Source organism: Lonchura striata, chromosome 22 (genome assembly GCF_046129695.1).
Source record: "Lonchura striata isolate bLonStr1 chromosome 22, bLonStr1.mat, whole genome shotgun sequence".
Taxonomy (NCBI): domain Eukaryota; kingdom Metazoa; phylum Chordata; class Aves; order Passeriformes; family Estrildidae; genus Lonchura; species Lonchura striata.
In genome coordinates this window covers 7,320,457-7,566,980 of record NC_134624.1, presented here as the reverse complement: position 1 = coordinate 7,566,980, position 246,524 = coordinate 7,320,457, and the positions used below count along the sequence as shown (strand labels likewise).

The 246,524-nt window shown below is 45.2% G+C and overlaps 8 protein-coding genes across 14 annotated transcripts; 4 read left to right on the top strand and 4 right to left on the bottom strand.

Annotated features, from left to right (window-relative positions):
• Nucleotides 1-3,803: 3,803 nt before the first annotated feature.
• On the bottom strand, nucleotides 3,804-6,539 carry SPACA9 (sperm acrosome associated 9). The gene is made up of 4 exons (XM_021543785.2): nucleotides 6,455-6,539; nucleotides 5,784-5,961; nucleotides 4,751-4,953; nucleotides 3,804-4,206 (listed from the first exon to the last, which is right to left on the bottom strand). The coding sequence occupies exons 2-4, from the start codon at nucleotides 5,934-5,936 to the stop codon at nucleotides 3,879-3,881; spliced, it is 684 nt and encodes a 227-aa protein (XP_021399460.1). The 5' UTR covers nucleotides 5,937-5,961; nucleotides 6,455-6,539; the 3' UTR covers nucleotides 3,804-3,878.
• Nucleotides 6,540-6,657: 118 nt separating this feature from the next.
• Nucleotides 6,658-72,102, top strand: AK8 (adenylate kinase 8). Of its 2 annotated transcripts, XM_021543542.2 has the most exons (14): nucleotides 6,769-6,790; nucleotides 9,005-9,089; nucleotides 9,437-9,597; nucleotides 12,927-12,976; nucleotides 13,670-13,783; nucleotides 19,197-19,265; nucleotides 25,102-25,183; nucleotides 26,698-26,769; nucleotides 27,346-27,546; nucleotides 30,198-30,329; nucleotides 32,492-32,581; nucleotides 46,389-46,530; nucleotides 69,419-69,499; nucleotides 71,520-72,102. In XM_021543542.2, the coding sequence occupies exons 5-14, from the start codon at nucleotides 13,673-13,675 to the stop codon at nucleotides 71,755-71,757; spliced, it is 1,218 nt and encodes a 405-aa protein (XP_021399217.2). In that variant the 5' UTR covers nucleotides 6,769-6,790; nucleotides 9,005-9,089; nucleotides 9,437-9,597; nucleotides 12,927-12,976; nucleotides 13,670-13,672; the 3' UTR covers nucleotides 71,758-72,102. The 2 variants fall into 2 exon arrangements, with proteins under 2 accessions (XP_021399216.2, XP_021399217.2); XM_021543541.2 differs by lacking the exon at nucleotides 9,437-9,597 and having other exon boundaries at nucleotides 6,658-6,790.
• A 4,125-nt stretch (nucleotides 72,103-76,227) lies between these two features.
• On the bottom strand, nucleotides 76,228-84,091 carry GTF3C4 (general transcription factor IIIC subunit 4). Its single transcript, XM_021543763.2, has 5 exons — nucleotides 83,873-84,091; nucleotides 80,979-82,799; nucleotides 79,920-80,050; nucleotides 78,968-79,056; nucleotides 76,228-78,342 (listed from the first exon to the last, which is right to left on the bottom strand). The coding sequence occupies exons 1-5, from the start codon at nucleotides 83,924-83,926 to the stop codon at nucleotides 78,278-78,280; spliced, it is 2,160 nt and encodes a 719-aa protein (XP_021399438.2). The 5' UTR covers nucleotides 83,927-84,091; the 3' UTR covers nucleotides 76,228-78,277.
• Nucleotides 84,092-84,400: 309 nt separating this feature from the next.
• Nucleotides 84,401-128,540, top strand: DDX31 (DEAD-box helicase 31). 3 transcript variants are annotated; one of them, XM_021543540.2, is made up of 20 exons: nucleotides 84,401-84,493; nucleotides 85,393-85,652; nucleotides 85,836-85,911; nucleotides 86,291-86,334; nucleotides 86,687-86,757; nucleotides 87,039-87,103; nucleotides 87,852-87,896; nucleotides 89,147-89,188; nucleotides 89,949-90,013; nucleotides 90,845-90,964; nucleotides 91,222-91,328; nucleotides 92,062-92,297; nucleotides 92,641-92,817; nucleotides 95,269-95,328; nucleotides 101,178-101,228; nucleotides 103,174-103,313; nucleotides 109,229-109,310; nucleotides 115,389-115,500; nucleotides 120,614-120,794; nucleotides 128,110-128,540. In XM_021543540.2, the coding sequence occupies exons 1-20, from the start codon at nucleotides 84,458-84,460 to the stop codon at nucleotides 128,258-128,260; spliced, it is 2,121 nt and encodes a 706-aa protein (XP_021399215.2). In that variant the 5' UTR covers nucleotides 84,401-84,457; the 3' UTR covers nucleotides 128,261-128,540. The 3 variants fall into 3 exon arrangements, 2 of the variants coding, with proteins under 2 accessions (XP_021399215.2, XP_021399214.2); XM_021543539.3 differs by having other exon boundaries at nucleotides 84,446-84,493; nucleotides 85,390-85,652; XR_002466613.3 differs by lacking the exon at nucleotides 115,389-115,500 and having other exon boundaries at nucleotides 84,437-84,493; nucleotides 85,390-85,652; nucleotides 128,110-128,220.
• Nucleotides 128,541-134,202: 5,662 nt separating this feature from the next.
• Nucleotides 134,203-140,655, bottom strand: BARHL1 (BarH like homeobox 1). Its single transcript, XM_021543538.2, has 3 exons — nucleotides 139,791-140,655; nucleotides 136,462-136,684; nucleotides 134,203-134,663 (listed from the first exon to the last, which is right to left on the bottom strand). Exons 1-3 carry the CDS (start codon nucleotides 140,239-140,241, stop codon nucleotides 134,369-134,371), a joined length of 969 nt encoding a protein of 322 aa, XP_021399213.1. The 5' UTR covers nucleotides 140,242-140,655; the 3' UTR covers nucleotides 134,203-134,368.
• A 5,895-nt stretch (nucleotides 140,656-146,550) lies between these two features.
• On the bottom strand, nucleotides 146,551-203,675 carry CFAP77 (cilia and flagella associated protein 77). Its single transcript, XM_077787897.1, has 6 exons — nucleotides 203,079-203,675; nucleotides 171,052-171,151; nucleotides 169,649-169,865; nucleotides 158,040-158,142; nucleotides 156,292-156,387; nucleotides 146,551-146,775 (listed from the first exon to the last, which is right to left on the bottom strand). The coding sequence occupies exons 1-6, from the start codon at nucleotides 203,202-203,204 to the stop codon at nucleotides 146,707-146,709; spliced, it is 711 nt and encodes a 236-aa protein (XP_077644023.1). The 5' UTR covers nucleotides 203,205-203,675; the 3' UTR covers nucleotides 146,551-146,706.
• A 602-nt stretch (nucleotides 203,676-204,277) lies between these two features.
• Nucleotides 204,278-213,792, top strand: TTF1 (transcription termination factor 1). Of its 4 annotated transcripts, none has more exons than XM_021543534.3 (12): nucleotides 204,288-204,338; nucleotides 204,888-205,001; nucleotides 205,172-205,968; nucleotides 206,763-207,019; nucleotides 207,345-207,530; nucleotides 208,590-208,668; nucleotides 208,941-209,071; nucleotides 209,577-209,805; nucleotides 210,830-210,919; nucleotides 211,138-211,203; nucleotides 211,586-211,671; nucleotides 212,073-213,792. In XM_021543534.3, the coding sequence occupies exons 3-12, from the start codon at nucleotides 205,181-205,183 to the stop codon at nucleotides 212,228-212,230; spliced, it is 2,070 nt and encodes a 689-aa protein (XP_021399209.2). In that variant the 5' UTR covers nucleotides 204,288-204,338; nucleotides 204,888-205,001; nucleotides 205,172-205,180; the 3' UTR covers nucleotides 212,231-213,792. The 4 variants fall into 4 exon arrangements, with proteins under 4 accessions (XP_021399210.2, XP_021399209.2, XP_077644022.1 ...); XM_077787896.1 differs by lacking the exon at nucleotides 204,288-204,338 and adding an exon at nucleotides 204,345-204,603; XM_021543535.2 differs by lacking the exon at nucleotides 204,888-205,001 and having other exon boundaries at nucleotides 204,278-204,338.
• A 2,919-nt stretch (nucleotides 213,793-216,711) lies between these two features.
• Nucleotides 216,712-241,960, top strand: SETX (senataxin). The gene is made up of 25 exons (XM_031506286.2): nucleotides 216,712-216,797; nucleotides 218,973-219,153; nucleotides 220,409-220,616; nucleotides 220,787-220,896; nucleotides 221,345-221,564; nucleotides 221,706-221,825; nucleotides 222,829-223,000; nucleotides 223,572-223,662; nucleotides 224,112-228,302; nucleotides 229,111-229,210; nucleotides 229,610-229,786; nucleotides 230,407-230,636; nucleotides 231,133-231,300; nucleotides 231,414-231,570; nucleotides 232,384-232,485; nucleotides 232,911-233,023; nucleotides 233,712-233,783; nucleotides 234,052-234,201; nucleotides 234,675-234,782; nucleotides 235,440-235,627; nucleotides 236,255-236,347; nucleotides 236,941-237,105; nucleotides 237,566-237,703; nucleotides 239,993-240,080; nucleotides 240,567-241,960. Exons 2-25 carry the CDS (start codon nucleotides 218,974-218,976, stop codon nucleotides 241,536-241,538), a joined length of 8,313 nt encoding a protein of 2,770 aa, XP_031362146.2. The 5' UTR covers nucleotides 216,712-216,797; nucleotide 218,973; the 3' UTR covers nucleotides 241,539-241,960.
• The last annotated feature ends 4,564 nt before the right edge of the window (nucleotides 241,961-246,524 follow it).

The window sequence follows — 246,524 nt, the reverse complement described above, 5'->3', positions numbered from 1 at the left end:
AAGTAATGTTTATGGAGAATTTTATATAGAAAATACCATAAATATCATCTTAGGGTTCAGTGACACAGAAAGTTGTTTGTACTCCTGCACTGGGATTAGTTCTACAGCATGGGGTAGTAAAATGAAAACGCAACGTGAATTTAACTTGCCCTTACACAGGATGGGTTCAAAATAAGGCACCCCTTAAGCCTGGCTTTGCAAAGCTGCATTTGCCAGTGTAAAAAAAAATCATTAGATAAAAATTACCCATGGAAATGTATTACTGGGGTAAAAAAGGGAAAAATCAAGTGCCTTCCTTCCTTACTAATGCCAAGCAGTACATTTGGCAGTTCATAACATAGCTGGTAATCACACAGGAGACATTAGGGAAGGAAATACTTCAAATTCAGGAAATTAAAATATCTGTGCTGATTGATCTTGATTCGTTGGAACTTCTTAGCTGCTGGCACAACAGTGGATTTTAAAAGTGGTTACAAGATAGGAAATCACAGGAGTTGAGTTGCTTAATCTGTTCATAGTCAGGAGCTCTGCAAAGGAAGCCTGGTTTGCATTCCCATGGGCTTTGCTTTCCAGACAAGACTTCAAAAAGTTGACTTATGGTCATCATGAGTTTGGTGTCAGTGGGCTTTACTTGGCTCTATCTTTTTTTTTTTTTTTTCCTTAAGGTCTTTTCAGTCCAGTTTTGGGCTGGCTGATCCTTCCTGTCTGCAGATGCTATTCCTTGTTTCTTTGAAGCTGCCTCTGCTCGTTGTGCTCGATGCTCCTCTGACTGAAAGCTCAAACTGCTGCTGCACCAGCAGCAGGGGAATGAATTCAGGACTGCCAGGAGAACCTCTCCTGCCTCGGGGTGTTTGTGATGTGGGGCACAGGGTGGTGGTGACAGGGAACAGCCGCTGGCTCTTCTGAAATTACAGCTCTGGGGATGGGAGCGGGAGCGGGCGGCCCCCCAGCTGCCCTGGGCTCTACCCGGGGGTTGGGTACCTGTGACCAGCGTTAAAAAGGCCCTGTGGATTCAGGGCTGGGGGCAGCGGGGTTGTTGGAGCTGTTTGGAAGTTGCTGGAGGGAGGTTTGGAGGCGGCCGCTAGAGGCCCTGCCGAGCCCGTCCCTTTGAGTTCCGCAGCATCTCTGGGATGCTGAGCTCGCCCTCCTTGGAATCGACCCTTCTGGTTCCCTCCAGAGCCCACCACCATTCCTGACGCTTCATCTTCTCGGGGTTTGAGCTACGTGTGTCCTCTCGGTGTGTGAGAGGCTGGAGCCACGCATTGAACATACACAATGGTTTCTCACAGAATGGTTTCTCACAGAATTGTTCAGGTTGGAAGGGGCCTTTAAAGCTCATTCAGTCCAACCCCCCGCAGTGAGTGGGAACACCTTCAACTACATCAGGTTCCTCAATTTGACAAAAGCCTGATCTGACCCTTAGCTGAATCAAGGGGAGCACAGAAATGATTCATACAGATGCCAGGATTCTGTTGATGCCATCTATTACCAGCCCTTATGTGTATTCCAGCCTTTGAACAAAAAAGCAGCATTTATTTCCTGGACTAACTGACAGATCTGTAGGAAAGTCAGCTGGTGCCCTGCCTGGTTTCTCAGTGTGTATCTTGCAATTTTATGCTCACCGAGGCTAAAGTAAAACTTTATTGCACTTTTGTGTTTGGCATTTACATCCTGTTTATGTAAATTCTTCAAACAGCTTGATTTGTAGTAGAGGAAAACAATTCTTGCTGTATCTTTTTGTCTTTTGAAGTGTCCATCCACTCTAGAAGAGGAGAACTTGTATGGAAATTAAGTAATTTGTCTGGGTGTTTTTGTGAGACTTAACTTTGCAGTCTTCCAACAAATTCTGGTCTTGTCATTATCAAACCTCAGACTGCAAGTTTTATGCACTCATTTTTCTGCTTGGGTCTTAAAATGTTGGCTGCATGACACTGACTGAAAGGATAGGGCTAGGCTAGAAATTATTATTAAGATTTAGGAACTGTTTCTTGCATGTATGAATCTTATTAGTAAAATTTGGGAACTTTTTTGCGTGTATCACCTTGGTCAAGTGCAAAATGACAACTGCACTGGAGTTTTGAGCAGCAGTGGTGGGCTGGCTTTGTTAGGACTGTTCTGACAAACCATTTGTGCTGTGCTCATCCCTGGAAGCTGAAAGTGAGCTACACACTGGAGAATAATTTTGGACTCCTCATAGCCTGTGTGTTCAAATTTAAACCATAGGACAGGGCCAAGAAGGTTGGAAACAAGATCTGGGAATAGCATCTCTTGTGTCCCCAGCACTTGTCATCATTCAGTCTTAGCAGCTTGTCCTGAAAACATTTCCAAGACAGCAACTGTCACTGGACACTTGTCTGCACCATGGAACACAACGGGGCAGCTGCCACAACTTGGATTTTTCAGCCTGAAGCTGCCTCTGCACCAGGGATCTCAAGTGAAGCCAGGGAAGGTGGCAGTGGCATTCCACTGGCTGTGGCCCCAGTAGTGCCCAGGAGTCTCTCTGTGACCCTGTTACCATTTTGAGTTCACCAAGGTTCAGTTCAGTTGGATCAAATCTCCCTAAAAATAGGGCTCTGCTCCAGACTGGGTGGGTGCATTGCAGTCCAAGTGCATAGGGGAAAGGAAAAAAGTGCAAATCAACGTGGGGTTATGGGAGGAATAAAAATGCTCCTGGAAATACTTTCCATTTCATCTAAGCTGTTATTCTTTCCTGTGACCCCTCCTCTGTATTAATTCTTCCTTCTGTTTTTAGCTGCTTGTTACCAAAACCTGGTGATTTTAAGGCAAGAGCTTTCTCACAGCAAACTGAGCTTAGTATGCAAGGGGAAATTGTTTGTTCAGGAGTGTCTTCCAGCAGGAAGGAATTTGCCTGTGGGATTGGACAAGAGCAGTCAGACACGGGGAGGACACTTATTTAAAAAAGGCTGTAGGGTCTGAGGTCTCATGCTCCATATTTTGAGCCCCAGGGCCATTGTGGGCCAGCCCCTTAGGTGGGAAATCTAACCTAATGTAATCCTAACCTTGCCTTGAAGCAGGGAAAGCACAGGCAGTTTAATCTGCAATTTGAACAGGAACCATCTGAGCATGATGCTCCCACCACATTCCCATGGATCACATGGACTGGAAGTGGCTTTTATTTTGTGGAAGTCTGAGGAGCACAGGGGTGTTTTGTTTGGCTGTTGTCAGGACAAACAAAGAGCAAAATGAACTCTGCTCTCCTTTACATGTCCAGCTCTGACAGCACAGGAGTCAACAGGGGTGAGGGGAGATGTTCAGTGCTGTGAGAGGCTGCAGGAGGCTGCAGCAGAGCAGCTGAAGGACACTGGCCTCTGGAGCCAGTGGCAGGTATGGGAAACCTCCTTAGTGTCCTACTGTAAACTGGGATTCTGTGCTCCAGCTGACCAAACTCTTTCTGTTGTGGGGAGGGAGTTTTAGTGACAAGTCTAAATGTCACAGACATGTCTGAATCTGTAATGCCAGGCCTTTGCTGCTCTGCAGCCCATCCCTCAGACAGGCAGCTTGTGTGGCAGGGAGGGGATGTTCCTCAGAAACAAGGCTGAGAAAATGTGAAATCTTGTTTCAAATAGCCTGTCCAAGATTCATGTCTGAGAGATTAGAACCTGGTGAGTCCTGACTGATCCCTGCTCCCACTGCAGTGCTGGCCCTAGGGACCAGCTGCAGCAGCAGCTGCTGCTGTGGGGATGTGAGGAGCAGAGTGGCAATATCAGCAAGGGAGAGTGAATGCATGTGTCCCGGGCTGGCTGCAGGGCAACACTTCAGTAAGAGGACTCAGGATGGATCTCTAGTGTTCATTGCACTGTATTTGATCAGCCAGGTTCTTAAAGGTGGTGAGCAGATGATGCAGGAGCTTTGATCTTTTAATAGGGATGTTTGCCTGGTGGCCTCCAGGGAGCCTTTGGTTGTGGTCGTTGATTTGCAGCCAGGAATTTCTGGAAATCTTTTTCCTGCAATTGTACAGGATTTTTGTTACTGTTGGAGGTCTGAGCAGCAGGTGCTGTTTGGGAAGTTGGTGTCTCTTTCTTGCATATGGCACATCTAGGACTCACAATGTACAGCACGTGCCTCTTGGAGTAGGTGACCCATTCCTTCATGTTGTCTATAACGATGGGCAGGATGCTCACCACCCCTCCATAGCGATGCCTTGCTTCTTCCAAGCTCAGGTAGTTCACAACAGGGTGGGGGTAGCTGTGGGACAGAGGGAAATGATTGGCAGAGGAGTCCCAGCACTGCAACCCTGGGAGCCACCCTCAGAGCCCAAGGAAGAGCAGGAGTGCACAGGCAGCCATTGGCCAAAAAGGGAAAAGCACGGATAGAATTGTACGTGGACAGGTGAGTCCTGCCAAAAACCACCCTGGCACAGATCTGGAGTCTTGGAGAGGACACACAGACACTTGGCCTGCAGAAATGAGCTCAGGGCAGAGCAGCAGCAGGAGGAAGGAGCAGGGAACCTGCCTGAGCACTGCATGGACCTCAGGGTGCTCACCTGCCCCGCCACGGCCCAGAGAAAGGATGGACAAACAAAGCAGCACTCTTTTTCTGGAGGGACACTGGCAGTGTTCCCAAAAGCTGCCACATGAAGCTTGTACCCTCAGCACAGCCAGGAAGGGGCTGTGACAGAACTGCTGGAGAAGCCAGCGGGGATGTGCAGTGCCAGCCCCAGCAGTGACAGACAAATGCCAGGGGCCGGGCTGGGCTGGGCTGGGCTGGGCTGGGCTGGACAGGCACCTACGTGGCTCTGAGGGCACTGAGGTCATTGCTGTCGTTAAGGAGCACTCTGCACTTCTCCAAAAGGCCGTTGGTGACACTGTCCCCAGGGTGCACCGTTTCCATCCTCTGGCAGAGGCAGCGGAGCTCGTTGCAGATGGAGATGAACATGTTGAGGATGCGCCTGTCTGTGGAGTTGTAGCAGTGGTGGTCCTTGTAGCACTGCACCTGCACAGGGGGAAATACCAGTGCTTCTGAAACCAGCAGAATGGGAACGTCTCAGTGGGATGAAATGGCTCAGTGCAGTGTCTGTCACAATCCTCTGCAAGGCAATGAGCAAAGCCCTTCTGTTAGGGAGAGGCAGCCCTTGGAAAAAACAAGCAGCTCATTGTGTGTCCCAATCCTGACAGCAGCCTGGCTTTCACTCTGCCTTTGGCATCCAATTGGGTTTTGGGCTCGAGTTCTGCTCTTTCAAATCCACAATTCTGATTTTATTTAGATTTTTCTTCCCCCTCAGTCTCCAGGTGGTCCAAGTTCTACTTTTCAGTACACCATGCTATAAAAATTCCAAGACAATTCACTTAGCAGCCCAGCAAACCCCTCGCCCACGTGGGACTCTCAGCCCTCAATCCATCATCCTCCCTGTGTAACACAGCCATTATTTTTAATAAGCACTATAGAAAGACACAGCAGCACCAATACCAGGGGGAAGAGGCAGGAATGCTGCTTCCTCCAAGCTGAGGATTACAGATTCCACGTGTGGCTGGGGAAGGAAGCTTGGTTTGATTGTTTCCTTGCAGCCTGCGTTTCTGGCTGGGCCTCAGCAGTGTTCAGCTAAAGCAGAAATTGCTGCTCAGCCACGAGATTCTTTCAGGGATAACGGGAGGCTCCCACACAGGTGCCTCTCTCCCCAGCCCTTCAGTGACCCACAAACATTCCTGGGCACTTTGTGTCCCCTTTCCCTTCAGCAAAACCAGCATTTCCCCAGGCCTGCAGTGGCCCCAGGAGCCAGCCCCAGTGTCACGGGCAGGGAGCACTTTGTGCTGAGGGATTTGTACCTGGACAATGGATGACACAGGTCTGATCAAATCGTGGGCTTCCTCCCGGGTGCGCTCCAGAGCTCGGATAAACGTGAACTGCTGCTGCTGGAAAAGCTTGTATTTCTCCTCGATCTTCCTCAGTGCCTCCACCACCTCGTTCATGTTTACCATGTTGACTTATTGCTGGGTTTGGGGTCTAAAGGAGAGAAAGGAAGCTGCTTTTTAGAAATTATGCAAATAACATCTCGCCCGAGCTGGAATTGTGTGGGTTAGTGGAAAACATACATACCCCCCCTCCCAAAAAAAAAAAAAAAAAAAAAAAAAAAAAAAAATTAAAAGGAGAGCTCTATTGTGTGGAAGCCCTGCAGCCCCAGAGCCCCAGGCAGTCAGTCGGTGTGTTGGTGATGCCAAGGGGCCGAGGGGAGCGCTGGCAATGCGATGTCATAAACCCAGCGGGGGATGCTGCAAAGGGAACGGGGCAGTGCCTCCACCGCGGGGCAGGGGCGACCGGGGCGTCTCTCAGGGCTGCAGAACCACCGCCCCGGCGCCTTCCGAACTCTGCCAGGAGCCGGGGCCAGCCCGCCTCTCCTCACGGAGCGCGTTCGCTGCGGAAAGACCCGAAGCTCCCGGGGCGGCCTCGCCCGCCCCCGCAGCCCCGCTCCCGCCGCGGCGAGCCCTGCGGCTCGTACCGGCGGTGCGGAGCTCCCCGGGCTGGCGGGCCCGGCCGGGATGAGCGGGCCGGGCGGGCGGACAGCGCGGGCCGCGGGCCTCGGCCCCGCCGCCGCCGCGGCAACCGCGCCGCCGTCGCCATGGCAACCGTCGCGCCTCGATGACGTTTCCCATCCCCGCCGCGGCACCCGAGGCGCCGGCCACGCCGTCGCGCGGTGGTGACGTTTCCTTAGCAACGCGTCCCGTTGCTAGGGGCGGCCATGGCGGAGGCGGAGGAGGAGGAGGACGCGGCCCCGGCGCGGCCGCCGCCCGCGGGCATCTACGCGGAGGAGCAGGGGCTCTTCCAGCTGCTGCAGGTGAACGGGGAGCCCCCGCCGGCCCCTCCGCGCCGCGGGGAGGCGGGGAGAGGCACCGGGTGGTGTGGAAGGCGATGGGCGGGCGTCCGTGTGCGGGACGCGCCCAATGGGTTGTTTTAATGGGCAGTTGCTGCGTGGGTTTGGTTTGCTGAAGAATGTCTCAGCCCGTGGAAGGCGAGGCAGGACGAGGAGAGGAGGAGGAGGAAGGGGGGACAGGGATAAATTGGGTGCGGGAAGGACGCGGTGAAGGTTTTGTCGTGGGTGTCACCGCCTGCTGCTCATGCCCCGGTTAAAGCCCTTCCCCCTGCGGTCCTGTTGTGCCTTTTCGCCGAGGGAAAGTCCGAAATAAAGCGAGAAAAGTGCACTTGTGGCGTTGTTGTGGTGTCGGTACCTGGTTCCCCTGCTTGAGGCGAGGGTGGGTTTTGTTGTGGAGTTGGGGAAAAGCCCCCGTGTGGTGCATGGGGCGGTTTGGGTGAATGGCCAAATATCCCGGTGCTGTTCCGAGGGGAGAACTTGCCGGAGAGCCTTCCCTGTGTGCTGCTCTTAAATTAAAAACTCGGTTTTACTTGCTCAGAGCTCACTCAAATGTACACATGTTAATTTCTTTTCCTAGTTTTTTTTTTTTTTGTGCTATGATTTTTTTTCTCTGTTTATTATGACTTGTGTGGCATAATATTTGTGTTTTGTTTTGGTTTTTTTAAATAAAGTACTCTGTTATGTAAGCCATGAGGCGTTGGATGCAGCTGCAGGGATTCAGATTACGTCAAACGTTTGTGGGATTTACTCAGTGTGGTATTTTTGTGCTTTAGTTGTGTTGGAGCAAAATAATGATACAAACACAGCTTGAAATTGTTGTGCTAAAATATATACAAAGCACAAAATGTAACAACTACATGAGACCCAAAATATAACCCTCCCCCAGAGATTAACAGAAAAACTCACATGAAATTAAACTGAGTTTAGCAGAACTGGATCAATAAAAGGGTTTGGGCAAGAAACAGTGGCAGTGTCAATCACTGTCACCCTGAACATTTTTGAATTATAATAAACAAATTTTCTTTGTTTTGTTATTTATAAAGGTAAGTGTAGTGCAGAGACCAGATTGTTTAGTTTAAATAAACGTTGCTGAATAGTAATAATTTCTAAATGAACTTCCAATAAAAATACAAATTTTATCTTTTATACTCTGTGTTAACCAGACCTTGATGCACCAGAACTTGCACGAACACCAGTTTATAAACAAAATTGAGTGTTTTAATTATTCTAATGAAGTAGAAAAGGAAAATAGGCCACTCTAATAGGAGACAATCCATTGGTGATGATTTAAAATTTTATGGACTAGATGGACTTTATGGAATTTACTTGCCAATATAAAAATGTTATGACTGCTGTTTAGAAATGTCTCTTCCAGCTTGAGCATTTCTGCAGCTTGTCTAAATTAGAGCACTAGTTCTGTTTGATGTTTAGTTTTAATTACAGGACTCGTGGCTGGGCTGAAATGTCTTGGATTTCTCAGGGTTGTTCTTTTTTCTGCCTGTAAAGCCCAAATCCTCCCTGAAACCAGTGCAAGATCCCAACTGCTGTGGGTGGGAGCTGAAACAAGGCCCTGTATAACCTCAGGGGTTCAACATGAGAGTGGGCTCCAAAGCAGACATTCAAGGCAAGGCTTTAAGCCTTTTTTTGCTTTTATTTCCCCCCTCCTTCTCCCCACTCCTTTTCCTGCAGGAGCCAAGGCTGGTACAGGTGTGAAATGTGCCATTTCTGTGGGTTATATTTTCCACAACTCTTGCCTGTTCTCCACTCCTCTGGGCCAGTCAGAAATTTGTGGGAATGTGCCAGAGAAGGCTCATCTTGCCCTGCAGAGACACAAATTCAAGTTAACTCTGGTTTTTAAGTTCATTGTATGGTTTTATATCAGTGCTGCCTCAATCATTTTCAACCCCAGGCTTCTTGAGCCAAACCTTGTCCATATGTGCCATAAATAAGCTGAAACCAATAGGTTGGGGTTTTTTTTACTGGCAATTTTCTGACCATCTTCATTTTATCAGCATCTAAAATAGGTTCTGAAGTCTCAGTTTTTGTCTGTGAAAGAAAAGAAATAAGCATTTATAAGCTGTTTAGGATCCTCATTGTAACATTGCTGTAAAAATGCAAGATATCACGACTGCAGAGCTGCGTTAAATCTTCCTCTGACTTTGTCCTATTTATTTCCAGAACATGCTTGAAGAGCTATTAATTCATAAGCCAGATGATCCCATTGAGTTCATGATAAACCACTTAAAGCAAAACAACGATGATGGTAAGTGAAAATGGAGACAGCAGAAATAGTTCAGTTGCTGATTTGTAAACAGCTGTTGGGAGCTGTGCTGCGTTGGCAGGTGATGGATCAAACTTTTCAGGCTGAGTCTTGGGGAGGGGGGAAACAAAAAAAAACAAACGGTGAGCATTTTGGAATAGTTATAGGCAAGATGCTTTTAATTTCTTTTTTTAGTGGGTAATCTAATAAGAAATGCACTTTAACAGTTATAACAATGAAACCCTCTAAGGGAATAACAAAGAGTTCTGGTGTATCAATTATTAATGCCTTCTGTGCCCCATCTGATATTTCCTGTTGTCTTTAAGCTCGCTAATTACTCCTTTTGTCAGGTGTAAATTTGGGTTCCTATTCTACCTGGGCTGGCAGATTCTCTGCTTTTTGATTAGTTTGTTACTCGCTGCTGTTAATGAGTTCCACAGCTCAGTGGCATCTCAGCTGAAGGAACAGTGAGCAGTGCTCCTCTGTGGAACAAAACCTGCTAAATTGAATGGTAAGTCTGTATTCTGCACAATAAAAGCATGTACCCTCAATCAAATTATTTGATTTACAAACTGTTCACCCTTAGGCAGATTATATTTGGATATGCACAACTGAACTGTGATTTTTGTTCTGTGTGAGCTGTCAGGGAGAGCTGGTGTCACGGAGCTTTGATGTTTCTTTAAAACCAGAGTAAACCATTATGAAAGTTCTGCAGCATCAATGAAATCATCACTGGAGGTGCTGATCAGATGGATGTTGATTGAAATGCTGCTAAATACATTCAAGAAAAAAAAAATCCAATCCTGCAAATTGTGCCCAGCCTTTTCTGGTGCAGTCAGCATGAATAATCAATCTGGTTTGTAGAGCCATGGAAAATATGTGGAAGAATTTCCTGCAGTTTGATAGAATGCTGATGAAATTTCTTCACATTGGGCTAACGTTTGTCCTGAAGCCTCACAATATTATTTTTAACAGAATTTGGCAGGTTTCCATCTCATGACTTCAATACTTAGAAGCTAAAGACAGAACTACAGCAGTTGTTTGTCAAATTACAGAATTACAGCAGTTGTTTGAAAATGCTGTCAGCTTTTGGACTGGAAAAACCTGTTAAGGAAGGAGAGGAACTCCAATTAAAATTAAAGCCTAAATGTTGTTTTAAGAATAAATTATGTGGAAAATAATGTAACAGAAATGTGTAGCAGAGTTGATTTTACTTTTTGATCATGGCGGAAGGTGCTGACTATTTAGAAGAAAAAAAAAACCTTATTAGAGCCATCAGTAAAGTGATGAATTTTCATGATCTTGCCTTGCCTAGACAGTTTTAGCCCTAGAGAAAATTTCAAACAGAGATGTGTGGAAAAGAAGCATTACATCTATCCCAGGTGTGAAGTTAGAGAACCTTTTTAATTAATAATAGGATCTAAAGTACTTTTAAAAATATAAACAAGTCTAATGGTAATTATAACTTAAAACTGCCTCAAAAATCTTGTAGGTCAAATGTGTGGCAAAGTGTTTGTGCTTAGGCTCTGTGCTATTGTTCTTTCATGTGTTCCTTCTAAAAACCTTCAAGGGCCACATAAAGGCTGATAATTCTTTCTTATTCAAAGATAGAAGGTTTTTTTACAGAGTATCTTGGTCTGTGTTAATGAAAAAGGCTTTCAGAGTCTGAGTGGCATTTCTGTGAGTTCCACCTCTACACTCAAACCTCTGAAGGAATGTAAAAAACTTCTGCCTGAATGATCAGTATGTACCCTGTGCTTCTCCTCTTTGACAAAGGATTTCTCTTACAAGTTAAGCAAATTTTGCTGTATTAATATTAATCATAGAATCATTTGGATTTAAGTGAAACTCTGTGAGTCCAGCTGTTCTTTTTTGTTATTCCAGGATTCATTTTGTCATTGCTAAAATCATTTTTGAATGTCAAAACTTGCCTTTCTTGGATGAGTAAATCCTGTAGCATCTCATCAAGACTAAATACAGAATTAAATATGATTTGTTACTGAAAAAAAGGCATTTCCCAGAATTTCTGCCTTCGTTTAGCTGCTGCTTTGGAGCTGCAGTATTTAATAGTGACAATTTGTTGGTTGGAGGGTTAAACATTACCCCCAGTGGTGTCCTGGTTGTGCCCTTGTGTCATATGTTTGGGGAGAACGCTTTAGAGGAGCCCTACAAGTGTGCAAATGAGTAAATCAGTGAATTACACTGCCCCATCTGCTGCCAGCCACTAAGCAGAGAGCAAACCAGATTTAGTACAAAGTGAGCATTTACAGTAGCCCTGGGCAATATTAAAGCATGAGATGGTGTATATAATGGTATGTTTCGTTTTTTATCAAACGTTTGTCCAAGAAAGCTGTGTATTAAAGCTTCAATACCTAAGGGCTTTCTTGTGAATTTTAAATCATGCTCCTAGTTAAACCTCAAAAGGATCTGTGGATGGAAAGGTTTTTTGATTTTCTTTGAAGTGGTTTGAAGAAGTTGATTAGTGTTGGCACCCAAGCACTCTTTTATGACGCTGTTTATAAATAATTCCTAAGTACCGGGCTGGAGTTTCAAGGTGTTAGATTAAAAAAAAAAAAAAACTAGGATTTAATCACATTACATTTGAAAGAAATTAGGTGATAAAAACAGCTGATGTATCCTTTTAAAGTATTTTTCTACATTGTGTACTAGTTCTGTTGCACTTGCAAGAACCAATAAGGGGGGAGTTGTTCTTAAACCTTCCAAGTCAGATAACTTTGTAAAGATGAATCTGTAATTTGGGTTTCATGTATGTTTAAAAATTGCACCTGCCCAATAACTGTTAAGTGCATGGAAGGCCTCATGAAAATACATTTCACATCATTGCCTGTCTGTTCCCATCAGACACGATCTCCCTTGGTTATGGAGAGCTGAGGAGGTTTTTGGGTGAGTGGATCCCCCCTCTGCTCTGACCTACATTATTCCAGTAAATACTAACCAGTCCTCCTGCACAGACTCTGATTTGGGGCTTTTTTTCCCCATGTGGTATAGGGGGGAAAAAACATCAAAGCTGTTAATATAAAATGACAGTTCAAGGGATTGCAGCCCAAGGTGTATTAAATGGAAAAAGTTCCAAATACTTTCCTAAGAGTAACTCCATTTTCTCCTGTTTGTCTTGCCTCTAATTCATTCCCAATGAATCTCAGGACAGCAATGCCTATTGTGTTGTGTGTGTGCACTGGATTAAGAATTCCTCAGGACTGAGGTGCATTTTTTGCACCTTGCCCACTCAGGGAAAGGAGAGGGACGTGGAGCAGAGAAACACAAGAAACAGAAATGAGGAAAATTACTTTACATGGTGATTAGAAAAACTGAAAGCAGCTGTCAAAAAGCATAGTGAGTGAGTCCTTCTTTCTGCAGTATCTAAATCTTCACTGAGCCCTGATGCAACCTATTTAGGTGAAATTAAAAACTGAGGTATGTTTTCATCACAAAATGTGTTAGTTCTGAATCAATGTTTCAGGAATAAAAGTCGAACTCAGGTAAGGAAATGTTTATGGTTCACCCACCAAACTCTCCATATGCTTAAATGGATTGAGATATACATATCTCATATATCTCTCCAAGTGGCATGGTTAGAGTGTTAATCCCATTGACCATGGAGATTAAAGGAGGACCCAGCTGGCACTGATTTTCTGTTCCTCCTTTTTTTCCCAGTGGAGCCCAATCCTGAAATCTCCACTGAGGCTTCCTTCCAGCTGAAATAATTGTTTTGTGGTGGTATTATGTATTTTGTGGTGATATTATGCAATACAAGGATAAGAAACTGGAGGGGATTTTTGCTGTTCTGCACCTTGACATTTGCATATCCTTTTTCCATAGCTCCAAGAATTTGTGTCCTTGGTCCACCTGCTTCTGGGAAAACTACAGTTGTGAGTACCTTACCCTCAGTGTTGTAGCACTTCCCACTCACTCTCTTACTTTCTACTGAGCTCAGCATTTTGGAGAATTTTATTCTGGGAGAAGAATGTTGAGATTTATCCAAGTGATAGATGAGCACAAGACAAATTAAAGGCTGGCATTCCTGAGGGCTACACCTGGGTGTTACACTGCAGGTTAAACAGATAGTTTCAAGTGAGATCTGTGAGAACTCACTGAGGTAGTGAAAATACTGGAAGGCAACAGAATTTTGCCTGCCTTGTTTTCCCAGCCTTTTAGCAGGACTAATTAGCCTGGGGGAAGTAACTTAATTACACATTTGTGGTGTTCCCTTGCTGTGAATTGTTCCATTTGCATGGTCAGTTGTCTCATGTCCACTGGCACTGCTTAAATGCAAAGGTCAGTGTTGCATTTGAACCTCAGAAACAGGTGATGCTGGTGAGGGATGGTAGGAAGAACATTTCCTTCTTTAAATTCTGTGTTAACGTACAGGAGATGAAAAAGCTATTATTCAAAGCTGGATACTCTTGAACATCTTTATAAGAAACTACTTAAAGTTGCTTATCTATGTCTGTATACGTAAATGTATGGCTAGGAAAGCTCTGTCTTTCTGCAGCCTTCTGAAAAAAATTGCTTCATTTTCTTTCCAAATATTTCAACCTGTATTTTTTTTTTTCTCCCCTCAGGCAATGTGGCTTTGTAAACATTTCAATGCCATACGTGTCTCTCAGGAGACTTTGTTATTCAAGGAAGTATTAATGCAGACAGAGGAAGCAAAGGCATATAAAGAAAGAAACCAGGTGTGTAAGAGAATATAATAACAGTTGTTCTTGTGTCACAGAACAGGAATTATGTGGCATTCCCATGATTTCCACTGCTGAGTTGAGCAGATGAGAGTAAAGACTCTCTTCTCTCCGTGTTGTACATTGGTGTGTCAGGACACAGAGCAGGGGCAGGAGAGGGAGACAATCCAAAGTAAGGGAGGTCTTGGAAATACCAACCTTGGAACAAGCAGCAAAACTGGGGAAAATCCAGGAATGCACAATCCAGTCTAGAGAATGGTTCATTCTATTATTAAACACAGCGTCTCCTATCTGGGCATGTTTGATAATCTCGATAAAATAAGCATTAATCTCTGAGGTCTCCTTTGGTACAAAATGCTCTGGAAAATATGTACACAAAGAACTTTTTTTGATCTGACAGTGCTACTTAGTTGTGCGTGCTTGATTTCTCTGTAGCATGACACAAATAACTTACTTGGTGCATTAACTCAAAAGGAGGATGACAATCCAGTCAGTTCCTGACAGCCCTGGAAGCTCTCAAGCTGAGGCAAGAGCAGCTGACTCAGATTGTTGAATTTTCCCCAGTTCTGTGCACCTGAGTTTCTCCAGTCAGATTTTTAAATCCATTTATTTTGGGCATCCTAATTGATGTTCAAAGAATGTTTTTTCCAGGTGTACTGACTCCCAGGATTAGTTGATCAGTAATGTAAAAGTTCATTGTTTTATTATTGAAAATTAGTGATATATTGGAAAAAAATACATTGAAAGGTTATCTTGAGTACAGATAACCTGCCTTTTTGGCTGATTCCTTTCTCCAGTGTCAAGGCATTCCATGAGAAATAGACTGGAAGTTTGGTTTTTTTGTGACTTTTTCTAACAAGTCCACTAGTTTGAGGCTTTTTTTGTCACTTATGATCCATTTTCATAAAAATTGAAACAATTTCCTGTCTGTGGGAATTCTACACCCCTGCTAAATCCAATTTAGAATTGGAATTGGCCAACACATTTGTAATTTGCTGAGATGGCAGACAGTGTGATACACAGATTAGGGTTTTTTCCTTAGAAAATTAGGCTAAAATAGTGGTTATAAAATTGAATAAAATGGATTATTGAAGTTTGGAGATGCCTCAAGTAACACGCTTCAAGATCTGAGAGGAAAGAGTTCACTGAACTCCCTGAACTCACTAGCAAAAATGTTTGCATTTGGCTGGGGTGATACAGAATTATTCTTACTGAGAATATGTACTTTGAAATCTTAGTTCTAATTATTAAAGATTGTTTTGATAGGTTCATAAATTTATACTTGGAGGGGGAGAATTTAAAACAAAAATTCCCTTTGGTTTAATTACTGTAATTATTAACATATTTCAGACTATACAGATGCACTTTCAAGGGCGTCCTTTTGGGCTTATTTGATTTAAAAAGATGGATGGTGTGGAAGATGAAAGTCAAAAATGTCAAGGCTAATCAGGTAGTGAGGAAGGCCTGCAGAGCAGGGGCTGCTGGTGGTTCAGTACTGTGTGGTTTGACTTTGGATTTGATCTTTAGACCCTAGGAGGAGGTTTTCACTAAATAATTTTGTTGTTTTATACAAGTTTGTTTCTTTGAATGTAATTTCCTAGAATTAGGAGGGAGCTCCTGGGTTCCTCTAGGCTGGGATGTCTGTTCAGGAGCAGAACAAGAGCTTTTACATGAGTTTGGATCTAACAAGGGCATTAAAAAGTTGTGGTCCTGGCCAAAGCAATTTAATAAATGAAGAGGAAAAGCAGGAGCTTAGGTTGTGGTTTTTGGAGAGTCTGGTGTGAAGGTCATAAACACAATTTAATGTTGTTTTTCACACCAAAGGCTACTGTGGCTGCATTAACCCCAGAGCCACGGGCAGGCAGTTTGAGGTCACTTGGCCAATGCCACTGGATCTGGGTAAATGCTGCAAAAAGTTCTACAAATGTTTGTTCACGTATTTTACCTACTGATCTTCAGCCAAACTTTCATCTCTTTTGTGTTCACCCATTAAAGCATTTGGGTTTTCCTGGCACAGAAAGCCATGGAAGGCACTTTTAAAATCCATGATTATTCTCTGAAGCTCCATTTTTCAAGTTGGACAAGCAATCATTCACCCACACATACCTGGCCACTTACTAATGAGCACAGCTCAGGTAGTGAATTTTAAATACTGAGTGTTCAAAGCAAAATGGGATCATTCTGCATGTGAAAAAAAAAACTCTAAAAAGAAGTAAAATATTTTTGAATATTCAGTAAATTGAAGAACCACAAGCTACCAATAAATATTCCATGAACAGAAAAAGAGGCTACATTTTTGGATAAATCATTGCAAATTATTCCCTCATCTCTAGTTATTATAATGTTAATAGGAAGCGTCTTCAGGTTTTCCTATAGTGAAATCTAATGATGAGCTATTGCATGTTTCACTTTTCCTGTTAACTGGATAAAATAAGAAGTTGAAACAACTGTGGTAATTGTGGGTTCATGGGATGGGTGTGCTGCTAATGCTACACTAAATTGCAGTTAAGGTGTTTGCATAATAGTTAATAACTTAAAACTGCTCCCAAGTTGTGTCACATCCCCATGCTTTTTAAAAAGAAATAAAATAAGAGAGAAAAATAAATCCAAGGCATCCTTAACTATGCATGGTCAGCATTCCAATCTATTCCAGGGTAAGCCACTCTGGAGGAACAAAAAGAAACTGTTCCAGGTTTGTGTATCCAAAAAAGACAAGCCTTTTATGTGTATTTATCTGAACAAACTAAATCTAAACATTCATTATACTCAGGATCCTAAAGTAAATTTCTTCAAACTTGGTTGCTGTTCTCTCCAAGGTGCCAATTTAGAGAAGACAGAATTTTTTAGATGCAGCTGTTTTCAGAGCAAATTATCCAAAATTTCCAAGAAAAATGTCTACAGAAAAAGCTGCCCTACAAAAAAAGTATGGGAATTTTATGAAAGGGGAATGAAATATAACTCTGAGTAGATCAGGAATGGAAATTGAAGTATGATGTTCCTGAAATAACATGTACTATTTAAAATTAATCATCAGTGGGTATAGTTTTTCAGCAAATACGGAAATAGTGATTAAACCAGCGTGGGTAGAAAAGTGGTCTGAACATGACCAAAATCCCACAGCAGTTTTTCCTTTACCTGGACTGGATGTTGGGGCAGCTCTGTGGGTAAGGTGTGGTTTGGCTGTTACTAAATGTGTGTCACTGGGAAGTGCAGTCCCATCTCCCAGGCTCACAATATATTTATGTGTTTATGAGAGACGAATTCTAAATGGGCTGCCTGATATGCACCAGAACTCCTGATTTCTAATGGAATAATTAAGCATTCTGCAAGCAACCCATTGAAAATTATTTTGTAGGCCACTGCTCAGTGGAGGAAAAACTGCCCGGGAAATGAGACTGGAATTGAGCCACAGAGAGCAGAAAGAGCTGAAACACCTGAATGTGTGTCCTTGGTTGTTTTTGTGCAACAAACCCCGCTCCAAAAGCAGGAGTAAGAGCAGCACTGCACGGAGAGAAGCGAGGATAAATTTGGTTTCCATGGGTTTGGCAAGGCTCAGCAGAGCAGCCCCCAGCAGCGTGCAGCCTGGTTTGACATGACACATGAAAGGAGCAGGCAGAACCTGGCTGGCCCTGGGAGCAGCGTGGTGCCCCTTTGCAAGGTGACAGCTTCCAGCAGCGAGGGGCTGCAGGAGGCTCTGACAAAGCACCCTGGGGACCTGCTGGCTCTCAACAAACCCAGCAATTCCCTTCCCTCCTGCTCTGCTACCTGCTCCAGTGCTGTCTCCTGCACGGCTGATGTGAGGAGAGGCACTGAGAGCTGGGGACAAAAGGGATAAACAAAAGCAAGCCCTGCCTTGCCTGGGCCACCTGGGCTCTGCTCTGTGCTCTGGAGCACTTTCTCCATCCTCCTTCCAAGTGCCTCCTGTGGGACCATTTCCACCACTCCTTGGGAAATTGTTTCATCATCTAATGAAGATGATTTTATGAAATCTTTCCACATCATCAGCCAGATTTTCTTGTATGAATTGAAGTTCAAAGAGTTGCTCCAAAGAATATTTTTTTCCAGATGCTGTGAGTCCCAGGATTAGTTGATCAGTAATGTAATTAATTGTCTTGTTAAAAGACAATTGCCTAATTATTAAAAATTAGTGGCAATTAGATCGGAAAAATATGTAGATTGGAAAAAATATGTAGATTGCAAAAATATGTTAAAATATTATCTTGAACCCAGACAAGCATCTGATTCCTGCCCTATTCACCTCTCCCAGCTTACAGAAATACTCCTTTTTAGGTTTATACCCTTCAAAGTGGTTAGGAAAAAGACATCAGAAGCCACAGGATATGGAACTAAAGGAAACAGAGAGTCAAGCTCACATTGTTAAGTGAAAGATAATTTATTTTAATTGGGAGGTAGAGAATCTGATTGCAGGTTGGCTTTTTTCCTGAGTATTCATTTTACCAATAATGACAGAATGAATAAGAAAGGCATTTAGTGAAGTGATTAATGGCTGTTATGAGCTGCATGGACAGAAGTTTAGACTTTGATTTAAACTGGCTAACTCAGAGTTTAACCAAGTTCAGCCTATAATGAAAGCCTAAATCAACAAGATAGTGGAGCAAATTCTTACTAGAAGGAAAGGAGAGTATTGCTGATTTCTTGTTAGGAAACCAAATACAATGGAAGAAATGTTGAGGGGTGCTGATCTGTATAGTAACTTTGTTCTTCTGACACATAGCAAATATCTTCTTACAAAACATATCTAGAGATGGGCAAAGCAGCAGTCACAGAACTAAACAGCACTTTAAAAATATTGGCAGATGCAGTTTCCATCCCATTTCACAGCATTTAAAAATAAAATAAGTTCAACTGTAAAATATATTTTAAATAAACCTTTTGGATGATGCGAGTTACTTGAAGGTATGAAACAAATCTCCTGAAAATCAGGTTCTCTGTGTTGTTTGCTCAGTGTCTGAGGCTCTGTTGTGGCCCTGATGCTGAGCCCTCTGTCCCATGGAGCAGTCAAGGGCCAGATCCTTGTGGTTCAAAGGATGCTTTGTGAATGTGATGTTCTCCTGGATCCCTTTGCAGGTCTGATGTCCAATGTGTGTGTCAGTGTGCAGAACTTGGCACTGCCTCTGTTTCAGTGTGCAAAACCCCCATGGATATTCATGCTCTGTGCTCAGCTTCCCTTTAACACTGATTTTTGTGCCCTTATTAACTCTTTGTCATTAACTCATGTTAATGACCCGGGACTCGCACAGAATTATTTATTTCTTTATTTCCAAGAAAACATCTCACTTCACCTTTAACCACAACGTGCCTGCATGGTAAAATTCCTTTTGAACTCAATTGTGAATATTCAGCCCCTTTTTTTTTTTTTTTTTTTTAATCTTTTTTGTTCTTTCTTTAGAAAATTCCCAACGCGCTTTGGGCCAATCTGATCCAGGAACGTCTGTCAAACGTGGACTGCATCAAACAAGTAAGAATTGCTCCTCAGAGGAGCTGGATAAGCACTTACACAACTCCTGCCTGGTATTTAGCATTCCAAGTCCTGTGCAGAGCAGGGAATGGGGGCAAATCATCGGGGCTCCCGAGCCGGTTGCTTTCTTGAACATCAGCGGAGGGAGTTTGGAGCTTTATTAACAGGATAAAGGGGAGGATGAGAGTATGCATATGCTAATCTTCCAGCACGGAGATGATCAAAGGCTGAACAAGCAGAGCTTTGTTGATTGCCTGGGGCAACTGGCAGAGATGGAGTGGACAAAAAAGATAAACAGAAAATAGATAGAAATCAATATTGTTAAGGTTTTGGCTCTTCTTGAGGAAAGGAGGCTTAACGTTACTAAGTTCAGTTTTATTTATTTCTCATTGTGTCTCTTTTTTCTTCCCGTGTTAGGAAACGCTGCGTTTGAATATATTGTCTTCTGGGTAATAATTAATATTTTCACTCTTAGCATACACAAAGAGGCAACTGAAATAGGTTTAGTTGTGTTCAAATCTGTGGCCTCTTCCTCCGTGTTTCATCATCTGAGAGACTGAAACAATGATTTTTTTGATCCTTAGAAAGAAAAAGTAAAAGGATTTGTAGAAATCCTAAATGGTATCAACTTTTCTTCATAAAACACTGGAGATCTTACTCTATAATTGACCTATTAATGTTGAATTTGCAAAGTAGAATTAAACTTTTGTATTGCTGTTCACTGTGCTTGAATTATATGGGTGTGTCTGGTTTTCCTTGAAGGTATTTTTAGCTGAGTTATTTTACTTCATTTTAACTCATTATAGTTACTTATGTTGCACATTACAGCACTCCATGTATTTGTTTGTAGCTGGTAGCACTCAATGTATTTTTTTATTTGTAATAAATCCACACAGGATCTAGGCCTTTCAGCTGGCAAGAGAACCTGCTTAAAACTCCATGTTGTATACTGTCTTGTTCATTTGTGTGGTATTTTCAGTTACTTTGTAAACAAGAGCTCTAAAACCTCTCAAAAATCTTATTTTTTCAAATAGGTCTCTTTCTCTGATTAAAAGAACATATGTTTTCAGCAGCTACTTTTCCCAGTGTTTGTTAAAGTGAGTTTTACTCTCAGTGTACAAGCAAAATCCATCACTCTCCACAGGCTGCATCCACCTTATTTTCCATCTTTTTTTTTCCCTGTGCTTTCTATAATTGTTGGCATGGCTTTAGTTCTGTTAATAATGAGGGAAGGATCCCTCAGCGAGTTATTTTAAGTATTAGGTCATGTATGAGTAAGGTGACAAGGTGGTTAAAATGCCAACAGCTGCAGGGTCCTGCCTGCATTTTATGTTCCTGTTGTTATCACCATCAGCACTGAATCAGTGCTGGGTGTCTTACAGAACCAGGAGGGGAAAAAAACCTTTATAAAGCTTCCCTGACATTCAGCAAAAATGGAGTGGATGTATCAACCCAGCTGAGGTTTCAACTGGTTTTAGGAAAAATATAGGATTTGTTTTTTAAAGGTGTGATGTTTATTAAAAATCTTTACATTAATAGATAGATACACACAAAGTGACCACAAAGTATTTTCTCCTCTGAAAGGGGATCTATGCATTTTAAGTGTAATATTTTCCATGTGTAACTCAAAACAGAATTAATGCTGGAGGGTTTTTACATCACTGACTAGATTTATGCCATTTCTTTCAAAACATGAGTCAGCATGTTTTCATTGGAAATGTTCATAGATTAGGAGCAGCATGTTGGACCACAGTACCACCAGCTGTTTGTTTTATTTCTCCTTGTGGTGTCATTGGCTTGGCATTAATTGTACAGCTTTCATCCCACCGACAGCAGGAATACAGGATTTTCTGTGCCGTTGTTTTGACACTCTCAGGTTTATAGATGCCACTGGCATTCTCTAAGGAGAGCATTTTTATTGATCAACAGCTCTGCTGAGGCCCTGTGTTATGTGTTCTTGTAACACAAACCTAGTCAGGATCAGGTGGGGAGGTCTTGCAGCACACACAGGAAACTTATTGCAGACATTATGTTAGAGCCTGGCACTCGTGAGGCTGATACACAGAATTTTCATCTTGCAGGGTTAGCACAGCTTGGCTGCAGCCCCTCTGACTGCTGGGGTTCTGGAGAAAGGCACAGATTGCTCAGGATGTGTTTGGGGAAGAGCTGGAAGGGTTAAGATCTTTAGAAACGAAGCTTAGGCCAGTGATTCACAGGGTGGCAAAATGACTTGAGATTGGTGGTTTTTTGTGGTTGCCCTTGAAAGGGAAGGCAAAGAGAAAAATGGCTCTGTTTGGTTTTACCTGATTTGTCCTGTTTGGTTTTACCCAATTTGTCCTGTTTGGTTTTACCTTGATTGGCTCTGTTGTGTTTTACCTTGATTGGTTCTGTTTGGTTTTACCTGATTTTTTCCTGTTTGGTTTTACCTTGATTGGTTGTTTTGGTTTTACCTTGGTAGCTAAAGGTAATAATATTTTCTATGTGAAACTCCTTGCAAAGAAAGTGATGGTACAAAGATTTATCCAGGGAGAGAATCTGCCCATTCACCACATTTTCTGTTTTCTGAGGAAAAAAGGAAATTTTTAAAACATCTTTGCACCTTACTTCACTGACAGGACTTGTGGGGCATAAGAGATTCTTTTCTAATGGGAAATTTGGCAAGGTTTGAGCATTTTCCATCATCCATACTGCTCATGTTGATGGGCTGCAAGAGCTGGGTTGTCAGTATTTCTACTGCACTCCTCAGTCTGCTGTGCTCTGAAAATCTCCAGAATTTTACATCCATACTGGCAAAGCTATTACTGATATATATTTTTTTTTGTTGTGTGTGTTATTTTCTGACCTCCTTCTTTGGGAATGAAAACCATGTAATACTTATTCAAAACCACTGAATAATAATGTGGAAAAACTGTTGTGATTGCTTGTTTTCCTAAAACCAGCTGTATTCATGACCTTTGTGCTTCTAGCTGAGATTTTTTTCTGATGTGCCACATAATTCAGCATTCTTTCTTTCTGCTGTTTCTTTTTCTTTATTCAAAGGCAGTGTCAATTTTGGATTTGGTAATTAAAAAAAATATGGAGGATGTACAGGTCAAATAACAGGAGGGAACTTGAATACCCAAGTCATTATTATTATGGCAGAAAGTGTGAAAGTCTGTAGGCTTGGTATCATAGCTGAGAGAACTGCCAGCAAAGCAGGAAGATGAACATTTGGGAATGACCTTCAGCATTTCCTTTTCTCCAGATTCCTGAATTTGGAGAGGAGAGGGATGGCTTTGAAAGTGCTTCCTTGCTGCTGATTTTTCAGCGTGGCCTGGGTCTCCAAGGAGCAGCTCACCTGGCATTAAGGCAGCAGCAGAATCTCTGTTTGCAGGGCTCATGTGGGACACGAGGAAAGTTCCCAGCTGGAAGAGAGGGAGCAGTGGCCACAGAGTGCAGGCACCGTGGAATTTCTCACTTTTAGCCTTTGTTCCACCCTTGGCCTGATAAGATGCAATCCGTACCTGGATAGAAGGTTACTGCTACCAAGAACAAAAAATACATGGCTTCTCTAAAGAAACAAATTTACCATGTGAAGTTACTAATTACACTTTAATGACAGTCAAGAGGGCAAAAAAAAGACCAGTGTTTGCATAAAGCATGATAGGCATATTTTAAGTCAGGTCTTGCTCTTCTGTGTCTTGCTTCCTCTCGTTCCGTTCCCAAGTCACACTCCCTTTTCACTCTTTTTTTTTTTTTCCCTTTTTTTTGAATTTTTTTTTTATTTTATCTGTGACATCTGCTTGGAGCTTGTCCCTCCTGTGATACCACACTACTTGCAGCTGTTCAGACCTCCAGCTCCGAGCTGTGCATGGGGTGCCCTGAGCATACGGCCTTTTTGATGTGTGATAAAACAGAACCGAGCCACTGGGGGTATGGAGAGGGAATGCAGCAGAATATCAATAAACCTGTTCTGAACAAAGCTGCAGCTCTGTGCTGGAATAGACATTTCACTGAAGTGTCAAGTAGATGGATAATATATTCTAATTAGGGACTGACTGATACCCTGCAACTCGGAGACCTTTGGAAATCAGCTCCAAAATGCTCAGTGTTTTTTGTACTGTGTGTTGATTTTGTATTTGTTTAATGCCTTAAATATGTTTTCTGCAGGGAGCTATTTATTGAGCTTTGTTTTCTTAAATAGCCCAAACTTTTTGCTATAAAATTGCTTATTGCCTGTTTTAAGGGCCTTTGAAATTTGTGTGTAAACCTCTTGAAGTTTGTTGTGGATTATTAAAAGCATGGATTGTGGATTGTTACAGTATTGTTTTTACTGCCTGTTGCACTTTGTGATTTGAGCCATAAGCAGTAGTGACTTCAGGTTTTGTGGGGTGGTTTTTAGGTTGGTTTTTTTTTTTCTTTTTTTTTTTTGTTATAGTTTCCAAACATGTTGCATTCAGAGTGGAGAAAATAAGCCAGATTTGTAGTCTGTGTAAATTGGCATCGATTTATTTGCACCTCAGATGCCATTTCTCCCTAGAAGATCCGGGCCTATATATATGTGTGTTTTGTACACAGTATATTCCAAACTAGTGCTGAAGTTCCTGGCATAGCACTACAAACACTGTTCAGCTTTGCCTTCTGCAAGTCCCAAGGGATAAATTGATTTCTCAGCACCTGTGTGACCTTAGCCAGTGGTTCATTCTAATTTGGCAGAGCAAACACTGGGAGTGGCAAAAACTGCTTGCAGTTACTTGAGTCTCATATTTTCTACATCTGTGAGCAGGATGACATGTTCCTGAAACCAAGCTAATTAAGGAATTTTAAATAGTCTGCTCTATTTTCTTGTGTAATTGGAATGGCCCATTCCCTCCCACAGAAGTCCTGGAGATAGATTTCCCTGAAATACTTGGAGAACCTTTGGACCCCACACTGACAGAGCACCACATTTATATGGGAGAGGATAATGATTGCCAGCTAATGCAATATTAAAATATCTCCTTTATTTCAGCACAGAGAAAATGGCTCTCAGATCTGCTGCGGTATCACAAAGTTATTTTGAGGGGTGGGATAGAACAGCAAGGACTTGTGTGCTCAGGCAACTAAAAGATAAATTAGGGAGAGTTCAGGAGGTTCAGGTGTGAGCCTGGGAAGTGGATTAGATTTCAAATACTGCATCAGACAAAAACTGAGTGAGGCTGCAGCTCTCCGTCGGTATTTCACAGATCTGTAAATGTTTTTTTAAAGATGCTCAATCCAACACTTAGCTGGCTATAACAAGGACTTAAGGGAGCAAAAAGCTCTTTTTTCTTTTTTCTTTCTTTTGCTCTGTTGCTTCATTAGCTCTGGGAGCACTGGTTCCATTACTGTGAGTTTTCCTGTATAATTTAAGAAAATAATGAAAGCATGCATATTTTCCTCAGTATTCTTGGCATTAAATCTGTCTTTAGATTTGTTTAACTCCTTTTTTATATATATACATATATACATATATACACAGTGTGGGCTGGTATCCTTTTGAATATTTCAAAACTGTAGAAATTGTTTTGGGTTTTTTATTCAATATAGAAGCTGGTTTGGTTTTAGTTTTAAGATTGAAACATGAAAAAAAAAAATCATTGCTACGATTCATAAGTTCCCATTGCTGCGTGGCAATGGAATCAGTGCATGCATTTCACAAAAATATCAGTGCTCCATGTTTGCTTTCTTATCTCACAAGCATCCATGAGAAATACTGTGCTGTGGAGGGATCAGAATGAGGTAATTTTTGTGTAAACAGCACTGAGATTTAGTATGAATTTTGGTTTTCTTTTTTATCTTCCAAGATCAATAACTGTTTCATGTTTTTGTTCAATAGGGATGGGTTTTGGAAGGCTTCCCTGAAAACCAGGAGCAGGCATGGATGCTGCAATCATCTGGCATTTTTCCTAGGCATGTTGGTAAGCAGTACAAGGCTTGTGTGTGATCACATCCAGGAGTAAACACTAGAAGGGTTTGTCTCAAAAAATCCTCAATAAATTCAATACCAATGCTGGAGACAGTCACCAGACAGCAGAATATTTCAGTAGGGTTGAAAGCCTGAGGTAACCTGGGAAACTTTAAGCCCTGTCTTTCACAACCTTTTCTCCTTCCACATCAGAGCTCTGTAAATTCCAGACCCTACACCAAGTGGTTTGGAGCAGCTACAAGGAGCTTTGCTCCTGACTTCCATCTCTAAAAATCAGTTTTTATTCTCATACTAAACCAGTTCCTCATTTGCTAAACACAAATTTATGCTTCTGTTGAATTAGGGAATGTGAATTTCACCAAGTGAAGTGGAAACATGATGATTTTAAGCTTGACCTTTCAGAGTGGGGCTGGATTCTGGCTGGTTTTGGGAGGAATGTTTTACAGATCTTGACAGCTGCCCTTGCCATACAGGAGAAGCCACTTGTCCCAAATTAAAAAACCTATTTAGAATATAAAAAATTACTGCAGTTGTATGGAATGCAATGTGAAATGATAAATGCAGAACTTGCCAGTGCACAGTGAACAGAATTTATCCAACTTCAATTGTCACTTTGGATTTGATTTGGATGATATTCAACTGTTAATGAAGAACTCAGAATGACTGCAGTAGAGTTAGGCAAAAATGTTTAATGTCTAGTACTTGCATGTATTTTTAATATACCTAATAACATCTGAAGTTGAGTTTTGCTCACAATTATATCTGTGCCACCAAGACCTGAATGAGAATCTTACAGCTCAGCCTGTCTAGTTAATCAAAAAGAAGATTGAGAGGAGATGAGATTTACTGTGTGTGAGTACCTTAATAGGGAGAAAAGTGCCTGAAAAAGCCATTTAATACAGAGAAGAAAGTCATAAAAAGAACTTGTTTGAAATCTGTAATCAAATGCACTGAAAATAGTAATTAAATTACAGTGTTTAACTGCAAGGATGATTAGCCAAAAGCAACCCAGGGAACTGACAGGTTCTTCCTCTTTTGATGCTTTCTAATCAAGTTTGAACACTTTTCTGTGAGGTTATAAAAAAAGAAATCAGTTTCACTGGTGTCACCACCAAAGAACCTGGGTAAAAAGTAATGTTTGTGGTGTAGAAGAGAATCAGTCTTGAGTTCTCAGTGGGAACTTCTGTCTGATGCTCCAGAGACAATTTTTTATTGCTGCTGGTGATGTTTTTTGGATAATGGGGACAGTTAGTGCCCATGGGTACTGGATTCATGGGTATTTTATCCCACTGTATTGTTTAGTAGGTGAAGCAAAATTCTGATTAAAATGAAGTAAAATATTTACAGGGATAATGCTGGGAAACAAGAATGAGGCAAATGTGCTCAAGATTAATACAGCCACCTTTAATATTAGGATACGTCTGAACAGTTACAGGGAACAAAGCAAATAATTAACAAGAGCTGCACTTTTAAATTTTTTCTTTTTTTTCCCTTTTTGTTGCCTAGTTATGCTCTATGCCTCAGACACTGTGCTGATTGAGAGGAGTGGTGGGAAAAGGCTGGATCCCCTCACACAAGGTGCAGTATATTTGTTCCTGACCCCCCCTGCAGACTGCAGTGTGCTTGGTCTCAGAAACGTTGTAGTACTACTGATGGGGTTAAAATTTAAATGGGATTAATTTAACAACTTGTAGGAATCTGTAATTATAAATTTCAGCTTTTTGGAAGTGGTATTTGTTGACATTGCATTATTTTCAGTGCCAATAAAATACAGGGAAATAAAAAGCTCAGTATTGAAGCTGCAAACAGTGGACTATGGCAGTACAGAATATTTAAAGGTTAGATCTGTCCATATGAGTTTATCATTTTGCTGTGCATCTCTGCTAGGTCCTGCTTCATTTCTGAGGTGCAAGGATGCTTTTAAGTTAAATAAAATAATCCTCATTAGGTTAAATAAAAGAATTTCTATTAAATAAGCTGTAAAATAGACTCAGCTCTGTATTGTCTGTTGAATTTTATCATCAATCATCCATCACGAGATAAAATCCTGACATTGCTCAACAAAAAAATCAGGTTGGATGTTTTGAGGAGTGGAATTAAGAGGGACATTCTTAACTAAATCATGCTCTTAGCTCCTAACCCTGTTCCCTGTAGAGGTTTTCCACACAACCTTTGACTGGCCAAGTGATCCCCTGGTGCAGCAGAGGTTGGTGAAACCAGAAGATCTCTCTGAGCAGGAGGTGTCCAAGAAGCTGCTGGAATATCACAGGAACTTCCCAGATATTTTCCACATCTACCAGAAAGTTCTGAAATCCATCAACGCAGACCAGCCCTCCGTGGATGTTCTCTCCCAGGGTAAAAATGTGCTTTGTGGCAAGTGGAGAAAGTCCTGTTTGAGGAGTAGTTCCTGGCTGGTGGAGTCAGTTTGTGGCATTAGGCAACACAGATGGCTCCCAGCTGACTTGTGCTCTCTCTAGAGCAGCATTTGGGCTGTTCCTGGTAATTATTTTACTGGAATAAGTGCAGATAACAGGAAATTCTTAGCTCCCAGTCCTGCCAAGGAGGAGCTGACTCAGTAGAGCAAATGTCACCATCATTTCTGTGAGTGTCTCTTCTAAAAGGGAGCCCTGTGGCTCAATTGTTCATCTCCCAAAGGGCCAGTACCTTCCAAAGTCTGAGAGCAACAAGGAGGAGTAAACATTTCATTGTTTCAAAGCTGTTTGTGCTGGGAGCTTTCCTGTTCATCACTTCTTGTTTGCCTTTGCTTGACTGTAATGCAGTCTGACTTTTAATGTTGATCCTTCTAGAAGAGAATAAGGAAACTGCCAGAAAGACCAACTGATGTACTTTGTAGCTGTCAGTCTGCAGATGAGCTCTTATATCCCAGTAATTTTGCATCTCAAAAAGGTCTTTTTTTTTTAATAACAAGTGCTGCACTTTTAAGATAAACAAGTAGGAAGTTTATATGCTGAATTTCCACATTAATTACCTCTAAATTACTTAATTAAATTTAAAAGTTCATATCATCATTCATAAAGAATTCATGCCTTGAATTGTAAATAAAAATGTGAGTGCCTGAATATTAATTATTATTAATTAATAATGTAGTGAGATAAATTGAAAACTGGAATGAAAAAATCCTCTCTAGATCTTTTTTCTGCAGTGCATCAAGCAGCCAGATTTTTTTTAAAGAATAATTAGATGTGGAGACTGTCTAGGGGATCATTACTCCTAATTAACTTGGTTATTTACTGCAAATTAAGCATCATTTGTAAGCAGGGTGCTTTGCCTGTAATGTTTGTGCTTTTCAATACACTGGGTTGTGGAAAATGTTCAGAATAACTGGAGCACTGCTTGGGTAGCTGATACTCAGGGTGTCAGCAAACACTGTTTTCTGGTAGGATTTTCCAGGTTTTTTGTTTAGATTTTTATTGCCTCAGCTAACATTTTTTTTTAAAGAGGAGATTTCTCATAAATATGAGCAGTATTGTGGGTTTTTTCACACAATTATAAGATGTTGTGAACTTGAATGCAGTTGCTGCTGCCCTAATGTGGGAAGTGACACCCAATGCAGGATTCCAGCTCTGCAGGAAGAGATGGAGACAATCCCATGTGGCTGCAGTTTTAGTTTCTCAATACTTAGGGCTCCTATGTAGAAATTTGAATTTGCTGGAGGTGCTTCTTTATTAGAAAAGATTTTCTAATCATACCAAAGCATCAGAGCAATGTGTTGACAATGGCCCCTAAAATCCTGATCCTCAGGATGTTCCCCACCAATCCTTTTGTGCTGTTTTAATAAAGCTCATACAAACACTCATGCTTAAGCTTGTCCAATTCCTTAGCCTAAAATTCTTTTTTTTTTTTTTTTTTTATTTTTATTACAAAGACTCTTTAGAGTCTTTTATTGGAACTGAAGATCTCACAAAAACTGAGAGAGGCTGCAGCTCGTCTGGGCTCCCCTTTGGTTGTATCCACTGCAATCCCAGGGGAATCAGAGCCTGTGCACATGTGTCCTTGCTGCTTTGCTCGTGGCCAGCCATGGCAGGTGGGATCAGTGCCAAAAAGTTTCATTTTGGCATTTTTCTGATGCCTGGAAAACTTACATGGCTTGATCTACTCCCTTCCATGGCATTCTCAGCCATCAGATGGGCACAGCTATGTCCAAATAAAATCCCAATTTATCCTCACTGCCAATGCTGTGACATTTTTTGGCTTCCTGGTGATTTCTCAGGTGTTTTTTTGGGATTGCAACAAAGTCCAGGTCTCTGTAATGTGGCAATGCTGGTGATGCTTCACATGTCCCCTGGTCTTTCCAAACCTGCAGGGTGACCTGAAGGTGCTATTTCCTGCTTGAAGCAAAATTAAGGAGGATGGTGTCCAGCAAATGAGTGGAATCGGGCAGAGAAGCTCAAATATTCTTTACAAGTTACACAAAAAAGGATGGGTAAAAGAACAAAACGTCCACACTCAGTTCTGTGTTGTCAAGGCTGAGCAGTGTCATGACACACTGTGCTACAAGTCTGTAATATTGTAATTAGGAGTCTTAATCACACACAGCTGGATAAATGTCATTAATTTAACATCTCAAGTTTTTACACTTAAATATTTGTTCAGAAACTGCAGAAAGTATTAAATGTAATTACAGCCTTCTATAATTTGCATGGTAAAATTGTAGCTATCAAGCAAAAATTACTTCTGCTAAAAACAACATGGTAAGAGAGCAATTATTAATTGAATCTGCTCTTTAAAATGGTTTGACAGGCACTGATGAAAGAAAGAGGAGTGTAATGATAGTGAGATTTCTAAAATGCCTCTCAGAGTAAATTGCTGATAGGACAATTTTCTGTCAGTGTCCTGATTTTGGGTGCAGAATGGATGTTTCAATGATAAAATAAACCAGGACCAACATTTCCTTTAAAGAAGATAATAGTTAATCAATGATTATATAATTTTTTTTTAAGCAATGGGTTAAAACCTGTATTTTTTGCTTTTCTCCCCTGTCGCAGTCCTTGCCTTTGTCCAAACCAGGCACAGATCTGATGCCCCCTTTACACCCCGGATTCTCTTTCTGGGCCCCCCAGGCAGTGGGAAGAGCCTGCAGGCAGCACTGATAGCTCAGAAATATGATGTTATCAACAGTAAGTTCTCAGTAAACATGCACTTTGCTCAATTCCCCCTTTCTCTCTCTTTGATCATTTATTTTTCTTACTTATAAAATGTCTCTCTTTGTCCATTGCTGTGGATGTCAATTTTTTGAAGGGAGTGAAAAGTATTTGAATGAAGAAGTGTAAACTAAGTATATATGCTGTGGCAAACCAGCTCTGATGTTTTTTTTTTTAGTTATCATTTCATCATTTTTTATACCTTTTACATCTGTATTTTTCTATTGTTAGACTCCTGCATTGCTCTGAATTCTTCTGTGGATCAGTGGATCATGAGTAATGATTTCAGTTTCAGCTCTCTGACCAAAATTGGGGCAGAATTCTTTTAAAACAGAATTCACTCTGAACTTTAGTGAGGTCTCAGGCTCTGCACAGCTCAAGTAATGTGTGAGAAAATGAAGGAATTACTTAAAGTTCCTTTCTTCTGTAAAGGAAATCCAAAAAGTTCTACATGGGACTTGTTCATGATTAACATTTAAATGTGAAAAAGTTCTGTATATAAAAGTGCAGCTTGGTGATAGGATCAGTGCAATATTTTCTATGTTCTTCTAACAGTGGAGTAACCATAAATTGTTTTGAATAAATGTCTGGTAGCTGTAAAATTTGCTGATTAGTCACATAATCTTAGCTAAGCAAAATGCAGTTTTGATAGAATATTTCTGCTGTCAGTTATTGTGCCATTGCTGTATTTTAAACACTCATATGAGAAACTAAATATTTGTAGATTTTTTCAAAGCTGTATTATTATTAATTGTGTAATTGGCTTAAAGAAAACAAAACATGCTTGAATATATTAAAATTATTTTGTTCTTGTCCTTTTGAATTTTTTTTCATCTTTTTTCCTAAAACTGCAGGTTTCATAGTGTTCCATCTAGGTCAAAATTTGCATTTTTTTTTCCTAAAGTAACTGCAATATGAGAGAGTTGCATCTCTTTTTATTAAACATCATTACCAGTGCTTTATCTATATGTTGAATTTTATTTTAAGTATTCTGTAAACCAAATATTAGAAGAATTAAGTATTTAATACAGAGTTGGAAGACCATCATTTTTCTGAATAATATTCAGTATACACTTCATTTCTATTAGGCCATTGGGCTTGAAGCTCAGGCTCAAAAATTTAAATCTATATTTAAATTGTCTCATGAATTGGATTGAATTTAGGTGTGGTCTTATTAGGTGTCTTAAATTGGGGTCTGTGCACTGATTTCTGTTTTGTTTTTTTACACTATTTATTATGAATATGAATTTGCTTCTCCAGGACAACTGGTGATTGTTCAAATTGTCACTTAAACATTGAATTTGATCAGCTTTGTCCCAGGAACACTCCTGTTGCCTGGCAGTGTGATTAACAGCAATAAACTGATTTAAGGGCTCCATATTCTCCCATCAAAGGCAGTTCCTGTCAGTGCTATTGATTCCAGGAAGAAAGGAATCAATTTAGGATTATTAATTGAATAATCTCCAGGGGGACCTCTAGCTAATATTTTTACCAAAAATAATTGGAGTTGTAACCAGGATTTCTGCTGCTGTGTGACCTCTCCATGTCTTGGTTCCCTCCCTCACCTGGGCAGCCCAAAACACGAATATTTCATGTACAGCTCTCCTGGCTCAAACCTGAAATCTGCATCTCCTGGTGTTCTCTGTGTGTTTGAAATCAATGATAATATTGCATTAGCAGAGTTTTTTAAATGTAATCCTTACATGATCATTAAATGATCCAGGGAGGCCCTTCCTGAGCTGAGCATTATGCTGCACCTCCAGCAGCGTGGTTCAGATGCTGTTCAGCAGCTGGAACTTTATTCAGTAATTACAAGTTTATAAAAAGTGAAAGCCACTAGCAATCCCTTGAGTTGTTATTTCAGAAATATATTTGCTTAATATAATTCTCTCCATTTTTAATATGTTCTTTGCCAAATATTTTTTTTTTTTCATTCTATATTCTCAATCTCCTTGCTTTTCACTCTGCTTGGCCAAAAAATCCCAACAAAACCCCTAACAGCAAACTCAAAAAACATACAACTTTTATTTTATTCAGTGACCTTATTCAAGTATGCAGCTTCTGGGTTCTTTTCTTTTCTTTGTTGCTTCCTTTTTAAAATTTAACCTTGTGTCTTTTTTGTTCTTCCTTCCTGTTAGTTTGCTGTGGGCAACTGCTAAAGGAAGCTGTTGCAGACAACACAAAACTTGGAGAACTCATTAAGCCTTACATTGACAGTGGATGCCCAGGTAGGGCACGTTGTTGTCTCATTACACTGGAGTTACAAATTTGTAGCAAAAACCAAATACTGAGTGATTTTTTGTTGGTCAGATTCTATTCAGAGTAGCCTGAAGGTCAATTAATTCCATTTATTTCATGGGATTTGTAGCACTGCATAACAGAATTTAGATTTCTAAGGAGTTTTTTTTATATCCACAAAGCAAATATTCAATGTTCCAGTGAAATTCAGATTTCTTGTGCACATTCTGAAATCTGAATTCCATGTTTTAATCTCTAAATCTAAATAAGAATTCTGGAATCAGCTCAAACTGTTTTTAAAGCACGCTATTTTGTCAAACTGCTTTCAAAGCACAATAATATTTGTGTTTCATTTTTTATTTGGATGTTTACTTTTAGAATGCTACCATAGTTTCCTCTACTTTCACGTAAATATTTCTTAAATTAAAGTTTCTTTGTACTCCATTTCTACCAGCATTTTTGGTTGTGAGAGGGCACTGCCACATGAATGTTTGGTATACTTTGCTTCTGGAAGGTTCTGCAGGGATTTCAGATAAATCATAAATGCTGTGGGTATTGGAAATCAGAGAATATCTGCAATTAAAGAGGAGAAGTCGTGTTGCAGGAGGGTGGAAGAATGTTTATTTTGCCAAATTGCAGTGGCCTGGAAGAGGAACTTCCTGTGCTGTTTCTGTCAACAACCCAAATGGTTTCCAGTGGTACAAACACCAGGAGACAATCCTGCTGAAGATGGGAAAATCTCAGTTAAACTTCAGTATTAATGGAATTTTGAGCAAAGCCCCCCAGAGCAAAGAGGAAATCTTTGTTGTCCTTTATTTTTAGCAAAGAAATGTATTTGGCAAGGTGAAAAGCTTGAAAATCTGCTTTGTTTTTTGCACAACAGTTTAATTCTGGGGCTGAATTACACAGTTCTGAAACACGAGCCTTTAAAATTAGCTGAGCTTCCCTTGATACCAGAGATTCAGGACTTTTCCAGGCCTTTCCAAAAGATCTTTGGCAGCCTGGAGCTTTGGGGGTGCCATCCCTCTGTCAGGCACTTTATCAAGGCACAGGGATTTTATCTCTGAACTCCATCTCCAGTGCATGGATTGCATTTATTCCTGATTCACTCCCCAGCTCAGTGCAGTCATAGCAGGCACCCTGCTGCTGGGAGCTGCTGTGGGGGCTTAAGGATGGGCAGCAGGAATCTCTGCAGCCTGACAGAGAAAATTTGGGTCTTCTGGAATGGGCACAGAGATCTAGGAGAGGATTTTCTGAATTAGAGATTCCCAGAATAGGCATTTAACTCAAAGGGAGGAGATGTCAGAGTGTGGTGTGCAGGGACTCAGGGTCTCCAGGTGTGGCAATAATTCCTTCCTGACAATCTCTGCAGCCTGACAGAGAAAATTTGGGTCCTCTGGAATGGGCACAGAGATCTAGGAGAGGATTTTCTGAATTAGAGATTCCCAGAATAGGCATTTAACTCAAAGGGAGGAGATGTCAGGGTATGGTGTGCAGGGGACTCAGGGTCTCCAGGTGTGGCAATAATTCCTTCCTGACAATCTCTGCAGCCTGACAGAGAAAATTTGGGTCCTCTGGAATGGGCACAGAGATCTAGGAGAGGATTTTCTGAATTAGAGATTCCCAGAATAGGCATTTAACTCAAAGGGAGGAGATGTCAGAGTGTGGTGTGCAGGGGACTCAGGGTCTCCAGGTGTGGCAATAATTCCTTCCTGACAATCTCTGCAGCCTGACAGAGAAAATTTGGGTCTTCTGGAATGGGCACAGAGATCTAGGAGAGGATGTTCTGAATTAGAGATTCCCAGAATAGGCATTTAACTCAAAGGGAGGAGATGTCAGGGTATGGTGTGCAGGGACTCAGGGTCTCCAGGTGTGGCAATAATTCCTTCCTGACCTAACTGGGGCTGGTTTTGATGCACTTTAACTCCCACGTGGAGATCCTTTCTAAGCTCTAGGCCTGTCTTTCATGGTATCCATTAATTTCAGAATCTTATGTGAATGCTGTAATTTCACTGTCTGCTCATCTCTGGTGAGAGGAGGACTGTAAATACCTCACTCTCTAAATTTCAGTTATGGCTGAGATGGGAGTTTGGATGATCTGTTTATTCCAAGATAGCTCCTCTAAGAGATTCCTTTACTAAAATGTTCTTTGTGTGTTTTATAAACTTCATCTTAACCATTAAAGTTCCTTAAAGGCGATGCATTCCCAGTAGAGTAAAATAATTGCACAGATCATAATTTTTAGCCAGTCCTAAAAATATGCACATCCTTAGTCCAAGGGAGCTGCTTTCATTTCAGGAAAATGAAATTGAAGTTGTATTTCCTTTCTTCCTCCAAATTAGAAATTATTTCAGATTTAGATTAATTTTTTTAATACAGCATGCACAGATAAAGCTGTACAACACTTCTGAATATTAATAAGGATTATAACTATATTTCTGTGCATTATGCTAAAAATTTTCCCTTAGATTTGCTGATATGCACATATATATTTTATTTGGTGGGACACAGCACAAAATTAAGGGCTGAATAAAGATAAGTATCATCCAGCAAAACCAGAAATAATAAGTTCTGTCATTTTGCTAATCCTCCTCTCCCAGGGATAACAAAGAATGAATTTACATTAGTAAACACTAACAAGAATTCATTACTGCCCTCACAAGAGGCTTGGAGAAAATGGAATAACACAGGAAGAGGAAAGGTGGGCAAAGAATCTTTGCATCTTTGCTCTCTTGCTGCAGCCCAGGTTAAAACAGGGGAAATATTCTCCTGCTATGATTGATTGCAGTCAGTTTGCAGAAAATCTCACTTGCAAAAACTCAGCGTAGCCAATAGCAGACAGTGTTGTAAGTGGAAAAGCAATTAGAACTTCAACCTTTTCATTGCATTTCTGGTTGTTTAGAGGCTCAGCTGTTCCTGTGGGTGACATTGGCACAGAGCAAGGGAACCAAAGGCAGACCAGGAAAAATGTTGTTCTCCAATCATTACTTGTCAAAATGAAAGCAGTGCCATAAAAGCTTGAGGACATGCCTCATATATTCTTAAAATGCTCCCCCAGGGGACTGATCTCAGTGTGTTTCCCTTCTTGTGGACACCACTGATTGCATGCAATTAGTCATTTAAGATGTGCCAACAGGGCGTGTTGTGGTCTGTAAGAGCTCAAAGCCCTGCCTGACTCATTATTGAGTTACTGAGGCTGCCCACTGCCTGTTCTGCTCCAGTTCTGCTTGGCTAACCCACATCTCTTCATGGCTTTAGGATTCATCCACATTCTTTGTGCTGTTTTTCCTCTACTCCTGCTTCATGTATTTCAGCAACAGCCCAGACAATTCTGTTATTCACCCCAAAAGGCAACCCAGTATTCCCACTGTCTGTATTTTCTGATGTTTTGTATATGGTGATTTATTTCACTTAATGAAGGCAGCATAGATATTTTTGAGCCCATTAATCTTTTAATTCCCAGAACATTCTAGTCTACAATAGGTGCACACTAGATATTGAAAAATGCATTATTGGTGATAAGTTCAGTAACCTGACAGCTTTCTGCCTGAAAGCTTTGGACAACCAGTCTGAAATGCAGAGATTGTTCCTTTAGGGTGTTGTGGTTTCACTGAGTACTGGGTAGTTATTGTTAACTATACTCTGGGCAGAAAATCACCAACATTGGAGTCTAAGGCCAATCTTCTGGTCCCTAACACAGTTAGATTAACTCTTGGTCAATAATGCTAAATTCAGCACACACCATTTGCTTGGATAGCCTGGGAAGAAATGGAGTAAGAGGTGAGTGCAGTGGCCAGAACCCTCCCACAGGCAGCAAGACAAGTGCCATAAATTAATTTATTTGGTTTGATTCCTTCTGAAGTGTTCTGAGGAGGCAGTTCCATAGACTTGGCCTTCCCCTGGACAGCTGAGACCCCACAGGCCTGAAGGAGACCTTCAAACAGAATTCCTGTCCTCAGGTTGCTCCAATTCTGAGGAGAGCTGGACATGTTTCACTGAAAACATGGGCAAACACTAATTAAAAGTTCCATCTGCATGATCTTTGTTCACCACCTTAAAGATGTCTGTCAGAATTTGATACCCTGGGAGAACAAAAAAAAAAATGCAGAAAGCATTTTTGATTTCCCCACCTAAATATCCCTGGTGGTTGCCCCTTGAGGTGTTTGCATTGTATTAATGAAAGGACAAGCAGAAGCATTTTGGGGGCATCACAAAGGCAGGGAAGGTTATCAGTCAGTTGGAATCTGCATGTCATTGTCCAGTTTTTGTGGTGAAATATCATGGAGTGATCACTGCTAATTAATATATCTGTTTGTGAGGCTGTAATAAATAGAGCCAAGAAAAGTGAGATGACAGGAAAGCAGCATGAAGGGAAAAAAAAAACAAACAAAAAAACCACTCCCAAACCAGTAAGATTCTGCTTTTCAGCTGGGAGAACTACTATTAGTTTGGGTGATTGGATTTTTTCCCACCAAAATGAAGATTCAGGAGGTAAGAGAACTGATTCACAGAACACACAGAACGTTGCACTGTTTGCAGCCTGTTAGAGCTGAACACACACAATCTGTGTTGGTTTTTTCCTCTTCCTTTTTCTATTTTATTTTTTTTTAAGTTGTAATATCTGAAGCTGTCCCCAATGGCAGTCTGCACGTAGGGGGTAAAATCTGGAATTCCCTAATTTCTCCTGTTTTCTAATAAAAACTATTACTTGTACAAACACAGATCTCCCCTTATTTTAAATTGAAGTGGTTTTAAAGGGGTGCTTTTTGAAAGTTGGGGTCCCCTGGTGATTGTGATCACAGTCTCACTGAAAACACTTTGCTGTGTTCGGGGTGGGTTTGTTTTGGTTTGGTTTTTTTGGTTTTTTTGGGTTTTTTTGTTTTGTTTTTTTTTTTGACATCAAATTAATATTCTCATCACTGAGCCTGAAACACAGATTTGACAATAGAGCAGCTCCTCTTTGTTAAAAACTCGCCGAGACTTTCCGAGTTGAAAGGACGAGTAAATCTTGATATCTGAGGGGGTAAGCTCAGTGTTATTTCTTGTTTTTAAGAGTGCTGTACTGGCGAGCTGCAAGCTGTCTGAACATTGCAGAGACCCTTTGGGAGCTCCATTGGTTTTCAGCAAGCCTTTGCATGCAGTGTGTTTGTACTGGCTGAAGACAGCGCATGGCTCTCTAAATAATTTACAAGTTGATTAATAGACTCACATGGGTATAATTAGAAGAGGGAGAGACAGCAGCTACAGTAACGGGTACAGTGCTTGGGGGAACTAGAGACTTTATTTTTTTTAAAGAAACTTTCTAGGGTGCTGGGCGTTTGAAGATAAGTTGGGAAGAGCTCAGTGCCTCTTCTCTTTTGAAGTGGAAATAGGACAGTTTGAATCCGTCGAGTTTAATTTTTCACAAGCTTTAGGGGCCCTGCAGTGCAACTCCCTTTTTATTATTGAAAAAAACTCTCCATTTTTCTTTCATTTTTCACACACACACACAGAGTCCAAACAGGAGCTAATAAACAAATCGATTTTCTACTTTATTTAAGTTAGTTTTACAGCAATTCTGTAGCTCCCCTAAATGTGCACCTTGCTTACGAATAAACTGTGTAAAGTTACAGAGATATTTATGAATACACCACACTTTAATTTATGCATTTTTAAGAAACCTTCACCTCTGTTTGACAATGCTTTTGAAGTAGCTCCGTTTTTCAAGTCAAACTTTTGACTTTTCCTCTGGGACTGCTACAAAGGTTTTTTTATGGAAAATAGGTAGCAGTCTCTTTTCCTACTAGGAGAAAATTGGTGGTCAAGAGAACATAATAAAATTTATTTTTTTTATTTTCTCTTTTACGTGGCCATATTTTTATATGAGATGCAAGCTTGTAGAATAGAAAGTTTTAAATGCAGACATAAGGGCAAGTAGGTTGTAATTTTTTTTCCCCTGAGTTTTACTTTTTCATGTGTTGAATCCCTGCAAGACGATAAATCAGAATTCCCTTTTCCTTTATTTGAAAATCTAGAATGTCTTTATTCCACAATCCAGATTGGTGTATCTGTCTGGCAGATACTCAGAGCTGGAGTGAGCCTTGGTCTACAAAGATTTTTAAAGGCCACCCCACTTAGGAGTAAAAACAAAGCAACCAAAAAATCCACCCTGAAAAGCCAACCCTGGAAGCCAGACCAGGCAAAATAAATGGGATTTGATTAAAGAGAGGACTGCAGTTGTTTTCTGGGGCAATTGTGATAATCAGTCAGTTCATGGATATGGTCCTGCCTATATAAAATGGTTTTGCAGCAATATTCACCATTCCTGCTGTTGCTGGAGGATCAATATTCCAATATTTGTGCCACAAACCCTCATGGATTTGAGTGAAAATGTGGCCCTTGGCCATTTGGGGCCTCGTGGTTGTCAGGGGCTTTTAAAACGCAAAGTACAATATAAATGTGAAGTATTAATCTTTTATATTTATATTGATCTTCATTGCTGACAGTTATTCTTTAAAATTTAGGGAATTGGGGGTTCCTTTCCTTTTCTTGCAGCACTGTGTCCTCACCAAAGGGCTGCTTACCTGAATTCTGGGTGGTTTTGAGTTTGGGGTGGAGGTAGCATAGGAATCTTTATACAAAAGCCAAGAAGGAAAAGCACATTCCATGTTGTCAGCATCCTCCTTTTTTTGGATTTTAACATCAAATTCTGGGTTTGGCTCTGTTTTACGGGGTGTAACACAAACAGAACCAGGCTGCTGTATGAAACAGCCTGACAAGGAAAACACAAAACAGCTTTTGTGTATCCTTTTCTATTTTTTAATGTCCCTTTAATGTGGCTGGGAGGTGTCAGGAGAAGGGGAGACAGAGGACAGGGCAGGATCCATCCCACTTTTGGGGGTCTGGAGCACGAGGTGGCAGCAGGCAGCCCTGGTGGGGATGAGGAGCCTCTTCAGGAGCACCCTCCCTTCTCATCCCACGGGAAGCAGCATTTGCTGTAAAAAGCCATAATGTTTTTCACTGTGTTCATCAGACCAATTTATTCCTCTGGGTTTTTTTTATATTATCACTGTCAAGAAAGGTTTGTACATCAAATTCTGCACTGTGTTCTTCAGCAGAGCTGAGCTTTTTGAAATAAGGAGGAAATAAGAATTTGGTAGATGATGGAAATGAGGAGTTCAACGGGTTTGAAGCGTAAGTCATTCTCTGTCCAACTGTAGTCTCTCTGTAGAAACAAAAGGAGTAAAAACAAATACAAATATCCATTTTGTTACTGGTTTTAGAAACTTTCAGAGTAGACACATCCCTGTGAGAGACTTCAGAGCAGCTCTTGTCTCCCAGGCAAGGTAAACTGAGGCAGAAACCCTCGTTCAGCTGGAGCCCTGCCCCAGTCAGGGAGTGTGGGTGGGAGCTCAGGCGTGTGGATCCTGACCCTGGAGTCAGCCCTGCATCACCTGGGATTCCCTGGGAAATCAGGCAAATCCATGGAAAACAGCACAGAGGCCGTTTTTAGTGGGAAAAAAGCTTTTTGTTTGCATGCTTGATATTCAGTTTAGGCTGCATTTCCTTTGCTGCTAACATGTAAAGTGGTGTAAGAGGTTGGAATCTCATCACTAAATGTGATCAGATGTAGATTCCTGAATCTCTGCCTTGATACTTATGAGGAAGAATTTCTAAAAGTCTTAATTGATCTTGTATCATATAGTTTATGTTTATACATAATCGATAATTTGGGATTGTACCTGCTTTAGTACCATTTCCACTTTAATACAGCCAATTCCTATTTTAAATTCCCGAAACCCTAAAACAACAAAACCCAGGAAAGACTGGTTTCAATATATGCTAACAAGCAAAAATACGTTAGAGGTGGAAATTAAATATTTCATCGCATTATTTGTTTTACCGTATTAAAAGAATTATTGCGATTCTTACAGAAGCCCTTCTCAGCAGTGTCAGACGAGCGAGTGGAGACGGGATTTCTGTAGGAATGGTGCCTTTGATGGATCACAGCCCGCGTTGTGCTCGCAGCGCTGCGAACCCGCGGCGCTGCCGGTGTTTGCTGGCCCTTCTTCAAACCCGGTACAACCGGAGATGCTGTCAGTGCTTCCGCTCCAGCCCGGCGCTGTCGGGGCTTCAGGGGCCTCAGCACGTCCAGAGCGGCCGCGTTTTCCCCGAATTCCGAATTTTTCCCGAGGTTTCGGCGGCGCCGCGGCCGCTGCTGCCCGCGGGGCGGGACCGGCTGCGCTGCCCGCCGTGACCGCGGGGTGGCGACAGAGAACAGCCAACGGGCCGGGCCGAGCGGGGCTGCGAGCGCCGGGAACGTCCCGGGAACACCGGGAACATCCCGGGATCCTGCGGGGCTGGGAGCACGGGGAACATCCCGGGAACACCGGGAACGTCCCGGGATCCTGCGGGGCTGGGAGCACGGGGAACATCCCGGGAACACCGGGAACATCCCGGGATCCTGCGGGGCTGGGAGCTCCGGGAGCACCGGGAACATCCCGGGAGCACCGGGATCCTGCGGGGCTGGGAGCACGGGGAACATCCCGGGAACACCGGGATCCTGCGGGGCTTAGAGCCCCGGGAGCATCCCGGGAGCAGCCAAATCCTGTGGGGCTGAGAACTCCGGGAGCACCGGGATCCTGCGGGGCTTAGAGCACCGGGAACATAGGGATCCTGCGAGACTCTCAGTCCCGGGAACACCGGGATCCTGCGGGGCTGAGAGCCCCGGGAACACGGGAATCATCCCGGTTGTCTTGCGGGGCTGACAGCCCCTGGACCACTGGGATCATCCCGGGAGCACCGGGATCCTGCGGGACTCTCAGTCCCGGGAGCACCGGGATCCAGCGGGGCGGAGACCCCCGGGACCACCCCGGCATCATCCCGGCTCTGCGGGGCTGGAGCCCCGCGACAACCCCGAGACCTCCGGGATCGTGCGGAACCGCGGGGCTGGAGACCCCCGGGACCCTTGGGGACCCCGCCGGGTGCGCAGGGACGGAGAGCACCCAGAGCCCCGCCGGGAGCGGGGGCCGGAGCCTCCCGGGACTTGTCCCCGGGCGGAGCCGATCCCCCCGTCCTGACCCCAGCGAGGCGAACCGGCGCTCTCCTCCCGGTGCCGGTGTTTATTTACGGTGCCCGAGCCGGCTGCACCAGCCCTGCCCGGCCTCACCCACCGGCGGCTCGGAGGATCAGCCGAAATTATCGATCAGCCACGGTAAATCACTGCAAAATCATTCTCAAACACATTAAAAACCGATTTATACAACTTCAGTCCATAGCATCTCTGAGCACCTTTATGCTGGCAAGAAAACAGAGTAGAAAACGCCAGTTCGGCATTGTGAATCATCCAAAGTTTCTAGAGCAATAAAATAAAGAAATCTCATGCTTTGTTAGATTTGGGATGTCCCGGACAATTCAGGAAAGTAGCATTTGGCAGTAGCTTGTACACAGGACACGATGTTAACTGTCAACTACTGTGATCAAGCCTCAGGCATCTGAATTAGCTGTGAAAGTCTTCAGACCTTGCTGAAAAAAAATCTCTCTAAGTGGGATAAAGCATGGATGGACAGTATTGTCAAAAGGACCTTTTAGAGCACAAAGCTGACAGAATTTGTATCTGTAAATGCATTTATGCTGTACTTAGAATGGAAGTTTTAGAGGTTTGGGGAAGTGAGGTGATGCCCTTCAAAAGTCTGTTTTTTAAAGGGAAATACACGGAGGAGGTATCGATTTAAATATGATAATTGTATAGCTCGGAGCACTGACAGTATTGTAGTTATTGGAGAATAGTGCCCTGTAATCTCTCAAGTGGTGTTTTTCCCTTTCAGACTGTGCCTTTAATGTTCTATTACTTTTGTCTGGAGCAGATAGTGTGATTTTGTAACTGATTGCCTGATTTTGTAACTGATTGCCTGATCCGGGTTTCTTAGTCCTGCAGATCCACGGATTGGGGAAGAGCTAATAGGCCACACTCCTGTGAGCTTCAGGAGGACGAGCTTCTCATGAGCAGCACCTGATACCTGTGAAAACCTTTGAAGCTCTGAGAAGTGAATTTATTTTTTAAACGTTCTGCTGGAGGGTGCTGATTTACAACCCTGGAGATGGAAAAATCTCAGGGTGTCCACGCAGCAGTTCCAGTATGAACTTTAAACACTTGTCCCCTGCCTGATCAAACCCCTGAAATGATTAAATCACTTCTTAGATCCTCAGCTGCCAATTCAGGGGCGTAATCTTGATCATTAACGTGGTGAAACAGGTTGGAGATAAAGGAGACACGGAGTGTGGGGTTGATGTAGGCACAGATAAATTACATTTCCATCCGGAGCTGGTTGTGGCCTCATTCTGCTGCTCTTCCCTGCCTGGGGTTTGCTGTGGTCCTGATGCTGTGCCTGATGCTCTCAGGAATCCCTGCAGCTCTGTGCCTCTGGACCTTTACTTCTGAATTTTACTCCTGTGCCTCGATTTCTCTCCCTAATAGAGATGTGCTCTCACCTTGCCTAGTCTGAATATCTCTTTGCAGTAGCACATTGTAATTTTTACAAGAAACTTACCTTTGGACTTCTCTAATGATAAAGTAAAATCTCTCTCGAGTCTCATTTCCCCAACTTTCAGAGTTGGAAACTCGCACAAGCTTATGTTGAAAAGGAATTGATTATTCAAAGCTCTTGTGCTTCATAATCTCCTTAAAACATGTAGATTGACTGTCTCATCAGGAAATCTCTATATTTTACTTTGCTATATGCCCATTGGGTCATGTGCTTAAGACCAGGAGACCTCTGGCTAGTTCCTCACAGGCTGTGTGCCCCTCCAATTACAGGTTATTAATTTGCCTTACATTCCAGAGACAGTTCCACATGAGTGAAAAGGAATTCTGTACTGCAGAGTTCTTCATTACCTACTCTGTCTGTACGACAAAATAAGAATAATACTGATATTTTTTCTCTCTCTCTCTTTTTTTTTTTTTTTTTCCCCTTCCCTCTGGTCTGTGGAAGATGTTTTACAGTTTTAATGCAGCTGTTTTAAGTGTGACTGTTCCTGTTCAAGGGCAGCTGATGTACTTTGTAATGCCACCAAGCAGCCAACAAGCTCTGTTCCCCCATTGTGTTGAAGTGATAGGTATGTTTGCTAATCAAGAGGAGAGCAGAGCTTGCTGTCTGACTTGTTTATGTTTTATTTCTCACCATCAAGCTTTAGAGGGAGGCACAGAAAATATGTAAGCATCTATATTATTCAGTGATGTATATGTGTTCATGGGTGTTGCTGATGTCTTGCAGTCACTCCTGGCTGAAGGGAGAGATGTGTCAGGTGTCCCCAGCATCCCTCAGAACACCCCAAACCTGGCGTGTCATTTGATAAACTATTAATTCATTCTCTCTGCCTCTCAGTTTTTTTCCCCCTTGTGTGATTGCTTCGGTTTTGTTCCAAAATAATGACCACAGTGGAGGATTTTGGTCGTCAGGGTTCACAGAAGGCCTGTGGGAAGTGCTCAGACCCAGGAGAAGCCCCAGGTTCCCATCACATTTGCTGTTTAATTTCCTCCTGGGCTGCAGTGTTTCTCCTCCCCATATGAAGGCTGGAAGCAGCCTGGAAGTGGGGAATTTCCCAGGATCTGCAGGAAGCTCAGCTGGAAGCAGTCTGGAAGTGGGGAATCTCCCAGGATCTGCAGGAAGCTCAGCTGGAAGCAGTCTGGAAGTGGGGAATCTCCCAGGATCTGCAGGAAGCTCAGCTGGAAGCAGTCTGGAAGTGGGGAATCTCCCAGGATCTGCAGGAAGCTCAGCAGCACAGGAGATCCATCTTCCTGTGCCATTCCTGGCCCTTCCAGCCCCTGCCCTGATCCCTGTTCATCTGACAGGGGTGTCAACGCTGCCAGAATCCTGCTGCAGTTCTACTCATTGTTTGTAGGTTTTGTTCCAATTCTTTGCAAAACTGTTTTGAGCATTCTGAAATGAAAAGATAAAATCATTTCAGCTGGCATCTCTGTAAATCCATGTCAATGATTCCAGTAGGAGCTGTCATAAAATAACACATGTGAAGGAAGTTTAGTGCTGCAGCCAGAAATTCAGGACTATGGGAAAATTCCACTGGTCTTTCTATGGAATGCATTTTTGGGAAAGAGAAGGTGGGTTTGTTTTGCTTTATTCCTGCAAGGATGTATTTGGTTTGTATTAATTCTTGTAAGCTGGAGGGTGGGGAGACAACTGCCCTGGAAAGAGCACTGAAATTCTCCTGCTCTCCCTCCCATGCCTGCCTGCAGCTCAGGTCTTGGATAGGGAAGAAGCTTCCATCTGATAGAATTCCTTCCTGCTGCTGTGCTACTGTTGCAGTAAATTTTATGAATCCCATTTTTAACAGAGTACCCAGTTTTTGCATTGTCATTTTGCTCTTTATCAAGTGTGTGGGTTTATTCCATTCCTTTTTTTTTTCTCCTTTCAGCAGATGGAGAATATTATTCTCTTTAACTTGTTCTTTTATAATGTGAAGTGGATATCCTCAATTAATACACTAATCTGTTTCCTAATTAATTCCCTGCGGTTTTTCTCTTTTTGCTGGTACATTGAATCCTGAGTGCAGTTCTGTAAACTCAGTAATTTGATTATTTAAAGGAGAAGCCATGAATTTCATGATAGAGTCACAATGTTAAATACCAGAAGCAAATGGATTCTATTATTGCAGTTTAAAACCTGCTTGTTCTCGGGGTGGAACTGTGCACTGCTAATAATTCACTCTGCTAAAATCCAGGCAGATTGCTGTCAGCTTGTCCTGAGGAGAAGTGCAGTGCTAGAAATCTGACACGTACACTCTCCTACAAGCACTTGTTGTTGTATTTTTGTATGCAGATGTGATGGCAGGGTGAGCATCAAAACATCAACCTGCCATGGAGGGGATTTGTGTAGCAATTTCTCTCTTGTTTTCAGTGGAGGCACCCGTGTGTCAGACAGAGAAAGGGAAGGGGCTCTCCTTGCTGCTTGGGAATTGCTTTGGCTGCTGCTTTGGGAAGCAGCTCCAGGTGATTCTGCTGTCCTTTCTTTGGGGTTATTTGACACTGAGCCCAAGACATGACAGCAGTCATTGGAAAATCTATAGTCACTCCTGTTGAACTTAATAATTTAATTCTGAGCACATCCCTCCTCCCAAAAAAAAGAAAAAAAAACCCTCAAATTTAAGTATCTTAAGTATTTTACTTTGTAAAGACTCTAGTGAAAATGTGCATGATACTTCCTTACCACTATGTCCCACTAAATAGAATTTTAAAAACTCCACAATAGTTGAAATCCCAGTCAGTATCTTGCTGATGTTCTCTCTTGCCCTAAAGAAAAATAATAATAGAGGAAAAGAGCTTTTAGCTTTAAAATTAGGGGTTGTTGAAATTAATTTTGAAAATTATTTTCAGTTGTAAGATCTTCAAGCCATTGGGTAAATTGGAGCAGGAGCACACATGGACTGTTGTGGCAGAACCATTATCACCTGCTGAGTTCAATCCAGAATCCTCAGAAATTCCTTTCCTCTCTCAGGATTTCTTCCACAGCTCAGGTCACTGTTTTTGCATTTTGATAAGATTGTGTCACACACGTCGCTGTGCCACCAGTCCAGTGTGGCTGAGAGGAAAAAGGACATTGCAAAATCAAATCCTTTTCTTTGGTCCTACAGTTCCTTGTGAGTTTGGGGGCTCCATGACAATAAATGGAGCCAACAATGCCCAGTGCCAGTCAGTCCTGAATGGGAATAACTGTTTGGTTTGCTTCCAGAAGGGCTTGTGAGCATCTCCCTTCACTGCAGACTCACACCCAGAATAAATATCACCTTTTTCCTCCTCTGCAGTGCCAGACAAGCTTGTCCTGAAGCTGCTGACAGAACGCCTGAGCGCCCTGGACTGCCTGAGCAATGGCTGGGTGCTCTCAGGCTTCCCCAGGGACGTGGAGCAGGGAGAGCAGCTGCAGAAAGCACAGATTAATCCCAACAGGTAAGGGAGAGATCCAGCCATCACACCACTGGGGAGATGAAAAAACTGTTTGTGGAAAGATACAGATCTTTATTGACACTTTTTGTGTGTGTGTGTGCTGCTGCATCTTAGTTTTTGTTTTCTTGGTGAGGAAAGGGGTCCTGCTCCTGGAGAGGAGGAAATAAAGACCTGGCCTGACAAATGCTCCAGATGGCCAAACTGTGGGAGAGAGAAGAGGTTTGTTGTTCTGGTTATTTGTTTGAGTTGCCTCTGAAGCCAAACCATAAGAAATGGATTAAAGTTTGGATTATATGAGAAGATGTATTTTATTTGCAGCAGGAGGGGGGATCTACTTCTTCTTTCTTCAGCATTGACATAATACCATGGAAATATATTGGTATTGCAAGGAGCTCATTATGAGACTTTTGGGTTTTGTGAAATAATTAAAAACAACACGAGAATTACATTTTATTTGAGCTATAATGAATTGTTCAGAAATGTAATATGAGAGACATCAGCATCCAAAGAGAACTGTTACGAGTGCCAAGCAAATAAAACAGAGTTACTTTTCACAGCTGGTCCAAAGGTGGTGAGGATTTAAAGTGCTGGTGCACTCATCAAAGCTGAGAGGCTTTTCCATCCCCTTCCCAGGCCTTCCTGGATCTGCCCATCCCACTGGCTGGCACAGTGGCCATTCCAAAGGCAAACACTGGAAATTTGGGATCTTTCTGCTTCCAAGGAAGAAGTTCTTATCTGAGAAGTAGTGGTAGGAGAGGTGCATTGCCCACATCAGGGTTTAATTTGGCAAAGTTACTCTTCCTGTGTGATTGGCCTGGATTCCCTCCTGTACAGGGAAAGGAGAAGGATGGAAAAGGTTGAGGTTGAGTAGGGGAGAGAATGGAGGGGAGTGCAGAGGGAGGGAGCTGCCAGTCATCCATCAAGGTTTGAAAAGGGAAGTGTGTGGAAACAGCAGAAACTTTATTTATCCGAAGTAAGACCATGTGCATCCTAAACAGGAATCCATTGCATGAAAAAAAAAAAAGGAGAAAGAACCTCAAAACTTGTGCTGGACTCAGTGAAACATAATTTCCCACAGATTATTCTTCTTGTGCATTTAGAAGGAAGGTGCTGAATCCCTGAGCCCTGTGAGTCCCTGAGATCAGTGTGAATTCTGGAGTGTGCCCCGTGTGCTCCTTCCCAGCACCCACACCTCATCAAGGGAGGAAGAGCAGCTCATTATAGAATTGGCTGGGTGGAAATTCAGCACTGATCCATTTCCTCCCTTCACTTTAAAGAGCTCTGCACATTCACATCTGAGTTTAGAATTTGGTCCCCGTTTTATACAGGGCTTGAAGTGAGGGACAGAAATAGGCATTGAGCTCCCTGATTGATCTCGGAGCTGGCATTTTCCATGAAGCTGAAGTGGAAGGGATGTGAGGGAGAGAGGGTGATTATAAACAAAAGGACACATTGCAGCATAGGATAGCAGGGCAGTAATTCAGTTTCAGTTGTGATGCTAGTTATAAAACACTATCTGCAGAGGTGGTGTTTCTGACATCAGGAGAAAAACCTGATAGAATTATAACCTTGAAATCAATCTGGGAATAGGATGTAGAAATCTATAAATCAGACACAGAACAATCTACAAAGTCTCATTTTTAGGAGGGCTCTGTTGATGAAATTAGATTAAAATAAATTTACATATATATCAAGTTTATTATTAAAATCGAGTCACATCAGTAAACAAAATTATTTGCGAAAGAGAATGTTACTCTGCTTTTTGAACTCAGAGTAGACCTCTTTGGCTGATCAGAACACAGAGTTATTGTCTGCTTGTCAAGTCACAAATCTATTCCTTAGAGCTAATAAATGGTTAGTGTTCAAATACTATGTTTTATCTGACTCCCACCTCATAAAGCTACCACACATAATACTAAATTATACTGCATTGAGCAGGATCAGTCTCCTGACTCCTCCATCTTATAGAAAGAAAAACAAACCTAGTAATTGATGATAGAAAAGAAGGAAAATAAAGTTATTTGAAAACAAACAAAATGGGCTATAAAGTTTGTTAAAATGTAATAATAAAAAAAGAAAAACCTGATACAGCATCGGCTACCGCATCCAAAGAACTACTGTGGAACAAAAAGGAAAATAATTCAATTTTCACTGAATAAGTAGGGGGTTTCTTTAAATTAGAATTTGCAGTGGAATGAGGGTTTGCTGGTGGACTGGCACAGGAAAGAGAGGAGGGAGCTGCCCTGTGAAGCAGCTCCTGCCTGGGTGGACAGGATCCTGCTGGCCTTGAACTGGGGCAGCCTCCAGGGCAGAGGAGGAGCTGGATCTGTTAATGGCCTCTCAGCTGGGACTCAAATTTAACCATTTCCTGCCATTAACCACTTCGTGCCCACCCCAGTGGGAATCCACAACCACAGGGTGGCTGTGAAGCTCTGAGCCACAAAGGGCTGGCTTCAGTTCCTCACCCAAATGGGTGGTTTGGCTTTTTTAATTAGTGCTTAAGCAACAAAAAGAAATGTACAGTTGTATATTGTATACATCTATTGTATATGTATAGTGTAGCCATGGGTGGTTCTACTGAAAACTCAGTGTAATATCCTTTTTATCCTATTTTTTTATCCTTTTTGCTCTCTCTCAAACTTGGAGTTAAAATAAGATTCAGCAGCAGGGTCGTATTGTGAATCTCTTGTTGTCACCTTCAGCTGGTTCCTGAGCATTCCTCTGCTGGGCCAGCTTAAGGCAATCAGAAATTTAAGGATTCCCTGAGCCAGAGGATCCTCTGGAAAACTTCTGATCACCCCTTTTCCTTGAGTTCATAGTCTCTTTTTAAACCTTTAGGTTTAACCTTCCACCAAATCACATGGAAAGGAGTTTCTCATTTCACCGGGTGTCATATCAAAATACTTCATAATTTTTTCCCAGGTGCATTTCTTCTCTTGAGAAACATTTACAGATATTCCCTAGTCATGTCTCTCAATACTCCTGATTTTCTAAGCCTCTTGTATTTGCCCTTCAGTCACTTCTTTCCCAGACAAAGAACCTTGATCTGTTTATCCTTTTTTCTTTTCTAGAAATCATTTATTTCTTTTGGTCATCCCGTTTCCTCCCCTCACTGGGGAAGTAAAGTTTTTGGTTTGTTTTTGTTTTACTGAGGTGGGACGCCCAGAATTGCATTTAAGGGCAGCACTGTGTGCTGGAGGTGGATAAAATAAGCATTTTTATTTTGATCTTAACTCCATCATTTATAATTGCTGTTATTCTATCAGATGTTATAGGGATAGAGTTTGGAAGAACATCTTCTGTGTGTACACTGTGGTAACTAAACGTTGTCTCTTTGACTGAAAACATACCAAAAATTTACAAAGTGTCAAAAATCTCAGTTGAGTGAGTTCAAACTCAGCAGAGATCTCATGAGAGCCTTTAACTCAGGATTTCTCTGTTAAAGTTGGAGCCAGGTTTGTGCTGGAGCTCTCCTCAGGCCCTCCCACGGTACCCAAAGCTCTGCTGCTGCCTCTCCTGGGACTGCCACTTCCCTGCTCCATTATTTCCCTGGGTTTGTCCTTCTGATCAGTTATTTTACTTTTCTGTGTTGATTAATTACATTACAAATCATACAAATACAAACAGACAAAGCTGGGTGTGGAAGAGCTGAGCTAAAGGATTGCCCTAAGAATAATATATTTCTAATACTCATTTTTCCAAACTTAAAGTTGTTTCTTTGCCAGTAGAGAAAATAAACAGCAGCAGCTTCTCCAGTGCAAGCTTTCCAGCAGGGTTTTTATTTGGTCTTCAAAATGATGTGGCTGCGTTCCCAATTATGTCATCTTTTTACACAATATATTTAAAGCTTCTTTTTCACCACACTGCTGAGAACATGTATTCAAACAGTTTAGGATAATGAAGTTCCTAATTTCTGAGGAAGAACCTGTGAATATGTTGAAAAGGGAGAAATCAGAATGGGGGAAAAAAAAATATTTTCTTTTTCCTTTTGAACTACTTGGTCTTTACATGGGGCTTTCATATTTCTGCAGCTGATCCCAATGTGGATTAGGGATAATAAACAGCCTATTAATGGAGGCCTGAACTAGGAAATGGAGTTTGAATCAGCAGTAAAATTCAATGGCTGGCGAAGGTTAATAACTCCATTACTATCAGCTCTATTTTTGAGCCGTTTGAAGAGCTGGGTGTTAGCCTTATCTTACTCCTCATTAATTGAGCTAATAGAACCCCAGTGACCCCACCATGCTGCCATTATCTGAGAGTTTACCAGACATGGACTGGAATACTTATCACTGAATATGTATTCCTCAGATTCATTTTTATATCAGAAATATTTTTGTTAAAGATCTCCTGCCTTCGGGTTCCTTTTTTTGCCTTTTCATTTCTTTGCTGCCTTCTGTAACAGCTACTTGTTTGGAAATTACATGTAAATGACTTAATTAAATCCCTATCAAGGAACAAGCTAAATCCCAAAATGGTTGCATCAAGGAAACATGATAGTGATTGAATTATTCTGACATGGAAAAATCTTACAGAGCATTTTAAAAACTTTGACCCAATTTAAATGATGGATATTGTGTATTTATAATAGGTGTGGTTTAGGTTGATGGCATACAAAAATCTGATGAGTAGCAAAGAAGAAATGTTATATCTTATTTTCTCCTCATTTTAAGGCAAAAAAAAAATAGAAAAATGATGTAGTAATCAAGGGACTAAATTACTATAATAAAATTTGCCTGCACCAGAGAGACAGAGAAACTGTAGAAAAAGTCCAAGTGAACTATATAGGATTTGGATTAATTTGTAAAATAGTAAAAATAATAGGCAGCATAAATCTGTTTCAATCATTTTCTTTTTTTTTTCTTGCTGGGAATTGTGCTTTGGGTGAGGAATCCTGATCTGTGCTCCCCACCCAGCACTGCCCCTCTTACCCACGGCCACAGCACCCTGGCCAAGGGGGGAGCCCACAGCTCCTGCTCCCCAAACAAAATCCCAGTTTTTACTGGGCAAAATCAGCAAATCTTCCTCTCACCTGAGACTTGTCTGCTTCACTCAGGGACTGGGATCAGTTTAATCCAGTTTCTACTGCTGTAGCCTTTTCCAAGCTACAGGACTAACTCAGTGATTGTCTTCACTCTTTATTTTGGACACTTATCCTGCTCATTAACAAGATTGTAATTAAATCATTTACCTTTGTTTCCTGATCTGCCACCAGTGCAAGAGGCACCACTGGGCATGGAGTGATGGGCAAAATATATTCAGGAATCTCCCATTCCTTCATGTGTCCCTCTGGCAGGAGGGCTCTGCTCAGCACTTCCAGGGGTTCCACATCCTGCAAAAACTCACCCTCATTCTTTTGTCCACACAAACCCCATGGAAGCAGCTCCTTGTTCAGATTTCTGAGGTTTAGCCATTGGTGGGGAATTCTTACTCTCCATTCTCCTCCTCCTCAGACTGTGCTCCCTCTTCCCTCCTAACACTACTCTGAATAGAAGCTCTTGCTCTTAAATAATCCAATAGATAGAAAATTGGATGATTACAATAAAAAGATTATGTCACTTCTGCTGCACATTCTGCCTGACCTATATTGGTCCCATAAGAGCCTTTCTCTCCTGGGGAGAAGCATTAATATGCATCTTGAGCCAGCAATAACAAAACATCAAATGCAGTTTAAAAATCTTTCTGTGGGCTTTCTGTAGGATGCTGCATTTGCTGTCACAAGCTGATTTTGCTCCAACAAGAATAGGAGGTATATTTGGCTTCAGTTGTGGGAGGCAGGGATTATTTTTAGAAGTTACCTCATCTCATACAAGCTCCTTTTGATGGCTGGAGTTTGTCTGGTGAAATCCTGGATACAGCAATTAAGGAGTGCTCTGATCTCAGCAAGCTTCCAAAGTCTCCAGGAAGAGAAAGAAGAAAAGCTTCTACTTCTAAGTCAGTATTTTTATTTTTACTGTTATTTTTAAGGACCCAACACCACATGCACAACCCTTTCATTCCTTTTACTGCTGAAAGGAGGGAGATTTTCCTGCAGTAACCATCTCTCACAAATGAGGAAACATTAGGAAACCTGAAGACTTTTCTATCCTGGTTGCCCTTACGTTGGAACTCTTTCTCTTGGAAGTTGCCACCAACATCAAGGCTGCCTTTCTGAACTCAGCACCAGACTGGAGAGGGAAAATTCTGTGAGAGCAGCAGAGTCTGGGCTCATTTGGATGTCTTTGGCACTGGTAGCAAATTTTAGACAAGACAAAGTAAGGCAGTCATGTCTCAGTCCATTGACAACCTTGTGATACCAATCTCTACAAACCAGCAAAGGCTGTTCAGGGCATTCACCTAAAACACAACTTTGGTTTAAGGAATGAAGTGAAACAGCCAAGGAAATCCAAGTGCTGGCATTTAAATAGTAGCTAAGTCTGAGCCTGTGCTTTCCCCCTCTGCCCTCTCTGCTGCAGTTTTTATTCACACATTTTGGAGCATCCCCAAAGCTCCCTGAGCTCTCCTTGAGGTCTCTGTTTGCTCTCTGGACTGGGATCCAGCAGTGCTGGGGGTGCTGGGGCATTGCCTGAGCTCCTCCTGCAGCTCCTCTCGAGCTTCTCTGGCCCAGGGTCCCTCTGAACCAACAATTCTGCTGGAAATTTTCTGTAGGAAAAGCTGTGGCTGCACCCATGCACCATCAGTGCATTTCATGGTGTGCAATGCTGACTGGTCTCACGGCCAATAAATAAAGTAAAGTATTATGTGCTTTGTCAATTCTGACTATTTCCTCTTGGTCTAAGGCAGTAATTTTCAAAATTTCACCTTCATTACCTCAGGAGTTAACACACAAATAAAAACCATACACATGCAAAGCTGGGTTTGAAGCATTTTTGTAAAGAAGATATTGGTTTTGAGAACTGCCTATAGGCAGAAAAACTTCTGAAAAATGAGTGAGGGAGGAAAACATTAAATATAAATACGTTTAATTAACCAGGGCATTTTCTTTGCATTGTTAAGAGGACATGTGTAGATAAAACTGAGGAGAGTTTTGCATGTGTGAGAACTGTAAATGAAGACATTTAGTGGCTGAGGAAGCACGAGGGGAAGGGAGGGCTGGCCACTGTTGTCCAGCATCTCCCATCATGATTACTTCAATAGTGTGGTGGCTGAATTTGCCTGAATATTCTTCTGAATAAATGCAGCAAGGCCACCCTTACGTCTTGTACAGGTTAAAACTGAGTCTATGAACGCCACGATCACTGGAATTCAGAATTTCTGAAAAAAAAAAAAGACAGAATTTCAGAATTTCTGTAAAATACATAATTTCTGTAAAAACATGGACAGGGTTGTGCCAGCTGTGCTCTGATTTAGTAATCTGGTTGGATGTGGGACTAATCCCAGAGTAAAGCTTTACTCAGAGCTCATGTGGCAAAATTGGCCCATGCAGAAAACTCTCAGAACAGGAATTGTGCTGCTTTTGCTTGGATTCTCCAGGCTGAAGATCTAGGAAGACAAGTGCATCAGTCTGTAGCAAATATAACACAGTTTTGGTGATTAAAACTGACAAGTAATATTGCATATTGAATGGAGACTGGTTTGTCATTACCACGAGGATTAGAAAGTGTAATCTTCATTAAAACATCAGTGGATTTACTGCTGTTTGCCTTGGAACCAGATATTTGCTCAGAATTTTCCAGTGAGTAAATTTAGTAAGTGCAGGGCAATTTAAGAGAGGGGAACTGAATCCTGCCATAACTTATTCTGCAGGAAAGAGGTGGGAATAATCCCTGTTATCTGACAAATCCACTGAATCCAATTTTATGGGCTTGGGTCACCTGCAGTCACATAAATGTATTAATCACTCTCACTTAAACTGGCCTCCTTTGGCTCAGGTGTAAGAGGTGACCCAGGGCTTTTATGCTTTGCAAGGATCATATTTTCTGTCCCTAAACCCATTATGTTTGCAAAATTTCATTTTACAGAACTCTGTCCTTTGAAATACACTTTGTGAAAGGTTTTTATCTATTCCACAGAGGCTTTTAAACATTACCCTTTTCTAACAGGTTCTGTAGCTCTTAGCTCAGTAGGGCACTGCCATGCTTTGATAAAAATAATTCTTAAAAAATTATAGTCTGTCATTCTTTTGACATAATGCTGATTAATGTCCCACTGATATTCAGTGAGAGAACAATCCTGTTCTGTTGAGAGAATGACCAAAGGCCAAGGTACAGTAGGTTAAAAGAGTAATGGTTTCATTTAACCTTCTAGTAAAAGCTGCTACTTCTGTGAACATAATTTAAGCTGATTTTCAGGAGAAACCAGTAGCAAAGGTTCCTCCTCACATACTTGCAGTGAAATCAAAGGATTCATATTGCCCATGAATGTGCCCCAAAGTTAAACAAATACAAAATAAAGGAGTAATGTATTTTCTCAACCCCTTGAGTCCTGTTCAGTCTTTAGTTTTACTTTTTGTTTTTTAAACACTTTGCAGCAAGACCCTGAACTGTCAAAGCTGAGTGGTGGTGGGTGTGGAGAACGTGCCATATTTCTGTAAAGTTTTCTTTCTCCTTTTGAAAGTCCAGTTTTCTCACAGAACTCAGTCTCCAGTTGTACACTTCTAACCTTCATGGGTGCACAGGTTTAACTGGCACAGGAACAAATCCTTAGCTTTCATTCCACCAGCCAAAATATAATTTAAATTTGGAAACTTGCTGCCATTTTTTTTTTTTTTTTGTTAGAACTCTTACTTCCAGTCCATTACACTGAAACCAGGTGTTTATTACTTTTCTGTGAATAAATTGCTGACACTCATTTTACTTTGTGATTATTAAAAAATTCAGTGTACTCCAGTTTTGTAATTACAATCACAGAATCCTGAAGCTTGGAAAATATCTTTAAAATCATCATGTCCAACCTTCCACCCAGCACCACCATGGTGCTCACCACTAAACCACGTCCTCAAGTGCCACATCCACACATTTTTGAGCACATCCAGGGATGGTGACTCCACCACTTCCCTGGGCAGCCTGTCCCACCTTCTCCATGAAGAATTTTTTTTCCTACTATCTTCCTCTGGCTCAACTTGAGACTGTTTCCTCTGGTTCTTACAGCAAGTAGGTGTTGCTCAGAAAAATGCTGTGATCCAACACAGCCAGCCCAGTGGGGGCAGGAGAAATGGTTGGACACAATGACCTGGGAAGTGGAGGAATGAATTCAGTTCTTCATTCAGTTCTTCTCTTTGGAAACACATTTGCATCTCCAACCTGGGAATTTTGACCAGCACAGCTTCCCAACTGCCCTATCTGCAAAAGCTTGAGAGGAGCTTCCTTGGCTTTATTAAGCATCACCTTGTTTCACTGCTAAGGGCAGGAGAGCTCCAGCATCAGGCTGGATATTTGGCTTCAGTTCTTTTCTTGTAGGATTTCTTTTCTCCCGTGGTTCCTAAGTTTCTCCTGATGGATCTTCCTTCACCCCATCCCTACCTGACCCTGCTCTGGATCTCCACTGTTGTTTTACCTTGTTGATGTTTTGTCTATATTTGCTTTAACCAGATGCCCCTCTTTGCATGCAGCACTGGGACTCATCCCCTCTCTCCTATCAACAATAATTAGCCTTGTAAGACTAATGGAAGAAATCGTGTCTAATTACCCTGTTGAAGGCCCAATTATGTTATTAACATTTGTGGGCTATAAGCTAATGATGAGGAGAGCCTCTCATTTGCATAGCATTAAGTTAATTGAGCTGGAAGCTATGGGGTGGATAGCAGTGATGAGAGCAGGATTCTGTTACAGAATGGATAATGATGACCAGAGCAGGACGATTCACCTGACAGGTTTATTAATTAACAGCTATCTGATTACCTCAAAGAAATGGCAAGTGGCAGTGCTTCTGAAGGAAGCTGCAGTATTTTTTTTAATGAAAGGTGCTCTGTCACTGTGGATATTCTGGGGTGATTTATGGTAATGGCAGTGTAAGCTCTTTCCTAGAAGCAAACACAAAAACTTGTTCTGGTTTCCTCCCTGCCCTTAAAAAACATTCTGCAAAGGGCTGGTGTTTGTGAATATTCCTCATTCTTACAAGGTGCACAGAGTCTGTGTGCTGCTGAGTTTGTGTGGTTGTCTGAACAGTGCACTTGGAAAATTCTTGATGGGTAACCTGGAAGCTTTGCCCTCGGAAGAACCAGAGGATTTTATTTTAAAATCTATTTTTCATTATGGTGTTAGGCAGAATTCTGTGTTATATTAGCAGGGAAATAACATAAACATTCAGCTTTTCACATTTTCTTGATATGTGCAAGCTGCAAGTGGAGGTGAGTGCCCTTTCCTTCAGTTTATTTCTGGGTACAAACAGTTATGCATAGTGGGTGGACCTTTTAAGGAACAGGAGTCTTCATTTAAAACAGTTCTAAGAAGAAAAATCCATCTTTTTCTTTTTTGTTAAACATCAGATTCTGCCTGATTAATTCCAAACACATTGTAATTCACAACAGGTTCAGAGAGAGTCTTGTTTGAACTAGAGTACCTTTTGGGGGAGAAAGCACTCTGTTTAAAAGTTGCCTGTGCAATCAATCCATGAGTGAATAACTTCCTATGCAGTTACTCATTATTAGAATCCCACACCTCAGTCATGAATGTATCTGAATGTCAAATATAGTTTCCAGCCAGCAGATATTTTGTATTTTCTTCATCTACTCTGAAGAGCCCATTACTAAATCCCATGAGCTCCAGACCTCACCTAGTGACTGAAATCCTCCGTTCATCCTCAAAATACCTTTGACCAGACATATCTCAGGAAAAAAAAGAGAACACTACAGATTTTAACCTTTCATATAATGACTTTTGATCCACTTAAGTGGCCTGATAATTAGTGTGTCAATAGTAATAGACTTGTGAAGAGCAAAGACTTACAGATAAATTGTAGTTGCTGTTATTTTCTTAGAATCATAAAATATCTTGAGCTGGAAGGGACCCACAAGGATCAGGGAGCTCAACTCCTGACCCTGCACAGACACCTCAACAATCCCACCATGTCCCTGGTGTCCAAATTCTCCTGGACCTCTGGGGTGCCCATTCCCTGGGGAGCCTGGGCAGTGCCCCACCACCCTCTGGGGGCAGAACTTTTCCTAATTTTCCTAATTCTCCAGCCATTCCTAAGAATTTATGTGCAAAAGGTTTCCCTGTATTCTGCATCTGGCATTTGCTGGACACCGAGGAGCTGAGAGCATTGATGTGATGTTGGTAGAGAGGCCAGAATTTTTGTTATTTTTGTTTAATTGTTGCATAGAGACATTGACAAATCACCACAGGCACTGCTGGTCAGCAGGAGAAGAGAAGGAAAATGAAAAATCAGAGGTGAAGGAAGTAATCTGGGGGAACAGCTCCTGATCTGAGCTGTTCAGTGGTCCTGGCTCAGAGCTGCCAGGAAGAGCAGATCCAGGGGATTGAGGGTTGATTATTCCATGTGGCTGAGCTGTTGTGGTCACCTGTGTGATGTGGGGCAATTCAGAAGCATTTGTGTGACATTTCCTCCACCTCCTTCCAGGCTGGGATGGTTCAGAGCCTGTGGTTGTGCAGAAATCACTGGAAGAGGTTGTTCAGGACAACCAGCACAATGAATAAAAGCCTTTAATGGAATTTAAGCCCTCCGTCTTCCTCGTCCTCATTAGCTTCCTGTAATCACCAGCCCACACAGTCAGTGTGGATAGAAATATCTTTACCATATAAATTAGATTTTCTGCAAGGTGTTCTGTGGTTCACCACAGTGCCTGGCTATGTGGAATAGACAAACACAGATCTGATAGAGCAGGAATTATGTATTTAATTCAGAGTTCTGTATAGAGTGCTCATAAAAGCTTGATCATGATAGAGGGGCCAATAAACATTTGGGAACATAAATATTTCTGTAGGAAATGGCTTTGTGAAGCATTTAGTTGTTGAGTAATAAGAACAACAGAGAAAATCAGAGCAACAGAAAGCTCTAGGTACTGATCTGATGGCTTATATATGTTGCAATGATAATCATGGCGAGGGAGAATTTTTATGGGACGAATACATCGAGTCCTGCCAATTTACTAATGAATTCATTTTTCTTGTGCTTGCCCCACTTGCTATCCCTGCTGTTCAAAATTCAGCTTTAAACCTGAAAATCAGTGGATGGTGCTGAGCTGCTCCTCTGAGTTTGTGTGAGCTGAGTCTTTGAGTCTTGGGCCATTTCTGGAACATCCATTACTTGTGTATTTAGGCAGCAGTCCAGCCAGACAAGGCAGGGACATATATTTTAGGAAAGCACACATCAAAAAGTGTTTTAAATGGCCAAATTGTAGGACAAAACATTCTGGCAACACAGCTGGTGCTCTGTCAGTCTGTGGGCTAGAAAATAAGAAGAGAACCTGTAAGAAAAATAGAAGCAACCTAGGAATAGCTAATTAGGTTAGAAAGGATGTTTTGGCTGCAAGGATTTTTAGGGCTATAGAGAAAAATTGAATAAGATTAAAAAATGTTTGTCCATCCTGTCTGACAGATGTGGGAGAAGATGGAATCATTTGTTACTTCTCTGTTTTTCCTCTGAAAACAGCAGCAGCGGTGAGCTGGCTGGCACAGTGAAATGCAGTTAGCAAAAGTAATGGGAGTTGAAAGTTTGACCTTTTGTGATGGAAATTTAATATGAAAAAAGAGTCTTTTGATAATTTCTCTATCCAATCAGGTATGGGAGATGTCTTGATCCTGTTTCCTTATTTGCATGCTGACTGATCTCATTTGAAAACCCAATCATTCAGAAATATTGGGACGTCAACAGAAATGTTACAAACAAGAAGTTGTTTTATCTGAAGGGTCTGCAGGATGTCATCTCTTGTTTTTCACTCCAGTGGCCTGATCTCTTCTTCATGATTCCATGTTTTTATTGGCAGGATAAGTTGAACATATTGAAATGCAAATAGCCCTTTCCACATTGAACTGAAATATAGGAGTTTTTTTTCCTGTATGATTGATTGTATCCAGGGCACTTCAAAAGACACAAAGAAAATACTTTCTGCAGTGCCTCTGATTCCTTGACATTGCCAAGTTCTGACGTTTCCTGTTAGCAATCATTGGCACAGAATGATTCCTGAGCCTGTTCTCATCTCTGCTTTTCTCCCATGTAATGCCCATGGTGCTGCTCGTGTTCCTGGGACAGTCTGAGCTCGGTTTGCACAAACACTTTGGTTAAAACCAACACTCTTTGCTACTGTCCCAGGTGCTCAATGTCAGAAACGTCACTGAATGGATTTTACCAAATTGCAGATGTATTTAATCCTGCAATGGGTACTTCAAAGCCCCCCAAGATCACACGTAGTGTGTGGAACTGTCCCCATGATTATCTGAAAAGCCACTGCCCACTTAGGTGAGTTTAGGATTAACTTTATTTCTCAGACAATTTAACCTTTCTATTTTCTGGAGCAGGCAATCCAATTTCCATTTTACTCAGCCTCCCAGTGGGTTGGTGACGAGTTTTCCTGCTGTGTGACTGGTGTCATTATTCCTTATTTCAGAGCCTACCTGTTAAACTAAGCCAAAGTTTTGCATCACTTAACCCAGAAACTGGGGATAAACTATCAATATATGGTAGTTCTGAATAAAGGGAATTATTTAAAATTTTTTTTTTTAAATTTGTGTGCCTTTTAACATCAGTGTCAAGCTATATGAGAAATCTTTTTTCTTTAGCACCCCAGTTTTTGTCCCATACAGATTGCCCCAAGCCTGCTGATCTGAGTGCTGCCATGGGAAATGGGATGTGCAGCTCCTTCTTTCTGGGGTCACTTAGGCTTTCTCTGCTTTTTAGAAAAATGTCATTATTCACTGAATGTAGGTCTCTTGCTGAACACCTGCACTGGCTTGCAAAGAAATCCTGATTTCTGGTGGAGGGCTCTCCACAGGGATTGCTTTCCAAACCCAAATCCTGGAAGGAACAGGAAAGGGATGAACAGATTATAAACTTTACATAATAACTTACAATAACTTTACTTAATAACATAATAACTTGGAAGTTGCTGAGCTGGTTTTTGTAGAACAATTTGGAATGGGAAGCTCCAAATTAGACAGGTCAGGGTTTGCCACAGGGTCCCTCAGGTGGGTGACAGAACACCTTGCCAGGGACACATGGAGGGCTGCAGTCTTCATCACTGAGTTAAAGAAATCCAGCATTCACCCAGCGTGTTATTTATTCAATAGATGCCAGGGTGTAACCACACAATAGTGCCTGGGTGAGGTATTTATCTGATGGTACCTAATTTTTTCAGCAATACCTCTGGATATGGGCTGGGGATTTCACTGCTGGAAGAACATGCCTGCTTTGACTGAGGAGTAACTTGACTGATAGGTCCCTTCAAATCCAGAGAATCTGTTTCATCAAAGCCTGTGGCCTGTCAGCTGTGGGGGAGTGCTTTGTGAAACAGCAGGAGTGGCAAATTCCCCCATTCCTTGTGCAGCAAACTGGAGTTGTTGGGATGAGCAGTTCAGCAGCTCCCTGAATTAGACACAGAATGTTCTCCCGGATGGGAGATCAACCTCCTTCATCTCTCGTGTGCTTTAGAATATCAAACCCCCTAAGTTTAAACACGATGTGTTATTCTTGATAACCGCAGCAATCTAACTCTTCCTTGCTGGGTTTTTTTAATGCACTTTCCTCTCCGCCTTCCTCGTTCGCTCCTCAGTATTAGCAAAACAAAAAGCAGCTCAGCGCACCAATATTTTCTCCACGGTGAAGTCAGCATAGAATATTAGTGTCCAAAAAGTTGTAAAACAAAAGACTATCATATGTTGCACCTTTTAATCATGTAATTGCTGAGTGACATTTAACTCTGAGGCTTTAAGTTACTCCTTTTCAGCCAGCCTTCTCCTCGTGCCCCTCTCGTCCCTCCCTCCTCCCAGAGCAACCTGCTTTTGCAGAGTAGTGCTTTAACTACACTGAAGTTTGGCTGGGCTTCTACATATTACAGCAGCAACACGAAAGCAAACAATTGAAGTATTTGAGAACAATGAAATATGTATGGCTATCTGTGACAGCCCTATAAAGCAGAGCAATTAGCCGCGTAATCCGAGAAAGCCAAAGCGCCCGGCAGCCCACGGTTCCCTATTAGTTAAATGCTTTTTGTACGTCCTCATCCCATCAAATCAACTAACACTTCCTTTAATTGGTTCATGAATTATACAGCTCGGCTGCATTATAATTTAATCACCAGTAAACATTCCTGGGGCCTGCTGTAAAGTGTATAGCGCTCATTAATTCCTTAATTTCAGCAGATGGAAGGGGAGATCGGATGAACGGTGGCAGTACAGAGCGCCTTGGGCAATGGAAGAAGGAAAAAAAGGTGGGGGGCCGTTTAGATTTTTTAAGGGCTGTCAGAAACTCAATCTGTGAGCTGTCAGCAGCCTGGACCCGCTCCCCCCCTGCCTTCACCCCACCTACCGCTGCAAGTGACTGACGGATTCATATGGAGCCTTGTCAAGCCGTCTTTAAACATCAAGCCAGCGGGTAAACCAAGCCCAATGTAAATTAATTCTTGTCTTACGGGCCCCCCTTTCTCTGTCCCCATGAATATTTCATGGCGGGCAGCATAAATATTAATTCTAATAGCTCTGCACAGTGGTTATTATTTCTGTTTTATGACAAATATTCATAAAATATTCAGGACCCTTTTTTAGAACATTTACACACTTGATTGTGAAATTTTCCAGCTTCCTGGGGACACAGTAAACATATTGGGGTTCTCTTGATGGACTTTTTTCTCTCTTAATTAATACTACGCCACATTAATATTTAATCAGATTTAGTTTTCCTTTCCCCACAAGTGAACCCTATTACATTTGAGGATTTATTTGACAGTATTTAAACAGGGAATTTTTATTCCCTATTATGAAATTGGGTTCCTTTGACACATATATAAAATGACACATTATAATCCATTCTTTTATTCCCTCCCCTTGCCCCCAGATCATACACTTTCCCGGTGTCAGTTCTTTTATTTATTTTTACATACCAAATATCTTACTAACGACAAAAGTTAGTGTTTAAATGTTGGGGGTGGGGGTTAAACATCACTTACTCTAAATTTGATTCTGTTTATTTAATAAGGAGGCAGAGTATGGGTTTTACCCTTGTTAGGAGCAGGAGGTGCTGGTGCCAAGCTGCAGGCAGGTAGCAAAGGCATCAGTCCTGAGATGAGTTTGCTGGTGCTTAACCCTGGAGTTGTTGCTCTGCTCCAGATTTGCTTTGCAGAATTTAATTATTGCAAGGTTGCAGGGAACTGAGGAAACATGCCTGCATTTGGGGGAGAGGGTTCAGTTTCCTGACCTGGGGCCTCTGGGGCTGCCGAGGCTGTGGATTATCTGGGAAGGGGTTTGATTAACCTTGTGCAGGGCAGAAATTGTGCCAGCCACACTTCTCTAAGGCACTGCTGGCTGCCATCTTATTCTGTGATTCATAAAGCACCGCTGGAATGAACTCCAGGGGGAATGCAAAGATGCTGGAATAACAGCTGAGAGTAAGGAGGAGGAAAAGAATAGAAATGAGGAGAGAAATGTAAAGCAGTTTTGAATGCAGGTATTAATGCATCCAAGCCACTGATTAGACACAAAAAGAGTTAATGTTGCCTCCTCAAAAGAAGCTTTAAAAATGCACTGAAGCCACTCCTATGAGCACATTTGCTCTCTCTGTGTGCCTCTCACTGTGCTCTGTAATGTTTGCACAGCCCCAAGTCCTGCAGACCATGGAAGGGCTCTGGCTGCCCAAAGGCCTGGGGTTCCTTGCTGCTGGCAATCCATGGAGCTGCTTTGCTTTATCCCAGCTCCACACCCAGTCCATTGCCCTGTCAGACTGGCAGCAGGGCCTGTTCCCTCTGTGTGAGCTGGTGTGGCACCCGTGGGACACTGCTGAGCCACCAGGCTGCTGGGCTGGGACACAGGAGGGACCCTGTCACCTCGGCTGGCCCGGCTGCTGGAGCCCAGCTGGGGCGTGGAAAACATCCACCAGAGTCAAAACTCTGCACTGCTGCTGGGGGGATAGACATTGCATCCACAAAGGATGCTGTTCACCTCACTCCCCTGGCCAGCAGCCATGTCCTGGGAATAGTGCCCCACTTTTGTAGTTATTTGACAGAAATGCATCCATTTGAAAAGATCCAGGCTCTGGAAATAGCTTGTCATGCCATGAATCATTGTAAGGGCTCAATGAGCAAAACACTTGTGCTGATTAACCTGTTTTAGTGTTTATGCAGTGTGTTTTCCCTTATGGTTGAAACCTAGAGGGTGAAATTACTTCCCAAAATAGGATCAAGCATCTTTCATCAGACGATATCCCAGAGTTTGAAAGAAATAAGTGAATAAAACCTCCCAACAGCTCCTTCCATAAATAAGAGATAAGGATCATTTTATCCATTGCAGAGACATGCAGGAGGAGTATTTAGGGTAGGGAATAAACTGTGATTCATGTCAAGTCAGGGGTGCAGCCTCAGCAGAGCCTTTGCAGTCTGGTTACCCATGGGCAAAACACCTGGAGAGAGCTGCACTGAACCCTGAGCAAACCCTGGGAGAAGGTTGGTGGGATCTGTGTAAACAGTTTTCATTTTTAAGAGGAGGACTGGGGATGCAGAATGTGACTGTGGAAATGTAACCTGCTTGTCAGCCTGTGTCTGGGCCATGGGCTTGAGAAGAGGCTTAGCCAAGGTTTCAGGTTCAAGGTGGCTTTATGCCATGGGACAGGGGATGTTCTTTAGGAGAATTAATTGATCCAAGTCAGTATCTCTGGCTGGAAAGTCAACAAAGATAAAATGGTCAAGGTTTTATCTGGAATTAGGTACTTGGGTTCAAATCTGAACCTCCTCATACGTGTCAAGTTGAACCACTAACTTAATTTGTCATGTTGTGATTACTCAGTGGTGCTACCCAAGGAAAAGACCTTTTTGCAATGCTGATAATTTTTGTACCCTGACTAAAGCTGCCATCAAGCTCCTTTCTGCTTGTAAAATCCAGAAGTTTGTACAGTTTTGTGCACTTTTTGAAACTTTTAAAAGCTACTAATACGGTCAGTTTTAACAATGAGAGTCTTAGAGTTTACCCAGATTCAGGACAGCTTTTAGATATGGTTTTGTCCCTCTGCCAGTTCAGTCCATGATGCCCCCAAGGCTTTTTCATGCATTTGTGAGAACTCTGTGATTTCCTTCCTCACCTGCTTTGGCTGCTTTGTGAACCAAAGGGAGGAGTTTGTGTTTGTGCTAGGGATCACACAAGGATTGTACCTGTGGTGGCCTTTTAGGACCTTCTGCACCCTTACACTTCAACCTCAGCTCTTTCTCAGCTTTATATTCAATTACAGAACTTGTAGCCATTGCATTGCCAGAACAGAGTCCTCCAGGAAAGTTGTTCTCCATGAAGAATTGTGCCATAGCATCAGCAGCCCTGTTGATATCTCCATATGGAGTGAAGTGTTCTGTGCCTCATGAAAGGCACAATTATTTGTAGTCGTGAATTTGACATTTTCTATTTGTCTGCCTGGAAAAGGAGATAATTTTTTGTCTCTTCCTCTCTCTTTTTTTCACTCTCTCCTTCCTGTTCTTTTTTCTCTGATTTAGCTGAGGGTCTGTCAAAGTTCTGCCAGCAAAGTTTGCTGTAACTTTGACATCACACAGGCATCTGATCTTCACTTTTTTTTTCTTTTTTTTTTTTTTTTTTTAAAGCAGGCTGATGTGGTGCGTTGTAAACTGCCAGGAGCACTTGCTAATTTAGTACTTAATGACAGTCACAGAGAGTGTTTTTCTTGCCCCTGGAGAGGTTTTAGACACAGCTGGGGTAGATTTGCCACTATCAATTATGCACAATTTTAAACAAGAATTGGCCAGCAGGGGCCTCTTTTTTTTTTTGCAGAGTGCAGAGCATGAAGAATGGGAATATGGCAGCTGGTACCTGCCTGCGACAGAGAAGATATATAGGAGTCAAGAAAATAAGGGAAAGATTAATAACTTACTATTTTTAAAGTTGCAGCTTCAACTCAAAAGTTTAAAAGCTGCATTAAAAGTGGCCCAGTATTGGCTGGTGGTGTATTTTTGTTTTAATTCAAGCATCCTAACTTTGTTGCAACGCTCAGCCTGACCCTGGGATAGCCACAAGCAAGTCAGTAGTCTCTCTTTTAAAAGCCAGGTAGGGATCAGGATGCTGTCTCAGATATCCTGTTGTGTTGTCTTTACATCCTTAAATGAAAACAAGGTATGGATTTGATTTCATGGCATGATCTGATTTCACAGACAACAGTCCTATAAAAAGGGTTTGGGCTCCACTCCCCCGGTGTCAATCCAGAGCAACTCCAAGCAATGGGAAATGCCAAGGATGAGAATCTGACCTGAGTAAATAGCTCAGGTCTAGAACAGCCAACATCTGGATCCATCTAGGTCAGCCTCATGAAGCAGCTGTGCTTAAATGACAGGGCCTGGCTCCCAGGCAGAGCTGCAGCTCCCTGGAGATGTGAAGGCAGCTGGCAGGGCAGTGGGGCCATCCTGGAAAGGGACTGTCCTTAGCAGGAGCATTCCTTATTCCCTAGCACAGGATTCCAGGATTCAGGCACACCTGCTTCTCTTACAGCAACACTCAAAATTTTTCCCTTCCAGGTGTTGGAAATCAGTGTGGTTATATCCAGAAAACAGGAAAACCACCACCAAATAAATTCTTGTGAGGACAGCACTGAGCACTGCCAGTTGTTAATAACTTGGATTAAGTGGGTTGGTTGCCATCTGGAACAAATGCAGCTCAGGATTAGCTGGATGCTGTTGTGTAGGTCACAAATCCTTCACTTATGGCGTGGTTGGGACACATTTTTCCAAAAATCCTGTCTCACAATCCAGGGTGAAATAACACCCCTGCCACCCCTCCTGTTCCCTCTCCTCCTCCATTTACCAGGGGAAGCATCAGGATGCCCTGGTGACCTCCAGGCTCTGAGATGACACTGTCTGAACAGTCAGCAGCCAGAAGTGGCTGGAATACTCTTCTGGAATGCCAGATGGCTGCTAGGAAAACAGAGTTACATTCCAGCTGCTAGGGCTGGAATACATTTCATCACCATCCAAAGGCAGCAAGTTCTCATTTGACTGGGTACACAGTGAAGGTGTCATCATCATTATTAATTTGTTGGAATTTAATCTCTCTAATGTATCTGGAAGCTGCACTAGATTAGATAAATGATGTCAAGTGCAGTGAGGAAGAGGCAGGATTCTGACACATGGATTTTTTTTGTGCCTTTTAACATTTGTGTTCACAGTTTTATCATCTATAAAAGCTGACAGGACCGGACCTTTTCCCACAAATCCCTCTCCTGGGAGATGGAACAAAAGAGAGAGGACAGAGCTGTGCTCGGGAATCTCTGGTTTCACTCAGTGGGAGTCAGGGGGACGTGTGTCCTCGGAGACCTCAGAGGCTGCACCAACTTTCCCCCACAGTCTCCAACTGGATGCCAGCGATTTTTGGTTGCCCACAGGTGGATTGTGAGCCCGTGGCACAGGAGTGAGGATTCCTGGTGCCCCTCTGGCCAGCCCCCCCCTCCCCTTGCTCCTGCCACCGCTCCCCTCCTGCAGCTGGGCTGGGAGCTGTGGCAGAGGAGCTGTGCTGGATGCTAATCCAGCAGGGTAATGTCGTGTACTTTGATATGAGGCTGTGTTTCCTCTCCTCCCTGTCTACCAATCCTGATGACATCTGTTTCATATTTCCCCTTGATAGGAGTTGTGACATTACAACATACAAAGCCTGGCTGATTCCTAAAGAGAGCTTTACAGGGGATGCATTTATGGGAGGAAACCACGCCCGCCGTGTGGAGAGGAATCCAGAACTTGCAGGGAGTTGTTCCAGTTGCTGCTGGATCAAGGTCATGGGTGCAGCCATCTGTGTTATGAGGATTTCCAAGAGAAATCCATCAAATGTGTTACCTGGGCAGTTGGAGGGACAGCTTTGTTATGTGAGCAGAGTCACAGGAGCCTGAGCAAGGGACAGAGGGCAAATGTTGCTCACAAGTGCCTTGAGGAGCTGCAGGAGATGGATCAGATAGCCAAGGCTAACACTTCCCAGCCTGCTGCCGTGTAAACAGCCTTTACTCCTGTGAGTAAACCTCCTGGGGCTGCCTAATAGACTGTGTGGGGTATGTGTCTCCTTCCAAATGGTAATAAAGCTTTCTAATTGGAAGTATTTTAAGTCTAGACTGCAATTCTGTCAGTGTTTTTCCCCTTCATCTTTTTTTTTATTTTTTTTTTCCTGCTTCTGAACGATTTTAAACTGACAGCCCTGGGGGAGTGTTGTTTTCCCTTGTCTGTGGGAGATGTGGGGAGTGGCAGGGTAAGGCATCCCACCTGCCACTGGAAGGACCCTTGGGCTGGGAGTTTGTGCTGCTGTACAGTGAATTCCGTGTGTGCTGTTACAACAATGCACGTGGGGGAAAAAAAATCCACATTAGCAGGGATCTCTGCACCCTCCCACATCTTCCCCTCCACTCCTCTTTAATGGTGACACCAGACTGGATAATAAGCAGCATCTTGTTTGGAAAAGAAGGGAGTCTCAGACAAGGCTTTCAGAGTTCATTTTGTTGGCAGCTTTTTAAGTGGAGTTTTTTAGGCTCTTCTGTTTCAAATACCATAATACTTTTTGTGTTCCTAACTATGAATTACGACAAGCTTTCTTGATATGCCAGGTTATAATCCTTCAGTGGGTTTGTTTATCTCAGGATATAACAGGAAGCCGTATCAATTATCATGACTGTGTAAATGTTGTTCCTCTCTACTAGAATATTCATCTTGAGACATATCATCAGATGTTACCTGTTCTGACAATCACGTTTTTGTGCCATTGTTGGGCAACAGAAACAAAGAAAAACAAAATGTTAAGAGTGTAAGGGATAAAAGAGTGTTGAAACTGTTGTTCTTTTCCTGTCTTTGGAATCTCCAAGATCTTGAATGTTTTATTCCTGGCTGTTATTTTGTAACCACAGTGTGAATAGAAGTCATTATCTGTAAACATTTGAAAAGAGAGATGATTTTCATAACTTTAAATCCTACAAAGGATTCTAGTAATCTGCTATGTGCATGCCAAGGTAAAGCTCAGCCTTTCATATGGTCTGATCCCACCCAGTCAGTGTAAAATGTTCCTTTGGTGAATGTCTAAACCACGCAGTATCTCCTGTGAGAAGCAGACAAAAATGAAAACAGGAAGCCTGGCCTTGAAGGCAGCAGCAGGAGAAGGTGTGTTGTAAAGAAAGATGTATTTACAGCCTTCAGCTTGTGCTTCGCTGGGAAAAATTATATTCATAGGTTCAAAGGGAGCCTTATTTTTTATTTTGTTCTGAGCTAATTGTTAAATGTGATCTTTGTGCAGATCTGCAAGCACATTTCTCTCCCTCTCAGGATTTTTCATAGAGGTGCACAGAGAGAAATAGAAGAGGAAACAATTTCTATTTCTGCTCCTTGTTTTTCTCATGTGGAATGTGTTTGGAGAATTGTTTACCTGGAGTGAGTGCTTGGTTGGATTCTGGTGAGGATTGATTGAGCCTGGTGGCCAATCCAACCCACCTGGGGCTGGGCTCTCAAAGAGGGTCACGAGTTGTGTTAAAGTAGTATGTAGTTTTAGTATTTTCCTTTTTTTATATTATAGTAATGTATTTTAGCATAGTTATAATAAAGAAATAATTCAGCCTTCTGAATTAAGACATTGTCATTCCTTCCCATTGGGTTCGCCTGCATTTAAAGTAGCGAGTCTGGGCAGAAATCCTGTGCTCACATCTGGGACTCTGCAGGTTTGGGGGGGACTGTCACTGCCACGACTGCTCTTCCTTTGGTGAGGATTAACTCCCACCCTGAAGGTCACAAGTGATGTTCTCAGGATGTTCATGCACTTAATTGTGTTCTCCACAGGGTGTTCTTCTTTCATCTCCCCTACGAGTCCATCATGGAGCGCCTGTCCCAGCGGAGGACTGATCCTGTCACTGGGGAGAGGTGAGCACTCCTGCCTCATGTCTAACGTTTTTCTGGCTGCCAGGGAGATGAAAGCACCAAATCGGCTTCTTAGGAATCTAAGGAGCTCAGGAATGCTCTACTCCTGCTTAGGGATTCCTTAAAAGCAAAGTTAAAACTTTCATAGCTCCTGAAGCACCAGCCCACCTTCCTGCTGCAGCAGCTCCTCAGAAGAGGGGCTTTTAAATCCTGGTGCCTGAAACCTACAGCAGCAAATAGCTCAGCTCTAGCATTTTAATGGTAACTCAATTGGTTGGGAAAATAATGCTGAGAGAAGATGTCTGAAACCTAGCTTAAATGCAGATGCTTTTCAGACATCCCCATGGGAATTTTGAAGGTTTCCAGCTGGGGAAAATGGAAAACTTGCTGCATTTTACTTCCCCAGGCTCCTGTGATGGTCCTGTCTGCTGGGAGGTATTAATGTGTTTCCTGCTCATTGGAGCAATCTCCTTTGAGTCACTGAGTCACTGTAAGGTTGGCTCATCTCCATGGTGTCACAGCCCCTTGTCGCACCAGTGACCTTCAGCTTTCCTGCCTTCTCCACCCTTGATTTCCAGGGAACAGGTCACAAATAAATTTATCTTCCCAAAGACCTGCTGGAGTTGGACTGTGATCACAACTTCACTTGTGGCCTGGTTTTATGATTCCCCCCATAGAAATTTGAAACCCTCATTTTGCTTTTCTAAAGGCTGAGCGCATCCTATTGCATCAAATACAAATCCTGAACCCTCAAAGATGAAGGCCACAAAGAGTGGATTTGTCCCAAAGTGATGGATGATTATTCAGACATCTCACTCGAGGTGCAGCATTAACTTGTGACAGCAGCAGTGATTTGCTGTAACTGCTCTCTTTGCTTTAGTAATGAGCAATGTGGTTGTTCAGCAGAAAGGAGCAGGCTGAAGCAAATCATTCCCACATCTTTGCATTTCTTATCATTAGGATTAGGCTGCTCAGTATCTGCTCCAGTTCACACACTTCCCTCTCCCACACTCTGGGGTTTATTGCTCACAAATTCTCCGTGAATTGAATTCTTTTAGGTGCTGTTTCTAATCCTTGGCATGCAGGGCAGGGGGTGGCCTTCAGCTGTGCCCTAAATGATTCCCATGTGGAATGAACTCCGTGTACACATCCTTGGGTGCAGCTCTGCAGAGACACAGACTCTGCTCTCTCCTTGGTTTTGCATCTATCCCAAAATACTTCGGGAAATTTGTCTGTACAGGAAGAGGGATGAGCTGGTTTTGTGCTAGGGCAGAGGAAATGTTTACTCAGAGTTAGGATTACCAATTCTAACAGGGAATTTAAACCCTTGATTGCAAATGAACTTTTAGAGATTGTTGGGAGCTTTGGGCAATGCAGGAACATCATCAGAATTCCTTTGGTGTCAGCTGAGCTGGGCTGTGGCACTGCTGCAGGACTGTGAAGATGAAAATCCTCTTTTCTGCTGAAGTAACTGAGGGAAGCCACAACTGTGAATTGAGGGAAGCCAAATTCTGGCATTTGGAAAATCAAAAATAACCAAAACCTATCTCAGGTGAATTAACCTCTTTTAACCTTCTGCTGCTACATAAAGCAATTAAATGCCTGAGAGCCTTAAACCCAGTTTAAGTGACAGGTCCCAACAATGCTGGACACGGGGCTGTGTTTATGTTTAAGGTTAGGGTTTTTTAGACTTTTTTTAAAGACAGGAATCAAAGATTACAAGTAAAATATCTGGAAATGCTTCTGAACCTGGAGCACTGGGTAATGTAATAGAAATTTCTCCTTGTGTGGAGCAGATAAACATCACCAGTGTCCCCTCCAGAAAAAGCCTTGGCCTTTGAGGATCCAGGGTTCTTGAGGGCAGCAATGACGGATTACCTGCCCTGAAATTTTGTTTTAAAACCCCAACCTGGAGCAGAAAGAGGCCAAGGGGCTGTGATAGGTAAAAACATGGAATATCTGCAGAGGTGGCTGCTGTGTCCTCAGGCTGAGCAGAAAAAGTGGCATTTCTTCTCCTCTCCAGATACCACATCACATTCAGACCAGCTCCCACTCCAGAGATCCAGGCCCGGCTCAGGCAGAACCCCAGAGATGAGGAAGAAAATATTGAGAGGCGCCTGAACATCTATCACAGCAATATCAAGGCCCTGGAGGATTTTTACCAAGATGCCTTTTATGTCAATGCTGACCAAGACCCTTACGTTATATTTGAGTTCATAGAAAGCTGTATCATTAAGCCTCTTCCATGTAAAAAACATTAGAAGTTTAGTATGAAAAGGGTTGATTTGTGGAAGAGTTGATTTTAAATTTTTCCCTGTAATATTTGCAGTCTGGTTGCTGAAGTGGCAGGTTATCACCAGGGAGGGGGAAGTCAGCCAAGCTGTGCTAAATCTGAAGCTCACCAAGGCTGAGTGAAGTACAGAGGGTAAGAAATTGGGCTTTAGGGGAAAGTTTTTTGGCTTTTGTTTCATGATTCAAGATATGAAACACCGTGGCTGGGGAACTCCTGTGTTTAATTCAAATGTTTTTTTCTGTTTCTGAATAGTTTTGTCTTCACTATGTAAGACCCATGAAGACAATTTGGAGTATTAAAGCTGTTAGATGTGTTTGTGTCTTAATTCTCCACCAAAACCACTCAGGCACTCCCTGCCTCCCTCTGTCCCTGCAAGCTAACCCTAAAGCAAAGAGAAAAACAAAGCTCCCAGCTTTTCAGTGAATTTTCTCCACAGTGTTTGAGGCTGGGGGCAGAGGTTTTCACTCCCCTGGTAACTGAGATTGTTTAAAAAGTGCTGACAAGCCCTCTGCAGATGCAGTGGCCATCCCCATTCTTCTGGGCAGGAATACTCAGAACAGCTGGAGAAGATACCCAGAGCCATGGAAAACTGATTGCAGGTCCATCACTTCCAGAACCCAATCAAGGCCATAACGAGCTGCAGGAGCAGGTGACTCCCTAAATCCTCTTTTCCTGGGGTAGCAACTCCCTGCCTGTGGCTGCTCCCTGAGCTGTGCCTGGGTAAGTTGTTGTCCAGGGTTTCTTTTTCTTTTTTTTTCCCCTTCTCTGGCTGGATATGGCAGAAATGAAAACTTTTAACCTGGAAAATCTCTGCTGAAAGCTTGCTGGCTGTCTCAGACTCTGGCTGTGGAAATGCACATCCTTAATGCCTGTAAGAGAGGGGAGTGATCTGTGCTGTGGTCAGAGAACTGGGTTGGATGCCTCTCTTGTGTCTCCCTCTGTTTCTTCCCTGTGTGTGAGTATGAATTCCCCCTGCCAGGGCATGGGGAGGAGTTTCAGGTTCCTCCTGGAATTCTCAGGAAAGGTGCAGGCAGAAAGAACAGGCTTTTGGGTTTAGGTGACTCCTCTGGTCCTGTTGCTCTCAGTAGATTTGGGTCTTTGTTGTTGTCTTTGGCTCTGTGTGTCTAAATCTATATGGAGAAATGAAAAATGTACAGGCCAAATTTCCTTCTTGCTGCTGTAGTGTAACTTCAGGTGGAAAGACCCTGGTTGTCCAGGTGGCAATGGAGATATTGTGTTATTTTGTGAGAATTCAAAGTCAGAATTTTCAATACTTTTGGAAGGGGTTTTGATGGGTGGGAATTGGACTTTCTAGCCTTGAGAGCAGCTCTGAAAGTCTCAGAATAAATATCTTTGCAACCTAAGAAAGCCAAATGCAAGGAATTTGAGTCCCTGGTGCCTCTTGAGCTGAGAAATTCCAGCCTGTAGCACCAGGCTGAGGCAGAGGCTGCTCGAGGCACAGGGACCAGCCACAAACCCTTGTGTTCAGCTGGACAAGGACATTTTTACAGCCCTACCTGTTACAAATGTGCTGGTTGGTGACTGCTTGGGCAGCTGGGTTTTCTGCCATTGCTATGAAGATGTGCTGCAGCATTCATGCATAATTGGGAGCCCTTCTATTAATAATACATGGGAAGCTCATCTTGCTAATATCACCTTCATCTGAGCGTTCCTACTAAATATTTTGATAGATGAAATGGGTAGAGAATGTATTTAAATACTGTTTGTACTGCAGCTAGGGTACAAAAGGGACAGTGCATCTTTAATTAGACAGGTACATCTGCTTAATTAATTTAGCTGTAAAGCCCTTTTTCCTCTTCATTCTTTCATCTATATGCGGGTGCTATATTAGTTCCGCTCCGCTGGTTCCATAGAAACTGAGAAAAAGAGCTCAGTCTCATTGAGATGCACTTGGCATGTCTGGGTAGGAGTCTCAGGTCAGTGGTCAACCCCCAAGGGTTTGCAGCAGGCCTGAAGTGCAGAACGTCAGGGTTAGCAGAACATGCTAATACTCATGTAGAACTCTCCCTCAGAAACAACTAAAACAATTGACATTCATTTAATTACTGTAAACGAAACAGCCCCTGCATGACTTTGCATAGTAAAGCCTGTTAATACCAAAAAGGTTCAGTGGGTGGAAGGAGGAATTAGGCTTTTATAATTGGAATGCAACACTTGAAAAGCAATTTGGTAACTAGGCATGATTTTATTAGCATCTTATTCTGGCAAAACAAATGTTGAGCAATGAGAAAAACAAGGTGAAGAGGAGGTGGTAGGAACACAGCAGGGATCAGATGTTACTGATTGTACAGCTTTGCCCAGGTCTGGAATGGACATCTTCCATCACTCTGCTTCCCAGAGACACTTTGTGGAGAGGGCTGCCTGGAGCTGTGCTGTACCCTATCAGTCATGCTGTTAATTGTGTAGTTCAGCAACAAGGTCGGTTTGTCCAACTGTTCCACAAAGTTTGGTGTCCACCAGCTCCAGACACCAGATCCTTCAGTGGTGGAAAGGCACTTGAACACCCCCAGGCAGGAGAGACACTCCTCCAGCAGCACCTCTGCAGGGACTCCCTGTAGCTCTCCAAGGATTTCCCTGCTCTCACCTTGCCCTGTGAGGTTTGGACACTGCTCAGGGAATGGAGCTGACCCCAACCTGCTCTGTGGTGAGGGCTCTGAGGAGCTGGAATGGCTCGTTCTCCTCTTCTCTCCCAAGGAATATTTATTGTCTTTATGCACTGACAACCACAGCATTTCCTCTCTAGAAATACACAATAGGATTAAGAGGATGAGGAAATGCCAAAGGAAAGGGTGACTGAATGATGAAGTCCCAGAGCCATAAGTGAACTGAGATAAAAGGCAGCAATGAGGTCCCTCCCTACCAGTCCCAGAGCAGGGGGTGAAATTTGGAGATACAAGACTGAGTCCTTATGACCTCAAACTTTCCCCTTAGTTCCAAGAATGGCATCTAGCACCAAGGCACTAAGACACTGTACAGTCCAGAGCTGTTCCACTTATCCATCCAACTTGGAGGAGGGATTAATTCCCAGTGTGATACCAGCGTGAGCAGCAAACCTTAAATGCTTTCAGAAGCTCCTCATCAAGGAAAATGACACCTTAGCTCTGGAGAAACAGGATCTCTGCCTGTTAATTCTCAGCTGCAAGTATCATAATCCTTTAAAAGGAAAAAAAAAAAAAAAATAAAAAAAAAGGGCATCAGCATCTGCTGGAGTGTTGCTCTTCCTCTGGAGATGAGGGTCCTTGAACCCCCAGTGCACTCACCACCAGTGAAGCAGTTGACATCTTCCAAGTATTCACTTGTTTGAAGTATCCTGCAAAACTTGGACAAAAACATATGGAGATAAACTCCAATTCTGTGGGATCTGTTCTTTGAACAGTTCAGTTGGTGTCTCAAAACAGACTGGGCCTTGATAGGAGATGTGTTATTTTGAGGAGGCAACTCTGATAATGGCAAAATAGCACAAGGGTCTGGCAGCAGATGCTCAGTCCTTGCTCCCCTTGCCTGTGAGGTGACAGCAAGGTCTGAGAAGGACAAGAGCAGGACCAACCCCTGTGTGCCCAGAACTGCCCCTCACAAATCTGAGGCATAAAAAAATTCCTGGAGCAGCCTCAGCATGCACTGGGCAGCCAAACCCACTCAGGTCAGTACCAGAGGTTAAATGTTACTGTGTGAGGTGGGCTCTGCTGTTCTGGCTAAAAATGCATTTAGGGACAAGTGCTGGTTTACACAAAAATGAAATCCCAGTTCCTCTGTACCTGTTGTGAACAGGTCAGGGTGAAGAGTGAAAGATTTTACTAAAGGATCTTCACTGGCAGACAAAGACAACATTGTTGGCTTTAAAAATCCATTTTCCCAGAAGTCTGAAAGCAGGTTAAATAAACTATCAATGGCAGACTATCTAGTGCCTTGAAAGACAGGGAAAATAAACATTAATGCTGCAATGTTAATGTGAGGTGTGCTAGAGCTTCTCCATGGCTTAGCATTAAAACTCAGTCCAGGGAAATTCAAGAGAACTGCCAGAAATAATCAGCAAGAACCAATCTAACCTGTTATCATGTGAACCTTTGGGTCAGCCAGACTTAAACATTTCAATAGATCAGGATATTTTTATGGTGTCTAAGCCATGGCCGAAGAAATGTTCTTTGACTTTTTCTGAAAGCACTGGGACAGGGTTCAGCAGGGCTCCCTCCCCTTCTCCACAGGCAGAATTTCTAAACTGGAACATTGACTGATGAGCTGTCACAGCTGACAGGGCAAGGACTTGCAGCTTCCATTTAAAATGCCTTCTCAACCACCACGAATAAAGCTCTACTGAGCTGATATGAAAAGGGATGTGCTGTTCCCCCAAGCCCCACCAGCACTAGGAAGTTTTGTCCCAGGTACCAGAGCTGGCCCCAAATTCCACACACGTTGGGTATCGAGGTTACTCCTTGTTTTACTGGATACCAACACGAGCTACATTTCCCTTCTCTGCAGACACACTGAAGTAATTTCAATTTTCAATGCACGGCAATAAAAAACTAAATGTTTCTTTAATACAATTATGGTATCACTTCCAAGGATATTTACAAACAAGGCTAATTATTTTACAGATGAATGTGCTTCTGCTGTTTCTAGGCTACTACAGTCATGTTCTTCTCAGTCAATGCATGATCATGCTTAATGCATGAGACACTGAGCAGAAGGACAGCTGACTTCTTTAATGTTTGCTGAAAAAAATTTGCTCCTATTAAAGGTGAAGGAACATTAACAAAAGATGCATAGTCATTGACTCGAGGAAACAAGCACCAATCACACATGCACTGGTGGGAGACTGATACTGTCAGCACAATTCCATGATTTCTCAACAGCTGTAGAGCACTTCCCACACAGTGGAAGTGTCAGGAATCACAGACAGGGCGACACCTCTGCCATTGGTACTCTGCAGAATGGAAATACACAAACTCAGGATTATTTGACAGCATGGATTGAAGTTAACAAGACAACTGTACCAAGTAACCACACACATTTGGGAGGTATTATTCCTTTAACACTGCATAGGAGGTTGAAAAGGATTCTGCTCTCTGTAAAAACAGATGGCAAAAAAAAGATGTTTTTTCTGATAGGACAATTAGAAGGCAAAATAAACTTCTGGACTCAGCAACTTGAGATGGAGAGAGGCTTTCTACAAGAACCTGGAGTGACAGGATCAAGGGGAATGGCTTCAAAAGGGTTGGATGGGATGTTAGAAACAAATCCTTCCTTGTGAGGGCACAGGTGTCCCAGAGCAGCTGTGGCTGTCCCTGGATCCCTGGCAGTGCCCAAGGCCAGGCTGGACAGGGCTTGGAGCAGCCTGGGACAGTGGAAGGTGTCCCTGGCCATGGCAGGGGTGGAATGAGATGAGCTTTATGGTCCCTTCCAACCCAAACCTTTCTGGGAGCTTCACCAGCCCCTACCCAGAGCACGTCAGCCATAATGGGGTTGGGTTTGGGGGGTTCTGTTTGGGGTCTTTTACTGAGCTATTATGAAAGGAAAAACTGTTAGCTGGGAGTGATTATTTGTGTCAGATTTGTGTAAATTCAACTGCTGTATGAGGGAGACTCTCAATTTAATTGACAATAGTGTTAATTTGTAATGCTTTTTGAGTTTCTCTGGAAAAGAGGAATGCTCTTGGTAGAGGGTTAAGTGAAACCAAAAGCAAATACATTGGCAAGAGCTGGGAAGGAGTTAGAACTTAATTCAGAAAAAGGAAGTGGGGCAAGAGACTTAAGAGCATTGGAAATTTTATATATATGTATATATATTAGTGTTTAAGCTAATTGCTATTAGTTTAATAATTATTATTATTATATTTTAAAATTATCCTTACTGATCCCAGGCAGCCACTATCACTCTTCTGGCTGAAACACTGATACATTTCTGAGGCAGTTACTCTTCTAGACTTTCAGTGAAATTCATGTAATGGCCAAATTCTCTCATATGGCTGCAATTGGCATCTGCCTTCCTGGGCAAGACACTGGAGCCTTGGATTATTTGGAGAGTTCCATGTTCTACAGCAAATGCCAAATGGTTAAAAAGCAAAGGACAGCACTGCAAGCTGGAGCCTTCTCTACCCACCAAGACCATTCAAGAGGCAGCTCTGCTGCTCCCATCCCAGCTTTTGGGAGTTGACACCGCTGGCAGGCACAAAGGACAATTCCCACTGTGCTCAACCCTTCCAGCTCCTTGTCAGTGTCCAGCTGCTGAGGCTTCCTTGGGTGCATTTCCAAACAGCTTTAAACTGGCTCTTCCAGGTGAATTCCTGTTTCTGGAGCATGGAATGGGCTCTGGATTTCAGGAGCTGGTAGAACCTGTGATGTTCTATGTACAGGGCTGTGGACAAGGTGTTCTCCCTCCAGCAGAGTCTGTGTTCCTGTCTCTGTATCCTCCCAGGCTGAAGGGAGCTTATGCAGTAGAGAAAATACTTTCAGTCTTGACACAGCTTTTCTCTAGAACACAGGAGAATCACAGAAGGTGCAAGGTCCCTGCAACAACCTCTTGATCCATTCAGGGTCTGCAAATAAGAAAACAAATTGTTTAAAACTGGAGGTAGAGATGAACAGAGGAATGACACCTGAGATGCACAAACTCAACAGGAATCCTGGACAGTTTGTATATATTCACAAGCAGGAGTGACTGAGAATTCAGCGAAACCCAACTCTGTTTCTGCCCTGATATTTCAAGTAATGCCAGTTTGAATTCCACCTCAGCAGGGGACAAAATTAAGTGAAACTCTCCATGCTTTATCCTTATATGCTTATAGATATATAGGAAAAAAATGTAAAGGATCACCATGGCCCAACTGCAGTGTTCTCATTTTCTAGACTGAAATTAGATCCCTCACATAACACAGTTCTGTTTCTTTATCCCTCTTGCAAAACTGGATGCTGATATATTCAACCTGAATATCAAACTAACTCCTGGAGCATTCCAGCACAGATTATGTGTTTACCCAGATTTCATTAAAATGTGGGATTTATACCTCAATTTCTGCAGTTATTAATTTGCAATTAACACATCTAATGCCAGGACACTGTGAAATGCAGAGATTCACATAGGAACTGCCTAAAAGAGTAAAGTCAGTGAAATTAATTCAAGCCATTTTGTAGATAAAAAGCCCCAATCCTGGAAGATTTTACCTTCTGGGGTTGGGTGCCGTGCAATGCTGTCGTGAAGCAAACACCTCCTGTACACCAAACTCTGGCAGGACTGGTAGGTTAGAAAGCACCTGTGAAAGGAGAAGCAGTTTTATCATGAGGTTTGGGGTTTATTGTTTTATGACCTGCTCCTGTGCCCTGACTGGAGGCTGGGTTCTCTTCACAATTTGCTTTCTGAGAGTAAAGGCTGTAATGAACCACATTAAATATGAAAATAAGTAATTTATTAATTCAGTTAAACTTCCCAAGTGTACCAAATTGCATACGGAAACAAAAATGAAAGATCAAAAATCAATGTATCATTGACAAAAATATTCTAGCAAACAGTAGAGGAGTTGAAAAGCCTGAGGCCCTACTGCACAGGGAAGAACCAGGGTGTCCTTAAGGCCGTGACTATTTACCCAAACTAGCACACAAAACCTGTTAGGCATAGGTTTTTTCTGTGACAAACCAGTGACTTGCCACAGCTCCAGGGACAATCTCCATGTACCTCCCAGACTGGTACAGGAAGATTTAATTTTCTAAATGTTCCAGAGTTTGTCTGACTTCTCAATGTGCCTGTTCTCAATGATTTCTTGTTAAACTGCTTTTGTTTTCAAATGCTGAAAGAGCTTGAACAAACCCTCCTTCAAGTGATGTTCCAAAGGATGACTTGTCCTCGATTTTCCCTTGCCTGCTTTCTTCCTGACCCCTTATTTCCTCAAAAAAAAAAAGATGCTCAAAAGCATTTTATTATAAAAACATTTTCCTGCTAAGAGAACCAAATCCAACCTCCAGTGTCCTGGCTCTTGTGGAAGAGGACAGAAAAAACCTGCAGCATGGATAAGATGCTTCATGCCTTTCCACTCCAGTGCTAACAAGTGGTTTATGAGCTGCTCCTGAAGTATGTTTGAATAATCCAGAGGGGACAAGCTGTGGATGATGAGCCCTTTACCTGAGCCAAATGTGGCCGTTGGAGCACACGGCCTGCTTGCGGTCGGTGAAGGGCAGGATCTCCTTGCACAAACTGCAGTGCTCGGGGAAGGTTTGCTTGTTCATCTTCTTCAGGATGTGCCCAATCAGCACCTGGAACACACAGGAGGCACTCCATGACACAGCCCAGGGTGGGGACACCTCACTGGGATTGCAGAGCGACACAGAATAAGCTGAATCCCAAAAAATCCAAGTGTAAGAAGTACAATCTGTCAGTAAGTATTCATTTATTCTCATTTTGTTCTAAAGATTTCTGTCCCACACTAAAGGGATACAGACCTTAAAAACAGTAATTCCTTGCAAATTTTAAAAGTGCTGAAAGAACTGGTATCACACCACTGTCCACAAACAGCAATGCTTTCCCTCATGCCTATCACAATGGACGTGCCAAAAAAAACTCCTGTTCAGAAATTACCTGGATGTCTTCAGCAGTCATCTGGGAGTACAATGTTTATAGCAGAACATTTATGTGATCAAATTTGTCTGTGACATTTCAATGGATATAAACCACATCCCAGAGACCTTTAAAGTGTGACAGCAAATTGAATAGATAAAATACAATTTAGAAGTCGCTTTTCATCACTATAAAAAAGAAACAAGATTCTTCTAAGGTAAGAAAAGCAACCTCTCAAACTTTCATAGTAAGAAACGGAATGGATAAAATACAATTTAGAAGCTGCTTTTCATCACTATAAAAATAAATAAGATTCTTCTAAGATAAGAAAAGCAACCTCTCAAACTTTCAATTCACAGTAATTGGATGCCAGAACAACCCAGAACAACCCAAAAACTCAGGCATCTTTATTCTTTATTGTACCTGATCCAAATTTCAACATCTGTATTTACATTCTCTCCTATTTCACAATATCAAGAAAGGACAATTTAAGCTGAATGCTTTGCAGAATCTGACTGGCAAGGATGGCATGACCACAGCTCTCTTTCCCAGCCCATGTGTATTTTCAGGAGCGGGGACAAGGAGGTGACAGTGACACAGAATCCCCTGAGTAGACGTGCCACTTACTCGTGCTGTTCTGTCATCGTAGCCATCGTCGGACATTAAGAAGTCACAGACTCCTCTGGTGGGAATGCTGGTGTTCTCTGTAATCCACGTGTGCAGGTAAACTTCTCCCAACACCCGTTTCATGTGTTCTCGGGTCAAGTGCATTTCTACAGCCTCAATCTGTGCCTGTATTTCAAGAAGCTTTTCTACCATTGGCTCACGGCCTCCAGTGTCACCTGACTGATGGAGAGAATCATCTGCAGTGTCATCAATGTCCACACCTTTGCCTGTGTCCCTCAGGCTCTGCTTGCTGGCTTGTTTCGAAGTTCCTTCCTCTTGATCATCTTCAGTGCTGCCCATCCCAGGGGAATCTGATATCAAGATTTTGGCATCCTCGTGTGAAGGTCTCCACATGACCTCTGAGGGGGCTTTCTGCATCGACTGGTACAAAATCCTCAAGAGAAACAACTTAAACCTCCAGAAGTAAGTGGAACCACAGCTCTCAATCTTTTTATCCAGTGCTTCCTGTAAGAACTGAGGGATGTGCTTATCCTTCAAGATTTTCCAGCGTACGAGATCGGTCAAGTCCACTTGCCGGAAAAGGTTCTGAACAGAAGATTCCAAGAGCTGTGCAGCTGCCTCCTCAAAAGTCTTGAGGGTGACAAACTGAACTTGGTAGTTTTTGTTGACCGGGTGCAGCCCGTTGGCCATGCCCTCGGTGGTGATGACCGCCAGGTACGCCCCGCACGGGCTGACGGCGATTCCGTGAGTCCTGACACAGCCAAACACCTCCGAGAGCTTTATCACCTGGTGCTCAAACTTTAAAGCAACGTCTGTGAATATGGGGATGAGCTGCCTGACCTTGCCATCGCTGGAGCAGGTGTACACCGTGCCGTTCTGCTTGTCCGCAGTCATGGAGACGATGGGCAAGGAGTGCAGCCCCGTGACGTGGGAATTGTGGACGTTCAGCCCCGCTTTGGATATCAGCAGGAGGCACCAGAACACATAAGGGCCTCTCGCAGCCACCACCAGGCTGCAGCTGCATTTCTGGTAGGGGTGGTAGAGAGGGATGCATTTGATGCTGTGCACGGGCAGCTGGTCCATCTCCTGCCACAAGACCACGGGCTGTCTCAGCGTGAAGTAGCCTTTGACCGCCTTGAGGTTGACAGGGATGATCTTCACCGGGCCGTACGCGCTGCCCACGATCAGCCCACTCATCTTCCGGTTGTTGTGCTCGTACTCCCACCAGGACAACACGCTGGGAGAGCTTATTCCCGACTCGATGGTATTGCAGGAAGTGATGGATTCCTTCCCCAGAAAGGGCAGCTGGAACTGCCAGACGGCGATGTTGCCGTTCTCGAAGAGCACGGCCAGGAGCACGCTGCCCACGTCCCGGCACTCGTTGTTGTGCTTGACCTGCTGGGTGGTGCAGATGCCCGACCACTCCATGCGCACCGGGGCCTGCATGCTGTGCCGCCGCTGGAACTCCGGGAAGTCTCCCAGCTCCCCGCAGGGAGCGTCGGCCTTACACAGTCTGTAGCTGGCCTCGAACAGGCGCTCGCCGTAGAGCTCGGTCAGGTCCACCAGCTGCACCCACTGCAGCCGGTTGAGGTTGGCGTGGATGGTCAGGCGGTTGTCCATGGTCAGGGCTGCCAGCAGGCACCTCCCGTTGGCGTCACAGCCCAGAGGGGACCAGCTGGAATATTTGAAGCCCCGCATGGGTGTCAGGGATTTCCCCTCGGGGTTGAACACTCGGTCCAGCATAAACGTCTGGCTGACGGTGGGATCCACTGAGCTGGCGAATTTCTCCTTACACTCAGCCACCTCCTTCTTTGGGCCAACCTAAAAGAGAACAAAAAGAACCTTAAAAACAATTGTACAGCTGGTTTTTGTTAGGAAGGCTTTCCTGGAATTAATTCTCTCTTCAAACACAGCATCCCCAATCGCAACCAACACTATACTGGTTAACTGATGTCACTCCTAAAGACTTCAGCTTCATTAATGCCCTGAATTTGCATAGTTTTGACTCTCAGCTAGTCAAGTTTTTGTCTGCTAAATGAAATAGCCTGTTTTCATACTTTTGTTCTTTTAAAGATACATGACATAATACATAAATACTCAGTATCTCAACTCCATTCCATAGTCTCAGCATTGTTTTGGAAAATAAAATCAGATTCACAACAACAAAAGTATTATTTAATAAGATATTCACCTATGTCTGCCATCTTCGTAAAAAGATGTTCCCCTGAAGGTCAGAGAAATCCCTGTTATGAAAATCCTTCAGCTTACGTGGCAAAACAAATGAAGATTCCTACTTAAAATTGCATTGAAATAACTGTACTGGAGCTCAACTAATTTTCAGAAAAACTGCAGAACTTCAGAATCCCTCGACATTACTGGGATACGGTTTTCTCTCTCCTGTACCTTTAATATGAGAGCCTGCAGCAACTTATGGAGAAGACAAGGGCAGCTCCCCAAGAGGAGAATCAGAATCCCGGGATGGGTCAGGCTGGAAGGGACAACAGTGTGGCAGACTCTGGACTCCAGAGGCTCCAGTGCAAATCTGTGGATTCTGCACTGAAAAGTTCTTCTCGTGTTCAGGTGCAGCTCTGTGTCTATCAGTTTATGCCCGTTTGTCTTGTCTTATTGGTTGGCATCATGGTGAAAAACCATAGAATCATTAAAGTTGGAAAAGCCTCTGAGATCGAGTCCAGCCAGTGACCGATCCCCACCTTGTCACCCAGCCCAGAGCCCTGAGTGCCACGTCCTTGAACCCCTCCAAGGCCGGTGGCTCCACCACCTCCCTGGGCAGCCCATCCCGAAGTCTGACCACCCTTCCTGTGAGGAAATCCCTCCCGCTGTCCAACCTGAGCCTCTCCCGTTACACACTGACACCGACGAGGCCAGGCGCTCACCTTGAGCGTGCAGGCGGCGCCGGGCGCGGGCACGGCGGTGCGGTGGATGACCATGTCCTGCCCGCCGCTGTGCACGTCGCTGAGCTGCTCCAGCACGGCGATGCTGCGGGCCGTGCTCACCGACACCCGGTGATCTTCGGACCAGGCCAGCGGCTCCAGCCCGCTGGCGCCGTGCTGCAGCCGCACCGCCGGCTCTCTCCGCACCGCCGTAAGCCGGAACCCGGCGCTCGCCGCCGCCGCCGCCGCCTCCTCCGCCACCGCCTCGATCCCCAGCGGCGGCTCCTCCCGCCCGGCCGCCGCCATGTCGCCGCCGCCTCACGGGCCGCGCGCACGCGCCGCCGCCGAAGCCCCCGGCGGGCCCGGCCGGGGCTGCCCCGCCGCCGCCTGCGCGCCCCGCGGGCCCGGGAGCGCGGCTTGCGGGACGGGGAGAGCCCTCAGGGAGCCGCCGCAGCGCCGCGGGGCGGGCGGGGAGAGCGGCGGGCTCCGCTCGCACGGGGGGAGGCTCCGCGCTCGCCGCCGCGCCGCTCTCACCGGCCGGGCCGGGTGGGGGGCGGCCCCGGGGCCCTGCGGAGGAGCGGGCGGGACATGGCGGCGGGCGTGGGGATGCGCGGCCTCGGCGGGGTACGAGCGGAGGGGAGGGAGGAGTGCGGGGTCTGCGGGACACGGGACCCTGCGGGACAGGGGATAAGGAACATGGGACCCTACGGGACAGGGGATACGGGACACGGGACCTTGCAGGAAAGGGGATACGGGATATGGAACCCTACAGGACACGGGACCCTGTGGGACAGGGGATACGGGGCACGGGACCCTGCGGGACACGGGGCAGGGGATACGGGACACGGGACCCTGCGGGACAGAGGACACGGGATATGGAACCCTACAGGACACGGGACCCTGCGGGACAGAGGACACGGGATATGGAACCCTACAGGACACGGGACCCTGTGGGACAGGGGATACGGGACACGGGACCCTACGGGACACGGGATATGGGAATCCTACGGGACGCGGGACCGTGACCGGGCGGGCAGGCAGCGTCCGGACAAGTTGTTAAATGGAGCTTTTGGCTTCTCCCCAGCCCGAGCGGGGCTGATCCTGCCCCGGGGCTCGCAGGCGGCTCCCCGGGCACATCCGAGCCCCCGGAGCGCTGCTCTGACTCTCCGCGTTCCTTTGACGGGCTATGGGCGATGCTCTCCCAGCCCTCTGCTTCGTCTGCAGAGGCTTTAAAATGCTTTTTGAGAGAGATTTGTAAAGCATGTTCTGCCCAGTCACTGCAGAAGTTGAATGAAATGCTGTAGGGATGAGCAGGGCTTCAGATTGCTCTTGGCATTTCAGCAGTGTCAGAAGTCTCAGGGGCGGTGGTGGATCTGTTGGAGTAGGAGTTGTGTAGCTGCAGAAACCGACTTTGATTTTTTAGTTACGGAGTGGGGAATTCCAAAAATAAAACGCTGCTGTGGCCTGATGTTTGTGTGTTAACTCCCAGTCACTGCTGACCGATTTGTTTCACTTTAAAGCAGTCTGGTGCTCTGAAAAGGAAGCTCCAGTCAGCACATGGAAACCCACCTGTGAAACGCAAACGTAAATTATCCATAAACACCTTCAGAAAGGGTGCCATTGCCACGGAGGCTGACAGGAGGGAGGAGGGAAACTCATCACAAAAAACTCTTCCTAAGAAGCAGTTGACTGACAAACAGAAGACCAGAAGCCAGAAGACCAAACCCTTCATCAAGACATCCAGCCTGTTTAAAAACAACCCAGACATCCCAGAAATTCACAGGTATTTTAGATAAATGGGAAGGAAAAAATCTCTTGCAATGCCTTGAAGTTCAGTGTATTGAATTCTTGCCTTTGCTTGGCTAAGCAGTTGCTTGGTAGATGAAGTTTCATTGCTGATTATGTAGAATGCTGTTGTATTATGTTTAACCCTACTACGTGGTTTGTTTTTGTTTCCCTAACTCAGAAAAGAAGTGCAGCAGTTGCAAGAAAATGTTTTCACAACAGATTCCTTCAGCCAGCTGGACCTCCACCCACATCTGGTGAGTGGCAGGAGGGCTGCATGCCTCAAAAACCTGGGGTTTGAGTTGGGGGGCAGGTCAGAGAGCCTTTATTCCTGGTGACCTGGATACATCACCTGATTTTGTCACTCAGGGTGTTGGTCCGTGTCCTGACCTGTCCCCAGACACAGTCCTAGCCCTGTTCACTGTTTGCAGCTGTAGTACCAAAAAACCACAGAAAACCAACAATGGTGTAATGCTAATTAACTAAGGAGTATTTTGAGGACATGGGAGCTTTATGGACCAGTCATGCAGAGAATAAATGTCAGTCTTCTGGGTTTTCTTCTGTCTTAGCAGTAGAAAAATAACAAAAGGAACAGTTTGACAATGAAACCTTTATTTCTCTTTATTATCTCTCTAGATCTCCACAATAAACACTGTCCTAAACATATGTAGCATGACCAGGTAAGCAAATCAATATCAAAACTTTGAAGTTTGCCCCAAAAAGCCAATCATCTGTGATTATTTCATTATATTTAAAGGGTTTGTGAAGACCACAGTATCACTGTCTTATTTGCTATTGGGTTTGCAGGGACTCCTGCCTTCTAGTTTGGTACTTAAATCATGAGCCCATCTGGTTTGAATTTATCACATTTGTGCCTATGCAGTAGCTTTGCAAAGAAATCTCTGCTACACAGCAGAGATGAGCATGAGGAATTTGGGGTAAAGAATTTTGAGACAGTCACTGTGTGTTAAAATCTTGGAATTCCACCCTGTGTTGCATCTGCATTTCCTGCCCTGCTTTGTTTGTCACCAGTGTTCAGAAGCAAACGATTCCTGTGCTCCTGCAAGGCAGAGATGCCCTGGTGAGATCTCAGACTGGCTCAGGTCAGTGTGGAACTGTCTCTGTCCTTCCTTAGGGTGTGTTAATTGCATTTATTTAGGTAATTCTTCATGGGATACCACCACCTTTCTTTTCTAATTGACTCTTTATTGACTTGCCTGTTAATATTCTATTCTGGAAACTCCCTGCTTAATAGAAACTTTTCCAGACTCTGACTGCAGTTTAAGAATGGTGGGACAAATGGTGTTTTGGTTTGATGGAGTGTTGTAATTGCCACATATATTTTTTTAATGGAAAATTTTCTTATTTTCTCCCTTTCAAAAAGGTAAAACTCTGGCCTATGGGGTTCCACTTGTGCAGTCTTTGCAAGGAATGGAATCCAAAATACAGGTAGGTCCAACAGCACTAAAAAAAAATTGCTTCTGATACTAAGATTAATAAAAATAAATTCCAGCTCCTGTAGTCCTTACTGTCTCTTTTTCATACAAGCAATCCACGTTTCCCTTTATTTGTACATGTGACAGATGGGATTTTCCAGTTCTCTTGAGGTGTGGATGGTACAAGATCAATGTCAGCCATTCCCCATCGCTCCATGCTGCAGGATAAATTGGAAATGGGCTAAATTATCAGGTGTGGAGAAGGTAGAGAGCAGAAGAACTGGTCTGGAAGCTGGGAGAACTGAAAACAAAGGTTACTGCCATGTCTTTAGGTAATCTTTGGCATGGAGTGGGATTGGAGTTTGGATCATACACCAGAAAATGCTGCTGCAGATCTTGTGGATTTTATGGAAAGAGATCATCCTGACTGAAGGGTTGAAGCATTTCCAGCCCATCCTGGATTGTCACTCCTACCTACAGATTGTTGCTGTGCATCCCTGCAGCTCAGGAGCACAGCACTGGAACAACACGTGTGTGCAATAAAACATTGGCTTTGACTGCGAGCAGTTTTCCCAGTAGGGAGAAGAAAAACTTGATAAACTTGATTTTTTAAAAGCTAAGGGGCAGAAATACCCTAAAATGTCGTGTACAAGCTTGCACTGAAGCCCTTCAGAGCCCTCTGTGCTGGCTGAGAGCAGGGAGGTGTGGGAGGGCCCTGCTCAGTGCTGCCTTCTCTCAGAGCCCTGCTCTTGTGTTTGCAGCGCAGTGATGGCCCCTACGCGCTCGTGCTGGTCCCAACCAGGGAGGTAGGTGGCTTTTCCTTTCTCAGTCTTTCTGATCACTGATTTTTGGGATGTAGGTGTGGGCCCACCAGAGTTCCCCACATCAGAAAACACTGTCAGTCCTTTTGCTCAGACCATGCCCTCCCAAAAAGTGTTGTCATTTTTGTTCGGTGCCAACCAGAGTAAGAGAAGTTTCTCAGGTCTCCTCCTGCAGTTGGAAATCTTTGTGGAGGCTGCAGAACTTCTCTGGCTCAGTGCAGGCCTCATGCCTCACTCCTTCAGGGGGAATAAGTAAAACCAATGAATTCAGCTTTGCAAATGTGTAGCTTTATACAAGTGTTTCATTTTTAAAGCTATTTATTCAAATCCATAAGTGAATGCTGAAGCTGAGGCCTCCAAGAGTTGGTTTCTCCACTGAACCCTTCTATTTAATTTGTATTATTTGCAACTGCAAAGGCAGTGTCAGAAAAGGTTATCAACCTTTTTTATTTTTGTTTGGTGTGTCAAGTGATAATAACTTCCATGTGGAAAATTGATTGCAGGTATCTCATTTAGGGTCCAATATTTTATGCAGCCTGCAGTGCAATATCTCTGTTACCTGAAAGGAGAAGACTCTGAAGCTATTCAAATTTTTACAGCAACAACTTACTGCCTCTTTAGGATGCTATGTGAATACTGAGCATAGAGGAAACTCTGTAAGCTCATTTAAAGGACTGCCATTGAGAGTACTTAGGAAGATAATTTGTGATTACAATTGGTATTACTTTGTCATGGAAGCAATAACCTGCCTTGAGGAAAGAAATGCAGAAAGATCCAGTGGCACAATCACTGAGTGGGTGAGGTGAGGAACAGTGAGGGCTGCCAGAAGATAATTGACCTGTGTGTTTCCTTTTCATGGTGATTTTTTTCCCAGAAGTTCTATAATTTTCCCTTTTATTCTTCCTCTGGAGGAAAATCTTGTGTGCCTTCTGTAGCTTGGTTTCTCCCCAGGGCATTCACAGAAGCCAGCAGAAGTCTCCCTTGTCTTGAGAGCTGGCTCGTGGAACTGAGTCAGTAGAGAGGTTTTTGAACAGGTCAAAATACAGTAAAAGAGAGATTGTTCAAGAGAAATTATTAATAAGCAGCTTCTAAAAGAAAAACTAATGATGCATTTAGAATTCTGATATACATAACTAGATTAATTTACAGATTTTTGAGCCGTAGGGATTTGTAATCCATTTTTTTAGTCCAGAGAGACTTTGTCAGAGCTCATTTTCTGTTGTTGATTTCCATAGCTTGCACTCCAAAGTTTTGATACAATCCAGAAACTACTTAAGGTAAGAATTCAATGCTCTGTGTTCTTATTCCTGTAAGGAGCTAAACAACTTTAGTTCCTGTGAATTCAGCTGGAGGTTTAAGGAAATCCAGCACCTGGCAAGATGTATGGTCCTTAAAGATAAACGTGTTTAAGTGTGTGATTTCCCTCTGGCATTTTTTAAATTATTACATGAGCAATTAAGTGATTAATTATGGTACCCTAGTTGCACATGTGCTGATAAACAAGCACAGTTGATTTTCACAGCCATTTGTTTGTAGAAATACCTCTCATTGTCTCAGGCTGAGTTATGAATGGAAACTCTCGTGGTGACAAGGACCGTTTTACTGAAACTAATACTGGACAGATGGGTTTCAGATGGGGAGCAGGACTTGGGGAACTGCTTTGCCAGCTGAATGACTGGAGAAATGAGAAGGCTTAAAATCATCAAATGATAGTGCTTTCCTTGTAATTGAGGCAGAGTATCTTACCATTGGGCTAGAAGGTGTTTAAATCATTTATTTATCTGATCCATATTTCAACCTCCCTCTTTATTTTTCTTTGGAATAATAGGGTACTTCCTCATTATTTATAACCCTTATAAATTTATAAGTCTTAAAAAGAGACGAGTCTTTTTTTTAGTGCTGGAGCTGTGATCACATCACATGCACACTGCTGTCAGTCCTATCCTCTCTCTTTTTGCCAAGAAACATCATTTTTTGATTAAGCTTTGTCTTGTTATTAAGAAGAATCATTGCTGGTCTTGGTTTTATTTTCTGTAGCCATTTACCTGGATTGTGCCTGGAGTGCTAATGGGGGGAGAAAAGAGAAAATCAGAAAAAGCCAGGTAGGAAACCACCTTCTTAAATTGCCTTTTGGGTCCTTCTGCTCTACAGACTCTTTATCTGCTACTCTTCTCCAGAGTATTTTTCTTACTGGGAGGGAGGGTGGTGAGCTTGAATCAAACTGTGATCCCCTGGATCTTACACAGGCACAATGGCTAGGTCAGCAGGAAACATTCACTTCCCTCATCTGAATCTATTTCTAAAATGTTGATGAGCCTTCTGAGAAGATGAGCTCTTGTATCAGTATTTTTTTTCCCCCCCTCCTGACAAACACCTGTATTTGCTTACCACCAACTGTATTTGTTATGGGGGAAATTGCTTTCTGGAGAAGAGATTTCCTGGTGTTAAAAATCCCATTCTTTCCCCTTTTCAAGAATTGAATTGTAAGCTGGTAATCCAAAATGGGATTTTCATTTCTCTCTATATAAGCATACACAAAAAGAAGTTTACTCTTGACAGTAAAACAAGTACTCAATTAGAAAAGAAAACCTAGCTGGGGTGTGTTGGATTTTTTAAAATATTATTAATATTTCTTTCCACCCTGTCCTTAGCACTGAGTGTGCTTTTGGGTATCAGAGTATCAGTGATGCTCAAGGATAAATTTTAGCTGGGCAAAACAAATCAGTTTTATCAATGAGGAGGTGCTGTCCTTGATTTTACTGTGGTGCTTTCTCCCTCTATAGGTTTCAGTTCCTCACTCTGGGTCCTATTCCATGCTAACCTGCATGGGGTTGTTTTTCCTCCCTTCTTTTCCTCCCTTCTTTTTCTCCCTTCTTTTCCTTCTTTCCCTTCTCTTACCTGGGTTTTATTTTTTTGTTTTTAAATCTGCACAGATTACGGAAAGGGATAAATATCCTCATCTCCACTCCTGGCCGCCTGGTTGATCACATCAGGTCCACAGAATGCGTTCATTTCCGTCGCACTCAGTGGCTGATTATTGATGAAGCAGACAGGTAAAATTCCAAGTGTTCAGATTAATACAATACCCTCTGCACCATAATTCACTAAATATTTCTTTAAAAATATGAGAGGGTGTGATTTTAATCCATTCATGCTCGGTGGCCTCAGCCAAGCACCAGATGTCTGGGATTAGGATGAAATACCCACTTTTGGCCAGATTGTTGGACAATTGTTCATTGCAAAGATGTCATGCAGTATTAAGACTTTCTCCCTCCTACAGCACATTTAACTATCTCTGCTGTTCCTGTAGGATCCTGGACCTGGGCTTTGAGAAGGATGTGGCTGTGATCCTCAATGCTTTAAATGCTGAGAGAGAGACACGTCAGAATGTGCTGCTCTCAGCCACCCTCACCGAAGGTGGGTTATGGACAGATGGGGGCTCTTTTAGCTGAATAATTCACAGGCAACTGCAGAATACTTGGTTGCATCTGCCTCTATTACAGCCCAGTCTGAAGCCCTTTTGCAGTAGTGGAATTAATTTCCTGTTTATTTCTCTTAATTTCTTTGGCTTATGGCATTTCCTTCATTACTGGAATTTCTGTCAGTGAATGTACTTCCATGGTCTCCATGTATGTCTCCTAAATTTCATAGCAAAGTCACAATGAACCTGAAAGTCCATCTGTTTGCTTTCCAAGTGCAGAATTAAGGCAAAAAGCTAATTGCAAGAGAGCTGTTGTATGCTTTGCTCTGTACCACACAAGCAGTTAGCTGCTGAGGCAGGAACTGAACCAGGCCTTCTGACTCCTGCACTCTTGACAGAGGGAAAATCTGCTGGGATTTTTCCACACACATTTAAAAGTAGGCCTGCCAAATGCTGTCTGTCCATAAAGACATTTATGTACTGTAAAATAGCACAGTCAGCTGAAGTAGTGTCTTTTCAAGATTCTGGTGGAGTCCACAGCAGCTAAGCCTGGTAAGCCTTAAAAAGGCTGAGGTTTGTGAGGGGGTACTGTCACAAACAAAGTCTGGGGGTGGCTCACTGGTTCTTGTCCTCCACTCCTTTTCATTGGAATTGTGTTAGTTGTTTTTTTTCTGTGAGTGAATCATCCCAGGCCAGACTGGGCCTCACGTTGTCTCATTCTGTGTTTAGGAGTGACACGCCTGGCCCATATCAGCCTGAATGACCCCGTCAGCATTTCCATAGCAGATGAAATCCAGAAGGTGCCTGAACCAGCATCACAAACAGACAGGGAGGCCAGCAGTTCATCAAACTGCATGGGGCAGGAAAACTTTGCAGTTCCAGAGACACTCCAGCAGTATTTCATGATGGTCCCCAGCAAACTGAGGCTTGTCACGTTAGCAGCTTTTATCCTGCAGAAATGCAAGGTGAGACTCTGTTTGCATTTATATTACTAAGTAGCCCTTTGCCCTTTCCAACTCCTTTATCTGTTCCTCTGTCGAGGATAGCATGGATTAGATCCAGGGCTTTGAAGTGCTTCTTGAACCACAAGAGAGCTGAGGTGCTGTTGTGTCTTTCATGCTGGCAGAGAGATCCCTGTGCACCATGTACTCATTCTTCTGTTGTGGGCTCTCTGTTTGGTGTCAGACTCTGTAATCCTTTCCCAGATAATTATATCCCTAGAAGTGTAAACCACCTGGATCTTTTCATGATCGGGGAATTGGGAGAGGCCTTTGGAAGTGGTCATGTGCAATTCTCTTGCTCTTGCAGTTTGAAAAGCGCCACAAGATGATCATCTTTTTCTCCAGCTGTGAACAAGTGGAATTCTACCACGAGCTCCTTGTAAAGGTCCTTTCAGGAGGGCCAGAGTCAGAACAGTCTGGACATTCACCCCTCTCCTCTGTGAGCTTACATTTTCTACGTCTGCACGGCGACATGGAACAGGACGTAAGCACTCTCAAAATGTCAGGATCTGCAGTTTTATTCCTTTTTCCCTTTGATTTATTATGTGGCTATTTTGGGGAGGAGGGCAGAAGAGAGGACAGAGAGTCATTTCACCTCTAGGGGCCTCAGTCTTCCATCTGCTAATGAGAATAAGGATATTGTCCCATTTCTGGAAAGTGCCTTGGTAGCTGTATCTGAAAAACACACCTGAAGAAGTAAATGTGTTATTTCAGCAAGCATAGCAGCCATTCTCTATTCCCAGTGGGTGCACTAAACTCTTTATGTCTCTGTGCTTTTCTTTCATGCAGTCAAGACAGACTTTTAATGACAAAGGAAAACCTTATCCAAGCCCCAAAACATTACTACTGTTGTAATAATATGTTGTCTTCATTAAATGAGGCTGGAGCAGTTTGGCTTTTGTTTTGAAGAGCAGTGTCTTGACAGGCTGCTCTTTTCCCTGGGATGGAATAATAGCATTGTAACACTAATTACCCCAAAATAGGTTTAGGTTTTAGCCAGATAGGACAGAGTGGTGAGTTTGGACCTTGCTACAGAGGGCTGACAGGCCAGGAGGAGAGTGTCAGATGAACTGTCACTGCAGAGTTTCTCTCAGTAGCTGAGAGACCTCCCTTGGAAGTTCAGACCCAGATCCTGCCCTTGGTCTGTGATGGAGAGAGCTGCTGCTCTACTGTGAGCTGCACAGCAGAGATGGTAAATGAATAAAGCTCTTCTGATGAAGCAAGAGGTGAAGAGCCATTGTTTTTCTCACTCATTCCCATCCTGTGGAGACCAGAAACATGTGCTTTGTTGTCCCTGCAGTCTGGCCTTTCCTCAACCTGCCTGCCTGAGCAAGTGAGCAGGCCTGGTCTGGCCCAACTCTACCCTGACCAGCTGTTAAGCCAACAGAACACCACTAAGTAGCTGGCACCAGGGGAAGGGTTTTGCCTTTTTAGTACCCAGTGTGTAATTAGTGCTTGATGTCTTCAAATTAAGAGCATTAATGGAGCTAAATTGTGGATCCCATATGGTACTGCTGAGCACGGCTGCTGTCATTGTCAACAAGATACAGCGTGCTCTCTTCTTTAATTTTTGTCAGCAGAGGGTTCAGTGTGTCAGCAAGGCCCAAGTTTCCCTTCTTTTCTAGAACAGCACCTCTAGCTGGGAGTCAAGTGTGTAAGGTTTCTACTTTATTATCAACATAACACCTAGCTCCTAGCCAGAATTCCAGGGAAAAGCTTGAAACATGGAAATAAGGATATTTTGGAAGGCAAGCAGGAAAGGGAGTGTAGGTGCAGAGGTGGTATTGGCAAGTGAAGACCAAGTTCTGCTGAGAACTTTGGTTATTGGTGCCTCAAAGATAGCAAATATCTTTGTGATGTAATGTGAGTTGTTGAGTCAGTTTTTGTGGTTTTCATCAAGGAAAAGCCGCACCCCAAAGCTGTTATTTAAAATAACTGGAATGTGCTTGGGAAGGTTTGGGGACTGACAAAGCAGGAAGCTTTTGAAATGAGCTGAGGAGCTGTCCTGGGTTCCTGCAGTTCCCTTTAATGGCTCAGAGACTGCTGGGGGGTAATTTGGGATCTGGGAGCTGTGGATGGCCCTGCCTGTGGGCCTGAGCTCGTGGAAGGAGTGGGAGCTGCAGGAGTTGTGATGGTGCAGAGCAGAGATGGGGACAAGGCTGGGGAGCACCTGCCTCTGACCCTGGTGGGAGGAACAGCCTCAGTCCCAGTGGTACCAGCCCCACTGGGGGCCTTTGCCAGTACAAGGCAAAGCTTGGGAGGGTGCCTCCTTTCCCCTTGGGCAGGGATTTCTGGCCATCTCTCCTGCCCTGTCACTTTGAAGCCTTGTCCCACAGCAGTTCACTGTGCAGCTGAGCATCCCTGACACTCAGTAATTCCAGAGTCAGAGCGGTGCCTGTGTGCATGCCCCATTGGGCACATGATGAGGCTGATCTCTTGTGATGTGATTATATCACTGTGTCAACAAAATGGGCTTATCCTGCCCATCCTGTGACTGGACAGACAGCAGTGAACACGTCCAGCTTTGCTTGTTCCCACAAAAGCCTGTCTTGCCCATAAAGTGTGCCAGTGCTTCTGCTGGTGCTGCCTAATCCTTTGTGGCTCCCCTCTCCATGTAAAACAGTTCCTGTTTTCTGGCACACACAGGCTCTGCTTCTGTGCAAACCGTGGAGGTGTTGGCTGCTCTCATTTGCCCAAATGCATCCAGGCTTCCCCAGACACTGCCTTCCTACCTGGGACCACACCTGTGTGCCACAGATTTTTCCATTTGCAGGAAGGGTCTGACTGGCACTTGTGAGGCCAATTCCTTTGCTTTTGGATCTGTACATGACCTAGTGAATAAGACAGAGTTAAATTGTTACCTTAGCTAATTTGCTTCGTGTTCGATTGCAATGTGCATAAGCAGTCTTTTAATTCTTCCTTTTCAATCTTCTAGGAAAGAACAGAGGTCTTCCAGGAGTTCCTAAAATCCAAGACTGGCATCTTGCTTTGCACTGTGAGTAACCTGGAGCCCCTTTGCTAGCTCCACACTAATGGGCCTGTCTGATCCCTAAGGGTAACCAGAGGAATTGGCACTGAGCTCTAATTCCAGCTCACTGTCTGACCTTGAGGAAGGTCATCACCTTTTTCTGCATCTCACATGTTCAGTAAGGACTGGAGCCTTCTTTGCAAACTATTTACATGAGCTTCTGCTGAGATACCAAATACAGGAAGAATGTATATACTAGAGACCATCAAGTATTTTGTATGGTCTTATGTCTGGAAAAATCTTTTCCTTTGAAGCTGGAGCCTTGTCCCCTACATGCAACCAGTAGAATGCAATCCTGATTTGTAGTGTGCCCTGGAACTGCCAGGAAAATTGGATGGAATGTGGTATTTCCCATCTTAATAACTACCCCAAGGTTAAAAACAACCACCTGCAGAGGTGGAAAAGGGGGCCCAACCAGAGAAGGAAAAGCACGTGCTCTGCTGCTCTCCATGCCTTGTGCCCTTCAAGCTCCTTCCAAGGGTGCTGAGGGTGAAATTCTTGTCCTCAACTGAAGTTTTCTGGCACCCTGGGGTTGTGGTGGCACCTTTGCCTCTCTCTCCTGACCTGCCAGGGCCACAGGCTGCTGCAGTGGTGCAGAAGGCTGCACGATTTGCTCTCTAATAGTGGCAGCTGTTGATCTGAAAACGTGTGAATCTTGGCGATTTCTACCCACCGCAAACCTGTAAATTACAGCGATCGGGAGTAATTAGAGCTGAGAAACCCTCTCCAGCTCTGAAATGACTCCTGTTTTTGCTGCATGTTATTCTTAAAGGAAACCAGTTGCAATTTTTCAGAGTGTGGGGAGCTGAATTTTCTCCTTTTTCTGCCCACAGTTCAAACTAGGAGTGCCATGTTTGATTTGTCATTGCCAAATTATGTCTTATGTCACCTCTTAAAATTCTGCTTGTTACCTTCTGGTCTTGCTTTGTGTGTACAGCCTCTGAGTGTTTTGATCAAGGTCAAAATGCATCTTTTCAGTGCATAACTGGAACTGTAACTTGATTTCCTTCTATACAGAGGTAATATTTGAGAGTCAGGGAGGAGAGTAGAGCTTAAATCATTCAGGGGTGTAGATTGTTTGAAAATAAAAAGTGTTCAGTAAATTCTGAAAAATAAATACCTAAACTTTGTTATTCTTGATGAACACGCTGCCTATAACTGAGAAATGTCAGGTACATACCTTGTTTTTGAAATTCCAGTTTAATGGGTTTGGAAAGAAGGCAAATGCTCAATTTTAGACAAAGAGAAACAAAACCGTTGCAATCACTAGGCTAGCAATTCCTGTGTGAGAAAGTTTGAAGGGACAGTGCAGCCAGTGACAGGAAAATTCTGTCAGGAAATATGCAACTGTTGACAAGGTAGGAAGAAGAATTTGGATAAAGAAATCTTGGTGGATGGGATTCCCCTCTTGAGACACCAGAGATGTGGTTTGATTTCCTGCAGTGCCACAGACTGTGCAGGTGGAATTGGGGTGACAAGGCAAGTAGCCACATTGAGCAGCAGTAGTTGTGGGTTTGCTCCTGACCTGTCACAAATGGGAAGTAATGGTCATAAATGGGAGATAACGTGGAGTAACCTGGATTGCCATGACGAAGGTGGTGTAAGGTAACGCATTTATCGTAACCCTCCTCTTTAATCTGAGCCACTTTGCATTTCCTGCAAGGCAGGGATGCAGCTCCTGCCGGTGCCGGTGACTCTGGCTCAGCTGGCACACGGTCAGCACGTTAAGCACAGTGAGTTGTGTGTCTTGAGTCCAAAATCTCCCTGTGCTTCAACTCCCCATCTGTAAAATGGGGAAAGTAGCACAGTTCCATCTTACAGAGATGTTGGGAGGACAAATGCATTGAAAGCAGGAGGTGGCCTGTTACCACAGTAATGGGGACCATATGGACACCTTAATATAGAGATACACTTTGCACCAGTCCCACATTACAGGTGCCTCCCCAACGCAGATGTCCAAAGGGCAGCCAGGCTCTGTGACCACCTCCTGCCTCTAAGGGCATTGCTTTTTCTGACACTCTTCTCCATATCAGCAAAAAAAAAAATATTCTGCAGAAAGGTGGTTCTGTTCTTTTCACTCCAAAATTGTGTTTTGTGCCCACAAAATTTTGAAACCTGGCTCACAAAAGAGCAACACAAATAATGTTGCTGTCCTTCCCTTGTCCCTTATGCCATGTTCTCCACCCATCTTTCCGCTCTAGTAAGCAATGGGACCTGCTGTTCCTTTTATTAATTTGCTCTATGTCATATGTATATTAATATAGCCCATAAAATATTTTTGCCAGACAATATAAGCTGGCAGACAAGAAAATAAAGAAGGGCCACGTATCTCAGAGGGTCTCATCCAGATTTATTTCTCTCTCCTTCACTGAAAGTTCTTTGCGGCTTCCTTTGGGATGTGCCTTTTAAACAAGTTCATCTCTTCCAGGGAGGGAGGAAAGATCATTTGGAGATTGTTTGCTGTTTACTCAGTCACGCTAACTCATCTTGCCAGTTTTCTGGCGGCCCCAGCCAAGAGCTTTCGCCTCTGACAGCTTCTGTGCTCTCCCCTTCCTCCTCTGATTACGCAGCCCAATCTGTCACCCTGCCGACGGGGGTCTCTACCCTGCTGATGGCTTTCCACACTCGGCAGTAATGACTTTTGGCAGGCCGGGAAGGCGCGAGATCTTCTTCCCCAGCTTGGAGAGCCGTTAGGCCCTCTCTGCCTGTTAGCTAAAGCACTTTGTGAGGTTCTTTGGTAAATAAATGAGTCATTTTAATCCAACTGACAGCCTGGCACCTGAGCAAGCTGCCTTCCATCTGTACTTCTAGGCCTCATGTAGGCAGCCAATTGTCAAGCTCAGGGCCTTCAAGACCTCACCATTGAGTGTCTTTCAAAAGCAACTTTAGCAATTTCCTTTGCCCTAATTAGATTGTGTGAGAGGGACTGAGCGAACCAAGGACCTTGCAAAACTTTTGTGGCCCTGTTGGTTCTGATCTTCTGCAGTGAAAGGACTCGCTTTTGGTGTGGCCTTTTTGCCCTCTGTTCCCTGGCAGCCCAGCCCCTCTACCCCATTCTCTGTACCCCATTCTCTTGGACCCACCCCTGTACCCCCCGACCACAAGCACAGGCTGGTAACATGAATTGTTCAAAGCAGAAATTTCAGCCTTTCTAGCATCCTTCAGGTGGATTGTTCCTTGCTCCTGTGCCCCTGTGTGCTTTGCATTTGGGATTAGGGCAGGAACGTGGTTAAGGCTTCTGGTTATCATTTAAAATGGCACTGGTGTAGGTTTGTTTTTGGTTTTTTGTTCCCATGAGATGGTCACTGAAGAATTTGCCCTTCCATTGCCTATGGAAAGGAGGCAGCAGCGACCTGCCGAGGTGTCATATCCTTGATTTCCCTGTAATTAAGGAATGGTGGCGTGAGGTCACACATAGAAAGGGCAGTGCTGTCTGAGGTGGTGGAAAAGAGTGGAGAGTGGTACATTGGAAATCTCTTGGGCTTCTTGAAAGAGTACTGGCAGCAGGTTAGTGCTTCTGTGTGTAGAATAAATGTAAAACTGGATTGTTGTTGTTTGAGCTGTGTTCTCTCTCCTGGAAGGGTGACCCACAAATATTTTTCTAAAATTCTGCGAAGTTGAAACTCATGGGCTCTGCCAGCAGAGGAAAGCAAATCAACTCAAACTTTTTACCCTAGTCCTACCTTGCTACTCTCTACCAGGGTCTTTGAGGAAAAGGAGCTTGAGGAGACACAGGTGGACTGATACTAAGGAATCTTTGAGAGTTTGCAAAACACTCCAATTACCAGTAAATCCCAAGAGACTTGTGAAAGAGAGCCAAGGGAAACCCCAGGAGAGTAGCTGCTGCTGTGTGTCAGTAACAACTGAGTGGAGTTGGTGGCACTGTGAAAGTGATTGTGAATGCAAGGCTGGTGATGGGAGAAAGCCTTCTCCTAAAATGTTCTCCCTGGCTGATTATGAGGCTTTTAGTGAACTTGTCAGTTTGGTCAAATGCACATGAAAATGCTGACTATGGCAGTGATTTTCCAAGCTGAGATATTGAGAAAATTATCTTGGAAGAGTAGAGAAAGAATCCGGGTGGATGAGAGGGATGGCTCCTGCCTGTGCTGTCCACTCCTTTTCATGTTAGAGGTGCTCCAGAGCACAGGGGTGTCTTGGTTATTGGTTTATTTTGGGGAAATTGCCCTGTCCCAAGGTCAGAGCCCTCTCCTCAGACAGCCTTTCCTCAGCTCCTAGGTGTGAGGAAGAGCACAGTAAGGGAAAAGACCAAAGCCTTGTCAGCGTGGAAGAACAGAGCCAGCCAGCTCGGAATCAGCCGTCAGCGCTCCTGTCTGATCGTGCTGCAGAGTTTATAGTCTTGTTATCCCAGTAACTGCTGTACACGCTTCCCGACTTCCCTTGATTTATTTTCTCCAACCTCCTTTAAATGGCTTTTTGTACATCTGTTCATTCTGACTCTGGGAACAAGTCACTCCTTAATGAGCGTGTTGGAGTGCAAGTGTGCATTATTTCGGAGTGGGCGCTGTGGAAAGTGTCTCCTCTTTTACTGCAGTTGGAGCCACAAAACAGCCTGGTTAGTGCTTATGGGAAGGCCTTTGCTGCCAAAACATCAGCTTCCCATTCTTTTAACGTGTGTGGGAGTTGCATGAAAACACTTCAGTGGGTGGCTGACACATTTTTAGTACATTAAGCTCCTGCTTACGTCCTTAATATATTCTATTTTGCAACTAGCTAAAAGATACATGTGTTGCAAAACATTTCCTAACAGAGTTAAATCTGCACACCTGCTCTGCTATTGCGCCTGGTGAATGTAAAATCCAAGGAGTATGTGAGGACATTACTAATGAACAGAAATTCAAGAAGGGAGATTGAAATGTGTTTGCACTCTCTGTTTTGGATAGCATTTAAACTCTCTTTTCTCTCAGAAGGAGTATGTTTTTGGAGATATCTAGCTGTGGATAACTAAAGGGTCTCATTCAAGTCCTTCTCCAAGTTGATGGGTTTTCTCACCAGCTGGCACATAAGATAAAACCTTGACAGCAGCTTCAGACTCTTTTCTTCTTAGCTGCATTTTGTTTCTCCAAATCAAAGCCAGACTGGTGCAAATCTAAAGCATAGCTAAAGTCCTTGAGCTGTGCTCCAGCTTCCTGCAGATTCTGCTCAATTGTTTATTTGCCTTTTATTTTACGGCCAAATGACCTGCAAGTCATCTGCTCCTCAACTTCAGACCATCACCTAGGAACTAATTATTTGTAGGGAGAGATCACTTTATCTTTGGACATTGCACCCAAGGCCAGGGATTCTTGACTATTGGTCTTTATTTTTTTTTACCTTTTCAGGATAAGCAGCCTGATTTTAGTACTTAGATTTGCTGTGGATAAATGTGTGCTCAAAACTAGTGCTGCCTTGCAGGGATTTAATTCTACCTCTCTGTGTTTGGGTAGTAGGTGCTCATGAGCAGATCTCTTTTCATCAGTGAAACAAACTGAAGAATCAAAGGTATCACTAACATTTATACAGTGAATTCTCTCAAATATTATGCAAAGGAGCTGTAGCAAAATGCTGTAATTCAACACCACTATCTCCTGAAGTAGGTGTTTGTGGCCTCCAGGCTTTGGGCCATAGTAGTGGATCATTTTTGATTGCATTAGTCTGCCAACAATCCTTACATTTTAAACCCTCAGTGTTATTTCTGACCTCCCCAAATCAGACACATAAAATTCCTACTTTCAGACATAGTTGCCATCCCAAAAGACTCCTCACTCCGCTGATACCTCCAGAGGGTTTTTACTAAAGTGATTTCCTTATTTTTAAAGGATGTAGCAGCACGGGGGCTGGACCTGCCTCAGGTGACCTGGATCGTACAGGTGGGTTTGCTGTGTGTGTTAAGTGCAGCCTTGCTCAGATGAAATCCCTTCCCAGTCCAGAACCTTCCTGCAGTTTGCTGGTCTTGGTGCTGATGCCTGCAGGTGTGGGAGACCTGCAAGTTCCTGACTGCAGGACTGGGACTCTGGGTTTTGCCAGGATAAAGCACTGTTACGATAGCCTTGGTCTGTTTTTCTCTTTAATAACTCTGGTGTTACCAGAGTTTCTCTTAGCTGGAGATGAAGCACCCTCCATTTCTCCATTGAGGAAGCCAAATTTTGTTAAATCCTGGAATCCTGGCCATGTCTTGCAGTTCTGTTCTTCTGAGCTTGCTGGGGAGACAGTTCCATGAGGAGTTTAAGTTCACTCCTAATGTTAAACATTGAGTAGCCCACTAGTGTCAGTGCAGTGGCCTGAGTGTTTTGAGTGAGGCTTGGCTGAGTTGGGGCTGAGTAGCTGCAGGCATCCAGCTTCCTGTAGAACTGCATGGTTCAGATTTTCCCTGAAGAAAACAAGCCCAACAAAACCCCACGCTGCTGCATTGCTGTTGACAGAAATACAGTCCTAGGGAAAAAAAAAAATAGAAACAAAGGAAGATGGATTGAACCTTAAAAATAGCAGCCTGTCATTTCAAAGAGGAGGATGAGAGCATGAGACAGATTTCATTTCTATAAAAGATTTATAATTAAAAAAAGGTTAGTTGAATAGAGGAAAAACTGATCCAGAGATTCACATGTATCAAGCGACACCTGGGTAAAAGGAACAGGGCACAGAGCCTCAACAAAGCTTTTTAATTTCTACCTCATCCCTTCAGGTAACAAATTTGATTTGATTTTTATGTTTTTTAAAAAAAGAATAATATTGTAGCAGCCAGCTAGTCGATGAAGGCTGTGGAAGTGAAGTCTTTAATTCCCAGATCTGTATATTAATATAATTTAACCAAAGATATAGTTGCCAGTGTTAGAACGCAGTGCAAATTACCTAAAGCCCTGGGAGACTTCTGTGTGTCCAGAAGGCGAAATCTCAGCTGTCCTGAGAGCTGTGTCCAAGAGCAAGGACCTGCAGGGAGCAATTAGATTGCTCACAGCATCTTACTCACACCTCTAGCCAGTAGAAACTTTGCCAGAGGGCACAGGTATAAACACTAGAGTGGGCTTTGGTTGTTGGGTTTTTTCCAGTTAAACTGCTGAGGGCTCATTTCTGAGCAGTATCTCTGTGCTTGTTCATTTTTTCCAGGAAAGAGAGGAAGGGGGGGAAAGAATAGGGGGAGGTTAAAGGGAGGGAAATGTGTCACCCTTTATCAGATCTTGCAAATGGCTGGGCAGTTTTGATTCCCAGTGAGGTAAATGAGAGGCAGAGCTAAATTTGGGGGTCTTGAAGGAACATTTTCATGGTGCCTGGTAGTTGGACAGGGAAAGACAGTTGCTACCTGTATCACAGACTGCTGAAAGCTCTACCTCCTCTCTCTTAGATTTATTCTACCCTGTATCCAGCTATGATTTGCTTTAATCCAAACAAAGCAATTTAACCCGACTCCAAATTGGCATCAGTTTTTTTTATTTTGTGGTTTTTCTCCCAAATGCAGAGCAGGCAGCTCGCTGCTCCATATGGGCAGTCCTGGGCACTCTTTGGTGTGAGATTTGATTAGATTTGATTTTTTTTTTAGGGGAAGCGAACAGGTTTCTGTATAGAAATAAAATGTAAAAGGCAGAGAGAGACACTGAGATGGGGAAAACTGTCCTATTATCTGAAAGTTGGCCAACATGTCACATCCACATGTCAAAAAACCACCGCAGCTGAGGGGCTGAGTGATGGTTCTGGGGATGAAAACAGCCCAATTCCTGGGGCGGTGCAGCGTGTGGGGTGTGCCTTTTGTTCCAGGTGAGCGGGCTGGGCGTGTGGTTTATAATTAACATCCTGTTAATTGCTCTTTTCCCCTTGCTGAAGTACAACGCTCCGGCTTCACCTGCGGAATACATCCACCGGATCGGGAGGACGGCGCGCATCGGCTGCCGCGGGAGCAGCCTGCTCGTGCTGGCGCCTTCGGAGGCAGAATATGTCAGCTTGCTGGCTTCTCACAAGATTAAGTGAGTCAGAAACGCCAACAAAAGTTTCAGCTCATCCTTGCTAATTAACCTTCCGTGGCACTTGCAGCGGGACTGTGCCTCGTGCAGGTTTTAATAAGAATTTATTAATTCTCGTGATCCAGGCCTGGCCCCAGACTAGCAAAAGGAGAAGAGGGAAGTGTGTGAAAATCATCAGCCTGACAGGTTGTGCATGAGTGAGTGTGTGTGGTGAGGGGCAGGGATAGTTGGAGATCCTTTGCACTCCATTGTTTTCTCTCTGGCCCTGGGTTCAGATCGTGACTATGTGGAGATCACAAGTCAAACGAGCCTGTCAGATGGTCCCTGGCCCTCTGCCTGCATGGCACCATATTGCCAGAGACTCTGCTGGCCCTTTGGGAGAGATCTGGGGGAGAAATTGCTGGGGAGCTGTGGGTCATATCTGCAGTTAGTTGACCAAGATGTGTTGTTTAAGTGGCTTGTGACAGCAACAGGAGAGGCTTTGGCAAGTGCTGAGAGCCCAGTGTGGTCCTGGAAGGCACAAAGGGAGGGTGGACTCTGCAGACCCAAAGTGGGGTGTGCTTCCAAGCCTACCTGGCTCTGTCTTGGATTTGGGAGTAGCAGCAAGGAGAGCAAGCCAGGCTCAGTAAGAACCAGCCCAGTGTGCAGTCAGGTACCTGATGGCTGACACATGATGAGATTTTAGTCCAGCTCTGCTTGCACAATGGTCCTTCTGTAGAGAAAACCCACAACTGGCTGCTCAGCATTGCTAGGCAGGATCTCCAGCCTCCTCAGCAGCCAGCTGGGTGTTTGTGCCTCCCCTTGCTCCCTGCTCTGCTGTCTCTCAGCGTTTGAGAACATCAGCAGAGTCCCTTCAGTGTTGTAGCAGTGTTGATGGAGCCCTGTAAACTCATGCACAAATTAGTTCCCTTTTATTTCTTGTGTTTCTGTCGGGTGGAGCTGCTTGGAATCGAATTTGGTTTTGCATTCTTGAAACAAACAAATGTTGGCAGTAAATACAGGCTTATTCTAGGCTGTGAGCCATTTAGTGGTCTAACAAAGAGCCATCCATCATCCCAGGTAACTATCTATTAAGCAGACACCAGCAAGACATGGAAGGCTAAGCTGACAGGGTTTTTTTCATGTAACAAACAGCACTGACATTTAAAGGTGAAATCCCACATAATTGTGAATTTTTAACTCCAAGTAGAAAGTTCTATTTTTCTATTTTATAATATTTTGGTAGTGTTAGAGGAAGGAGAGGGAAATTTCCTTCCTTTGTATTTTAAATGTTAATGATTTTATCCAATGGTTTTTTTTTTTTAACAAGTTTAGGGAAGTGTCACTCAGGCTGGTAATTACATCTGCTAAGGAGACCTGTTGTTGAGCTGGCCGTGGTCTTCAGGAATCTTGAAGAATCTGAATAAGCAGGGGAAGGTTTATGTGAATTTTATTTTTCCTTCGCTTTTCAGAGCCAGACGACTCTGGGGATTGCCTTTTCTTGTTTTGGTTGTTTGTTTTATGCTCTGCAGATGAAAGCTTTGCCAGAAAGGAGTATAATTTGCCTTCTTGACCCCCATCCTCAGAGAGAAGGCATCGAGTACCTGCCAGGCACGGGGCGATCCGGCCTCTGCTCTTCCCACATGGATGAGGAGAAGGGGCACTGGGATAGAGCAGGGAGCTGATGAATTACTGAGAAGATGCAGGAAGGCAGCTTGAAGCTCAAGGCAGCAAGTGCCATCAGCACAAATTGCCGTTACCCTTCATAAACAGAGCATTATGATGATAATCCTGACAATTTAATTCAGTGTGAGGGCGAAAGACAGCGTGTGTTGGACTGTCACCGAGCCTCTTAAGCACTGCTCATTTCTGTTCCTTTTACCCTAAATCTTTGTAGCTTTTGACTTGGTCTGCACAAGTTACTGGAGTTTGCTTTTTTTTTTTTCCCATTCTTAGTTTAATTTTTAAATCTCTCAGGTTTTGTCAAGGATGAGTGCGTGTTGTGAATATTTTTTTTTTTAATTTGTTGGGGTTTGTTTTTTTTTTTCCTTTTTTGAATGAAGTTCCCGCTGGGTTTATTGAAATGTAAATACTTCATAAAATATGTATTTTGAAGAAGACAAAGCATGAGATGTGTCCCTGCAGCCTTCAGCTGGTGTAAATGAGCAGTGCTCTGCTGGTTTACTGGGGATGAGGATCTGACCCAGAGTTTTTTTCCTAAACCCCTCCACCCACCCCAGCATGCATGGGAGTAAGTCCAGGAATGTTGAGAGTCGGAAGTAATGAGAGCAGACGTGGCTTTGTTCCTGGATGAAAATCCACTTCGGAATTAGAGATGACTGCCTTTGAAATTGGAAATCGCTTGCAATTAATTTTCACCGGTACCTGAAGCCTCTCCTTGGCTTCCAGTGTGGAAAAGCAGCGTTAGCCTTTGCCAAAACGATCTCACTTTGGCTCTGCTGAGATCAGGAATTCCTGTTGGGGCTCAGCAAAGCTGCCTCCTCTCTCTGCAACTTTCAGTTTGGGCTTTGTGTGGCTGGAAGTTGTGGCTGCTCTGCCCAGCTGTAAATGTGGATGTGCAGGCACGTGAACACTCATGTTTTATCTCCATTCCCTCTTAAAAAAAAAAAAAAAGGATAGACTCCAAAATGTTCTGTCTCAGCTCCAAGCAAAACTAACAGATTTCCCTTCAAAGGGAGGAGGCAACAAGCAGAAGAAATGTGAGGTTTTTGTGGTTTTTTTTTTTCCTTTATGTCTCTTCCAGCCCCTTCAGCTGCAATCTCACAGCGCCTGCCTCGACAGCTATCAGATAATTTCTTTATCTGCTAACGGTGGTCTAACTAATTTATAAAGGAGGAGGCATCACCGTGAAGGCAGGTGTCGCTTCCCTGCCCTCTCCAGTCACTTCCCTGCCCTCTCCAGTCGCTTCCCTGCCCTCTCCAGTCATTTCCCTGCCCTCTCCAGTCATTTCCCTGCCCTCCCCAGTCGCTTCCCTGCCCTCTCCAGTCATTTCCCTGCCTGCTCCAGTCATTTCCCTGCCTGCTCCAGTCGTTTCCCTGCCCACTCCAGTTGTTCCCTGCCCTCTCCAGTCGTTTCCCTGCCCTCTCCAGTCATTTCCCTGCCCTCCCCAGTCATTTCCCTGCCCGCTCCAGTTGTTCCCTGCCCGCTCCAGTCGGTTCCCTGCCCTCTCCAGTCATTTCCCTGCCCTCTCCAGTCATTTCCCTGCCCTCTCCAGTTGCTTCTCTGCCCTCTCCAGTCGCTTCCCTGCCCGCTCCAGTTGTTCCCTGCCCTCTCCAGTCGTTTCCCTGCCCTCTCCAGTCATTTCCCTGCCCGCTCCAGTTGCTTCTCTGCCCTCTCCAGTCGTTTCCCTGCCCTCTCCAGTCATTTCCCTGCCTTCCCCAGTCGCTTCCCTGCCCTCTCCAGTCATTTCCCTGCCCTCTCCAGTTGCTTCTCTGCCCTCTCCAGTCGTTTCCACACCGGCTCCAGTTGTTCCCTGCCCTCCCCAGTCGCTTCCCTGCCCGCTGGGGGTTGTGCTGTTCCCCCTCCCGGCTCCCTCCACCTGCTCCCCGCTGTTCTCCCCGGTTCAGGGATCTGTTGCTGGCGACACGCCAGGCGAGGGGAGGACCCGAGAGGGGGTGACAACTCCGACAAATCAATGTCAAAGGTTTGACATTTTCATTCATAGCCCTGTCAAAGCAACCTTTGCAGGGGGGAAGGGGGAGGTCTGCTTTCCTCTTGCTTAAGTGGTTACCATTTATGTTTTAATTTGCTGTTATACTTTTCAAAACCAGACAGAGAAACCCTCGGTTGTCATTTTATGCTCCATTTCCCTTTCTCCCCCATCGCTGCCCCGCCTGTCTCTGCATCCTCTGTGAAGGAATCTGCACATGGGGCTGCTGTCCCTTGTAGGGTGTCCTGTGGCCACTCTGGCCCATCCCTTCCAGGCCATTTGGCTGTTCCTCTGCACCTTCTCCTTTCCTGAGTTGGCTGAGGTTGAAAAGGCAGATTGCAAAAGTAAAGGTGTTTGTTGCTTTAGCTGGGAAGGATGGGGAGCAGGTGAGGATCACAATATCCTCTCAAACACTGTGGCAGAAATTCATCCATTCCTGCTAGCCAGATGGTAGAGATTGAAGTGAAAAGAAGATATCCTTGTTATAATTTATTTAATTGAAGAATACCAGCAATGCTTACTCTCAGAAACTACAGGCAGCTTTCTGACCATCTGAGATTCAGGAATCTGAGAGCTGTTTGACCCCAAAGCTTTCTCTCTTCCTTAGATTGGTTTAATCCCAGGTGGACTCCTTGGCTTCTTTTCTAGACATGACCTTTGCCCATTACTGAAAATTTGGGCCCACAGACATCAGCTTTTATGATCTGAGTAATTCCCTTGGAAATGGGACCCAGTTTGGATGCAGCTGTAATATTAATGGCCTGAAGCTGCACAGCTGTTCCTGTGCTGTCACCTGGGGTGTGTGTGCCCCTAAAGACAGTGTTAAAGAGGACAAAGAATTTCTAGTGTCCTGTAAATGCACCTTTAAGCAGGACTGCTCACTTGGAAATGAAGCAGGTTCCTAAGCATTTCCATATCTGGGCCATAGCAGGACCCAGCAGTGTCTTGCAAGCAGGACTGGAGAATAAATCATCTGGTTGAGCCTACAGGAGGAATGTGAGTCGACAGAATGAAAATAAATGCCCAGTGTGAAGCCTGGTTAGGACAGCTGACTGAGTCTCCTGTATTTAAAAAAAAAAAAAATGCTGTGGAGTCCCTAATGGGCTGGGCTTTGGCTTTGCACTTCAGATGAGAGGGAAGGTGAGTTCTCAGAGCAGGAAAGGAAATCAAACTGTGTGTCTGGTGTCAGAGGTGGCTTTTGAGGCTATAAATGAATTGGAGAGTGGGTTTGTCCATTGGGAAGTGCCTCTGAGCTTTGACCTGAGTGAGGTAGCAAGGAGCTGGAATCACAGAGGATCCTGTGGGAAAGAAAGAAATGTGACCAGAGAGAAGGAAGCTGCAGGGGAATTGGGTGATAGGAAAAGTTCCTCGGGGTTTTGTTGTTACCCTCTGAGCTTGCTTGAGTCACTGTGAGAGGAAGGAGCTGTGTCTTTGCACACCTTTAGTTTTCCTTTGGTTTTGTGAGCGTGGTCATTAACACGGGTGGAAACAAATGTGTGCACCTTTGGGTGAGGATTGAGCACTGTCTCATTCCAGAGACTCTGGGAGCTAAACTGGAGGAGACAAGATGTGGCAGGAGTAGCAAACAAAGTGGAGCAGGTGTTTCCAGCCTGTGGGTGCCTCAGTCAGTCTCTTTTCTCACAGTTACACAACCAACCTTCTGCTCCTGCCCATGGCTGGCCTTGAGTGAAAAAAGAAATGTTGGACAACCCCTGGGTTCAAGGTGGAGGTTGCAGATCTTACTCTTTATAGTTACAAAACAAATTTACAAGAAGCATTAATGTTATGAGCTGCTTCAGCTCTGTCTTGAGTTTCTTTTGGTGAAAAGAATAACCAGGCACTTCCCAGTTGTCCTGATGCTTCTCAGCAAGGAAGGAAAAATGATGAAAATAATGGAATTGTAGTCCTATTTATTTCTTTAATTAGTTCCTCTTGGTTGAGAACCAAGGAGACTTTAAGAGTGGAAAGTCCATCCTCAGTTATTTTGATGCTCTGCTAGAATTAGAGTTGTTGACTTAAAACAGTGACAAAATTGTGGGTGAAACTGTGTCTCTGTGCCACTGAAAGCAGGGGTTTGGATTTTACAGTAGTTCCACTTCCAGGGGTGATGAGGGAGTGTCTGGGCTAAGACCTTGTGTATTTCAGGAATAAATTCTCAAGCTGAACTGTGAATCTCAATTGTTTTGCTCTCCATTACCAGTCTGTGGCTCATTCCACGCTGTGTTTCAAAGCAGGAGAAACAGTAATTTTTTTGTCTTTGTTGCTTCAGTGTTTCAGAGCTGAAGATGGAGAAGGTGTTGGCCAGCCTGATGAAGGATGATCGCTTCAGGTTGCACAGACCAGGGAGGAAGGTGAGTTACTCTGCTGCTTTGGAATTGCTCCAGTTTTCACTTGCCAGTTCAACATCACAAGTGCTCTTGCCTCAGTGGCTGATGTCAGACAGTGTAAATAATTATAGAACTACCCTATATCACAATTTTTCAGTCTTCTGTTGTTCCCAGAAAGCAGTTGCTTGCTAACTCTTCAGCAAATATCTTTGTAACAGGCAGGGAATGTTTCTGGATGCAAAAGCTGTGTTTTTTCCCTCACAATGTTCCTGTTTTTCCTATGTTTTTGCACTGAGATACCGTTGGACATGGCAAATGGCTCTAAACTTCTCTGAAGAAATGAAGAAATTGCATTTGGTGATGTGTTACCTCAGGGTTTTTATAATCTATATTTACTTGGAGCCTAAAACAAAACTCCCTGGGTTGACAGGCACCTTTTTATTGGCTTGGGCAAGCTTTGGGTCTGCCTTCAAGTTGCTAATTCACAGAATTCACTCATTTGCAATTGATGTCTCGGGCATTGCTGCGTCTGGCAAATTAAATCCTGCAAGAACCTGCATTTTGAATGGAAGTCAAGAATGTGTCAAGCATGATGCAGCACACACTCTGTTTTCCCTCTTGTTGCTGTTTTGCCTGCCCATGCTTTTGTTACCCCGTGTCTGAGGCACCTCATTCTGGCTGGTGGGAGCCGTGGTGTTCCTGGTAAACACAGCCTGTGAAAGATGGTCAGTGTTCCTGCAGCTCACACTCAGCCAGATCTGAGCTCAGCTGAGATGCAGCTCTGTTTAAAGCTCTCTCTCACCACTGTTTTTGGCTGAAATCAGCCTGTAATGCCTGTGTTTTAAATGGCTGGATCATGCCTAGGATATCTCCTCATAACCAAGTTCAGTTGTGCTTTGTTAGTGCTGAAATTATTTTAAATAGTTCCATGTATAAATACTTTCCTTTTGTCCCAAATGTGCTTATAGGGAGAATGACTTCAAGTTTCCTTTGAAGGCTTTTTCAACAATTCCATTTATGCAGAAATTGTACTTTAAATTTGTTACTGACAGGGGACAGAATATGCACTGTTCCAGATGTGGGAGCAAATGTTATTTCATGGGAAGTGGGCAAAGCAGAGAACATGTTTTGTTCCAGGAAATTTCAATTTAAATTTTGCAACATGGCAGGAGAAAATCCCTTTTTAGCAACAAAACCCTAACCAAGCCTGTTTGGTATTTCTGCCATTCTTCCAAATTGTCAAATGCTCTACACATTTAAGCACAGAATTTTTTAAAGACACTTCTTTTGGCTTTCTTCCTTCCCTTCCAAAAAGCTCTAAACCCAGCCCCTTTTGAAAGGAGCAGTTGTTGTTTTGGGCAGTGCTGGGCAGGCCCTGCTGTGCCGGGTGCTGCACGTAGGAACTTGCACAGAAGGACTTGGTTCCTTTTGCTTTCAAAGGTGGGATTAAATTCCTCTTTTCCCTCTGACATCAAAGCGAGTGGGATTTTGCTGTTGACTTCACTGGAGCTGAGATCTGTGGTTGTAGGATGGTTTTAATCTCTCTCAGGAACTTAGAAATACAGAATACCCAGTTTTTATGTGACTCAATCTGAAAGAATAGAGCTTCTCTCCATGGGAAAAGTTCTGTATCATTTAATGGGGATGGAATTACAGGATTTCTGTCAATATGAAACAGACTCCTTCAGGAATGACTTGAAAAATATATTAATGCAATCAAGGATTTGTTGTGTTTGTTAGCTCCATGTTTATGTTGCCATGGAAGCTCTGAGTGGTCAGCTCAGAAGCTGCAGGGGCATTTCCCAAATTTTCAGGAGGGTTAATCTCTATTAAATTCCCTAAATTTGCCACATGGACAGTACCATAAGCTGGGAGTGCAGTGGGACAGGGGGGATTGAGGAGGTGTCAGGAGGAGCTGAACCTGATCCTGTTGGGACGTTGCCACAGGAGGGAGGTTCAGCTCTGCTCTCAGCTCTCCGTGCTCCGAGTCATGTATATATTATAGTCCTGCACACAGGAACCTCATTATGATGCTCTCCAGTTCTCATTGCCTCAACTCAAGTCCATTATAAGTACCACACTGGAACATGTATTTTTTGGGCTTCTGTGTGCAGCCAGGGAGCAAGCTGAAGTGCCTGTAAAATGTATATTTTATATTTAGGTATATGAAATATATATGTGGCTATGTCTGGGCGTGTGAATGTTCACCTGCCTACAAAGAGAATAAATTTGATCTTTCAACTTTTATGCAGGGGGGCAAGGGGGACTTGGTGAGTTCTAGAGAAGGTGTGTGTAGGTTAGTAAAAAGTTGTTATTAAAACAAAACCCTTCATTTTGTTTTGAAGTATAATGGAAGCAGGAGATGTTACAGCCAGGTTTTTTGGTGGGTTTCCCCATCTTTCTTTTTTTTTTTTTTTCCTGTTCTAAAAATGAACTTTTCTACCTCAGTGTAGTCTTACTATGTTTCAATTTTTTTTTTTCATTATCATGTTCTCTTAATGAAATCAGAAGTTTTCAGTACTTATCCCCACCTCTCAAACCTAAAACCTGCCATCTTCACCACTGGAAGTTTCCTTCTGACAGAAATCCATGTATCTTTTCCTAGTGAAGTTGGCATTTTTGGGAGTTACCCTGATGTCTCAAACTGGTTAAATAACATTGCATCCCAACTTCTTTCTCTTGCATTTCTTCTTTTAGCTTATAAATAATGTTACTGTCCACACTCATTATGCCAATGCTTTGGGATCTGCCAGAACAGGCTTTTAAGGAATCACAAGCAGAAAAAGTTCTCCTATCCCACTGTTTCTCCATGATGGCAACAGTGCTGCTTATTTAGCAGAGGGATGGGGATGCAGATCAAGCAAACCTCTGGGGTAGGCTTTTATCTTTGGGGTCTTGGAAAAATGTGTAAGGTCTCAAATTAATTGTCCTGCTCATCCAAACCAGGATTAAAGCTTGCCTGTGTGAGTAAAGCACATGGAATGGCTTCCATGCCCTTCCAGTAGCACTGATTTATTTGATCTGTCCATACACTCAGTCATGGGCAGGTTTTATTTTCACAGTTTGCCTCTGAGTCAGTTTTAAATTTAGATTTTTTTTTTATTATTATTATCGGGGTGGGGTTTTTTTTTTAGTTTTTTAGATGAACCTCCCTGGAAGACAGGAATCAAACACAGTTTTTTTCATGCCCATTAGGGTGCAATTTTAAAATGAGTTCTGTCTCAAGGGTCTGAAGGGGATAAAAGACAAAGTGGAGATGGGAGGAGGGGAGAAGCTGTTTTCCGAGGACATTATGTTTCCTGCCATTTGCTTTTTTTTTATTTATATCTCTTGCACTGACCTCACACTTTGGAAATTATGCACCTAGCTTTTTATCCCTCATTTTTGTCTTACTTTTTTTTTTTTATTTTCCCCCAGCACCAGGAAGAAGAGATGCCTCATTTTGAAACCTAAAGGGGGGAATAAGAAAAGTCCTTTGTAATATATTGCCATATTATCACTAAATCCCCTGACAGTTGTGACACAGAAGCAAGTCACCTGTCACTTAAGCTTGAGGTCTCTTTAATTTTCTCCTGGAATTCGCACCAGGCTGTCTTTAATTTGAGGCCTTTATTGGAATTCTGAAACCTTTCTGCCTCCCTGGTGCTCAGATCTATTCTGAGTGCTGTTACAGAATGTATACAATAACCAACACAGGGATTCAGAGGGGGCTGAAGCACTGTTTATTTAACACTCTGGAGGGATTTTCGTGCTTATTCGGTCCTGGCTACCCAGCTTTCAATATCGCTTTGACAACCGTTATGCCCTTCTCATTAATTTTAAACAGTTAAAACACAGGAAAAAGAGAAAAAGTTTTCATTATTAAAGTGCTTTACTTTTTAATAACAGAGGATTCTGTCCGCCAGGGGAAAGGGCAAACCTCACTAATTTCACATTCATATTAAAAAGCGCTGGGAAGGTGACACTTGGTGCTGCCAGGAGGCTTAACAAAAGGAAAGTGCTGGGGGCCGGGAGGAGCAGGCGGGGCCAGAAAGTTTTGTGTTTCACGTCGGTGGAAAACTTGGCAGTGACAGCAAGGAGTGGCCACTTCAGCAGGCAGCTGCACTTGGGGGTCACTGAACCTCTGCAGGACCCTTGGCTGGGGATGGGCTCAGCTTCAGCGCACAGCTGAAGTCAAAGGAAGCTGTGAGAGGAGTGTCCAGAGAAGGACAGCAAAGCTGAGGAGGGGTCCAGAGGGTAAAATATGTGAGGAGCAGCTGAGGGAACTGGTGTGGCTGAGCCTGGAGGAAAAAGAGGTTCAGGGAAGACAACTCACAGCCAGATGGGGGTCAGGACCTGCTCCCAGGGAATAAGGACAGGAGGAGAGGACACGGCCTCAAGCTGTGCCAGGAGAGGTTCAGGTGGAACATCAGGGAGAAGTTCTTCACTGCAAGGGTGGTCAAGCATTGGAATGGGCTGCCCAGGAAGGTGGTGGAGTCCCCGTCCCTGGAGGTGTTCAGGAAAAACTGGATGTGTTTGGACTCTATGATCTTGGAGGTGTTTTCTGACCTAAATGATGCTGTGATTGTGTGAGATGGGTTGTGAGCCTTTCTAGAGGGGACTGGGAGACAGCAGAGGCCAGAAATCTGGGAGAGTAAATGAGTTAAAATAGCCAGGCTGTCCTTGGAGGTGCAGGTGGACAGTCAGTCCAGGCAGTGAGCAAGCAGGAGCTGCAGGCCCAGGTGTGTTGGCTTTGCTGAGGAATTACCTGGAATTCTGCAAACTGGGATCCTGAGTTTCAGAGAGGACAGACACAGTGCAGGGCATTTAAACTACATTTGAGGTCTGTCTCTGGGCACATTTGCTGTTGGGTACAGAGTGACACATCTGTGACAGGAGAGCATTTTGTGTCAGGTGTTGGCAGCCCCCACGGTCCCTGGGGTTTGTTTGTGGTGTCAGTGAGATGTGGCTCCTCTGGACTGGCAGCAATGCAGAGGGAAGAGGGGTTTGCAGCATTAGCATGCAGATCTGCCAGAGAAGAGCAGCAGGATTGCTGCCTTGGCACAGGGCTCCTCCAGAATCCCAGGAGCTGGGTGTTTGTATTCAGGCAGCCCTGCTCAGGTGAGGGGTCTGAGCACTATCAGGTTGCTGCCTTGGATCTGGCACTCTCACACTTGGATGCTGGTTCCTGTCTTGAGTCACACTGCAGAACTGTGGCCCTTTTCTGGGAGAGGTGCACATCCATGGATGCTTGGCTATGCACTTTGCTGTCAGCTTTCCATCAGAAATTTCACTTGTTTTCTGGTCCACATTTCCATTCTCTGCCTGGATCCCTCAGAGAGGGAGACAGCCTCTCTTCTCCTCCCAGTAACAGCTTGCTCCCAGGAATGTTTGTTTTCCATTTCCTGAACTGCATCCTGCAGTCTGATCCCAGGAAAGCTGAAACATGTGCAAAATGGCCCTTTTGGCCTGAGGAAGTTTATTCTGTCGTGCCTTTGGTGCAAGGGGCTTGTCCTGCTCTAGAGGAGCCAAGTGATGGCAGTTCCAGTCAAATATGATATGTTGGCAGTCAGGAAGCTTCATGGAGAAGTCCATGCTGGAATCCATAAGAAGTCCATTTGGTTGCCTTTGTTCACAGGTGCTGAATTTGTCTCTTCTCTGGAGCTTGGGGTGATTGTGGATCTCATGGTCTCCTGCCCTGGGTCTTTTGGAGAAGTGCACAGGGGAGCTTGCAGCATCACTCTGAAACTGTTACTGTGGGGTCCGGGGGGAGTTATTCTAAATAATTCCAATGGAAACTAGTAGTGGGATCTGGCCTGTTGTACCTGGAAGCAAAAAAACAAAAAAGGGAAGGGAGAAGCAAGGGAAAAAGATATGTGATAGATGTTAGAAAACACAAAATTAAAACTGATTTGTTCTCCCCACCACACGGCGCTCACTGGCTGCTCTGACTTTAACATCTTTATCTGGATTTTTTTTTTCCTCTAGTAATATTGAGAGGATTACCTTTGTTGGCCCCTGGGTAGTTGCTGTGTGATTTTACTGTTATTAAATCTATTGTAAACTGCTTCATTATTCCTGACTCAAATTCTCTTTCCTCTAATCCTCCTGCCTCACTGGTAGAAATCCTGTGGCAAGAATCCTCAGGAAGTCCGGGAGAGGGCCACGGTCCTGCAGACAAAATTTGAAAATCACGTCCATTCCAACGAGGGGACTGTCCAGTGGGCAAAGAAAGGTCAGTGAGTTTCCTTTCACTTATCCCACAAGGGCTCAGAGGAGCTGCCAAGGTTTTCTTCTGGGGAACAGCATCAGGGAAAAGGCCTGAAAGAAACATTTTGGGGCTGTTGGGCTCTGCAGGGGCCTGAGGCAGGCCCAGAAGGCTTTGTGGTGATATTAAATGTTAATTTCTGGCATTCCCATATTATGTGCAAATGAGATTTAGTCTTGGCTTTCAGTGGGATTCACATCCAAGGGTTTTGACCCAATCACAGGAGCGAGTGGGTTGTGTGTGTTGTGCTGGGAAGGGGATGGGTGACTTCCTCCACCACATCCTGCTGCAATTCCCATCAGATGCCTCCAGTTCACCCCAGGGGTGAATTTAAAGCCTGAAAGGCAGAATGCAACCCTGACCAGGAAAGGATCTTGGATTGGAGCTGGTTGTGTGGGATGGGAGGTAAAATAAAAAGGGGCAACAACTCAAAAAGGCAGGAAGAATAAAAACTGGGATGGACTTGATAATTGTAGCTGTGTACAAGTCTGGGGTTTGATGTGCCATCTTTTCCTAGCAGTTGTCACTGAGCAGTGTAAGAGACTCTGCCCTTCTTCCTTTCTGTTTGGAAAATCAGGAGGAAGACAGATTTGGGAGAAAGATTAAAATCTTGCTGGGGATGTGGTAGGAAAAGAAACACCAAACTGTCCCCTGAGAGAAGCCATAAAGGTGGTCCAGTGTAGGCACTGTGGGAAGTCAGGCCCCAGAGCTCCTGGGCAATTACTTGGAATTTGACTATGAGTAACTGAGACAAGTCCACAAAATGCAAATCCTTTATGAAAGAGATTCAGCCATTCTGCCTCACAGTATTTAGGACTGGAGCCTTTCCCGTTTTTTTGAGTCTCCTCTTCCCACATCTCCCTTCCTGATTGTTTTCTTTTTTTACCTCATTGCTCTGAGTCAAGCCCTGCTCTCTAAGCTCGTGTAGAAGATATTTCAGTTCTGCAGCATTCCAGTTCAAGGGGGTTCTGCTGAGATGAATTTGAATGGTCTGCATCATTCCTGTTTGCCATTCTGTGTACCTGCTGCGTGCACCTGCATACAGGTGTGGGACAGGTGTGCCTCATGGGCTCACCTTCTGAAATCACCTTCCCAGGGGTCCAAAACCATATGGGGAAATTGGAGTTATACAATGGTTGAAGAAACTAGAGAAGGAGGGGCTGTTCTCAAGAGAAAAATAAAGTTCAGCATGAAAATTGTTTGGAATCTTGAGAAGTGATTGTTCAGGAGGTCAGAGGTGCTGTTTTTTTCTGAAAGTTGTACTAGCTTCTCAGGTGATGACACAGCAGAGCAGCCAGAATTGTCTCCTGTGACTATCTGCTTATTCCAAATATTCTGCATGTTTCTTATTATGTGTGGCTGTGTTGAGGGGCAAATGATTTGAAATTCTGTTTCACTCTTTGCTCTCCCCCCAGCACTGCACATCCCTGGCCTGAAATCTCACCCACCTCCAGCAGTTGCAGAGTGCTGATTTCAGTTCTTTGGGGTTTTCAAACACTTTCCTCCTGCAGTGAGAGTGTTGGACTTTCTACACGAGCAGCTTGCACCCATTTTCAGGTGTGTGGTGTGGTTTTGTAGCTGCTCTTTTAAATCCACAGTCTCAAAGCATGTGACTACAACAATCATAATCCTTCATTCCGTATGGATGAGCTTCTTGCTGCTCTCTTGGGATTTCTTGTACCCCATGCAAACTTCTAACCTGAAATGCCTGTGACAGGAACAACCAGTGAATAACTCTGGTCACACCTAAAAATCCTCTGTGTTTCCTCTCTACCCAGTGCCACTGTGCACACACCCACCCACACACACTTGTTGCTGACCTCAGCATTAATAACTTCTTTAGCCACAGAAAAGAAGCACAGAAAACACATCAGGAAATGCTGAAATATTGTGCATCCCATTTATCTTGTAGAGGATCACTCCACCTCTTTTTCCAACTCTGCTATCTACATATGCAAATTTTCCACTGCTGAGTGGCTTCCATAAGCCCCTCTTCCTCCCCTCTGAGCCAGGCATCATGAATAATTAACATGGCAGCTGGCTTTTGCTTTCATGGCAGACAATCAATTGGAAACTGTGCCAGAGATGCATTTGTTTCTCTCTCTTTTTCTGTTTCTCCCCATTTTCTGACCTAGTCAATGTTAATAAGCAGTGTTTGCACTGCAGCCTGCTTTCAAAAGGCGAGTGGCTCCCTGCCCACTCTCCCCTTCTGCCTCTGGGTCCCATGCTTTTCACACTCTAATCAAATGGTTCAGGGAAGGTGCTGCCCTTCAAACTTGATTGACTGATCAGCAGTGAGATGGGTGGGAGGAGGGGTCTGCTGGGCCCTGTTACCTGAAGGATGAGCCTTATCAAGGGTGGAGTCCCTTTTGGGAAGTGGAGGATGCTCATCCCAAGGCTTTGCATGGTGGTAGGTGCTTCATTTCGGAGCTGTGGGGCCAGAAGGAGCTCTGGAGACTGATCCTGCGTGCCCCTGAGTTACAGAGAGGGTAAGGAAGGAAACCTGCCTTCTTCCTCCTCATTTCCTAGTTTTGCAGCCACCAGTTGAGCATTTTGCATCCTCCTTTGTGTCCTCAGTGCCTGTGTGCAGAGGGACAGCAGAGTCACAGGAGCCCAGGGCTGTGGCCCAATGCTCAAATCCGTGGTGGTTTTGGTGCATCCTTCCCTCCTGCTCCCACCTGCTCTGGCAAAGTGCCTCCCAGTTTATCCAGCCACACTGAGGCTGTGCCCTGGGGCCAGTGCTGGGAGCTGGCTGCCAGCTGAGAGCCTGGTGAACAGGTTATGTCACCTGTCTCCCTTTCATATCCCATTACCCTGTTTAAAACAGCAACAAACCATCTAACCCCCATCATACGTAGAACACACTGGCTTTTTTCTTTTCTTCCTTTGATTTTCCACACTTGTATTTCCTGGAGAAAAATACAGGAGTGCAAAGGACCAATCTAAATCCTCTGTCTTACACAAGCACAAGTCCAAATTCCACTCCAAGCCAGTCCATGTTACCTTAGACTTGTGTTGGTGTGGTAAAAACTCAACAGCTCAGACATCAGGATAAAGACCCCTGTACATGAATTATGGCCTGACCAGCACTGTTACCAGTCTTTGTGAGTTGTTTTCCTAAAGCTCTCTTTGATCACAAAATCATAAAAGAATTTCAACTTTAAAAAAAATCCAATAAAGCATTCCATATCTGGCCACTCTAATTGCACATAAAAGCCAGAAAACATATCTCTGGCAACACTGAAAGGTCTAAAGACCTGATAGTAAAGATTTTTAAAAGAATCTCATCCACAAAGGTCTGCATTTCAATCTCATGGGTGCTGTAATGAACAGCTCAGCTCTGAGCTGCTCGGAGGTGAGGCAGTTTCCTGGGCTGGCACTGTGACCTGCAGCTCCAGCCAGGCTCTCAGCTCAGCTCCGAGTTCTCACTTCAGTTCAGTGCCTTGCAGCTCTCCCTGGTTTTGTGTGCTCTGACTCACAGCTGGATCTGGCAGGTGTCTGTCAGGACTTTGGGAAGAGAGGAGCCTTTGACACTTTCCTTCTCTAACTCTGATCTGGGGAGTTGGTACCAGCAGCTTTTCCTCTCTGCCCAGCTGTGGGAGGTGAGCTCAGCCTTCGTAATAACAGGATCTTTAGTATCAGCCATTTCAAGTGCTGGGAGGCAGACAGCTGTATTGGCTCCAATGGGACTGAATTCAAAGCAGGAGCAAGTTCCTGGTGTTCCCTTTGAAGAGTTACACCTTCTCATAGGTGAATTTGACCAATAACTTTATGGGGGAAAAAAACCCAGCAGAACAGGAGTTTTGAGAGCATTTGAGCTGGTTTATAAGCCCTCAGAAGGATGGCCTTCAGAGAGGAGACTGAGACAGTACTTGGAATTTATCATTCTCTTTTTTTGGAAAACACAGGTCTCTTGGTGCTCAGAAGCCTCTAAAAGAGCAGCATTGTGAAATTGGGAAGAAGGTGCAAAAAACTCAATCTTTTCTTCTCATCGATTGGGAAAAGGAGTTCGCTTTGCTCAGTAAACAGAGCTTTGATGGATTCCCTGGGTCCTTCCAGGAGCTGATCTGCTAAAATGACATTTTTATTACTGTTCATAAACTCCAATCTCCGGCTGCTGCCAAGAGATTAGACATAAGCTGTGGGCAAACTTGCTGGTCTGGTGGCTCAACAGGCAAGGGCAGGAGAGGTGAGAGTTTAGAGCTCACTGGTGTCAGGAGTGAGAGGGAGAGGAAGATGCAGGAGGTGCTTTGGAGTGAGGGCTGGGGGGGCACAGGAGGTTTGGCAAGCAGAGGAGCAGCAGGGGATTGAGGGGGAGGCATTTTGTGAGCTGCAGAGTTTCCTTCCTGGAAGTCCCTCTATTCCCAGAGCAGGGGCCAGCCCGGGTGTAGTGAATTTTCTGGGGATGGGGAGGAGCAGAGGTAGTGCTCATATTAGTGGATGATTGTCTTTAGAGCAATGAGCCCTGAGGGAAGGGCATTACAGGAATATAAAGATGGGAAGGGAAATTTGCACACAGTTCTATTATTTTTCCCTTTTGAGAAGGTGAGCTCTGTTCTCAGTGTGCTGATGAGTCAGGAAATCCATCCGGCTCTCAGATATTTATAAGGGACTAGCTGGTAACTGGTGAAAAATGCATGGACTACTGGGACTCTAATATCAGAGGAGTCTTCCTGTGCCATCTCCATGCTTCTCTCTCTTCATCCCTGCATCTCTGTTCCCACTCCCCTCTTATCTGCTGCCACTCAGTGTCGATGACTCTTGAGAGGAGTGCCACAAACTCACCTTTTGTGGCCAAAGGAGCAGCCTTGCAGGAGCCAAACCCAGTGCAATTCAGTGGAGCTTTGTTTCAGTTCCTAACACCTCCCCAGCAGCTACCTTCCCCTTTTGGGATTGTACCAGTACTGTGCACCCTTCACAGGTTTTTAACATGCCATCCTTTTGTGCCAGCTGCTGACCAGAAGGTGTCCCAAAGGACCAGACCCGTGTCCTTTCAGATGGAACAGCTGAATCTTTGTGTGTGTATATGTATAAAAATGCAGGAGCAAACAGAATTCACCGTGTTTTTCTTTCCCTTCAGCACTGCAGTCTTTCCTTTGTGCCTATACCACCTATCCCAAGGACCTCAAGCACATCTTCCACATCAAATCTCTTCACCTGGGTCATGTGGCCAAAAGCTTTGGGCTGAGAGATGCCCCCCAGAACCTGACTGCTCTTCCAACTGCAGGCTCAAAGAGGAAAACCAAACCAAGACCAAACAGGTAGGTCAGTCTGATGTTCCTGAGCTGTGCAGTGCTTTGCTCCTCAAGGTGGTTGGGCTTTCTCCAGGAATCAAGTATAAAAAAGGCAGATCTGTTGGTAGAAATGATCCTTCTGCAAACCTGGAGGTGTGAGTAGCTCTGGCAAAAGCATTTCTCCAAAATCCTGCAGGATCTCTCCTGAGAATAGCCTGCAGCAAGCCCAGAGCTGCAGCTCTATCCCCTCTAGTGTGTGCCCAGGGCTGTTCTGGGTCCTCCTGTTCTGTGTAAGGAGTTGGAGATTCCCTGATGCTGCTGGAGGAGCCCTGAACCCTTGTCTGTGCCTGCAAGGGAGCTGAAGGTGCTCAGTGCCTCTGATCCTGGCTGCTCTGAGTTGCTTCCACAGGATAGATGATCCTCTCTTTTGGGATCACAGTGCTGAGGACACACTCTCTTCCTCAGTGCAATGGCAGCATCCAAACCTCTGCCTTGCCAGTAAAATCAGTGCAATCATCCAAAGGAGGAAAATCTTTTTTCTTGATCAGCATCAATTGTGACTCTTTCCATGTAATTGTTGCTACAAACCCCGTTAGCAAGCCTTAGCCATGCAATTAAAGCAGTAATCCACTTAATTGTTCCAGGGCTGGGCACTTCTCTTGCACATGCACCTATCCCGTGAAAAGAAAAAAAAAAAAAAAATAAATGCAAGGGGAAGGGATTTGAAAATAAAAAGTTGGAGTCTGCATTGTCCTGCTTGCAGCAGCCACCAGGGACAGGCCACTGCTCTGCCTCCTGCTCCAGCTGACCCTCCTCAGCAGATGGGCAACAGGATGGGAATGCCCCTGTGAGCAGGGGATTTAAGGGAGCTTTATTTCGGGAAGAATAGCCTGATTAGCTGATAAAGAGCATGTAAGATGGTATGGGGTGGGCTTTGATGTCTTGCTGCCCAGCAGGGTGTCAAGCTATGACTGACAGTAGCGTGTCACAGGATTACTTGGCCTGTAACAATGCCTCTCTCTGTTCCTGTGATGTTGCTACTCTGTTAGAGCTACTTTTTGCCTTGTTACAAACCTCTTTTAGATGGGGGTTCCTCCTCCCCAAGTCTTCATCCCATTATAGCACAGACAAGCTCAAGATACAGTAGGTATTTACACACAGGACGTGTGGGGTTGGGGGATGTGGAGGTGTTGGAACAAATGATCTGGGAGTGATTTGAGAGCTCATTTGCACGTGGATCACAGAATTGCAGCTCAGGGAAAGTTCATAGACTTTGCACAGCTCTGTCACTGCTCAAGCTCCAGATTTCAAATCCGAGGGCATCTGCAAAGTTGAGACCCTGCAAAAAATAGCCAAAGTTGTGATGTGCAACAATTATTCCTGCCTGTGAAACTTGGCTTTAATCAGCTTCCTCTGTGTGTGCTTAAAAAATAAATAAATAAAGGGAGAGGGTATATTAGTATTTATAGGATAGTTTAGAGAAAGTGAATATGGATTCAAATGCAGTCTGCACTTGCATAAATCCAAGATTATGCTATTAACTTAGAGAATTGCTTTTGATTTCACACTGACAAAGCAGAAAGCAAAACTTAGCCTGCCATTTAGAAGACAAATGGTTTCTAATTGTAAAATGCAAGGCTTGAAATTATAACAGCACAGCCACAGAGCAATCTTTTTAATTATATTTCTCACATGATGCTGTGAGTGTTGGTTGTCGTATTACACATTGTCTCCCAACATCTGATACTGGTTTTTAATCAGGCTGCTCACTAAAGCCTCATCTCTCAGCACCTGCCTAGAGAATAAAGAGCAGGCACTCCAGGTTGAAAGTGGGGTAAAGGCAATCATTAAATGTTTCCTTAAGAGGACAAAGAAAACTTTTCATTTCTTTTGAAGTCTCCTTTTGTGCTTGGCACCTCCTTGGAGAGCCTGCTGGCGAAGGTGAGACAGTGAGAGGGAGCAGCCAGGTGTGTGATGTTTCAGTGCTGAAATGTGGGAGCAGCCCTCTCCTCAATGCCCATCTCAACTTCCATGCATTTTTCAGAGGTCTTTGTGCAAACCAGCTGCTCCTTTAGCTGTAGTGGATCTTGCAAAACCCGATCTGAAGACGGAAAAATAATTGCTGGTGTTGTTTTTTGAAAGTTGCAATGCTGTGTTGAGGTGAGAGATGAGCACACGAACCAGATACTGCATATTGAATTACAGTACCTCAGCTTAGCCAGTGTCTGGGCTCGTGCTTTGACTGCAGGGTGGAGGCAAGGAAGCTGATCCCACCTCCAGTGAGGGATTAGCTGTCCTTGCTTCGCTGTGGAGTCGCAGCACGCCGAGGAAGTGGCTGACAGGCCAGATAGACTTGTCTTCTGACTCCTTCACAATGCACAAAGACCCACTGCCATTCCACCGTGCATCCCTGTGCTGCTCAGCCTTTTGCATTCTGGATCGACTGAGGGTCTGCTTTCCCTTTGAAATCCCTTTGAAATCAGGAAAGCCAGTGTGTGCCCCCAAAGGCTTTCGCTGCAGTGAGCACTTGCAACTTAATTTGGCTTTTTTGTGAGCTCAAGCCATCACAAAGAACCATGACTCTTCAGTTCAGCTGATTCTGTGGAATTCCCTGCTACAGGAATTTCTGATGCAATAAATGCTCAGAAGGATTGAATTTACTTATGAGTATCAAGAATTGCTACAGCATATGCAAAAAGTGATATAAAAACAAAGGTGAAAATCCCCTCATGCTTCAGAGTTTTAGGTGGGTTACAGGAACCCACCCAGCAGGAGGAGGGGTTCTTAATTCCTGAATTCCCCTGCTTTTCCCCCTGCCCAGGTCTGAGCCGATTCAAGTGAAATGGGATCAGGAAGAGGTGTTTGAGAGCACTGCTGTACATCATTATCACTGTGCCATTGCTCTGATGTGGAGATGGGCATGGCCTGAAGGCTTTGGCTGCAGGATCATTGTGTTAATTCATTCTTCAGCATGGTCAGATAGAATCAGACAACTCCTGAGAAACAGACCTCGTAGCCCTGTGTCCTCCCCATGGCCAGGGCAGCAGTTTCCTTTGGGTGCAAACTCGTGGCATTTTACCTTCTCTCCCACCTCACACCCTTGGTTCCACTTTTGAACATCTTGGCATTGACAATTTTGAAAAAATAAAGGGCTTGTGACTCAAGGCTGCAGCTGGGCCTCCCTGCACAGCAATTGTCTCATCATTAGAAGCACTTTGCTTGCCAATTTTTATGTGCACATTTAGAGCTTTCCTGATACTACTTAATTAGTCAAAATGCAGCTTTGGAATTCTGTCCACTGGGAGTTTCACTTTGGGCAGTCTGCTCTCTACAGCCAAACTGGAGCTCAGGTAAGGGCATGTATCCATGGGCAAATGGAGCCAAAAATGAGAATAAGAGACATGGCTGCTGTGAAAGGAAACATCACCATCACTCTTCATTAAGGCAGTTCAGGGACACAGGTGAATCCTGGCTACCATATCACGATGTTATAAAAGAAATCCTCATATGAAATTAAAGTTTTATAGTTGTAAAATCCATCTGATTGTTTCCTGCATACAGCAGTGCCCTTTATTACTGTCCTGTTCCACTGTGGCTGCAGCACAGAGCTTTTGCTCCATCTCTAATCAAGTTAACAGTGCTTGCACACAGAGCTGGAAAACCTCTGTGCTGGGGGCTGTGCACCAAAAATTGTCATCTCTCTGTAACTGAAATGTAGTCTGTTCTCTAGGCTGGGAAAAGGCCTGAGAGAGGCAGGAATCCTGGGAGGATCCCAGGCTCCCATTCCTTTTGCCATAGGGTGAAGCCCAAGGGATGGCAGTGAAAGTGAGACTGGGGTTTCTGTGTGGCTGAAATGACTTCAGTAGGGCAAGGTGGGCTTTGCAGTTCAACACATCCCAGTGTGGAGACCACCTTGCCCTGAGAGTGTTCTGGAACAGGCTTGGTGCTCATTCTGGCTGGATAATAATTTTCCTTGATCTTCTCAAGCATCTGCATCAGCTGGGAGCAGAGGACCTGGGCCATCTGTTGACCTGTCGAGAGCAGTGTAGGATTGCTGATGGATTTCTTGCCCCCACTCTGCAAAAACAACAGCAGCAAAACCAACCCAAACAGGGTTGCATTGGCTGCAGATGGTTCATCCAATGCTATAAGTAGGAAAAGCAGGTGTTGCAGCAGCCTTGGCCCAGAGGTAACCCAGCTCTGCTGCTGGCACAGTGTCAAGGAGCTGTTGGAGATGCTGTCAGGCAGATTGATAGTGCAATCCACGTTGAAATGTTTTCTGATAAATGGAGCGGCCTCCTCGGGTCTCCTCCAAAGACATACCGTGAGTTCTGGGACTGTGTGTCAGAACTTCATCCTCAATGTGCTTTCCACACTCCTCCTTCCTCAGCTGGAGCAATTTGGGAGCTTTTGGATGCTGCAGATGCTGGGAGTTGGTTAAAGGTCACTACACCTATGCACTGCATTGCAGCAGCATCTCGCACAGCAAGACAAAGGAACAGGCAGTGATGCCAGCCAGGTTGAGAGACACCTCCAAGAACAAGCTCACTCACCACTGAATGAAAAGATGAGCAGAGGCATCTTCTGAGCTAGAAAACAAGACCCAGAGAAGGAGATCAGTCCAAACCATTCAGATTTCCTCAGAGATGCAGGGTTGGGCAGCAGCATCCCTAAGATCACTGTGGCTCCCAGGTGGGGAAGGGGAGCAGCATGCTGGGAACAGCTCTGGAAGTGGCTGTAGAAGGGAACTGAAGCAAAGAAGGATTTTGCTCTTTCCTTCACTGCACACTTTTTCTTCCAGATGTTCCTCTCCTGCCTTTTCATCATTCAGTGATATATTTAGCAAGACTCACAAGTTTCTCATGTTTAAACAGTGAATAAAATAATCCCAGTTTTCTTGAGGATAACAGATTTTTTTTTTTTTTTTTTTTTTTGTCTTTAGAACTTTGGCCTGGTCTTTTCCAGCCTTTCATGAGATAAAAAAGTCATCTGGGGACAGTTCCTCTTTTTCCTTATTGTCTCTCTGCTGAGGTTATTGGTATCAGTTTTTGTGAGGTTGCAGCTTAATTACAGATGTGCAGAGGCAGCTCTGAAACTGAGTCTTTTATTCCTTCCTCTGTCTCAGTATACCATGATACCTAGACATGAGATCACAGCAAGAGATGCTCATCATCCATGTGTTTTTCCAGTGATGGGAACATGGGTTCTGTCTGTGTTGCAAATGCACCTTTACATTTACAGCCTTCCTGTGAAGCTTTTTGCCACAGCATCATCACACAGCTCCCTTAAATTAACACCCCACCAGCCCTCAGCAACAGGGAATGTACAGGGAGCTGGGAGAGTGGACATGGAGGCCAAAGAGATTAAAAACCTTGCCCAAGGATGCTCAGGGGTGAGTGTTAAAATCTCTCTGAGTTCTCCTGGGCTTTGTCTCATAACCTGAGTGAGGGAAGGTGCCCTGTGGTTATCTTGCTGCTCTGGCAGAGCCCAGAGGCTGTCACCAGTTGGAGAGAGGGGAATTTACAGCTTTACAGCAGGAATCAGGGCTCCTGACCTGGTGCTGTTTCCTGGTGTGCTGTCCCTGCAGGCTGGTGCTGTTCCCTGTAGCTCTTCCATCTCATGGTTACACGGGGCCCTGGAGCTGCTTCTCTTCTGTGATGAGCACAGGTTCCACAGTACAACTCCATTGATTTTTGTGGCCCTGGGTTAGAGGGAGGAAGCTCCCTTTTCCCTGCATCCCTGCTTTTCTGTGCACAGCTGATCACCTCAGCAGGGAGTATTGATTTACTAATTGGGCAGCAATTTCACCTGATTGATAATAAAGTGTTGGACAACCTCCCTGCTGAGCTGCAGCTCAGCCCTGCAGCCACTGGTGGATTCCTTGTCCTCCTGCAGCAGAGAGTTCCCTGTTGTTAAGAAAACTGGTCTGTTGCTTGGAAACCCAGGAATTACTGTAGGAAATGTTTGGAGACAACAATCAAAGTGTCAAATAAGAACTCTACCCACTGGTGGAGGGGGCTGAGCAGAGGATACACCTGCCCAGGCTGTGGGAATGGAGCAAGCAAACACCCCAGGCAGCCAGGAGTTCACTTCTCTTGTCTGCCCTGTGTGTTTGGCCTGTTGAATGCCTTGATCCATTGCTGCAGCCAAAATTTCTTCCTTCTCTTCAACACCCAGCGTGGGTTTGGACACCTGAGGGCACTTTGAGGCAGGGCTAGAAGGTGTCACCTTCAGGAATGCTGAGTCCCTGTGTTGTCACCAAAGCTTGCTGTGGGGCTGCTGTTCAGTTCAGCTGCCTCGTGTGCAGAGGGACAGACAGGTTTCTGTTCTGTTTTTCTGGAAACACTTGAGACAGGTCCTTACTGGAACTTGCTCAGAGAAGTGCACCCTGGAGGTGTTCAAGGCCAGGCTGGAAGGGGCTCAGGTTAGACCTGGTCTGGAGAAATGAATGAGATGATGTTTGGATGATGTCCCAACCCAAACCAGTCTGTGACTCTGTGCTGATGAGGAGGAGAGTGGGACATGCCAACACCAGTAACTGTGGACACCCTGTTGTGCCCAGGACCATGGGGACAAGCTAGGGAATGACTGGACCTTGGGAATCACCCAGGAGATTGTATTTTCAATAACTGAGGGTGAGATGTACCTAAGGTTATAGAGAGGACAGTGGCAGAACTCATGGTGGAAAAATGCTGAGTGGGTTTTTATATTTATAGCTGGCAGTTTAGGACTGCAGGGACACCCATGTTGAAGTTTGGTGGCCATGCAAAATGCAGCTACCCTTGCAAAAGCCATTCTCTGGAGAGGGAGGCTGTGAGGTGCATGTGATGGCTGCAGGACACTGCAAGAAAAGAAAATCTGTTGGCTCTGTTGGGTTTAGACTTAAGACATGCTAATTTTTTCCCTGGTTTGTTTTGGAGGGGGTTGTGTTCTCAAGCTCTGGATTTAAGCTCTGTTTATAAAATGTTTCCATTGTTCAATGTCACTGGGCTGTTAAATTAATTATTATTATTATTATTATTATTATTATTATTATTATTATTTCTTCCAAACTGCTGTGTCACCTCCTTCATCAGCCTTCAGGCACACAAGCTTCCCTCCTTCTCCCCACCACCCTGCAAGAGCATTTGTACAGAACAAAGGCTTGCTTTGAAAAACGCCGTTGATATTTTGCCACCTTTGTGGAAACCTGTCACAGCAATACCTAATTTTGCATGAGGCAGAATTTCAAATCGAGCCTCAAGGAAAGGGAGCTGCTCCTTCTCTCATGTGCAATTGTCAGTGGCATTGCAGGTTCTGAATTCCTGAATTCCTGAATTCCTCTGCTCTTCCCCCTGCCCAGGTCTGAGCTGCTCAAGAAGACCCACGGCAAACGCCGCCTTGCTGAGCTCCTGCGCTCGGAATATTCCAGTGGGATGGACACTGCTGGAGCCAAGCTCAAGAAGAAGAAGAAAAAGCAGAGAAAAGCTGGCAACCAGCAGATTCCAGCATAAGCCAGGCCCTTCCAGTCCGTGGCTGTAAAAGCTGCTGGAGTGCCTCAGCCGGGGGTCAGCGTGACCTGCCAAATCAACTGAGGAGAGTTTCAATTTATCAGGCAAATGTGGGAGGGATCCTGGGGATCTTGGCCTCCTCCCCTTCATTCCGTAGGTCCAAGTGGAATGGAATCCAGGCGTGTCCTGTTGTACTGCTGCAATTCAATGTGGCCTCCTGAAGATGCACCATGTTCCTAAGATGGGTTTTTTAGCAAGAAAAATAAAAGAAGGTTAAATATGATTTTCAGAGAAACGTGATGTGTGTGCAACATGAAAGTGAGACACGTTTGGGCAGGCAGGAGGTGTTTTTTAAGGAACACTCCACTATGCCTTCAGTTGCTGTCTCCAGCCAGGTAAACTTGGCAGGGGAGGTGTCCCAGGAGCACCATGGAGAGGGGAATCTGTCCTGTCCCCTGTCACTGTAAAGGGAGCACTTCTCCTGTCTCAGGTCACGAAGCCACATTGCTGCCACCTCCTCTCCTGTCCTCTGTGCACTGGGCAAGGTCTGTCCCTGGTCACTGTTAGTCAGAATTGCCACCTGCAGTGATGCCAGTGGCAGGATTGTGGAGAACCCTGCAGTGCAGTGACACACAGTCCTTTGGGGCAGAGCTCATGGGCACAGAGCTCCCTGTCAGAGCTCCTGAGAGCAAACATTCTCACTGTGGGAAGGAGCCAGAGTGGAATCCAGCAGTCTCCAAACTTCTCCTTGCCTGCAGCCTGATTGTGTAACACAGAGGGAGTATGAGATGTCTCATTCTCTGAACATTAAATCTTTGCAGGTTCTTGCAAACCCTTGCCAGTCGTGACCCAGCCTTTTGGGGTTCTCTGCCTTGCCTGGGCCTGCTTTGAGCTGATAGATTTCACTTCTTGCTTTTCCCATCTGCCATCCAGCTTGTTCCCATTGGAGACCTGGGACACTGGGAAAAGGGATGCAGGATGACCACAGTGTGTGAAATGAAACCCAAACTGCCCTGTGGGTGGGAGAGTGGCCCCAAAGCCTGCAGGAGATTTCCCAACTCCCCCAGCACCCACCTGTCCCTCTCCACCCTCTGCTCCTTCCAGCCCCTCCTAGAGCACAAGCACCAAGCAGGGCACAGGTGAGAGCAGCACAAACCCAAACCACAACTTTCTGCTCCCTGCACGTGTCTTCCTTGAGGAAAGGGATGAGGAAGAGCAGCCCACCATGACCTGAGCCAGGCATGTTTAATGCAGCAGCAGAAAGTGCTCAAATAGTGGCAATTTCAGACGTCAGAAGGAAGAAAAGTACTGAAAAGGGAGTATAAACAGATGAAAATGATGCCTTGTAAATGCAGAATTGAGGGCACCTACTTTGGGCTGCAGTGAGTCATACTAAGGATTGTAGGAGAGCAGCAATCAGCCCCAAAGTATTTAATTTCTGAAGTGAAAGTAACTTTTGAAACCAGAATTTTTATTTCCTCACGGGCAATTACCAAACACTTCAATTTCTCTGCAATACTTTTTTCAACACTTCTGAAAGGTGATAGAAGGGCTCCAGTATCAAATTAGCCATGATTTTTCAGAGAGAATGAAGTTACAAACATTTATTAGATTAAAAATAACAACAAAGCCCACCTGATTTTGTTATGAGAACTATTTGGAAGAGCAATCAGGTTTAAGGCAAATGTCAAACAGAAAAGAAACCCCTGAGGATGAAAATGACTCAGAATGATGCAGAGAGTGCAAGTTTGGGAATGATCTTGTGCATGAAAGGAAAGTACATGACCTTCTCCTGGCTGACTGTCACGTAGGAATTAATAGGGACTATTGGCAAATTCATAATAGAAAGAAAAAAGGCCAACAGCACATAGGTGAGAGACATCAGGAGACCTCATTGCTGCCTGTATTAACTGGGCATGAAACAGTACAAATGGTTATGATAAAGTGATTTTTTAAACATATTAGAGTGTTTTTTTTCTTTCAGCTTCACCATCCTTAGCAGATAGGGCTGGATTGCTTGTGGTCTTAGGGAAAGAGAGGAGGAGATTGTTTAATAAGGGAGTGTTAAAAGAAATGCACACACACCTGAAGTTAATCTGAGCTTTCTCCTAATAAACTTGAAGGCTGACGAGAAAAATGTGTTTGAATTGTGGCTGGGTGGGTGGGACTCCAATCTGGCTTTATTTACACTTGGGCAGCCCCAGATTGGCTCTGAGCTGGCTTCACCCTTGTGCACCACTCAATTCAAGAAGAACCTGGTAGGTTTGGGGTCGATTTCACTCAAATCATCCTTTCATTCAGGCAGGGCAAGGTGGAGTTCCATCATTTCCACCAGCTGCAAATCACCACCTGCAGCACCAGGGTGTTGTGTGTGCAGAGATTCCCAACTCCTCTGAGCACCCAAATGCCAGAGGAGCAGCCAGGGGTGGCAGTGGATTCCTGTGGCATGGAGCCCTGAACTTGTTGCTGCCCTGAGCTTCTGAATTTGTGCCCTGTTGCTCTGAGGTATGTGGTGTGTGCTGGAGGGCTCTTGGCTGGGTGGGAGCTGCCTGCACAGCTGCCAGGGGAGGAGAGCTGGGCTTGGCAGTGATGGTGGAACTGCAGCTTTGGTTTGGGCTTTGGTCACATTTGTTTGTCTGGATTGTGGTGGAGGGCAAGGGCCTCGCTGCCCTGCAGCCCAGAGCACCTGGGTTTGGTCTGGAAATAGTGGCAACTTTTCTACAGAGCTGCTTGTGAGTCAGAGCAGGGCTTAGCTGGGTTTGCCTTCCCTGCTCTCACACCCTGAGACTGCAGGAGATGCTCTTGTGTTTTCTCAGCTCTCTTCTGGCTCTGTGTCCTTTTCCTGTGGTAGGAGCTCACATCCTCCTCTCCTCTGCAGCTGGAGCATCTTGAGTTCACGCTGCAAGGCTTTGGATTAGGAAAAAGCAAGGAGGTCACCTTGGGGCAAGGGTCACAGTTAAGCACCAGGGGCTGGGTCAGACACAAGGCACAGCCCTGGTCCCTGGCTGCTGAGAACACCATAACTAAGCAGGGTAGAAAGCAACAAGAACCTCCCTGTTTACAACACCTTGTTTTCTCCATAAACCTGGGAGAGGCCAGGAAAAGCAACAGTGTTCTGGGCTTTGCATTCTGACATAGTTTTCTTTGGTGCTCAGATGAAGCCATGGAGTATCTTGGCTAGAAACAATTCTGCTGATTGCCATGACTTTGTGTGTGCTGGCATGTCCAGCAGAGCAGCTCTTGCTGTGGCTGTTCTGGGGTGCTGGTCCTGCTTAAAGCTGTGCCAGGAGGGGAGGAAGGTGGCCCTCGAGCTGGGTAAAAGCCTGGAAGGGACCTGAGAGCCAGGACTGTGTTTGGCCCCAGAAAAACCACTGCACTCTCTGGATCCAGAGCTTGAAGCTGACAGAACCCAACCAGCAGCAGCTTCTCTGCTGGGCTTTGTACCCTGGAGAAATCCATGGAGCAGAACTGCTGCAATACCCAAAGGTGTCCCTGCTGGGACTGGTGCTCCTCAACTGCTCCATTATTTTGCTTCATATGATCTCAGCTCAGCACAGCCTGTCCTACCCCTGGGGCCTTGCCAGGACTGTGCCTGCCTGGCACCATCTTCTGGAAGCATTTCCAGCCTGCTCAGGGGCTGGTGCAGGGCTGGTGCTGCTGGGCTCTGCTGTGGGACACCAGCTCCCATCTCAGTGCCTGCCCACAGGCTGGAGGCCAGGTTGGTCCTCCAGCAGGTTTTGAGGCTGCTGAGATCCTCCCACACACGATGCTGTTCATGTGGCAAGTATGATGCTCTCTGCTTAGAGCCTGTGGTGTCCTCCCTAAACTCTTTGATCCTGAAGCTTGACTTTGCTGCGAGTTCTCCCTGGCAGCAACAGCTCCAGCCCTCCTGTCCCCTCTGCTCTTTGCTTCCCACCACGCCCGGCACAGCCATCCCCCTTCCCAGGGAGAGGATTCCTCGGGATTCTGTCCTGCTCTCTCCTGCCATCCTCGTGGCACAAACTGGACCCTGGCACTGTGTTACGCTCAGACCTGCAGGTACAGGGGAGTTTCCAGTTCCTTCCAGATGTGAAATGGCAAATTTAAGTATTGCAATTACAAACGTGTAACGAAGCCTTGTACTTCATTAATGTAAGAGGAGGAATCTGCTACGGCTACAAGGACAATTAAATATTAGAGAATGTCTTTGATTCACATTCCTGCTGTGTAAATGGGAGGAAGGTTGCTGTATGCTCCTTGCCTTTGCGCTCACAAAATGAAAAGCACACCCACTGCAAGTTGTCCTTTGATAGATTTTTAATATGATTTTAAAGAGTTTTGTTTGGCCTCATTCTTATTCAATGAGATTAATTTAAAGCACTTATCCCCTGGGTTTAAGTCAATCCATGTAGGATTTGGGACGGGGGTTGTTGCCCGGGGAGGGGGTTGTTTGCAGTCCTCTCTGAAAGACTCCTTTCCCACTTCATTAACCCCGAGCTGGGAGCGACCCCCCCTTCCTCCTCCTCCTCCTCCTCCTCCTCCTCGGCCAGCCGAGGCGCGGGGATTTACCAAACTCCCCCATTCACATGCAAAGAGCCGGCCCCGTCCACAAAGGCCGGGGGCTCTCGCCCCCAGGCGTGGCTGCGCATTTGGCCGAGCCGACAATCGCGGGGCTCGGGGCAAAGCTCCCGGGACGGAGCCGGCCCGGGGGCACCGGGCTGGGACCCGGCCCGGGGAGCCGGGGAGGGGGATCTGGAGGGCCGGTGGGTGCCGGGGGGGTCTGCAGACAGCCGGGCCCGCCGGGGGGAGCGGCGGGGCCGGGGGGAGCCGCAGCCCATCTGTCGGCTCCCCGAGCCGGGAGCCGCTGCCCGGCTGTCCCGGGCACCAGCTGCCGGGCCCGCTGGCCGCGGCCAGATGAGCGACACTTTTAAAGGGTGGAAACAATCCATTTTCCAAAGCGATCATTTAAAGCACTTAGGCAATTATACACTTAAGATTAGCGTTATTAATTCACCGCGGTCGCGGCTATCGCACTGCCCCGGTCCTCCCGCCGACGGTCCCGCATGCCGGCAGTGGAGCCGGGCCCGGGGGGACACGGGGGGACACCGAGCCCCGGGGGGACACCGAGCCCCGGGGGGACACCGAGCCCCGGGGGGACACCGGGCACCGGGGGGACACCGGGCACCGGGGAGCGGGGGGCTCCGTGCGATGGGAGGTGGGAAAACTCCTCTTTGCTTTTCCCTTTCCCTCGGCGGCGGCCGTTCCGCAAGAGCAAACAAGCGGGAGGGGAAGAAGGGGCCGGCGGAGGCGAGACCCGTTTGTTTGTAAAGAAGTTTTATTTCCACATTTAAAAAAGGGGGGAGCGGGAGCGGCCGCGGCGCCCCGAGCCCCTCCCCGCGCCCCCCGCCCGGCCGGGCCGGCCCTGGGATACAGACTGACAAGAATCACTTACACAAATACGCCCTCAGGGTTCACAAATAAATAATTCATATACATTTTGCACCGTATTTACATTCCACCGCTTTTTTTCTTTCTTTTTTTTTTTTTTTTCTTTTTTCTTTTTTATTTCCTTTTTTTTTTTTTTTTTTAAGTTTAAGTTACGGACGTCCCAAAGTCTCGCTGGGGCCATCGGCCCGGGTCTCCCCGCTGTCCTTCCCGGCGGTGGGACCGCGACCCCAGGCTCGGGGAGCCGGAGAAAGCGGGGAGGGGTCTCCCGTGGCAGGTGGGGCTCGGCTCCCTGACTGTTCCTGGGGAGGGGGCGGAGAGGCGAAGCCCCCCCGGAGCATCCGACCCCCGCCCGTGCTCCCGGCGCCGTCCCATGCCGAGGTGGGGGACACGCAGAGGTCCCGCTGCCCGCCGGGGGCACAAGGGGGGTAAAGAAGGTGGCGAGTGCCCCGCGGGGTGAGGGGCACCTCTGCCGGCTCCGTCCTGCCAAGGCTGTCCTTGATTCTTGCATTCTTTATATATTATTTTTAAAAAAGGAGAGGGTGGTCTCATTTATAATTATATATATATATATATATATATATATTTGGGGATGAGCGGGAGTCTGTCTCTTGCTCGCGGCCCCAGAGGTGTGGGGTGGCCCCCTGCAGCCCCCCGGCCCGGTGGGGCTGCCCGGGCTGCCGGGGCTCACCGGGGCTGCGCAGCCCGGGGCAGGACGCCGGGCAGCGGGGGCAGGGGCGGCGGGGGCTCGCTGCCGCCCTGCAGTCCGTGGATGAGGATGCGGGGCACCAAGGGTCTCTGTAGGGCGGGGGGCGGCGCGCTGGGTCCGCGGTACAGGTAGAGGGCGGCGCCGGGGTCCAGGTTGGAGACCAAACTCTGCGGGTAGAAGTAGGGCGAGGGGAACATCCTCTGGAGGGCTGAATAGTTGCCGGCCTCAGCCAGCAGCTCCAGGCCCACCGCCGTCTGCCTTTTCCACTTGGTCCTAGGGGGGCAAGCCGAGAAAAGGGGTCAAGGAGGGGAGGGATGCTCCCAAAGCGGCTCCCGGGCTCTTTTTACCCTTTCACACCCCCTTTCCCCGGGCTCTGCCCTCACTGAGCATCCACGCTCGCACCAGGCTCCCAGGGCCGGCCTCTCCTGTACGGCAGGGATGGGATGGGACGGGATGTGAAGGGATTTAACAGGATGGGATGCACACCCCATTAATGGAGGGAGGGAGCGTATCTCCCTGGCGTTCCCGGCGTCAGCGCCCACGGAGCTTTCCCGGAGGCACCGGAGCCACAGCCCGGCTGGGACCCAACGGCGGGATGGGAATCCCGGCGATAAAAATCGCGACAGAAATTCAGTCCCTTCCTGGGGGGTGTAAATCCCAGATTGTCACACGACCCGAGGATGACACCGCGAGCTGAGCGCGGATGCTGCGACCACCGCGATGCCCCGGCCCGAGGCGGCCCCGCTCCGCCGCCCGGGGCTCCGGGACCCTCTCCCCGGGCCGGGGCTGCCCGCGCCGGGCCCGGCCGCTCGGGAGGCTGCGGGAGTCCCGCGGGGGGACAGGCGTGGGGCAGGGCCCCGGGGAATTCGTTTGCGGCATCGATATCTATATCTATATCTATCTATATCTATATCTATATCTATATCTATATCTATATCTAATCATCTATATCTATATAATCTATATCATCTATAACTATATCTATATCTATATCTATATCTATATCTATATCATCTATATCTATATAATCTATATCTATATTGATATATCTATATTTATATATCTATATGTGTGTGTGTCTAAATACACACACACACACATATATATATATATGTATATGTGTATGTAAGTGTATATTTTTATATGCGTATATATCTGTATAGGAATCTATATATAAAAATATATAAAAATGTATATATATACACACACACACACACACGCGCACACACACACACACACACACACACACACACACACACACACACACGTGTGTGTGTGTGTGTGTGCCGGATCTCGTGGAGGAGCCCCGGCCCCAGGATCTCACCGCCGCGGGCCGGGCTGGCTGGGGAAGGGGCCGGGAGCAGTTTCGGCTCCGGCGTGTGCTCGCAGGAGAGATTTGGGGAGTGGAGGGGTGATCACAGCGTTCCCCGCCGCCCCTAAACTTCCCCGAACCCCCGACGTGGGGAGATCTTTGCAGATGGAGAAGTGGGACTGGAAACGATGGGGAGGGAGGGTAAAACCCTGGCAGGAGCGAGAGGACAGGGCGGGGGCTGCAGCCGGGGTCCCTCGTTTGGTGGCGGTGGCAATGGTCGGCGCTGGCGGCGTCCGGACAAACCCAGCGAAGCCACCACGTCGCCAGCCCTTTTCCAGATTTGTCGCTGAAGCGCTAAACCTATTTCCACCAGTAAATTATTCATCATAATAATAATTGTGTAATTACTGTAAAGGGTGTTAATTATTGATGCCCAAAGCAGTAATTGGTATCTATTATTAATGGGCCGATGTGTTATGCTGTTGTGTTTAGCTGGGAGCCCGATCCTGCCTCCCCGCCTTACCGGGGCTGGGGGCACGGATTGCCCCCTCCCACCCCACACCCGCCCTGCCTCGGCATCGCTTTTCTCCCCTTGATTTTGGGGTAAAAGGCCCCGGGAGAGGCGGGGACGGGACCGACATCGCCGCTGTCCCGGGGCCGGGAGGGTCGGGGCGGCTGTGGGGTGCAACAAGCCCTGCCCGGTTTGGGGGTGCGCGGCCGGGGAGGGGAGCAGGGCGGGAGGCAACGGTGCATTTTTACCTTCTGTTCTGGTACCACGTTTTCACCTGCGTGTCGGTGAGGTTGAGGGAGGCGGCCAGTTCCATCCTGTCCTGCACGCTCAGGTATTTTTGCCTCTCGAAGCTGCGCTCCAGCTGGGCCAGCTGATGGTCGGTGAAGGCGGTGCGGGCTTTGCGCGGCTTTTTCAGCCGCACCGGGGGACTGTCCCGGGAACTGGAGATCTCTCGGTCCCCTTCTTCTTTCACTGAGCCGAGAGGGAGGAAGAGAGGGATTACCCTCAGAAGAGAGGGTGACCCAGCGCAGGGCTGGGCTCCGAGTGGGGCTCACGGCACATTTGCTCTGCACCCCCGTAAATTTTAACCCCGGCTGCCAGAGGGATGTCAGGGGCTCCCCCGGCTTTTCCCGGTTCCGAGGGCCCGGGACCGGAGCAGGAGCGATGGACTGTGCCGAGAGAACCCCCGGCCCGGCCCTGCCACCCCCCTGATCCCCCTCACCCCTCATTCCTCTCAGGGCAGGACCTTCCTCCGGGCGTGTTCCCCCAAATTCAAAAGCTTTCTCAGTGCTTGGATATTTTTTATTTCCTTCTTTTTCTATCTACCTTTCTCCTTATCTTTTTTATTTTTCTCTCTCTATATCTCTCTATTTTTTTTTTTTTTTAACCAAAACAAACCAAACAAAAACGAAAATTGGGAGCCCACATTTTTTGGAGGGGAATGATGTTGCCGTGCTGGTCCTGCCTCTCCCCTCCGCGGAGAAGCCTCTGTCCTCCCGGGGATGCTGCACACAAAAACCCTCCCTTCTCCAGGGCGCACAACGAAATACTGGGGAAAGCACTTTGCAAACCCCTGCCCGCGCTGTTATTTATCTTTTAAAAAGGCCGAACGAGAGAGGTTGGTGGCGATTCGTTAGCGCGCTCGGTACATAGGCGCCGACGGAGCGATGCGGGAATTTATGCCCCAAAATGTTGGAAGGTGATGGGAAAAATTACGGAGCAGTAACAAAAATAAAAGGGGAAAAAGAAATTCCTGCTTGTGTTCGCCTTCTCCACCCTCCTGGAGGAGATTTTGGCGCAAATACGTTCGATTGATACAAATCGGCGGCGTTTGGGTTTGTGATTTTTTTTTTTTAACAGGGGTTTATGTTAAATTTGTTGGTGGCGGGGGTGAGTAGGGACGAGGCTGGAGCCGAACGCGAGCTGATTTCTCTCTGTAGGAAGACAATAATCCGGTTAATTGAGCCACCGGGGAGTGAAACCCTTCAAGCAGAAATCCCGGCTCTGGCCGAGCAGGCAGAAGGAGCCGGGGATGATCCTTGGGCGGGGAGATCCGGGGCCGGTTCCCGGTTCCCGGGCAGGGGTTTCGGCCCCGCTCCCTCCCGGGAACGGCCCCAAAGTTTGTAGGACTTTTGCACAGAGTAAAAACGGGTCTGGCCTCTCGCACCCCGAGGAGGAAAATCATCCCCTCGGCCCCTGGGCTGATCCTCGGCTCCTAAAAAGTTCCTGCTCGCCAAAGAGCCGCAGGAACGGAGGCGACGGCTTCCCTGCTCGGTCCGGATCGGCCCCTGGCTACCCCTACTTAAAAAAAATAATTAAAAACTATACATATATATGAAAAAAAAATTAGTTTTTTTTTTTCCAGCACTTTGACCGCTGGGGGTTAGGCCCAGCTTCGCAGCCCCTTTACGGAGTAAATCTGGGGCGTTTTGCCCCAGGAAAGGCTATTTCCAAGCGGCTCAAAAAGGACCGCTCTGGGAGCGGGGATCTTCACCCTCTCCTCCACTGATGCGGGGCTTTTACTCTCATTTAAACTGTGGTTTCCTCCCTATTTAAGTTCGTTTTTGTTTTGTTTTGTTTTGTTTTTTTTTTTTTCTTCTGCTTAGACAATCTTTTTTTCCTTTCATTTAAGCAGTGGGGGTTTTTTGCGCCCTATTTAAGCGGTGTTTCCCTCGCAATTTAAAGTATTTTTTTTTTTCCCCATTTAAAGGGCATTTGCAGCGTGGCCGTGGCTGTCCCGCCGCAGGGACGGGAGAGGAGCCGAGGGGCTCCGGGAAATGATCCCCACCCAAAGCCGAACCCCCGGGCCGGGCTCAGGGGCATGCAGAGAACCCGCTTTTCTTCTCTCCCCTCGCTTCTTTCGCGTCTCGGAGATTTGGGGCAGGCGAGAAGCGCTGCAGGAATTGGGGCCGGGTGTAGGAGAGAACAAACCCCATTTGGGAATCGCGGCTGGTTCCAGCCTCGGCACCGAGCCCGGCCTCCGTCCTTCGTTTGGAGAAAATCGCCCCGTGATGTCCAGAGCCTGCCGCCGCCTTTGGAGGCTTCATTGGGTGAATATTTTTTCCCTCCATGAACCAGATTTCAGCCCAGCGGCTCCGGGCGAGCCCAGGGTGCATTTGTAGCCGGGACGGGGCTCAGCCTGTCCCCCTCTTTTTTCCTGCCAATCCCCCCAAATTCAGCAGCCCCGCGAGGTGCCATCACCTCCCTTTTCTCCGCCCAGCTGGATGGATACCCTCTCCTTTCCCTCACAAACAGCCGGAGAACAGTTTTCCCGGAGAAAAGTTTTCGCAGAGGTGATGAGGGTGGGATGGGAGAAGACACCCGGGATAAACTGTTCCGAGGGGTGAGGTCTGACCCCAAATCCCGCCGGGCTGGTCCTGTGCCTCTCCCTGCCCCGACTGCCGCAGGGGGAGGCCGGGAAGGGGCTGCGGGGGCCCGGGAGGCCGAAGCCCCCGGCCCGGGGCGAGCAGCCCCCGCGTCCTGCCCCACGCCCGCCGGCGCTGTGGATGCGGCCCGGGGCTCCCTGTCTGCGCTGCTCGGTTTCCAACGATTTCCAAAATAATAATCCAAATAACAAATATCGAATCAAACCCCGCCGACTGGCTTGCTCGTTTCTCACCGGAGCAGGGGAAATACCTGGCAAATGCGTTATTATTTTAATATGGTTCTGTTTTGGTTTGTTTGTTTTGGTTTTTCTTTCTTTCTTTTTTTTTTTTTAATTTATTTTTTTTTCCCCAGGCAGAAATGCGTCTCCGCTCCTCCTTTCCCGGCGGGTAGAACGGCACAGCCGGATCTTTGCGGCGGAAGGAGGCCCCGGAGCATTCCCCGGGCGCGTTCCATGAAGCGCCGATTGCCCCAACCCCTTCCAGCGGGCCGAGCCCCACCGAGCCCCGAACCCCCAAGTTTCCCCAAGTCGGTGCCGACCCCTCGGTCATTTCGGGAGCCACCGATGCCGTGAGCCGCCCTGAGCGGGGCTCGGCTCCGCAGCGAGATCCCGGAGCCCCGGGGGGCTCCCGGGCCGCCGCAGGCTGCGGGTCCGGACCGCCCCGCACAGCCCAGCCGGCTGAGCCGCTCTTACCTTTGTACTCCGAGTCCGAGGAGGAGCTGCTGGTGTTTTTTTCCATTTTCTCCCTAAAATCCTCGCCGGGCTTGGTGGGGATCCTTCCCGGCGGCTCCTGCCCGCCGTGAGGTCCATTGGTGCTGGAGTAAGGCGCGCAGGCGGCCAGGGGCTTGCAGTCGGCCAGGATGTCTCTGATGAGGAAGGAAGAGGTGACGGTCCGGGACTGCGAGGGAGCCGAGACCTGCCCCGGCTGGAGATGCGCGTCCAGGCCCGGCCGCGGCGCCGCCGGCTCCAGGCACTCGCGGCCCGGCGAGCGGGGCGAGGGGCACCCGCTGCTGCCCTCCGAGCGGGGGCTCAGCTCCAGCGGGGACCGCCCGTCCCCCACCAGCGGGTCCCCCTTGGGCACGGCCGGGCTGCCGGCTCGGTGCGAGAGGATGGAGTCGATCCCAAAGCCGGTGGAGCCCTCCATGGCCCCCGCGAGGTGCCGGCGCTCACACGGGCATTGGCGGGGAGGGCGCGGCGGAAGCGGGTTGATAATGATAATTAACAATAACAGGAGGGAAAAAACAAAAAAGGCGAAAGGAAAAAAAAAAAAAAAAAAAAAAAAAAGTAAAAAGGAAAAAAAAAAAAAAAAAAGAACAAAGTTCAGTCTGGGATCCGGGCAACAATTGCTGCAAGGCTCTCCGAGGCGCCGCGCGTTATATCCAGGACTGCTCCGTCTTCAGCATCGCGCCCAGCTGCACTCACAGACAGACAGGAGAGGGGGGGAGAGGGAGGCAGAGTCAAACTTTGGCCGCGAAGGGGGTGGGGTGAGGGGGGACGGACCCCAACCTCACCCGGGGTCCCGGCCACCCCACCCGTGCCCGGAGCCGCGGCGGCGCGGGGCTGGGGGGCAGCCCGGGGGCTCGCAGCCGGAGGTGGGGAGGCAGCGATCGATAGTGAAGGCTTCGCAGCGCCTTAACCACTTAATGATCCAGAAATCAATGGGGAAGGGCGAGGGGAGGGCGGAGGGGGTGGCCAGTCGCCGGGCCGCCGCGGCGCCCCCCTTCCCCGCCAGCCCCTCGGACAGCGCCGGGGGGGGAAACCGGAGTCACTCCGGAGCCCGCAGCACCTCGGCCAGCGCCGGAGCCGCTCCGGAGCCGGCGGTGCCTTCAGCACCTCGGAGAGCAGCGGGAGAGCCGCGCCCTCCCCGGGGGGAGAACGGGGGAAATGGGGAGAAAATCCGAACTTGGGCCGGGGGACCCCGGCACCCCCCACCCAGCCCGTGTGAACGCGCCCATTGGCCGACAGGCGTTTTGGGGGATGTCACTCCCCAACAGGCGACACCTCGGAGCTTGATTAACGGGAATTAATTGTCGCCCGGATCCTCGCGCTTTCCGGGCGGTTTCCGCCCTCTTTTGCTGTCGTTATCCCGCTGATGGGGCTCTTAATGGGATGATTAGCCGCGGAGGGAGGGGGGGGTGTGGGTTGGGTGGGTTATCGAGGGGTTACTGCTTTCTGCGCGCTTCCCCCAGCAATTAGCTGATCTGCCGGTCCCTCCCGAGCAGGGAAAGTTCTGCTGGGCGTTAAAATTAAAACAAAAAAAATTTAGGAAAATAAAAATAGAAAGAAAAAAAAAAAAAAAGAGAAAGAAAAAGCACCGAAACCTCCCAAAACCCCCCCAGCACCGAGGCGGCCGCTCTGAGCCCGAGATGAGGCTCGGAGCTGCAAATTTCGTTGTGAATCGGTTGTGGCCGAGCAGAGAGGTGCCGGAGCGCCGAGGAGCGGGCATCGCTCTGCCCAGGGCGGTACCTACTGGTGCAACTGGGAAGGGACCGCACTCACAGCGGATTTTTTTCTGCCGTCAACCGCATTTTAAATAAAACACCGATGGCCTCAGGCAGGGCTGCCCCGTCCTGCCCGGTTCTGCCGGAGACAACAACTTTCCTCCCTCCCGCCCCGTCGGGGGTTTGCTGTTGGTCTCCCAGGCTGGAGAGGGACAGGCTCACGCAGGATTCCCACCTTCCTGGCTGCTGTCTCCTCGAGTGTTTATTTAGGGGCTTTTCCCGTGGATAGAGCCTTCGCCGCGGAGATAGGAAAATGTCCACACCCGGGTGCGTGAAGCTGCGTCACTTTAAAGCGATGTCGCTGGTTATTTCTCAAATACTCGATTTCTTCTGTCCGCCACCTTCCCGGCCAGTCAGCTGCAGTTTGTCCCTCTTCCAAAGCCGCCCTTGGCCGGCAGCTTGGAGGCGACCAAGGAGGGGAGAGCCCCCCTGGGGAAGCGCGGCTGCCAGCTGTCGGGCAGCGGCGCAGGCAGGGCCCCCAGCACCTCCTGCCCTCGGCCCTGCAGCTCGGGGCCGGCTGCGATCGGGCCAGCGGAACAAAAGAACTTTAGAGGAGGACGAGCCCAGGAACAAAATCAGCATCAGCAGCCGCGGTCCCGGCCTGCCCGTGCCGAGGGACACTCCCTGCCCCTGCTGAGGGTTCCTGCTGCTGCTCTGCCCTGTCTCCCTCCCAGCACAGACTGGGGAGCAGGTCGGTTTTGCAGTGCCCACGGTCCACAAGGCTGGGCCAAGCGTCCCTTTGGACTGGAGCCGAGCAATGGATGTGCAGGAGATGGTCCCGGTGAGAAATGGTGCCGAGACCCCGATGGGGTTTGGCAGCTCCTCGCAGTGTTTGCGTTGGTTCCTGGGCTCTGGCAGCCTCCCTCTTCAACCAGGAGAGGACATTTGGGTTGGAAATTTGCACTGGGATCAGAACCAGCGCTGAGGTTTTACTGGGGACCAGGAATGGGACTGGAAAAGGCAGTAGGGCTGGGAGTGGGATTAGAATCAGGATTTGGATCAGTCATGCAGGGACAGGTTTGGGCTGGTGAGGCTTGCTCTTGAATAAAGAACCTGCCTTCGAATAAGCACAAGGAAGTCCTCAGATTAGACCAACTTCCTGATGATGTACAAGATTTTGGGGAGTATTTGATTGTGGGGTACAGAGCAGCCCAGCCCAGGCCCTGGGAACAGATATGTCACCCCTAGGCCACACTTGGGGCTCCCAGCAGCTACAGATGCACTGCTACTCATGTTCTAATGACACTAAAGTTATGATTACTATTATTATTATTAATGTTATTGTTTTATTAAGTTGTTTCAGAGCTTCACTCCCCAAGGCAGAAATGTGCCCCATTCTGCACATATGTGGTGTCCATCCTACATCACCAGACCCCGGGCAGGTGGGGTTCCAGTGATTTTTCTGTGGCTCTCAGCACAGACAGGAAATCCTGTGCACAGACCACAGAGCAGTGCACACTCGTCTCTCTGTGTGCCTGCTCTTAAATCCCGATTTCCAGATTGTTCCTGTTCACAAATAATCAGCCAAGAGGAGATCCCTGTTGCCAACTGCATTCACAGTCACCTCCTCACAAGCCTCAGCCACAATCCAGGGGTGGATTTAGGACTGTGACAGCTCTGGGAGTTGCTATTCATCCCACCCCGCCGGGTGCTGCTGATGGACAGGGCTGGGCTCTCCTGGTTCCTGTCACCCGTGCAGGTTTGGCCCTGGAGCCAAGGGACAGGGCTGATCCAGGTGTTCCCAGGTGTTCCCAGGTGTTCCCAGGTGGTCCCAGGTGGTCCCAGGTGGCTGCAGGACCCCTTCACAGCCGGGCCAGGGGCTGCTGAGCTCTGATGGTGACAGAGCAAGGGTTCATCCAGAAATGCCTGCTGGCGGTGCACAGCCCCGAGTCCTGCGGGTCTGGCTGGGGGAGGGCTCCCCGCGGGCTCTGCTGCACCGAGCCCCCCGGGATGCCGGCTGGGGGCCCAACGGGCCGGGCCCAGCGGGCACAGCGGGGGCTCCGCTGGGGTGCTCCGGTACCCGAGCGCATCGCCAGGAGAGAGCAGGGCTCGGGGTGGGGGAAAGCGGCAGCAAGGCGGGGACAGCAGGAGGGGACAGCAGGAGGGGACAGCAGGAGGGGACAGCAAGGAGGGGACAGCAGGAGGGGACAGCAAGGAGGGGACAGCAAGGAGGGGACAGCAGGAGGGGACAGCACGGAGGGGACAGCACGGAGGGGACAGCAAGGAGGGGACAGCACGGAGGGGACAGCACGGAGGGGAAGACCAGGCTGGGACAGGTAGGAGGGGACAGGCAGGAGGGGACATGCAGGAGGGGACAACCAGGCTGGGACAGGTAGGAGGGGACAGGCAGAAGGGGACGGGCAGGAGGGGACGGGCAGGAGGGGACACCAGGTGGGCGGGGACAATCAGGAGGGGACAGGCAATAGGGAATAGCCAGGAGAGGACAGCAAGGAGGGAACAGCCAGGAGGGGACAGGCAGTAGGGAATAGCCAGGAGAGGACAGCAAGGAGGGAATAGCCAGGAGAGGACAACCAGGAGGGGACAGGCAAGAGGGGACAGGCAGGAGGAGACAGGCACGAGGGAATAGCCAGGAGGGGACAGGCAAGAGGGGACAGGCACGAGGGGACAGGCACGAGGGTATAGCCAGGAGGGGACAGGCAGGAGGGAATAGCCAGGAGGGGACAGGCAAGAGGGGACAGGCACGAGGGGACAGGCACGAGGGTATAGCCAGGAGGGGACAGGCAGGAGGGAATAGCCAGGAGAGGACAGCAAGGAGGGAATAGCCAGGAGAGGACAACCAGGAGGGGACAGGCAAGAGGGGACAGGCAGGAGGAGACAGGCACGAGGGAATAGCCAGGAGGGGACAGGCAGGAGGGAATAGCCAGGAGGGGACAGGCAGGAGGGAATAGCCAGGAGGGGACAGGCAGGAGGGGACAGCCAGGAGGGAATAGCTAGGAGGGGACAACCAGGAGGGGACAGGCAGGCGGGGACAACCAGGAGGGGACACCAGGCGGGCGGGGACGCTGCAGCAGCCGCAGGAGCCCGTTACCGGTGGGTGTCACTGCAGGACAAGGAGCGGGGGCGGCGCGGGGGCCGGGACCCCGCACGGAGCAGGGGGACACGCTGGCGCTCGGCTCCCACGGGTGGGACAGGGACAGGGCTGTCCCACGCTGCCCCTCCGTGCTGCCACACCGGGCACGTTTGGGGCACCACCTTGCGCAGCATTTCGGGCGCGGGTCTGTCGGCTCTGAGCTGCACTGAGAGGTGTCTCCTGAACGCACTTCATTTCTCGCATGGCTTTGGGGTTTCTGGTCTCTCTGCTGGTTTCCTGCGCCTGTCCCAACCAGCAGCTCCACAGGGGTTTGGTTCGCAGCGCTCTGTGCCAGCCCAGCAGGGTTCTCTGGAGGTGCCTCCATCCCTGAGCACACCCCGGGCACCTCCGTGGCTGCTGCAGGACACAGATGCTGTGGCTGGGCTGAGAGCTGGATGTGGCTCCCAGCAGGCAGAAGGACAAACATCATGCCTGGGTTTCTCACACTCTCATAAACAGTGTCATTTTTAGCAAGACAAGTCATTTAAGGCCCAGCTTCCTCCCTCCCTGGGGAGGTGGGAGAAGTTTCTGGTTGTAATCCACCTCTTCCAGCTTGGCAAGCCCTGCTGTTATCTCCATTATTTTAGATGGGTTTTATTTAGAGGCCTGTACTAACAAGAGGCAACCACCTACCAGGGTTTTCCCGGTGTGGAGCAGGTGATTTTGTTCCTCCCTCAGCTCAGGTCTGGGCAGGGTGGAGTTTGTTACAGCTCCTTCCTTATAAAGGGGCAGGCTGAAGAACAAGCTGCCCTAAAGAGGGGGTGTGGGAAATGTTGGAGCAGCTTCTGGGGAGCCTTCATTGTCCTGAGGGGTAAGAAAAGCTGCCCTTGCAGTTTACTTTGTTATTTCATCTTGAGCAATGCAGTGTAATGTTATAAAGAGCTCTTCTCTTTGAGGTTTGGGGTTAAAAGTTTAGCTGGAAATCTGAGGGGCAATGAGCCCTGAGCTCAGCATGGGTTTTTCATGGCCTTTGGCTGCTGGTGGCTTTCTGTAGGACTGGGATAATCCCAGTGCCAAGGTGTGGGGGGCAAAATCATGCTGGCACATCCACCTGAGCTCAGGATGCAGTTGGGGCTACCCAGCACAGCAGATGGCACCTCACAGAGCTCTGGGGTGACCACATCTGAGCTCTCCAAGTGCTAATGGGAGCATGAATATGAAAACTAGGAGATAATTTTGCTTGAAATGCTGGTAAACTCTGAGCTGTAATGGTAGATGTGAGAAGCAGACTGTGTAAGAGATATCAATTATTCCTGTAGTAATAATGGACATCCACAGTTTAAATAATGGCACTTTTAACCCAGTGTTCCTTGAAGAGAAATGCTCAGTTGGGAGCGGATGGATTCCAAATGTGTTGGTTCCTGACTGAGCCTGTGGGTTTGGGAGCTGTGACGATGCTGGGTTGGTGTTTGTAGACTTTGAGTTGTTCAGTGAGTGCTTGAAGAGGCTCAGCCTGAGGGGCTCCAGGCAGCAGCAGCTGCTGGAAGATGAGCGTGGGGCTGGCTGGAGCCACCTTAAAGCAGAGGCACTGCCTGTGCTGAGGCCCCAGCTTGGCAGAGCACTCAAAGCAGGTGTTTGAATTCCTTCACACAGGCAATGCCTTTGCTGAATCAGGCACTGATGAGAAGCTTTTTTTGGCAAAGAAATGAGGCCTGATGAGACATTACAGATTTGATATCAGCTAGGATATGGCTGCATCCAATCTATTTGTCCAGAAGCAGCAGGGAAGGAGCCTGTCCTGCCTCCCTGTGGGGCTGTGCTGGTGTGAGCACTGCCCTGTTCCTGAGCATCACGAGCCTTGTGCTGGGCAGGCTGTGTGGTGCAGCTGACACAAAGCAGTGAACAGGCTGAGACAGAATTGTTCCTCTTATATTTGTGATTTATTTGGCTATATCTGCGTTAGCACAACTCTGTAAAACCTGAGAGAAAGTCTGTTGCATGTGGAACCCCAGGGCTGTGCCCAGCACCATCCTTGCTGTGGGGGCTCTCTGGGGAAGGGGACAGCTCACAGGACTCCTCAACGCGAGGCACTGAGAGCCTTTTTCCGGGATTCAGGGTCTGGAAAAGTCCTGAGATGAGGCTCAACCTACGAGGAAAGGAGCAGAGAGAGAGGATTGGTTACAGCCAGCAGCCAGCCACAGAAAATAGGTTGAAGCACAGACAGGGAGGAGACTGCAGATTGCACAAGGGTTTCTGCCTGACTGGGAGATGTCTCTGGCTGAAGTTAAACACTTAACCTGCTAAAAATGAGTGGTAGCTTTCTGATTGACTTCAGGAGATTCTTATCCTGCTCTAGCATCAAGACCCTGTAGTTTTTTTTATGGTGTGTTTGTTGTCTGACATTTTCAAAAGCTGCCATGCTCTATGGTGGGCCCTGAAATAAATATGAGTTGTTTTCTACAATACTGGACTTGGGTGCTTCACTGAGGGGTCAGGATGGGCTCAGAGCTCCCTGGTGGGCTCAGGAGCTCTTATATCACCTGTCCTAAAAACACAGAAGCAGCAGCAACTCCCCAGGAATCACCTTTGAGCAAGGACAGGGTGAAAAAATACCCATGAGAATAAACAAAAGGGAAGTAACTGGGGGTAGAAACACGGCAAACCTGCACGGGAGATGCAGTGACTGGGGCTGGAGTGTTTTCCACGGGGGGCCACGGGCTCTGCCTGCCCCAGCACAATTCCCTGTGCCATACATCTGCCTCCCACTTCCCCCATCCACCCTGCTCAGGCTGGCTGGATGTCAGGTTTTGCATATGTAAAAATACAGAGCAGTCTTTGCCCTGAAAAGCTTGCTAGTGATCTCATTAATCAAGACAAACAAAGCGTATTTAGCTATTCCCCCTCTCTGGAGGAAGGCGTTCAGGTACTTAAATATGCATTTGAGTGCCTAACTTCAGACAGCTGTTTCTGGAGGTTTTTGCTTTCTCACAAATAGCAGCAGTGAGATAACCCCTCCTGGGGAGGGAGAGGTGGGGAAGGCAGAACCAGGGGCTGCTGCAGGAGGTGGGTAACCCCAGAGAGCTGGCAGGGACAATTCTTGGTTGTTCCAACTCCAACCTGCCATTAAAGATGCAGCAGTTTTTCCATTGCAGCTGGAATGGTTAGAAAAACCCAGTGCTTGCAGGTAAGGACAGCTGAGCTGCTTCTCTTGAATGTTCCTCTGCCTTCCTGTCATGCTCCCTCACCCACCAGGGCTGGGAACTGGGCACAGGGATGCTTCTGCCTGGGATGGGGTGATGCCATGGGAGAGGAAAGAGCAGTTTATTCACTCCAATCTCGGTACAAAGCTCCTGGGTGAGAAATGTCCCACTGAGCCACAACTGGCAGTAATTAAAGTGAGCAGAGCCTTGAGGAAGTTGTGAGGGATGCCAGCTCCTGCCCTCAGCATGAGTGAGTGGGGAGCACCAGGTGTAGGACAGGGGCAAGTGCTGTTTTAAAAAATGAGAAACCCTCCCAGTCATTAGAGCCCAGATAAGGGTGTCCTTGGGTCAAAGGTCTTTTTATGACAGAGACTGGTGTTGAGCAGTCAATGCCAGTGATGAATCCTCATCTCTGATTCTTCTAATTCGTATTTTAAATGATGAACCCAAAGGTACCTCCTCTAGAGACAGCTGATGATCTTTGCCATTACTCTGCTGCAGTTATGGGTTGTTAATGCCAGGATTTTGTTTGGAGCACTGGCTGCAGCAGGACAGGAATATGGTTTGTAGGAAAAAGCTGAAAGGTTTTCCTTGCAGGATGATGGAGTTGCCATGGGCTCCAGCTGCTGCTGAGGAGCAATGTTTGCTGCTGTTCATTTCATTTATTATTGATAAATGAAAACCTGCAGGACCCTTGCAGCTGGGACATTGTGATGTCAGTGTTTGCCTCACAGAATTAGAGGGGCAAGAAAAATAATAACTCGTAAAAAAAAATTCAATATGTATTTGGGGGGTGTTATCTTTAGAGTTTCACAGTTATAATAATGTGTTAAATCGGAGGGTACATTAAGGCAGGGGTGTTAATTGAGGGCTGATAAATTGCATGTGAGATGCAGAAAGGCCAAGCTGGTGCAGGGAAGTCAGAGCTCCCCTGATGGCAGCAAACCCCAGAGACTGAGCAGGGTTTTGTGGGTGCTGTAGCTGCTGGGCACTGTGAGCACCCTTGGGTGCAAAATAAGCTCAGCTTATGGGGGGGAGCTTTAGCTTAGAGCTGCACTTAGTGGTTTGTGGTGACTTGAGAGAGAACCCATGGAAAGGCCCGAAGCACCAGGCTCTCCTCGTGGCCTGGAAGGATCCATGGAGCCGTGGCTGTCCCTGTCCCTCTCCCAGCACCTGCCTGGCTCTGCTCCCAGGCAGCTCCCCAGCCTTGCACCATTTTTCACTTTAACAACAAAGCTGCACCGGGACTCGGCCTGGTTCCTCCATCATCTGTCTGATCGAATCCTTTTAGCGGGTGACAAAACACTTTCCTGTGCTCACTTTACAGGAAACCAATCTCTATTATTTTCTTTTTTTTTTTCTTTCCCAAACCCTCCTTCATTTACAAGAGTCTAACAAATCCTGCCGCTTATTTTTTTCTTTGTTTTTTTCCTCCAAAATGACACAAAACAGTGGATTTTTTCAGGGAAGGGAGGGAGGAAAACAAACAATACAGAGAGGGGTAGGGTGCACACACTGACGCTCAGCGTGCCGAGCATCCCCGTACAGACAAAATAAAAAATATTAAAAAAAAATAAAAACCCACCCCGTGCATCGAGATGCAAATGATTTTCCGCGAAGCCACCGCTTGTAAAGCTTGACAGAAAATAATGAGAAACACTAAATCTTTTATAAGGTCAACACTCAAGCAGCTGTCAAACAAGAAAAGAATTTAGCGGAAGATCCGCAAAAACTTCCATCGCCTCATTAAATCCAACAGGGCCGGGGCCCGGCGTGGTGAGGAGGCACCGGGGCGCCTCCGTTTTGTGTCAGTAATTTGCGGCGGAGGAAGAGCGAAGACGAAGAAGCCAACGCCGAAGGGGTCTTGGGGGAGGCTGGGGAATCGTTAGTGCGCCAGGAGCGGCCTCGGTTCCTAATTGGAAGCATTGGGCATTATCAACGGAGGATTTGCCTCGGCTCCCTGACAGCTCTCTAGGCCTGGAATGATAGCCCACTTGTCAGTGTAAAAGACCATTAAAAACAAACCATTTTGATTTAATTGGAGGCGGTGTGCTGGGGGCCCAGGTGAGGCGCTTCATCAGCCGATGTTGGCTGCTGATGCCTTTTTCCCCCTGTATTGATGGCTTTTTTCTTTTTCTCCCCTCCCTTTCAAAAACTGTCTAGGAAAGAGAAAGAGGTGCTGAAAGATCCTTCACAGCCGCATCGAGAGCGGCTTTCAATAGGGTTGTCAACAAATGCCATGACAAGTTAGAGAGAGGCAGGTACTTTTAAAACAGACGTTATTCTGTCCAAGATGAGCTGTGCTCAGAGGTGAGTGTTGGATTATTAGGGTTACAAATAATGTGGCTTTTCCTGCCAGGAGCGTGCTTAACTGGCTTAACGAATGGGGTTGATTTTTCTCTCCCCACCTTTCTAAGAACAGAGGGAAATGCAGGACAAGGGAGCCTGGGCTAAATGATCTTTATTTGCTTCAAGCCCAGGGAGGTTTTAAACAGTGCTTGGCAATTTTGGGCTGCTGTATTTAATGTTCCACGGAGATTTGGGTTAGTTTTTTGGTTTTTGTTGTTTTTTTTCCTTTCTGAAAATAATGCCACAGATATTTGCTGGAGTTCACTGGTCATTTGGTCTGGACAACAGCATGAGGAAGAAGAATTAATGCACTGGAGCTGTAACCTGGGGTATGCCCCCCACCTCCCTGGCAGATGTTTCAGGGTCAGACGAGAGCTGGCAGCTTTCACACTGACCTCATGTGCTTGATGTCTGAATCCTGACCCTTTTCATGCCGGGCAAAAGTTTTATTTAAAGTTATCTTGATAAATAGCATTTCCGCAGAAGTCAGAACAGTGCCACGAATGAAATCCCAAACCCATTCTAAAAGCATTTCCATGGAGCTGTGCACTGGCAGCAGTGGCAGCTGCTCACTCATAACCCAACACAGCATGTGTGGCTTCACCCTGCCACAAGCTGTGAGCACCCGAAATCTCTTCCTTCATGGGTGAGACTCTCCAGGAGAGCAATGGGAATTGGTTGCCAACTGTTCCTTGTGCTGCCTTTGGCTACTGGGGCTTGGCTGTAGGTGGAGCCTGCCCTGGAGGTGATCTAGGCTGTACATCTGCACAGGAGGGTGCTGCTGTTTTCCTGTGTTAACCTGGAGATGTCCAGAGCGTGGAGATGTGTCTGAGGGAAGTGCTGAGCATGGCAAGTAATGTTTTTACAAAGAGAGGGTCAACTGAGATAAGATATAAAAGTTTTTTACAATGAGGATGTTGAAATACTTGGATGTGTTGCCCAGAGAGATGGTGGATGCTCCGTCTGTGAAAACATTCAAGGTCAGGTTGGATGGGGCTCTGAGAAACACAATCTGTTTGAGGATGACCCTGTTCACTGCAGGGGAACTGGACTAGATGGCTCTTAAAGGCTCCTTCCAAGCCAAAATATTCTGTGACAGAGGCAGCATTGGGTGGGATGAGAGGTTGAGTGTCCAGGGCACAAGGGTTAGTGGGAAAACCTGGATCATGAAAATGCTTTGCTGTGATTTGAGCAATTGCATTGCTGGAATCTTTGACTGTGGAGGCAAAACAAGGAAAACCTCCAGAATCTGCAGGGAAATGTAGTGCTGGTGACAAGGGCCCAGAGCCTGCAGTTAGCCGTGCAGTGGGTGGGAGGTGACATGGCTGCAGTGCCCCAGAGGAGACGTGCAGGGATCACACCCAGGGCAGCTGGGTCTGTGCTGCCTGTTTGGGGCCCTGCAGGGTGTTGTGCTCTCTTTGCATTGTGCCAGTGATGCTGCTTCGGATTGTTACTGCAGGGCTGGGAGCCACCAGCTCGTGTCACTTGAGCCATTGAACAACCATCAGCTGACACTGATTTTAATTCTTTTTGGTCAGCCAAAGTCCCAGCTGAAGGGAGGATTGATCTGGTAGTGTGGTGCCAGGAAGCTCTTGAACTCATTGCTTTATTATTTAAGCACTGTTTAGGCCCCAGGAGAGGAGTTTTATAGCACTCCAAGTCCCAGAAGTTTTTCTGCCCTAAAACCCCAGAGAACCAATGCTGCACCTGAACAGCCAGCCCTGTGTGCTGTGTGTATCAAGCCCAGGTTATTTAAGCAGAATCTGTGGCTTTTCTGACAAGACAACAGCTGCAAGATTACATGAGCTGTGCTTGTCAGTTCAGCTCTATAGACAAAAATAGAGGTAAGGCATTAAAAAAAAATGCGGAACATTTTTGTGTGTACGTGTTAAACCTCAGCTGTTAATTCTGACGAAGGATCAGGCTGTGAGCAGATATCGGATCCCTGGTGAGAATCAAATTCCGGAGCCCAGAATTTTTTTGCTGCAAAGTTTATACAGTGGGGATTCCTCTAATTACTTTCAGTGGAAATTTACCTGACAGAGCTTTCCCAGGTAATGCAAGGCATACGCAGGAGAGCCGCTCAGCCGTTGACAGAGCCTTTGATTTTGTGCCAGGTTGCAAATTAAGTCTTTTGCCAAGGTACCCGAACACTTGCTCGTCAATTGCTTATCGCTTATTCATATCGCGCATCGCGCGCCGCGCGTTTCATCTGCTCGGGGAGGCAGCGCGCGGTGACAAAAGTCTTGTCCAAAGTTGCTGCATTTTCTTTCCTTCCCCTTGCTTGGTCAAGTAAACAAGCCACCCGAGTGTCTCTGTGAGCTGGGATTCTCTAATGAGCAAAGGAAGAACCCTGGTGTGTGTCGGTGACAGGAGGTGCACGGAGCTGTTTTGACACGTTGGTGAATTCTGTCCTGTGTTGCTGCTTTGTTGCTGCCTGAATCCTTCTTGACTTGATAGAGCTCTGGAAATACATTGGGGATGGCCAGCATTGACTTACTGGTTTGGATAGTGACTATCAGATGTTCAGATGGAGGTGGCTGGAGCCTCACCCCAGCCTGGCACAGGTGGAGATCCTGCATTTGGGCAGCAATGTTCTTTCCAGAGTTTGGCTGACACAATTCTGCCTCAGCCAGCAGGCGAGGAGTGACACAGGACCAGGACATCCACTGAATGTGGGGGACTGGATGCTGAGAGAATTGGGATTGTTCTGGCTAGAACAGAGAAGACTTTGGGGTGACCTGAAGGGAACTTACAGGAAAGGTGGGACAAGACTATAAGAACCTGGAGTGATAGGACAAGAAGAATGGGTTAAATTGAAAGAGAGTAGGTGTAGATTAGATATTAGATTTTTTTTTTTCCCTGTGAGGGTGGTGAGGCATTGAAACAGGATGCCCATAGAAGTTGTGGATGCCCCATCCCTGGAAGTGGTCCAGGCAAGGCTGGATGGAGCTCTGAGCAACCTGGTCCAGTGGAAGATGTCCCTGCTCATGGCAGGGGGGTTGGAACAAGATGATTTTCAAGGTCCTTTTCCAACCCAAACCATTCCATGATTCTATAATTTATGTCCATGCTGGGTGCCTGAGAGTACAGTCTCCAGGGAATGTAATCCCACATCTACAAATAAATTAAATTTTGGTGCAAGTCCCAGCCATTCTGGCAGAACGTGAGCCCTGGAATGGTGTCGCTGCAGGCAAAGCAAGGCAGAAGTTGTTTGCTTTGGGGGGTGGCTGAGGAAGAGGAAGGCAGTAGAAGCATCTTGCTGAGGTGAGTAAGGAGTTAACATCTGCTTGGTTTAGTTAAAGAAAAATAAACAAAAAAACACTTCAATGCAGCAACTTTCCCTAATGAACTGCCCATCAGGACAGGACTGTGACCTGCTTGTCTTGGTGAGCTGGGGGGCCCAGGAGACCAGGGGCCAGGTCAGTCCTGCAGAGTGACTGAGCAGAGCACCCGGTGTGGGAGAGCCTGTAAATCACCCAGTTAGCTTAACAGTGTGGGCCATTATTCTAAAGCAGTGGGGCTGAAACTTAAATCCAAATGAAAATATAGTCAATTTGTCCATACTTTACTGACTGAATGACTATGTAATATCATGCAGCTCTGGCAATGCAGAGAGCAAGCAGATGCAATTAGTGGGGAGGAAAAATCTCCTTTGTTTTCTTCTCTTCCAATTCTTGGGCAAGCTTTCATGGTGTAAGGGACTGAATGGAAAGCCCAGTTTAAGAGCCAGCAGAGATATCCATGCCCAGTTTCTGCAGCTCTCTGTAAGGGGCCACAGTGGGAATAAAAAAAAAAAAAATCCTTCTTGATGATTTTTATGGGCCTAAAGGAACAAAATCTCATCTTCCTCCTGTCCCTGTTTTGGATTATAACTATTTCAGGGGTGTTGCTCCCCTCAGACTCAGGGCAGGCTAGACTGAAAGGTGTTATTCCAGATGATGAGGTGACTGACTGACCAGAAGGATGTGTGGCTTGAGAATATCACACTCCTCACCTCACACCTACCTTGGATCACATGGAAATAAAGTTTAAAGTGAGGCTGTGGTCAGGCAATGGAGAATCTGAATATTCTTGCCCAGGGTCTGGAGTATTTCCCAAATCATGAGCATCTTCTGTACTGGTCAGAGCCACCAAAGGCTGGTAGGAATATGCAGATGGAGTCTGCTAACAAGCATTCTGTGAAGTGATATTTTCGTAGTTGCCTTTAATATTCTTTTTGCACAGTAGGATGAAAATGCTATTGGATTAGAGGCAGTATTTTGGTCATTTGTCACCTCAGTAAAAGAGAGACTGACATTGACTCCTGGAGTCCCTGGGTTAGGTCAGTCTGGCTTTCAAAACCATTCCACCATCTCTGTAGAGCACAGCTTCAGAAGAGTAGTTAAAAAACAGTTTGGAGACCACCAAATATCTTTGGGAACCCTTAACTTCTTTCAGGCTGTTACTGCTTTTAAATGGGTAAACATTTATGGGTGTTCAAGAGGAGTTATTTTGCCATGGAGGAAACCATGCACTGAAGGTCAAGTGAGTAACAAATTCCTTGATCCAAGTTCTAATGTGGGCTGTGCCTGTTAGATCTGCAGCTGGGGAAAGGCAATTGTCCCAGGATAATGCAATGAGAAAGGAGGAGTGTGGAAAATCTGCAAAGACTGTGCAAAATGAGCTGTCCCTCCTCCCTGGATGCTGCTTCTGAGAAGGAAGGGAAAGGGAGAAGAAGAAAGAGAAGAAAGAAGGAAAGATTTGAAGGTTTTGAGAGCTGTGGCTGGGGCGGGAACCCAACCACATCCACGGATGAAACAAAAGGGAAAGCACAAAGCAAAACCCAGGCTGAAAAATGAACGGTGATGGAAAGGTCTGGGGTGAGAGGAGCTCTAAAGAGGAGGCTTGCCCCAGGATCTCGTGTGACTCTCACAATCTGTTTAACAGCGATCGGTCATGTTCTCTCGCCGCCGCCGCCGCAGCAGCAGCTCCGAGCTGACAGGCAGTGGGGATAAATGATTACTGACATATGCTAATCGGGCACTCTTAGACAGGATGGGAGAGGAATACATCAAGGTGGTGCAAAGCACATTTCTTGGGCAAAACTCTCCAACTTGTACAAGTAAATTACCTTCAGGAAATCACAGGGCTCCTTCGCTGTTTTAAACTGTGGTTAGAAATCAACAGCGTGGCAAAAAAAATAACCCCACCAGAAGAAGGGCCAGGACAGAGAGCTGAGAGTTCTTTGCAGTGATATCTATCAATGCCAAATATGATTTTGGCCATGTAAACTCCCTGCAGGTTTCAGTGCTTTCACTTTCTGGTGTCTCCTTTCCATTCTACTGGTCCAGCTCTTTCCCCTGCTCTCCTAAAACCTCCCCTAGCTCTTCCCTGTAAGTTTCCATATAATTTATACCACAAACAAAGTTAATGGAATTCTAACAAGTACCCCAGGGTACAGCAGGTTGCACAGATTAATTCAGGGAGATGTTTAGATCCCATCACTAGAACAAGAAATCTTCACCTTGGCTCTTATTTGGATCAATTAAAGGAAGTGTCACGGACGTCTCTAACCTGCCCAGACCCTTTACTTTGTCTCATGGTGGATATTGTCAATCAGGTAGTTTAGAGAGGCATCAGGAGTTCAGGCTTTCTGGAAAGCTCTAATTCTGGGGTGGAAAAGCTTCTTGAAACATCTGGTGTGGTTTGAATTAGCTATGGTGAGAGCTGATGAAATGGCACGTTCCCAAAATGCAGGTGTGACTGTCTTGCTTGTGTAGGGCACTTGTAGAGCAAAGGCCACCCCTGCACTAACAATGAGATATAAAAAGATGCTTCTCAGCTCAGGAAGCTTGTGAAAGTGCACAAAAGTTATAAAATATGTTATCTGGGCAACTGCTGCCTCTCTTTCAGGTCTTATGACTGGCAAAAAATATCCAGGGCTGATGGTTGAACATATTTGTGACCAATTTAAGGTCTGGGTCGTGGGGAGCTCTGAGTTAAGAACCTCATTCATTGTGTGCTAAGGATCTATGTGGGCACATGGGCAAGGTTAGAGAGTGTCCCTGATTTCCATCAGGTGCTTGTAGAGGCCCAGAGAAGTTGGCTTTGGTCAGGGGATGGGTCCATACCTTCTCAAAGCGTTGTAGGTGCCAGAAGGACTCCTCCTTCACCGGCGGCGGGTGCGTGCGCAGGAACGTGGTGCGGTTCTCGCGCACCTCGCCCGTCTGCAAGCAAAGAGAAACCCGGGGCTCAGACTGCTGCCCTTCTCCTGTCTGCACCCAAAGAAACACCAATGGGCTCAAACTGCTGCCCTTCTCCTGTCTGCACCCAAAGAGAAACCCGGGGCTCAGACTGCTGCCCTTCTCCTGTCTGCACCCAAAGAAACACCAATGGGCTCAAACTGCTGCCCTTCTCCTCTCTGAACCCAAAGAGAAACCCGGGGGCTCAAACTGCTGCCCTTCTCCTCTCTGAACCCAAAGAGAAACCTGGGGGCTCAAACTGCTGCCCTTCTCCTCTCTGAACCCAAAGAGAAACCCGGGGGCTCAAACTGCTGCTCTTCTCTTGTCTGCACCCAAAGAGAAACCCGGGGCTCAAACTGCTGCTCTTCTCTTGTCTGCACCCAAAGAGAAATCTGGGGGCTCAAACTGCTGCCCTTCTCCTCTCTGAACCCAAAGAGAAACCCGGGGGCTCAAACTGCTGCCCTTCTCCTCTCTGAACCCAAAGAGAAACCTGGGGGCTCAAACTGCTGCCCTTCTCCTCTCTGAACCTAAAGAGAAACCCGGGGGCTCAAACTGCTGCCCTTCTTCTGTCTGCACCCAAAGAGAAACACACCAGTGGGCTCAAACTGCTGCACAGCCATGCACATCAGCACCATGTTGTGCAGTGCAGTGACACTGGGATGGATGAGGCCAGAAGTTGCTTTGGGCTGTTGATCACAGTTTCATGGTCTGGGGAGTTTTCCATGTCCATGCAGCCAATTCTGATAGTTAAAACACATGAGCAGCTGTCAGCTCTCAGTGCCTGCTTTATAGAGCATCCCAGGGAGGTGACTGCTGCCCACTGGAAGCCCTCAGCTACAGCAATGGCTCATCCCTAACTGGGAAAGTCACTTCCAGCACCCCCACCATGGTGAGTGTGCCTGGCTCTCCTGATTAATTGCAGGTTACAGTGCTTGATAATCCCAGCACAAGCCAGTGCAGGTACCTGGATACCCTGAGAATCTGTCTGCTCTGTGGTCTAGGATACAGGTTTGTGTTGCTTAACTCAGTAATTGGTGGCTTGATGGAGGCAACTTAGTGATTAAAAACATCAGTCATTAATAGATAAAGTAGGGATGCACTTTCCAATGTCCCAGACTGCTGTATTCATAAAATAGCTGCTAATTAAGGACACTGTATTCCTGCACTTCAACTATAAAGCACAGTTTGTGATGGCAGTAAGCCCATTGAAATTGGTCATTACCATATTAGCCCGACTCTTCTTTGAACCATTAACTAATAAAACAGTCATTGGCTGCTTTTAAATGATATTACAATGTTGGTGTGTTTAACAGCACAACCTTACACTCCAACAGCTGCTGTGGGTGCTGCATTACCACACCATGCCAGGCTCAGGGCTGGGGCTGTCCTTTCAGCATCTGCTGGTTGTTCCTTTGTTGTGGCCACTGTCACAGGTAACCTGAGCAGAGCTGATGTCCAAAGGACAGCCCGTGGGGCTCCTGGCAGGGGGATGCTCACCTGTGTTAGGCTTCATCAGCCTTGTAGTAGTCAGGGGGATGTTTTCCCAGCTGAGAGCCTATTTGTGGGGTAGGACAGTGGGGGGTTGTGCCCAGTAGTGCTGTGCACATCAGGGGAAAGCTTTGCTGGACTATTCCCACCTTTTTCTTCACCACGTGCTGGACTACAGTCCGGGCTCTCTGCTCCTCCATCCACAGTTCCTTGTATCTGTGTTGTATGAGGTCAAAAAATGGAGTGGAAGGCCTGGAAAACATTGAAAAGGCACCAATGTAATCTTTGCCTCCTTGTGCTGGCTCACATCTCTGCTCCTCAAAAGTGACTGGTGAGAACATGAATAAAGCCTCACGCTGGGAAAGGCTTTCTCCTCCTCAGGAAGCCTCAAACCCACAATCATTTGCAGTGAGCCCACCACAGCCTGCACACACCTGTGCTAAGCTGTGCCAGGGCATTCCCCAGAACTGGGACAATTGTACAACCTTTTTCAGGGCAGCTTTCAGCAGCTCTGTGTGAGCCCTGGTGTGATGGAAGGAGCACGGGGCACCACAGGATGCAGCTCATCTTTGGGCCCTGCTGGAGCTTCAGGTGAGCATTTCCCAGCTGGTCCCCAGTGGAGCAGCTCTGGCTGGATTCCCTCCAGGAGAAGAACCCCTGGGTGCCAAGTGTGTTTTGCTAAAATAGCACTGCTCTGGCTGTTAAAATCTCTGGTGTGGTGCACCAAAGGCTGCAAATGTGCAATGATGGATGGGGTGAGAGGAGGAAGTGCTGTCCTAAGCAGCCTGAATAGGGCTAAAAATGGACCCAATGCAGAGGTCAGGGGTCTGCAGCAGAAAGGGGAGCTGAAATGCTGAGCCCTGGTCTGGTGCCTCAGCTGCACGGAGCAGGTGTATTTGCCCCTTGAAAGAGGATTTCAGGAGCAAGGAGACAGCAGAGGGGAGGAGCTGCACATGACCCAGGCTCTAGAAAAAGACTAAAAAGGCAGTTGCTTGTTGGCCAGTGTCCCATTCAGCTGCTCTGAGGTGCCATTAACCTGACCAGCTTGTGGCAAAGCTGTAGCCTGAAATTGTTGAGTCTTGCTCCTCGCAAGTGAGGATACTTCATCAGCCACCGAGGGAAGCAGACCTGGCAGTGGCAGGGACAGCAAATCAGTAATTCCCATAATTCTGCTGCTATTCCTTTCCCCCAGAAGCAAACACTTGAAGGTGATGAAGGACCTCAAGCTGAAGTTTTATTGGTCCTTGTCCTTGCACACCTAGCTAAGGAGGGACTTTTCCCATCTTGGCAGCAGCTGATGACTGTGGAGCTCTCACCTCTAGCTCTGCTCCCACCTGTAGCCTGCAGAGCCCTCAGCTGCAGCTCCCACAGCAGATCCAGCACTGTTCCTGTCCCCCTGAAGGACACTGGGGACTTGGGGTAGCTGCTGGGCTGCTTCTGGGCCACCAGCTCCACCTGTTTCTGCAGAGAGCCCACGTGCTTCATGGCTTGTGGCAGGAGTGGGTCCAGAATTGACAGCTGCCAGCTTTTAGCAGCCTGGAGAATCCTTGATGATCACCCAGGACGCCAGCAGCCTGTATGCAAATAGTAACTCTTCTGTTTCTTGTTCCTTCACCCCCGTGGTGACTTTTATTACTTAATTATTGCACACCACATGCTTCAAAACAGCCTAATCTATGGTTGTGTTTTCTAATGATGCTGGATGTGCAATCCAGCAATATCCATCCCAAGGGGACATTCATATCAGAGGAGACATCCTTCTGCAGGCCTCCTGTTTCATAGATCACATGCTGCAGGGCTTTTCAAGCCTTTGCTTGCAAATCAGCCCTGCTGCTCCAGACCATTATCTGGAGACACCCAGTGCCAAAGGCAACGCTGACATTTACCCTTTGTCCCCTCTTCTTTCCCCTCCTTCCCTTCCAGTTTGGCATTTCATGCTGATCAGAGCTGGGCGAAATATTTAAAAGGTTAAAAGATGTGGCAAACCAGTGGTAAAGTGTGTTATTATCTGTTTGGGTCTCCAGTTTTGTAGTGTGGTGTAAAAGTTGGTATTCCTGACACAAGCACATGGTGAGCATTGCTTGTTTGCTGCTGTCCCTTTGCTCTCCAAGGCAGGAGCTTTCCTGGTGTGCAGGGAGGGACACAGGGAAGCACTAAGCCTTTGTGTGTAGCCTTTGATTATTGATTTTTGGGGTTTTTTTTCTGAAGTTAAATGTGTTTCCCCATCTCTATGGAGGTGACTTTTACCATCTCCAGTGGACCAGGCAGTTGGTGACTGATAGTCCACAGCTGGCTTGTAAGTAAATGCTTGAAAGGACACATTTGGGTTGATGCTCTTCAGAGATCCTTCCCTGCCGTGTGATTAATCACATTTAAGTCCTGATCCAGCAAAGTACAGAATCATGCCTGGAATGATGCACGCATGAACTGCCTCTCTCACATCGGTGGGAAGGACTTGTGTGCTCGGTTATATATAAGCCCTGGTAGGATGTGAGGCTTCCCCTGGCTTTTCCTCCTTTGAGAGAAGCCCTGAGGAAGTGGGGAAGAGCAAGGGACAGCAGGGAACACCTCTTTGAGGTGACTGGAGAGATCTCAGCGAGGTGGATTTTCCTTTGTAGGTCAAAGGCTGATCTCAGCAGAGGGACGGGGAATTCGGCCCCGGTACTGGCGCTGCTTGGCAATGTGACAGCCCTCACTTGCAGCTGGCCTTTGGGAAAATGTCCTTTTGCCTTAGTGTTACTTAAGGACAGGGATCAATGGCTTGTGTGTTCCTTTTCCTTTTGTCACCCTGCCCAGATGTCGCTCCTGAACAGGGAGGATTTTGCTGTCTGCAGATGCTGCGGGGAGAGCAGGGGAAGCATCCTCTGGAAATGCTTATTGCACATTAAAACCCGTCTCATTCACAGTTACTCAGATCTCCTTGTTTTGGCACAAGCACCCTGCCACAGAAAGGAAAGGCAAAGAAGTTCTGATAGGATGTAACAAATTATTTATAATTGTAGGGGAAAGAATACTCATCTGCTTCCTTTTATAGTCAAATAGTTGGAGCTACTTCTAATGCTGACATTTCCTAAATATTTTAAAATTTATCTGTGCACATTTTCAAAACTATTATCTCTGAAACAGTTCCTGTCTCTTTAATAGAATCTCTCTAATTTACTTTCACGAGTCAGGGTACAGACCTATTTTCAACTGAAATGACAAGCACCTGCTAACTTGGTTATACAATGTGGAATTCTAGTCTGCCAGACATCTCCTGGAAAAGAAGCTGCAGCCTCCTAATAGGCTATTTTACTGTGAAAACAGTGTTAAAAAGTATAATAAAGTATTAACAATATTAAAATAAAACAGTGTAGGCCTTAAATGAGCTACAAACTAGTTAAATCTATTCCATTCAATATGAGCCCTTCAGTGCTTTGCAGCTGATACCTCAGAGCTGGGATTTATCTAAAATGAAGGCACCAGGGACATGCAAGAGAAATGGTAATTATAATTTGCAAACATTAGGCTGACACTTTTTTGTGTATGTGTGTATAAATCCTGACAGCTGTGATTTGTGCTGATGCCAAATAGTGCTCCAGCGTGCAGGGAAGGGCTCACTTTGTGGCAGGCTGTCCTCAGAGCAGCAGCTCATTAAAACTTTGGAGAAGGAGAAGTTGCCGAAAACAGGAAGGCGTCAGAACCATCTGAGAGATTTTTGGTACACGCTTGTTGAAAGGCGTTTGAGAAGAGAGCCTTGGGTCTGACAAACTGGAATTTTAGTACGCCTTCCCGTCCACAGTGGGGCAAAATAATTGGTCATCAGTGACTACTAATTTGGTTTAGTAGCCAGAGGCATTTTTTTTCTTCCCAGAAAATCAATGACAGTGCCGAGGTCTGTTCAACGTGATTCAGCTCAAGATGGGTCCTCATTTAGCTCTTGATGCTTCTTCCACTGGAGACAGCTATTTTGTTAAAATGAAATTAAAATCTATCTATAATACTCAGCTCAGGGAGCCGCGCCCGTCAATGCCATGCTGCTCTTGAGGTTTCAAGGTTGTCAGTCTCCCCTCAAACTTATTTTCAAAGGTTTCTATATCAGCTGCAAAAAAAGGTGCTTGGCTAAAGTGGATGCAAAGGACTTTGCTCAGGAAGGGGGTTTACACCAGCTTGTAAGGTGCAATCAATTTGATTGCTAAGTTCTGTTGCAAAAGGGTAAAAACTTGACTTGCGAGTGCTTTTTTTCCCCCCTTTTGGAATTGTATAATTCAAAAGCACGTAAATATTTCAGTGCAGAGCTCAGCCCGTGGGGTTTGTGTGTGGCTCTGCAGCCAGGGCAGTGCTTTTCCTGCTGCTGGAGCAGGGAGGATGGGTGCAGGCAGTGGCTCCTGGGGCTCTGCCCAGAGCACTGCTCCAATCCCAGTGGCAGCTTCCAGGCAGCAGGATCTGGTCCTGCACGGCTGCTTATACAACAGATCCATCACAGAAAGGAATTTGTCCATGCCTGTGACATTAAAATTGTGTTGCTGCACCACTGCCTATGCTGAAACTTTAACCCTTCCTTGGAAGGTTAATGAGGTTATAGGGGGGTTTAGTTCTTGTTGCTGTCCTTCCACCTAAGATGTGCTTTTGCTGCACAGTCAGGATCTGTCTTTGGGGCCTTCAGTCCCCAGGGAGATAGCTACAGGGGCACCACTTTTATATTCTTTCCTTGTGTCTTCATGCTGGGAAGGATTTGTCCTGTGATAGAAGAAGTGTCCATATAGACTCTCCCAGCAGAACCAGTTCCCACCAGCTCAGGTTGATTTCCTACAGAACCATTAGGGTTGGAAAAGACCTTCAAGATCGAGTCCAACCTGTTTCTTACTGGGGAACAGTTTAGTTTCCAGCACCTCTGGACTGTGGGGCAGTATTAACTTCAAATAAAGCTCAAGCTGGGGTCTATGATTCTGTTTGGGGCTGTGGGGTACCCCCAGTGTCGGCAGCAGCGAGGTATCAGCGCTCAGGTCCCTCTGCCCTAAAAGGGGGCTGAGAGCAGAGGGAAATTCAGGTTATGGCTCCCTTGCAGTGCTCTATTGCCTCCTACCCCCCTGGTTACTGATGGGCTGCAGGTAGCAATCTATCTCCCATTAATTCATCTCTGTGTAGCCCAGCAGGAAGCTGGGGTATGATTACAGCTCTGGCTCTTGTGCGAGAGCCGGCACAGCCCCGGCATCCCCCTGCAAACTGCGGGCTCTGCCTTGCCTTAATTGTTCCCCTTTGGCCCCTGGACCTGTCTCTTCTAACAAGGGCTGCGAGGAGGGCCGAGGTAATTGAACACTTAACCACACTCCCCAGCACTGCCTCCTGCAGCTAATTAGGAAAGAGGGCCGCTGGGCTCTTCATTATTTCTTTTAATTGTTTGTGGGTTTTGCATAACGGTGAATGGCAGAAGCGGGATGTGCAGTTAGTGGTGAATCCTTGACTTTGAAATTTGTCTAAAAGGTCACTTACAATTTGTTAAGGCTTTCATAAGGGTGAATTCAATTAGCAGCTAGAAGTCCCTGCACACATGTGCGTGGGTGTGTTTGTGAGGAGAGGGAGACATGGCAAAACGAGCTGGGTGTGAGTCCAAACAGCTTGTGGAATATACAGTAAAGTTATAGCCCCCTTAAAGCTTTATGCTTCTCTAAATAGGTCCTGGCAATAAACCCATGGAGAGGCCCAAAAGATAATTTTTAAATGATCTCCATTTGTCCTCACTTTCCATTAACTATTGAAGAAAATAACAAGAGAAAAATTGGTAGAAAACACTCAGGGACCAATTTTTTTTTGCAGTCTTTGGGCTGGCAAAACTCTCAGTTGCAATAGTGGGTCTTCGACCCGTGTGGCAGCTGCGGGATCTGAGCCTCCAAAGCACTGATTACTCTGAATTTCTGAAGCTTCTTTACAATCCTTGTAATTTGGGTGAGGAAATAACAATATAAATTATTTCACTGCAGGCAGCCAATGAGGCAGGGACTTCTTCTAAGTGTCAGAGGATCTGTTATTTTGCTCAGAGGGCTCATATGTATAGAACAGTAAAAAGAATAAAATCCATTGTAAACATGCACTTTAAAAGATTTATCAGATGCTCATAGCTGTACTTAGGAGTACACATGGTTACAAGAGCACCAATTTTCTTTACTATTCCCTCCCAGGCCCAGTGAGGTGTTTGCTTGCACTGGTCCTAAAAGCACATATGGAAAGCTGTGTCTAGCAGTAAAGATACCAAGCAGCTCTTACCTATTAAATAACTGGCTCTACAAGCTGGAATTTGTGTGCTAGCATTGATTTTAGGGTTGGAGATGCCCTTTGGCTGACTTAATTGAAGATTATTCAGGTTTTTCTTTAACACATTTGTCTACTCTTATCTACTGTTATCCTCTGAGAAACTCAGGTGGGATGTGAACAGATCTGTTCTGCCTGGAGGTCCAGATCTATGGCTGAGAGTGAACAGTGCTCAGTCTGCAGCCATCAACAAATGCAAAACATCCCAACAACAGAAAAACCAAGAAAAAAAAAACCACTGCAGCGCTGAGCAAAAGAAATCAAACCATGAGGTCTTCCCCTTGACCTCCATCCCATGCTTGAATCTCTCTGGCTGGGTGGGAATATGACTTTGTTTGAAAGGAAAAGATGTTGATGAGGCTGAAAAGCTTTGTTTTCACAGAAAGGATTCTGTGATTATTCCCCCCTGACCCAGGTTTTCATTGAACAAGCTGAAAAAGCAAAAGTTGGCAAAGAAAAAGGTCCACTTGTGGTCTGAAGTAGCTCTAGATGGTAAAACTTTGGAAGAAATTCTTCATCTGGCTGTAATCAATGGAGATAAACCCACAGACAACAGCCAGTCTGTGTGAGAGTAAATTACTTTCCTATTCAGTGTAAACCAATTGGTAATAAGGGATCTAAATCTGTCCTTCAGATCTTTTTTTCCCATCTCTATGGCTGATGCGCAGGACCTGAACCTTATGGCAAACCATGACTTGACTGTTTATTTTCTCTTAAACCATCAGCCTGAAGCAGTCAGAAACTCTAACAGCAAGCAAATCAGCACTCTGGAGGGGAATCAGTATGTTCAAGGTGCACTCAGGATTTTTTGAAGGGTGTAACAGGTCCTTCCACCCCAGCAGATGCTTCAGGCTGATGGGGCTGGGAGCTCTGCAACCACACACCCAGCCTGGAACACGTCCAGGAGAAGAAAACTACTCTTGAAATAGAAATTCTTCTCTTAGCAGTGTGAGAATGGTGGCAGAGGCACCAAGTGCCTTTCACTGTGGGATTGGATAGGATATGTAATTATCTGAGCTGCTGGGAGTCCTGTGGTTTTTAACTTGGTTGCATTTCTCTGTCGCCATGAGCCTGACAGTGATTCCACTCACTGTGTTATATTTTCACAATTGGTTTTGTCAGTCCTCAGTTGTTTTGTTCTTTTTTTCTTTCCTGTAAAACTTTTTTTGCCCTCATCTTTAGGATTTTGGTGGCTTTACACTCTTTTTGGCTCAGATAATATTTGCCATAATATTATCTTGTAATTCTTGCCATAATATTCAATTTTATTGCCTGTCCAGCTTTTCCTGATGGGTTCTTTCCAGTAACACATTATTTCCTTGGCACCTTTGCAGCTGGTCTACATCTAGATTAGCTTTCTTTCCACAGCCATATATTAGCAATCTGAAATGTTCTTTAAGTACCCCAAAAAGAAATCTATCAGTGGAAGTTCCTCAGCACTTCTTGAGCAGCTTTCTAAACTTTGTTCTGGCTGTGTGCAAACAGCACAGACACTTTGGGTGGAAAGGCCACTTGCTAAGCAGAGCATGAGCATAGAAATCTCTCTTCTCAGGGAAGGTGAAAGATTGGGATGGTTGCAAATGGTACCAATTAAAGAGGAGGTACTGGGTAACTGATGCCCTTGGCCAAGTGTAAGTTTGAAGAAGAGAGATTGCAGTGACCAAACACTTTGAAGAGGTGAGTTTGCTGCAGGGACATGATGAAAACAGCTGCCAAAAGATTAAGAGCAGTTTTAGAGAATGGGAGGTGGATTGGAGGCAGGAGATGAAGACAGAAGGAAAATGGGCTGTAAAATTCAGGGAAGGGACAGTTGAAGCGAAGGCAGACAGTGGGGGGGGGCTGGGGATGACAGAGTGCCAGGGAAATCCTGCCAGCACACCCAAGGTCAGCCCAACCTCCAGGCCAACTGCCAAGTGCCCGTGGGAGGCAGGGCTGTGGCCATGCAGGGCTTGGAGCAGGTACAGGTGCAGGATGGCAGAGGATGGCACGTCTGTGCAGTCCTTGTGCCCAGGAATAGGTTCTGGGGCGTAGAGGGAGATTTAGGATGCTCACCAAGAGGTGACTGGAAGCTTTGTTCTCCTGGCAGGGCTGGGCAGCGTGTCCATGCTGATGGTGCACTCTGCCCTGCTCGCTCCTGGGGACAGAACTGGTGCTCGAGGTACCAACTGTGTGCTGGAGTGTTCTGCCTTCAAACTCCTTGTGTGACCTTGCACAGATCAATAGCAGCTAAAATCTAGCTGTAGACAGCATCCACGTCTTTGTGTTTACTTCTTATTCCAAAAATGATCCTTTAATGCTGGCTGATTTCAGTGCACAGTGAAGCTCAGCCAGAAAAGGTAGTCAGGAGGATAAATATACATCTGGACACCTACTGAGGTTTCCAAATGCACCTTGAATAGCAGGCTGGAGTGACACCAGTGAAGAGCCTGGAAGTCTCCACAGACCCTCTGTGCCTTTGGGTCTCCATTATCATCAACCCCAGCCCACTCAGTGCCCTCCAGCCTCCTCCTTGTAAAACAAGGTTATTATTGCAGAGTATGGGAGCTGGACACACCTGTGGGGTCATTTTGAATGAAAATACCTGGGAGCACAGCGACCCTCAGCAGCTCTATGATGTGTTGTGTACAGAGCATGTGGATGTGGTTTAGCTCCTGGAGGTGTCTGTCAAAGATGGGAATTTTCCTTGGAAGATGAGCCTGTGGACCCGTGTGTGGTGGGGAGGAGGGCAGGGAGAGGTGAAGCTGAGCCTGTGTGCTGTGAGCCCAGTGCCTGCACTCGGTGTCCTCTCCTGCAAAGTGTGGTCACACAAGGCAGCTCTTGTAGAGCTCAGAAGCTGGAGCTGGACTGGGGGAGCCTGGCTGGAGGATGCCCCAGGGGGGAGGCTGGGATCCCACCCCATCCTCGTTACTGCTGACCTTGGCACGAGCACTGCCTGCTGATGGATCGGCTCTGGAGCTGGACAAGCCCCTGGGGAACCACTGCATTATCTGTTATGTTCCCTCAGTGCCTCCCCTGACCCCTCCCAGCTCCAAATGCCACAGGCATCAGGGAAGGAATAAATCTCTGTCTGCTACTGAGAGAGAGAAGGGAGCGAGAGCAGGAAAAAGGAGAGATGAAAAATGTCCTTTTTATGGCTCTCACAACAAAGCTGGCCACGTGATTCGTAGCAAACATTACTCTGGGAAAAGGGAGGGAGAGAATGGGGAGGGAATCAGCAAAAAGCAGCACTGCTCCTCTCCCCTGGAAGGTGCCCAGGGGGAATATGGAGGGGCATGGGTGACCTTTGAAGGTAAATATCCCAGGAAAAGAAAGGAAAGAGGCCTCAAAGCTCCAGAAAGCTTCCTGCAGTGTCTGAGCCTCCTGGTGAAATGCTGCACACGCCGTGAGCAGAAAGCAGAGGCACGAGTGACCTGAGTTGGAGCAGCAGCAGGGCCAGGCAGTGATTAACAAGGCACTAATGGCAACCACAGGTTTGGTGCTTGTTTCTATTTGGGGTGACCCAGGAGAGCTCCAACCTGTGAGCCGAGGGAGAGCTCCTGACCCTGGTGTCTCCAGGAGACAGAAGCCTTTAGCAGCACAGCCCAGGGCCTGAGGAGGGGCTGGAGATGAGTTGCAGGGCTCCAGAAGTCCCTTGCCCATTGCCCACCGACCCTAGCTGCTCCTGTGACAGCTGCTGAGTTATTTGGGCTGGCACCAGCTGCAATTCCCACTGTGCAGAGAGCTGCAACAGAGCTGTGGGTGCAGACTGGGCAGGGTCTGCACTGGGGAGGTGGTTCTGGGCTGTCCCAGAGCACCACCACATCAGGCAGGGTGTCCCCAGCTGTTTCCAGTGCCATGGAAAAGCACCTTTGCTCTCCTCAGCCACACTGCCACTCCTGGGGGATGACAGGCAGGTGTTGTTCTTGCTGAAAAATTCACTGCATCAAGGTGTTGGTTGGATCTGTTGTTTCTTAAAGACATGAAGTGCTTGGAGTTGTGAAAAAAAGACCTTTTGTCACCATTTTCTTCTGCTCCCAGACAAGCATACGCCTTACCTGGGAGCACCTTCCCAGGTAGCAGCACTGAGATCACAGCCAAGCAGGGCTTAGAGTCCAAAGCCAACTGAAATCCATTGACAACCAGGTCATTTTTAGGAAGATGGGTCTTGCTGTGACCGGGGATCACCTTGTCCTGGGAATGCTCACCAAAGCTTGTCTCTTTAACTTGCCAGTCATGGAAAAGTGTGTTAAACTCCCACTTTTACCAAAATGGCTGTAACAACTCTTTGATAATCCCAGTAATTTGGTTTTATCTATAATGTGCTTTTAAAGTAAAGGGATAAATACAATCAGTCTGCATAAAAGGTAGCTATTAAGGAGCAGGCAAGTTGTAGAATAATAACTTTCAATTAAAAGCCCTTTCTCACTACTTCTGCCATTGTAGGGTCTGCAGATTTTCCTTAAAACTTTTGAAGCATGTCTGGGCTTCTTACAGGCAGCCATTTAACCTCCGTTTATGAAGAAATAAAGCAAAATTGATGTTGATTTTGGCCTGCATTGGGGGATACTTTTGCAACATAAAAGCCCTTTTGCCTGCAATTTGCAGAGCAGCCCTGTCACATGGAAGAGGGCTGATACTGATAAAGATAAAGCTTTATAGCTAGGGCATTTGCAGCTAACAGCAAGCTAATGCTACATTTTCATTTTGATGCAATTAATGTTAATGTCTGCTACGAAAATTGTCATTAAATACCATTTTAAAATCCATTCAATTTGCATATGCAAAGCCCATTTACTATCATGTAAAATACACGGTGCTGTTCATCATGTCTTTCCTTTAGAATTTGTAGCTGTTATTTTTCTGGTAGTGATTATTATCTAGCTCTTAAAATAAAACCTAATGTCTGGTCCAGACCTGCACAGAGCAAGAAACCTCCCTGGGCTCCAGCAGTAGCAGGACTTTAAGAGGCTTTGAGCCCTGGTTTGTGCTGGAGTTGCACTAGCAGGGAAAAGCTTCTTTGCCTCTATCGTGCTCTACTCCCAACTTCTGCTCAATACAGAGCAATGAACTCAGTAGGAGAGAGTAGCATAAAGAACTTGAACTGATCTTTAACTCCACCAGAGTATTTCTACCAGTGCAGACAGGTAGAAATGCTGTTGCTCTGATTTTCTGACCCTGGGATGCCAGTTTTCTGGCTGACAGCTCTTCATATTATTTAAATTAAAGGGTTGGCATGGAAGATATTTTTAAGAGGCTTCAAGCCCATAATACTACAGGTGAAATGAGACTGTGTTGTGGCACATGTGTTTGATTCAGGTAGTTGATTATGACAGGAATGCCATCAGACATGGATGTGATGCTGTGACAGCATACCCAGGTTCAGGATGCTCCTGTTTTGGGGACTGTGGTAGCTGAGATTGGGGAGGCATGTAGGTGTGAGGGTAGGAAGGGATAATTTCATCCTGAGGGGGGCCCAAACCTTCCCCCTTACCGTGGTGGCTTGCCAAAAGTCATGCCTGGAGGTACCTTGCCCCCATATCTGAGAATGCCCTTGTCCTTGCAGCGGATGTCCATGTACTTGTAGTAGAGAGCAAAGTCCCGGGCTGTGGTGCAGCCTTCGTCCACAGCTGCACGGCCCATGGCCACGAAGTCTCGGGGCATGACCCTTTTGTGAGGCTTGGCCTTCACTGAATCCCAGTGGCCTATGGCTGGAGGTGGAAGGAAATAGAGAGGAAGAGGAGGCATCTCAGTTAGCTCCTGATTGGGAAAGCAGATTGATGTGTGTGTGTGTTGTCGCAAGCCCCCAGCTGGGTAATAATTAGCACTGACTTCATGATTGCAGAAAGCTGATCAATCAATTTATTAATATCTGTGGGACTCAGATTCAGTCAAAGGAAGAAATGGAGAGTTTCTAGCCAGGCAGAGGCCTGGGAAAGAGCTGGGAAAGAATGTAAATAATTCTTTATCTCTTTGTTTTTCACATTGTTTATAGTTAAGTTCTATCACTGTGCGTCAAGCACTCTGCACCAATGCTGTGGGTTGTTTTCACTTCAGAACCAATGGATTTGGTCCTTGCAGAGCTCTATATAAATGAGCGGTGCATTTTGAATAAATCGGAGTTTTACTCTCACAGCCTTCTGAGTCAGAGTCTCTTCATTCCTGTCCTGCCCCGACAGTGACATATATCATATTAGACAATTCTCTTTTAGAAACTCATCACTCTTACAGACAGTCCAATACAGACAGACCAGATTGGTCAGTCAACCCAAACACCATCCAGTGTCCAATTAAGAAATCACTCTTTGGTAAACAAATCTCCATAACACATTCCACATGTGCACAATCAGTGCAGCAAGTGGAGATAAGAATTTTTTCTCATTCTTTTCTCTGATCTTCTCACAGCCTTCCCCAGGAAAATGCCTGGGAAAGTCTGTGCCTGCTGCCACATGTGCACCGTGCATGGGGGCCTTGTGGGGCTAAGATTCCTTTTGTGAGCTTCATACACTGTCCCACTGCATCCCATAGCCCATCTGAATTGGATGTCTTCTCACCCTCCTCCCTGGCTTGCTCAGGATGTCTGATTTTACAAGGAAACTGTCCCTGAGAGCACAAAGCAGGAGCCCTGACAAAGCTGTGACAGTGCCCAGGTGCATCACCTTTTGCAGGTGCACCCTTGCTGCTTGGGCTCTGTGTGAGCCTCCGAAAGTTTCCAGTGTGACAGAGAAACTTCACTGGTCACAAGCAATTGGGGTGATGTTAATGAAAGTGGGTAAATGTTGGAGTTCTGCACCTCCAGCTTGATGACAAATATTGAAGAGCCATGGGAAGGAGAGGAGACTTCCTACTAGCATTAGGACTTTGTTGCAGGTCTGTGTTTTAGGGGCAGTGTCCTACCTTCAGGGACTCCTCCATCTCTCTTGTGCGTGTATATCCCATAGGTAAAATCAGGGCCTGGCAGGGAGTAGCAGTTTCTCATGGGCTTTCCAAGTTCTGGCTGCAGAAAAAGAAATAGAGAAGCATATATAGCATTAATAGAGAAGCAGAAAGGCTTTTTCTGATAAGGTAAAGCCCCTGAAAACAGAAGTTTGTAATAGAACACAGCCACAAGTACCAGGAGTGTCCATTTGGCAAGGCTTGGATCCCACTGCACAAGTGAGTGTCACAGTGCAAAAAGGAGCTGAAGCCTAAAGAATGGTGAATTTCACACAAGTTAGATTTTGAGTTATAAAGAGACCTAGCCTTGCTGGAAAAAGAGATCCTAACTCAATAGATATGGACTTGAAATCTTCTTGTTTGGTTAATCTCTCCTTTGGTGGGGATGCCCAGCTGTGGTGTCTGCTGGGGAATCAGCAGCTAGTCTTAGCTTTACTTGGAGTTATTTCATTTCCAAGTTGTGCATCCTCCCAAAAAACTGACATAAACTTCCCCAGGCACAATCACATGGCTGGGAATAATCAAAACACAAGGCATGCTGCAGGAGGAGGAGAAGGGGGATGAAGAAGGGAGAGCAGAGCCTGGGGTTTATAGCACAGAAAAGAACTTCAGCTCAATAACATCATTTCTATTTCACTTTCAAATGAACTCTTCCCCAGCTCATGTGTGTATCAGCCTGGTGGTGTCTGTGGGATTAACTGACCTCCCCTCACCCTTTTGTTTCCACACTCCCATCTCCATGGTGGAGTCACTGCAGGATGTGTGTCTTGAAACCTCAGTGCTGCTTGAAGGAGGGAAGGGACAGGGCAAAGCTGGAGCAGAGTCCCCAGAAGCCCTGAGGGCAGGATGTGGGTGCTTTGGAACAGGTTATTTTCCTTGGGAAGGGTGTTAAGAGAGCTGAGGTGTTGTTGGTGTAGACAGGACTTGTTGGGAGAATGAAAGTGCTGAAATGGATCAGGGAAGTGAGGTCAGAAATCTGCTGTGGTGGCAAAGGTGTGACAGGTGGGAGAAAAATCACGGAGAAACTGCAGGGCAGGAGAGAGGTTTGTAGCCTGTGGCTAAGCTGCTTCCAGACCTCGAGTGCAGAACTCTGTAGAATGGAAGAAATTTCAGGATTTAAAGAGTCCCTTCTGCAGAGCACCTGAAGTTAACACAGTTGGGTGTTTATTCCATCACAAAATGAGTGCATGCTGTTTCCTTTTATGATCAGGTGGCATTTTACAGTCACTTTGCACTGAATAAATAAAGATGAAGGTGCTGGATAATTAATTAAAAAAAAAAATCTAGTCCAATATGTTGAACATGGAGAGAATCTGTGCCTGAAGAAAAATCAACGAACTCAGAGGACTCTGGTTGCCTGCCAACATCTTTTACCTACAAAAGCAAAGAAGGGGAAGGATGTAGCAAGAATGAACACTGTAATCCACAATTACAGCCTTTCTCATTCATAAATTACAAAATGCTGTTTCCAGCTCATGGGCTGGTTTCATTTGTTTGTCCTGGGGCATTATAGGTGTGCTCTGTCATAAAGCAGTGGGGAAATTGAGCCAAAGTTGATGTAGAAGGTATTTTTTTTTTTGCCTTTCTCCCCTAGTTCCAGCACTGTTCCCTGTGTTCAGGTTTAGCCTGTCACAAAGCTGCTTGGCTGGAATACAGATCTGTCTGACAGCTGTGCCCATCAGCAGACAACTTCATTAAACCTCATTAAGATGTCATTTCTCTGCCTTATTTCCCACCTCTTGGCTCTAATTAAAACCGTCTCTCTCTGCATCCCAGGCGGTCCTAATTTTCTCTGGGTACCTTCTGCAAGTTTTCTCCCTTTACGACCTCGGCGAGGAAAATCCAGCATCCTAAATGCTGTTTATCCAGCCACTTTGGAAAAGACAGCTCTAGACCTTATCCTGAAGCATTCCCAGAGCACCCAGCAGAGATCAACACCTCTGAGGCTTTGTTTGCTCTCTCAAACTGTCTTTAAAGGCTTGGCTGATGCATCCTTTCCCCTTGGACATGATAATTTCTCTGGTGGAACCAGGTGTGTCTTGGCTGGGTTTGGAGGGTCCAACTGGTCATGGTGCAGTGCTGGGGGTGTTTGATTAGTGGGGATACCTTGGTTGGCTGAAAAGTGAGTGCTGTTGAGTTATCCTGAGCCTTCGCCAAGTAGTTTCTGATCTCTGCAGCCCTGGATTTGTATTCGAGTGTTGGAAAACGTTTGCTGTGAAGGAAGGCTGTGAAAGGGGTCTGTTTCTAGAGGTGGAGGCATTGCAAAGGTTTAAGCAGTGCAAAATCTTTAAGGATTCCAGGTTTTGTTGCAAAGACTTATTTGTGGTCTGTCCCCCGGTGTTCACGGCCCAGCAACACACATTGCATCAATTTTCTAAAGATGACTGAGAGAGGTGGGAGACGTGTCCACACAGGGAGGTACAAAAAGAGACTGAGATGTGGATTTTTAATCCCTGCCTCTACAGCCTTTCCCTGGGAGGGGATCCACGAATCCTCTGTGCTCCGACTCAGGCAGGGCTGCCCCATCCCCTCCTCTCTGGCTCTGCCTTGTGGACACCTGCAAACTCTGTGCTGGTGCATTTTCAGCCTGCCAGGCCCTGCCTCCTTCCTACCTTCTGTTCCCCTTTTCATTACACCCCCTTGTACAGTAAAGCCTCCCGTCACGCTGCCATTACTATTATTATTGCAGATTTACTGCACTTGCAGAGTGAAGTGATTGCAGTGACAAGGCCCAGCATTTTTCCCTCCTTCCCCCCGCGACAGCTTGAAATCAAGCCCTTCATTTGCATTTACATGATCTTGCTGTGCAGCTTATGAGATCGGGAGATTTATTTGCTACTTAGCTTGATGTTTGATTACACTCTAAGAAGGCAGTGAGCTACAAAGTGCAGGGATACATCAGAACTGAGCTACTGAAAGCCTCTGGGGGACAGTAACTCAACATCAGGTTTAGGTAGATGAGAAAGGGAATGTTCAGTGTTTTGAGAAAGGCAAATTTGATGAGATTTTTTTTAAAGGTGGAAGGAAAAACTTACCTTTTTTTTTTTTTTTTTTTTTTTTTTTGTGAGGAAGTAAAACAAGAATGTTGTTATAAAAACACACCTGAAAAATCTAGGTTTGTTAGTGCAGAAGAAATCCTAGCAGGGGCTGGTGGCTGCTGGGCTGCCTGGCGCCAACTGCTTGTAACTTCTACTTCCAAGCAGATTATTAATAATAAGTTGGCAGTTGTCTTCAAAGCTTTTCATAAGCATTAAAGGTCAAAGCCAAAGGAAGTTCTGCTTGATGGACGACCACAAGTTCTATCCCTGATTTATTAAGCTTCAAAGCATGCCACTGAGCATTAACACTCTGTAATAGAGGGGAAACTGAGGCAGGGAATCAGTATGCCCATGCAGGACAGCAGAGGGAACAGAGTTTGGACTGTGGAAAGAAGAGAGTGAGACCAAATCATCCCAGCCTTCTATATCAGTGTAAGAATCTTCCTCTTTCCATATAAAAGGGTTAGGGTTGGGCAAACTGCTGCCTTTGGAGCCAGACATGGCAAAGCTCAAGGATCTTGCTGCAAGTTTAACTTCTTTAATTACAAGTACTCCAGACAGATCAGCCACACTGCTAACCCAGAGTACATCTACAAGTGCAATCTCCACTAACCTGTGCTCCTGCCTGACCTGCCCTAGGAGCTTCAGCCTAATTAGACACCAACCTTTGAGCGTCAGGTGTGGATTTGAATGATTTTCCCCTCTAGAAGCTGTGTTTTGTGTAAGGCCAGCAGCAGAGGTGTTTTGCCTCTCCCTGACCCCTAATTCGGCATTTACTCTTTCAGTGACCCCAAATCTGGCATTTTCCCCTTCCCGGGGAGCTTCAGTACAAGCTGGAGTCCAAGGCAGCAAAGTGGTCTGCAAATGCCTTCTTCTCCATTCCTTTGGCAAGGGAATGCAGACCTCAGTTTGCCTTCACCTGGAAGGGAGTGCAGTACACCTGGAACCGACTGCCCCAGGGGTGGAAACACAGTCCCACCATCTGCCACGGACTGATCCAGGCTGCTTTGCTGGGCACCAAGGCCAGGCTGAAAGCCTGTAGCTCCCTGGATCCTCCTTCAGCCCTTCTTATGGATGGGTGTCACATTGGCCAACCTCCAGCCATCCGGGAACCTCCAGTGAGTCAGCACTGATGGCAAATCATAGAGAACAGCTTGGAGAGTCCATCCACCACTCCCCCATCAGAGGTGTCCCCCTCGCTGGGTTAGAGAGGACAAGGAGAGAAGGCAGGCAGTCCTTCCAGCCCAGGTTCTCCCTGCACAACCCCTGGCACCAGCCTCTTGCCATTCTCTTGCTTCCAGCTGGGCTGGAACACCAACAAACAAGGGCCACACACAGAGAGCCCGACACAGAAACCCCAGCCCAGGGAAGCACCCACTGCCTGGTACACTCACTGCACATTCCAACTGTTTGCACTTAGCTTTTAGTCTTGAAAATTGCCATGAGATATGCTATTACAATTAATCATTAACGACTTAAGAAAGAGTATACCCCATTACATAAAAGACTCCAGCAATGATCTTTATCCAACTTGTAAAATGGGCAGACTTGATGCGACTGAATAATTTTCCTCTCATCTGCACAAAATCATGAATGCAAGTCAGACTTTGAACCTGAAGTGAACACTGTGAGACCAGCTTATAATTACCAAAACTGAAAAAAAGAACAGCGTTTTCTAATGAATGACAAGCCACTAGGTGGAAATCTAATTTGGTCTAATTAAGCAGCCTTTGTGAGGATTTGTCTTTAGATGAAAAGAAGGAGCCAAAGAGATCTAAATGCAAATGAACTCTATCATTTTGGTTTTAAAGAGCCAGGCAGATATGAAAGTATTTGTGTACACAGTACTTGCATTTGTCTTCATGGGTGTATTCACCTTGTAGTTTTCCATTGAAAAATCCTATTTGCCCCAAAATTATGTGACTCTGAATATTAGTCACTCTTTATGGAGTTAGTAGATAATGTGCTGTTGAGAGGACAATTTTAGCAGTACGGCATAGCAACTGTTAAAGCTGCTTTTCTCTGTAACAAGAGTGCTTCTTTCTGCTGTTTGAAAATGGCTTTAGAAAAAGAAAAAGAAAAAAAATAAAAAAAAAGGGATGTTTTTTGCTAAGGAGTCAGATCCCAGGTCTGCCACTGTCGATGCGTGGCACCGTATAACTCTCAGGTCTTCGGGGGCACCTGCTGGACCCTGAGCTCCTCCTCGGCGCCTCCGTGTCAGGATGAATTACTTCAGCACTGATAAATCACCAACACCTTGCCCAGTTGTGCTATTTCTGCTGATTCTGCCGACAGTCGCCACGCTGGGAGCAGCCAGCCCAGGTACAGCCCCAAAGGCTGAGGCTCACCGAGGTGTTTGACTGTAATTGAGATGGAAATATTGAAAACGATCTTCTCCTGCTCTATTAAATCCGCTCCTGACTTTAAGATAAATTTGTGTCTGTGTAAGGTTTTTGTGCCAGCGCTGAAGGTCAAAGAAGCACATGTGTTTCTGTAGAGGGTGTCACAGCTTGTGAAGTTCACATCAGCCCTTGCCTGCTCTCAGTTCTGAGGAAGAAATGTGGGCTGCAGAAGACAAAGCCCTTGGCTGGAGGCACGGGTTATTCAGGCTAAATGAATGTGCAGGTTACAGTTACTGCTGAGTGAGGTCTTACCCGTGCCTGATTTTTCTAAAGCTACAACCACCATTCACCTCTAAAAGCAGAATGGGCCTGGGATAGATTTGAGGACACGTAGGGACAGTGGCAGGGAGGTTTGGGACAGCATGGGATGGTCCTGGAACAGGATGGAGAAGGACCTTTCTGAGTCCTTGCTCTCCCTACAAGCAACATCAGTGGGAAAATGGAGACATGGATGGGCAGATCAGTGTGGAAAAACCAGGAAAATAATTCTGCCTTTGATGAGGCAGCAGATTTGGGAGCTCAGGGTAAAATGCGGGTAATAACACAGAGCAGCATGGCAAAAAAAAAAAAAAAAGCAATTTTGCCATCTTTGCTGTTGACTTCCCAGAGAAAAGGGAGGCCACAGAGGATCTGGAAAGGGTGCAGTGGGGTTGTCTTTTCCCAGAGAAGCACAGCCCTGGCGATACCTGCTATGCTGCAAACCCTGAAGTCAAACTCTGCCAGGGAATGCTATTGCTCAGTGACTGGCTTCAGTGAGGACACTGAGGTTTAGCTGAGAGAGGAGTGTGGGCTGCTTGAGAATGAGAGAACACTCTCTAATTGTTAAAGAGAATGGACAGTGGCTTTGTTTTTTGGCTTGGTTTTTTCTTTTTTTTTTTTAAGGTTCAGTCCTCTTTCAGCAGTTATGACCTTTTCTTTGTGTTTCAGCCTTAATAATTTCTGTTCTTTGAACCTTCCCATCTGCTACTTCAAGAAAAATCCCTTTATGTTCTCAAGACCAGATGTTGGCCCAGATTATGTCCAGAGCAACCCAGCTCAGTGAAGCTGCTGCTTACACCATGAAACTCCCTGCTGCTGCTCCAACTTCATATGGGTAGTTTTTATTTGGCTCCCCTGCTCTTATATGGGTGCAATAGAACATACTAAGCTAAGTGCTGCCAGTATAGCCTTCCTATAAGTCACACTGACATTAAAGGAGTTGAATTCAAGTGAGAATTTGACTGTGGGCCTTTCAGAGCAGACTGGATATGACATTTCCTATATAGTAAAATAGTTCCCCAGCAGCACAGACCTCTGATTCTGAGGCCAAATTAAATCCCTGGCTGCAAATGAGATACTGGCTGCCTTGAGAGCTACTTGTTATTTCACAGCAGAATTTGTCTGAAGTCAATACACTTGTGGTACCTCCTAGAAGAAAATTCAAATATTTCAGATGAGGAGAGAACTTGTTAAATTCAGGTGAACCTCTGGTTCAGGAATCTCTCAGCTTTCACTCAAGGAGAAACTCTAATCTCTGATCAAAGATGCAGGAACTTACCAACTTCAGTCACCTCATGTGCAGAATAATCTCCATTTTCATTAGAGAATAGATAAAGTTTTTGCTGTTAAAAAAGGATGCTGTTTCTTTAATGTAATAAAACCTCAGCAGGACAGAACGTCTTTACTAGACTATCCCTCACTATTCCCACAAGAAATCAAATATAATCCTATTTAAGAAGCTTTAAATAATTTTGAGCTTTCATATTGACTTATTAAAATGCAGCTTAAAAAATGCCTTCCTTGCAATCCCTTTACAAGGGTCAGGGATATAAAATTTGAAGAAATATGATTAGTAGATCAGTTGGAAAGATATGCGGCAGCTTCCAATTTTATTATTTAAAACGCCCTTTAGGAAGAAAAGGTGATTCTGTAAAAAAAGTGGCACCATCTCTCTGAAGGAATCCAGTCCTGGGGCTTCCAGTCCTGTCTCCTGCATGCAGAATTCAAGGCTTCTGCCAGGTTTTTCTTAGACCTGAAGAGCCCTTGCAGCTGGGATGGAAGAGCTGCTTTCTGTGTGCTCCTAGTCCACAGAAATTGAGGCTTATCAGGCTCAGGCACAGAATAAGCCAGGAGCACCTGTGGCCATTCCTGCCTGGTTCAGAAGACAAAGTGATAACAGAGATGCAAATATGCCCCAGAGGACAGAGGAACTTCAGGGCTGAGCACAGGTACAGTTTGGCCCCCAGAGCCTTTCCTTTAGCACCTGCAAACTTGGAGAGATGAAGAGCTGTAAACTTTCAGATGTTGGTAGGAGTGGGATCAGTCCCTTTTTCACTTTCTAAACACTATGTGTTGGAATAGAAAATGATAGGATGAAACAAGGCTCCTGCTGTGCTGACTTGAACTCTCTGCAGGGTGAACTGTGTCTCGAAGCAGCAGCTGCAGACTCCACCTGAATCCTGAGAAGTCCAGGCAAAAATCTTCTTCCAGCAGATTTCAGTCCAGTTGCCCGTGTTCATTCCTGTTGAGTTCAGAGGAAGTGCAGTTCCCCTGGGATCAGCAGGGTTGTAGGGATGTAAATGATGAGACAATTTGACCCCACTCTTGAAGAATATTAAATACAGCAGACATTCAAATCGTGCTGTCAGTTGGGCACAGCTCCCATTAAGCACCGAGAGCCTTGTGCTGATGCAAGAACCTGCCCGAATCATTTGCTCTGTCCTACAGCAAAATGTATTCAACCTGCTGAAATGTAACTGCAAAACCCAGGGAGCAAAATCACACCCTGCCCATTACACTTACAGCCAGCTGCTGTGAAATCCTAATGTGTCAGGCTTTCTCCAGGAAATAAGGTAACTAATAACTTTACTCCTGCCTAAGGCTGGACTTTGGTCAAGGCTGTCAAAGCTCCTATGATTTTCCAGTGTTTTTGAAAAAAATATCCATGATTTTGACATTTTCTCACGTGTGTGAGCAAGCAGGGAGCTGTGATAGCTGAACTTGCCAGAGCTGCAGTGCTCAACCTTGGCTGCTCTGCAAGACAAACACCAAAGGGTCCTGAGCCCACTGGTGCCTGTTTTCAGCTCCCGAGGAGCTCAGTGGCAGTCAAACAGGATTGACTCCTGACCAGAGTTTTCTCCTGTGGCAGAAAATGCAGCAGTGACACCAAAGGCAAGACCAGCAAGCATTGGAGAGATCCTTAATCCTCCAATGAGGTTTTACCCTGCCCTGTCTTCATAATTTTCTACATTTAGGACAATAATTGTGAAATTGGGCTGCGGAGTTGCTGCCAATGCTTTAAAAACTCTCATTGCCTATAGTTTGATCTTATTAATGTTGCTAAAAACATGGCAGAAGTTTTGTGGCTTACAAATTAATGTTTGCTTTCTTCACTCTCTCTAAATATATATTTCTAAAATTCCCCATAATTCTACATCTGACTCACTCATTGCTTTCCCCACCAAATTTTCTCAAGCCCGTTCCAGCTCTGCTTTGTTCTGCTGTTTTTCTCTCCACTCCCATTTTTTTTTTAAGGATAGAACATAAAGGCTTGGGTACTGCTCAGGTATCACATACATGAGCAGCCCAATTGCTTTCCAAGGGGCAACCTTCTGAAGCAACCAAGAGTTGGCTCAAAAAAGTCACTTCCTAATTGTATCATATTTGCTAAATCAGATGTTTTACGAGCTGAAGAATTCTCCATGTTCCCTTTGTGTTCAGCCATTACAAAAGGCTCCTGCTCTGCTGGAGTTCTGACCCATATTTTCCCTGCTGCAGTCCAAATTTTGTTGGTAAAAGGTAAAAAGAGGGGGGGGAAAAATCTCTGCCTCATCATATCCCTCCCAACCCCTGTTCAGCTGCTGTGGTATTTTCCTTCATTATGCTGCTGCCTCAGACTGTAAACCTCTCTAATTTCCTACATCGCAGCTATTTATTTAAATGCTAACTCGCATTATGAAGTGATAATCCACAAGCGCAGGAGATAATTTATGAAGCATTTAAATTAAGAGGAGCAGCTAATTGGGAGCATGTGTCTTATAAGCCTTGCTAACACCAGAAAACTACAAATTAGGGAGAAAATGGAAGATATTTTTATCTTACTTTTTTCTTTTGTAATGCACTGAGGAAAAATATTACCATACATCACAAAAACACTGCTGCTCAGAAGTCTTCTGTTGTTGGCTTCGTAGTTACTGGAACACACAATGCTCTCATTATTACAAATTCCTCATTATAACACACAAAATCATCTTTGCTCTCAGAGAAGGTGGAACGAGGTGGGGTTTTCTCCAAATAAAGCGGAATAAATTTTCCAGGAAAGGTCCCCTTCTCAGCTGCATGCATTAATTTAAAAGAGCTAAGACTCCCTTGTTATATAGCAATGTTAAAGTGCATTTAATTTAGGACTGCATCAGGCTGTAAGAGTTTTATAGGTTTTTGTTGAAGTGGGAATGAACATAAATGGCTGTGAATCAGGGAAAAGCAAATGTGCTGTGGCCACAAGGCTGAGGGAAGGAGTTTTGGATGCTCTGTTCAGATTTTTGACACCAAAGTCACAAACTTTGTTTTCACTGCAGCTTTGCAGTGGTTTATTCATTAAAAAAACTAATATTGACCTGAATCTGAATAGCAGTGTGCCCCATGCTGTGCATTTCCCAGGATCCAGCTGGATAATGGAGATGGCTTCACTTAAAGCTGCTGGCATGGGCTGAAGAGAAAGGAGGACACCCAGGCCAAGAAAACAGCATTGGGGAAGGTGATAATTATCCCAACTTGAAGGTCACAATCCTGCACCAGATTCCCTGGGAGGTGCAAGGCTGGGTGTCCTCAGGAGGCAGCTGCTTTTCTCTGTAAGTGCAGGGCCCTTTGGTGGGGTTTTTTTGGGTGTTGGTGTTTTGATCAGAGGAAACGTCTGGGATGGTGTCCCATAGGAGCCAGAGGTTTCTCTGCACTCCCCAAAGATCATCCAGGGCATCCAGAGGAATGCACGAGCACAGCTCTGAGGGAACTCCTGGCATGTGGAGCCTGAGGCTGACAGTAAGGACCACCTTAACATGGAGCCTTCTGCCAGCCTCCAGCAGCCACTTCAGTTTTTGTACAGCTGAGCTGAGATCTTTAGTTAGGATCCTCCTTTACCCAGCAACCAATTCTTGTGGCTCCCTTGTGTGGCTGCTGGAGACAGATTTGCTGTTAGAGTGAAATATTGTGTGCACACCCTGCCTGGCAGGGTGCTTGGGAAGCACAGCGAGATCCTTGGACAGAGGATGCTCTGGCAGTGTGTGTGTGTGTGAGTCCAACCCCTCTACATGAGTGCATGTCTAGAAAATACCTGCCTCTAATCTCTGCATTCTTGTTTTTGCTCTTACAAATCTCCCTTTCTGTGTATCCTGTCAGCAAACAGGCTCTGGCATTATTGGAGCTGCTCCTCGATTCGAAGGAAACCATAAATTTGAAACTTCAATCATATCTTTATGATCATTCAGCAAACAGAGATGGAGGATTTATTCAACATGGGATAGCAAAGGGGAAACTGCAGGGGGTTATTGCAGGAGATATTGGTTTAGCTAAGGCAGAACTGCTCCCTCGGGCCTCTCTAGGGCCGAGCCAATGAACAATGGCACCAATGACAATAACAAGGCAATTATGGGGAAGAGGGTGAGGAGGGGGTAATGCTTTGTTAAAGGTAGAGGTAAGATTCCAGCATGGTGTCTCTTTTGTGTGCTTTAGGAACTAAAGGATGGTGTGTCTGCCCGGGGTGGTCTTATTAGGAGCTGGTGATCCTAAAAACACAGCGAGTGCTTCAAAGTGCCTGTAGCTTGTAAGTGACTGTGCTGCTCTTAGGAATTTATGATGATTTCCTCCCTAATTAAATAGGGCTGGCAATGGGTTCTCCTAATCTATGCTGCACTCCAGGGCAGAAAAAAAGTATATAAACCTCTGCTGACAAAGGTTTGTCTCTCTGGCTGTGTGATGATGTTGGTTTTTCTGCATTTAGAACTAACTCTTAGTCCCAGGAGGAGACTTTGCTGGGAAGATGCTCAGACCTTCAGCCAGGTTGGCCACAGTGTTGTGCCACAAACATTAAAACAGCTCTTCCACCAATTTGGCCTGGAAAGGCTGTTTTGAGATCACCCTGTGACCTGGTGCCCAGCCTTGCACTGCTCCCAGCTTCCCATTCTAGATTGTATTTTTAATAATAATAGCCGACTTTCAAAATCCTGACTGGAGAGAGAAGCTCAGTCCTTAGGTTTCAAATACAAAAAGACTTCTGAACAACAAAAACAGCATCTACATTTGTTGTCACGGGGATCAAAGTGGGGAAGCACTGGAGGGGTGGCTCCTGTGGGCTCAGCCTTGTCCTGAGGTCCTCCAGCAGCAAAGTTTCCTGAGCACAGAATGGGAACACAAAAGCCTTGGCACAAAGGGGTGGAAATATTCCTGGGCGAGCTGGATCCTGCCACTGCTGCCAATGGATGGGACTTGCATGAAATTACCATCTTTTCAGGGTGCAAGAGACACAAACCTCTCTTCGGTTTCTTTAAAATTTTTTATTTATTTATTTATTTTTTTATTTTTATTTTTACAAAACGATGCGACGGTGCAAAAGCAGGAGCCCAGCCTATATTGCCTCCCCTCACCTTCTTTTAAACAATTTTTTTCCTCTCTTCCTTCCCCTCGTCAGCCCCTGGGCGGTTTGTTTTTGCCTGCAGAAGGAAATTTGAAATATAGTGGAGGGGTGCAGGCAGCTCTCCCTGTGGCCCTGCCCCTGATGGCAGGAATGCAGCCATAAAATAACCCAGCGCCATCCGTAACCTGTCGCCACAGCCCCTCTCCGAGGTGAGAGTTTTCCTCCCTGCCGTGGCTGTTAGCTGCAATGTATTTCTCCCTGCACTAAGCACCATCTTTCCCAGGGCTGCATTACAATGATTTATAAACCCCATTTCTGGGGGAAACTAATAGATCAAAGTGAGGAGAAGGAAAAGGAGACATGAGCAGCTGGAAGAAGATATTGAAGCATGAAACAAAAACAGGAATGAAAAAGTAGTTTGTGGCACTAGTGAGTTGTTCTGTGCTGCACTTCTATTATTGAAAAATAATAGGGGGAATCTGTATTTTAATCCATTTTTTAAAAGAGATGTTCAAGTAATCTGAAAAGCTCTACCTAGAGCCAGCTTGCTTTTGAGTGCTTGTGCATCTCTTACAGAACCAAACACTTATTTTTCTGTTTAGCCTTTTCCTGTCTATTCTCATGTCTTTTTTAGACTTTCCATGATTTTTAGCAACATCTAGGTTTTGTAACAGGGTAACTGAAAGCATTGCATGGAGGACTGATGCTCCTCTGGAGCTGTGCCTAGGATGTGCTTATTCCTGAGCTAAGACTTGGTCAGTTGTTACGCAGGGACTTCATGGACTGAGGTCAGGGTGGCCAGTGAGGGGCTCTGCCTTTGTTTTCTCTCCTGCCCAGTGGAGGTGAATGGAGGAGCTTCATCACATAACTCTCAGCATCAGTCAAGCTAAAACCCGACTGAAGCCAGCCAGGAGCACAGACCAATGCTCATCTCTTAGTTCTACAATGATTAATGCATCAGTGTTTGTAAGAGCTTTAGTGATACAGAGCTAATTGGGCTTTTGTGTGTGTTCTGCTTGTCTGGTTCAGCACCAGACATCCCTGACTTCAAACGTAGGCAAGGCTGGAAAATTAATATGAAAATAACCATAATCCTTGTGGGGTGCTCTGTATATTCACAGGGCAGCACAAACCTTCTACCTCCCATCTCCCCAAGTCGAGTGGATGTGAGAGCAAACGTTACACACCTCTGATGAAATGCACTGAGTAGGACAAACAGCAGATTTGACAGAAAACAGACGTGTGTGCCAAGACCACAGGGGCTTTTCCAAGAGATTGTACAGAGCCATGAAAAGGAAGCTGAAGAATTATCCCCAGGCACATCCCAAACTTCTCAGAGGTTTGTAGGTTTCCATTCAAAGTAATTTTTTTATGTTTCTGTTGTTTAAATTTTCACTCTGCCTGGCAATTTTCTGTTGCCAGCTAATGCTGCAGTGCTGTGTTCACTTTAGGCTGCCTAGTTTGCCTTGGTTCCTGATTTCTGCTCCATCCTTTGGTGTTGGTAAAGGGTTCCTGGGGGAATTCAGGTGCGGGGGATGTTCATGGATGTGCATAATTGATACTTCTCACAGATAACACAGGAAACAAGCACGTGTTGAACTGCTCTGCACAAGGAAGGGCTGTGCTTGTTCACACAGAGGAGCTGTGGGGGCAATCAAATGATGTATTTTCATTTTGGTGACTTTGTAAAAAGCATGGCCTAGGGAAGATACATCCAGGATGGCATTCAGGAGCAAACATCCATGATAAGATCTGCTTTCAGCTCCACTCTCACTGTTGATAAGAGAGCCACACATTGCCACTGGCAAGATCAACACCTGCCCATTCAAACAATCTTATGGGTCTCTTCCACCCTGAGATATTCTATAATTCATGGCTGAGCCTAACTTTGGCTCAGAGCTTTGATCAGTAAGAGCTGGGTGAGTTAAAATGAAAATACAATTAATTTCTTTTTAATTTTTTTTTTTTTTGCTCATGCCCTGTGCGACACATCTAAAAACACGTTTAAAAATGCTTCAAACAAGAGAGGTGATCTTGATAAAATATTCAACCCTTTCCTTCCTTTGGCTGTGCAGCCCCAAGGAGCCCCACAACTCATGGTGGTGTCTCACCAGGCAGCTGCAGAGGCCCTGTTTGGAATCCTGCATGGATCCAGGACTCTGCTGACCAGAGCCTGATGCAGCTGCCTGGCCCCTGGACCTTGCTCTGGTAGCTGCAGCCCCTATTACAACAGGTAGAAAAAGCATCCATGCTCTAATAGTTATTGTAACCCTCCTAAAACTATGACAAAATCTCTCTTCTGACTCCCTATGGCCCAGGCAGTCTCTACTCTTCTTCTGTTTCCTGTCTGCAGAGTGAGCTGGCAGGATGAAAGACAGCTGGGCAGGTAGGGAGAGCTGAATGTGGACTAAGAGCTGCCAGAGAAATATGAGAAGAGAATTTTGCCCTATAAGCTTTAATAAGGTGGTGGGTTAAGAGAAATGCAGCTAGGGAGAAAGATGGGGAATGTTCTCTCTTCAAATGGGCACTGCTTCAGTTTGTAAAAGCACCAGGGATTCCCCATGTGGCTTAATTTATTATTTTCCCACTCGTTAAATGCCAAAACAATAAAGCAAAATCTATTGTTAGCTTTAAAATGCAGGTGATTTGCATATGGCTGTGATAGTCCTACTGCTGCCTTCATTTAAACTCAGTAAGCCGAGGTACCTTTAAAAATTATGACTTGTTTTACATTTAATATACTGAACTATGTTAACATAATATTAAGAGGCTGACTTCACAGCTTAATTGCTGATCACGTAGAAGGCAGCTCCAGCAGCAGCATTATTCTGGCAGAGCTGTGCAGCCTGGGATGAGCAGCTGGAAGAGCAGCCTGCACAAAGGGGCTCAGAGCTGCCCCTTGCCTGCCATGATTCCCCCTCTAAGAGCACCCTGGAAACCCAAAATCATTTTTATTCCCATGTGTTAGGAGGTATTTGGCTCCCTAATGCAGAGCAGAGGTTGTGCAGGGCGTAATTGCACCTGGACAAAGCAGTGTTAGAAAATCAGGTGGGTTTTTCCCCCATCCAGTAGGGTTTTGCAGAGGGGGAAGGAAGGCACCATTCCCTGGCAGAGCTGGACACACACTGCTCTTCCCAGCCACAGGTCTCCGAGGTTGTTGCAGGGATTGTGCACTTCTGGTGTTGGTGTTGTATATTCTCATTTTCTTCCTTCCTTCTTTGACCCTTGGTTGTGTCAGGCTGAATGCAAAGAGGGCAGGAATGGGCATGGGAACCAGGCCCACGCAGACTCTTAACCTCTCCTTGGATCCAGAGACCCTCTGACAATATTTTGGTCGATACAGTTGGCTGAAGCTGCTTGGGAAGGGTGAATTACTGCAGTTTCCTTTACTCCCTCTGTATTTTCAGCATCCTGAACCCTGGGCCAGCACTCAACAGCAGGGCATCACCTTTAAGGAGGCAGCTCCTGCAAGTGGCTGACTGGTTCTGGATGCCCAAACCTCCAGCAGGAAAGTGGCACTCGGTGCTGCCCTTCTTGTACATTGTCAGAAATGTAATTAGGATCCAAATATTGCCCCAGGATGTGCCCAAAATAAGAGGGATCCTAGGCTTTTCAGGAGCTGAAAAGGTATCCAAGCATTACCAGTTACTCACACCCCTGTGTCTCTGACTTCCACACATGGCTCAGATTTTGAGGTCTGGACTCCTGAAAAAAAATTGCCTCTGTGAAAAAAAGCATTTAGATTGACAGAGATGTGCACCAAGTTCTAGCCCTATATGATTTAAAAGAGCAAAGTTATAGGCCCCTGAAAATTGAGGTTTATAATAGAAGCACTGGCAAACCCTTAACTACAGAGAAGCTACCAGGCGTTGCAACAATAATTGGGAAGGGAGGGAAAAAAAATCACACTGTGTTTTTCAGTGCTTAGCTAAGAAATACAACAACAGAGTTTATTGCTTGCAAAACACAGCTGCACTGCCTCAAATTGGATGGAAAAACGAACCCTGATAATTTATTACACCCCTAAAGTCACAAGAATGTACCCATAAATTACTTTTTTGGAGGGGGAGGGAAGTGGTACCACTGTAGTCCATTCTGCACAACCTACTTATTAGTATCATAATTTATTATTATTATGCCCTGCTGCAAATAGAGAGGCAGATAAAACTCAAATCTATTAAAACAACCGCTCCACTTTCTCTGAGCCACTGAGGGACACCATTCCAAAGGAAATGAGATAAATTACTAAGACAAATGTATGGGTCTTGCATTAGAGCACGTAGCTTGTATATATGCAAGAGCAGGAGGATAATTCAAGCAAAAAAGAGTCATGTGAAGTTTTACCATTCAGGATTCATCACAGAGGTACTGGGATAACATCAAGTGGTCAATTAAATATTTCTAATGTATAGATTTTTTTTCCTCTCCCCCAAGATACTATGTGTTCACTTGGAATGAATTTGCAAAGCTGACATAACTGCCCTGCTTCTATTGCAAATGTACCTGGATCAGCATGTATTTAAAAATATGCTTTATCCAGTTATCGTGAGGAAGCAGACACTGTAGTGCTAAGCCTGAAAATTACATTTATAGTATATATATATATGTAAAAATAGATATAGCCAAGTGGTGCTAATCAATTACAAAGCTGATTTGAATTTAAGGTTGATGAATGATTGTTTTAGATTCCCAGAAGGTCAAAATGGCAGAACCAAAGGTACCTTTATCAAGTTCACCACGTGCCTCAGCTCATGTGTCAACAGGAATTTTTGTACTATTTTTCCTTCTTTTCATTTCTTTCCTTCCTATTTTTCCTTCTCTTCAGCAGGCAGCTGGAGCAGCAGTTTTTAATGCTGTCCTCCACTTTCCTGTCACATGGATGGATTAGCAGAAATGGTAATTGTTTTTGGGAGGTTATTGCTCAGTTGCCCTCTTCAGGACATGGTTATTGCAGTCAGGATGAGTTTGGTGCTCTTGGCCATAGTCACTGGTGTATAATAGAGCCCTGGTTTTGGAAGCTGCTACTCCAAAATGGGTTTGGGTACAAAACTGCCAGGTTTGAGAATAAACCTGGCAGCAACCTTCTTTCTACACAGCCAATTTTTGGTTTTCAATTTAAATTTTCTTTTTTTTTTTTTAATATAACCACTATGTATGTGATACAAGTTCATCTGGACTTTCCTAAGTGGTGTTTACTCTTTATATTGATGGTGATACTGGGAGGGAAAAATGGAAGTATATAAAATTATTTCCTTTTTGAGATAAAAGGTACATGAAATACACTCATAAGGCTACATTTGACACTGCTCCAAGTTTGTGCTTGGACATTTTTGCTCCTGCAACTTACCTAATTGTTTATGTAAGATCATGAGGGCAGAGAAGGCAGGAATTTATTCCACCTTAATTTGAATGTCAGTTGGCAAATCCAACAATTCCTGACTCTTTGTTCAGATCCAAGGTGTCAAACTTCCTAGGGAAAGCTGAATTTCCACTCTGCAAATAGCATGCTGTTGGTATTTCCTTCAGATGTGACATCTGCCTCTAGCAAAGTGCAGGGCTATTATTTGGGCTGTTTTGGCAGTTTTTCTCCCACTTTTTGCCCTTTCCACAGGGAAATGTTCCATCTGCATGGCCTGGCAGTTTCTAGTATTTAGTTTGGTAGCTGCTTGCCTTCCTCCTGAGGTTTTGGCACTGCCCATTTACAAGCATGTCACTGTTAAAGGCAAGTTTCCAAGCCACTATTCCCTCTCCAAAAGGGAAGAAGGTGATAGGAACCCAAGCAGAGCAGGGGTAGTGAAATTTTAAAGTATTATGACACACATACATTTAATATTACATCACATGTAAGGGAACAAGCACATATGAGTGCAATATTATATGACAAATATAAGTCCTACAACGTTAAATTTAGTGCCTTGTGATTGATGATCCTTTGTTTCCAGGTTTTCCTCTCTGTATATATTATTTCTGTAGGATAAGCATCTTACCAGCTGGAAGAAACATACAACTTTTTTATTTTCTAGCATGTAATTTCTGTTTGATTCACAGCTAATAAATAGGTCATCTTGTACTTTTGAAATGCCAACATGCAGTAATTCAGTGAAATAGAGACTCTACATTAAAAAGCTGTCAACCCCAGTGCAATTTTCCTGCACCCTACGCTCTGGAAAGATACCTTGTCACTCATGGTTCAGCTCTGTTTTCCTGAAATATCTCTTCTTCTGCATAAATAATGAATATGGTTGCATGAAAATATCTGGCACAATGTCTGTTCTTCCTCCCACTCTAAGGAGCTGCAGTACAGGCTCTGTATTTATTGGTTGATCTTCCCAACAAATCTTGCTGAAATCACAGGGGTGGTAATAGCGTGGCCCCCTCCCAGGTTTTCTCTGAGCTAAGCCCATCCTGCCCTCCTGCCTCAAGGCAGGCAAGTGCTGCCTTCAAAACCACTTTGCTGTTTAATTCTTCTAAAAATGTAAAGGCTACAATGACACAGAGTAATTTAAAACACTTATTTGCTCTCAAGCTCTTTCCATTTCTAATGTGTCACGCAGGTCTCACACAGGAAAATATCAGCCTGAAGCAGATCCCAATTAGGAGTTTTTAAAATTAATTCTATTTTTTAAAAAAGCTTGCTATAAACCCCACCAGATTACTAAGCCTGTTTTCTAATTCATATGATCTGAAACACAATTTTTTATGGCTTTCTGCTGGTAGCTCATTAGAGGTGAGCAAAGGATGGCAAAACCTGGTTCTGAAGCTCTGATTTCCACCACAAATGTTGGAATTGGGCTGCCCCGTTTGCTCATTGAAGGAGCCCTCCAATTTTCTGTTCTGATCATGGTGCATCCATGGGATCTCACTTCCTGAGGCAGTTTTCAAATGCAATGCAGGGAAATCTCTGCAGTGCTGATCTCCCAATCCCAGAGTATTTATAACTCACCCCCACGGCGCACAGACAAAATTTGAAGCCAAAGATGGAATCCTGCAGGTGTTGCTCACCTGCTCATGAATGGTTTCCCCTGATCCCAGCTCGATAATGTGATGTGAGGCAGGGGCAATGCTGTTTGAAACTGGATCAGCTCAAACCATGAAAAATTTGGTAGTGCCTTTTGTGGGTTTGAATCGACATAAAGTTGAAACTTGCAGAACGTCAACCCTTAGAAATAGGGAAAGTGGGGTGTGCTAAACTCCTGGGAGGCAGGTTTTACAGAGGATAAAGCTGCTGAATCCTCACAGTGAGGTCCAAAAGTAATTTAAATCTCTTCCCCTCTCCCCCTGCTCCCAATTTCCCCATCCCAGTTGTTGTGAGATGCATCAGCTGAGAAGGAAAGTTGCAAAGTGACACTAATAAGGAGGGCTCAGACGCACTAAGAGTATTAAAAGGTTAGGTCATGGTGTGTTCTATTAAATAGAATATTAATTGAATTCTTGACATCTGAGGTGAACTGTGACATGCTCATGGGATAAATATTGCATTTAACAGAGCATCATGACCTAAAGCTGTAACTACCATTGAGCATCAGTGCCAATCCTTCACAATAGATCTTAGCCCCAGTCCTCAGGGTACGAATGCTCCCTTGGAGCTTTGGAAGCTTGAGCTTAAAACCAGCTTTCACATTTCTTGTTTCTGGTCTCAGTTAAGTCTGAAATTGCTTCTTACATCTCAAGGCTACACTCTGCCTCAGAGCTGTGGTTACAGACTCCTAATATAAAGCTAGAACTGGACATTTCAAATGCCACGTGCTACACGGTGCAAAAAAGGTTGAGAGAAAATTTCTCCATTTCCACCCCCACACCATAAAGAAGATTAAAACATTACAAAGACCAATTAAAAACAGGGAATCTCACAGCAACATTTTCATTAACCCTCCCTGGTTCTTCTTTCAGTCTCATTAGTCATCACAGGGAGAGGAAGGATCATTTTAATTAGCAGCATTGTAAAGCTTTATTTAAGGCAACTGCCCCTCCTGCTGCTCTCTGGATTACCCTGACGGCTTATAAATACAATACCAAATCATTACCAGCCAAAAACAACACTGCTGAAGGGCTTGGAAGAAAGAAGATCCACTATGGACAATGTTTAGGGCTCTTTAACAATGTCCTTTCTCCTTATTCAGGCATAATTCAAGCGTAATATTGGGCTTTACAAAACAACTCAATATCCTCTTACAGCAAAGTCCTTTCTAGTTGAGGATACCATGTGTTCAACTCTCTTCCCCTTTGTTTTCAGGGCAGGGAAAGCACAGAACCACATCTGATAGGATAGACATGGTAGATATGATCACAGGTTTTCCAGCATCCCAATTTAGAATTACTTGTTAAATTCCTAAATTAAAGGGACTGTGGGATGCTGACAGCCTTGCAGGAGACCCCAGCTGGAGGAGGCTGGGAGAGCATTTTTGAAAAGAGAATTTTGAGAATTTAGGAGGAAAACAAAGTGAGAGCCCACATTTCATGGAAAGGAAATTGCTTTTTCCAATTATCACTTGCTGAATTTCATGTTTTTGTAGAAATTAATCTAAATGGGTTTGTTCTTTTAAGAAACCCACAGCCAGCACTTCCAGCCAGCAGTTTCCACAGCTGGGAGTGCAGCCCAAGGTGCATGTCCAGAAGAGCTCATTTGCTCTCCCCCACACCCACAAAGCTGTGAGTGACCCCACTGCAGTGCCTGGGTTTATTTTTAAACAAGTTGGAATCACTACATTGCAATTTGATGCAGCCAAAGATCTCTCACACAGGAAAACATCACATTTCTTAAGATGTAAGCTGCACAAAATGTCCTCCTCCAGGCCTCTGTTAGGGCTATTAGGATTCTATTAGGATTGTTAGAATTCACCATTTAGATCTGTGGCCTACTTTCCCTGACCTGAATATTTAACAGTGGATTCTTCAGTACACCTGGGTCCTGAAGCCTCTAATTGTTCATCACTGTCCAGCCAAGGCAGCTCAGTCTTTCCCTTGAAACACTCTATTAGCTACACGTGGGAGTTTCAGTGCTGTGAGTACCTGTGGTGGAGTATTTATGGTGGGGTCTCAGTCAGGATTTGGTTTTTGAAAGTCAGAACATCACACAGCTGAATTTAGCTGAAAGTTTGAGGTACATTTTTGCTGTGGGTACCAGCAGAGTAAGGTTAATACATCTTTGCATTAAGGTGTATCAACCACCAAAATCTTCCACTTTATTGCTTGACATGACAAAAAGAAAATCAGACCAGATGACAAAAACTCTTTAAGACTGAAGTGTGAAAGCACAAAGTGCAGTTTATCTCCCCTGAAAACAAAGTCACCCTGACTTCAGCTGAACACTGAGCACAGTGTGGAGATAATACTGGCTTCTTCCAAAACCATATTTATTCCTTCACAAAGGTTTAATAACTATTCAGAGTACTTGATGTTACCTATGTGAACTATTTTAAGTAACAAGCAAAAGGGAGACAGTAATGATGTATCACTGAATGATTAATGCCTTGCTCTATAAGTTTACTTCATATTAAGGTCTGTGGAGGCTTGCAGGGAGAGGTTGCATCTTTTATGGAAGTAACTGCTACATGTCAGACTGTCACAAATATATATTAAAGTATTTCCACTTTTAAAAAAGAGAAGGGGGTGAACACTGAAGCTCCATTTTGGGACTGACCAGAACCTCAGCCCCCATCTCTGCTCATCCTCCAAGCTGGGGGAGCCCTGCAGAGGCCAGAGCACTGCCAGGAGAGCTGCAGCTTCAGGGGATCTCAGTCTCCAGAGATCACAGATGCTAAACTCACTTAAAACCAGACAGTGAAAAACAGTCAGAGGAGCAGCGATTGTAAAAGTTTATATAGGAGTTGCTTTGTTTTCTATTTATAGCTGCACTGTATTTTTCTTGTAATACATTTTTAATGACTTATAAGGCCTAGTTATTTATTCTCCTGCAGCCAAATACTTTCTCTGCCCCGATGATGCAAGGGAGTGAGCTCTGCACAGAGGAGCTCTGTGGGAATGGCTGGATCTGCTGCCTGACTGGCCCCAGGCTGGGGGGACCCTGCCTGGCCCTGGGGACCCTCACAGCACCCAAGGCACTGCTGCACCCCCAGCATGCAGCTCCCCACTGCCTCTCTGCACAGGGACTGCCTGTGGAGAGCCCTCCCTGGGCCAGAATATTTGCAAATTGATGATTATTCTAGCTGCACACGAGGGAATATGTTTTTTTATGGTTATTTTGCTTTACATTTCTTAATCCAAAATTAACTTTACTTTAAAAAGAAAACAACCCCCAAACCTGCAGTGGTCCCTTCTATCTGGGTGTTGAAAAGTGGAGTATGAACAACAGACCAAAAAAAAAGCAGAAGATGGGACACTTTGAAATGGCAACTTTTAGCACAAAATATAATTATGCTGCAAAGCCAGCATCCATCCCTAAATACAAATGCTGATTGCCTCATGATGAGTCTAACCAGAATGGTATTAACTCTACTGTTCTTTCTAAATTGTTATATACCCAATATTTTCTTCTGACTCTTCTTCATATTAGATTAATAACTATGTAATCACTTCATTAGTTTATTTAGATTATGTTATTTTAGGAAATTATTGTTTAGATCAGCCTTGTCCTTCCCATCTCTCTGTGCCTTCCAGAATTAAGTAATATCTGAGGAAACCAATTAATTGCAACTCGACCGCTGTAATGGGGTCTGTTCTGCAGTGTGGCAATGTCTAATGGAGTTTTAATTTCCCCGTGGTTAAGTCAACATTTGTTTAAAGAGAGAAAACTCTTAGAGCAAAACACTGCCTGAAACACACACAGCTTCTTCCACGTCTGTGGGGCTGAACATTTTGGGGCTGCTTTTGTTGGGGGTAAAATTCCCAGAGGGGCACCAAAGAGCATCAATTCCCAGCAGGGGCTGAGGACTTGCAGGGCATGGGAAACATCCAGCCCAATCCTACACAGCACCTCCCAACCCTGCAGGGTCCTGGGGGCTAAAATGAATTTGTCACCCAGTGAAGCTTTGACAGCCCTTTTTAATGCATGGGGTTCCTCAGGCAATATTCATTTAAGTGTCCTGGGCCCTCACTTTGCAGTGGCAGCAGCAAGTCCTGGGCGTGGAGCCCTTTGTGGTGGGGGGCTGTCAGATACAAACCCTTATCCCCAAGGAACCTGCTGTGAGACACATGGGACAGCACCGTTTACAAAGAGATTTTTCCATTAATTGGCTTGTTCAGAGTATTTAGTACTGCCAGAAGTTACATTTGGGATTCTGGGTAGAGGCAAAGCACCCAAAAACCCTTTGAAAATGCCCCTGGACCCTCCCTCTCAAGCCCTGAGCCCCTTTCCAAACTTCCAATGCTGTTTTGCTTGGCAAAAGCTGACAAACTTCTAAAGTCAGTCTGGTCTGCCTTCCCCAGTTATCTGAGAGCTTAAAAGGTTGGAAACAAAGCTACATTATGATGCAACCAAATTCAGCAGCATCTGATTAACAAAAAGGAGGCCACAGCTACCTGACAGCAGCTGGTGGTTATTTTTTATTTCTAAAACAAACTGATGGCCTCAAACATTCATAATGTTTGGGGTTTGTTTGTTTGTTTGTTTGTTTGTTTAAATGTCTCATTTCCTGGTTTGTTTTTCTTCTGCATCGTGCAGGGAAATAAAGTTTTGCAATTCTTCTTCTCATAATAAGTCTGTCCAAAAATGATGTTGCTCGTTGTGTTGAAAGATGGTTTCAGTTTCTACTCAAAATTGGTATGAAAAAATTGCCTTGCCAAATGAACATTGTATACTGAACTTGTCAAATCCTCTCTCCTGACACAAATAAAAGATAACATTGGGTGGCAGCATGTAAAACAGCACTGACAAGACAGCTGGGATGGAAGCAAAGAAATGCATATTTTTCTCTTTCTCTCTTCCAGAGCAGGGAATGGGAAAGATCCAGGTGAGTGAATGCTGGCGTGTTACAACCAAAAATACATCATCTAAAGACTTAACAAGCCATTTCAAGGCAGCTTCTGAGATGAACATAAGCGATTCCATTTCTGATTAGTAAAATCATGACAAAAGCATCAACTTTTTTCCAAGCAGCCAAGAAAGCTGCTAAGTAGGTAGGAAGAGCAGCTGAGTAAAAGGGGTATTCAGTTAAAAGTTCACAACTCTGCTGTGCAGGCTAGGAGGACTATTCCTAGCACTGCAGAAAATTATTCCAAGTATATTTAAAAATAAATAAGGTAATGATAACACTTTCATTAGATCTGCAGTCTCTCCATGTAAGTGAATTGTTTTTTCCTATTAAAATCATTGATTGAAGGCTGTTAGCTATTTATCAGCCCCAAAATTACATTTATTCTCTCCTCTTAAAAATCACAACAACTGCATAGTTAGTAATAAGAAAAGACTCCTAAAACTGCAGTTTTGGGGTGGTGGGGGTGGGGGGGGGGGCAGGAATACAAGCATGAAACACAGATTGCACCTTCAAATCCCCGATGGCATCACGCTTCTTTGTTCTGCTAAGAAAAATTAACCTCAATCTCAGCTCAAGGTCCCCCGATTGATTATCATAGTCATTTAAATACTGTAATCTCATTTTCAGCATCAGGGAAAGGGAGCGAAAAGAAGAAAAAGAGAAAGAGGTGGGGAAGCGAGGGGGAGAGAAAGAGAAAACAGAATAAATTATCTGACAAAAGGAAAAAGGCCCTTTCTGCTTACGGAGCCTATTTCAGATCCTTCCACTTGATTGGAAAAGTTGATGAAGTTTAAATGAAGCAGAATTAGAGGCTCAGGCCACTGAGTATTGACAGGGGCCCACGGAAGAATGTGCAATTCAATAGGCCTGATTTCTGTGGAAAGCAGGGGAAAGGCCTAAATGGTATAATCTTCAATCAAATCCAACATCGACACTGACAAGGCAGGGTAATGAGATAGGCCAGATCAGGCATGTTGGTTAAAGAAATTAATCCCTCTCGCTGCACCAAGAGTTCAGCTTTGATGCCTATTGTACAGAGCCCCGTCCCAGCCTATCTAAATGCTAACTAACTGCCAGTGTGATCTGGGACTGTGCTTTTCAGTGCTGGGGCTAAGCTGGGAACAATTTTAGCTGCCTGATTTCCGTGGCAGAGGTGGGACAGTGGTGCTGGCACCGGGAGCAGAGCGGGGATGATGGATGCAGCTGCTCCCGTGCAGGGAAAGTTGCATTTCTGGTTGTCTTAAGGCTTTAGCGCACTGTAATACGTGGTAATTAATGGAGTTACAGTCCTGACCAGCCCACTGGGATCCCCTGGGAGCCACCAGAAGGGTTGGGCAGCCAGGAGGGTGATGGAGACAGCAACTGTAAGTCAGGAAGTTGAAAAGCTGCAAACAAAGGGGCTCTTCTACCTGGGTGAGCAACCCAAAGCTCCTGATTAAAACCAGCGTTATTTTTCAGGCTGGTTTGCTCTTTATGGAGCAATGCAAGGTTCACTGTGTTTGCTTTGAGGGTTTTCATCCCCCCAGCCTGGGAGTTACGCTATTATTTTTAATCAGGTTACACTTGTAAGATTTTTAGGCACAAACCTCGTGTTGGTTTGCTTAAACAAATCAAACTAGAGATATTTCCCTTGATATTGGAAGTTTTCTTAAAGGCTGTTGCTGGAAATCTAGTAGTAGATCCCACTCGCATTTATCTTTGCTACTTCAAATAAATGTGAGTGGGAAAGCCAGTGTAATTTATTTTATAAAGTACAAATGGTTAAAAAAGAAAATATTCTCAGAAATGCAGGTTCTGTCTAATCTGTACAATGTGAGCAGCCAAGCAAGAACAAAACAATCCCTGCAAGATGACAAAAGCTTCTGAAATCCAATAATTAGGCATAAGATCATCTCTAAGAATTTGCATGGAAAGCAATCTGCCCTTGGGGAAAGTGTAGCTAAAAACTCCCAAAAATCAGGAACTGAAAATGCTGGTCTCTGTGACTGCTGACCACATGCTCTCATTGCTCTACATTCTGCTAGGCAGCACTCAAAAAGAGGGGAATGGTAGTGGGAAAGGTTTAAAAATAAAGAGCTTTTCACCTTTTCCTTGGGCAGCCGCCAACTGGTTGCCTGCCCAACGCCCTCCTGCCCAGCACTGTCCTCACTGAGCCCCCACCAGCTTTTCCTCTATGCTCAGGGCACTTTGTGGTGCCCCCTCCAGAGAAGGAGAATTTTTATTGGTGTTGGAGTGAGAAGCTGAGGTTGGAGAGGAAAGAAGACAGAGATATTCCTGTGCTGTTACAAGTTTTAGGGCTGGTGCTGCTCTCAGCCTGCTGGGCTCGGTGTCCCTGGAGCAGGGTTGGTGGGTTTAAGGACAGTTCTGTGGGATTTGGGATATCCCCGACTTTCTCTGTGGTGTCTTCAATTTGAATTAGTCTGAAAATCATCTCTTGGCTTACTGTGGTTTGGGGGCAGCAGTAAAAACAGGTGGTGGCTCTCCCCTAAAGTTTCTTAAATCTTTCCGAGAATAAAGCCTGAGTTTTAGGTTCATCATAAAAAATTATAGCCTGCAGTAGCTCTGTGTGCACTGTGAACGTATAGATCCATTTGTGACCCATTTCATTTTAGTTATTTCCCCTATCCTGCCTACATCCTCTCATCCCTTGGCTTAATTTTTTTTTTACATCCCCACCAACTCGAGCAAGAGGCTTTACAGATGTTCTCTGCTCTGACAGCACTGCTATTAGGGTCATAATGCAACAATTTGGTCTAACCATTATTATTGTGCAGGCTGACTTCAATAATGCACTTTTAAATCAAAGAGCCTTTGAAGCTTTATTTCCATTGTATTAGACAAATAAACATAGAAGATTTTCACAAACATAAAAGGCATTCACCTTGTAATGTTTCTGGGCTTATTAGTCTCACCAATTTGCATTGTTTTGTTCACATAAAGGATCAAAATGCCCCTTTGCTTGATTTTACATCCTGCCTGTGGATCTTGGGAGTGAGCAGCTCCCCAGGCCGGGTGCTGCTGGGGCTGTCCCTCTGCCTGCTGAGTCACAGCTGGCACTTCAGAGCCCGAGTTCAAACAACCAGCAGGAAAAACCCACTACTTTCATTCATGCAGAATGTTTACCTGCCTCTTGGAATTACCTTATTTATTTCAGCAGTGCCTGTGCAAAATATGGGAGGGCATTAAAGCTCATAAGGAGTTTAATTTTTAGTGTACCAAATAATTCATTTAAAATCTTAAATGAGTTCATGCTGAGAAGAAAACCCTTAGAAGTCAGAGCATTGGAAGGAAAGCTCAGAACCAAACCTAATGATTATTTGACTAACCAGCCCTTCATTAGTTTATTTCTCTAATGAATTATTGAGATACTGCATAGACATCTCAGAATACATTTTTAAAAGCACAACACTGGTCTTAGATTGCAAAAATATAATAGTACTCGTGATATAATAATAATAGCAATAAGCACACAAAGTGCTGCATAAACACTAATTAAACCTCAGTGTCCCCAAGCAGCAAGCACAGAAGGCAGGATGCTCAGCACATGTAGTGATTTGAGGTAAAGAGAATAATTAACACCAAATAAAACAACCTTATTCCAAACACATCTCATGGTACTTGTGGCTGCTGTGCTCTGTGTTACAAGGGAGAGACAGAGGAACTGCAATCTGCTCTCCGACCAAGTTCCCAATAAATGTATTGATCCCAAATAGCTGTGAGCAGGTTTAGGTTAGGGGAGGGAACTGAATTACTTAAATCATCAAAGCTAACACCTGAGGGAAGTTACCCAAACCTTCTGGAAGCTGCCTCACAGGGCTGTGACCAGCAGTTTGCCACTGGGGGGATCTTGGTTCATGTACCAGCAGCTGTGAGATCCTGCCTGTGGCTGAAGCCCCAGATCCCTTGAGGGGAGCACAGGGACCTGACAGCCCTCCCTGGGCTGTGGCTGCTCTGTGCAAAGGGAATGATTTTGCTCCTGTCAGTCCCATTCCTCACCCGTGCTGAGTTCACCTTGACTCCTCGTCAGGCTGGTGCCAGAAGAGATAAAGAACATGAGTGAATTTGGAGATAATGTTAAAAAAAAAACCCAAACCCAAATCACCCAGGAAGCTGAGGGTTAAAGGCTCAAAGATGAAGCACAGCATTCAGATGTAAAAGCCCTGTTGCAGCCATAGTCCAGGTCAATAATAAAAGCTTCAGACTGATGGAAAACCTGCCCTGTCAGTAATTTCTATTCCAAGAGATGGTTGTGATGATGCAGTTTACAGCTCGAAGTTGTAATATTCTTTTTCACAGCATGCACTTGTCCAGCTTTGTCTCTTGCTTAATTACAGCTTTTTCTTTTTCACTATGTGACAAAATTTTAGTTTGACAAAATGGCTTCACTTGTTTTTGTGGTGTCCATCCTATTAGATCTTTCCAGGAATCAAAATGATTTTGCAACAATTGTCAGCAGTGCCTTGCTCTGTGACAGTCAGCTCAGAAATACTTCATGATGAGCTTCAATAGGCACGAAAGGAAAAAGAAAAACGTGGTGGGTGATTTCTGCCTTTACTTGCTGCCCACGTGGGGAATGGAGCCCCTTGGCCACCTGGCTGGTGCCACAGGGAGCATAGAGCAAGCTCCTGGGTGAGCCCAGAGAAAGCTCTTCTGTTCATCCCCTTCACCCACCAAAAAGGGCAGTTCACTCTCCTGGCCTGGCTAATCCTTCCTTTGCTGGGAATTCCAAAGCCAAGGATATCAGTGTGCCAGTTCCTGTGGTTTTGGGAGATTTTTTTTGATCATATATTTTTCTGGAGATTGTAGCTGCTGAAATTTTATTGCCTGAATCCTTTAGCTCCTGTTCAATCTCATTTGGAAAAAAAAAAAGAAATACTGCCAGCCCTCAGGGCTGTAGAGGAAAGCTTAGGAAAATGAACCCTAAATGCCCTGGCATTCAGACCAATAAAGACAGCCTGGCATCAGTTGTCATGTAAATAACAAGCTTGTAAAATAAACACTGCACATTCCAGCGGTTGTTTGTTAAATCTGCTTCTCCTGCAGTCTGCACTGGGACCTGGTGCCAGCCTTTCCTGGCCAGCAGAGCACCAGCACCATCCTCCTCCTCTTCCTCCTCAGAACTGCCAGGCTGGGAACAACTTTTCCATGTTGGGAGCAGCAGTAGGGGCTCTGAAGAGGAGCCAGATGCTTCTCAGGGCTTTTCCTGGAGAGCAGTTCCTGCTCTCTGCCCCTGGCTCCACCTGGACAGGTAAGGGGATGCTTTGGCACGTGGGGTTGGATTTCCCATTTACCTTCACGCATTTAGGAAGGTAAATCCAATTCCTTGCTGGTGATAATGACTTTGTCAGAGATATGTTGAACTTACTTATACCTATTATGCAGAAGATGTTAATCTAAATGTAATCAAACTGCTGTGAGTCACTAGTTCTGAAGTCTGTGTTGAGCTTGCCAGGGGTTAAGTGTAGTAAACACTTATTTCCTGCCAGAGACGGTTTATTTTTGTAACACAGGAGTTTTCAGTAAGTTTGTACTGGAAAAGTGCTTGGCTAAGGCTTTTACTGGTGAAAACAGACCAAAAATGCTTTGCTCAGATTTTTACTGGCATCAGTAGATGAAATGCTTTCCTCAGTTTTATGCTGCAAGCAAATATATATTGATAACTAAATTAACTCCTTGGTTAATTAAAACACAATATACATTCTAGCAGAGAAAGAGAGCATTCATCCCTAGAAATGTTAATGTGAGAAGATGATGGTTTTAACCTGTGATAGCCAGAGTGTGTGAACACATCCTGTGGGGAGGCTGGGCTGGGCAGAGCTGAGGCAGGAGACTCAGCCAGAAACAGCCTGGGCAGGGATCTTGTTTGAATATGTGATGCCATATTTAGAACATACATAAAATAAGTCAAAGAGAAAGAAGGATGTCCTTTGACTGCTGCAGAGTAGGAAATTTGTCACACTTGCACCAGTGTTTTGGGGTCCAAGTGCTATTTGGAGGAGGATCGGGGACTAAGTGTCCCATCCATCTCCACTGGCCTCAGGTTCTTGTGGATTTGCTGCCCAGAGACCCTCCCTGGCAGCTGTTTGAGCTGTGTGTTCCTCATGCCCTCCCTCGGCTGCCAGCAGCACTCCTCCAAGCTGCACTTGTCTCCAAACCTTCTGTCCTTTTCTCCTAAACCATCTTTGTGTCCTTTGGTTCCAGCACGAGGGCTGGGACCTGCTGGCCATCCTCTCCAGAGTGCTGGGTCCCCAGGGCTGTCCTGGGGAGGAGGAGATTCCAGGCTGCAGCTGGAAGCAGGAGGAGGAGGAGGAGGAAGGGCAGAGGGCTGATGCTGTCAGTGTGTCACCACTGGTGTGCGCAGTGCCAAGTTCCAGCGTTTATCCAGCGAACTGCCACCCCACCCCTGTCACCTCCCGGCAGAGAGGGACACCCTGGTGAATTCAGCACTCCCCGGGCAGTGTGGGAAGGCAGCTGGCAGGGGGGCAGCACTTTGCTGCACAAACTCGGCAGCAGAACCTACCCTGAAGTGCAATTACTGCTGGTTCCAAGAGTGAAAGCGTTCCTGTTAACACCTCCCTTACTCTATACTCATCAGGTGGATGCAAACCTCCTCACATCCCTACCAGCAAATACCCTCCTGCAAGGAAGCCTTGAGAAAACAGAAATTGTCCAGAATACTGAAATGGAACGCTACCTTTTCCTTCTAAACTTGCTCAAAGTTTAGTTTCACCAGGCTAGATTGCAGAAACCCAGATTGCAGAAATCCAGATTGTCTCTTAATTTACTAAAACATCCCACCATTAAAAATTGCACAGAATTCCCAGTGCCAGGATGCTCTGCAAGAGATATCCTTCCCATCTAACTATGGGGATCCAGAGAAAAGAAAGAAAGAAAGTTGTGGATTAGAACAGACCAGGCTGCTTTTGAGTTCTGAGTCTCACATTTCCAGTGACACACCAAATTCCCAAATTTTACGCCCAGCCTCTCCAAGCCTGCGGTTACGGAGGGAACCGGAGAGCCGAACTCCGGCTGGAAGGACGCGGTTAAAGCGGGGAAGCAAGGCTTGGGAGCAGGAGCAGGCGAGGAGCGGCCGCTCCGAGCGCTCGGAGCCGGCTGCGGGAGCCGCACCCGCCGCGGCCCCGGCGCGGGGCGGGCTCGGGGCTCGCCGCGGACCGGGAGCGCCGGTTCGGGCACGAAGCCGTTCTGCGAGTGCCATCCAGGGGACGGGAGCTGCACTTCAGCTGCTGCTCGGGGCTGAAGCGTCACTGCTGAGGGTGTGCGTGCCGAGGAGGAGGAAGCCACCGAAGCGAGATGTTTGAAACTTTGCTCAGCAGGGCAGGGAATAACGAACGGAGATGTGCCCAGAGTTTGGGAAGGGACCAGAACCCCCACAGCAGGTCTAAAAATGCTAATTTCAGAACTACAGAATCACTTAAGGTGGGAACGAGCTCCAAAATCATCGAGTCCAGCCTGTGACCGATCAGCAGAGCGTGCTCTGGGTGCCACGTCCAGGTGTTCCTTGGACTCCAGACATCCCTGGACGGCCCCTTCCAGCGGTGGTGGCAATTCCCAGTTTGTGTGACCCTCTCTGCTGTGCCTGGGGCTGCAGAGCAGCCACAGTGACATCTCGGTCCCTGTCTTCGAGTGCTTCCCGAACCTTGGGACTTACGACTTGGGACAACCCTGGCAGGGAGAGCCCATCCTGCTCTGTGCCCATCACCGGCTGGGGACCGGTCGTTAAAACACGGCCATGGCTTGTGGAGGAGCAGCGGAGAAACAATTTCCTTGTCACATAAATCAGTGTGGGCGGTGGGAAAAAACTGATTTTAACTGCTTTAAGGGAAAACCTTTCTGCTGTGGAGCTGCCCGCGGGGCGACCGTGACCCCCCCACCATCCCCGGGGTCCCGTGGGCTGTGGATGGGAGGGAGGTGGCCGCGGCGATGGGATGGGGGTGGCCGTGTCCGGGCAGGGCTCGGGGGCGGAGGGAACGGGGGTCGCGGGGCTCACCTTGATGATGAGCGGGTTGCGCAGCATGCTGAGCCGGACCAAGCCCAGCCGCTCGTTCTCCGTGCCCGGGCCCGCCTCGGCCAAGGTCATCGGCCGCCGCCGGGACCCCGCTCTGCCGCCCGCCATGGCGCGGGGGCCGGTCCCGGCCCGCGGGGCTCTGGGCGGTCCCAGTCCGGGTGCCGGGGAGGTGTCGGTTGTTCCGGTGCCGGTGCCGGGGCTGTCTCGGCGGTGCCGGTACCGATCCGGACACCGCGTCTCTGCACGGCGCCGGTGCCGGTGCCGGGGCTGTCTCGGCGGTGCCGGTGCCGGTGTCTCTGCACGGCCCCGGTGCCGATACGGGTGCCGATGTCTCTGCGCGCCCCGGTGCCGGTGCGGGTGCCGGGATCTCTGCACGGCCCCGGTACCGATGTGGGTGCCGGGATCTCTGCACGGCCCCGGTACCGATGCGGGTGCCGGTGTCTCTGCACGGCCCCGGTGTCTATACGGGTGCCGGAGTCTCTGCACGGCCCCGGTACCGATGCGGGTCCGGTGTCGCTGCACGGCCCCGGTACCGATGCGGATGCCGGTGTCTCTGCACGGCCCCGGTGTCTATACAGGTGCCGATGTCTCTGCGCGCCCCGGTGCCGGTGCGGGTGCCGGTGTCTCTGCACGGCCCCGGTGTCTATACAGGTGCCGGTGTCTCTGCACGGCCCCGGTACCGATGCGGGTGCCGGGATCTCTGCACGGCCCCGGTACCGATCCGGGTACCGGAGTCTCTGCACGGCCCCGGTGCCGGTGTCTCTGCACGGCCCCGGTACCGATGCGGGTGCCGATGTCTCTGCGCGCCCCGGTGCCGGTGCGGGTGCCGGGATCTCTGCACGGCCCCGGTACCGATGAGGGTGCCGGTGTCTCTGCACGGCCCCGGTGTCTATACAGGTGCCGGTGTCTCTGCACGGCCCCGGTGCCGATGCGGGTGCCGGAGTCTCTGCACGGCCCCGGTGTCTATACGGGTGCCGGTGTCTCTGCACGGCCCCGGTACCGATGCGGATGCCGGTGTCTCTGCACGGCCCCGGTGCCGATACGGGTCCGGAGTCTCTGCACGGCCCCGGTGCCGATACGGGTGCCGGAGTCTCTGCACGGCCCCGGTGCCGGGTTCTCCCGCCGAGCTCGCGGCGGCCTCCGTCTCCAGGCAACCGGCGGTGCGGCGCTCTGATGGGCCCGGCCGCGGCCGCTTCCGCCGGGGAAGCGGATGGGCCGGGGCGGGGCGGACACCGCGTGCAGGTAACGGGAGGCCCGGCGGGGCTGGGGCCGGGAGCGGCGCTGGGTTCCTCACAGCCCGGGGCCGCCGGGAGCGCTGCGGGTCTCCGCCGGTAGCCCGGAGAGGAGCGGCGGGGCCGGGCCCGCGCTCGGGTTCGTTGATCGGTGTCTGGGCCCACAAACCGCGCTGTGGTTTGAGCTCTCGGCGGCCGCTCCTTCCCCTCGCTGGCGGGGAGGGCATGCCCGGGATGCGAAATTCAAGGGCGGGTGTTTCGAATGTGACACGGAGGTGAGTGTTTTGTATGTGCCGGATGTGGAAAATGTGCTTAAAAAAGCTTCCTGCCTGCTCTGTGTGCCTGAATTCTGCCTGCAAGGCTGAGCTCGGCCCCTCAGAAATTTCCGATTAGAGAATTTCGGGTTTAGTGCTGTTGAGCCTCTTATTTCTTCGTCGTTTTTCGCTTGCTGCTGTTTCAGTGCTGAAAGCTGAGTTGAACATACAAGTCAGACGTTCCTTAGTTATTCAACTTCAGAGCTAGTAGTTACTGAATTTAGTGAAGTGTTTTTTTGTTGTAGGAAAGCACTTTGAAGCACTGTGATGCACATCTGTTTGACAAAGAAGGCACCAGGTTTTCCTAGGCACTTTACAGAACCAAAGTAATTGATTGGAAGTAGGAATTGGATTAAAAAGTAAGAGTCCAAGATAAAGCTGAGTTTTTAACAGTTAAGATTTTGGGTGGGTTTTGTGCTTTTTGTTGTGTTTTTTTTTTTTTTTTTTTTTTTGGGGGGGGTGTTTCGTTTTAAATAAAAACGGTGTAAAAATGATAACACTTCAGTAAAACTCCTCTCTTTTACTTTAGAGAAAAAAAATGAAAGGCAAAGCACATGCAGGTGATTTTCAAGCCCAGGATTTTGCCAAGAAGAAGAAAAAGAAGAAGAGGAAACTGAATGAGTCCAACAACAAACACGAAGATGCTGAAACTGTGGAAGGTGAAGAGCTCGGCTGCATTTCCCCAGTGCTCTTTGAAGAGGCAGCAGGACAGGGTGGGGAGGGCAGGACAAAGAAGAAAAAAAAGGGTGCGAAGCAGCAGGCTCTGCTGGATAATTATTTTGTGAAGATGCAACGTGAGCTCAGCAGTGGGGCTGGAGCTGCTTCCCCGAGGAAGAAGAGGAAGAGGAAGGGTGAGGACAGCACCAGTGAGCTCAGCGATGTGAACCAGGACTGCCAGGAGGGTGCTGCTGATGATGTTTATTTCAAAAAACACAAGAAGAGGAAAGAGAAGCAGCCTGAAGAGCATGAGGTGCGTGAGCTGCCTCCCTCTGAGGAACACAGCACGGGCCACAAAGAGAAATCCAAAAAGAAGAGGAAGAAGAGGAGAGAGGGCAGTGGCCAGGAGGACCCAGATGAAGCAGCTGAGGCACTGCCATCACCCTCAGAGCAGGACAGGGGGCACAGGGGGTGGCCTGCACCTGCAGGTGAGGATGGAGGCTCTGATGCTGCTTCTGCCATCACTGAGGTCTCCGTGGAGCTCCCTGCTGATTTTTCCACACCCAATAAAGCATCTGAGCGAGCTAAAAAGATTCCAGCACATGTTAAAAAAGCAAAAAACAGCAGCACTTCTGTCATAGGAGAAAGCTGTTCAGAGTCTGAGATGATGTAAGTTCAGGTTTTGTTGTGGGGTTTTTTTCCTTCTTCCACTCCCCCAAATAGATTCCTTTGATATTATTTGGGTTCTAGGTTTGTCTTCATTCTGTTTTGTGCGTTTTAAAGAAAAACTTTGAACTTACACAGCATTTGTGATGTTGAAGGTCTATTTCTAAACCTCAGTTTTCTTGTGGAGATCCAATAACAATTTTTTAAGAATACTTCATGCTCTTTTCTCCTCTTTAAAAACTGTAGGTACAGAAATAACTTACCTGCAAACAATTCACAGTTAAAAAAAAGGGGGGAGGGGAAGAGAGAAGGATTTCATTTGTTAAAGTTGATATTTATGGGGAACATGTGCATTTTAACCAAGTAGCTAGTAAGGTCAGCTGAACAATTGAATGTTCTATGCAAATAAATGCTCCTGTATGTAGTTCTTGATGCCTTTGCAGTGTCTAGAAAACAAAACAGGAGCACTAGTAAGAGACAGATGTAAAAAATCTGTGTGCAAGTGCTAGCAAGAAGCATTATTTCTTCATTATGCCTATGTGTGAGAGTTCTGTGGATTTTCAGAACTTCAGAAAGCTCCTTGATTATTACAAGTGTAGAAATTTGGAAATAAATTACAATTACTAAATTATGTTAAAAGGTTAGAAATGCAAAGCAGTGGATGTGTGAAGTATTTTTTTGTTCTGTAATTAACAAATATGTTCATTCTTTAAATGGTAGAGATGTTAACAACATCTCTGGTTTGGAGTTCTATGGTGTATTTTATTTTATGCCCTTTTTTTTAATATATATATCAGGACACCAAAAGCCTTGGCATCTCATAAAAAGAAGCAGAAGCAGCAGAACAATTCCTTTTTTGAGTTGGCAGCCTCTGATGAGGTCAGCGTGGATGGTGAAGAAAGCCTGGACCCTTTCATGACTTCAGTTGTAGATTTGGATACTGCAAGACAAGAACTGGAAGAGTTTATTCCTCATGTGAAGAATATATCAGACAGTTCAATCAGGAAAATGGCTGGAAGAGACCTAATGAGGTTTAAGGAGTTTAAAAAACTGGGTGAGCTCTCTGAAATCCTGTTGCAGTGAGGAACGACTGTGCAGCTGTGCTAATGTTTGGACAGAGAAAAAAGTTTGTGTCGTGTCTGTTTCACCCGCAGTCTGGTTCACTTCTTCCCATTGATGTATTTTCTTTTCTCTGTTTTGCACATCTGCTTCCACATTGGCAAATTTCAGTTCAAACTTGTGTGTTAATTGCTGATTCCCAGCTGGTTTTTTCTCTTTCAGTTTTCTCTTTCCCCCTCTCAATTTGTTCATACCTGAGCTGTGCAAGAGATGGTACTTAAGGTTTCATTTGGGTTTTTTTTAACCTTTCTATATTTTAGGTATGGCTGTCAAGTTTGGCAGATTTACCCAGAAGGAAAATAAACAAATCCAGAAAAACATTGAAGAGTTCTTAGCACTTACTGGAATAGACAGTGCTGAAAAACTTTTGTTTACCTCAAGGTATCCAGAAGATAAAGACACCATCCATCACCTGAAAATAGAACATAATTTTTGTGAAAAAATCTGTGAGTATTTCAGTTCATCCTCAGACAGCTGAATGTTGCATTCTACAGCCTGGTGATATTATGGCATATTCTGTAAAATAATTTTTATTGAAAAGCACTGATGTTGCTCAATTTGGTAAAAAAAGAGGCTGCTGACATGGTGTAGTTGATAATCTGCACAGTCCACTGTGCTCACTATCTGGTCTCAAATAGGAAGAGTTTAGAGATAAAATATGGTCAAGACCAGTAAAGACTTCCAGACTTGCATTTGGGCTTTATGGCTTTAAGTGCATTATTTGCTAAACTATAATTAAGGTTACTAATGGCAGCTGTGAGTGATTAAGTCCTGTCTGACATTGTGTCCAATAAATAGGACTGAGGGGGGGTGGAAGAAACTGAGCCATCCCAGTTTTCCAAGACCTGGGGATCTCCTCAGTGCACCAGGAGCTTTACTCTGTGTTTGGTGACATCACCTCAGGCAAGGCTGAGTAAATAACTTGTCATGGATCAGGATACTGGGATCAAATCACAGATTTGTTCCTCTGTGGTTATTTCAGACACACATTCCTTCCTTCTGCATCAGCACATTTCCCTGATACTGACTTTCATCCCAGTCTGGGAGCTTGTTCCTGGGAAGATTTGGCAGAAAATCTCATCAGTGTTCTGTGCCTTGCAGTCCCCTCTGCTGGGCACTGCTGGCCAAGGAGGTTGTGTGTTCCCAGGGCTTGGTCTCTCTAGATCTTCCCTGCAGCAGAGATCTTCACTTGGTTTTTGCTGATGCCCCCAGTGTCTGCATTTCCCAGTTGGAACAGTTTGTAAAGCACCCAGGGTCCCCTCAGCTCCTGCCTGTGGCTGTCTCATGTCTCTGTTTTAATTGGAGTGTTCAGCATGCCAGTTAAATTTTAATCACACCTGGATCAAATGCACAGCTAGTCCATGCAGTTTGTAGCTGGTGAGTGGAAAGAATCTGTTGCTGACAGCACGGTCATGAAAATGCTTGGTGTTGGGTTTTGGGGTTTGTTTCATTTTGGCCTCACCACTGTTAGAAATGTTTGTTAAAAATGATCCTTTACCTTCCAGCTGAAGGCATACCCAGGCCCTGGAGGCTGATATATTATCGAGCAAGGAAGATGTTTGACCCAAATAATTATAAAGGAAGGTAAGGGGATACTTTAAAAATGTTTCTGAATGCTAGTATCAGTCTGTGTTGATTATTTGTAAATTAAAAGTGGATTCAAGTGAAGATAATTTCTCCCATTTGTGCCAGTTACTGTGACTTAATTGATATTTTGCCTTATTGATTCCTCTGTTCTAAAACTGACTTGAAGTGATAATGATGATTACCATTGATCACCTGCAGATGTTACAGCTCTTTAAGAGATTGAAATGGTTTGAATTCACAGCTGAAGCTGTGCCCATTTCTTCAACCAGGTATACTATAGAAGAAAAAGAACAATTAAAGAAGTATCAAGCTCTGCATGGCAATGATTGGAAGAAGATTTCTGAATTGATGTCCCGTTCCAACCTCTCAGTTGCTATGAAATACTCTGAAATCAAGTCAGGTATGTAATTTTTAGAAAAACAATTCATTTTGTGGAACTTTATTTGAACTGTACAATGTAGGTACCCTAAACATAAGGAAAAAGTCCTTCAAGTGTGGGGTTCTTAATTAATTAATTGATTTCCAGTGATGGTCCTCTTCTTCACACCACTGATTGCATTTTCAAGTGGAAAGGATAAGAAAGATCTCTGAAAGAAAATGGAGAAAACGTGAAACAAATATAACTCTTTATTAACAGAACTGACATCTAAAAAAGATGATTTCATGGGGAGGGCAGAAGGAATTTGGCAGCCAGGTTTAAAAAGATAACAACTGGGGATCAGACTGTTCTTTAGTGTTTAGGCTGAACTTTAAAGCTTGGTACACAGAAGAGTTTCTAGGACATGTGTTAAGAAGTTGGTCCTATAAATGAAAATCATGCAAAGTGAAACATTTGCTCTTTAGCCTTTTTTTCCCTAATCATTTATGATAAATTATGCATTAACCTGGTGGGTTTTCAATTTTAGCTGTCAACTATGGTCCTTGGACAAAGGAAGAAACCCAGAAGTTAATAAAAGCAGTGAAGGATGTGATGAGGAGAAAACTGAGAACAGAAAATCCAAGTTCTCTTTCCTCCCTGGAAGAGTCAAACGGGGATCTCTGGATTGACCGTGAGCAGCTGCACCAGCCACTGCCGTGGACTGAGATTGAAACCAAAGTGGGGAGTCGATATTGGAGACAGTGCAAACAGAAATGGTGAGGGCTTGGACTAAACTAAGACAGTAAAATGTGTTCTGGAATGTATTTATTCTGCAAAACCTGGGTTTTGTACCATGATGATCCTTTGGTAGGACAGGTAAGAGATTGTGGAGTGCAGAAGAGGCATTCCAGAAGTGTCTGAGACAACTCTTTGCTAGCTGCAGCAACTTTTCTGTTTGCTGTGATAGCAAAGCCTGATTTCTGCCTGGTGTGCTGAAGCCTGAGCAGCACAGTTGACTTACATTCTGAACCCTGGCCATTATGACTAACAGCAGCAGTATTATTTGGCTGAAAATAGATGATTGAGACTCTTACGCCAGCTGTTTAACACCAAACCAGCTGCTTCAGAAACTTTCACATAACCTTGTGTAGTTATCTGCAGGAAATGTATTATTTTAAGAAACTTTCCCAACTGACATGAATAGCAGTTTCTTTGTAGGGTATTTTAAGGGAAACCCTCCCAGCCAAGGCCTGGGCCCTGGCCAAGCCTTGGCCCCTGTTGGTTGGGAAGTGTGCCATCAGATCCAGGTGTTTCTTTGCTAAAAATATAATTAAGTCACTTGGACTTGCTGATATGGGGCCTATAAAAGCTGGACCCAGTTTTGGGGTGAATTTGGAGACCTCACCTAGGGGTGGACACACTGTGGAGGATTTCCCAGTTGCTGGGAAGGGTTCTCCAGGTCCTGCCTGTGACAGGATCTGGATGATGATAAAACATTGAGGCAATTTGTGATGTATCTTTGTCAATCACTATCCTTTCTCTCATATATGAATGATTAGTGCACTCTTGCTTATTTTTGCTTGCTGCTAAAAATAAGTATATAGCTTTATTGAATGTTTGATTTTACTTTTTTGTTGCCTTAATAGTCATAGTAAAATAAAACCATTCTTTCCATTGGTGACTGTATCCCTTCAATCCCCCTGTCCTTTGGCAGAATACTGCCTCTCTGTGACAGCAGCAGCACCTTGATGCTTGGAATTTCTCAAAATGATAAAAACCTGGTTTTGTGTGTTTTCAAAGGAATTCAATTTTAACAAGGATGTTGACCCAAGGGCACCAGTTGCACAAAGGGACCAATGGATTACAGAGCAAGATCACTCTTATTAAAAGGTACAGTTCTGAGCACTGGGATGTTTTTTATCTCCCACTGTTTGAGCTGTGTTTATAAAAGTTGGCAGGATGAGAATAACCTGCTTGCAGCTTGATATATGTTTTGTAATCATTCTTGCTCTGGACAAAATGTCTTGTAATTTCTGACTGGGGGAGCTGGGATCAGTGAATGATGTCTTGAGTTCTGCCTGCTAACTGCTTCTGTCTCACATCCACAGGTTGTATGAAACAAAAGCAGAGGATGCCAGTGAAGTAAACTGGGATGAACTCAGTTATGCTATTGGGTAAATCTCCCTTCCCTCTTTTGATGGATACAAAGGGTAGTGAAAGCAGAGGAATCCAAGTTCTGGTATCTTTTACAACTGTAGGAAATGTTCAGTTTGGAAACATTACAGTTGCATAGCACTGAGCAGGAAGCCAAGATCTGAAACCCTTCATCTTCTAGATACTGGAGTGTTTTGTATCTGTGCTTCCAGATGTTAATCACTTAATGGGAAAAAGTATGATTTGATACTATGGGTTAATAATTATTTGAATTCCATCATTTCCAACTAAATCTAAGCTAGGGTTTGAGTGGTATCACTCTCAGGAATGGATAACTCAGTAAGAATTAAGCTTTATGATAATTCCTTGCACCACTAATTCTTTGAACTCTTCTCGTTGCAGAGATGTTCCTAGAAGATATGCTCAGTTAAAGTTTTATAGGCTAAAAGTGTCTTTTGTCCCTTTATGGAAAAGAAAGACTTTTTCTGGTCAGTATATCAGCTGTATTTATGTGCTCCTATGTATTTATGTGCTCCTAAAGGCTGTGGTTTGAATCTCAGAGGATTACATATTCTCGTTCAATTTTTCCAAATTGGCTAAAATCTTAGGGTTTATACTTATTTTACTAAATGCTTTTTTTCTAACTTTCAATGTTCTCTTCGTGCAAGTGTTTATGAACCTGTTCTTTTTAATAGCCTGGGTTGAAAAGTTTTAAGACCGTGCATTTTAATTTCTCTTTGCACGTTTGTGCTATGCCTAATCTCCCTGCAGCCCCTGTGATCAGAATAATACACAGATTTTGTGCATTTAACACTGACAACAGAATTCCTGTGAGATGCTGTTCCTCTACAGATCAAATTAAATTTGCTTTTTTTTTTTTTTCTCATAGAAATTATTGACTATCTGTATGAAAAGAAGCTCCCAGAACTTGAAGAAAAGTTAAGGGAAGAGAGGAATCGCTGTAGTTTTGACAATTTAGCAGCCAGTCAGCAGCAGAAGGCTTTCAGACTCAGTGACATTTTTGACCCCAGTGAAGAGAGTGATTGACTGATTATCCTAAAAGCAATGCCTAATTTGCATATTTAACTGCAAACAGCTCTGGTTGAAAGGTGGGTGCAGCTCACCACCTGCAAGTACCCAGGCTCTTGACAATGGCAAAAGTCAGGATGGGCACCTCTGTTTGTCTTGTTTCATCTTGAAGATGGAGTTAAACAGAGCTTTTGTGCCACATTTTATTTAATTCAGCCTTGGTTTTAGAAGGTTTCATGTAAGTATTCAAGTTGCTTTCTCAATGTCTCGCAATACTTTTTTTCTGTGGAGTTGACAGCTGCTGTTTTCCTTTTATGAATGAACTTGGTCTTGATAACTTTATTTTTTTTTAATTCATGGGATTGGAAAAAGGTTTTCAGTTTGCTTTTAAAACTCTGTAATAATCAAGTCTTCAGACATCTGTGTAGATGAAAACAGCACAACTTTAAAGTTTTTTTTAAACAGATACCTTATTCTTAAAAGCAACTGATTTTATTTTTGATGCAGACTTACGCTTTTCTCAACTCTTCTAGAGGAAAAAATACTTTTGTCCATCACTATTCATAATTTAATGCTAACCAAATCAAGTAATATAAAAGCTTGCAATTAATATTTGGAATACAGAGACAAAACAGTGTATATATATATACACATATTATATATATATTTTAATTTTTCCAAGGAGAATTTCTACATTTGAATAAGAAAATTAAGCAATAAGATGGAGGTTGTACTCATGTTTTGTATGATACTTTTAACTCTGCCTGAAATGATTATTTGTAAATTTACTAAATTAAAGTAAAAAGTCCCAAAAATACCTTACAATGTAAATTCTTTGTAAGGCTTGTTTATATTTCTCATATGCTGTACTAGATAGTAAAGCAAGAAGACTCAGTCCCTGCTTTTTTAGGATCATTTTGGTAAGTGACAATTTCCCTATTTAATTCTAGTAATCACTATTAAAAATCTAGAACTTACAAAGCTTGAAATCAAGGCCTTTTTGGAAGATCTGGAAGGTGACTTAAGCAAGGGATTTTAAAGGAAAACTTCCCATATTTAAGTGTCTGGCTTTAGTCTCTCTGCAGGTAGAAAGCACTGGGATTTTTGTGAGACAGGCACAACCTCCCCTGCAGTCAGCCACTGCTTTGAGGGTAAAAGTTTTCCAGCCAAAAGCTGAAATGGGATGGGGGAAGGAAAGACACACCACTTCCACTTAGGTCTTTGTGTTGTTTCATGGGCTTGAAGGTTAGAAGCTGAAAAACTTGAATTTCTAAATCTAAAAAATTTGTATTTTTCAAGGTTGGTTTTTTTTTTTTTCTGGTAAATGGAGATGCTCTGAATTGTGTGCAGGCAAGAGCACAGATGATGCCTGGTTGTATAGTTTGTAAAGTAGATCTTGTAGAAATAAACTTCTACTTCCATTATGAGATTTATTTTATTCTTTGCTGTGAAAGAAAAATGCTGTGGCTGAGTGGAATGTACCTCACTCTAAAGAGAGAAGCAGCAATGTTTTATTGAGTGAGATGAACAATTTGACAGAGTTCAAAGAATTTAATAAAGTTTTAACAGTTGCTTACCAAGGCTCAGAGTTCACCTTATTAATGACTTATTCATTAGTACAAATTCAGCTGCTCAGTCACTTACCAAGGATCTGGTGTGAGTAAAGGATCTCTTGCCCTTGGGCAGGGCTCAGGTAAGGGAGGTTTCCCTGCTCCAGGCATTCCCCTGGCCTTCAATCCTTCTCCAACTCAGAGTTAATTAGGGTGAAATTGGTGCTTGTTAATTAGCAGTACAAACAGGATAGATGCCTTTGTTTTAGCTCTGCTATCTCATTCTCCACTCCTTATCTTGCATGTTTGGGCTTCAAAACCACCTTTCAAAATATTTTTCTGAGTTACTATCGCTCCCCTGTCAGTGAGCCAGGAGCGTTCTAGCTCTAAGAGTCACCTCAGGGCGTGAGCTCCTGTTCCTCCCAGAACCTACCAAGGAAAAATCTTGATACTCATTAAAAGCAGTTTCTCTGCTAAATATGAGCAAGCCAGGGATGGAATTGTAAACTTGGAGCCATCACTGCACTGGCTGCTTTGGGGAAACAGAGAGGAAAGAGAGGCTTCCAATTCCCTGCAGCCCTGGGAATGGAGGAAGGAAACTCCTTCCCCTTCATCCCCTTGGCTGAGGTGTGTGCAATCTGTTTGCACAGGGGCAAATAATTGCATGTTGATTATTTCCCAGGTGCTGAATAATGGCACAAGGAAGGAGCTTTTCCCTTTGCCATCCTCTTCCCCAGCCCTGTGGGATTCCAGGCACAGGGAGGCAGCTCTTCACGTGGATATTTCAGTATTACTGCAAACAGCAAACTCTGCAGAGGTTTAAAAAAAAGAAAAACTAAAGAGGCTCCACAGAATGATGAAGCAAATAACGTTGACAAAAGCTTTGTGTATCAGACTGCATTATAAATAAGAGCATGACAGCTCCTTCAAGTGTAAAAACACCCTAAAAACCCAGGTGTTTCAAGCAGATGTGTCACTTCAAGCATTTCCCTGGCATCTTCATGGCCTGAGTGGTGTTACAGCACAAAACTCCTCAGCTGTGTGGCATTATCAAAGACAGAGACAGACAAGTTCTAAGGCTATGTTTGCAGCACTTCAAAGCTGAAGAAGCAGCTGAAGATCAAATGGGGACTTGCGTTTTTCACCCCTCTTCCCTGTAAGGTCTTAACCAAGGAGGTGGAGAAAGGTGATGCTGATATAACTTGGGTCAAAGTTACAAGATGCTTATATAGCTTGAGGTAAAAGACACCAATATAACCTGAATCGTAACTTTGTATATTTATATAACCTGAATTATAACTTTCTATATCTATATAACCTGAATCATAACTTTCCATATGCTATGAATATGTATATGAATGCAATAGCCAGTATATGGTTAGATAGTTGCTTAATGCTTAAATTAACAAACTTGCCAGGTGAATAATCTCAAAACCAGACAAGTGTAGCTATAATGGGGAGCAGGAGGATGTACAAATGAGAAATTGGCAAATGGAAAGCAAATTAGCCACAAAATGAAGAATTTTGTCTGGTTAGATCCAGAAAGACCAAGGAACACCGTGACTGTGCATGCTCTTTAGACAAAGTTGGGAAGTTCGGATGCGAGAAAAACCTTGAGCCTTCATCAAAGAAGACCCCCAAGACTACCTAAATTGGGGAGGGAAAAGTGGGGGAGAGAAAAACTTTATAACCATTAGCTAACATTATGTAAATTAGCTCCATCATGTATTATGATAACGTTAAAATACCATAACAACATCAAGGAATACTCACTGTATAAATAAACCACAGCGCTTGATAAGGGTGAGCGAGTGAGGTGGAGCAATCCCCCTCGCCTCCAGCACTGCGATAAACAAATACCTGCTCTGTAGACACCTGTCTGTGGGGTTTTACTTCCAGACAATATTTTCGGGCATCACCGTCTGTGTTTGAGGCTGTATCACCGCTGTGCCCATCACCGTCCGTGTCTGAGGCTGTAACACCACTGTGCCCATCACCGTCCATCCTTGAGGCTGTAACACCCCTCAGCCCATCACTGTCCGTGTTTGAGGCTGTATTTGAGGCTGTAACACCGCTGTGCCCATCACCGTCTGTGTTTGAGGCTGTAACACCCCTCAGCCCATCACTGTCCGTGTTTGAGGCTGTATTTGAGGCTGTAACACCGCTGTGCCCATCACCGTCTGTGTTTGAGGCTGTAACACCCCTCAGCCCATCACTGTCCGTGTTTGAGGCTGTATTTGAGGCTGTAACACCGCTGTGCCCATCACCGTCCGTGTCTGAGGCTGTAACACCGCTGTGCCCATCACCGTCTGTGTTTGAGGCTGTATCACTGCTCAGTCCATCACTGTCCGTGTTTGAGGCTGTATCACCGCTGTGCCCATCACCGTCCATCCTTGAGGCTGTATCACCCCTCAGCCCATCACCGTCCGTGTCTGAGGCTGCATCACCGCTCAGCCCATCACCGTCCATCCTTGAGGCTGTATCACCGCTCAGCCCATCACTGTCCATCCTTGAGGCTGTAACACCCCTCAGCCCATCACCATCCACCCTTGAGGCTGTAACACCCCTCAGCCCATCACTGTCCATCCTTGAGGCTGTAACACCCCTCAGCCCATCACCGTCCGTGTCTGAGGCTGTAACACCCCTCAGCCCATTACCGTCCTGTCTGAGGCTGTATCACTGCTCAGCCCATCACTGTCCATCCTTGAGGCTGTATCACCGCTCAGCCCATCACCGTCCATCCTTGAGGCTGTATCACCCCTCAGTCCATCACCGTCCATCCTTGAGGCTGTAACACCGCTCAGCCCATCGCCGTCCGCGCCTGAGGCTCTGACAGCGCTCAGTCCCGGCCCCGTGCCTCAGTTTCCCCGCCCGCCGCCTCCCGCGCTGCCCCTTTAAGGCTCCTCCCGCGGGAGGCGGCGAGCGCCCACATCCGGCCGCGTCCGGAAGCGCGGGCAGCGCCGCGGCCTCAGGGCGGCACCGAGCGGGGCCGGGCCGGGCCGGGCGGACCGAGGGGCCCGCGGGAGCGGCGTGAGGTGAGCGGAGCGAGCCGCGAGCAGCGGGACCGTCCGCTCGCCCCGCACCGCTGGAGCCGCCGCCGCCGCCGCGCTGCTGCTCGGACGCCTTTGTGTGGGTCCCTCACGGCGCCTCAGGGCAGGCCGGTCCCGCTTGGCGGGAAGGGACGGAGGCGCCGGGCAGGGCGGCTGAGGCGAGGCGGGCGCTCCAGGGGTTGGGATCGGGGTTGGGATGGGGCCAGCGGCGGCTCCAGCCGCGAAGCCGAAAGTTTGTGGAGCTTTGGGCGTTCGGTGCGCGGGAGGCTCCGCAGCCGGCGCGGGCCGTCGGTGGCAGCGTTACGGGGCACGGTGCTGCTCGCTGCTGGGGCTCGCTCCTTTCAGCCATTCCCTCCCTTAACGGGCAAATGTTCACGCGTTTTATGAGTGAAAGGCGAGGCAAACATCCGCCTTTGAATGACAGAAGGGATTCTCTTGAAAGTCGTACTTACCGCTTCAGTGAAATGTACTAATGCCATAAACCTAAATATCAAAGTAGTTCTTAAGTGTGAGCTGAACAGATTTCTGCTGTCTGGAAAAAGGTTATGTCAGGTGAGGGTTGGCCTCTTATCCCAGTCAGTGACAGGAGTGGACAGAGCAGTGCCAGGGGAGGTTCAGGCTGGGCATCAGGAGAGATTCCTTCACTGAAAGAGTTCTGCAATATTTGAGCATTGGAACGGGCTGCCCAGGGCGGTGGTGATGCCACCATCCCCGCAGGTGTTCAGCTGGATGTGCTCAGTGCTCTGCTCTGGGTGACAAGGTGGTGTTTGGTTGCAGGTTGGATTCGGTGATCTCAGAGGTCTTTTCCAGGCGGGCTGATTCCGTGATTCAGTGGTCTGATTTCTGTTTTGCTCTAGATCTTTGAAACACCACCGAGACTTGGTCACCAGGGGGTGGATTGCTGAGGATACGGCTCTGCCCTCTGCACTCAGGATATGTATGGCTGAAGGGCTCAGCCCCTTCCCTGGCTGCAGGGCAGCGCTGTTCTCCTTCCCACCATGTGACCTGGCACACCTGCACAGCAAATAGCTCCTTTTTTCAAAGGTAAATGCCACAATTGTTGGGTTTTCCCAGTATATTTTTATGTATGAGGAAACTTACGGCTTTGCTTTATCTGCTTTTGTTATGCTGAAGAAAACAAGTAGTTGCCACCTTTCTTTCTGTATAATTAGTTGTAGAGTTCATGCTTTTGCAGCCTTCCATTGTCTGAAGGGGCTTACAAGGAAGCTGGAGAGAGACCCTTCATTGGGAACTGTAGTGATAGGACAAGGGGGAGTGGTTTCAAACTGACAGAGGGCAGGGTTAGATTGAGTATTAGGAGATGGTTCTTCCTGTGAGGGTCTTGAGGCCCTGGCACAGGGTGCTGTGGTTTCACCTGGATCCCTGGAAGTGTCCAAAGCCAGTTTTGGATGGTATTGGAGCAGCCTGGGACAGTGGAAGGTGCATCTGCCCATGGCAGGGAGTGGGATGAAATGATCCTTAAGGTTCCTTCCAACCTAGACTGTTCTGTGATTCCAGTGTTCTGTGGAATTTTTCAGGCTAGCAGGATCTGAGATGACTCCATTGCTGCTCAGTGAAGGATTTTTGTTTTTAGAGGAAAGCAATCTGTGGTGAGAATTTTAGCACTCTTTCTGTCTATAAAAATAACAAAGACAGGAAAGTTCTGCATAAATATCCTTTGCTTGTGACAACAGGGATTTGTTGACCTATAAGTTTTAGCAGGAAATTAAGAAAAGAAGCTAATTAAACTTTGTGCCACTAGACCTAGATTCCAGAGTCACCAGTAAAATAATGTAAAGAGCTTTGCATTGTAGCTCTGGAAATCATGCAATGTGTGGGTAAGGAGATAATATTTTTTTTAACATAAAATGAGTTTTCACCCTTTTTCCCCCCTAGTTTGCACATTTGACTACAGTGCTTTACTTTTACTGTGTGCTATTCCACAGGCACTTTTTGTGTGATGTCCCTTTAATTGCTTTGATCTGTTTAACTGCATGCACCTGGATGTTGTAAGGACACCTGCATGGAGACTGCTAATGAGTAACTGAAATCCTGACTTGAAAATCCGACACTTGAAAATTGTTGTGGCTGAAAGGGAGCATTTTGCCACTTGAAGGCTTTAATTTATGCTTTAATTGCTGCTTCTTTGCCCCTCCCCAGAATGAGCACATGCCGATGGTGCACACAGAGTGGTGCTGACACCACCGACTTCCTGAAGCACTATGCTGCTCAAGGGCTGTCCCAGGAAGATTTTAAAGGATCCAATGATGACCTCTGTTACTGCCTGGAGTGTGTGGTTGAATATCACAAAGCAAGGGAAGCATGTCCAGGATTGCATGAGGTAATTAATTAAGAGGCTTCTGTGGTCCAGCCACAGTGTAGGGGAAGGGATTGTGTTTTATTGGGTTTTTGGGAGTAGGTTGTGTTGCTTTTTAATTGTTTGGTTTTTTCATATGGAGTTGCAAACTGCTGATTGTAAAACAGAGTTCTTGTTTTGCTTATATTCAAATTGGCAAGAACTGAACCAGTAGTTGTAAGTTGTTGACTAGACACTATAGCTTGGACTTCTTTCATGCTGTTGGTGGTTTGTCACCTGAAACAAAGAACATCTGCCAGACTAACAGCTCATTTCTTTCATGTATTTTCTCTTTTCTGCTGGTTTCTCTTCAGTTTTTGGTTCCTTCCTGTTTTCGTTTGCTTTCACTTTTCATTTGTAGTTTTCTCCTATATTTGAACTTCAGAGATCAGACCTTGCAACTGTCCAATTAATAAAAAAAAATTAAACTTTTGTAGTCCTCTCTTAGTAATATACAATTTTATATTTTTATAAAGCTTATTATTGCTTATTATAAAGTTTATTATTAGAGAGCTTATTTTCCCTTCTGTGTATGTAAAGTACATGTTTTTAGCTAAGTGATCATAGTCTAAAAGGTTGCTCTTTAGATTGGTCAGCTAGCTTGCTCTGGAGTGCAATTCCATGTGACTGGAAGTTCCATAGACTGGAAATAAGAGAAGTGTCTGGACCAACTGCAAGTTCCTTTTTGTGTCCTTTTACTGCAGTGAATAAACTTGGTGTCTAATTGAGCTTTGGAGCAGTTACTTAAGATGAGTAAGTTAAGTGGGTGAATCCCTACAAATATCCAGCAAATCAGTCAGTCTCTTTGCATTGTTTATATTCTTTTCCTTCCACTAATTGCAAAATCAGTACGAAGGCAAGATTTTATATTTGCTTTTCCCGTCTTTCTAAATATGATCTTTTCCTGTATTATCTCTGTGTATTGGCCAGTGGAACAAAGTTTTGTGACTCACCTAAAATAAGTATTGAAATGAATATGAATATTTAACAGAATAATGAAATTGCATTTGGTTTGAAGGCTATTCTTTTAAAAATGATGTTGTAGTCTCAATTTTAAAGTGAGAGATTTGTGCTTTGCATAGTTGAATTACATTTCAAAGCTTTACTGTTTTGGACCAAGGAAACTTTTCAAAATGAGATTTCAGTTTTTGAATGTGTAATTATCTGCATGTGGTAATAAATGTCCTTAATCACTTTCTTCACAAGTACACTTCAATTGTTGTTTTCCCCCACTGAATAGGACTTGTGGGACTTGGAAACCTCCCGCCTCATTGCCCACATGGAGAAATCCATGAATGAAGAAACAGGAGAAGATGAGTTATTTCTGGTTGATGAGCATGGGGAGACACCTCTGTCTGGTTATGTGGGTCCAAATTTTGAGAACAACCTGCGAGTGCCCATTCTGGAAATACTGAAATACCCATATCTGCTGCTGCATGAGAAAGTCAGTATGTATCTGATCATATATCCCTGTGAAGGGGAATGATGTTCTACTGCAGGAGGTGAAAATGAACAGTAGTTAAACCAGAGGAACAATGTTTATATTTTTTTGATACTAAATACACTTTTCTTGTGAGCCTGTAAATTAGTCCTTACTGTAATTGTTTTACCCTTTTAGGTGAGCTGTGTGTAGAAGTGCTTTGCAGAATGGAACTAAGTCAAGACTCCTTTCAGGTCTTTGAGAAATACCCAGGAATTTATCTCTTTTTGGTACACCCAAATGAGGTGGTAAGTTCCTTTTTTTTCTTCTGCTGAATCCTGGTTTTGTGCACCCTGTTAATACAGAAGGGATTGAGTGCTGTCTTGCATGACTTTAGAAAATGTGGTGCATTTATCTGTAAATAAAACTTGACATCTGTTACAGTATGCAGTTCTCTCATTGGAATGTCTTGGTCAGTTACATGTAAATAACATAAAATTAGTATAAACCAACTGCTACACTGTTGCACATAAATCCCAAGGAATTTTCTTTATAGCTATTACCCTGAATTTTAGCTTCCTTGTCACCAACATCATCTCGTAGGTATAGTGAGCCTGTTTCCAAGATTATTTTGAAGACTTATTTTGTATTATTCTACTAATAAAAATATGCCTTTGTCCCATTTGTAATAGCAGTGCTTCCTCTTACAGAATTTATTTGTTCTTTTTATTAATATAAAACTATTTTAATCTTTAGATTCGTCGATGGGCCATCCTAACAGCAAGGAATTTAGGAAAGGTTGACAGGGATGATTACTACGACTTAGAGGAAGTGCTGACTTGTTTGTTCAGAGTTATTGAGCTGGGGCTTTTTGAGAACCCAGATATTTACAGCTCTTCAATGTTTGAAAAGGGTAAACTCATCCTTCTGCCAGCTCATTTGTATGATACAGCCAACTACAAGAACTATTGGCTGGGTGAGTATTTATGATCAGAAATGAGTTTGTGTAGTCTCCCATTTGTAAGCTCTTCTTTCAAGTCAGAGCTCTACAAATTCATAGGTGCTGTGTATTTTTTCAAATATATAGACAGGTTGCTGCTATTTTTTTCTTCTGTAGGAATTTGCATGTTGCTGTCAGTGCTGGAAGAGCAAGCTATGGACTCTTTGTTACTGGGCCCAGACAAGCAAAATGATTTCATGCAGTCTATACTTCACACTATGGAGAAAGAAGCAGCTGGTAACTACTGAGATTAAGACAATTCATAGCTCATTTTTCATCTTTAGCAAATTCCTTGTTACATTCTTAGTAGTATAATGAGAGGAAATTTTACCTGAGGCCTATTATCTTCTGAAAGGTGCAATATTTGGGCAGTATTGACAAATTCTGAAAGATGACATCCAAAGTCTAGAGTGGAGAAAGCATGGTAGTGCTTTTGCTAAATCTGGCTTAGAGGTTTTGAGAGGACAAATCTGTAATTTTTATCACTGTTTTCATTTAATATACAGCCTGCATGTGCACACAGAGTGCTCGTTTCATTGTGGCATGAAGTTTGAATTTTGAGTCCTAAAGTAAAAAACTCCTGGATTGCTGCAACTTGCCTTAAAATCTGAGTCTTCCATCTGTCCATTTGAGGGGACCCCTTCTTGCAGCTGTAAATTTAGACTTTAGAATTTAGGCTTAGTAACTCCATGGGTTACTATGGCATAGTCTGGGAATGGCCTTGTGAGCTCAAGACCAGGATTGCCTCTTAAATGAGCAGATTTTTATAAACTTTGTGATTCTTGAGGGTATGATATTTTCTTATCTGAGGGAATAAGAACACACTTGAAAAGAACCAATTGCTTCTAGTATAAATATCAAGTATAAGTTAGCTGTGTAAGTGAAAGTGTAAATAATTGTTGAACTTGTGCCACTTCTTAGCACACCCCTGCAAAACTCAGTGTGAAAGAATCCGTTTCATAGAGTTGGGAAATATTAGTATTATTTAATGTTAATAATGGGTATCCAAGCTCCTGTTGATTTAAGACTGCATAAGGAGCAGTGTCTCTCTGTACAAATGAGGGAACTTGACTTTTTTCATTCTTTTTCCAGGTTAAAAAGTACAGTTGCAACTTACTGGAATACTATTCTATTGATATTTCAGAAAAATCAATGAGAACCAGCTCTTTCAATTTTTGCTTAGCTTAAGAATGTCCAGGACTTGCATTTCAACCCTCTCCACTGTTCTGTTGTGTTTCAGATGATTCCACTGACCCCTTCTGGCCTGCCTTGCACTGTTTCATGGTTATTTTGGATCAGCTTGGATCTAAAGTTTGGGGTCAGCTGATTGATCCTGTCCAAGCCTTTCAAACCATAATCAACAGTGTCAGCTACAACAATGAAATCAAAAACATTCGCAGTAGCTTTAAGAGGTCAGTTCTTGTCACTGCTGCTGTAATTTGTGTTGGGGGAAGGAGATGGCAATTAAAAAAATACCATATTTCCAACTTCAAGCAAAGAAAAGTTGAAGTAGGTCCCCCAGAATTATGAGGTTCCTTCAAAAAAATACATGCTTACTTCTCTTTGGTAACTCTGGTGTTTCTGTTAAATTTGTCAGGATTTTTTTTTCCTGAACTGGGAAGACTGTTAACTGTTCTGTGCTTATTTAGTGCTACAACCAACTTGCACTGAAGGTTAATGAAAATTGCCATGTTCAAGGTTTGGTAAATTTATGGGAATTCCTGAATTTTCAGTAGATGGCATTCTGGGCATTTGTTCTACATAGGCAAATCCATGATTCAATTGAAAGCTTTTTCCTGAGACAGTCACTTCCCCCACCTCTTACAAGCTGGATAAAACAAGCTCTACACTTTTAAATATGGTACCTTTGTGTTTATCACTGACAAGTTCTAATGCTCACTGGGTATCTGAAAAGCAATGTTTATCCTGAGTTTCTTAGGATTTTAATTGTGTGAGTCTGTAATCATCTGTGTTTCTTTTCAGGACAAAAGCTGAACCAGAGTCAGACTATGGTGATGACATGATTTCTTGCAGTCAGATTGTGTATAATTATAACACAGAAAAGCCTCAAAAGGTATTCAACTAATATTTTATATCATTTTCTTTGAACTGGGGTCACTGAACGACATTGTCAAGAATAAACATTTCCAAGTGTGGTCATCTCTTGATGTTAATGTATTGCATTTATGAAATGTCTTTTAAAGGCTTTCCATGTGCTTTTCATTATCTGAGGTTAAATTATGTCAGCATGATAGTATCCTTTAATAGTTCACAATGATTTTTAAAGGAACTACTACTTCACACCAATTTCATAGATAATGTTTTAGGAAATTAGTTCCTTATTACATCTGTGTGCTCTTTATTTTTTTGCATTTTTTTAATGACTTGCAGTGGGATATAAGTGATGTTACTGTTTAATGAATAAATACAGGAAAGGAAGTAACAAAAAAGCTTGGCTATGAGAAAGCTGCCATGTTAAATTGCATATCACTAAGGCTGTTGTGTGGTGAACGTATTTTTCAGGACACTGGCTGGAAGGCTGCCATTTGCCCAGAGTACTGCCCCAACATGTATGAAGATATGCAGACCCTGGCTAACATGCTTCAGTCTGACATTGGCAGAGACATGCGTGTCCATCACGGCACATTCCTCTGGTTCATCCCTTTTGTTCAGTCCCTTATGGATCTCAAGGACCTGGGTGTAGCCTATATAGTCGAGGTCATCCACTACCTCTGCTCAGAAATCAAAGATATCCTCATCGAAAGATTCCAGGAGTGCGACAAAATCTCAGAGTTCTTCCTCCTCATCTTGGTGTCCATTGTCGAGCTACACAGAAGTAAGAAGTGCCTGCATTTGCTGTGGATCAGCTCCCAGGAATGGGTGGAGGCAGTGGTGAAGTGTGCCACGCTCCCAAGCAGAGCCTTCACTCGGTGCAGCGAGAAGGCGCCGGGGCTGTTAGCCAAGAGCTCGGCTGCGGGGTCCTTCCAGGCCTCCAACTCGGTGCAGCACGCCTGCGTGCAGCTCATCCGCAGCCTGCTCAAGGAGGGCTGCCAGATCAACCAGCACACCCTGTGCAAGCAGTACCTGGACAAACTCAACCTCCTCCTGCGGGGAAATCGAGCTGTGGGGTGGCAGCTGAGCAGCCAGGAAACCCAGGAGCTGCAAACGTGTTTAAAGCAAGTTATAAGAAGTATAAAGGGCAAAGTACTGAGCACCTCTTTGGCTGGAGGGAGCAGCTCAAACTCAACAGCTTTGTCGACTGTCTCTATGAAGCATGAGAAGAATGCATGTGATGATGGATACAAGACGAGTGGGCATGAGAGGAGGGACCTTTATTCACCATTTGTCATGTCAAAGGAAGGCAGAGATTGTCAAGAGAACCTTTCCCATAGGAGAAAGAATGCCTGGGAAGAGGAATGTGGAGATGCATGTAGAAGTTCAACATCTTGCACATCCACAGACAGCCTCTTGATGCATATTAAAAAGGAGCCTAATAACTTGACAACTCAGAACTTTTTGGCAACAAAAGTATGTGGGAAAATTCAGGAAAATAGGAGCTCTGATCTTGTGGCAGGCAAATGCAATACAGATGATCAGTGCTTCAGTTCAAATACTGAGCATTCAGGTTTCAGAGTGAAACAGAAAGCAGAATCCAAAACACCACTATATCTGTCTGCTCAGACTCATCTTGATTCTCTGTCTTCAAGGAGTTGCAAAAGTATGCAAGAGACAAGTGCAAACAGTGTGTTCCAGTCCAGACTGGTCCCCACCAAACAGGTGTCCAAGGAAGCATCACTGGATTCCTCTAACTCCTCTAGAAATGAATTTGGTGTGCAAGCTAAGGAAGCTGACAGTACTTTGCTTTTAGGGTGTGATGACACCTCACTGAAAAAAGTATCAACAGAAGAAAAAGCAGGTTCATCATTGCTGTCTTTCTTTAAGAGGACCACTAATGTCCAAACTTCAAACCAGGAGCAGCCTAATTCAAATGACTTGGATAAATCTGACTGCAAAAATCTATTTTCGGAGACCTTTTGTAGGGATGAGATTTCAGGGTATGGTTATTTTCCATTTAGCTCTGAAAACAAGAGGGATATGATCAGGCCACTGTCAGTGAAGTGTGAAGCAAGTGACAGGTTGTTTGAGTTTTCAGAATATTTCAGGAGGGAAAACAGTTCAGTGGGAAAGAAAGAGGAGAATTTTGTGAAGACGGTTTCTGAAGATGATGATTTATCAGACTCCCAGGTTGATAGAGAGCTCAGTAGATTATCTTTAGCTGCTTATGCCAAAAGTGTTAATTTTCCCGTCACATCCAACCAGGAAAGCTCACTGTACCACAGTGTATCTGATATTAAAAGGAAAGTGAGAGGTTCTATAAGATCTTCCAATGAGGGCCAAAGTATCAAGTGTCCCAATGGTGGAGATCACCCTAGCAATCAAGTCATTGTAATTTCGGACTCTTCTGATGAAGAAAAAAGTGTGGCTGAGAAGGAGGAAACAAAAAACAAGAATGAAAATACGTGTGCAGAGCCATCTTTAACTTCCAGCAGCACTTCTGACAGTGACACTAAAAAAAACTCAAACTCTCCAGGCTCTCACATGTTACTGGATGACTGTGATTCTCAGTACTTTGAATTTGAAACAGAAGCTGAAGTTTATTCGGCTTGGCAAGATACTCAAGCGTATGCTGTGGAAACAACACAGGAGTATAAACAAGATCGTGTTTCACCAGCACCTCAGACAAGTTATTCAGATGATTGCCTGAATAATGACTTAAATGACTGGGGCTATGATGTGCAGTACTTTAGTGATGACACCATGGAAGAGGCAGCAAGCTCAATAGAAAAGCAGACAGAAGATGCTTCTTGTCAGAAAGAAGCTGATGATGCAAAAGAAGTGACAAGTTCAACCTTGGAAGAATCAACTGGCAAGGAAGGTGCAAAAGGTCAACTGGAGAAATGTGCAGACAAAGATACTGCTAAAGGCTTCACCCTGGACTCAAAATTGCCTGAACCCACAGCATCTACATCTCCCATCTCATTAGCTTCAAAGTTGGCCCTTAAGAAAAATAGCACAAGCCCACAGAAGACCATGGCAAAGTGTAAATCAGCACCCGCTGTTCAGAGAAGTCCTAAAAAACATCCTGTTGTTAAAACAGCCAAAAATAAAACACCACTCCAAGGCACAACAGAATGTTCTCAGCCCGGCAGGTCACTGCCTGCTGTGGTTCCTCCAAAGAAGGTTCGGCAGAGTCCTGCTCCAACATCCACTGCAGAAAAGCTTGGCCTAAAGAAGGGCCCCCGCAAGGCGTTCGACTTGTCCCAGCCCTCCCTGGAGAGCCTGGCTAAGCTGCGCAGCCACGGCAAAGCTGCAGGCAGGATTGGAGTTACACAGAAAAAGAGGACCAAACAGATCGAGGCTCAGCGTTTGTCTGTAAAACATAATAAAAAACTGCTGGCCTGCCAGGACCGGCAGTATCTAAGGGCCAAAAGAAGTGTGAAAAATTCTGCAGGGAGTTCGGGGATTAGAAACAAAGTCGCCAAAAAGTGTGCAAAACCTGTGGAACAAAAGCCTCAAAGTTTTGAAGTGGGAGTTATTAAAGAATCTGTTGAAAACCAAAGGGAGAGAAAAAGAGAAGAGACTGCTTGTCCTTCTGCCAGTGAGAGAAAATTTGAGAGTCTCTCTGTGGAGGAGGTGGCAAATGCCTCTAAAATGCCTTGTTCTTCAGACTGGAACAGCAAGTGGGAGAGTAACAGTGTTGTGGTTCCTCCTGTCCCTATGGATTCAAGTCTCTCTTCCACTGCAATTGAAGATGATAAAGATGAGTCTTCAGGAAAAGGTTGCACTGTCCTGCCTGAGTGTGAGATGAGAACTTCAAAGCAAAATGGGTGTAAATCAGATGAAAGCAGTGACGAAGGTGATGATAATCTGTTTTTAACCCAGTTAGATCCTGTAGATATGGAGTTATGTTCTCAGGAGGAAAGTTTTCAAGATGCTGCTATAGATAGTAAGACCCCAGAGGAAATGGATGTTGATGAAAGCCTTCAGCAGAATGAGCTCTCAGCTGTTGTGAAATGTAAGGACAAAGACTGTATGGAACAGGTGGAAAAATCTGGAGAGTACTGCAGTAAACACCCAACCACCAGCCCAGGGACAGATCACGTGTTTGCCAAGCCTTCTCTCCCACCTAAAATTAAGAAGCCTTCCACTACCAAAATTTTCAGCACAGCAAGTTCTTCACGGAATGCAGCCTTCAGCAAAGATCTCGAAGATGTCAGAAAGTTGCCCCCACCTTCAAGAAGCAAAGTGGACGCAGCCAAACAAGTGGTGGTCAGGCCCCCGCTGTATCCAAAACCTGCACCATCAGGAAATCCAACGTGCAGACCTTCAAGTTTCAGTAATTTACCTCAACCCCTTAGTTCCAATAATGTTCTCCAGTCACAAAATAAACATTATGACAATGCTTCAAATATTTCCAGGAGGCCTGGCCGAGAAACCTACTCCTCTTTTCTTGGCACTCAGCAGCGCGATTACAGCATTTTTGTTAACCAAGTCCTAAAGTGGACTTACGAAATGTTTGCAAACTTCATCTACTTTGGAACTCCAAATGATCTTCTGCACACTATAGTAGCCTCTGTTCCTGTCAAATTTCAGGGCTACAATGAGTATTTTAACACATTTTTTCCCTTGATGATGCTCAACGCCTTTGAAACAGTAAGTAGCTTTCTGCCTTTTGGTTTGGTTTCTTCAACACTGATAAATTTTACCAGGAGATTAAAACCTGGTTTATGTCCTCTGTTTACCTTTGAAAGCATTCAGATACAGATCAGAATAGAGGGAATTATTTGGGGTAGGTAATCCAAAATGTTTAAGACTTGGGACTACCAGAGGTACTTCAGTGATGTGTTTCTTTTTTCCTGGGTGCACATCCACAATAAGAGGAGTGGAAAAGAATATGGTTCCTCTCTCTATAGTGTATAAAGGTCAAAATAGAAATATTTAAGAAACTGAGGTCTTTCAATGACAGAGGATGAAAACCTGGTTTTGGTTTCTGTTGAAAAGTTACATGAGAGGGAAGGTCAATCCAGGAAGTATTTTTCCCAGTCTTTGTTGATTTATAGCTTAATAGTGACAAAGCAGTGTTCCTTCAATTAATTTCTGAATGCTTTCAAGTTCAGTCATTGCATCACTTCTATAGAAATAAGGTAGAAAATAAAGCAAATGCCAGGTTAATACTGATATTTTAAGGTGAAAATGCAGTCAGAGAAGACTCAGAGTAGTTGTAAATAGGTTTAAGAAAGTATATGAAATGGGTGAGCAGCAAGGATGAACTTTTGTTTGCCCTGTGTGTTTATATGTAATGGGTATGCTTATGTGAAAGAAAAGAAATGAGTAAGACTTGATATATTTACTTGAGAGTCTTGTAGTTTTATTTCATTTATTTGCCCTTTGAGTCATGGTAAGCTTTTCTTCTGATACACTGAATCCTTCAAAGTATTATTGTTTCCTTTTCAACATGTAGCTGGCACAAGAATGGGTAGAAAACCAGAAAGTAAGAGAGAAAGGTTATTGCTTCTACTTAGAGAACTTTTCTGCTGATATGAATACAGCACATTTTACAGGTGAGGGTTTTTTTTTTTAAATCTGATTTTCAAGTAGATGCATTATAATGAGCTGGCACTTAGAGTTTTTTGTGTTTGTTTTAAATATAGAAGGGATTTCAACTTTGCTATTCTACAGAATACATGTAAGAGAACTATGTATTTTGCAGAGAATTTGTTCCTTCCATCTCTCTCATTTGGGATTTTTTTTTCAGCTTCTTTTGATAAAGTTGTCCTTGACTTGCTCTGTTTTTATACAATGCTGTGCTCAGGCTTAAAGAGTGCAGGATGGAGTTAAAATTTTCACAATTATCTTGTTCTATAGCCTTTACCAGCTTTAAAAAGTTAACAGTACTTCTGCAGTCATGTAGAAAGTGTAACCATTTTATTTTCAATGTTGTGATTTTGTTTTTTGGGTAGCTCATCTACGAGAGAGTGATTTGGCGAGGCAGCTTCATCCAAAGGAGGATGACTTAATCCTTTTGAAGGTCCACAAGGAGAAGGACACTTTTGGGGAAGAAAGTGGGATGGAGTACCACACAGTGAATCATGTTGGCCTTGTGACACGTTTTTCTCGTGCATCTGGCTGTGCAAACAGTGAGTAGCAGGGCTAGAAATAAAAATGGGGTCCTTCTTGATAAAAATACTTCTTCATAGCTGGCTGTTGGTAATTGTGATGTACCACTGGCCTCAGAGGAAATGGATTTTTTTTTCCTCTGTAGCAGGTCTGTACCATGCTAGAAGCTTTGTAAAGATCAGAAACTGAAGCTGCAGCCCTGCTGTCCATTGTTTTCCTAGAACTTAATATAGAAACAGAAACTAGTGATGAGTAAATGCTCTGCACACATCTTTAGTATGGTATTGTCAGGAGATAGAAGTGCCATGACCTTATGTGATCTCTCTGTCTAAAATTGTCACTGTCTTTGGGAATTCAAACTGTAAATTATCAGGATTACCAAGTACCCAGAACCTGCCTTATTTAAAGCAGGGATCTGAGTAGTTGTACAGAGCACTGGTTTTTCTTGGTGTTTTGTTTTGGTTTTTTTTTTTGGTGGGATGGGGAAGTGTTGGGATTTTGCAAATTCATTGTTGATTCCCTAGCAGAAGACAGAATCTTGTACTGGTGAATTCATTGAGTGACTTACTGGAGTATCTTTCAGTTAATGATTTGGATAGTTTTTGAATTAACAACTTGGGTTTTTATTCTTCTTTAACAGGACAAAAAGAGCAGCAAACTGCCTGTCATCTTACTGTGCAAACCCGAGGCAATTTGTCATTCTTCATCCATAAGCAAGTGAAGTGTGTGGTGGTTGGCTCCCTGGTGACCACACACAGAAAGTTCAAAGCTCTGCTGCTGCTGAGCAGGAGCCCCCTGGCTAGACCCATCATAAATCCAAGCTACAATGATTTCTGTCCCAGAGACCTGTGTGTTGCCTCAGGAAGTGCTGTAAGTTGTGCAGCTGGGAGTGCCAGGGTTAACAGAACAAGCATTTGGGCCTCATGAGTTTGCAGATTTGGTTTTTCATGCTGGCTTTTGAGATGACTGAGAGCAAATAGCCACGTTTCAAAAGCACTGAGACACTGCCCTCTTCAGAGTTGGCTGCTGGGGTGGAGGAGATGAATCTGAACTTCCTCAGGTGTTTGTGCTCTGCTGTTACAGTGAGCTTCAAACTGCTTTCATTTTCTTTCCACTTACTGGGGAATTTTCAGGAAATAAAATATAGGGTGGAAAAGGTATTGTAAAATAAAGGTGTGGGGAGCGAACAAAATTTTTGTTACAACTTCAAGTGAGGATTGATTGTCTGTCTAGAGCAAACCTAGAGTCAAAAGCTTCCCTGCCCTTCTAGCTTTTGAGTTCTAGCTAGAGAGATGAGTGTAGAAAATTAATGTGGCAGGTGTGATCAACATGAATTAATTATTTTTTGCTCTGTCTATTCCTTCAGGTTTCATATAAGAATGAATACAACGAAGATCAAAAGAGAGCCATTGAGACAGCTTATGCCATGGTAAAGCAGCACCCAGGACTTCCCAAGATCTGCCTTATCCATGGACCACCTGGGACAGGGAAATCAAAAACTATTGTAGGACTCCTGTCCCGTGTTTTGAGAGAAGTAAGTGAACGTGGTCATGTGCTGGGGTTTGGTTCAGATGAATGTACAATCTGGCTTCTCAATCTCAAGTGAAAACAATCTAAAGAACTTGTTTGTTGTTAATTAATCCACAGAACACTAGGAGTGAGAAAACAGCTCGGGAAAAAAATTCCAAGATTAAGCCAAACCGTTTTCTAGTTTGTGCACCATCAAATGCTGCCGTTGATGAACTCATGAAAAAGATCATCATTGCATTTAAGGAAAAATGCCAAAACAAACAGGAGCCTTTGGGTATGGTTTGTGTTTAAATTGCTTTAATTTTAAATGGGCAAAACCTGGAGGAGGAACTGAAGCAATTGATCATGTACTGTACTTGCACGCTCCTCTGAGCAGCTTCCTCTTGCAGAACGTGACTGGTACATCCTCTTAATGTGCTTTTCTGAAAGGTGCATTGTGAGGTTTTTTTAAATAAGCTACACTTTGTTTTGTATAGACATTGACCCTTTCCTCATGCTGTTAGTTAAGTTCATCAGTTTTTAAGTATTCTTTGGGGATTTGAACACAAGTCCCTTGCCTTTATTTTGGATAAAATTGGACTTTGTGGGTCATGGGAAACAGACTGGTGAAAATTTTGATACGCCTAAGCTCCTCATTTTTCCTCCTCCCAGTTTGTGACTAATACAAAGTAGATTAAATGTGTTTAAGACATCTAGTTTGTGACAAGGGGAAAAATATCTGCATTGTAACCAAATGTTATTTTGGTATTGACTTGCCAATTGCATTACTTGATGGGGCTTGGCATTGTCCAAGTTAGGAATTCTGGAGTTTTAGATAAACCTGAGAATAAGAGGTAGTTTCATTAATTAAAAAAAAACATTCTTAATGTTAGCCACCACTAAAACGTGAGCAACATCTTTATTTTTTAGAGTTTGGAATTACTGAATTTTTTGTAGCTGCATTTAAGTACAAGTCAAGTGTTGAACTCCAGAAAAGTAGAAAAGCCTTGTTTGATATCCTTGATGTTTAAATTTTTAAATTGTCATGGCAAAGCATGGAGACAGTTGGAGTAATTGAAGAGTATTTTGGCTCTGATTTTGTAAACAGGAAATTGTGGTGATATCAAATTAGTGCGACTTGGTGCTGAAAAATCAATCAACAATGAAGTGCGGGGATTCAGCCTGGATAAGCAAGTTGAACACAGAATGAGTAAGTAACATGGAAATCAGACTTTTCTTCATTCTTTAAGAGCTTGGTGATGTTTTTCACATGGGATTTTGTGTCCTGTAAGAAGGAAGATTTTTCTAAAATAGTATTTCATAAAACATTGTTTCTCTCAGTCATAGTTGGGAAGTGGCAGTTTATGTCTCAGCCAGAATCTAAGGGAAAGGAAAAAATAAGCAAAGTGACCTTTTTCTTTAAGAAATTCCATTACATACATGTTAAAACCATCATTTTTGAAGCAATGCAGCATTTGAGAGCTACAGTTGGAAGCAATTCTCATTGTATTCATTGTAAAAGATAAAACTTCAGTAGAAAATGGGAAAACGTAGCACAAAATGGATTTGTCCAATTTGGAGTTACTGTAACAGCTTTTCTGTTTCTCCTTTGTGCTCTCCTTTGGTTTATTACAGAACGAAAGCCAGGTGACTGTGACCAGGACATTCAGAAGAAGAAAGAAGCTCTGGATCAGAAGCTGGACATGCTCTCTCGAGAGCGTGCCATGCACAGATGTGAGAAGAGAGAGGTAGCAAGACAATTTTTAATCCTGTTTTTTGGTGTCACTGTCTCTTTACCTACTTTTTCAACTAATGGAAAAGTTTGTAGCACAATGAGAGGGAATGAAGATCTTTATATCTGGATTTTTTTTTTTTTGTTTATTTATGCCAGTATTTTCCACTGGTTGATCAAGTCACTTGTTACTCTTTCATTCAGTAGCCTTCACTTGGTTCTGTCACTAGTTAGATTTTAATGTAACCATATTTATAAATCTTAAAGGTTTAAATTGATTATATGTTTCAAAGCTCTGTTTTTGTTTCACTGAAAATACAGGAAAATAGCTCATGATCTGGAATGATTTGGAATATGTGTTGCAGTTGAAAACTGTTGAACAGTTCTACAACTGTTGAACTGTTGTTGAAAACTTGAAATTTTCCATTTTTGTTGTCTAAGAATTTGGCATTTATGCCAAATGAGAGATTTCTGGTGGTAAAACATTTCTCAGTGGCACAGATTTGTAAGATGTGGTATTGTGTGTTGCAGTGCCTGAATATGGTGACAGCTTTCCAAGAAACTGATTTGCTTCTTCAGAGACATTTAATACTAAAAGACAGTCTGAGCAAGTTTAGGAAATTAATTAGGGCATGAGAGGGAAAAAGGTATATGGGTAATGGGTTGTGCTAAAGGTGGTTCCTCTTTAATTTTCCCTCATCTAGAGTCAAATGTTAAATGATGAAATTGGCAGACTTGCAAAGGAGAGACAACAACTCGCTTCTCAGCTAAAGGAGGTAGGAGAATTTATCTCTAATAAACTTCAGCTGATGTAGTTTTATACCTGGTATCCTTTAATTGTGGTGAAATTTGGTTTTGGTGTAGCTGGGAGCATTTGTAAAGTAGTGGGTAAATGGATCAAGGCTGTAAGCTGAGTAAGTTGTGGACAGGCAGCTGTGAAATCTGGGTGTGCTCTGGCTGCATATTGAGAAAAAGCCCAAACAGGAACATTCACTGTTGCAGTTAAGGCTGAATTGTAACCAGGGTGTCATGTTGTGCTTGAAGGTTCGGGTGCACACCCAGAAAGTGCAGGCAGACATCATCCTGGAGTCTGACATCATCTGCTGCACGCTGAGCACCAGCGGGTGGAGCCTGCTGGAATCGGCGTTCTCCCGGCAGGGCCTCGATCCCTTCAGCTGTGTCATCGTGGATGAGGTCAGTGCAGCTGTGGGGAGCTGCAGCCTCTTCCACCTCCACACCTGCCCTGTGCTCTGCTTGGGGCTCTTTGCCTGCTGCTGCTGCAATATTTGTGGGTTTCCTGTCCTGTCCCCAGTAGAACCATGAGGAGAAAGAATAACTTTTAATTGATTCTTTTCCTGAATTGTTTGGTGCTGTAATGGCAGCTTTTATTTAGAACCACATTTCAGTCATGGTTTTTTGTTTTAGAGATTTCCAGATGATTTGGTTATATTTTTATCTGTTTTTTGGAGAGCTTTGCATATATAATAATAAATAATTTTGTAGTTTTTTACTAGGGAAAAGTCCTTCTTTTTCCTTTTTTTTTTCTTTATTTTTTTGTTTAGAAGACTTAAAGCATTTGAGTTATTCTGTCTGTGTTACAAGAAATTTAATGTACTTCCCTGCCTTGCTTACAACTTCTACTTTTGTCCTGTTTGCATATCCAAAAGGCAGGACAGTCCTGTGAGGTGGAAACACTGATTCCACTGATCCATCGCTGTAATAAACTTGTCCTTGTTGGAGATCCCAAACAGCTCCCTCCCACTGTCAAATCTATAGTAAGTGTTCAAGCTCTTTGCTTTTTTCTTGCCATAGAATGGATATGGTTAAAGAACAATATCTGTAAAAAATATTTAAAGATGGGAGGGGAGATAAATTTCAATGGAGCAATACAAACTTCAATCAGGGCACTTGGTTTGTAAAGCATGTTGTGTTGTGGCAGGCTCTGTTTTCTCATTTTGGGAGCTTCAGTCACTGCCCTATTCCTTAAGGAGGAGGAAAACTGTTTGTATGGGGACTTCCTGACCCCACATCCTTGTCTCCAACAGTAAGGGCTGTGTTAAACACCTGGTAAAGAAAGGAGGAAAACCAGGCTGGCTTCTTTAGAGAGGTAAATTGTCTAGAGGTTGTGTGTTTATTTAACAAGACCCCACCTGGAAAATCTTGCTCCTCTTTATGGTTGATGTTCTTAACATTCTACTGTGTTGTGAGTCACAAGGAAAAGTTGTCTTGTTAAAGACTAGACAGAAAAATTCAGATTTCTGCAGGTGGCATTTACTGAAATAAGACCAACAGACGCAGAGAACTGAAGTGCATGTAGTTGTCATTTTGTCAACGATTTAGAAGTTTAAATCACCAAATTGACTTTCAAATTCACCAAAACACTTTGCTGGGGAATAGACCCCAAATGACATCTCCTGTTCTCCCTGTGGCAGAAAGCTCAGCAGTATGGCTATGACCAGTCTTTGATGGCCCGGCTGCAGAGGCACCTGGAGGAGCAAGTGCAGCAGAACATGCTGCACAGCCTGCCTGTGGTGCAGCTGACCGTGCAGTACAGGATGCACCCAGACATCTGCCTCTTCCCATCCAACTATGTTTATGGCAGGACTCTAAAAACTGCCAAGTGAGTAGCACTCTAGTCTTCTTTCTGAGCAGAGGGTATTTCAAAGCAATTTTTTTATGTCAGGGTGTTCATGTGAGTCTAAAAGTGCTTGAGGTTGTGGGAGGGGGAAAGATGGTTAATGGGAGAAAATGTGCAGTCCATCTCTGTTAGTGCTGGGTGTGATAGGTGAGGTAAGATCCCTGAAAATTATGCATACAGAGTGCTGAGAGTTCATTTTTGGGCCTCAGTTTATTTGGGTAGCAGGGAAAGTTAAGGATTCTGGCAAGGAGAAGAACTGAAAGTTACAATCATAAAATGGTTGAGGTTGGAAGAGGCTTTTAGTGCCGTCAGGCTCATGTGTCAACCATTTCTACCATTAAATCATGTCCTCATGTGCCAAATCCACATGGTTTGTGAACACTTCCAGGAACGGTGATTCTCACTTCCCTGGACAGTCTGTTCCAATGCTTCACAACCCTTTCTGTGAAAAAAAAAAAAAAAAATCCTGCTATCTAATCCAAACCTCCTTTGGTGACACCTTTCTGGAGAGTTGCTTGTGTTTGATAACCATGATGTAAATTAATGGAGTATAAGTTCTTAGAATTTCTTAATTATATGGTTGCCTAGTGATAAAAATATTATTTCCAGGGCAATAGAGGAGAACAGATGTTCTTCAGAATGGCCATTCCAGCCCTACCTCATTTTTGATGTAGCTGATGGTCGTGAGGAGCGAGACAATGAGTAAGTTCTGCATTCCAACTCAGCCAAAGTTTAGATTTTCTGAGAATTAATTGCCTACAGAAGAGCTGTGTTCTCTCCTTTGTTGTTCAAATATGCATCAAGTAGCTAGAACTGCATTTTCCAGCTGATGAAATTTAATTTCACAAAAAACAGAGGTTTTCTTAAGTCTGAAACTGGTTTTAATCCTAGTTTGACTCACTTGATAGATGCCAGTAAATGCCTACAGTCTCTGTTAACTTCAGTAAAAGCTCAAATTCCTGATTTTATCAGCGAGTTCCCTTTCCCAGGTGCACACTGAGGAGATGCCAGGAGGTGGCAGGCTCAGTCCTCCCCTTCCCTGTTCTGTAAGGAGAGCACCAGCTGGAGGTGCCGAGGGAATGTAGAAGTGCAGCTTTTCACTGCCTGCACTTCCCAGGCTTAGTAGCCCCTCCTCAAGGTCTGCTTGCCAAGTTCTTTGATCCTCTGTGTAAAAAAAGCTGCAAAAGTTCAAAACAGCTGTGACTCAAAATCCCCCAACAAACTGGGCTAAAAAAGCATTGAATTGGAAAGATCTCTGAGGTGTTCCTGTAATGTTTCTATTTTGTCCTGTGCAGTTCTTACAGCAATCCTCAGGAAGTGAAGCTGGTGATGGAGTTAATTAGAACAATTAAGGAAAAAAGGAAGGATCTGGGCCTTCGTCGCATTGGAATAATTACCCCTTACAGTGCACAGAAAAAGAAAATTCAGGAACAACTGGACAGTGTGTTTAAGAATAACAGGTAAAGAAACCACGAGCTTTCAAATTGCCCTTGGCTCTTGAATATTAATCCTTCGTTTATTCTCTTAAATGATGGTAAAAATCTCCAACTTCTTCCTGTACTGCTAAAATTTGCACTTGGTTGTGCCTTTAAATGTGTAACCTTTTTGCTTAAAACAGGCATGGTCTCCTTGTGCCATTCTTAGTTATTACCAACATGCTTAGATTATAGTGCTGTTCTGAATAAAGCTGATTTAAAAGAACCTAAAATTCCATGCTGTGTGGACCCAAACAAATTTTCAGTAATGATGCTGATCTCAGACAAGTGAATGCAGCTTTAGGCTCATGTGCTGAAGGAAAAATTTACCCTGGGTGGTTTCACACATGAGCATTAAGGATAATGTTTAGGCAGTTTGCATCAGTGTGTTGCTTAAAAATCCAAATCAGAATGAGCAAGCTGCTAAATTATATTTCCAAAACAGCCCAGGAGAAGTGGACACAGTGGATGCGTTCCAGGGCCGAGAGAAGGATTGCATCATCGTGTCCTGCGTGCGGGCAAACAGCTCCGAGGGCTCCACTCTGCCATATGTGCAGGCAAACAGCACCAAAGGATCCATTGGGTATGTGTCCTGCAGGGATTTCCAGTCCCATTTCCAGGGATGCTGTAGAGAAAGTCATACTTTTAATATGACTGGTGAGAAAGTTACAGAGGGCAAGCCACTTCTGCCAGTCTGTGAATTAAAGGGTATCTCAGGGCAGGAATTGGTGTTCATGGTCTGAGATGTCTGAGCAAGAGGGACAGGGAAATGGTGGTGGTGTGCTCTGTATTATGTGCTGATCCCACACAGCTCCCTTATCCTGCCACTGCCTGGATTTGGCAGGATTGGCTTTGGGATCTTGGCTCTTTGCATTAGTACTGCAGCAGCTATTGTTCTTGTGGCTTTTGGTACACCTTGTAACTTTCTGCATGCTGTTCTCAAAAGGAAACCCATTTTCTGTGGCTGTTGCTCTCCTGTTAAGGTGTGTAAAATTCTTGTTAATTAGTTGTGTATGTCACTTGGAATGTGACGTAGCAGATTTGGGTCTGGGATTTGTAGATGAGTGTGCTTGTCTTCTAAGATAAGGGCATATTAGCAGCAAGTTTTAACTCAGGATTGCAGATTTCTTAATTTTTTGGTTTTTTTTCTGTCTGAAGAGAAGGAACTAAACTGAGTGTGCTGTTTACTCCCAGAGGAATTAGAACAGTTGCCGATTTCTGTAACTTGCAGTTCATTTTAGTTTAAAAAATGGTAGTGAAAATATGAAATATGCCTTCTGAGAGTTCACTGCCTTCTAAGTTAAACTAGGAAAAATCTGGCCACATAAAAATCTTTCTACACACAAGTTTCACTAAGCTGCTTGTGTTTCTTTGATATTCATTCTCTTCAAGAAAAATGGCTTTTAATTGTGCTGATCCACTTTGGGAAGAGAAAGAATCCAAATCTTATGGTAAACAACAATAATGCCTTTTGAAGACTTCTTAATCTGATTTGATTGAGTTTAGGAATGGAAGGCAGCTGGAACCTACCAGTTCTTTTGGCTGACACAAGACTTAACCTCTGTCTGCTCTTTCAGCAGGAACTCTCCAGCTTACTGTGTTCATACTTTAATATATTAAAGTTTATATATTCAAGCTGTGCCAGTGCAGTGCCTTAGCAGCTGTACATGCAGTTGGCTTGGACAAACTCTGATTTGCCACACCCTTACCTATGATCTTGTAGCCTGAGTAAAGTATTTTGTTCTCCAGGGTTGCTAATCCAGCATTAAATTTACTCTGAAAGTAACTGGGAGAAGAAAACTCCAAGGGATGACAATGGATTTTTTCCCCCCCCGCCTCCTCCCTGAGAAAATAATCTTCTTGTCTTTCAGTTGAAAAGCTGTCAGGAATATTTAGTAGTCTTTCAAGGTCTCCCCTTTTTAATTTCTCAAGACCTAGAGAACTCTATCTCTGTTGTCTGCTTCCTACTTCTCTTATTTCCTGCTCTGTCCAAATTTTTTGAGGTGACTCTGTGGTTTTTGCAGTCTTCACTGCAGGGTTGTGAATTTGCTGCAGATGAGGCCTCAGTGACCACAGAGTCAGGCATTGATAGTGAACCTGCTCAAATTAGGTTGGACTTTGAATTGTGGATTTTGTTAGTAAAGAATAAGCTGTGTATTTTGGAAGTTTTTTCATTAGAGAAGAAATAGTTGATATTAGTCTCACAAACCTTTTTATGAGTTTTGGTAAATGAGTGCTAACAGAAGTGAATCTTTAAGAATACACTCAGCATTTGTTTAGGTTTCAGTACTGTGGTTTGTGATTCCTGAAAATCAAACTAGGCAATTTTCCTAGTGCAAAACCAGACTTCTGCAAGGATATACTCTCTCCTCTTGAAGCATGACAAAGCAAAAGTCTGCCTTGATGTGTTTCCAGTGCAGGTCACCTTTAAAATAAAATATTCATGTGCAGTGTTCAGTATTTCAGTAGGGTGTTTTCCCATTAATACTGCCAAATATTATTAATCTATTTCAGTTCGAGTCAAAAAGAAGCTTAAAGTCTTGATAGGTGAAGTGAGGTTGATGTCCTCAGTACTTTGAGGAACGTTTAAGGAAGCAGTAGTTGGCATTAAGAGGGATTTGCTCTAAGAAAGGAAACAGCAGTGGCAAGAGCTGGAAAGAACTGGAATTCCCTGCAAGGAATCTGTGGTCAAAGAAAGAAAACACAATTCATGCTCAGCCTTTCACGTAAGGCAGGGCTGCTGCTGTGGGGTCTGCAGAGGAACTGCTGCTGTTAATTCCAGTGACATTTCATTTTGTCTTCTTCTCCTAACCCTTTAAACCTTCTCGTGGAAGAAGCAGTTGAGGAGCTTAGTTTTTGTTTTGTCACTCAGGTTTCTGTCGAGCCTCCAGCGACTGAATGTCACCATCACCCGAGCCCGGTACAGCCTCTTCATCCTGGGCCGGCTGCAGACGCTCATGGTAGGTGCAGTGGTGATGGAGTGGGCTCTGTGAGCCCCCCCAGGGCTGGGGGAGCGAGCAGCAGCCTCAGACTGCTGCAGTCTGTGCGAGGGAATGAGCTCTGGGTCTTCCTTGCAGAGCCCCTGGGTTTGGTGCTTAGTGCTTTTCCAAGGGGGGAGGGCTGCGTGGTGTTAGCTCGCCACTGCGGGGCGCTAAAGCCCCGCGCCTGTTCGGGGAGCCCCTGGAAATTGAGAAATTTGTCATTTTTGGAAGTTCTCATGGCTCAAAGTGCCTTCCCTGTGTTACAGCAGCCAGAGTGTCTGTTGCTGTTTTGCACCTGAAACATAAGATTCTTCCATTCCAGAAGGAACATAGCATTGGTTTCCATGACAGTTGTGTCAGGTACCTTGATTAAAGAGGTTATACATCCTCTGACACCTCTGTCCATTTGTGTTGATTTCTTCCTGGTAAGAGGGTTCTTTTTTTGTTTTTCTTTTTTTTTTAAAGGAAGATAAAAACTGGAATCACTTGATTCAGGATGCTCAGAAAAGAGGTGCCATTATTAGGACAACAGAAAAAAATTACAAGAAAGAGGCTCTCAGGATTTTGAAGCTCAGGCCACCAGTTCAGGCCCCAGCCAAAGGAGGGATGATGACATCTCCTGTGGTGCAGGCTGGTTCTTCCAGTGGCAAGAGGAGTGAGCCTGGAAATTCTGGAAACAGCCCACAGGAACTTGCTGCTGGCCCTGGCCATGCAGTGCCTCAAGGAAGCCGAGGGCCCTCACAGCCTGCAGGGACTCCAGCTGCAGATTCCAACAGGGGCAGTGCTCCTGCACCCTCGGGGGCTCCAGCTGCAGATTCCAGGAGGGGCAGTGCTCCTGCATCTGTGGGGGCTGCAGCTGCAGATTCCAGGAGGGGCAGTGCCCCTGCACCCTCGGGGGCTGCAGCTGCAGATTCCAGGAGGGGCAGTGCCCCTGCACCCTCGGGGGCTGCAGCTGCAGATTCCAGGAGGGGCAGTGCCCCTGCACCCTCGGGGGCTGCAGCACTTGGTGCTGTTCCTGAGAAGCCACGGGACCCAAGGCTGGCAAGCCTGGCCAGTCGAACTGAAGCCAAAGGCAAGGAGCAGCCCTTGAAAGGCAGCCATCGGTCAGCCCAGAGCAATCCAGGATCAACAGCACAGCAAGGCCTGCCTGTGTGCTCAGCTGCCAGGGATCAGGTGTGCAGAACAGAAAACGCCAAGAAGGCCCAGCAAACAGCAGGGCAGTGCAATGTGCTTCCCCCAGCCCCTCACACTGCTCAGCACGAGGGTGACAGGAGAGCAGCTGTGTCCAAAAGCAGTTCCAGAGCCCCCAGTAAAGGAGGTCAGAGCAGCAGCAGTGAGTGGAGCAAAGACTCTCGTGGTTTGTCAAGGAGACCATCCCAGGAATCACCAGAGAACACAGAATCAAGCTCTGCCAAGAGAAGAAAGTTCTTTCACTGACTTTACTATCGGCTCATTACTGAAAATCTATTCCCAGATTTCTGTCTAGCAAGGACTGTATTTTAAATTATTTAGCACAGCTGGAACTCCCATATATTGATACCACTACTATCAGTAGATCTGTTTCCCGTCCTGTCCCTAATTGTGAAGGGATTTAATACCTGACAGATGGTACCTTTGGGGTTTTGAAAAGAGAAGTTGGGTAGCTGCATTGCTTGGAAGAGCAGTGGGTTTAGTCATCTAGGAAGCTGAGGTTGTAAATGTTTAACAGTGTATATTTGTACAGTATACAGAATTATTTTAAGATATTTGGCAAATACATAGCTTGTTTCCTTGTGTAAATGCTAATTTCTTAGAGATGTAATTTTTTTATGGAGAACCAGAGTAAAGCAAAAAAAAAACCCAACAAGCCAACCCCAAAATCCAAAAGACTTGGACTTACTTTCCCTTTGCACTAATACGTCTAATTTATTTAATTGCAAAACTGAATATTGAAAATGTGGCAGCAGTGGTTCTTGCTCGTGTTCCACTGCTGTCTCAGGGAAGAGTGAGGCAGATGTACATAGGTTGAATGGAGAGAATTCTACTTATTTTGTATATTTTATTGTCTGTTTTTATAGGAACTGAAGAATTTTTGTTTATACAAATGTGCCTTGAGTTTTGCTCTTACTGCTGCTCTATCAGTTGGAATCCCTCTCTTCCTGCAGTGGCAACACAATCTGCAGATTAAAACCTGTGAGGTCTTTTTGTTCCTTGTGAGGAACCTGTGTCCCTGTGAGGAGGAATCAACAGCACTGTGGAATCTTGGTCCAAGATCCAGTTAACAGTTACTGGTAATATCACTTGAGTTTCTTTGTATGGAGCTTTTTTGATCTACAGGGATGAAAAGGGCAGGTAGATCTTTCTAGGTGTTACTGTTGTGTTCTTTCCACTGTGCTGATGAAGAACGTGCAGCCACTAAAAGAGGATGGCGAAAAACCAAATTATTTTTAAGGAAACCTTCCTCACATCATAACATTTCACAATAAAAGTGGAATTATTTCTACTTAGAATTCCTTTGGGTCACTGTGAAGTATCACTTTCTGTTTTCTGGAGCTTGTGTGTGTCTCAGGAGGAGAAGAGCAGCATTTCACATGCACTGAGTTTTGTGTGGAGATAACCTGGGAGTGCAGGTCTCAGGGAATGGAGGAGCTCAGGGTTGGTACCAGTTGGGTGCACGGAGTGAGCCAGGTTGTGCCATCTCCAGGTGTGTTCAGGGACAGCCTGAGGCTGTCCCTTGTCACAGCATTGTGGCAGTGGCTTTGCTGGAGCAAGTGAAGCACCGTTTAGCCATCATCTTCAGTTCCATTTTTGCTCTTGCAGGGATAATTCCAGCTTTGTCCTTTGAACCCACTGCCAGGCAGGGCTGTGTGGCCAGCTCAGGGAGACACCAGTGCCTTACTCTACAAGCACCAGGTGCTGCTTCAGGCTGTAATTGCCAGGAAAACTCATCCCTAATGCATCCACACCCAGAACAAAGGTGCTTTACTGCTAGAGCTGCCTTGGAGGTGTGGGGGAGGCTTTTATTGCTGGCTGGGCCTGTCCAGCTCCTTGTGCTGTGCAGGACTGAGTGTTTCAGTGTAATGGGGAGGATCTGGGAGATCCCTGTGAGGTAAGATCAGCATCTCTGCATTGTTCAGCTTTAGTTATTTGTTATGTTGCATTCTGAATCCTTCGGTGATCCCTGACTCTTCCTGGCAGCCCCCTGTGCTCTTCTCCAGCTGCTGTGACTCTTGTGAGGCTGCTGAGTGACTGTGACCTTAACAAACTGGACATTTCAGTCACTCCCCATCACAGACTCCATGCCCTGTTTGTTATTTCCCTTTATGTTAATAGGAATATTTAAAACCTGTCATCTTCCAAGCCCCTTGGCTCTTCTTGGCAGGACTGTGCTGCCCTGCCTGCTGTTTGTACTTAGCACATTAAGTGGCTGCTGCTCTGCAAACCCCACAGCTGTGGAAGCCATTTGGACTGTCATGATGTAAATAAAACAAAGCTGGCAACAAAACAAATAAGGAAATGCTTTTCTGGTTATTAAATGCAATTTGGTCACAAGAATGTCTTTGTGAAAGTTTTCTTCTTGTTTTCTTACTCCTTAGCCTGCATTTCAGAACATGTTCTGAGAGCAGTACTTGCCACGTGCTGGGAGGAATTTTGTCTTAACATTTCATTTATGTCGTAGTCTGTAATGCTTGTGTTTTTCTATAAGTCATCTTTGAGGTGTGTTCAGTGGCTCAGACCTTTTTTGCTGGTTTAATACTAGATTATCTGACTTAAGTTGTCAGTCTTCAGCAGTAGATTATTGCTGCCATGTCAGTCTGTATCATTAGTCCTGTATTTGTCAATAAAAAAATGCTTGGGCTATTGCCCTTAGAACACTGTTCCCTCTTCACAAACCACTCAGTAGGTTTGTAGCTTTAGCTTTTTCTCCTCTTGTTTATACCTGTAACACGGCAAACCAAGCAAAATCCAATCCAAAGCACACTTATCACTGACTCAAATCTGCAATGAGGAACAAACAGATCAGGCACAATTGTAATAAATTCCCTGCTGTTCCCAGTGTGTAATCTGTGAGTAGAGACTTGCTGTAGTAATTTATAACTCCTCAGAGCTGCTGGCCCTTGGAAGAGGCTTTTTAGTGGTTACTGAGTGTTAAAGTTGAAAAAGTCAATAAAGAAACATATTCAACTTTATGTAAAACACTTTATTGCAGTTTGTGCCAAAACCCTTTGGAAGAAGCAGAATCCAGGTTTTTATAGAGAGGCTTCCAAGCTTGGAGCCCAATTCTCAGTGCAAAGCCAGTCCCCTCTCTGTTCTTAGGAAGGAGGAAAAGTCTTTTGTAAGAGCTGGACTATGTTTAGTTCAGGGGTTTTCAGAGTGTGGAGGGTTTTTTTGATTTATTCTTTGTACACAAAATAGGCTTTGCAGTAAATGGTGGGGTATAACTGATTATTCCTTTTTCCTTTAAGGTTTGCTGTAATTGTTTTCCATGTCATTGCTCCCACTCATGGTGATGTGAGAGCATGGCAGGTGCTTGTCTGTTCTGTGTTCCTTAGCTCTGGGTTTCCCAGCTGCCCTGGGCTGGCTGTGGGGCACCAGAGGGAAACCAGCACTTCTGTCTCTTCATTTATCAGTTTATTATCTGCTCTGGGAAGTGCAGGAGGGAGGTGTTGGCTCCTTGCTGGGTGGGCCCAAGGGGTGCTGAGGGCTGGAGGTGCCACTGGCTTGTGCTTGGCTTTCAGAAGAGCTGTGCCAGGCTGCTGTGGGGCCGTGAGGGGCATCAGCCTCTCCTTCCTGGCAGCCTCCACTCACACTGCCAGGGCTGCTGGGGCTGTGAGTCCTTACAGTGTTGTCTCCTGGGACTAATTAGCAGCTGGGTCTAATGAGTGGTGCTACAGAGCTGGGAGCCAGGGCTGCAGGCTGGCAAAGCACTTTTTCTCCTCCTGCTAATCCATGGAATGGGAATAGCCCCCACCCCTGCTACACTCATGGGGGGAGCACGGAGCAGCCTGGGCTTCCAGAGCAACGCAGAACTTGTGACTGCATCAAGTGGGGCTAAACAACGTTCCCAGACAACACCTGAAAAATAACCTGGAACTCCAGTAATTCCAGAGCCGGCTTTTGCTTTTTGGCAGTTTCTGAAGCATGGTGAGAAGGCAGAGTAGCCAAAAACTGGAGCTGGGCTGTTCATTCACAGCAGCCCCCTGCATGAACAGAGCCATGGTGCTAAAACTGCAAGACGTTCTCTCCATTGTGTGTGAATAAATGATGGATGAAATGACTGCTGGATTGTAAATGGAATTTATAATGTTAATAATATAATACAGTCTCTTGCCACAACGGGTCTCCTTTCTTGTCTTTTTAAGCTGCTTGGAAAGGAGCCCAGTGCCTTATTCTTTCGTGCAAATAAATGTAAGCTAAGTAGCCTTGTACACAGAATATCACTGACATGAGACCTCCTGGCCATATGTACCTGCCTGCTGCTCAGCCCTTGGCTAATTTGCCACCAACTCCCAGGAAAAGCATGATAGAAATGAAGGTGGTCTGAGAGCACATTACATCTGGTATTGGGAAAACATAGAAAACCTGATTTTATAGCCTGGTGCAGCTGTGCAGCATCGCCACTGATTTCACTATGGCATGAAGCAAGAACTCCCTTTGCTACAGAGAAACCCCATCAGTTTCCCCTCTATTTTAACCCCTGGAGTGACACAGTGTGGTCAGGATGGAGCTGCAGAGAATCCGTTTCCCCTCTATTTTAACCCCTGGAGTGACAGAGAGTGTGGTCAGGATGGAGCTTTTGGAGCTTGGTATTGTTGCTGGCAGTTATGTGGTGGAAATGGGTGGGTTTAGGCTTTCCTCACACTCACCCTGCAGTGGAACTTGTTACAACACCTCGAGAATCAAAATGCCAAAGGAGCCTTCAGGAGGGTCTGAAGCTTTTCTCTGCATCTCAAATCAGGATGTGATTTTTAGCCATTTTCTGTGTGTCTGTGGCCAAACTCTCCAGCTCCCAGCCAGAAGGGCTGAGAAGATGTGGATATAAAGCTCTCCAAAACCCAGCTCTGCTCTTATTTCTGAGCAAGAACATTCAGCTCTTTATACTTTGTTTTATTTACATTTGAGGCTTCTCATGAAAGCAAATTACAGAGCAGAACAGGGCAGTGAGACCATTTTATTCCCATTAAAAAGTGTTGGTTGTCTCGCTCCTCCAGCCTCTGCAGGGCTCCTCACACATCACTTGCAGATGAGATGTCTGTTGCCTCATCTTTAAAAAAATAAATAACATACCTGGGAACTGCCAGTGGAATTCTTTCCCCTCTCCTGTCTCCAACTCCCAGGAACTGTAGCTTTAACATTTTACCTGGCAAGTGAGCAAATGTGCATCGGGAAGGTTTTTCTTGCCTTGGGGCTTTTGGTTGTTTAGATTTGTCAGAACTCTGAATA

Coding starts and splice junctions, on each gene's coding strand:
- SPACA9 (XM_021543785.2), bottom strand. CDS start 5,936: ATGGTAAACATGAACGAGGTGGTGGAGGCACTGAGGAAGATCGAGGAG. Junction 4,954..5,783: donor CTGTGTCATCCATTGTCCAG/GTACAAATCCCT, acceptor CCCCCTGTGCAG/GTGCAGTGCTACAAGGACCA. Junction 4,207..4,750: donor CTCAGTGCCCTCAGAGCCAC/GTAGGTGCCTGT, acceptor TCTGTCCCACAG/CTACCCCCACCCTGTTGTGA.
- AK8 (XM_021543541.2), top strand. CDS start 6,695: ATGGCGGAGGCGGAGGAGGAGGAGGACGCGGCCCCGGCGCGGCCGCCG. Junction 32,582..46,388: donor CATTGACAGTGGATGCCCAG/GTAGGGCACGTT, acceptor CCTCCTCTGCAG/TGCCAGACAAGCTTGTCCTG. Junction 46,531..69,418: donor GCACAGATTAATCCCAACAG/GTAAGGGAGAGA, acceptor TGTTCTCCACAG/GGTGTTCTTCTTTCATCTCC.
- GTF3C4 (XM_021543763.2), bottom strand. CDS start 83,926: ATGGTCATCCACCGCACCGCCGTGCCCGCGCCCGGCGCCGCCTGCACG. Junction 80,051..80,978: donor ACGATGACAGAACAGCACGA/GTAAGTGGCACG, acceptor TGTGTGTTCCAG/GTGCTGATTGGGCACATCCT. Junction 79,057..79,919: donor AACGGCCACATTTGGCTCAG/GTAAAGGGCTCA, acceptor CTCCTTTCACAG/GTGCTTTCTAACCTACCAGT.
- DDX31 (XM_021543539.3), top strand. CDS start 84,458: ATGGCGGCGGGCGTGGGGATGCGCGGCCTCGGCGGG. Junction 109,311..115,388: donor TGCACAGACCAGGGAGGAAG/GTGAGTTACTCT, acceptor CCTCACTGGTAG/AAATCCTGTGGCAAGAATCC. Junction 120,795..128,109: donor ACCAAACCAAGACCAAACAG/GTAGGTCAGTCT, acceptor CCCCCTGCCCAG/GTCTGAGCTGCTCAAGAAGA.
- BARHL1 (XM_021543538.2), bottom strand. CDS start 140,241: ATGGAGGGCTCCACCGGCTTTGGGATCGACTCCATCCTCTCGCACCGA. Junction 136,685..139,790: donor CTCGGACTCGGAGTACAAAG/GTAAGAGCGGCT, acceptor CTCTCGGCTCAG/TGAAAGAAGAAGGGGACCGA. Junction 134,664..136,461: donor ACGTGGTACCAGAACAGAAG/GTAAAAATGCAC, acceptor TTGCCCCCCTAG/GACCAAGTGGAAAAGGCAGA.
- CFAP77 (XM_077787897.1), bottom strand. CDS start 203,204: ATGGCGGGCGGCAGAGCGGGGTCCCGGCGGCGGCCGATGACCTTGGCC. Junction 169,866..171,051: donor AGATGGAGGAGTCCCTGAAG/GTAGGACACTGC, acceptor TTCCACCTCCAG/CCATAGGCCACTGGGATTCA. Junction 156,388..158,039: donor AGCACGTGGTGAAGAAAAAG/GTGGGAATAGTC, acceptor CTTTGCTTGCAG/ACGGGCGAGGTGCGCGAGAA.
- TTF1 (XM_021543535.2), top strand. CDS start 205,181: ATGAAAGGCAAAGCACATGCAGGTGATTTTCAAGCCCAGGATTTTGCC. Junction 205,969..206,762: donor TGTTCAGAGTCTGAGATGAT/GTAAGTTCAGGT, acceptor TATATATATCAG/GACACCAAAAGCCTTGGCAT. Junction 209,072..209,576: donor ATACTCTGAAATCAAGTCAG/GTATGTAATTTT, acceptor TTTCAATTTTAG/CTGTCAACTATGGTCCTTGG.
- SETX (XM_031506286.2), top strand. CDS start 218,974: ATGAGCACATGCCGATGGTGCACACAGAGTGGTGCTGACACCACCGAC. Junction 230,637..231,132: donor GTGTTGCCTCAGGAAGTGCT/GTAAGTTGTGCA, acceptor CTATTCCTTCAG/GTTTCATATAAGAATGAATA. Junction 235,628..236,254: donor AGGACTCTAAAAACTGCCAA/GTGAGTAGCACT, acceptor TATTATTTCCAG/GGCAATAGAGGAGAACAGAT.